At 35.8% G+C, this 288,358-nt stretch overlaps 1 protein-coding gene across 2 annotated transcripts; it reads right to left on the reverse strand.

Annotated features, from left to right (window-relative positions):
• Nucleotides 1-8,465: 8,465 nt before the first annotated feature.
• LOC108695307 (thymocyte selection-associated high mobility group box protein TOX) lies at nt 8,466-180,266 on the reverse strand. Of its 2 annotated transcripts, XM_018223744.2 has the most exons (10): nt 179,722-180,266; nt 148,647-148,688; nt 88,980-89,045; nt 67,801-68,043; nt 37,007-37,279; nt 34,023-34,253; nt 26,595-26,675; nt 22,640-23,026; nt 12,635-12,786; nt 8,466-9,486 (listed from the first exon to the last, which is right to left on the reverse strand). In XM_018223744.2, the coding sequence occupies exons 1-10, from the start codon at nt 179,818-179,820 to the stop codon at nt 9,450-9,452; spliced, it is 1,611 nt and encodes a 536-aa protein (XP_018079233.1). In that variant the 5' UTR covers nt 179,821-180,266; the 3' UTR covers nt 8,466-9,449. The 2 variants fall into 2 exon arrangements, with proteins under 2 accessions (XP_018079233.1, XP_041423809.1); XM_041567875.1 differs by lacking the exon at nt 88,980-89,045.
• Nucleotides 180,267-288,358: the final 108,092 nt, after the last annotated feature.

Genomic DNA, 288,358 nt, shown 5'->3' on the forward strand with positions numbered 1-288,358 from the left:
AGGGGAAGTATGAGTTCCGTGTGTTAGGATCATCTCAGAGGCGGCTAGATAGCTGATGAGGTAGCAAGGGCAGTCTTCGACCCTGATGAGGAGGTAGGGTTGCCACCTGTCCAATTTTAACCTGGACAACTCGGTTTTCAGAAACTGTCTGGCCGGTTTTCTAAATTAGGAAAATCAGGCAGGATTCAGCTAGAATGACATGGTGATTCATCAATCTGCATATCATCAACCCTCCCCAAAAATGTCATCAGCCCACCCCCTGCCTGGACCATGCTTCGTGAAAAGGTGGCAGGAAAAGGAGGTAGTGAGTGTGGCTAGTACCTCTGTGATTGTGCGCGAGTTAGGTACTAAGCTTTCAGGTGTCGGTTAATAGGGAACCTGTGGGCTGTATTGAGACAGCCGCAATAATGTTTTACCCAGAGAAGGGAGAATAATGCAGCATATGAGAGGAAGACCCTGAATGGACTCTGCTACTTGAGTTAGTTGTACTTTGACATTTTTATACTTTGTGTGTGGAGCTGCTGAATAAAGGATGTCTTGATTCCTCACATTCCTGGGTGAAATGTCTGGTTTACTCAGAAAACTCCTACCCAATTCCTATTCCCCTAAAGGATGCCTACCAGTTATGGGTCATGTTAGTGATGGGGTCCTCTATGTGCCAGCCACTAACACTCTGTAATGATGCTATCTGTACTAAGTCACAATCAAACATTCCTCCTGACTAAGTTGAAGCTACAAAAAGTTCAAGACAAGCTGTACCTGGTTCGTTTAAATGAATCTGTGCAGAAAAAAATTATTTTATCATGTCACTGAACACATATTACATTCTTGGGTGTACATTCATATCCACTCCTCACTTTATCAGTTCTAGAGCAATACTGTTCATCCGGGGAGGTTTTCGAAAATAAAAATAATATGTAAAAAATAACATAATTACAAATTCCGGATACACTTTTTTTAATCAGATATTTGCAAAAATATTTTAGGATAGCAGGAGATTCAGTAGGAATCTTTTTCTTACACAGTCTGTAATAAATTTACTGAAATATTAAGGGGCTTGTTTAACAAAATCTGAATTTTTGTTAGAGTATTTAAATAAAAAATTCCAACCAAACTAGAATTCATGCTTGGACCTTTATTTTAAAAAAAGCCCAAATTAATTGGATCGGGGATAAACTCTATAAAATCAAGTGAAAATCCAAATGTATCGTATGATTTTTTGGATTTTTTGCTAGAATTGCTAAATTTTTTCTGCCTTTTTACCAAAAAGCCAGATTTTTTTGCCCAACAGCCTGAACATTTGGATTTTATAGTAAAAAAAAACCCCGCAAAATTTTGTATTCATATTTTGCATTTGGACTTTGATTAGGTGCGCCCACAAAGCACGAAATGCTTTAGGCCATCCATTGAGATGTTCCTTTTTGCGGAATAAAGCTTTTTATTTGCATCATTTTTTGGAGTGAATTCCCGTCTTTGTGCCAGCCTAGTCTCGAATCGTGTTTGTATGACATTACCTCTAGTGATGGGCAAATTTGCTTCGCCGGAAAATTTGCGAATTTTGCAAAATGGCATGTTTTTGACACCGGCGCCCGTTTTTTTATGCAAATTTTTTTCGCAAATTTTTTTGGCCGAATTTTCACGGCGTTTCGCAAATTTATTCGCTGGCGGAGAATCATGCAAATTCGCACGTCACTAATTACCTCCCAAAGCTGAAGGTCTGGGGCTTGAGCACATTGGACCCCCTGTCAGTATTGGTAAAAGTACCTTACTGCTCACCCGCTCACTATATTGGATACTATTCTCCCTTTCCCTTCATTTACCCCTTATTATATTTTAATAAATGACCCCCTAAAAGTTTAACATTATAGGTTTGTAATAATTGGACCGGGAAAGAGAAATCACATTTCATATGTGACTTTTGCTGTGCACAAAAGAAAAAAAAAGATTATAACTTAATATGCCACAGGTAAACAGATGCAAAAACCTGTGAGAGAAGGTTTCAAGGAATGCCTTTTATCTTTAATGAGAATGTTTTCACCTGCCTCTTTCAATGTTATCTGTGTAGAGCAGTTAAGAACTGTGGTTTGAGGGTTTTATCGGGTCAATAACAGAAATACCACTTTGTAAAAGTGGGTCTTACTTCTGCGCTACCTTCCTAACCACCTGCTCGTCCGGTATCAGCTTAGCCATCAGCAACAAACTGCCGTTTCATTTTCCAGCAATGCAAAAGATGACAGATGGGGGGGAAAGGACTTATTTGGCAATAGTTAATACATTTCTGTGATGTAGGGAGGGAGAAATGCAAAGTAGTAGAAGATTGTTTAGCAACAGCTGGCAAGCACCAGGGTGTGTGAGTCTGATTTTCAGATATGACAAGCTCTTGCAGGAATGTTGCCAGATACAGCTGTTCAAAAGCCTTAATAAACAGCAAGTCAATACTAATCATTGCCAAATTAATCTTTTCTCTGACAGCTCTTCAGAGCAATTATGTTTGCACTTATTGTAAACACACAATTGTTAAGCACGTTTCCTCTCATCTGCAGTATGCTTTTGCATTTAACCTGTCTATACTTGGAAAACTTTTATGTGCACAGTAGGTCCTTCCATGGTCATGAAAATATATTATGTTGGAAGGAACGTCTTTCTGCAATGACAGATATTTATTTGAGATTTATGGCTGCTGCATATTGAGCTTGGGGCATCAAAAACAACAACGAAAAAGGATTGTTAGTATAATCTAGAGCAACATTTGTATACTATGTATTACTTAATCCAGAATTTCTATTTTATTATATACAGGTATGGGACCTGTTATCCAGAATGCTCGGGACCTGGGGTTTTCCAGATAATGGATCTTTCCATAATTTGGGTCTTCATGCCTTAAGTCTACTAGAAAGTCATTTAAACATTAAATAATCCCAATAGACAGGTTTTGCTTTAAATAAGGATTAATTATATCTTAGTTGGGATCAAGTACAAGTTACTGTTTTATTATTATGTCATAAAGAAACAAATAGACATTACAATTAAAGCAATGTTTTTGTTTTTTATGGTTCCTGGTAGCAAGTTGGAATTCTAAATATCAGCAAAGCAAAATCAATATAACATTATTAGGGCTCTTACACGCGGCGGTTTTACCTGCGCTCCCCTGCGCTTTCTTCTGTTAAGCCGCAGGGGAGCGCAGGAATAGACACACTCAATTATTGTCAAGGGGGCTGTACTTCCTGGACCAACAAGTGTTTTTTTTAGTTGTAATATTGGTGTTTAGGCAGCCATCTTAGTGCCTTTTGCCTGGTCATGTGCTTTCATAAAAAAACCAGTGCTGCACTATGGAACTGCTGTCAGACAGGCTATTGTTTTATATTAAAGGAGAAGTCAACCCCTACGTGCAAAAATCCCTCCCCCCTCCCCTGTGTAGGCCCCCTCCCTCCTCCTCCGCGGCCTACCTGCCCCCCTGGGCAAATGCCCCTAACTTGTTATTTACCCCTCCGTGCAGGTCCTCTCCTGCTGAGTTCACAGCAGCCATCTTCTCCCGTTTTCTTGTGCATGCAGAGTAGGAGGCATTTGCCGGTGCGGATCTACTGCGCATGCGCCGAAAGTCATGAAGTTTCCAAAAAAAGAAATCAGAAACTTTGTGACTTTCGGCACATGCGCAGTAGATCCGCACCTGCAAATGCCTCCTACTGCACATGCGTCAGAAAATGCCGCTGAATCCAGGAAGAAGAGCGCTCGAGAGAAGATGGCTGCTGTGAACTCAGCAGGAGAGGACCTGCACGGAAGGGTAAATAACAAGTTAGGGTCCATTTGCCCGGGGGGGCAGGTAGGCCGGGGGGGCTACACAGGGGAGGGATTTTTGCACGTAGGGGTTGACTTCTCCTTTAAGCTGGTCATTGACGCAAAGATTTGAGCGTACGAATCTTTGTTTCATATGATTTTCTGCCCTTGTGTGGAGAGTCCCGACATTTTTCATGAGATGGTGATCGGTCGTTCAGTTGATCGGACAGGTTAGAAAATTTCTGTTGCTCCCGATAATATCTCTACATTTATTGCCGATCTGATAATATCAGTGGGAGACTGTCACCAACTTCTGTCGGACATAACTTTCATACAATTGCTTTCAGGGCAGAACACTTTTACTACTTAATGTGATCTGAATCGTTAGTGGCAGGTCGGGAGATTGCACCGAACGATCGTTCGTCCGATATGAAGGTCAATCTACACGTCTATGGCCAGCTTAACTCAATGTAACTGAAATAGGTGCAGTGGGACTTGGATTTTTACTATTGAGTGCTGTTCTCATATCTACCAGGGAGCTGTTATCTAGTGTGAGGAAGCTGCTATGTGGTTACCTTCCCACTGTTCTGCTGCCGGGGGGAAAGGCAGTGCAACTAGCCTCATGTCAGATTTCGAAATTAAATATAAAAACTATGTTTTTGTATTTGGAAAACTCAGTCTGCTGGAACAGCAACATTGACTGGTATAAAAAGATCATGTTTTCCCAAGACAGAATACCTTTAAACATAAAATAGACTTTTTGATATAACAAGCAGAAGCTATGGGTTAATAGTAGTGATGAGCGAATCTGTGCCGGAAAATTCACAAATTTACAGCGAAGCTTCTGAAACGGCAAAAAAATCGCAAATGCATTGAAGTCAATGGGCGTCAAAGTAATTTTTGACCGGACTATTTGGTCCAAATGCATTAAAGTCATTGGGCGTCCGAATAATTTTGGTACGCGCCAATTTATTTTGACGCTGAGGAATTTTCGCCAGCCAATTGTCGTTGCAGTTTTGCAAATTAATTTGCTTGCAGAGCAACGCGGAAATTTGTGTCTGGCGAATTTATTTGCCCATCCCTAGTTAAGAGAGTTTGAAAGTTTCTCCTGTAGTGATTATCAGAACAACTGCTCTATGCTGTATATCACATACTATTAACATTGGTGGGAAGGACCACGAGTCACCCTGTCCTGTGCCACTGACCTAAAATAAACATGATAGTGCCACTAACAAAATGGCTAGTACACCCAAAAAAGTATTCTCTTTGCAAATGTTTGATGTGAAAATAGTCCGCCACATCCAAGTGCATAACAATAAATCTAAGGGAAAGGGATTGTAAGTCTTTCTAAACAATTCAGACCCTAGACCAAGTGTCCAGTTTTAAGAACAACCAGTCCTTCACTGAAATTGTTCCAGTTATAAAACAACATGCTCATGCTTTGAGTCACTTAAAACCGCCTAAATGAATGCTCTAAACTTATTTGTGGAAACAAAATATTAATTCGATTCCTATACCCTCCGATACGAGGGATTATTTATGCCTACACTGGGCAACATGCACGTTTCCCACAGTGAGTTGCATCTAAAACCCCATTACTTAAATGTTCTTGTTACAAAATGCGCTCCTTGCACTTCTGTAATGGTTGAGCTAAGACCTTCCTGCCTTCCATTTCAAATCAGATACTGCTGTACCTATTGATGCAGGGCAGTGAACCTTGGAGCTACTGCAGGTCAGATGTAGTGGAAGCTCCACGATTCACTCAGTGCTCTGTGTAAATTGCTGCAGTGTAGTTTCGGCCAAACAATCAGCACAGCCATCACTTGCATGCTAAACACAGGAAATGACACCAGGCAAACTTCAAAAATATTCATCTCAACTTCATCAAGTTGCAGCAGAATGCGTGTGCAGGTCCATTTGTTTTAGTGAATCAGATGCAATTGTGTTCATATTATTGATTCTCCTACCCCAGGTATGTAATTGTTTACAGCGGGGGTCCCCAACTTTTTTTTTACCTGTGTGCCACATTCAAATGTAAAAAGAGTTAGGGAGAAACAAAAGCATGAAAATTGTTCCAGGGGTGCCAAATAAGGGCCGTGGTTGGCTATTTGGTAGCCTTTATGTGGACTGGCAGCCTACAGGAGCTCTGTTTTGCATACACCTAGATTTTATGCAACAAAACTTGCCTCCAAACCAATAATTTAAAAATAAGCATCTACTTTGAGCCCACTGGAGCAACATCCAGAGGGTTGGTGAGCGACATGTTGCTCACGAGCCACTGGTTGGGGAACACTGGCTTACAGCAACCAATCAACAGATAGCATTTATTAATCATTCCTGTGATTGCTATGAGTTACTACACGTGGGGCATACATTGTGCCAAACTTGTATATATAGAGTCTGAAGAGCAGCACACTCACCCCTAGAAAAAGCCTAAAAAGCCCAGGTGCTGCCGCAAAAAGTAATATCAGCATAAAGAACACAGAGCACTTATGGGACTTAATTCATGTGCAAAGCTTTAATGGTGTAAATTGATGTTTCAGTCTTGCATAGAGGATCTTTATCAAGACATCACAAACAGTTCCCCCAACCAAACCAAATGAAATAGTGAGTAGTGAGTGAAAATTGGCAAAATTGGGGTTGGGATTTAGGTGCCAATTTTCACTCACTACTGACTATTTCAGTTGGTTTGTTTTGGGGAACTGTTTGTGCCTCAATTTTGAAATAGTGCCACAGATTTTCAGTTGGACTGAGAAGGGCTTTAATAGAATAAGTTTAGGATATTAAATTGTCTGTTCTTGAACCACTCCAGTATTACACTGACCTTGTGTCTGCGATTGTTGTCCTGCTGAGAGAAAGACTTTCACCTCTGGCTTTGGGTTTTTTAAACAGGCTGAAGCAGGTTCTTTTGAACTATTTCACTGTATTTTGCAATCCGCTATGTAATCAATATATATTGTTAGGGGCTAGAAACTTAGAAAAATGTACTTTTAAAGGACATACAGTAAATATATAAATTCACTTCAGATACATCAGATCAATTGTTTGTGTGTCCTTCTAATGATATTGCTGTACTACAACCAGCTACCAGCTACTCCAGCAATTTGTCTTCAGAATAGATCAATAGGCCAAATATCTAATAAATGACAAGCATAAATCAGGAAACATTGAATAGGTTTCACTGTATAAATGACCAGTCCAATAGAGCATGGTGTAGTTTAAGGTCTTTTCGTGCTTTTACAATTTCATCTGAAAAAAAATCAGCAAAGAGTTTCACATATTTATGCTGGTTGCAAGAAAATGTTTAAAGGGATTCTGAGATGATTTTTTTAATTTAGTTTTTATTTCTAAATTACACAGTTTACACTGCAAATAATTCACTCTACAATAAATGATTTCATTCCTGTACCAGCAAGTGCATTTTTTACTTGTAATATTGGTGTGTAGGCGCCATCTCAGGTCATTTTTCCTGGTCATGTGCTTTCCGAAAGAGCCAGCACTTTAGGATGGAACTGCTTTCTGGGCTGTTTTTTCTCCTACTCAATGTAACTGCATGTGTCGCAGTGGGACCTGGATTTTACTATTGAGTGCTGTTTTTAGATCTACCAGGGAGTTGTTATCTTGTGTTAGGGAGCTGTTATCTAATTACCTTCTCATTGTTCGCTAGCTTTCAATGCTGCCTAGCAAAACTTCATTAGTAAGCTTAGGTCAATTTGAATAGGGCGGCTCTCATATAGACCTATATGTATGGCTGAAAAAACACAGCGGCACAGTGGGTCAAAAAAATCTGTGCCCCTGGGCAGACGCCCCTTATTGCCTATTTTATCAAAAAAGCAGCCCTTGTTCTACTGAGCCAAAGTCTATGATTGCAGAGTAGGTGGTGACATGAACTTACTCAAAGAATAGAAATGGGCAAATTTATAGGGGTCGACAAATCATGATTGGAGATTGATGAACTTAAGGTTTTTGTTAGAATAGGTGCACACCAATGAAGAAAATTCAAATGTAGTTTTCTTTGAGGGGGGTTAGCTATCAAGGATGAAGGAGAAATGTTGAATATAATGAGGCTTTCATCAGAAACAGGCTGCACATCCATATGAGGGTTTGGTATGGTTAATGTCTTCTTTGCATCTTTCTCAGTCAACCTCAATAAAACAGCTATTTTTTTATATGAATAAAGTAATGATTTTTTTTATAAATAACTAAGAGAATCTTAAAGCGTTTTGATTACTCTAAGGTTTTTTCAGTATTTGCTATCCAGTTAAAATGACATTTTGGCCTGGAGAAATTCTCCTATTTGTCAAACGACCTTTGATATTCATGTTAAATACAACTAGAACTAGGGCATTTTTCCTTCTTCATGGCTCTTTCACTAGATGTGACATGTGATCATAATAGCTTATAAGAACAATTTATCACTACCCTCATGCCAAGTTCTCGTGCCAAAACCTGATAGAGAACTAAGATGATGATGTATCATATTTCTTCACAATTGTTTGCTCCTGTGGTTCCTAACATTTTCCTGCAATCTACAGATATAAACAGCTGGTCATACCTTGCAAATCTCCTGCAGTGTGTTATCATGGCATCGTTTAGTTCAGACATAGAGGTGTAAATATTGATTTTGTACCTTAAAACTGCATTTGGTTTTTTTTTATTTGTCGCAACAGAAAGAAAACGGGTTGATGTGAGCCAAGCAAACTTAAGATGCTAAAAAATTACTTACAAACACCTAGATTTATTATTACATAAATAGGCTCAACAGGCTTCATTAAAAAAGATTAAATACAGACACAGTATGGAGGGGAAAAAATACAGAGCCATATAGCAAAGTTATAATTTAGCTGTTTCCAATCTGTTTCTGCATCTAGTAAAATAACAAGTAAGCTTTTGGCAGTTTTATACATATAAGGACATAATGACATTTACTAACAATTACACAAGGATTGATTAAAAAAAGCAATAATAATGCAGTAGAAAATAAACATGTTTGTGTTCTCTATGTCTTGCTGTACTCGCTCTGCCAATCAGCAGAGTAAAACGCATTCTTTCATCATTCCTGGGGAGAAACGCTTTCTCCAGAATGTTTTGAAAATATAGACATATTACATATTAGAAAACAAGTACAAATATGAATGTTTGCCAATTTTAGATTTATTTATAGTGAATAAACTGGAAGGAACCAACCTCAAACTGAAATGTAGCTACAAAAACATTCACATTTTTATATTGTGGACATAGGCGCTATTTACAACCTTGCTATGAGTGCTACATTAAGCCATTGGAAAAGTCCTTTGTACTTTTGTATAAACAAATTATTAAAACCAATGGAGAATCCAGAGAGTTTGCAGTTGCTAAGGCAGTAACTAGTGCAGCACTTCACAGCAAAATCAGCAGAAACTTTGAATGGTCCAATTTCCTTTTAGAAAGGAGGTGGTGGGGGTAGAAATCACGTTCTGAAATGGATTTTGGAAAGTGAAATTAAAGAAGCAAGACTATTCTTCCCAGAGTGGATGACCCACAAATGCAAATGTCCTAAGTGCTTAGCAACTTGTATCTTCTAAAAAACAAAATGGAAAAAAATGGAACGGGGTACGATTGCATAACACAATCCTTTGACAAATGCTGTCCCTGCTGTCCTCATCTGAAAATGTTTCCTTGTTTGATTCCTATGTTCAGGTGAGGTAGAGTGCTTTGTCCCTCTGCATGTTCCTGTGGAAAAGAAAAACGTGTTTTAAAATGTAACCATTTAGATCATTCTTTCTAGCATTTTGGTATTTTGTGGATAGTTTTGTCACTATTGATATTCAGTGTTATGTTCTTTCATGCTTGCATAGCAAGATCTTCTAATAGATATTGTACAGGTATAGGATCCCTTATCCAGAAATCCGAATTACAGAATGGCTGTCTCCATTTTATCCAAATAACCCAAATTTTTTTTTTTTTTTTAAAGATTTCCTTTTTCTGTGTAAGAATAAAACAGTAGCTTGTACTTAATCCCGACTAAGATATAATTAATCCTTATTGGAAGCAAAACCAGCCTATTGGGTTTATTTAATGTTTACATGAATTTCTAGTAGACTTAAGGCATGAAAACCCAAATTATGGAAAGATCAGTTATCCGGAAAACCCCAGGTCCCGAGCATTCTGGATAACAGGTCCCATACCTGTATATGGTGTTACAGCAAATCAATCCAAGCACAATCATGTTAACTAGTACAGTGTATTATACAGGATATTTGGAGAGGTGCTTTAATTACCAAATGCAAAAATGTCTCCAGGTAATAACTCTGAGCATTAGCACACACACCTAACAGCTGTATGTGCTAAGTGCTGCCTATACATTATATGCAATATGGCTACAGTATATTGAATTTACCAAATAGTAATGTGCAGGTTGGCCTGAAATCCACAGGACCCATGGGTCAGACAGATTCGGGCCAACTTATTGTCCCCTGAGGTGGGGGGTAGGCATGTAACTGGCTGATCCCATGACCTCTCTTCACATGCAAACCCCACAAATGATGGGGCGGCACTTGTTTATATACTTATGCTGCCCCTTCAATGGATTAATAATTCTGTGAAATCATTAATTTTTTTTTTAGAGTTTGTAAGTTTAGTTGTGGTTTTTTAAAACCTCTAAAACCACTAAAATCCAACCTCTAATAAATAAGCCTCCACATGTTGTGCTAGTAGGGATGCACCAAATCCACTCGGCCGAATCCTGGAATCCTTTGTGAAAGATTCTAACCGATACCAGTCCCAATTTGCATATGCAAATTAGGGGAGGGAAATAAACATTTTTTTACTTTCTTATTTTGTGACGAAAAGTCACATGATTTCCCTTTCCGCCCCTAATTTAAATATGCAAATTAGGGTTCGGACCCAAATCCAGGGCATCCCTACTAGATAAAATAACATTAAGAGGCACATTTACTAAGCTCGAGTGAAGGATTCGAAGTAAAAAAACTTTGAATTTCGAAGTTATATTTTTGGCTACTTCGACCATCGAATAGGCTACTACGACCTTCAACTACGACTTCGGTTCAAACGATTCGAATTAAAAATCGTTTGACTATTCGACCATTCGTTGGTCAAAGTACTGTCTCTTTAAAAAAAACTTTGACTACCTACTTCGCCACTTTAAACCTACCAAGCTTCAATGTTAGCCTATGGGGACCTTCCCCATAAGGTTTCAAGGTTTTTTTAATCGAAGGAAAATCCTTCGTTCGATGGTTTGAAATCCCTTGAATCGTTTGATCGAAGTATTTGCGGCAATATCGAGGGTTAATTAACCCTCGATATTCGACCCTTAGTAAATGTGCCCCTAAAACATTAGCACCAGAACTCATTAGTACAGGTATGGGATCCGTTATCCGGAAACCCATTATCCAGAAAGTTCCGAATTACGGAAAGGCCGTCTCCCATAGACTCCATTATAATAAAATAATCCAAATTTTTAAAAATTATTTTCTTTTTCGCTATAGTAATAAAACAGTAGTTTGCACTTGATCCAAACTAAGATATAAGTAATCTTTATTGGAATCGAAACCAGCCTATTGGGTTTATTTAAAGTTTACATGCTTTTCTAGTAGTCTTAAAGTGGGAAGATCCAAATTATGGAAAGACCCATTATCCCGAAAGCCCCATGTCCCAAGCATTCTGGTAAATAGGTCCCATACCTGTCATACAGACATAAAAAACTGTATAATAAAAGTTATACATGAATTAAACATGAAATCCAAATTCTTTTTTCTATTAAAGCATTTATAGCTGTTGTAAACACATTTAAAAATATCAGCTGTCAATCAAATATTGCCTGCCCCTCCTATATGCCTTAGGCATAGATGTTACTAGATGTTACTGCTCTCCACACATTCCCCCGTTCTCTTCACCATTTAATTGTGTAACAAGTGTATGGGGATGGACATCAGGTCCCCCATTCTGGTGCACAAACAAACTTTTGAGCTGATGCAAGGCTTGCCTTAATAACAGCATCCACAAAATGGCTCCTGCCTGCTTGCTATAATTATGAATTCCCTGACTGAAGGAAACAAGATTAAAATAATTTATATAGTGTAATTACAATTTATTTTGCATGACTAGCATGATAAAATAAGATTTGGAATTAGTTATTAGGGTGACAGGTCCCCTTTAAAGGAGAAGGAAAGGTTAAAACTAAGTAAGCCTTATCAGAAAGGTCCATCTAAATATACCAGTAAACCCCCAACGTAATGTTGCTCTGAGTCCCCTGTCAAAAGAAACACAGCATTTCTTTCCTTCTATTGTGTACACATGGGCTTCTGTATCAGACTTCCTGCCTTCAGCTTAAACCTCATTGCCCTGGGCAAGAGCATGCTCAGTTTGTTCCTCTCCCCCCACCCCTCCCTTCTCTACTGTAATCTGAGCCCAGAGCAGGGAGAGACTCAGGCAGGAAGTGATGTCACACCACATTAATACTGCAGCTCCTATTCTAAACAAACAGAGAGTTTATAGAGCTTTTTACTCAGGTATGGTAAAGCATTCTACAGAATAAATATAGCATTCTAGCTTGCACTATTGCAGCTAATCTATTGGCGATAAAATGCCTCCGTAGCTTTCCTTCTCCTTTAAGGGGATTTGAGTTTAGGAGTTTTATTATAGTGAGAAAAATTTGAGTTTTAGTAAATACCCCCTGAGTTTTGATGTTGTTATCACTTTATTTTAATACTAATTATTAAGTTATGTAAGTAATGCTTGTTATTAGGGTGACAGGTCCCCTTTAAGGGGATTAGGGTTTAGGAATTTTACTATAGTGAGAAAAATACTAATGAGCAAATACTAAAGACTCAACACTAGAGTGTGCTGGTTGACTACTCACCCATTACTGCAGTATTCATTGTTCCATTCTACAGTCTGTCCTGGAGGATTCCTGCAGCCTGAACGAACATACTCCATTGCTTGTGTAACAGCTTGGGCAGCTGTAGATGTTGGGCTGATAAGATTCTGATATTCTGACTGAAGAGAAAATCCCTAAATAAACAAATAAAAATTTCATTAGGAACAGACTTAATAAACTCTAGCTATAACATATGTCAAGAAAAGAACTCTCATGTAATCAAGTACACGTAAAAGCTGATTATTATAATTACTATGTATGTCTTTTTCATGTATTAAACACAATCTGCCATTAAAAGATACGCTATTGGACCTTAAACATCATTTTTCGAAAGTAAGGCCGTTTCAGTTAATGTTTATCATATTTTTTTACATTTTGATTGTTGATTATTTTTGAAACTCAAGGATACATTTGCTACATATATATGCAACAGAATCTTTTTTGAAAGGGACTGGCAGCAGGTGGCTGAGTGTTTTATGAGGCTACACCTATTCATGTATTGTTCTCCAAACCCTTTTCTTCATTCAGTCACAAAGGGACCATCTGCTTCTCTTTATTTGCACTTTTTTTTCCAACCACACACAAAAAAAAAAAAGCTTATAGTATTTAGCATTTATTTGCACTACAGAGATGAGAATATCATCGAAATGTATGAGTGGCAAAATAAATATATTACTTGTGCTAAATTTCAATATAATTATCTTTTTAAATGTACATATTTTGCCGAAATGATTTAATACCAGACATTTGAATTTGTACTGTATTTATTTGCAGCCTGACCAGAAATTGTGTTGTGTGGTGTGAGGACATTAAAAAATTAAAAAGCATTAGCATAGAACCCAGGAGCTGGAAATTTGTCGTTGTTAATAAATAATGTCTGCGTATTGCTATACTAACTACATTTTATTTCTACAACTGTACCAATTTTGTTCAAGAATAGTTAAAGAAAAACCATCAGGTCAACTGGCACAGCATATTTACTGTAAATGTCTCTTCAATCCATAGGTGATTGGTTTCTCAAGGTCACGTACAAAAAAATCTGATATACAGTAACTATGCTTCCTTCTGTTAGCCTTAGGGAAAATAACTCTCTTATTTAAAAAGTAAAGAGGAAAAGGATTAAAACTAACGAGGGAATTTATTAAAAGTCACGAAGAATAAAACAGTTTACACAAATAAGAATAAAAATTCGCATTTCGCAATGTACAGTAATACTCCTTAAAGGGATAATGTCATCGGAAAACATGTTTTTTTCAAAAAGCATCAGTTAATAGTGCTACTCCAGCAGAATTCTGCACTGAAATCCATTTCCACTTGTGCCTGCACTTTAGGAGAGAAATGCTTTCTGGCAGGCTGCTGTTTTTCCTTCTCAATGTAACTGAATGTGTCTCAGTGGGACATGGGTTTTTACTATTGAGTGCTGTTCTTAGATCTACCATGCAGCTGTTATCTTGTGTTAGGGAGCTGCTATTTGGTTACCTTCCCATTGTTCTTTTGTTTGGCTGCTGTGGGGGAAAAAGGGAGGGGGGTGATATCACCCTAATTTGCAGTACAGCAGTAAAGCGTGATTGAAATTTATCAGAGCACAAGTCACATGACTTGGGGCAGCTGGGAAATTGACAATATGTCTAGCCCCATGTCAGATTTCAAAATTGTTCAAAGGAAAAGAAAAAGATAGTAAGAGCCCCCTTACTCTCAAATTAATTAACTAGCTTATTTAAATTATATAGTGAACCAATGAGTTAATAATTATAAGTGCTTATAAAGTGCTTGTGCTAATAAACAAGATTTGCTTAGTTTGATTAAAGCTTAAAATAAATAACACAACAACAAGTTCAGAGAAGCATAATGTTGCTTTTTCTGTGTATTACAAAGTGGCCAGTGCCAATTTGTTAATTTATGTACTTAATCTATAAGCAATAGATTCAGAATTCCAATAAATTAAAAAGTGCTAGTGCTTAACCATTACTCAGTTACCGACTGAGTGTGGTTCGAAATAATTAATTTATGTAAGTGCTAGTGCATTATAAAATCACAAGGTAATTCGTTAAAAATTTCGTTTTACAAAAAGAGGAACCAGGACCAACATTCAAAGAAATTTGAGTAGGAAAAGGAAAATAGTGTAGAGGTGGAGAAGTCCCAAAGAAACTGCTGCCTGTTATTTTCTAAGCCCTGGGACCCCACACGGGGAGAAAGTAGTACACTGGGGACTGTGGTCTCGTATATTACATGCCCTATCTCTTAAAGAGCTAAAATCTAAAAAACCACAAATCCACCAGTGCCATATGAACAACAGAGAATGAAAAAATTGAATGCGGTTCCCTGGCCCAGACTATGAGTACCCAAATTCAGTTAAAAAAGATTGTTTTTAAAAAAAGGTTTTTTGATCGAAATGGTAGTTAGAATCTAAGCAACCATAAAATAAAATAAAGTATTATAGTGAAGAGAGGCTCTGCCAATGCGTTTCGCTAAAAAGCTTTGTCAAGGCAAAAATTTAAAAAACCTTTTTTTAAAAACAATCTTTTTTAACTGAATTTGGGTACTCATAGTCTGGGCCAGGGAACCACATTCAATTTCTTCATTCTCTGTTGTTCATATGGCACTGGTGGATTTGTGGTTTTTTAGATTTTAGCTCTTTAAGAGATAGGGCATGTAATATACGAGACCACAGTCCCCAGTGTACTACTTTCTCCCCGTGTGGGGTCCCAGGGCTTAGAAAATAACAGGCAGCAGTTTCTTTGGGACTACTCCACCTCTACACTATTTTCCTTTTCCTACTCAAATTTCTTTGAATGTTGGTCCTGGTTCCTCTTTTTGTAAAACGAAATTTTTAACGAATTACCTTGTGATTTTATAATGCACTAGCACTTACATAAATTAATTATTTCGAACCACACTCAGTCGGTAACTGAGTAATGGTTAAGCACTAGCACTTTTTAATTTATTGGAATTCTGAATCTATTGCTTATAGATTAAGTACATAAATAACAAGTTGGCACTGGCCACTTTGTAATACACAGAAAAAGCAACATTATGCTTCTCTGAACTTGTTGTTGTGTTATTTATTTTAAGCTTTAATCAAACTAAGCAAATCTTGTTTATTAGCACAAGCACTTTATAAGCACTTATAATTATTAACTCATTGGTTCACTATATAATTTAAATAAGCTAGTTAATTAATTTGAGAGTAAGGGGGCTCTTACTATCTTTTTCTTTTCCTTTGAATAATTGGCAACAGTAATTCACGCCTCCTTCCCTCCACAAGGTAACATTTAAACCTAAAGGACTGCCTTTCTTCCTTGTCAGATTCCAAAATTGAATATAAAAAAATCTGTTTGCTCTTTTGAGAAATGAATTTCAGTGCAGAATTCTGCTGGAGCAGCACTACTAACTGATTCATTTTTTTTTTCCCATGACAGTATCCCTTTAAACTGTTATGGCATTGCGAACTTTAATTGTGCATTGTGAGATTTAATTGCACATTGTCCATTTTTAAAAAGAGCTTGAAGGCGTCGTAATCTTTTGGAGCAAACATAACAACTCTGTAATGATAAAACAGTATCTTGTACTTGATGGCAACAAAGCTTCATGAATCCATATTGGTGGCAAAATGTTTAAAGGATTTTTAGCAGAAATAAAGTATGGTGATCCACCCTATGGAAAAAACCCTCATTTGCAAACACCAGGGGGCACATTTACTAAGGGTCGAATATCGAGGGTTAATAAACCCTCAAATTCGACCCTCAAAGTAAAATCCTACAAATTCGAATATCGAATTAGAAGGATTTACCGCAAATCCTACGATCGAACATTCGAACGAAAAATCGTTCGATCGAACTATGAAATCCTCAAAAAAACCTTAGAAAAGTGATGGGGAAGGTAGGCTAACATTATACCTCGGTAGGTTTAAACTGCCGAAGTATGTAGTCAAAGTTTTTTTTAAAGAGACAGTACTTCGACTATAGAATGGTCGAATAGTCGAACGATTTTTAGTTTGAATCATTCGAATGGTCAAACGAACGGTCGAATGGTCAAACGTTCGAAGGTCATAGTAGCCTATTCGATGGTCGAAGTACTTAAAAAAATACTTAAAAATTCAATTTTTTTTTACTTTTTTGAGGTATGTGATTTTTTTTAACTTTAATAATTTCGAAAGTACTGACAACTCGAATGGGAGGTTATTTAAGAAAAAACTTGAATGTCTAACAATCGATCAAATAGGAATGATTTGCAATCGAAAAATTTTAATCGAATTTGAATTGAGTTTTCCTCTAAAAAAAAACCTTGAATGCCAGGAAGGCTATTAACATCTTTAAATTGTTCAACAGACCTCTGCCATTGACTTCTACATGGATTCGGCAGGTTTTAGGTGGCGAAGTATTGGATTAGACTGTTTCCAGGGTCAAGGATTTCTCACATTAAATCTCACATTCAAATTCAAATCCGAGTTGGTGGTTTTAAATTTGAAATTATGAGTTTTGACCCCCAAAAAATTCAAAAATTCTAATTTTAATTTGAATTTACCATTTGAACCTTAGTAAATCTGCACCCTGTAAAATTTAACAGACCATAGGCAGAGAACATTCTTATTTTTATTTCTTATTATTTATTTATTCATATGAAAAATCTTGAAAATTCAAGTTTTAAAAATGCAGATTTCAATATTTTGATATTCATTTTTTTGCAGTGATTAGAAGAGAAAAGGCCATCTTGAATTGTAATAATCTTAAATTTGCACATATGGGTTTCTTATCAACAATTAAAATCTGACTATCCAAAAATGTTGTATTTACATTATTTGGAGTTTAATATTACGTTGAAGGCAGGAATGGCAGATCCACTGCATTACCATTCTATTTGAGATGTATCATATCACACAATAACTATCGTGAATAACAAAACTGTTTGTTTTTTAAGAGCACAAAGTGTCTTATAGCATTGATTGAGGGGAAAGCCAAGTTGATAACCTTTATTGGATCTATTTTACTGTAAATGCCTTCTTAGATGATTGTATTATTAACTTCTCAAACCCCCAAGTATCAATAACACAACTACTTTGCTTTTTAAGCATAAATAAAAAGAATAAAATAATCAATACCCAGCATGCATAAAGTAATGTTTTATTGTCAAAAAATAAGCAGATGGCTATTATATTTGCTTGCATTTCTTTGCAGTTCATTTGAAATTGCCATATTTTTCCGTTTTTTAAGTCACTATTAATTATTATATGAATTATTTTCTCCTGTCCTAATTTTGGTTTCTTTCATGGATTAAAATTTCAAATGCAACTGTAACCCTTTTTTTCTCTCTGCATTTACTCATCTGCTGTACATTCTTTAATAATGATCAATTTTTTTAAGCATGTAGTACAAGTGTTCAGAGGTTCAATTAAATCTTCTCAGTTTTTTCCCATTGTTACTCTCAGGAGAAAATTGCCAACTGTTTTCGATCATGCTTAGAATTATTAATTTGTTCTTCTTATGCAAGACTCCCAATATTGAATTTAATTATGAGTAGAGAAAACTTTGTATTCTGGATGTGATTTAGAACTCTGTAAGAACATGAAAATACACCCAACTTTGCACTTAACTATAATTTCATTTGCATTGAAAACATAAGTACTTTCATCAAACACTGGTATTTTTTTGCCCACAAATAATTTATTCATCAATTTCAAGGGCATTATTAAAACTCAAAAATTACAATTATGCTTGAAAGCATCTTTTTATTACTGAAGGTAACTGAACTAATTTTGTATAACTTTAATGGCACCTTCTTAGACTTCAACTTACTGATAAGTATAAATTCTTTAAATATAATATATAGTATGAAATAATGTAAATATGTAATAATGTAAAATGCAATGTACATTTTGGAGGAAGCATTACATTCCTGCTTCTAACTTGCAGTTCTTGTCCCCTTTCATAATAAGACGTTTGTAGTAAAAGTTAAAATATTTACATTTACCAAAATATTACATATTTTGTTCTGTGTTTTTTTTGCAAGGGAAATGTGATTGGCCGGTAGATAAAAATACTTTATTCAAAGCACAAACAAAATATTTATCATTTATTATATTTATTATAGATAGATATATAGATATTGTTGATAGATAGATAGATAGATAGATAGAGACCTAGGGGCACATTTACTAAGCTCGAGTGAAGGATTTGAATGAAAAAAACCTAGAATTTCAAAGTATTTTTTTGGGTACTTCGACCATCGAATAGGCTACTACGACCTTTGACTTTGATTTGAAAGAATCGAACTAAAAATCGTTCGACTATTCGACCATTCGATAGTCGAAGTACTGTCTCTTTAAAAAAAACTACTAAAAAAAAATACTTTGGCAGTTTAAACCTACCGAGGTACAATGTTAGCCTATGGGGACCTTCCCCATTACTTTTCTAAGCTTTTTTTGATCGAAGAAAAATCCCTCAATCAATCGCTTAAAATCGTTTGAATCGTTTGATTTGAAGGATTTTATTGTTTGATCGATTTTTTAGGATTAGTGCTAAAATCCTTCGAATTCGATATTCAAATTCGAAGGATTCTACTTCGAGGGTCGAATTTGAGGGATTATTAACCCTCGATATTCGACCCTTAGTAAATGTGCCCCATAGAGATAACTTTGAACTATTTATTGCTGAATTGCCATGTTAACTCTAATTGGAGTTTACATTACAAGCAAAACTGAACCAGAGGGTATTTCTCAGTTCAGTGAAGATGTGTGATTCTTAGGGGTTATTTATCAAAGGTCGAATTTCGAAGTTATGTAAATTTGTTTTAACTCTAATAAATTTGAATGTACTCACAACTCTAATGGGAGGTTATTTATGGCAAAACTTTAACGGCTAACATTCAATCAAATAGGAGCGACCCGAAAATTTGAAGTCGAAATTCGTGAAATGGTCAAAAAATTTTGCGAAACTGCAGTGAAAAATTGCCCAGTATCGGAGAAGTCACTCGCATCAAAAACATATTGTCAAAATTTTGACTTTAACGTTGCCATCAAAATTGACGCGAGCAGCAGAACTAACGCAAGCATCAAAATTCGAATTCAGCAAATTTTTCACAATTTCGCAAATTTTGCAGAAGTTTCACAGATTTTGTGGGAAGATGTTTCACAGATTTTGTGGGAAATTTTCATATTGTTCGGCGAAGCAAAACAGGACAATTTCGCCCATCACTACTCATAATGTTAAGGGTTAGTAAGGAGGTCTCTGCCCCAAAGAGCTCACAACATATATAATACATATTACAGGTTGTGTGTTTTCTCCTTGTGGTCTTGGGAAATGTATTCTTAGCATCTTATCTTATGCATCATTCAGATTGTAGGCAGCCTCTCAACATGTTTAACAACGTCTCTCTACAGTGCTGAGTGTAGTTACAGCAGCACTATATATGAACAGTTACCATTTATAACTATGTAATCATAACATTCCAAAGGGTCTAGTTTTTCTATGTATTGTAACTGTTATCAAATGCAGGTATGAACACATTTCCAGAATGGTTGAAAGTCAACAATGTCCTTTCTCGCTATACTCTTTAAATAAGCAACAGATCCTTCTGGCTTCTTTAGTGTTTCGCTGTGATAATAAAATTGTGGGCTCAATGTATTAACTTTAGCTGTCAAGAGATAATGGGAGTTTTGGATTTAACAATTTATTTTCTGTGCTGACTGATTTGTTTTAGCACTGAAAACAATTGTCCCAAATTGTTAATCCCCACGTGAGATCTGAATCTGGGATTAAATAACTGTATAGGTATTATTGTTCAGTGTTGCTCCTCAGATTTGTTGAATACATTGTGATAAATCGACATCTTTATCAGCTTTGACATATATGGCAATTAATAGTTACATTGTTAAGTTGGGTTGAAAAAAGACATTTATATTAGACTTTACATATTCTTGTCAAGATAAGAACCAAAGGGATCTTTGGCATTTCCTAGTTTTTAGAAATTGTCATGGCTTTATTGCTCTTAAATTATCAATTTAACAGAACCATGCAGCTTGTTTTAATGAATATGATACATTACAGTGTTTAATGATTTGTTGTGTTTGACAGCAACAGTACAAGAAAAAAATATAGAAATCAAATTATACAGCTGGAAAATCAGTACCAGAGAGACATATTCGTACACTGCACAAATCAAATATAATCCTAGCTCTAGATATCACATTGAGAATAACAAGCTGCTAGTTCGGCAAATAAAGATAATGATGAGAAAAAGGAGGCCATCATGATAGCATCATATTTTCTTATACTCTATCAATTTGAAATCTCCCAGTGTTCTCACACAACAATATTTAGATTGCTGTTTTGAATGCTATTTTAAAAAGTGTCTATTTCATGGATTCCATACGTGCATATATTTAGGGGCAAATTTACTTATGGTCTAATATCGAGGGTTAATTAACCCTCGATATTCGACTGTCAAAGTTAAATCCTTCGACTTCGAATATCGAAATCGAAGGAATTAGCGCTATTTGTTTGATCGTACGATTAAATCCTTCGACTCTTTCAATTCAAAGGATTTTAATCCATCGATCGAACGATTTTTGTTCGACCAAAAAAAGATTGCTAAGCCTATGGGGACCTTCCCCATAGGCTAACATTGACTTCGGTAGCTTTTAGGTGGCGAACTAGGGGGTCGAAGTTTTTTCTTAAAGAGACAGTACTTCGACTATCGAATGGTCGAATAGTCGAACGATTTTTAGTTCGAATTGTTCGATTCGAAGTCGTAGTCGAAGGTCGAAGTAGCCCATTCGATGGTCGAAGTAGCCAAAAAAAACATTCAAAAATTTTTTTTCTTCTTTTCCTTCACTCGAACTAAGTAAATGGGCCCCCTATAGTGTCTTATCTTGGTCTTGTACACACAGCCAATCAGAAAAATAATCAAACTGCATATATTTATTGCATGCTAAGAATCCCCCAGTTTTGAGGTTAGGTCTTCAGTAATTAATACAACATTTTCATTGCTATTTTGACAAGAAAGCAATTGGCAAGGTTTCCCTTTTACAGTTAAAAAGGATACTAAAGATAATTCAACTGAAATAATAATGCAAGTTATTGCATTATGTAGTATGTTTGATGTCGTATGGCATATAATATACAATTAGGCTGCCTCCCATAGACTCCATTATATCCAAATAATCAAATTTTAAAAAATTATTTCCTTTTTTCTGTAATAATAAAACAGTATCTTATTCATGATCCCAACTAACATATAATTAATCCTTATTGGAAGTAAAAACAGTCTATTGGGTTTATTTTATGTTTACATGATTTTCTAGTAGACTGAAGGTATGAAGATCCAAAGTACGTAAAGATCCATTATCCAGAAAACCCCAGGTCCCGAGCATTCTGGAAAACAGGTCCCATACCTGTACTGTAATTCAGTAATTTAAGAATCCCTGAAAATGATTTTTACATATTGAACTGTCTCTGCGGCACAAGAAGTTCAAGTCACTTTATAAAGGTTAGAGGAATTGATAAAGGAATTATTTATTTAAAAGTGTGAACATACTGTAGGTAAGAGTGAGGGAAGTTCCAATTTATGAAGTTGCATTTTACAGCGTTATGGAGGTACCCAGATACTTTGGGATCACATTCGATCATCTGGGTCACGATAAGTGATGTCAAAAGAAAGAAGTGAGTTACCTATCTCTCTTGCTTTTCCTAGTATTGATTGTTTTTTATTGCAATATTTTATAAATAAATAAAAACTTGCCACCTAAAACCTTGTGACTGAGCAAAAAGAAAAAAAATCACTAGAAACTTTTTATAAAGATTATCCTAAACCATGTGATCGAATGGTAATAAGAATATTCTTTTGCATTATCACTGTGTTAAAATCACATTAAAGGCTATCTCAAGTAGAATGTGCTATACACTACATTTTAAACAACAGCCCATCCTACACATTATTAGGTTGTGTCTAATGAATTACAGCTGCCCACCAAAATCAGAGCAATAAACCAACCTGCTGCATTACTGGTGAATGCAAAGATGTCTGCCCCTGCATCTGTAGCTGGTTTCCAATGGACTGCTGCATTGAGAAGGGCTGGTGTTGCTGCATGTGAAGATGCTGATGGAGAGGTGGACTCATTTGAAGTGAAGGAGGTGGAGAAACAGCCATGCTTGCTAGAGAAACAGTCACTGGCATTTGGTTGCTGGGTTTAGGAGCTATGCTCCTGTTTATCCCAGGATGCATTGCAGATAGGTGAGGACTTATTGCTGATTGCTGATGGTAGGGTGAATTTAGATACAACGTGGAATGTGATTGTGCGGTCCCATGAAAAACTGGTGCTTTTGCATTCATCATTTGAGAAGGCTGAGATGCCTTGGCATCAATAGGATCACTGTAGCTCTTTTAGGAAAAAACAACAAACAAAATACATTCAGTTTTATACAAATGAAATACAGACTTTACTGTTCTTACATTTCAGACATACCCTAGAGGTGGCATTCTTTTATGCAATTGTAAGCCTACTCTCCTACTTTGGTTACCTAGAAAGATAAAATATTATACATCTAGACCTTTATACTACGAACACTACACTATAGCAGCATATGTTACCACTAACTGAATGAATGATATTTGCTTGAGGTAAACTGCAAGTTCAGGTTACTGAAAAGGTCATTTGTATGATAAATTGCATGTTCAGTGGCTAGAATTTTGATTGATCTTCATTGAAACCCTTGAGGGGCTGGCTGCACCTTGCAAAATCAATTACTGCAGTTTGTACAATGTTTAGAATGGGTCAGTTTAGGAGGTAAATATAAATTAATTCTCTTTAGCTTTGTTCAGGCAATGTATTATTTTCACAAGTGTCCGCAATACAAACAAATATCTGTCAGACTTCTTTCAACAATGTAAGCTACGATTCTTACCAGTTTACGAGATTTGTTTTAGATTTGTCAGATTAATTTTTATGTTTGTGGAATATGTATTAATTAGGAAAAACTATTAACCACAATATTTAGAATTCAGAAACTCTCTTGTTAAAAGACATTAAAAGCCTTATAAAAATGTGGGGCTGATCATTTATAGGCATTTATTTTTTTTAACAAGTGCTGCTGATTTAATTTTTTCAAATGTGGAAAATAATTGTCCAAATTGTTAGGGGTACTAGTGCAGTTGCAGTCCCCATACTTTCCCCATAACCAGTTGTATGAAACACTTTAATAAAAAATGTACTCTTTGCACTTTTGAACTTTTGTATAGTTCTTCTCTGTGCCACTCAGTCCTTTCTGGCTTTTGTTCCGAAGTGACGTGAGACAGACTTTTCTGTTCATTTTGGAAATTGAGCCTTTGCAATCACAATGACATTATGGGTAAAAACGCAGGACTGAAAAAAAAAACATGCTGATTGCACTTGAAATTGCACTTTTTTTTCAATTATTTTTTGCATTTGAAAAAAACATTCACATCAGTACCACTTGTAAAAAAAATTGTTTGCTCAAAGCCATCAAACACATTAACGGGCAGATTTAGGTTTGAATAGTAGATTTGAATTCAAATTTTCGAATTTTATTTTTGGTCAAAACTCACAAATTCGAATTGAGAATAATCCAAACTTGATTCAAATTTAAGATTTATAAAACCTTTAACCTGGGGACAATTCAAATTTGAATTTGCCACCTAAAACCTGGTGAGTTTATGTAGAAGTCAATGGGAGAGGTCCAGTGACCCATAAGAAGATGCTAATAGCCTTTCTGACATTCAATTTGAGTTTTTGAGTCAGTAATATTAATTCGAGTTTTAGACGTTCTAATTTTTTCTTAAATAACCGCCCATTCAAATTTCGAGTATATTCAAATTTATTAGAGTAAAAAAAATTCACATGAATTTGAAATTCGACCTTTGATAAATGAGCCTCAAGAGGCAGATTTATCAAGGGTCAAATTTCGAATTTGAAAAACTCCGAAATTCGAATTCAAAAATATCAACCAAAATTGAAGGGTTTTTTGGGCGAATAGGTCAGTTTCGATCAAATTCAAATCGTACGAATCAAAGTTATAGTGCATTCGATCAAATTCGATTCAAAGTTATTCCAAAAAAATCTTAGGTTTTTCAAAGTCCACCAATTGACTACAAATAGGTTCTAGGAGGTCCCCCATAGGCTAAAACAGCAATTCGGCAGATTTTATACAGCGAATGGTCGGTCGAATTTTTAAAGAGTCAGTACATGATAAATTTTGAAATTTAACTGTTATAAATGTGTCAGTTTGCTAACACTTTTCTAACAGTAAGGGCCCCATTTTTGATTTCCCAAATTTTTGTGCTCAGCCAATTATAAAGGAAAACTTTGGCAGCTTTTAGTCATAAGTTGGTATATCCAGACAGACTGAAGAATGATGGCTGCCACACCCCATGACAGTAATTTTACTTGTGCATATGGAATGCTGGTTAGCCCAAATGACTTCTAAGGATTCCTGGGGAATCATTTGGCTGCGATGACTGAAGGTAATACAAATTATTTTGGCACATATCCAAAATATTGTAGTAGATGTTGAACCATCTTAATATATCTGAATAAATCATTTGTTATAGCTGATGTTCCATCTTTACATGTACATTTTGGACTTACATAGAAATGTGAATAGCAGTAGTTAAATGATATAATGTGTGTTTAGAACATAACCCAAATGTATTAATAAATCAAATGAAATGATGAGGTCTAAAAACTGGAAAAGGCTACGAATAATCCCTTCTTCCACAACATATGTATTACAGAAGGATAGCACCTATGAATTATGATGTATAACACATGTAAGACTGGTATTCTTAGGTTCTCCCATCTGGCATCACGTCTACAAAAACATATAATGCTGCGTTAAAGGGCATGTAAAGTCTAAAATAGAATAAGGCTAGGAATGCTGTATGTATTTTGTATACTAAATATAAACATGAACTTACTGCACCACAAGCCTAATTAAACAAATAATTTATGCTTTCAAAGTTGGCTACAGGGGGTCACCATCTTGTAACTTTGTTAAACATCTTTGCAAGACTAAGACTGTGCACATGCTCAGTGTCGTCTGGGCTGCTTAGGGATCATCATAAACAAAGCTGCTTGAGTTCTGCGTGGCTGGGAAGTAAGGCAGGGGCTCCCCCTGCTGTTCATAAGTATGATTGTTTCCCTGCTCAGTAGTTAGGGACCATCTGACAATTCCTATCCACAGCAGTAAATGAAGGGAGAATTTCACTGCATACAGGCAGGTTTCTTATAAAATGATACACATTTTTTAATTAAAGTATATTGGAGATAGGTTTCTTTTTCATTAAAGAAAGTAAAAATGGGATTTTATTTTTTTGCCTTTACATGCCCTTTAAGTGCTCCAAACGAATAGAGGAAATATTAGGCTGATGTTTTCTTTCATTTAACCTTAATGCATTTGCAAGTTTGTTTTTACTATGATGTTGTTTAGATTGGTAACATGAATTCCATTTCACAGATTTATTTCATCCAGTCAATGTTTGGGCTCCTGCATCACTGCTTTGGAAGAGCCCTCAATCTGGTTTTAGTTTTCGCTTGTCAAATGGTCATAACGCTACGCTACTGAAATTCAGACCAGTCTGTACTATTTATAATTCCCCACAACCTACAATTGCCATCACTACAAATGTTTTGAAGCCATGCATTGAATATAGTAAGAGAAACATTTTCCATATTGAAATAGCAGTTTGTCAGTAACTAATATGCTGTAAATAATACAGTGGTGTTGGAAATCACTCATTATTTCCTAACGGTGTCCATTATGGTGTGGCCACAAAGAGCCATTCACAGACCACAATCTATGCTATTAAGCTGTTGTAAATTATCCTTACTGTTGTTTATAATATGAAATGTTGCATTCAGTAATGCTATTTCGGCAACGTATTCCACTAATATTGGTTTAATGTAATGTACAACATAAATATTTGATATTACCTTGGATACAAGACTTGCTCTGTATGCAGCCAACTGCTTTAGATATTCCTTTTTGGCAGCCTCAGTTTTCTTTTTGTATACCTTCAAGAAAAGATACAGTTGAAATATTCAATCATATACGGCTTACTGTAAATGGACAGCGGATTTACTTTTCCAGCTACTACATCTTATTTAGGCATTTTGATTACTATACCACAAGGTTATAACTTTTGCAATCATTGTAAATCCTCAACTAAGGCCAAAGGAGACATCATACATTGGCAAAGAAAGCAGAAAGATATTTAAGATGTTAACACACATGCACACACACATATTTTTACCGTGAACTGTGAGTAGCTTTGCTACACACTGCATTTCTTCTTCTTATAGACTTCTTTTTGGCAACTAACAACATAAAAAATTTTCACACTGTCTGAAATTCGATATCTATCACCAAGCTAAATTGTAAATATTTACAATGCTGCTATGAGAAATTCCAAAGATCAGGACAAAATCCGATCTGATTACTGAACTGGATTTATACCTCAATGCAGTCTCTATAGTGAGCCTATTCTTGAATGGAGTGGGGGATGCAATGCAGTATCCATACCGATTAGAGGTTCATCCATGGACACCAGTAGCTCTATACTTTTATTGCTGCACTACAACCCATTAAGTCCATTACATATTTCGTACTACCCTAAGAAAAACTTGTCTTACCATCTGTCATGACATCATGGCTGTGTTTATATATATATATATAGACACGCAGGGGCAACTTTAGGTGAGTGGTGCCTATAGAGTAGAGTAGAAAATAAAAACTCTCCCCAGCCGCAGCCCTCCTTTGCAATTCTGGTGGTGAGTCTAGGTTCTTGAGGGGTATCATGTGTAGTAGCAGAGTGACAACATTTGTAACCAGAAGTGATGTCTCATAACATCACTTCAATATCTTGGGGCACACTTAGGCCTGGTGCCTAGGGTGACACCGGGCCTAAATACAACACTACATTTATTGTTTCTTTTCTGTACTGTTTTGTAATCGACCATATATTCTTATCTGATATGTACACAAAGCAAATGCTTAGCATTCAATAAACATTTTGCACTGTGATCAATCAATCCATCTAAGGCAAATAATTAGAGCAAGAAGAGGCCATAATATGGGAAGAATAGGAGTATGCATCTGTGTTAAGTGCCAGTCTTACTGTACCAGGTTGTAGTTGAAAATACAGCATTGGTAGTTTACTGTAGTAAACTCATCCACTGAGCCACTAGGCTTCATCAGCGATATCAGCAAATGTATAATGCACCATCTTTTTTGTTTTTAGACAGATTTAAAACAGCATAATCCAGCAAAACACAACATGAAATACACAGAATATAGTGGGAAGCACACTAGTGATGGCTATGTTTCTTATCACCTGGTATGGGGCTTTTGCCATATGGGAGTAGAGTGTCAATGGAGTAAGTAGGTGGTAGAGAGTTAGAGAATCAAGATGATGTCACATAATGTTTGTTCATTAGAACCATTCAGCAATCCTTTTTTCATCATCCATTATGATTCCCAAACTTCAGCCAGACAGCAGTAAAAATTCTTAGCTTGCACAACAGCAAATAATAAGTCCACAAAAAAATTAAAATCACCTATGAAATACCTAGAAATACCTATGTCTACAGTTTACCTTAAAATGGGCCTTAACTATGGTATAGACACTATACTATAGTTAATTGTTTAAGTTTACTACCCTTTTAATATGTAGTGAATGCAAAAACTGACTTTTAGCTCAAACTGCTCAATCTGAGAATATTTAGTGCAAATCTGTCACAAATGTGCAGTATATTAATAAACAAATTGTATGGTAATTGGCTCCACATGAGCACCTGTGATTCATACTGATTCATAGAATGATGGTTTGTTTGCACATGAGAAGATTGTTCACAGCTGCCTAACACTTTCTAGAAGTTTGGTATTGCTTAGCTTTGGGTCTGTTTTCTGAAACAAATATTATTGTGGCAACAATATGTTAGTATTGCTTTAGGTAAGCTCCTAAGGAATATGTTATTGTGCTACGTCTATGATATGTTCTTTACTAGGACATAGAACCCATACAAGTTCCCTTATTTATGTGCCTAGTGCTACCTTGGTCAGATGGATAACGAATAAAAATGGTTGCATTCTAAATAACACAGGAGCAATGTAGCTTAACACTATGGGACTTATTTGCACTCATTAACATACTGCAAATATATACATTTGGAAACATGTACAGCAACAGCAATTGTGTCATTTTAGATTAAAAGGGTGGTTCACCTTTAAGTCAACTTTTAGGGGCCCATTTAGTAAGGGTCAAAGTGAATTCGAAGTGAATTTTCGAATTCAAAAACTTCAAATTTCGAAGTAATTTTTGGGTACTTCAACCATTGAATAGGCCAAAATTCGATTCTAATTGAAAAAACTTTGAATATTCGACCAATCGAAGTACCAATCGAAGTATTGTCTCTTTAAAAAACTTCGACACTTCGCCACCTTAAACCTGCCGAATTGCTATGTTAGCCTATGGGGACCTCCTAGAACCTATAGCCAGTATTTGGCTAAGTTTTTAGAAGTCGATTTTTTGAAAATCGTTTCATCGATCGATTAAATCGTTCAAATCGTTTGATTCTAACGATTGCTACGTTCGATCGAACGATTTGAATTCCATCGAAAACGGCTAAATTCACTAAAAAAACCCCATTGACTGTCGAATTTCTACAATTCGATGGTCGAATTTCGAAGTTTTACCACTTTGAAATTCGACCCTTAGTAAATGTGCCATTTAATATGTTAAAGAATGGCCAAATTCTAAACAACTTTGCAGCTGGCCTTAATTTTTTCTTTTTTATAGTTTTTGAATTATTTGCCTTCTTTTGTTTCCAGTTTTCAAATGGGGTCACTGACCCCATCTAAAAAACAAATGCTCTGTAAGGCTACAAATGTATTGTTATTGCTACTTATAAATACTCATCTTTCTATCCAGGCCCTCTCCTATTCATATTCCAGTCTCTTATTCCAATTAATGCATGGGTAATTTGGACCCTGGCAACCAGAATTGCTGAAACTGCAAACTAGAAAGCCGGAGAATAAAAAGCTGAATAGCTCAAAAACCACAAATAATAAAAAAACTGCAAATTGCAAATTTGTCTCAGAGTATTACTCTCTACTTCATACTAAAAGTTAATTTAAAGGTGAACAACCCTTTTAAATTACAAATACCCATGTACATATGTAATTAATGCCAGGATATAACATTTTTATTGCATTTGGTAACTATTTAATAAATTCCACATTTCCAAATTTTTTCCCAAAAAAAAAAGCAGAATGCATTGGCTTTTCTGGTAGAAACAAAATGTAAAAAATACATATTGCTAATACCAGATTCCTATATAAAATGTTAGAGATTTCTACATTAATTATTACATGCCATTCTAATTTACTTATGGAGCATTTCCTGACTGTCAGGTTAGCAAAATGTTTAACGAATTGACACATTAATCAAAGCAGATCAATGTGTCCTTTATATGAGAATGCTTTTGAATAATCAAAAATCATCACCAACACAATTCAAGTAATACATGTATCCAAGATTTAGAATCTTCATGAAGCTTAACTACTTTTCAAGGTCAATGGTAAAAAAAAAATGAATGCCAAAAAAAGCATCAAAACTTGCCCAACGTTTTTTTTTTGAATACTAGCTTATTCAACAAAAAAGCCACAGAATATTCCTACATGTGTTTTTTTCACAGAAAAAAATCATACACCAGTGAAAATCACATCGGGAAACTGGGAAAATAAATAAAGTTGCTTGAGAATATTCCCATTGACTGCCATGCAAACTCACTAGCTTTTACTTGCCAGTTTTTTTTTTATACATTTTGTTTTCTTCATTAAATATTGATTAGTCAAGGTTCTTATGAATATTCTCAGTAGTTTCTTAAAAGCAAACTCAATTTTTCATAAATTGGCCCCTTAACTGCAGCAATGTGGGAGTCAACTTATTCATTACACCTGCAGTCTATACTGATCTGGGAAGTGATCAGAGTTCTGCTGTGTATTCAGGATTCTGTGTTATACAGGTATCCGTTATCCCGAAACCCATTATCTGAATTACGGGAAGGCCGTCTCACATAGACTCCATTCTATCCAAAAAATTCCAATTTTTTAAAATGATTTCCTTTTCTCTCTAAAAATAGAACAATATTTTGTACATCATGCCAACTGAGATATAATTAGTCTTTACTGGTGACAAAACATGCCTAGTGGCTTTAATAAATGTTTACATGATTTTCTAGTAGACTTAAGGTATGAAGATCTGGATTACAGATAGATCCATGATCCAGGTCCCAAACATTCTGGATAATATAATATATACCTTTATATTGGTTTATCCTTCTCTACACTTGCCTTCATTCACATCTCTATTTTAGTTGCTCTTTTTTTAAACATCTCCACTGCCTCTTCCTTCTTCATCCCTCTGAGCCCATCCAGACATATGGAATTGTGCAAGCCCACACCCCAATCCATGCAGCTGAAATAAACCAGTATGCCCAGACAACCATCGGTGATACATGTGGATTAGATATGCTGAAGGGAAGATTACAGTCTGAGAATGAAGTACCGCAAAGGAATCTTCCCCATGTGGTGGAAAGCAGCAAACATTGTAAAGTTCTATCCAAATATGGGAGCTTTTATGCTCTGGTCTGTGACTGTAACAATGAATTTCTTTATAGAAAGTTCTATTTTGTAAGCATTACTGTCAATCTAAGTAAGGTTAAGTTCCATGGGTTTATGAGTATTTGGAAGATGATTTAAAAGCAAATAATAACATTTGTCTTGTGGGTGTAGAAACACCAATAAGGGTAAGTCCACACAGGGCATTTTGGGGAGATTTGGTCGCCTGGCGACTAATCGCCTCGTTTTTGCAGCGACCAATCTCCCCAAACGCCTTCCCTGTTCTTGAGCCGGCTAAAATGAAAAAACGCCGGCTCTAATCACCGCGTGTGATTAGCGCTGGCGTTTTTTCATTTTAGCGCATATTCAGGGAAGGCGTTTGGGGGATTAGTTGCCAGGCGACCAAATCTCCCCAAAACGCCTTGTGTGGCCTGACCCTAAAGGGTAAATGATTTGATGGACTTGACACAATATTAATGGAATTGCATTGACTCGAAGAAAAAACATTGGTTAGTAGGTTTTGTTGACTTCAAAAGTGTATTTCCAATTCTTCATATCCCTGCTGCTTCTAATTTATCAGGACAGGCTCATAATTGAAGCAAATTTATTTACTCTTGCCACTTCTACCAGGGGAGGGGAGGACACAGCAGCAGGAGGAAATACGTGGGAAATTAAATTCTTCTCACATGTGTCAGATTTGCCCTTCTACAACACATTAGCAGTAATTTCATGAGGCATCAAACATTGGAATAAATAGTGAGGAATAAAATAAAGAAGTGGTGCTATTGAGCTGAACAACTATAGATAATTCTGTTGCATATGAATTATGCTGAGAAGAAAGAGGCATGTGGTACAGTATTCTAGCACTTTTATGCGTTACCTAATCATTAAATTCCTGCCGTAATGCCTAGGAGAATTAGTATCTCTCTGAAAGAAGAGCTTATGTTTAAATAAACACCTCTAAATAGATGTACATACAATAGTAATTGACATTTTTCAAATAGTGCTCTAAATTCTAAATGGGTATTACATGTCAGCTCCTAGTCTAACCACATGGCTTATTTGTCTGTCTGGGCAGCACTTTAAAGTCACTGACAGTAATGTAAACAAGACTGTTTTGTTTGTAATTTGCCAAATCTATCGCAGCCGTACTGTGCCTCCAATTAGAGATGCAATGCCAATTTTCTACGTTTACATCTGGTTTCGATTTCGCACCACTTTCATTTTTCTCTCATTTAACAACTTTTTTTTTTTAAACCAAACTGAAAAAAATGACCTCAGTGGTCTTTGTGAATTGTTAGACTAGTCAGGAAAGTAGAGACATATTTAAATCCCCCAAATGAATGTAACAAAATAATGAATATATTCGATTTCTTAGGTTTTAAGGATATAGCAAGTGCCATAAAAAAAGGCTAGAACAGAAATCCAGCATCTCTTTTTTCAATATGTAACATGGATTTTAATCCTATAAAGGCAAATTTCATTGGAATTTAGGGAATATATCTAACCGGTATAGCAGAGAAAGTAATAGAATCAATGTAATTTAACTACATTTCTAATAGATTTTGATATGGATTGTGAGTTCTACATTTACTACCAATGTAGCTTTAGCAATTTCTATACATGCCGTGCTGGATATTCCCATAAATCATGTAAGAGTTTAAATCATCTAATTTTCACCTCTAACTTGTACATTGGAAACAATGGTGCCTTATCAAAGCTTTGTGGCACATTATCTCCTATTTTTCAGGTTTAACATAGTGGAGACCATTAAGGCATGGAAAGTACCTAGTTGGGGGGACCTCATATTGGTGTATGGAACACAGTAAAATTAGCCTATAAGTAATGGGGAGTCATGTAATTTTATATCAGCTACTGGCTGGTAATATTTCTTGGGACTGATCTAATTTTCACCTCTTATCATCTAAAAATCATCTAATTTTCACCTCAAACTTGTACTTTGGAAAAAAACTGGTGCATCATCAAAGCTTTGTGGTACATTATCTCCAGTTTTTAGGGCTTGACATAGTGGAGTCCATTAAGGTATGGGACCCCATATAGGTGTATGGAACAAAGTAAGGTTTTTTTTCATGATTTTATTAATTAAAGGTTTTTTTCTTCAGATTTTTTAAATACATAAGGTAACAGTCGTGTTTTGGTTTTTAAATTACGACTTTATTTGAAGAAAAAAACACATTTAATATAACAAAATAAATTTTTTAAAAACAGGCTTCTATGTATACACTTTAAACTGTTGTTTGTAGACCCTTGATACAAATAAGAAGTTATATTTTTTAATGTCAATATGTTAAGAGCATGTTTGTGACCTTTAAAGTAATTGTTATTCTAGGAAATACAGGTGGTAATTCCTTTCTAAACCTAAGAAATTTATAGGAACATGTCTAGCAAAATATTGAAAAGGTTATCTATGAACTCATTCTCACAGCAGAAAAGAAGTAATATTCAAAACTGGAACAGTACAGGGAAAAAGGGATGATATAGAATTTTCATAAGATTGGAAATTGAGTTAATGCTGAACAAGAAAAAAGTGCAGCCTTTCTCACTGTCCATTGTAATACCAGAGCAATTTCTAGAAGAAATGGCTAAAAAACAATAGACCCTGTAACTGTGTATGGGAAAAATACTTTAGTATTATACATTTGTTTTGTGAAAGCCATTTGTAATCACAGTACAGAGGAGATTGTGCACACATACACACACATATATATGCATTCCTGTACCTGCTTTTGTTCCTCTCCTAGTCCATCCCACATTGAGGCGACTATTTTGGAAACTTCACCAAAAGTAGCATTTGGATTTTGGCCTTTAATGGCTGCCTGGGTGTCTCGGAAAAATAATGCATAGGCGGAAACTGGCTTCTGGGGCTCATTGGGGTCCTTCTTTTTTTTCTTCTTTGGAGTTTTAGGCTTCTTTCCCATATCTGGTGCTGGACGCTTCTCTGCTCCACTAATCTGTAATAGGGAAAAAAAAGTTATATACAGTAACGCAACTAGAGGCGGGCCCTGGTGAGTGATGCGCAGCCGGGCCCCCCGCCACCTCCGTACACGATTTTCAGGCCAGATTAAAGTGGCGCGTGAGCTGCCGGGGGTCCCTGAGGTAGTTCCGCCACTGGCTATATATATACAGTTATGGGATCCGTTATACGGAAACCCTTTATCGAGAAAGCTCCAAATTGTGGAAAGGACCTCTCCCATAGACTCCATTTTATCCAGATAACCCACATTTTTAAAAATGATTTCCTTTTTCTCTGTAATAATAAAACAGTATCTTGTACTTGATCCAAACTAAGATATAATGAATCCTTATTGGAAGCAAAACCAACCTACTGGGTTTATTTAATGTATACTAATTTTTCTAGTAGACTTAAGGTATGAAGATCGAATTTACAGAAACATCTGTTATCTGGAAAACCCCAGGTCCCGAGCATTCTGGATAACAGGTCCCATACCTGTATATATATTTATATATACCAACAACTTTATACAAATTCACCTGAGTAAGGCTGAGGTTGTCCCAAACTCTTAGTGGCAGCAGTGCAGTACTAAGAGAGACAAGGTGTCCCAGAATGCACTGTAGATAGCTCCGGGTGCACCAGCCCTAGACCCCCAGAAAATTCGAAGAAGAAGCAGGGCTGTTCAGCACTCAAATGGATCCACAGGACCAAAATGTTTTAGTTAAAAAAATATATCTTTATTAGACAAATTAAAAAATATATACTTGCATCTCAATCTGCCTTACACATTTCGAAACCACAAGGGCACTTAATCATGGGTTATTAGCTGGACAGCCCTGCTTCTTCTTCGAATTTTCTAGCAGTGCAGTACTGACATAAACAGCTTGATCAAATGCATCCCAAAAGCTGTAAATTAAATGTAAACCTATTCATAGTCTGACATTTGGAAACATTTTGGGGACCCCAGTTATATTAAAAATATAATGCATTTACATAAAAAAATTTCAATTTCAATTTGAAAGAACAAAGACCTATTGGGTTCAACACACGATGCCTAGAGGACATATTTATGAAGCAATTACAGGCAGAAACAATCAGGGTTTTTAAAAACTAGATCTGGTCGCATTTCCCATCATCTTCTATTTGGTTCACTGATTGCATAGGTCTGTGTATATGGTTGGTAATATGTTTATCAACTGGAAAATGGATACTTTCCCCTAATTCAGTTTAAAGTTTGAAAGCTTTTACGTGCACGTAATTGGACACATATGGATTCCTAAATGTAAAACTCAATTATAATTCGCATAACATTTCATTTGACTACATGTTTGTTGAAAGGCTGTAGTTTAAATCATGGCACATGAGTATGAAAAGAATGAACCGTCATCCCATATAATGTGTAACTTATTTTTACCATTTACATATTTCCTATCTAGGAACTTAAAATAAGGTTTAAAATAAAAATGAAAAGTACAGGTAGGGGTCTATTATTGAGAATGCTTGGGACTTGTGGATTCTTGTCTTTCTGTAAGTTGGAGCACTATGCCTACACTACTATAATTTGTTTAAATTTAAAAAAAGAACTCTAAACCTTTTGTTTTGCTTTTAACAAGGATTTATGTTGGATTATTAAACATAAATTATTATGATTATTATCACAGCTGAACAATGGATTAGAAAGGAGCGAGGAATTGTTTATTTAATATGCTCTGGTAAATGGCAATTCTTGACAGATCACCAACCACAAAGGTATTAATTTGACATACTACTGCTACTCTGTATATACTGAGGTCCATTTTTTATAAAACATTTGGGCAAGGTTATTATAATGTAGCAAGAGCTTCTTTTGTATAGCCCATCTAATGAATAAGATGTTACATTTTGAGATACAGAATAAGAGGTGCCAAAGTAAAATAAGTACAGGCCTGTACTTCATCTTAGAAATATATTATTGTAAAATTTGTATATTATATGCAGATACCCTAGCATGCCACAGGATGTGACCTGGTTACATCAAGGGGCACATTTACTAAGCTCGAGTGAAGGATTTGAAGTAAAAAAAACGTTGAATTTCGAAGGGTTTTTTTGGGGTACTTCGACCATCGAATAGGCTACTACGACCTTCGACTACGACTTCGATTCAAATGATTCGAACTAAAAATCAGTCGACTATTCGACCATTCGATAATTGAAGTACTGTCTCTTTAAAAAAAACTTAGACTATATACTTCGCCACTTTTCGGGCAAAATCGGGAAAAAAATTAACGTTTTCAGGCATCAAATCCAAAAAAACCTTATGTTTTGGATTTTTTTTACGATTTTATCAAATCTTTTCCCGAACCTGATTTTTTTTGAGTGCATTTTTTGATTACGGTAAAAATGTGCATGGGAGTTTGGTCACAGTGGTTTTGAGAAAAAAGTGAGAAATTTTTGCATTTCAGTAAATAACCCCTTTAGGTATTTGGAGAGAAGCGCTTCATCAACATACTCTTCTGTTATTAGGTTGGGCAGAAGATGAAGAGGAGAGGGATTTCAAAGAGATGGGTGTGTTGCCATGGATCAAGATCATATTGTTTTTTATTTATTGTTTTGGATTTAAATATTTATATAAGAGCAGAGACTATTGATTCAGTAGCTAACAAATTCCTGTGATTAAGACAATATTTTCAGAGTTCTAACTGTATTATTGTCCTCTATAACACATTTGTGAAAACTTTAACGAGTTGCAACAAACATAAAATATACTCATACTTTCGAATTATCATCCACTTCATCTTCATGCACTGAACTAGATGGCGATGGGGTTGCCGATTTACTTCCAGGAGGAGATGGTGAATTATGGGCAACGTTGTTTCCCCCCATATTGAGTCCAAGCTGAGCACTGAGCTGCGATTGATTGATTGTAGTCAGCTGACCATGTTGCATCATTCCTGACTGCCTGATATCTGGAGGCTGGACCCTTGGTCTCATAGTTGCCATTTGTGAGTGATATTGTGTACCTTCAGAATTATGCAGCTCTTGCATCTATTGAATAAAAAAGAGAAACACCTGAGATTATTTTATTACAGATTTCATTGTCTTTCAAATTACTGCACTGTATTCCGTAATTACACTCAGTAGGAAAATCATTTAATGAAAAATCATCAAGGCTATTCTCTAAAGCATATACAATGCTATTATAATAGAACATATCTAATTTTATGGCTCATAAAGACAGAAATGAACAGGAGTTTGCAAAAATTGTATAAATTAATTTTTAACCTGGAGGATGAAGACAACTCTACTAAACACTATAACTTTGTTTAAATGGGCTTGGCCAAAACCCAAGTGGGCTAGAAAATTGTTATGCAGTACAGGAAGCATTTACCCAATAAATGTTCCAGTTTTATGTCTTTTTATAATTACTGATTCTTTCTCTCTTCATATAAATATATACTGTATATAGATACACACAATAAAAAGACCATAGACTATGGGGCCTATTTATTAACATTCAAATTTATATTTTTTCACAAGTCTCTAAAAATGTTTGGATATCCTAGATGTCTTTAAAGCTCTAAAAATTCATGATTTATTAAGTGAAATAAACACAAAAATTTGCAAGGTAAAAGTTGTCAAGGTCCCATAGAAGTCAATGGGGGCTGCACTAATCCTATTGGACCATTTTTAATCAATTCTGAGTGAGTTTAGTCGTAGTTTCAAAAACCTCTAGAACCACTAAAATGAGACTGCTGATAAATAGGTATATATATATATATATATATATATATATATATACAGTATCCTTTTCCGCAAACAACCCAGGAGCTACTCAACTAGGTGCAAAAGGTTTTATTTTAAAACCATAATAATTAAAAACAGGCCAACGTTTCGGTCTGGAACTAAGACCTTTATCATATATATTATATATCCGTTATCCAGAAAGCGCAGCATTACATGTACATCCTTAAATTATTTCCCTTTTCTCTGTAATAATAAAACAGTAGCTTTTTTTAGGATATTTATTCTATGATTCCAGAGCCTATATAATTACTGAACAAATGATTATACATTTTGATTGTAAACAGAACTAAAGCCAACATGAAAGTGATCTATTAAGGACACTGCACTTTTCATTTAATGAGAGCCATTATTTTAATTGATGCAATTCATTACATTTCTTTGGGGATTAGATTTAAGAGCGTGTTTCAATTGTATGCATTGATAAAAAGATATTTTAGGCATATCATCATGTGCAGATGTTTTAAGATTTTATATTTTATCATCTGAAATTCTGATTGCTTTTAAATAATTATATAGATACAATATTTATTGGACCTTCAAAGAACATTAATGTGTTAGCTGTTTTTTTATCCTAGGCAAGAATTGCTTGTCTTTCCACTATATTTTATTTTAAATAGATTACTATTAGGGATGGGTGAATTTTGTTCGCTTTGTTTCGGCGAAAAAATGACGCCCATAAACTTGTATGGCATTGTGCGTCAAAATAAAAAGACTTGCGTCAAAAAAATTTCGCAACCACGTGACAACATTTTTTAGACGCCCATAGACTTAAATGGGTGTCTGCGACATTTCGCCAGCGGCAAATTTTTGGCGAAACGAAACGGGTCAAATTCGCCCATCCCTAATTACTATGAATTTATGCAATCCTTTACTATACAACTGAAGTATAAAATAAAAGATACTACGATAGTTGGCAGATTCCTCTTTGGATGGGAGTATTAAAAACAAAAAATAATAGAGATAAAGGAAACCCCATTTTCTTGCTGATCTTTTTTCACCATTCCTCTACTGGACAACAATAAAAGATCATCAAAGGGAAGTGCAATATATATTTAGTTTATGCCAAGAACTGAACACAGGCCTGCCTGGGTTTATAAAAAATAATAGATGAATGGGAGAATTCAGACTAAAATCTTTCTATAGATATATAGGGAGAAATTTAGTAAAGTTTGCAAAGAAAACAAGTTTGCACACAAATAAGAATAAAAATTCGATAGAGAGAGGTATAATTATCTCATACCAATATCACTCCACTATTGGATTGATGCACTATTCGCAAATAGTACATCAATCATAGCGTCCCCAAACATTATAAGGAGATCCATCAACATGATCCACACAAATTGAAATTTGTGGTACTAGAACAAATAAGCCACACAATTAAGGGTGGCGATAGTCTTATTAAGCTATGACAGAGGGAAACATATTGGATTTACAGGTTGAATTCCTTAACGCCAAGAGTTCTTAACATACTGTAGATCTGGATTTAGCAGTGTTTTAATTCAACAATATGTTTATTCAGTTCCTATTTAATTACTACAAATTTTTTAACTGATCAGCTTTTAGAGAATATTTTTGAATAAATATGCATGAATTAGAATTTTAATGGGTATGTCCAAAATCACATAAAATTATTTGAATAACTATTAACCATATCTATGGATAGCTTGGAATATGTTTATTGGGTACTTGCTGTGAATCATGGAACTTGTACAGTGGAACATTGTGTTGCAGCTGACCATGTCACAATAAGTATACATGGGTCAGTGTGCAACAGAAAGCAGCACCGACATGATTAACAATGTATGTGATAACCACACCCACCCTGAGGAAGGGGTCAAGGGAGACAGCAAAATGAGTCAGTTTTTGGAGCAGTGTAATTTATTTACTGATCACAGACTCAACGGAGAAGCCTTCCTGGTCCTAGAGAAGACTTTTATTTTGCTTTGGGTATCATGTGCTTTACTATCTGACTATCTTTGTGAATCAGTTGTTTTACTGTGATTTTAATATTTATTAAAGCATTACTGTATTTACATTATATTACTTGGTGGATGACTGGTGGGAAATCATAAGGCGAAGCACTGACATTATTTTATGCACCAAAAGTCACAAGAAATCTTGTGAGTATATACCCGAAAGGGGGATCTTGAAGAGTATCACAGTGGTGGATCTTCTGCAATATAGCTCTCCAAGCACCATTTTTAAACACTATTAGTTATGGGCGAATTTGCGTGTTTCGCCGCCAGCGAATAAATTTGCGAAACACCCGCGAAAATTCGCTGGCGGCAAAAAAAAATTTCCGAAAAAACGGACGCCGGTGTCAAAAATGGGGGCCGGCGTCGGAAAAACAGGCGCCGGCGTCAAAAATAGGCGCTGGCGTTTCATAACGAGACGCCGGCGCCATTTTGCGTATTTTTTGCAGTTTTGTAAATTTCGCGCGAAATTCGCAAATTTTTCGGCGAAGCGAAACGGCGCAAATTCGCCCATCACTAAACACTATGGGCATTATTACTTATCTTTATTAATTAAGATAATACTGCTCTATCGGCTTATTTATCAAAATCCGAATTTTTCGTGGTAAATTTTTGCAGTGTGTAGAGCTTGAAGGATCACTTTTCTAATTATAATGGTGTATCTAAAATGGCTAAGTACAAACAGTATTTAGACCTAAGTTTAGATATAAGTTTATTTATTCGACTCCTGCATGACGACATAATGAAGAAAGACAGATTGGTGAGAGGGGAATAGTGATTGTTTAAGCAACACCACATTGAAGCCCATTTATCAAATGTCTAATTTAGAGTTATGTGAATTTTTTTTTACTCTAATAAATTCTAATTTATTCACAATTTGAATGGTATATTATTTATGAAAAATGTTTAATGTCTAAAATTCAATCGAATAGTCCACACCCAAAAATTTGAATAGCATTCAAACCCGAAAAAAAGACAAATTTTAACTAAAAAGTTGCCTATTTTGTTCTACTGCGCATGCGTCTGCCCCTGGAAATTTGAAGAGGATCGTTCCATGGTGCTCGCTGAAATAACCCCAGGCCGGTGCAGTTTTCTGCTGATAGGAGGTTTCAGGTAAGTAAATACAATCACTTAGGAGTGCCTAAAATTTGGCACCCCTAAGTGCAAAAAGACTTTATTCTCGTTTAAAGGTGCAGAAGGTTTATTTGCATGGAAAATACAGATTTTCTAGTATAGCCATAAGGAGGAATGTAATATTGATCACTAAAGCAAAAATTGTTCACACAACTCAAAATTGTGAGTTTTTACCAAAAATGCCAACTTCAAAATTCTAATTGGAACCTTAGTAAATCTGCCCATTCATTTTTAATTGATTTTATCTAGGAAGTGTTTTATTTCCCTGAAATAAAGTTAAAATTAAATTTAGATTTTTGCTGTCCTTCCCCTTTTATCACTACCTTAATTCTTTGGACAGTTTTGATTCCACCTTGGTTGTATAAAACGTTCATAGATATATGAAAGATAATTGACACAATAGTCACCCTGCTGCTGTTTTAAGCAGTATCCAGGCCAATAATAATCAGTCACCCCAAATGACCTTCACATTTTATCTTAGTGTTTGGTCTGTCCCGAGGGTAATACCTCTGTACTTCAACCATCGAATAGGCTACTACGACCTTCGACTTCGACTCGAACGATTTCAAACTAAAACTCGCTCGACTATTCAACCATTCAATAGTCGAAGTACTGTCTCTTTAAAAAATACTCCGACTACATACTTTGGCAGATTAAACCTACCGAGGTACAATGTTAGCCTATAGGGACCTTCCCAGCACTTTTCTAACCTTTTTTTGATCGAAGAAAAATCCTTCGATCGATCGTTTAAAATCTTTCAAATCGAACAATTTTTACTTTGATCGATCGAAGGATTGTGGTAAATCCTTCAAATTCGATATTCGAATTCGAAGGATTTAAATTCGAGGGTTGAATTCGAGGGTTTATTAACCCTCGATATTCGACCCTTGATAAATGTGCCCCTACATGTGTCAAACATCTGTTCCAGTTAGAAACAGGTAAGCATGAATGTACAGAACCTTATACTTTGTTGTATATAGTGGTGTATTTCTTTTAACAGAAAAAACATGTTTAAACATGATTTTCACAAATTAACATTACTTTAAAAATTTATGACAAAAAATAATAAATATAACTAAAAATAATAAGCTGATTACTCATGTTATTGGCACACGACTCTCCCGGCAAGAAATACGAAGAAGTGTTAAAGTTCCAGATGCAGCCAGGGCACTGGTTTCCACATTAGCACTTTTTATAGTGCATGCGATTCCTAGACAAACATTTATTTTTCATGAATAATTTTTTCACAGATTTAATAGCCTATTTAAACACTACATTCCCTTCTCAGAAAACAAGAGTGGTCTACGCTTTCAGTCCAATGTTCTGTGTCAATAGAGTTCTCTGGCTGGAACGTTATAAACACCAGCAGCCCTGTAGTAATGACACTATTGTTTCATGTAGGCAAAATATGGTTTATGACAGATTACTAGTTCCTTGTGTTCATGACTAAATTGCTTTTCTCTGTGGGTCTCAGTTGCCAAATGAGATTACTAGCCTGTAAATTCACTGCTGCCTAAACAATAAGTGCTGCATATAAAAAAAAATTGTGGGAGAACTCTCCGCCAATACATTCACTTGCAAAGCTATCATTATCTCTGCCTCTAGCAAACAATCTATATCAAAACAGTTGTACACATAAAGCTCTAACTACATCTTGACTGAATCTCTTTTGATCCAGCTGTTTTACTGAATAGCAGTTGGTGAACAGAGCACTAGAACATGGGTAGCCCCCAGGCCCTGTTTGCTAATGTTACTCACCAGCTGCTGCTGTGCATGGTGTTAGTCTGCAAGTCCTGGATGGATGCCAGTTTTTAGCAAGAGCAAGATACAGTGAAGAATCTTTGAAGACCTTCCATTTACCCCGGCCTGTCATTACTTGATGCTGAGCATTTCTGAGTAATGTCCTGAAGGCTACTGCTAGAGCTGAACTGTGATCAGTCTGAGCCCATTGTATAAAATACACATTTGGCTATAAATGCACTGATAATTATTAAACACGTTGTGGTGGGTAAGAATCAGTAAAAATGACATTTCTTGTAAAGGACACCATGACATTGATGTATTTTGTGCAATGTAGGAAAGTATCTCTTTGAATTTAAAGGAGAAGAAAAGTGTTCTTGCACTGGGAAATTTGAAGAGCCGGAAGAGGATTGTTCCATGGTGCTCGCTGGAATAACCCTGGGCCGGTGCAGTTTTCTGCTGATAGGAGGTTTCAGGTAAGTAAATACAATCACTTGGGGGTGCCTAACATTTGGCATCTCCAAGTGCAAAAATACTTTCCTTCTCCTTTAAAGGTGCAGAAGGTTTATTTGCATGGAAAATAAAGATTTTCTAGTATAGACTTATGGAGGAAATGTTAACAATTTGAATAAATGTTCGAAAAGTGCCTTTGCAAATTTTATAGTTTGTGCCAATGCGCATTGTTTGCTATAAAACTTCTTAACGAAAAACTTGTTATGTTTGATCCAATAGTTTGCGCCACTTTCAAGTAGGTGTTATGGGTTTGCAATTAAAATTTGCAAAGCAATAAAAGCCTAGAATGAATATGAAGAATATTACATGACGACATGTGTTCTCTTTGATAATTTTATTATATTTCCCCCTTAAAGTAATATAATCTATACAGAATGTGGCACTGTATTGAACATGTTTGTAGGAAGGAATTGTTTAGCTAGTTTAGAAATTCCAAGAACTTCAGTGGTTTTTTTGTTTATTTATTTTTTTAAAACTGGAAAAATTCAAACGATTGCAAAAAGTAACAAGAATGTGGGGTTTCATTACATGTGGGGATTCTGTGGATACTCCTTCCCACCTAAGTAATTTTAGCGGTTGTGAACTAAAACCCCCCAAGGCGCATTACTTAGGGGCAGATTTATCAAGGGTCGAACTGAATTCGAGGGAATTTTTGAAGTAAAAAAATATGAAATTCAAAGTATTTTTTTGGATACGTCGACCATCGAATAGGATACTACGACTTCGAATTTACTTCGACTTTGATTTGAAGTAAAAACCGTTATTCGACCATTCGATAATCGACGTACTGTCTCTTTAAAAAAACTTTGACTTCAATACTTCACCAAATTAAACATGCCGAAGTGCTATGTTAGCCTATGGGGACCTTCTACAATCATTTACAAGACTTTACACATCAAAGTAAAATCGTTCGATCGTACGCTAAAATTGTTCGAATCGAACTATTTAATTGTTCGATTGAACTATTTAATTGTTCGATCAAACTATTTTACTTCGATCGTACTATGGCCAAATTCGGTGAAAAATACTTCGACTTCGATATTCGAAATCAAAGTATTTCAATTTGATGGTCAAATTTCGAAGTATTGTACACTTGCCCCTTGGTGTGCTGGTTTGAAACAGGTTTTGTTTTTAACATAGCTCCACCAATAAACACACATTGTATTACTTTCACACACAATGGCATCACAAGATCACATTATTCCTTATGTCAAGTATAATTGGCTAAATAAGACCAACATTCACTCCACTGCTAATGATCAGCAAACAATTTACATGAAACGTATTGAATGAACATTAATATAACTTTTTAAGGTCCCTTTGTATATGGTGTAAACGTAGTAATTATACAGGTATAGGATCCAGAAACTTGTTAAGTTCAGAATTTCGGTAAGGCCGTCTCCCATAGACTCCATTTTAGTCAAATAATTTAGATTTTCGGTTTTTCAATGTAATAATAAACCAGTACCTTGTACTTGATCCCATGTAAGATATAATGAATCCTTATTGGAGGAAAATGCCACTCCTTTTGGGTTTAATCAATGTTAGTATAATATTTTAGTCGATTAGTTACCAAAAGGTCCCATAACCTGGAAAATTGTAGGTTATTATATTATAATAAAATTGGGTAAGCTGGAAAAGCACATGCACTGTAGGGCACATTGCATTAGGAATATTGTTTGCATTACTAGTAAGAGGATATGTATATGTCAGACAGAATGATAAGAACATTAGTGCAGCCTGTTCATAACACACATATGGGCAGATGGAATCACTTAGGACCATCTATTATGGTCAGAGTCAATACAAGCTGTAATACTGATACTTGAGTATTGTGTTAATGCTGGAAAGATGATAGCAAAGGTTGTCATATTTAAATTTATGTTGCATTTAATATATATATATATATATATATATATATATATATATATATATATATATATATATATACACTTGACTTACCGAAACGTCGCATTATGATGTGATTCTTTTAATACACGTTTTCAGCAAATTACTAAACCGTGTGCCGCCTCTGCTTCTTGGACTTTTATCTATGATTGGGGACCGAACGGATTTCCTTATGGTGGCTGAGCACTGGGACGGACACTAAGGGGCCGATTCACTAAGGGTCGAATATCGAGGGTTAATTAACCCTCGATATTCAACTAGGAATTAAAATCCTTCGACTTCGAATATCGAAGTCAAAGGATTTAGCGCAGATAGTTCGATCGAATGATCGAAGGATAATTCCTTCGATCGAACGATTAAATCCTTCGATCGAACGATTAAATCCTTCGAATCGAACGATTCGAAGGATTTAAATCCAACGATCGAAGGAATATCCTTCGATCAAAAAAAGTTAGCCAAGCCTATGGGGACCTTCCCCATAGGCTAACATTGACTTCGGTAGCTTTTAGATGGCGAACTAGGGGGTCGAAGTTTTTTTTAAAGAGACAGTACTTCGACTATCGAATGGTGGAATAGTCGTACGATTTTTTTCTTCGAATCCTTCGTTTCGAAGTCGTAGTCGTAGTCGAAGGTCGAAGTAGCCCATTCGATGGTCGAAGTAACCCAAAAAAAACTTCGAAATCCGAAGTTTTTTAACTTCGAATCCTTCACTCGAAGTTAGTGAATCGGCCCCCTAATAGTGAGTGTGCTAGGGCAATTCTCTAAGCTATATATATATATATATATATATATATATATATATATATATATATATATATATATATATATATATATATATATATATATATATATATATATATATATAAAATATAAAATAATTAATGACAATATAAATATAGTCTTATATATTCCCGCTCGTCTACCAATTTGATTATGAAAAAAATTGTTTAAAAAATGGATCTCTCCCGGGATATGTGCATCTAGTTGGCACTAATGTACATGTAAGAAAGCATATATACACAGTATATCCATCATGGCATTGTGACAGGTAGTGACTCATACCATTCCGTCTTATGCCAGACACTGTTTACCACCACTGGAGTTTGCTGCTCAAATAGTGAAGTTTTTGGTGGAATATACGTTCTTATTAAAAACTTTATATGCTTTTTATATAAATGTAGAAAGGTGCACTTCTGAGTTCCCAAGTTATAATTAAACTGTTATTGTACCACATGTTTTTATAAAGTATATATTTGCCTATCCCATGCAGGGAATAAGGATACTTGTTATTATAAAAACATTTCTCGGAATGAAGAGGTATGACATTAATTGGAAAAGCATAACAATGTGCTCTTAGGGCTTATAAAAAATACCTTAATGCAGTGTGCAAAGTGCAAAAAAGGGGCTATGATCAGCCATTTGCATAGAGTGCACTATGAGGAAAATAGTGATTTGCACTATTTTTTTTACTTAGCCTTTCAGTGTTTAATACAATAATATTTGTACTATTGAGATGTTTTGTTGACTCTGCCTCAGTAAGCACAGCTTACATAGTTATTTACTGCAATCTTTGCATCTACAGTATTTTAGCTTTAATACATTTCTCCTGTAAAATATGAACACATACACTCATCATTCTATAAAATGCTCATATATAGTAAAAGCATTTTCTTTTAAATTAATTAATTCTGTATAATATATTCACTCTACGTACAGTATAACAGTGAGAGTGTCTTCATATGTTACTGTTTTCAGTTTTACATAACCCATAGGTTTGTAGAAAAATAAATGTTGAAGTAAAACAATTTAAGTGAGATATTATGTTTCCTACATACATAATTTGGTGTCATATATTTGCTGTGATGATTTACAGACAGTTTATTAGATAATGAAATGTTTTCAAAGAGTTGAGATGTATAGGTGCAAAGGAAATGGACCCATCTGTTGTAAAATTTATTTTTATACTTATAGATCCATCTACAATGAGTTTAAGTTTACCTTGAAATTAACAAGACTGTGGCTCACAGAACATTGTCTTACCCTTTTTCTCTATTAAAAATAACATGTTTGCAGAGATTCTCAAGTAATTTATGGTGATGCTGTTCCCCCTATGAGGTACATGTATAGGACCTGTTATCCAAAATTCTCAGGACCTGGGGCTTTCTGGATAATGGATAGTTACATAGTTACATAGTTAAATTTGGTTGAAAAAAGACAAAGTCCATCAAGTTCAACCCCTCCAAATGAAATGATCCTTCTGTAATTTTGATCTTCATACCTTAAGGGGCACATTTACAAAGCTCGAGTGAAGGATTCGAATTAAAAAAACTTCGAATTTCGAAGTGTTTTTTGGGCTACTTCGACCATCGAATGGGCTAGTTCGACCTTCGACTACGACTTCGACTATGAATCGAACGATTCGAACTAAAAATCGTTCGACTATTCGACCATTCGATAGTCGAAGTACTGTCTCTTTAAGAAAAACTTTGACCCCCTAGTTCGGCAGCTAAAAGCTACCGAACTCAATGTTAGCCTATGGGGAAGGTCCCCATAGGCTTGCCTGTGTTTTTATGATCGAAGGATATTCCTTCGATCGTTGAATTAAAATCCTTCGAATCGTTCGATTCGAAGGATTTAATCGTTCGATCGAACGAATAATCCTTCGATCGTTCGATCGTAGGATTAGCGCTAAATCGTTCGACTTCGATATTCGAAGTCGAACGATTTTAGTTCCTAGTCGAATATCGAGGGTTAATTAACCCTCGATATTCGACCCTTAGTAAATCTGCCCCTAAGTCTATTAGAAAATCATGTAAACATTAAATAAACCCAATAGGCTGGCTTTCATTCCAAAAATTTAGTTTGGATCAAGTACAATGTACTGTTTCATTATTACAGAGAAAAAGACAATCAAATAAAAATTTGGATTATTTGAATAAAATGGAGTCTATGGAAGACGGCCATTCCATAATTATGAGCTTTCTGGATAATGGGTCCCATACCTGTACAAAAAGATTGTAAGTGCAGTAGACATCATGTTCCTGTTTTAATTACAATACATTGGCTGTGGTCACAGGACATCATGTTTGGTATGTCTATATTTCAGGAGATTCTTATAATCCATAGTTAATTCAAGATTCATCCTAAAAGTTCATAGGAATTTTAATATGAATACCATATGTATTAGTGATTTAACAAAGCATAAAATTACTTCCTCAGCCTATGCCCACAGCATAAATGAAATAGATTTTTCTTGCTAAAATGTGAAATGCAGATTTGTTTGAAGATATCTATCTATCTATCTATCTATCTATCTATCTATTATCTATCTATCTATCTATCTATCTATCTATCTATCTATCTATCTATCTATCTATCTATCTATCTATCTATCTATCTATACATGTATGTATATGCACACATACTCATGCACACACTACCTAGAAATAAATTGGATTATATTGTGATACATATTATAAACTGTTTTATGGTGCGAATGGTGAAAAAATGTGTTAATCACTGCTACATTGTGAAATCTACTTCTAGAAGAGGTTGCATGGGCATCTGTATTGGATAGTTTAAAAACAAGTTATGATTTTCTTATTAACAAAATTTGTAATGTGTTGGTTCAGCAACTAATCTGCCTGCCAATGGGGAAACTGTTTGTCACCAGATAGCAATAAAAATAAAAACTTAAATATGACAGGGTATAAATGATATCATGGGTGTGTATACTATTTTACAGTGCTACAGTAACCATGGGGCAAATTTATAAACGGTGGTTTCTTTTTTGTCATGGTCTCCGCTATTTTAAAATAATTAATGTTCTTTATTGCCATGTGTGGATATGAATAGGAGAGGCCTAGAAATATATGTAGTAAAAAGTAGCAATAACAAAAAATGGGTAGCGTTCTAGATGGGGCCAGTGACCTCCATTTGAAAGCTGTAAAGAGTTAGAAGATGAAGGCAAATAATTAAAAAATGAAGGCCAATTACAAAGTTGCTTAGGATTATCAATTCTCCAGCCGGTTGCGGCAAAAACACAGTGTACATGCCCAGGCCCCCCAGTCCTACCCTGCGTCATATTAAGTCTTTCTAATGTATGAATATATAAAGTGGAATGTATTTATCTCAGGTGTACTTTATAGCAAATAACGAATCCCCTTTGAAGCGCCAACACTGAAGATTTCACTTGAGACTAATGCATCTCTTTATCTTTGGAAGCATCTGCTGGTATACACCACATATAAATATTTCTGTACTAGCCGTATAATAAATATATCACACAGAATGAATCCGATAATCAAGTCTCTCTGAACATAATAAATACATACATACATAAATTCAAGCTAGCAGGTCTACTTATCAATAAGGCATCATTTTATTTTAATAGATATATATGCTTTTAAAGGAAAATGTTATTGGAATCTTAGGAGTCGATTTGTTGCACTGAGAAAGCTAGAAGTATGCCAAGCAATTCAACCCCCTTTGCTTGTTTAACAAGATTTTGCTAACAATCGGGACAGAGTTAATGAATTTAAACAGTGATCACAGCAGATGTGTCAGTTCACCTGAATATTGAAACCATATTGACAGGGTACTCGTTATCAGTAGTTAACACGTATCACTTGAACTTGATGGACATGTGACTTTTTTTAACCTAACTTACTATGTTACTATGTAGTTGTATTTATGTATGTAATCTGAATGATCAGTGTATACACCAATTTTTTGTACAGCGCTGCTGACTATGTTGTTGCTTTATAAATGTGCTGTTAATAATAATAATTAGTGATGGGCGAATTTATTCGCCAGGTGTAAAAAAAAATGGATGCCGGCGTAAAATACAGAAGACTGGCGTCAAAAACGCAGTTTCGTGAATTTCGTGGGAAATTCGCCCATCACTAAAAATAATAATACTCTTCAATGAACAGACTCATTGGTACTGCTTGTACAAACAGATTAATAATAAGTAATAACATATACCTAATTAAGTAATTGTTAACAGAATTACGTACATGTAAATAGAAGTACTTTTAAAATGAAATCCTATTGCATTCAGGTGTATAGAGGAAAAACATTTTTCATATTTTTTGTCTTACTTTGTGCTTCTCTTTTATTTATTTATTTTCTATAGAAAAGGTTAAGGGTCTTAAAACTAATCAAAAATGCCCCTGGTTACTATTTGCTGTTAAAATGGTATTATCCTTAAACTAACGTTATATTGAAAGTTGTTAAAAGGGTTAAAAACCTTTAAAAAATAAAAAAAAAACCTTGATTTAAACTTATTAAAAAAAAAAGAAACAGAATAGGCCTACTTTCTGAATTATTTAAATCTTCGCTGACTGATCAGTGAACCATGAAATTAGAAAAGTGCTGTTGTTAGAAATGTTCACTTTTTTTAAAAAATAAAACTTTCGTATAAAACTATGGATGCAAAGCCAATTCAAGAAATGGATTTTAGCCAAAATGCATGCTGTTTAGAGATATTTGGTTGACATAATTAAAACTTTTTTTCTCCTGCAAATTGAAGATTAGTAAGCTATTACAGAAGCAGAAGATTAGTTAATAAATTGTAGTTGCCTTTCCTGATCCTCTTAAATCTTTCACTGTTCACTCATTTAACTACTCTAATTAAGGTATATTAGCATGAGGAATTGCATTTCGTCATATGAACGGTAATAACAGAATTACCTCTAGATGAAACAAACAACTTTTCAAGAAAACTTTTACAAAAGTGATTTTGCCACTTGAATAGCAACAGATGGTTTGAAAACTAAAATGAGTCTGGGTTACATGGCTGCAAATTCCCTATCTAGTGTATCTGGATTGGGCTATATACTAAATTAAGAGGTTAAGAAGAAACTTGTTTGAAATCAACATTCAAATTTGGAATGTTTTCACTGGTGTGTATTTGCTCTGCATGCAGAAGATTTCTGTGAGTCATATCCCCTCTGTGTGCACAATGATAGGGGGGTGGGGGGATGTGGTGGAGACCCTGGCTTTATAGCTACATCAGAAATAGAACATACTACAAAACATACAATCAAGAATATAAAGTATAAAACTGCATCACATCTTTTTCAGTATTCTGGGCATGAGCTAGGCCAAACAATAGACTGCCCCTAATACATTGGGGCAGATATACTAAAGGGCCGTCGCTAGCGAAAATTCGCCAGAAATACCATCTGCAGAGATATTGCCAATTTGCTAAAAGGCGTAGAGGACAATTTGCTAGTGAAAAAGACTGTCGCCTGTGCAGTTTCATGCCCTTTTGCCATGCGCATTTTCGCTTAGGCAAGTGATTGTTACTCCACAAATTCACTAAAGTGCGAATTTTATAGAACATCACCTTTTGCCAGAGTTTCCTTTGCCAGCTTAGACCTGGCGAACTGATAAGATGAAGCTTCCTCCTCCTCAATCTTATGCCAGTGACATCATATCATGTATGCCCAAAAGTCATAAAAATATGTTTTTTTTTGATATTTTAAAGTGGGATTGTAACTATTAAACATTTTTTTTAATATTTTTTTTAACATTTGAGGGGCATGCCACATTTGTTTTAGAGAGGGCTCATGTCTAGGACATTAGAGGATCTCTTTTGTCTTTATTTTGCTTCCTTGAACATTTTTAATAACAATTGGCCCCTTCAAGCATTTGCATCAACATCACTAATACATATGACCTGTATGTACCTGCTCTAATCAAATTGACCTAAGTGTATGGGTACTAAAGAAGTTAGCCAGTAAACTTCGCCAGCGTTTGGCTGCTGAGATGCAACTTTGCATTTTAGTGAATTAGTGTATGAGCTGTGAGTTTATGTCTGACAAAGTGGCACTATGGGGCCGATTCACTAACTTCGAGTGAAGGATTCGAAGTATAAAAACTTCGAATTTTGAAGTGTTTTTTGGGCTACGTTGACCATCGAATGGGCTACTACGACCTTCGACTAAGACTACGACTTCGAATCGAACTATTCGAACTAAAAATCGTTCGACCATTCGACCATTCAATAGTCGAAGTACTGTCTCTTTAAGAAAAAACTTCGACCCCCTAGTTCGCCATCTAAAAGCTACCAAACTCAATGTTAGCCTATGGGGAAGGTCCCCATAGGCTTTCCTAAATTTTTTTGATCAAAGGATATTCCTTCGATCGTTGGATTAAAATCCTTCGAATCGTTCGAATTTGAAGGATTTTATCGTTCGATCTAAGGAATAATCCTTCGATCGTTCGATCGCACTATTTGCGCTAAAATCCTTCGACTTCGATATTTGAAGTCGAAGGATTTTAATTCCCAGTCGAATATCGAGGGTTAATTAACCCTCGATATTCGACCCTTTCTGAATCGGCCCCTTAGTGTGGCGGAGCGTTCACAGGCAAAAATTTGCTCTTTAGTGAATTTGCCCCTCAACTTGAATAGTAATACAGGTGGATTTGTGGTTTAAAGATTATATTTCACTAGAAATTGTCCAAAAAACTACAATTTTAAAGGTTTGCCAGGGATTAGTATTTTTTAGTGCATTGCTCTTCTCTTTTTTCATTCACACTTTTTATATGCGGATCTGTTAACAAATTTAATGACAATTGTGGTTTTAGAGTTTGTGAGTTTTGTTGTGGTTTCCAAAACCACTAAATCTACTTAAATTCAACCTTTAATAAATAAGCCTCTTGGTGTTGTTTCTGTATGTCTGAAAAGCTTTTCTAAAAGTGGAACTATAATGAAACCATTTATGTAAGATAGACATCCTATCATGGAAAGAAGAGACTTTCTAAATGAAAATCAGTTTTAAAATTCTGTTCCATTTATGAAATAATCAAGTTATTCTTTAATTTCACTCTCTTAATAATCTTCCAAGTTATGCAGAGGGCTTGCATTAGGGTAATTTGTTTTCAAGATAGCTCAACTATTTCATATATGCAAAGAGGGCACAGACCTATATTATAAACTTAACTGTCCATCCAACAAAAAACAGAACACAACTACGACACAAAACCTACATGCAGAGTAAAATGTCTTTTGAGAGGGGTTTCAATAATATGAACTTGATTATTTCACAAACAAATCAGAATTTTAATTGCTTATATATTTAAAAAGTCTTATTTCTATCATAGGAAAAATATTACATTTTTTGTTTATGATAGTTCTCCTTTAAGCTTTTCACACATGAGCTGAGTTCCAGGATATCCCAGTAAGTAGGCCACACATGTTAGAAATCCATTAGTTCAGCCTGTATGATAGATGTTTTGCAGTCGTGTTAGTTTTCTGAAATGACAGATGACACAACACTGGCACCAGTCATTGATTAGTTCTGGTTTCATCTTGGTTATTAGAGGATAAACTGACCATTTCAAGAGTCCATATACTCCCAAATATTCCCACATAATCTTACAATTTAGAAGAAATGTTATCTAATGATGCATGATTGTGCATGATCATTCAGCTTCAATGGTTTGCAAGTATACAGCATAGTGTATACTATTAGGTTTATATAAAATAGAATGGATGCATACTGTATACTATTTCTTGTAGGTTCAACCACTTTACTCCTTTTACATTCCTTATTTTTTATCAGTATTCACCACTTTGAGATTTATGGATGAAACCAGCATATAGTAAACGGTAAACTATTTGCATTCATTCTATGTATATACCTACATATTTATGCAAGATCACAAAACACCAAAACAAAAGCTAAGAATTTAGAGACTCTTGCAAATTGGCTCAGTATAGAAATGCTTTTCCAACCTTTTAGGCTTGAACACTAATTAGATTTTTGTATGCAGCTGTATTCTTCACATAAAGTATGTTTTGATAAACAAATGCCAGTCTTTTTATTGTTACTAGGCATTTGACTTCTTTGAATTTAATGTTGTTACACTGGCTTCCAAATCTCAGAATGTTGTAATGTGCTTTTAATCTTTGAAATTGCTATGTTGACAGAAACATTTATAAACATTGGCTATGTGAATTAGGCAACTAAATTAGATTTTAGAGATGATGATTGGCATGACAAATAGTGGTTCTTCAAATAATTCACATTGAAGCAAAACAATAAATCTTCTTTTGAGCAGAGATTGTATGAAACTTCATTTATCCTGTGTGACCAGCAAGCAAAGGTTGAACTTTAATGAATGGAAAACAGCAACAAGGTCAGTTTTAAAAGCCTCCCTGGCCAACTGTCTGACATCTCAGAGCATTAAAACAGCTAGCATGGTAATTATTGTTTTGGCAGAGTCATTGAAAATCAGGCTGTGGCTTAGAGAGTATAGAAAACTCAATGCAAGATGAAAAATTAGTATGCTATGTTATTTTGCATTCCAGCTTTTTATTTTACAATATAGCTCTGGTATATAGTAAATTTTAACATTCTGTTTTTAAAAAGTGAATCAATATGACAATTAAACCTTTATTAAATAGACATGTGGAATTGTATAAGAATATACACCAGCTCAGTTCTCCGTTGAGCCAATTAGACACTGGCTTTTATTATTCTAACTGCACAAGATCTGAGCTATGTGCCAATTGGTTGCTTTTACTAACAGCACTAACATGATTTTGCTTGAGTCTACTACATAAGAATCCATGAATTATCAGATCACATTGGTAACATTAAAGGGCAACATGCTCTACCACAGTCAGAAATTCATTGTAATCAATTTATTATATAGTCAAAGACACCCCTAATAATAAAAACTAAGATACTTCAAAAATATAGATTAATTCAAATTACCTGCTACACTAAGGGGCCCATTCATTAAGTTCGAGTGAAGGAATAGAAGAAAAAATTTGAAAAAATACTTTAAATTTCGTTTTTTTTGGGTACTTCGACCATCGAATGGGCTACTTCGACCTTCGACTACGACTTCGACCTCGAATCAAAGGATTCAAACTAAAAATCGATCGACTATTCAACCATTCGATAGTCGAAGTACTGTCTCTTTAAGAAAAAACTTCGACCACCTAGTTTGCCACCTAAAAGCTACCGAAGTCAATGTTAGCCTATGGGGAAGGTCCCCATAGGCTTGGCTATCTTTTTTTGGTCGAAGGATAATCGTTCGATCGATGGATTAAAATCCTTTGAATCGTTCGATTCGAAGGATTTAAACTATTTGCGCAAAATCCTTCGACTTCGATATTCGAAGTCGAAGCATTTTAATTCCCCAGTCGAATATCGAGGGTTAATTAACCCTCGATATTCGACCCTTGATACATTTGCCCCTAAGGGACAGATCTATCAAAAGTGAGATCCCCAACCAGTGGCTAGTGATGGGCGAATTTGCGCTGTTTTGGTTCGCTGGAAAATTCGCGAAATTCGCGATTAGCGGCGAAAATCCAGTCCACACAGGGGCTACCAAATGTCAGTCATAGTACTTATTTTTAGTGACAGTAAAATTTTCCATTGCTTGCTTGTGCTGCTCCAACTTTTTTTTAAATCTGAATATGGTTCATGGGTAAAATGGTTTGGGGACCCCTGGATTAGAATTTTCAACAGAAAAAAAACATTTAATTTAAGACATATATACAGTATATACTGTATATCAACATCTTATGAGCTGCTAACTCAAGCTTTCACTCCATTTAGCTTAGTTATAATTTTTATTTTTATGTAGGCCAATAAACTACATACTTAAAATAATGAAAATATTAAATATCGCCTACCTGTGTGCCATTGTTTTTGTATTACTAAACTATTAATTTACAACAATATTTATGATTTATGAATTCTGAAAAATAGTTTGTTTAACAAGATCATTTCATATTGTTTGTCAACATACTCTATGTTATAAAGCAATTTCTATAAACTCTAGTCTAGGAAGAGAAAAAAGCAGCAGCATTGTATTAATAGTAAGGAAAATTACAAGTAATTAATTACAAGAATACATTTACACACATGACTGCAAAGAAATGTGCAGAGGCAAACTGTTTAGAAACCTGTTAAACAGCAAATTATGTTAAACAAATGGAAAATGTAATAAAACTACTATACGCAGAATATCCCAGATGTTCTCTCTGAGTACATGATGAGAATTACTGGGAGGAATGAAGACATGTGCAATACAGTAATTACAGTAAAAATGTAAGATTATTCTGATGAGTTGCACACATTTTTAAAACAAATAAATTGACAGTTTCCCTCTTTTAAATAAATCTTTAGCGCACTGTAACTTTCAAATGAATGTCATTATAAAACCACCAAAGCATCAAATTTATGTCAGAAAGAAAAATTAATAAAATAAGAACAGAAAATTAAGAGTATTTTATAAACATGAAAAATAAAACAAAAGGTGTTGTTAGTCTGCTTGCCTTTTTGGCTTTTAATGATGTTTAATGATCTTTTTCTCTGCAAAACTGAGCATTATTAATATCTGAACATGTTTTTCAACTGACTTGGGGTATTTTATTTTTTAATAGCAGCTAATCAACTGTGGCCAGCCTGTTATCAAGGGTAAACATCATAACAAAAACTACAAACATATTGTGTAGTATAATAATATTCATCTCTCAGTTTTGCAAATATTGAAATGACATTAAAATTGTAATGTAACTCAAATAGTAATTTGAACCATTGCTTGTTTGTTTCCCTTTACCTTCTCTCAACACCACCACAAGGATTTCTCTTAAATACTTCTACAGATCATATTATTAATTTCATATAGTGGCCATCATAAGGTGATGTTATATACAAAATTCTTAAGAGCAGAGCCAATGAATACTGCTGCTATTGTTCAAGTAGCATACTTACACATTTCTATTATTAGTTGTAGGCGAACTGTATTCTTTATTGGGATCATAAAAAAATGACTACAACCCTTCCATATTATCATTACTAAATTTTATATATTATCTAAAATATTATTGTTTGAGATTTTTATATTTATGGGATATTTTCAAGTATGTTTGTTTAATACAGAAAAATACAATAATTCTTTTAGCTACATGCATTAAAGAATACATGTATTACATGTATTATGTAGCATGCATAATAATAGTATAATTTTTTCTTTAGGCTCAAGTATAATTTGTCTATATGGAGAGAGTGGGTGCAATTATATAAGTCTTGATTAGGGATGCACCAAATCTAAATTCAGTTTGGTATGCAGCCATTATTCAGCCTTTTTCAGCAGGATTCAGCCATATCCTCATGCCTGGCCAAACTGAATCTGAATACTTAAAATAAGTCCCCTTCTCTCCCCTATTGCACATATGCAAATTTTGATATGGTTCAGTCAAATCTTTCACAAAGGTTTTGGAGGTTCAGCAGAACCCAAAATAGTCTTGATACCAAGGCTGAATACTGGATTGCCATGCAGTATGCTATATTTATCTATGAGCAAGGCAGTGGAGTCAAAATCTTAGCACTAATTCATCAAAATGTGACAATAGGGGGCTATTTATTAAAACTTACATTTTTATGATTCTAAAAATCCCATAGGAATGAATAGACTGTGGGTAAGTTTTTATTTATAAAAATATAAACTAAAACTCTGGTTTTACATCCCCTGATTTAATGTTTTTCTGGAATTGACACCAGTTAGTCCGAATCCTATTTTCCCAGAATTTATGCTGTTTTTATGTGGTCCCAGGGGAAACATACAATTGGGGTTGTATGGTATTTGATCAATAAACCTCACAAAATCCTATAGAAGTGAGTATTTAAGTCAGGAAATGTAACTTTAATAATCTATCTCTGTCACCTAGTAGTTGCAAATATCTTTGTTATCTGTATCCCCTAATATTGCTCCTCAAAATAAAAATGCATGTTTTATCAAAATAATGTGTAATCTCTAGTACAGTTGTGATGGGGAAAGTGATATTTCATTTTTACAAAATTAATTTTCTTATTATAATTGCAGATTCACTTATAAAGAGAGGCAGTCGTGGATAGCAGCCGTGTCGATATGCCAACAACTTGTATGACTTCTCTATTATCCAGATCTCCTGGAATGTGTCTATATGGGTTTCTAGCAAGATAGGTGCTGGGCGACAAGAATTGAGTGTTATCTTCAGTTTTCATTAATACCAAATTGTTCTGCCTTTTATGATAAGGGTAAGTTGGACCTTAGCAACTAGACAACTGCTGTTAGAAGCTGCAAGAAAACATGTAAATATAAAGGAAGACCATTTGCAGTTTTCTTAGAATCTGACTGTTTACATCATGCAAAAAGTTTATTTTTAAGTGAACTGCCCCTATTGCCCTTCTGTTTATACTTTTAATTCCTATAACCCCAACTGTGAAAAACATGTCAAAATATATTTAGAAAAAAAGGAATTAAATGCTAATTCTTTAGGGCGCATGATTTTTGAACATATATACAACGAGAGTGAAAAATGTATATATGTAAATAAAATGCAGTATTTATATGTAAGCATCCCTATGCATACTTGTATTTTTATATTTTTTTTAGGATTACACTTCAAAGAAACGTGCATGGGAAAATGTTAATGTCTTAGCTTTGAAGAAAATGATTTTTATATTTTCCTTTAGTACTACACATTAACATCAAATATTTTGTGTCGTAAAATGATTCAAGCCCCTGGAACTCAAATAATTTTCTAATAAAAAATGCATGAGAAAAATAAATGCACTTTATGTTCCACAAGAAAAGACAGTTTCAACAGGCTAATGCTCAAAGAAAATTCATTTTATCAACCAGCCATTCCATTCTTTGGTGCTGTTACAAGCTCCTTGCTGTTGCTAGGCAACCATAATTCATAGTACCTTTTAATGGATACTCTGCTACTGCTGAGAACATTAAGGTGAAGAGAATAAATGCCTTGGGTGAATCTTGAAATCTTTCATTATGCATGTCATTCTATTTCTGTAATGCTATAATGCTGAAATGTTTCTGTGGCAGGAAACTGAGTTGTGGTAATTGCATATTCCACTCATATATGTTTTGTAAGCAGAGCAGCACCTACTTGTCTAAAATGAGTTATTTCAAACATGATTGAAATTGGCCTTTTCTACTTTTAAAGGTAGTAAATAAATCTAAAAAATGCAAACAAAAGCATTGGCCAAGCATAAAACATTGACATTTTTGGTAACAAAATACACAATTTTCATATTTTAAATCAAAAGCAACTACACTGCATGGAGTATAATCACTGTGTACAGAATATAAGTACATTAAGGGGCAGATTTATCAAGGGTCGAAGTGAAAATTCTAAGTAAAATAATTAGAATTTCGAGCTATTTTTTTCGATATTCAAATAGTCAATATTTTTTCAGATTTGAATCAAATTTTGGCCTATTCGATTCAAATTTGAAAAACATTTGACAATTCGAATATCGAATATCATTTGAAAACTTCGACTTCGACCATTCGCTATCTAATACCTGCTGAATTGCTGTTTTATCCTATGGGGGACTTCCTAGAACCCTTATGGAGTCATTTGGTGGACTTTGAAAAATCAAAGTTTTTTGGGGCAAATACTGTTCAATTCAATCAATTCAAATTCGATGGAATGCGGTAAAACTTTGATTCAAACGATAAAAATACAGTCTATTCAATTTTTGTATTCAAATTTTGAAGTTATGGGAGTTCAAAAAAAACTCCCATTACTTCGAAATTTGACCCTTGATAAATCTGCCTATAAACATGTAGAAAACAAAAGAATGAAAACTTGTCAAGTAATTGCGAATTTGAATTTTGCCCCCCCTTTATATTTGTATTTGAGTTATTTTTCTTGCTTCTTCAAATTTTGTGTTTTTTATAATCAGTAATGATATCAAATAGACATGAAGGGGCACATTTACTAAGCTTGAGTGAAGGATTCAAAGTAAAAAAAACTTTGAATTTCGAAGTTTTTTTTGGGTACTTCGACCTTCGACTATGACTTTGACTAAAAATCGTTCGACTATTCGACCATTCGATAGTCAAAGTACTGTCTCTTTAAAAAAAAATTTGACTACCTACTTCGCCACTTAAAACCTACTGAGCACCAATGTTAGCCTATGGGGACCTTCCCCATAAGCTTTCTAAGCAATTTCTGATCAAAGGAAAATCGTTTGATCGATGGATTAAAATCCTTCAAATCGTTCGATTCAAAGGATTTAATAGTTAGATCGAATTTGCGGTAAATCCTTCGACTTCGATATTCAAAGTTGACGGATTTTACTTCGATGGTCAAATAGCAAGGGTTAATTAACCCTCAATATTCGACCCTTAGTAAATGGGCTTCGAATTGTACTAGAATGGATCAACATCAATCTACCTATCAACTGACCTACAACTGTATCACTAGGCAATGTGACTTCTATAAACCATTTTTTATTTTGATTAGTGCCATCTATATTAGAGCCTAAGCCCCTTTTTTAAAGGAAAACAGTCACAAAACAAAAAGCTCCTTTTTTATAAAAGGAAATTATTTCAAAATATTATTTTTTATAGTCCTTGTTTGCCAATGATTAAATAGAAATCCCAGTATGGCCCCAGTTATAATCAAAATTGTGTAGATCACTGTATTAGTGTGTTTAGCTATTTATTAAGCTTTAACAAATGAACTGATCAACGTTTCGGTGGGAGAAGAAAGATAATTACGTATTTACATGGTTAAGTTGTGTTGAAAAAAGAACAAAATCCTTCAAGTTCAACCTTTCAAATGAAACCCAGTGCACATACAGTACATACAGACACTCACAATGACCCCTCCATACACTCACATAAACTATATATACCAATATCTATATTATTTGTAATTTTTAGTATGATAGATTTTAGTATCACAATAGCCTTGGATATTATGCTTGTCTAAGAAATCATCCAAGCCACTCTTAAAGGCATTAATAGAATCAGTCATCACAACAAAATCCAGCAGGGCATTGCACAACCTCACTGTCCTCACTGTGAAGAACCATCTACGCTGCTTCAAATTAAAGTTCTTTTCCTCTAGTCTAAGGGGGAAATTCACCAAAAGGGCGAAGTGACTCTAGCGCTACTTCGCTCTCTAATGCGAGGCAAATTCTAACGCTACTCAAATTCACTAAGATGCGGATTTTAATGAACGTTACCTCTTGTGCCAGACTCTTCTCCAGAGAAAAAAAACGCAACCATGACAGTCTACCCTCATTTATTGAATCTTCTATCCCTCTAACCAGTTTAGTTGCAATATATTTCTTTCTTCCCCAACCACTCTTCCCATGATTAGAAAACAGGACAAGAGATCCTGCAGTACAAACAGCTGTAGAATGGTTGTTCAAGCTAACTATTGGTTATACAAGTGCTCAATGAACTGATTTAATAAAAAGATCAGTTTAACCCTGGCATAAACAAATGACACTTGAAAAGCAAGGTAAACGTTCATGCAAATTTAGGTGCTTAACCATTTAATTAGCCCAAGTGACCAGTCTGATAAAGGGAGATTTTCACAAGAAATGCTAATGGTGCATTACGATGAATGAAGCATTGCCACACACACACATACAGAACATGGGTATGATAGCCTCAAGCACTAATGGCACCAAATTGAACCCATTGGGGCCCTCCTACTTGTGCCTGTATTAATTGAAGGTGCAAGCTAACCACCTTGTGCTGAATTAACAATGCAGTGATCCAGTGACAGAAGCTGCACTAAATACTGAAAAATGTAAGGGGTGTTTCATGGGATGTCCGCATGCTCCCCACCGTGCTACAATGTGTATACATTGCCACCAAACACAGGTAGTTCCACACAGTCACTAAACTGTATCTCTTTTTGCTCCATTCTAGTTAAAGTGAGAGAGTAAGTGAGAAGAGTGTTAAAGAATTGACACATTCATCAAATCTGATGTTTTCTAATCTAATTTGTCAGAATGTGTTCAAATGCTTTCAGCAGTTGACTGCATTTATTTCCAAGGGTGTAAGTACACACACCTGAGTATGAATATCTATTTAAATTATTAAACCCCAATGCAAATTACATCCGGTTATTAACAATTCAAAATAGGGGCAGATTAAGCAAAGTCTGAAATTAGAACTCACTACAGGCTACTGCACTACTTTTGGGATTTTTAAAGTGTATTTACAAATGGGTGATCTTTCATATAAATTAATAGAACGTGAATTTTACAGTGGTGAGCTTTAGGGGCAGATTTATCAAAGGTCGAGGTGATTTTTAGAATGAAAAAAATTTGAATTTTGAGCTATTTTATGTGTACTTCGACTAGGAATAGTCCAAATTCGACTTTGACCATTCGCCATCTTAAACCTGCTGAATAGCTTTTTTAGCCTATGGGGTACCTCCTAGAACCTATTTGGAGTCAATTGGTGGACTTTGAAAAATCGAAGGTTTTTTTTTTGGAAAACGCTGAATCGAAGTCGATCTAATGCGCTATTCCTTAGATTCATATGATTCTAATTCGGATGAATACGGACCAATTAGAAAAACTGACCTATTCGACCAAAAAAAAATACTTAGACTTAATTTCGGTTAGTCTTTTTGAATTCGAATTTCAACGTTTTTTCTATTCGAAATTCGACCCTTGATAATGTCACACTTTGACAAATCTGCCCCATAGTTTACACACAGGAATGAATTAGAAAATGAAATGATCATATTTAAATTATTGTTAACTCTTGAATACCAGTGATCATTCTTCTTGATAGTTAATAAATCAGTTCCTAAAGATGTTATGCATTCTACTTAAAATGTTTGTGATTCAGTTGAACCACTGGAAATCAAAGAAAGAACAAGGGATGGATACTTCTTAAAGAATTCATTATTTGGTCATACTTTGTATGTTAAACACCCTTAGAGCATCTAGTGCATGCAACTTCTATTTCTTCTTTTTGTGTGACTTGTATAGTTGATGCTGTGTGCTGAAAATTCCTTTATGCAATAAGGTATGTCTGGTTTATTACAATAATCATCTTATGCTTATTCATTTACAGTTCTACTGCCTAGATCTGCAAAGTATGAATTAACAAATGTTTATCCTGTCTGTCAAATATAATTACTGTGTATCATGCTGTCAGCTTCAAGTGCTGAGGCAGAGCCCATCTACTAAGAATGAATGGTAGCGAGATGTTGCTTTTAAGTCATGTTGTCATATCGATATTTAAACTTTCATTCTTTCTTAGTTTGTTGTGTCATATCTTCCCTAATCTATAGAAATGTTTTATGCAGATAAATAACATATGATAATGTCACAGGTATCTAAATGTAATATAAATATTACTGTTTAGACAGAGTTAAAGGAACACAGCACACCTACATGTTTTACTTAAGATCAAAGGCCATATGCACATATATATAGTAAAAATACAGTAAAATAAAAATCGACAAGATCTTCAATTACTATTAAAATATCCGTGCGATATTATTCTTTTTTTGTGTTAAAATTGTTTATCTGTCCCCTGTTCAACTTTTTGGGTGTTATTTATTAAAGTCCGAATGCCAAAAACTCAAAAATCTTTCGTTTTTTTTTTACTATATAATCCGAATTTTTTGTACAAAAAAAACCCAGAATTTTTTGCATTTATTATACCCCGAGGATGGAAAAAGTATGAGTTTAAAAATCTGGCATCTCAGACCTACTAAGGTTGCATATAAGTCAATGACAGAGGTCCCTATCCTATTTTGAATTTTCTGTGGTCTGCACTGGAATTAGCCTGAAAATCCAAACTATTTTGGACTTTTCGGGCAAAAATCCGAAAAAATCACTTGATTTTTTCTTTTTTGTCTCCGATCCGATTAAATCATGCCTTTTTAATAATAAATAATCTCCAATCATGGATTCTAGTTTGGTAGGATTCTTTTATTAAAATAAATACAATAATAACTGGTACTTGTCTGTAGTGGCTATTTAAAAAATGTATGAGCCTTAAGATCTTCTTAATTATTGTTAAAGTTTGCCTGTATACAACAGTGTATGTTATGTTTAAATTTTTATGCTTCTATGGATATAACATCTCTCAATATTTTCTGTGCCATCGGTTGTGATTGTGCAAAGTAACCGTAGCTCTCATATTACTTTATGGGGCTGATTCATTAAGGGTCGAATATTGAGGGTTAATTAACCCTCGATATTCGACTAGGAATTAAAATCCTTCGACTTCGAACATCGAAGTCGAAGGATTTAGCGCAAATACTGCGATCTTACGATCGAAGGATTATTCCTTCGATCGAACGATTAAATCCTTCGAATCGAACGATTCGAAGGATTTAAATCCAACGATTCGAAGGATTTAAATCCAACGATCGAAGGAATATCCTTCGATCAAAGAAACTTGGGAAAGCCTATGGGGACCTTCCCCATAGGCTAACATTGACTTCGGTAGCTTTTAGATGCCGAAGTAGGGGGTCGAAGTTTTTTTTAAAGAGACAGTACTTCGACTATCGAATGGTCGAATAGTCGAACGATTTTTAGTTCGAAGGTCGAAGTAGCCCATTCGATGGTCGAAGTAGCACAAAAAATACTTCGAAATTCGAAGTTTTTTTACTTTGAATCCTTCACTCGAATTTAGTGAATCGGCCCCTAAGTGTTTAGGAAGATGCAATCATTGCAAAATGAAGACCAAAAATTGAAAAAATCATTCAGAATATGGTGCTAGCTTTTTTTTTTTTTGCAATAGTAAGCTTTATCATACAACAATAGACAGCTCCCCACTGGTTTTATTACATTGTTTTCTCTGAATGGTTATTTATAGCAATTACATGCACCGAGGAGGTGGTTTACCAAAATAAGAACTTATTATAATAAAACATTCTCCAGTATTGTGGCTTTCATTTTTGCCAAAGTAGGTGCTAATCACTAGATTTCTGGTTCTGTAATGGTAAAGTCTATCTTTTGGATGTCAGAGTACATATTTATGTGTACATATATACTCAACAAAAAAAGAAAAGCAAAGATGTGCCTGATTATAACATGATAAATTGTGCAAAAGAATATCTAATTATTCATTGCCTTTATTCCCCTGTCACATTGTTTAAATGCATTTCTTTCTTACACAATGTGACACCCATTTCATTTCAGCGTAATGCTTGCGTTATTTGATACTGAAGTAATTACATTTGACATCATCTATTCTTTTCCTGTCCTAAAAGAGGTTCCAGGTGGGTCCCCTGTTATGTTTTATGTGTGTACAGGAGCAAAATGCCACAATATTTTGGAGGAAAAAAAATTCCTCAGAAAACCAGTAATCAAATTTTATGTGTAATCAGATTTTCTTCTGAGCTTTGAAAGCTGCATTATTCAATATGCTACTGGTCCTTTTCATAATGGCAACACAGTGTATTAGAAATGCAAGCTGCTTTAATATATTTCCATTTGCTGATTTGCTGGGCTCCCAACGGATCTAAGGAAAGAAATTGCTATAATTTCATAGACCCTGAAGAAAACATATGTGTGCTGCTTGTGAAAAGGCTTTTATCAGGCAAAAAAAAACACAACTATAAAAAATGTGGCATTATTATTTACTGATTACTATTATTTTCCCTGGCAATGTATCTACAATTTATCTACATTTTATACATCAATGTATATTAGGAAATTCACATATACAATACATAAATAAGAAATAGTGTCCTATTAATTAAAAATGTGCAGTCAAATTTCATCAATACATTGCAAAGATTTGAGATACATTTGCATATGTGCACTTATACTTTACTCAACTGTTAATATATTGTATTAATACTGGATATTTGCTTTGCATAACCTGGCATATAAATCACTCTAAAATAGAGAAAAACACACTAATACTGCATCTTCTCTGCTGCTCTGGTTTTTTGTGCCTTAATACATGACATGTTTTGGGGTTTCCCCTTTTTCAAGTGTATAGAAATCTTCACGGTAAACATATTTAAATCTATAACCCCACCATCGTGATGTCACATCCTCCATGTGATTTCAAAGAACTAGACTAAATTTCCCATGAGTCATTGAGGCTTATTTTATCAACAATTTCATTTTAGTGGTTTACGATGTTTTTTAAATCAAGACTAAACTCATATTCTCCAAAAACATGAATGCCATGGAATTTATTAAAAGATCAGAATATAAAAAATAAAAATGAAAAAAAAGTCCTGAACAATTCGCTAAAAAAAGGAATACCTGGGAAAACCTCTAAAATGTGAGTTTTTGGGAGAATTCTGGGCGAAAAAGAAATTCAAAAACCTCTAAAAGTCTGAATTGATAAAAAGCGGTCCAATAAATCCCACACAGCTTCCATTGACATCTATAGGACCTTGAAAACTTATAGTTGGCAAATTTTTGCATTAGACGGTTTTGTCGATTTTACACTCAGGGGCAGATTTATCAAGGGTCGAATTTTGAATTTGAAAAACTTCAAATTCGAATTCACAAAGACCAACAGAAATGTATTTTAAATTTTTTTAGTTTTTTTGGCTGAATAGGTCAATTTTCGATCCAAAAAAAACCTTTGATTTTTCAAAGTCCACCAATTGACTCCAAATAGGTTCTAGAAGGTCCCCCATAGGCTAAAACAGCAATTCGGCAGGTTTTAGATGGCAGATTTTTAAAGAGACAGTACATGATAAATTTTCAAATTTCTTTCAAATTCAAATCGAATTTGGACTATTCCCTAGTCAAAGTACACAAAAATTAGCTTAAAATTTGAATTTTTTACATTGAAATTTTCACCTCGACTTTTGATAAAATCTGCCCCTTGATGAATCTTAAATTTTTTTTTAGCTTTTAAGTAAAAATAGGAAAACCACAAATTTTTTGAGATTCTTGTTAGTAAATGGGTCCTCTAGTGTCACTAATGGGGGAATGTAATAAAAGTTGCAAAAAAGATAAACAATTCGCACCAATAAGAATAAAAATCCACATGTCGTAATGAAATATTGTTCCTTAAATGGATATTGCATTGCGAAATTTAATTGCGCACTCTTAATAAGTGCTCAAAGGTGTCATAATATTTTGGTGGAAACATAATGCTTTTTTTAGTAAGAAGTTTTATTACATTTACTGCGCATCAGCGCAAACTACAAAATTCGCAGACGGCTTTCCACTGTTGGAAGTGGTCACTAAACAATTTCCAGGTTCGCAAAAGCTATACTAAATTTGCGCTAAGCAAAAATTGTTAGCGCAAAGGCATACATTTTTCGCATTGTGAATAGTTTTTCCATTACCGACTTTTATTACATTGCCCCGTTAATGTCCTAATTCAAAAAGTGGCATTTGTCAACATTTTTGAATTTGGATATAAAGGGACACTGTGACTCATATAAATGTAGTCTGTTATTTTAGAGATCCCAGAGGGGGGTTTTATGCTTAAATGTGTTCACTGTGAAGATTTCTATACACTTGAAAAAGGGTGAACCCCTGAAACATGTTGTGTATAAAGGCACAATAAACACCAGCAGAAGAAAAGATTCTGTAGTATTAGTATGGTTTTATTTAATTTTATTCATGTTGATTCCTGATGGTGAGATGGTACCATCTTTCTGAATTTAACAGACTGAAAGGTGTACTAAAGGACGACTAGCATCTTGTTAATATTATTGATTCACTCTAAAATAGATTTAAAAAATCAATGCCTTACCACTGACAAGGAGTTTGCGAGCAGAGAGCCATCTTGACCCAGCATATTGGACACTGTAATTGCTGGTAAATCCATGTTCTGAGGATGGAATGGAAGAAGACCATTTTGATTCACTGGGTGACACAGGGAGTGGAAACCACCTTCTGTTTCTGACAATGACACGAGTGTATGGTCTGGCAGTGAAGGTGGAGTTATTGGTGGAATGTTAAAGTCTTCATTTTCTAGACTATGGCCAGGATATGACTGTAATGTGAAGAAAAACAAAATATAAAATTATTGCATTCATAAATATATAATCTATCAATGAAGAGTTATTTTGTTCACTAAAGACACTATTCATTAAAGGCAAATATCAGCCCCTTATAAAATTATGTTGTGTTTGGAACATCATTCCCCCCCCCAAGGCATTACAAAGTCTGGCATAATGGCATTCGCAGAATTTCTAGCAGATGTTGTTTTTTCAGAAGAATTTAAAGTTTAATATAAATTCCTATGGCTCTTTCTTCTGGACTCTCATTGCTGCTGAATATCTCTTTCAGAGGGTCTGGGGAAAGCAAATGTAATTTTATAAAATCAGCATTTGATAAAAAACAGTAATTACTAACATATGAAATCAATGTTTTAATATGAAGTACAAAGTGTTTACCCTCTATAGATATATTCATATAGACCAAACCCATGGAAAATCTGCTCAATACAGCGCTATAAGTTAAAGCTAAAGAACAGAAAATACAAAGAAGGGATTGAAAAGCATAGCCCATGCCCTTCATATTGCACACCAGTTTTATATATGCCCTTACTTTTATGATAACCTGCCTTTTATATAATCTGGTTTCAATGTGATGTTTAGAGGACACCGAAGTAACTAAAAAATATTTTCAATGGATTTTTGATGACAAGGATTCTCCAAGAGATCTTGTCTTCAAAGGGTATTGATTAGTAAAGCCAAGTATGTATTTTACCATTTTCAGATTAAAGTCCATAGAGGAGATTTAAAATGTGAATCTTAGATTTATTTTGAGCTTTTTCTTGAAGTCCAAGCTCTTACATTTTCTGTAGAGGAAGGTGGGTCCCAACAACTAAGTAGAATGGCACCCCAATTAAAACAAAGGATTAGCTAAATAAAAATATGTCCTTCCTCAACCTTAATCCACTTTAATCATAACCTGTTCCACCCAAATGATTAATGATAGGTATTCCATGACAAAGTCTGCCATTTTGGGGGGTCAGCAAATCTGACCAAAGAGGAGTTATGTGTCTGTTTGGACTCCAACTGGGATCACATCCCTAACAGGACATCTGTCCTCACCTGATGATGGCCCTGATCTTAAGACTCATTTATGACTGCAAGTGCACATGTAGAGCTCTAAAATGGAGGTTTATTGATGCTGTTCATTAAACATGCAATTCTGAATAGTTTTGCTTAACACCATTGCATCTATCCTGCCTCCTCTGAAGACATGCAATGCACGCGCACAATGCACCTATTGCATATTGCCACGCTGGACATGGAGGTAATTTGCGGGTTGCCACAGCAGGTTGTGTGAAAAGGCACTGCAGACTTGCATATTTTAGTGACACACTCCTCACTCAACCACAATGACCTTTAATAAAAGGTTTTACACACAAAACGCTGCGGGGAATAGTACAAGTTGCCCACTGCTCTTGCAGACATGCTGTGAAAGAGCCCCTTATAAGTTGCAGTACCAAGGCTTCAACAGATTCTGAAAACACAGTACCGGAATGGAGTTCTGCTTCCAGTGTTACCTATTCGATGTCGGGTGCCTCTGGGTGTATGTCCCCCAAAACTGCCAAGGGCCCAAAATCAATGCCCACGAATAAAACACCAATGGCACATCCAATGCTTGTGGCTTTGTCAAGGCTTGACAAAGGGTCTCGTAGTGGCCCAAAACTTTGCCATTTATGAGCTAAATTAATAAACCCACAACTGGTTTCACAAGCATCGGATGTTCCATTGGTGTTTTATTCGTGGACAGATTCTGAAAACAAACAGTTTTTTCTTATAAAGCTACAATGGAATGGTGACTGCTGCAGTTAATACACTGATGCTTAAAGGGATTCTGTCATGATTTTTATGATGTCGTTTTTATTTCTAAATAATTCACTCTACCGTATACAATTTAATTCCTGAACCAATAACATTATTTTTTTTAGTTGTAATATTGGTGTGTAGGCAGTCATCTCAGGTCATTTTGCCTGGTCACGTGCTTTCAGAAAGAGCCAGCACTTTAGGATGGAGCTGCTTTCTGGCAGGCTGTTGTTTCTCCTGCTCAATGTAACTGAATGTGTTGCAGTGGGACCTTGATTTTACTATTGAGTGCTGTACTTAGATCTACCAGGCAGCTATTTATCTTGTGTCAGGGAGCTGTTATCTGATGACCTTCCCATTGTTCTGTTGTTAGGCTACTGGAGAAAGGGGAGTCACATGACTGACAATATGTCTAGCCCCATGCCAGATTTCAAAATTAAATATAAAAAAAATATATTTGCTCATTTGAGAAACGGATTTCAGTGCAGAATTTTGCACTATTAACTGAAAAAAAAAAATATTTTTTCCTGTGACAGTATCCCTTTAAAAAAGAACAACTGAATGAATTATCCCTTATAAATGACAACAATCTCATTTTAATATGATAGAAGAAATCTACATTTATTCAACATTAAACTGATTTTAAAAACATTGATTGAAATAGACCAAAGGTTTTTTTTTTCTTCTATGTTTGACCAGTACTTTTCTATGGCATTGCAATTCTTTCATCTGTAATTTTATTACATGGATATTCAGACTGTACAAAGCTCATTAAACGTATATTTTTCTTTCAAAGCCGTTCAAATATTATGATACAATGCTTCACAGAGGACACTTTGAGAAGTTTAAATAACACAAACCTTATCTTTAATTTCTGAATAGATTACATTTATAATCACATATTTCACAGTCTCTTTTGTCTCAGCATGACTTAGCACCGATAGTTTCAGAACATAATGTATTGCTAAGGAAACCTGGAGTCCATTCCATAAATCATCTCAACACTCAGCAAGAATTGTCCAACAGTGCCATTGATATGTTTGAGTCAATGATGCTGAAAACAAATTTTTGTCTTACTTCACGTGTTCAACAACAGTAATAGATCATCTTCATTTAAAAGCACTCAGCAGGTTAATTTATCAAGTCACAGTTATCAAAACCATATTATCTGCTAGGGCAAAACTTTCTTTTTTATTTTTTTCATCAGCTTCTCTTATTTATGGATGGCTACATTTCCCAATAAGGAAAGAAAAATCTATAAAACACAATTTACACTGTATTCTTTCTAGCATATGTAGGGGAAATGGCTATACTCCGAATTACAATGACATAAATCATTAAGTGGTGTCATTGGTGTTAAATTGTGTTCTTACCACATTAATAATTATGTAAAATTTAAATTACACACAAAAAGTATTCGATATACAGTAACATGTTTTACCTCAGGTTTGACATCTCTTATCTAGAAACCTATTTTCCAGAAAGCATCAATTTACAGGAAGGCCATCTTCCATAGAGTCCATTTCAAGAAAAGATTCTAGTATTTTAAACATTTCCTTTATCTTTGTAATTATAACTAAATTGCATTAATCTAAGTTTCTCTGGTTGAATTTTTCGAGATTTATTTTGCTCCATAGAAAATCAGAATTCGAAAATACTCCAACTAAAAACTATTGAAGTCATATAAATAGGGCTGGAACTAGGGGAAGGCAGAGAAGGCATGTGCCTAGGGTGCAAAGGCTGGGGGGGGCGCCAGGCTCATACCTCCTCTGTCGCCTACCCAATGTCTGGCCCCTCTCTCAGACTGTCTCTTCTATTCGAGCAAGGATTTGCGTCCATTATCACATGGGAGTTGCAAGCACAATTTTTTCGAGACTTTTCCCGCACATACAATTTTCATTCTAATTTTTTTTAGTAAATCGAGCCAAATTGTGGTTGGGTGTTAGGTTGAATTATTATTTTTAATTTAATAAGAAAAAAATTAGTTTTAATAAATACCCCCCTATATATTGAATTGATTTTTTTAGTAGACTTAACATTCTGGATAACAGATCTTATCATGATGTAAAATGTCGCTGGTCTAAAACCTGAAGGTGATTTTTCTTGGTTTGCTCAAATTTGAGGGTTACAGTTTGGTTTCAGCTGAATATTTTATTGAGGATTATGTATTCAGCTGAATCAAAAAGTGTTGAATACAGTGCATCTCTGTGGATTAATTAAAAAGGATTTGATATCTTTGCTCTTTCCATGCCCATTAATTAAATTTTAGGACATCTTTCACTTCTTGCTTTAACTTAATTAATCAGTGTCACTGATATATTCAATACAACACATAACGTATTTTGTTTCAGTATATTGACTGCATATTTATGATTGTGGAAAGGGCATATTCATCATGTTTCATCTTCATCCACTACCTGTAGTTTTGGACATATAACCATCTCAATGTCTTCATCAACAGAGTTGCAATACTACTGCAGGGTCTAAGGAAAGGAAGGCTTATCTACCCTTGTCCTAGATGCAAGTGCAAACATACAAAATGAATAATAAACTGTAATGTTGATTAGACTAGGTCCATCTATAACATCCTAAAAGGCGCTTTTAAGATGGACTTCCCTTTGAATAAAAACTATATATTCATTTGTGAATTGTAAGTTCAACTGAAACATATTTTTAATTTTGAGTAATGAAGATGTCAAATAAGATGGTAGAGTTTTTACTTAATTAGATTGGCCTATTTTCCAGGCAGTCTTTTAGTTACCATTAAAAAAGTCAACTTTAAGGCAGTGCAACAAGAGCAATTCTATAATGAATACCTCTGGGACTGTATAAACTAATTATTACAAACTTGCACAAAAAAACTGGTTTTAGTAGCTAGCTCAGGCTTGCAGGATATTGTTAAATTAACACAGTCAATAACTGCTTAGCCATTTTATCAAGGAGAGGTGTCTGTTAGATATATGACCCTGTTTAGAGATTCACTTTGTAGCTTGAGCAAGTAAATTCAATGTACATAAATGATGACTTTGATGCTGTATAACATAGGCATGGGCCATGCAGATAGAATATTTAATAAGACTGGTTCACAAAAAAGTTCATGTTTGAACTTCTGAACACAGAGTACACAATTAGGTAATAACAAGGTGAAACTATGTCTTTACATAATAACATAATATGCACACAAATTATCACTGGAAATGGCACAAGTCCATGCAATAAATAAACTTTTGTTTAGTTTTATTTTCAGTGGTTCAGTGGTACTTTATAGTGATGGGCGAATAAATTTGGCAGGCTACGAATTTACACATTTCGCCGCAAGCGAATAAATTCATGAAACTGCGGCAAAAATTAGCCAGCAAATTTTTTTTTAAAAATGGTCGTGTGCATAAAAATTGCCACTTTAAATTTGAAATTATTCGAACGCCCATTGACTTTAATGCATTTGGACAAAATAGGCACGCATATTAAAATTGTCGCGGGCATCTAAATTGATGTACGTCAAAATAATTTTGACACCATTGACTTCAATGCCTTTTGCAAATTTTGCACCGTTTTGTGTATTTTGCGGGAAATCATCACTAGTACTGTATTGTTACTTCATTCAGACATCTGCAGTTATGTATAAAATAAATAATAGATAACCCTGCTTCATGGGGACCATGCTGTTTAGAGTGGTTTATCACCAAACCCTTAAATAGAGGGAAGTTTTCCACCCACAACACAATTTGCAAGTAAAACCAAGCCTCAAAGTCAGAAAGTTGCCTTCCCTACATATTATGACCCAACCAAAAGAGGTTAGGAAACCCTGATCTACAGTCAGGGACATGGGATATAACAAATCATATGATAAAATGAATATGTGATTTTATACTTTCTACTGAATGTATCAGGCATTAAAGGGGTTGTTCACCTTCCAAACACTTTTTCCAGTTGAGATGTTTTCAGATTGTTCACCACAAATAATTTTTTCAATTGCTTTCCATGTTTTATTTTTTATAATTTTTCCAAAATTTAATTTTAAAGTTTAATATCCGTGTCTCCGGTGTCTCAGTCTGGCAGTTCAGTGATCCAAGAGCAGAGTCTGAACCGTTACAATTGGATACATTTAGTGGCTACATGAGTTGATTCCGAAAGTAATTGCGAAAAGTCTTTTTTTCAAGTGAATCTGAAAACAACTAAACTGGAAAAAGTATTTGAAGTTGAACAACCCCTTAAAGGATAAGGAAAGGCAAATTTACTGGTGGTGCCAGTACTGGGGATAAAGAGTCTTCTTACTTAACTTTCTCAGGTGCCACTAGTAAACATTTGACTTGCACATATGGACTGAAGTAAAATCTGACACTCTTTCCCGTAGGCTGGTACATTTTTTTTTCTTAAAGTAGGACCTGCCTGAGGCAAAAACCTAGTGACTTATTTCACTTTGGGCTGCCTTTCCTTGTCCTTGCCTTCCTAGTTACTGTAAATCCGCTTTTGTACATTGTTAAATCATGCATCTATTATTACATGTCTTTACTGATATTCACTGTACTGAATGTAGTCTGAATAAATTACACCATGCCTGGATTTGTGGAAAGGCCACCAAGGCCCGGGCCTAGGGTGGCAGGATTTTAGGGGGCGGCATGCTGCCCAACCACACCTACATTGGTACAGAAACACTTGGATTTCGCAGGAAATATGTTAGTTTTTAATTCCCTGTGTACCAATCCCCATTGCTTCAGTCCCGAGGATGAAAATTTGCATGAATAAAGGGGAAGGGACGGGGCGATGAACGGCAGTGGGCCTAGGGGTGCCCACTATGAAAATCCGGCCCTGAATGCCACTGGGGCCATATGATATCAAGAAGTGTACCAATGCAATGGAGCACCAGAACACTTCATTAATGTCTAAGAGACTCAAACCAATGTGGATTTAGGTCTATGAGACTATAAACAACAGATGTTGTGTTTTTTGGATAATAAGGAGTTGAGTAGTGATGTACTAACCTGACCCGTTTCACTTCACAAAAAATTCATTTATCTCTGGTTTTAACAAACTTTTTTACTTTTGGTTTATAAACGAGTGAGTTGGGTTGAACCTCTGTCGCTACTGTTAATTTTTTATCTTCTAAACTCTTCATTCCATTCTAAGGGGCCGATAATTTGTGGCTTTTTAGGCATAGCATAGCCTTAGCCAAGATCAGGGCAAGTTAATTCCAAGGTTACCCTGTCCTGCCTTCCTCTTTGTGGTGTCCCAGTCTTAGTTAATTCAATAAGAATTTACTCTGCCATCTACTTTTTCATTATATCTTCCTACCTTACTTTAAGACTGTGGCGCTGGATTTAGCCCATATCCCAACTTTTGGTCATAATCAAAACCTAATTTAGATCTTATTCTTATTTATCCAGTAATTGACCTCTACTGCATGGCACTTTGTATATAAATTCTATTTTAATTATGAACTTTTTTAAGAACATCAACTTTGTAAATGCACTTTGTTTCTGATAATTAATTGGCACTTTCTAATGAATTGTGGATATTATTAATTACACCTGAGCCCAATTATGAATTTTTAATGAATTGGCTGTTAACCTTTAGTCTGGCAATATTCATTGGATACACGTACTAAACGGCACTTTATATTTAATTTATTTATTAATTGGCCTGGGAATCAATTGGTCTGAGAATTGATCGGCTTTACTTAAAATTGTTGATGGATTAATTGATCGGCACGCACTGCACTTTAATTTAAGTTTTGTGGTTGTAGCTACTACTTGAATGGTAGTTCATTAAGTCATTACTAGACATAAAATCAGTTGTTACTGACGGGGTACTTTTCTATTTAATTATTGTATACTACCTTTGTCAGCTCCCTGTAGTAACCACTAAGATCTTGGTTTTTTCATCTATGATAAAAGAGTTCCTTTTTCTCTATTCACATTCACAAAAAATTCATCAAACAGCAAAAATGTGCAAAAATGTATTGAAGTCTATGGACTACAACTTTTTTTATTGATGCACCCAATTTGACTTCAAAGTTTGGCTTGGGGGCAAGTTTTGGAGGTATAAAGACCACACAGTATCCTGCACACTGCCTGTCCGCATGTGGCTACCATATCACAGCCAATCACAGCCCTTATTAGATACCCCCCAAGAACTTTTTTATCATTCATATGTTGAAAACCAAAAGGGGTAAAAAACAGGTCATAAGTCTTAACAGGTGTTTTCCAGAAAAATAGATAAGAATTCTGCATTATGGATATGATAAAAAAGATATTTTATGTTTATAGAGACATACTGTATATAACATATCAAGGTTAGGTTCATGTGTACTGATATAAAATTCAAACATATGTCACATAGCAATATGATACATAGGAATCCCCTAATATTGATTCATGCAGCTTAGTTTGGATCGATTACAATGTTCTGTTTTATTAATACAGAGAAAAAAGAAATACTTTTAAAAAAAGATTAGAATTATTTATTAAAAATTGATTATATGGATATGGCCTTCCCATAATTTGGAGCTTTCTGGATAACAGGTTTTCTGTATAAGGGGCCTCATACCTGTCTTATGTCTCCACTTGCCTGTCTTAAAATGGGTAATTATAGAGTCCTTACAGTACATGACATAGGACACTACACAAATGTATATTAGTATATTGTTTATTTCAAAAAGCACACATTATTATTCATGAGAAATCAACAATTTATAAGTTAAAGTCAGTTAATTTCAATATTTTAAAAGGACATTCTATGCATGCGCATATGTGCACTTTGGAGGTTTGAGTGCATGTTGATATTTATATTTGTATGTAAGTGCACGTCTCCAAGATAACATAAACTGCCTAGTTCATTGTAATATATACGAGCTTCCAAGGCCTGTAGTTTTTAATAACACAGCTGGAAAAATGCTTCCAATAGCAATGATAGTAGTAATAACAGACACAGCCTCTGTGTTATAGAGGCCAAATGCCTGTGGTCTATGCAAACCTGCTGATCTTCACCTCTACTCTTTACTGTATCCCTTTAACTATATAATATTTTAATTGAATAACCACTTAAAATATTGCTCCTTTTTATCTTTTTTCCAAACTTTTATTCAATTTTTTATTTTCAGTTTTATAGTTTTCTGCTTGTCCAGTCATTTTATTTAACAGAGTTACCAAACCTGTTTTATAGCAGAGCCCACAGGGGAGAATAAAACATTCTGATTCTGATTCTGCTGTTTCCAACATGTTGACAGACATAAATAACAGCACAGATAAGATAAGCAAACCAATAGAAATCTTTTGTTCAGTGACCAGCCAGAAGAAGTAGGAATTGTTACACCTAGGGGCAGATTTACTAAGGGTCGAATATCGAGGGTTAATTAACCCTCGATATTCGACCAGGAACTAAAATCGTTCGACTTCGAATATCGAAGTCGAACGATTTAGCGCAAATCCTGCGATCGAACGATCGAAGGATTATTCGTTCGATCGAACGATTAAATCCTTAGAATCGAACGATTCGAAGGATTTTAATCCAACGATCGAAGGAATATCCTTCGATCAAAAAAACGCAGGCAAGCCTATGGGGACCTTCCCCATAGGCTAACATTGAGTTCGGTAGCTTTTAGCTGCCGAACTAGGGGGTCGAAGTTTTTCTTAAAGAGACAGTACTTCGATTATCGAATGGTCGAATAGTCGAACGATTTTTAGTTCGAATCGTTCGAATCGTAGTCGAAGTCGTAGTCGAAGGTCGAAGTAGCCCATTCGATGGTCGAAGTAGCCAAAAAAACACTTCGAAATTCGAAGTTTTTTTAATTCGAATCCTTCACTCGAGCTTTGTAAATGTGACCCATAAACATCTACCTGCTCTGCTTTTACAGCTAAGGGGGTTATTTATTATGAAAAATCATGAATGTGAATAATGGTTTTAGAAAACATAAATGTTTTATATTTATTAAGAGAAAAAAAAACTTGAATGTAAAACTTCAGCATCTAAGAGCTTGCAAGGTCATGTAGAAACCTATGGGAGCCATCCTAGCCACATTTAGGGGGTTATTTACAGAAACTCGGCTTTTTCTCACTGTTTGGCAAAAAAAATTTGCTCAAACCTGAATCCCCTTTATTTACCCAAATTTATCGAGTTGTTGTCCGAAAGCCTCTAATTTATAAGATTATCGAACAAAAACCGGCACAAACAGCCGGAAACGCTTGAGAATCCTGAAGGTAAAAAAATGTTCCAAAAGTAAAACAGACCATCTGAAATTAACTTTTACATGATTTCGACAGGTTTTAGCAGGAGTATTTTCTCATTAACATTTTTATCAGCTTCAGAGCAAATCTCGAAAAATTTTAGGTTTTTATTTCCTTAATAATTTAGATTTTTTTTGTCCTTTAAAACTCAATCAGAGAAACTCAACCTTAAATAAACAGACCATTGCAACTATTTATTTAATCTGAGTTATTAAAAAAAAAATTCTTTGAGTTTAAAAAATCGCTTAAATGATGAGGAAACCATGAGTTTGATATATTCAAGCTATTTTCAAATAATGTATTAATTCAAGTTTTTTTATATTCCGATATAAATAAGGCAACATTATTTTTTACACAAATCTAAATTACACAAATTTTGATACATAGGCCTCCCTTACTTCTCAGAACACAAAACAATAACAGCTTCTCCCCAAAATTGTTTTTAAGATTATAGAAAAGTTATGGGAGATGACAAGGCCAGCAAAGGATGAAAAATACTCTCAAATATTTTATAGAAACACACCAGTATCAGTTTACAAACATTCTCAATCTCAAGCCTTTACCTCTCTCCTGGCACTTTGGTGTCAAACACCAACACTTTTTTCAAGGACTGCACTTACTGTACAGATATTAGGGATCATTATTTATCAAAACCTGTACAGAAGGGGTGCAACACGCCTACATGTCGCCCCCTGCCCCTCATGAATACAGCACTGCCAAACACAGTCAACATTGTTTTCACTCAGGCATTCAAGGCTCTACAGCAAGTTGTTTAGAATATGACCAAATGGTGAATGTATCTCTTTGAACCCTGTCTTGCACATAATAAATAACCCCTCTTTTGTTAGGCTTGTACAAAAAACTGGAGGCCAATTCAGTCTCTGTAATGTCCCTGAAGATGGCTGCCATCTAAGAAGCTGTCTGCTATTAAAGTTTGTATTATTAATTACAGTTGTATTGGAGATGTACAATTACAGGTATAGTATTTGCTATCTGAAAACCTGTTATCCAGAAAGCGTCAAATTATGGAAAGGCCATCTGCCATTGATTCCAGTATAATAAAATATTCCAAATTTGTAAAAATTATTTCCTAAAACAGTACCTTGTACATGGTCCAAACTGAGAAATAATTCATCTTAATAGGAATCAAAACCATCTTATTGTGATTATTTAATATCTACATGATTTTTTAGTAGAATTAAGGTATGAGATTCAAAATTATAGAAAAGTCTGTTATCTGGAAAACAGCATTCCCCTGGTCCCATTCCTGTAACTGATAGTCACTATGAGTTACAGTGGGCTGCTATTTATAAAACACATCTCAGTTCACCACTGAAATGAGCACGTCTCTTTTTTAATATTACCTTTAAATTATAGAGCCACTATTTTTTTTTTTAATTTGGCCAATTTAGGCATGGTGCAGGAAAGTATAAATTACAACAAAGATAAAAGCGATGTCAGAGCAAAGTGAAATCGCAAAATGTCATAAGCAATGTAATGTTAAATTATTCAGTTTTCTGAAAAACGATATATATATATATATATATATATATATATATATATATATATATATATATGTATATATGCAGTATTGATATCTCAAAGGACATGTTAATCAATCCGTATATGCATAAATCAGATGAATATTTTATGCAATGGTTTCAAGCAGTGTAAATGCAGTCACGGCTATGTCTTAGGCACTGAGTAATACAGGTGCAATAACACAAATACACTACAGGGCACATTTACTTAGGATCGAATATCGAGGGTTAAATAGCCATCGATATTCGACCATCGAAGTAAAATCCTTCGACTTCGAATATCGAAGTCGAAGGATTTACAGCATTTCCATCAATGGATTTTAATCAATCGATCAAACGATTTTCCTTCGATCAAAAAAAGCTAGGAAAGCCTATGGGGAACTTCTCCATAGGCTAACATTGGTGCTCGGTAAGTTATATGTGGCGAAGTAGGTAGTCAAAGTTTTTAGTATTTTGTGGTCACAGCCTCGCTGCACCCCTGCCTAATGGTTTTAAAAACTAGTGGTGAGCACAACTTTCCCTTGTTTGTTATAATTTATACAGGAGCAGTGACCAGCTCCATGTTGTAGCTCCCACCCTCTCCAACTATAGTCAGGTGATCCCACTGGTGTCTAATAAAAGGGCAGCCAAGTTTGGGAGTTTTACTTTGAAAGCAGCTAGTAAGTTGCAGGTAAATCGTATTCGTCCCTTTTATAAAATGTATAATGAAACTATAGAATTCTTAATGAATCAGATGAAAATTAAGCGTAGGACTGGCCAGATATGGGATGACTTTGACGTAGTTGGCCAGCTTAAATATATTGCAATATATGGACAAACAATCCCTGTTTTATTTAAAGGGTAAGGCATTTTTCAGTAGCAGTATGCACAAAATGTCTCTGTCTTAAATATATTGATAATGGGTTGAGTGCAGAGGACTCTTGTAGTTGACTATATGTATTTTGTGGTCACACCCTCATTGCACCCCCGCCTAATGGTTTTAAAAACTAGTGGTGAGCACAACTTTCCCTTGTTTGTTATATAAATATATATATATATATATATATATATATATATATATATATATATATATATATATATATATATATTTTTTCTCATCCAATTTTCACTAATTTCAAGGGTTTTTTTTGGGGAAATTTCCGCTGAAAAATTCAGGGAATTGCACGAAACCCAACGCACATCAAAAAAAACCATTGGGACTTCTCCCATTGACTTATATACAACCTCGACAGGTCTGAATTGCCGGATTTTCAGATTCAGACTTTTCCATCCTCGGGGTTTAATAAATTCCGAAAAATTTGTGTTTTTTTAAAATTCTGATGTTATAATAAAAAAAAATCACGCAGTTTTTGTGATTTTTGCATTCGGAGTTTAGTAAATAACACCCTTAGTCTTTTCCCTACAATGAAAAAGGGGTGTATAAAGTTCTACATTGTTGAGCAAAAATGTGCCATTATTATACCACCTACTATTGTCCTTGCCATGTTGTCCCACACTGGGACCAGCATGCTACTGTACCTACATTTTGCACCGGGCCTCCCCCCCTACTTAGTTCCTACATAAATAGCAGTGTGAAACTTCGCACAGAGGCCTTTGAAGGAAACCAGCTGTCCTACAGAGAGCTTAATTTATAATGATGACGATATTAAATCCTTTACGTTTTCCAGCATAGGCAACAAATGTTCAGTACAGAAACCAAAGATTAGTTCACCAGCCTAGTATGTTACAAGATAGTTCAGCAGCTATGAAGAAGGAATTTAATAAGCACTCACACAAACCAATGGTAGCAAAGTGTGGTGCCAAACAGACCTTTGGGATAGTCTCAAGAAACATCATTAATTTTCACTCTGTGCTGTGTATTGTGGCACAATGCCAAGGCTTTCTGTAAAAATAATTTCAAGAGTAGTATTTTGTTATTTGCTTGCAGCAACTTCACAGAAACAGTAGTGAACCATATGTTGCTACTTAGCAATTTTCTAACTGAATCCCAGAACAAGATTTTCATCTAACCTTTTCAGTCTTGGAGAGGACAGCAGAAAAGCGAAACAGTGGGTATCTATTATAGAAATTGTTTAAAATATAGTCTGTGGAACAGGCCCTGCTACAAATATGTCATGCTTTATTAAAATGTATTGCAAATGTCAGTGTTTGCTGTATATAAAAGAGTGGGAACAAAGTGATCCACACACAGATATATACTGTATCTATATATATATATATATATATATATATGTGTGTGTGTGTGTATGTGTGTTACATTTACAGTACACACATGTACATACTGTAATTATTACTAAATACAGTATACATGAAGCAAATATAATACTCCATAGCACTGCACCAAACTGAAGGTACAACAACACTAAAACATAAACAATTTTTCATTGAGTGATTGTAACTGATCTCTTAACCAATATCAAGAGCAATATATTTCATATATGCTGCACCAGTAAGTAAAGTAAAATTCTTCATGTCTTCATATGTCCAGAGCAGTCTACTCATTGTCACTACATGCTGAGCCAAAGAAGTTATATAATGATACCCAGGGCCGGAACTAGGGGTAGGCAGATTAGGCACGTGCCTAGGGCGCAAAGCTGGGGGGGAGCCAGGCATGTACCTTCTCTGCCAGCTACCCCTAGTCCAGTCCCCTCTCTCCCCAACTGTCTATTCTCTCTCCTCATAAATTCGTGCATGCGCGCCCAGATGGAGCTGCGACCGCCCAGGTTGCCTAGGGCGCCTGGCCTGGCTATGATAATACCAGAAGTTACTAAACAACCAATTACTTGTTCACTATCACAAGATATCCAGAACATTAATAACATTCCAGTACCCCAAAGCTCCCACCAAAAGATAGTATTTACTCTTTGGGCATCACTGATATGCACAGAACTTGCCATGTTTTAAAGCAATATGAATGTACAAGTATTTATAATTTCAAATATAAACATACTTAGGTTAATACACATTCCATTCATCAAAATATTTCTAAAACATAATCTGATCCTTAAATTATGATCCCTAAATATATGGTTCAAAAGACTAAAAACTTTCCTCCCTTCCCCCTTGGCTTCGTCATCTATGCTCAGCAGAGACTTAGTGGGGCTCATTGATCAGCACTAGAGACATTTGCAATGTAATCAATCAGATGTTTGCCAGCTTTCTTTTAACTGCAACTGGCTGGAAAAAAAAAATCAATCATTTGGTGCTAAAGATTATTACCCAGATGTCAATTTCCCTGTTGTTAATGAAAAAAAAAGACAGAGTGGGTCTTATTTCCTGAGAGCCAGGAAAGAGTTAAGTCTACAAATGACTTTGAATCTCTATATTTTGTACCTACAACACAGCCCCTTCTTCCAAAATTCCAATATTATTGCATCAACATAGAAATCTGAGCCTGCCAAAGGGGTAAGCAAACAATTAACGTATGAGAAATTTTGGGTGTTTTGATGATGCTTTATAGGTGTAGGAAAACAGAGTGGAAAAAATAATCAAGAATCCCACCACATGCCATAGGCTCTGTATACCGAGGCCCTTATACATGAAAATATAGAATCAATAGATACCCATGTTGCATCTTGTTTCATAATTTGATGCTTTTATTTATGCTCCAGCTTCCACCTACCATCATCCCATATTTCCTACTACTGATGTGTTGTATAATTCTCCCACCTCTTTGATGATCGCCTATCTGCCTGCCTAAACCTATGATAACCACTGTACCTATAGTAACAGCTTTTCCTAAGCCTTTCTGTTTCTATGCACACTAATGATACATTTACATTTTTTTGCAATTCTGTTTTTCATTTCATTTTTGGACAGTAATGCCCATATTTATAGGTATTTTACCACTGAGAATATTGCCCAGTAACGGCAATGAAAAACCAAGTGTTTTGATCACACAAGGAACAAATTCATTTCTTAGAGGACAAGGTGTTTATTTCGAGTCTCACTGAAACAAAACATATTTGCGAATATGTTTATCTAGATAGCTATAAATAAGATAACAAGGTTATACCGTCTCTTCGAAAGTTAAACTAAAGCATTGCAAATGCAATTATAATGATTAACTATATCTTCAGAAACAATTCTCAAAAGTAACAGAGAAAATGTGCGATGTATGTATTTTGCATCCTTTATTTCAGATTATTTATAATAATTCTCTGAGAAGCAGCAGCTGCTTTATAATAGCAATCATTCCCTGAGTTTGTGTTTTCACTGTTTAAAGCAAATTCAATTAGCCTGTGCACTTCAGATCCCTTAAGGCGAAAAAAGAAGTTGATGCTAGGGCACTTTAATCTAATGGTTATATTAAAACTGGCAGAGTGGTATTTGGGATTTCTTTCTCGATTTAAAAAATAAACAAACTTAATAAACATTTTTTTTCTCCTTTTGTTTACACTCAACTTAAGAAATCTTCAAAGATATCTAAGACTGAAAAGTGTTTGTAACTAAATAAAGATGAATTTTGTAAAAGATGGCTTTGTTGTAGATCCACATCTGATGTTTTTCATAAAAGGGCCATATATAGTATATTGATGTTTAGTCTCACATTAAAAAATATATATATATATAAAATGTGGTTTCATGTTTTCATTTTAAAGTTTTTGTAGCTAAAACTCTTTGACAAAGGAGGGTTTATGCCACAAACCATAGATCTGTTTTTGACAAACTTTTAACGAAGCCTTTCTTTGATGTAGAATTGCCACAGGTATCTGTGCTTTGTAGACCTATGACTACCTCTATAAATACACTGGTGACTGTGTTCGACATCAATAAACACATTACTGCTGCATCTATGAACTGATATGAATACTGTAGAATGTCCAACAACACCAAACAATGGGTTTTCTTTGCAGCAGAAGTCCTGTTTTTAAATAGCAATGCGTTAGCTATCAGATATTGTTTCTGCACACATCTCTTGTCTAAACAAAATCCTACCAAGTCTATTATGTTCAATAAAAGCCTTAGTTCAGGTATGGGATATATTATGTGAAATACTTGGGACCTGGGACCTGGATAAGGGATATTTCTGTAATTAAAAAATATTTAAATATTAAATAAACCCAATTGGATTGTTTTTGGATTGTTGGCTTTAGATAGTTGACTTGTTTGACACCAATATGTATTCATGCAGCTTAGTTACCATCAAGTACAAGGTACTGTTTTATTAGTACAGAGAAAAAGGAAATCATTTTTGAATATGAGAATAATTTGTGTCAGTAGGACTCTATGGGAGATTACTGTAGGAGCCATTTGAACATAGATCCAAGAATATCAAAAAGGTAAAAATACAAATCCACCACAAAAATCACTTTAGCTAACCTTTAAGAAGAAGGATCTAGGAGTATACATAAACCGTATCCACAAATCTGATCCTAAACAAACTGAGCCCCCCAACCACTGCTCTAACAAACTTGTTCATTTTGATTCTCTCTTTTGCAGTTGCCTTATTTTTTTTTACCAGACACCTTTTTTTAGTGCTACCCCTCCCTTTTCCATTTTTTTCACAATTACATTTCTCTGTAGTAAGATTAGCTAGCACCATCTGTTCTCTCCAAGACTACAATTTTCAAACCGCACCAAAAATGAAATCAATGTAAGAGATATTGTATCAAAAAAATGCAGTGTGCAACATTTTTAATATTTAATAAACATTATAAAATGTTTATAACATTATAAAAATGTATAACATGGATAACATGTATAAAAATGTAAAACAATATTATAAATATGTTTTCTGTTCATATAGAAGTGACAGTTGGGAGACATCCCAGTAATGAATATGAATATTGTAATGCAGAAAGAAAGGTTAAATACTAGAAAATGGTATTTAAAATAGGAGATGGGGGAAGCTTATGTCTGCAAAGAAAATGCTATTGTCTTGAATAAAAATCAGATAGAAGAAAGCAGGGAGTACTAGTATAAAATATATAATAAAAGGAAATTAAAGTGAAAGTAAGAGGTAACAAAAACCATTAAACATGCACATTAACTATTACTCCCACAGAATTTTAGCCTCTCCCCTTTAATTCAAGAAATCCAACATAGATACAGTATCTGTTACTATAACTACTATAACTGTCACTACTACAAATTGCCCTCCGAATGCCAAGTGACACCAGCATCATAATAGTTCAGGCAACTGCAAAATAGTGTGTAATAAATTTAATTAATATAGGCAGCAAACTACTCAAGTGAGAGGATCACTCCTAATCTTTATGGAAATGAACTTCAAAAATTGAAGTTAGTACGGAATTGAATTAAATTGAAAACCTAATTATAACAATATCCATGTACTCTGGTCAGTTCATGGATTGTCCCTCTCTAAAAAAAACTGCTAATGCATCATATCTGCTAGTGTACGGTTTTAGCCAGAGCTCTCCATGACATGGTTTTCTTCTGATTGCTGGGTGCATAGTCCAAACAAACAGAACAATTGAGAGGCCACCTTAATCCATATACTCTATTTCTGGGTTAAAATTCTAAAGCTGATGTAAAACAGAGCAGATCCCCAACCAGAAATCTAAAATGCCATCTCATTGCTGGTCACTGACCCACAGCAACCAGAAAGCACATATCATATTACACACACAGCATTTGATTGTTCCTCTTAAATTGGAATACATTTCAACCTAGAACAGGGGTTCTGTGATGCTGTCATACCAGCATCACAAACTCCGAAAACTTTGGGGTATTGCATGAAACTCAGAGTACATCAAAAAATCATTGGGACTTCTTCCATTGACTTATATGCAACCTCGACAGGTCTGAGATGTTAGATTTTCTGATTCAGACTTTTCTATTCTCTAGGGTTTAATAAATTCTGAAAAATCAGTGATTTTAAAAGTCCAATTTTATTTTTAAAAAAATCAAAAAAATGTTGTGATATTTGCATTAGGAGTTTAGCAAATAACCCCTTAAGGCTTTTAAGTTGCGTAACTGATAAAAACTGCAACATACATACAGTACCAAAATCAGATAATACAGAAAATACTGGAACATATAAAAAAAACATATATTTATGTAGAAAACAAATAAAGAATTTAACTTTCAGGTCAGACCTTCTAATTTAAAGTCTAAAATATCCTTACAACATTTTCTTGCACAACTGATGAAATAGCATGTGCCCTTGATTTGCTGATGGTTTCAGAACAGTCACCACTAAAGAGCTATAAATCTTCTTCTGACTTAAAGTTTAGTAGGCAGCTAAAAATGTTTTAAAAAGTTACAGTACCACAAATACCAGTTCTTCATGAATGTCATCTTTTTGGCTTTAACGAATTATTGTTAAATGTGTAAATTTCTGTATCAGGGAACTGATGAGGGAACAATAGATTGTGCAACTGCTTGATTTTAGCAATTCAAAGGACTATAGAATTCTAACAGGTGCTCAGATTTGGCTGTCTAGTGTGGGGCAACAGATGTGCTCTAGAGTTCAGCAGGTTGGTAGAATTTGAAAAATGTAAACAAAAAATCACTCCCCACCCCATAATATACAATATAAAAACTGCACAAGACTCTGCCACACATTATGGCTAAAACTGTTTTTTAGAGATTAAGGCTACCCTGACTATATTATATATGTGCCATATTAAAGGCAGTTGTTGACTAGTGATGGGGCATTTGTGAAAAATTTGTGAAACTGCGCCGGTATCTCGTTTTTGATGCCGGTGTCCGGTTTTGGCGAAATTGCGCCGGCATCCATTTTTTTTGACGCCTGCAAATTTTTGTAGCAGTTTCGCGAATATACGCAGCGAATTTGCGCGCCTAATGAATAAATACGCCCATCACTATTGTTGGCATCTGGTTCAAGCAAATACAAAAACAGCAGAAATTCACAAACCCAGTGCAAATTTTACTCTTTAGTAGTAATTTATTACATTAGCTTTAGTTAGTTTTACTGTAGTAAATGGGCAAATGTTTTTAAAGGAAAACTATACCCCCAAAATGAATACTTAAGCAACAGATAGTTTATATCAAATTGAATGACATATTAGAGAATCTTACCAAACTGGAATATATATTTACATAAATATTGCCCTTTTACATCTCTTGCCTTGAACCACCATTTCGTGACTCTATCTGTGCTGCCTCAGAGATCACCTGGCCAGAAATACTACAACACTAACTGTAACAGGAAGAAGTGAGGAAGCAAAAGGCAGAACTCTGTCTGTTAATTGGCTCATGTGACCTTACATGTGGTTTGTATGTGTGCACAGTGAATCTTACGATCTCAGGGGGCGGCCCTTATTTTTTAAAATGGCAATTTTCTATTTATGATTACCCAATGGCACATACTACTAAAAAAGTATATTATTATGATAATGGTTCATTTACATGAAGCAGGGTTTTACATATGAGCTGTTTTACTCAGTATCTTTTAATAGAGACCTACATTGTTTGGGGGGTATAGTTTTCCTTTAAGGGTTATTATTTGTAAAATTTCACCTGTTTTGTACATTTGAGTAGAATAAGGAGCCCACCTTTTAAAGCTTTTGTTTTAGTATTCTAAAATGCAGACTGTACCTTTTCTTTAAAAGGTCACTATATCTTCTTTTTTATGTAATTATTTTTGTGTAATGGCAATATTAAAAGTTACATTTGCTTTGCAGTTTCTGGAGCTGGTTTACTAACCCTCTTATAGTAAGTAGCAATGACTAGTGATGGGCGAATTTGCACGAAATTCGCGAAACGCCGAAAAATTCGTGAAACGGCGCCGGCGCCCGTTTTTTTGACGCCGGTGGGCGTTTTTTCCGACGCTGGCGAAAAAAAATTTTGACGCCGGCGAATTTTCGCGTCCGTTTCGTGAATTTATTCGCTGGCGGCGAATCGCGCAAATTCGCCGCGAATTTGCGCCTGGCGAATAAATTCACCCATCACTAGCAATGACTTTAATTGTTCAGTATCTAGGCCCAGTGAGCCCAGTGAGTGTTTAATATTGTAGATCTCAGTAAGACACTGTTTGAGCACCAAAATGGCAACTTGTTTCTCATTTCTAATTAAAATATTTTGCAACACGTGCAGGTTAAAATAATTAACTTGTCTGCAACCACAAATCCAAATAAGCAGCACCTGTAAAGAGTTTATCCCTAAAGGTAAAAACAACTGTTTAGTGTGGCTCATGCTGTCAAAACAGCTGCTTGCTTGGAGGAGAGGAAAAAAGGTAGTATTTTTGCAGTCAATGCCAGCCATAGATTTTTATCAGCCCTTTCTCATTAAGTGGGAGAAAGGCTTAAATGCTTTGTTGATAAATTATGATAATTCTTGATTGCGGCAGTTATGGATAGTGGCACTCATTTGCAATGCAGCTCTTTGAATTTGTTTAATTACAATTTGAAACAAGGCATAGAAGATTAATTAACCCACCTGGCTTCCTGGCACATAGTCCTGGTTTGGCTCTGTCATGCTCATATACATGTTCTCTCCATCAAACTGCAAATAAAATAGCAGCAAACATTCAATAGTCATGAATGCTTTTTAACATCCATTGTCCAAACATTAATGATCTAAGCGGCAGTGGAGGTGGCAGGGTAAAAAAAAAAAGGAAGAAATTTCATAGGTTGTGTTGATGTAGTTATACTTCAATACTTACTGAACTAGCATGCCAGGGATTTGGGGTAATTAGTGCACTAGTAATTATGGCAAGCAAGTAATAAATGAATGGTTTCCTTTCATCCACAATCTGTTACAATACAAAATGGATCAGTGTGTGCACCATGTTTAGATAACGCTGCCGGGCCTAATGAAGTACTAAATAAATTGCACAGTTTCTCATGGGAGAAGGCAAATAGTAGATTAGTTACAAAATGCATAATGATGTATTCTAATGTCTTATCGTATTAAAACAATGTATTGCTTAATACTGATTTATAAATCAAAATAAATAGGAGTGTCACAGTAGATTATGGTGACGGCAGATTCAATTTATTTCGTTTGCTGCACCATCCAACCATAAAACAAGACTTGGCCTATTAATAATTTATTACAAAAAATAGCATGCATATTTAACTCAGTTGCTTCAACAGGTATTATTGTTAAACAAAAACATTCTGTTATGTACCTGGATATATAAGCATTCAAAATATGTATTTAAATTATTAAAACACCAAGAAGAATTATATTGCCAGTGTTTGGAGAATGCTAAATAACAGGTTTCTTAATACAAATATGGGGCCTGCTATCCAGTTTGCTTGGGACCTGGGGATTTCCAACTAAGGGATCTTTATGTAATTTGGATCAGTCTGCTAAACATCATTTAAACATTAAATAAACCCAGTAGTATTGTTTCCCCACCTATAAGGGTTAAGTATATATTTATTATGTGAATTGTCTCCCTCATGTATACTTTTATATATATTGTACTTTTATGCACTGTAAAGCGCTGCGGCTCCTTAACAGCGCTTTACAAATAAAGTTATACATACATACATACATACAAGTATAATTTTAGCTGCGATCAAATACAAGTTACTATTTTATTATTACAGATAAAAAAAGGAAAGCTGTTTTAAAATGTGTAATTATTTGATAAAATCAAATAGCTTTCCTATACTTTGGAGCTTTCTGGGTAATGGGTTAGGGGTCCTGATAACAGATCCTATTCCTGTAATTATGTGTATCCCCCTAAAAACAAAACCAGTAGATTTGTAGGTACACAGGTATCTACAAACCTTGCAGCCTGTATATGTCACTGATGTAACTCAGATTCAAATGTGGTTAAACTAAAATGTATATGAAATTACATTTTACTTACGCTGGCCACTATATATACAGTACGACATATAAATAAGAGAAAGGCCCAGAACGGGGCCGAAACATTGACTATAAATTTTCTTTTCTAAACTGCATTATGAAGTCCTAGAGTGCGTCAATCTTGGGGCACTACTACAATTTCTACAAAAAGAAATATATTGTGAGATTTAGATACATGGCCAAATTGCAGTAATCAAATCCATTGGGCTACTATGGAAGTTTATTTGTTACTGTTTGGACTAAATGATCATCAGTCAACCTGATCTTTGTTTTGAGGTGATCAAAAAGTGGCATAAGAAGAAATCACTTTATGTCCTACCATCCAGAGCCCTTATGGAAGATCACCTTTGGAGCACTCTGAATATACTGAAACTACCCCCCACCTGTCTCTGGACCTCCTGTTTCTACTGTAACACCTCAGTACCAACTGCTGGGTGGCTTGCTGAATAAAAATTCAGGAGCATGTAGGAATTTTTTCATGATTTGAGAGACAACTGTGATGGAATGATAGCCAAGCTAGAGCAGCTTCTCATAGAAAGATATTTCCAAATGTTGTCATCCATGCAGCAGTTATCAGTACTGGTGCCTATACTAGAACAGGTGACATTTGTACAAGCTTATAATACTTATGGACTTTTTGTGGTCTTGTATACTAGCACAAATCATGATGTTAGCAAATGAAATATACTGAGCCATGAGCCTTCAGTTGGGATTTCCACAACACCACTGGCCTTAAAAAGCACCTATGATCTCAATGAAGACCTGTTACTGTAAAACATTCAGCAGAATGGGTTTATCATAAGTGTTCTTTACTCATGGTAGGTAATATTACAGTGCCCATCATCCTCTACTGGAACATGGTGGGAGATACAATAACCGAATCTAGTAGATGCAACAACAAAAATAAATATATCAGGAACAGGTACCTAGAAGAATTCTAAACAAGGCAAGATTGGCAGAACATGGCTAGAAATTGATCTGAATCCAGGGAGAGTCTGGGCAAACTGAGAACAAAGGGGCAGATTTACTAAAGGGTGAAGTGACTAACGATGGCGACGATTCGCCAGCGTTACAATCTTTAGGCACTTTGTTGTTTAGGGCACAGGCATAACTTCGCTAGCGAATGTACGTTACTTCGCAAATTCACTAAGATGCGGATTTTACTGAATGTTACCTCTTTTCAGACTTGCTTTCGCCAGCTCAGACCAGGCGAAGTGCAATGGAGTACATAGATCTTCCTCATTCTTCTGTTACATCATATTTTTTAGTGGAAAAAGTCCAAAAAACGCTGGCGTATTTTCTGTTTTTCAGAGTGATAGCCTGCAAAAATCCTTAAATTTTTTTTTGGGTCACCGGGTTCCCCCATATATTTTCTAACATATGGAACATAAACTATACACTGGGCTCATGTGTAGGGCAATATAACAACTCTATTTTCTTTATTAAGGTTCCCTGGACTTGTGTAATGTAATGTATTTGCTGCAACATATATGTCCATTCAACATTCATACTTTGTCGTATGCAAATTAGCCTGAGCGAAGACCTCTAACGAAGTTGCGATAGGATTTGCTTGCATTGCTGAAGTAATGCTAGAGAAAATTCGTCAGCATTCGCATTTTAGTAAATTAGCGTTGTCTGAGCAAATTTTCACTTGGCGAAGTGTAGTGATGGGTGCAAAGCAGTCGCTGGCCCCAAAGTTGGAACTGGATTTTTCAATTTGATAACTAATGACTTCATCTTTTCATCTTTTTTTCATCTTCTATTTGATATATATATATATATATATATATATATATATATATATATATATATATATATATATATATATATATATATATATAAAACAAAGCTAGTGCACCTGTCACTATATGTTGATGCCTGGGTGCTGGTTATAAATAGTAATTAATAAGAAAAAAGGAACCGCACACACAGGTCTTTTTCTTAAAGACCTGTGTGTGCGGTTCCTTTTTTCTTATATATATATATATATATATATATATATACAGAACTTTTCTTGTTTAGAGGGATAGCTATATTTAAATTACTATGTTCTAGAAAATGTCCCCCTTTAATATATGCACCTTTTTATAATTCGAAATAATACAGGGCATTCAGATATCCCCCTCTAAAAAGGTATTTTTTTATCATTTAAAAATAGAACTACATAGAGGAAAAAATTTACAAACTTTCTCTTACAATTACTCTGCAGTGCCATCCAGACTCAACCTTTATTCACCAAAAATCCGCTTAGTTGTCTCAGTTGCATCCCCAGTGGATATCTGTCAAGTTTCTTTCCCACCTTTGTTCACAGAAACAAATCATGAATTTGCCAGAGAAGTTACAAACATGAAATAGGAACTCTGCACCCTTCAACATGCTTAGTGACTATTGTAATAGAAAGCCTGGGAAAACTTGACGAACCTTTGTGTTTTTCCATATACACCGCAGAAAAATTAAGAGCTGATACTAGAAGCAGTGACATCTTTATAGAAAATGGTTTGCCCTAGGTAGTGCTCTGATACTGACAGTGTTGATATAACTTATTTTAATGGGCCCATCTGCTTAACTATTACTTGCCACACCTGCCAGAAACCATCGGCAGAGCTCCTTTTCCCCTTTTCAACAGGAACAAAGATTAAGAAATGCCTGGTGCTGAATGGCTTGATAAAGATGGCGTTTGTTTGCCACTGTCTTACTTTAGCCGGATGCCTATAAAACACTGAATTATTTCTGATTAGAAGATTATTTCTTTTGTTGACATATGTAGGACTGCTATAATTAAGATAACATTAATGCATCTCCTTTGACAAAGCTTTGTAAGCAGTTATTTTGATTTCAGTATATTTGCTTGTCTTACCTTTTATTTAGCAATGACAGATGATTATAATGATAAAACAGCAAACATAAGAATTTCTAAGCAAAGCCGTGGCAGACACTACTTTTAATTTCTCACAGCCTCTGTTTGTTATTCTTAAAACTCTATTCTATTCTTAATCATAAAATATTCTTCTTACAATAGCATTGGTTCTAAAAAACTAGCTGGTGTCATGTAAAAAATGGAAAATACACACGCAAGGCCCTCCATATTTATATTGTATAGCAATAGATACATATAACAAATATGTTGGATATTTTGATCCTGGAGTAATTTAAATATATATTAATCCAAAATACCCATATACTACAGAGCTATGGACTAAATGTGTGCATTATATAGTCTATAACTTTATATAGTAGACTATAAATATTGCAGATTTTTGTGACACAGTTGCAAACTTTTATATAAATTGCCAATGAATTCTATTTGAAAAGTAATTACCAATTTAGCAATATATCATCGAATGTAAGTATGGGCAATTAATATTAGTTAGCACTTTTTCATTTTATATTAGTTATTATCAATGAATAAATTAATAATGCATTTATAATACACAAGTGCCATATAAATGTTTTTATTGAGTTTTAAAACCAAAACAAGTAGGAATTTAACAAAAATGCAAAGTTGTAAAATGAGGCATCTCCAAACTGGTTATGGAGACTCGAGATATAGAACAGGAATACAATAATGATAACAATTGGAGTGTCTTATTTACATTTTACCAGAGTGAAAGTAAAAATAAAAGTAAAGTAACAAAAACAAGTTCTAAATCTAACAACCTGACAACACTCAGTGAATATTAAGCACCAGTGATACAATAATTCTGTAAGGAATGTGAAGAAAATGGACAAATAGGTTTTAGCCACTACAGGAAAGACTATTTCTTGAGCCAGTCGAGGATTCGAAATTTTAAGTTAGAATCTGTTTGATCCCAAAATATTGACCAAGTTTCTGTAAATATACATATGTGAGTTGGATCTTCTGATTTAATCCTTACTGCTTCTTGCCAACAAAGATTATTTAGAAGAGACTGGATATCTGAAAGTGAGGGAGTACTTTCTGACAACCAATTTGAGAATAATAATTTCTTAGTAGCAGCTGTAAACAACATCACCAGGTTAAAATGAGAATTACTTATAACATTTAGATGTCTCTGTAAATCCTTATCTGGAGAGTTTATGTGGAGTAATGCCAATTTTGGGTTTAATTTAATATGAAGCTTGAACTTGTGGTTCAGATACTTCTCCAGAACTAGCCAAACTTTTTGCACCTTAGGGCAACTCCAAAGGTAGTGAAATAAATCTACATTTAATTGGGAGCATTTTGGACAGAAAGGCTGGGAACCCAAACCTATTGACTTTCTATACAATTTACCATATCCTAAGTGGATCAATTTAAAATGCTGAACTCTCCAATTTTCAGACACTAAGGGGCAGATTCACTAAGGGTCGAATTTCGAAGTTAAAAATACTTCGAAATTCGACCCTCGAATTGAAATCCTTCGACTTCGAATATCGAAGTCGAAGGATTTAGCGCTAAACGTTCGATCGAACGATCGAAGGATTTTTCGTTCAATCGAACGATTAAATCCTTCGAATCGAACGATTCGAAGGATTTTAATCAAACGATCGAATGAATATCCTTCGATCAAAAAAAGTTTAGCAAGCCTATGGGGACCTTCCCCATAGGCTAACATTGACTTCGGTAGGTTTTATCTGCCGAAGTAGGGGGTCGAAGTTTTTTTTAAAGGGAAAGTACTTCGACTATCGAATGGTCGAATAGTCGAACGATTTTTACTTCGAATCGTTCGAATCGTTCGATTTCGATCGAATTCGAACGAATTTAACCAATTCGATGGTCGAAGTACCCAAAAAATACTTCGAAATTCGACGTTTTTTTCATTCGAATCCTTCACTCGAAGTTAATGAATCTGCCCCTAAGTACTTATTATATTTACAAATGGAGAGTATAAGTTGAGTGGGAGTGATTTTGGATTGCATATAACCCGACCACTTTCCAGCTATTTTTTTAAGTGGATGATTTTTCTTATTATCTGGAACCCACAATGTTTGAGAGATGAGGTTAATGCTCATTAAATCAGGATTCTCAGTTAAATCATGTATTGACAAAGCTAGCCAATGTTTTTGAAAAGCAAATGTCTCTTTGTTTTGGACTCCTAATAAACCACTCTTAATAAACATATACTTGAAGTGGTCGTTGGGCTTCAGATTGTTTTGTCTCTTTAACTCAGGCCAGTTAAGTAAATTTCCATTAGTAGGATCTACCACATCTTTAATCAATAAAGGTAAGTTCTAACTCTTGCCGGCACAAGTGCCATGAATATCCTATATATTATATCCTTATAAACAGTGCTTAGTGATGAAATCTTTTGACACACTGAAACTTGTGTATTATAATAAATAATGTATCTAATGTTTTAAAATACGAGAATATTAAACGTCACCTTGGCTTAGTGCTTTATATGTTCATGCAATTCCTTGGAGACATATCATATCCTTATGTTTTACAATAGGGGGTAGTGCAATGGAGAATGAAAGCACTCATGGCAACTGTTCAGTTAAAGCAAGTTTTTACTGCATATCAGAAAATTCGGACATCTATGTGTTTCGATCCACTAGGGACTGTCATCAGCATTGAAACTCGTAGAATATGCTGATTTGCAGTAAAAACTTGCTTTAACTGAACAGTTGCTGTGAGTGCTTTCATTCTCCATTGGACTAAATTTTTTGGTTAGCACTTGGCTATCAGTACTGAGGAGAGGTGAGTGCCGGTTCCCAGCATTCATTTTCAGGCAGAAAGGGTAAGTACTTGGACCCGTAATAGGTCACTCTAGGATTTACAGCTAGTTAGGGCTATTTAGCAGAGCAGCACAGATTCCACCAAGGAGTGTTGAGTGGGACTAGAATCCTGGGTACTAATTGCCCAGAGTAGGAAGTAAGTCTCAGAGCTATGGTTTGGAGAGGCACTTGAAAATCTCCACATAGGGAAAAGACTTAAAGGACCAGTAACATCAAAATTTTTTTTTAAAAAAATTCGTTAGAAAACAACGAAAAAAAACACCAAGACAAATTAAAATTTCAAAATTGCAAAGCCTTTATTAAGAAATAACTTACTGAAACTCCACTTCCTGTCCTCTTCTGAAACGGCGATATGGCGACCATCCATAGTGCAGTGCTGGATTTGTCCTCCCTGGCTAGCTCCCATAGGCTACTGACAGCAGGAAGACGGTGCTGGAAAGCAGACGGCTGGATGAAGAGCTGAAGTGCCCAGTGTGTTCCCGGAACATCCTTGTGCAGAGCAGCGCGCCTCTGGGGAGATCTTGCACGGACTCAGCCTCCTACTAATCCAGCCCTGCAGCAGCAGGCAATTCTTAGCGAGTGCCCCAGGCGGGTGGCAGGGCACACAGACATCGCAGACATCCCCTCTGGGACGCATCTATCAGCACAGGAGCGTTACATCGCAGGAGCGTTACAAGCGGTGTGCGGCTGGTGCCGGGCCGGTGTCTGTGTGAGGCGCAAGAGTGAGCGCACACTGACAGCCTCTATCGCTCCGACTTGGAACCGGTACAATGCCAGCAGCCTCTCTCCAGAGCGGGACTAAGGAGGCTTCCGAGCAGCGGCGCGATGCAATCCGTGCATGAGAATGGCCGAATGCTGCTGCTGCCTGTCAAAAAAGCTTGTAACACCGCTTGTAACGCTCCTGCGATGTAACGCTCCTGTGCTGATAGATGCATCCCAGAGGGGATGTCTGCGATGTCTGTGTGCCCTGCCACCCGCCTGGGGCACTCGCTAAGAATTGCCTGCTGCTGCAGGGCTGGATTAGTAGGAGGCTGAGTCCGTGCAAGATCTCCCCAGAGGCGCGCTGCTCTGCACAAGGATGTTCCGGGAAAACACCGGGCACTTCAGCACTTCATCCAGCCGTCTGCTTTCCAGCACCGTCTTCCTGCTGTCAGTAGCCTATGGGAGCTAGCCAGGGAGGACAAATCCAGCACCGCACTATGGATGGTCGCCATATCGCCGTTTCAGAAGAGTACAGGAAGTGGAGTTTCAGTAAGTTATTTCTTAATAAAGGCTTTGCAATTTTGAAATTTTAATTTGTCTTGGTGTTTTTTTCGTTGTTTTCTAACGAATTTTTTTAAAAATTTTTTTGATGTTACTGGTCCTTTAAAACTGTGAGTACTGCTGTGTATACTGTGGATTCTCTTATACTGACCATTGATGCTGTGAGTATATGCCTATCCACTGCTGTTCTATCACCCAGCTTATCTCTAATTGAACTCCTATGTGAATTATGTTCTCTAATAACTAAATTCTATGATTAAGTTGCAAGAACCACTGGTGCCCAATTATTGTGCACTGCATACAGTTACAGTTGTACAACTCCATGCCTCCACCGGTGCCACTCATTTTACTATAGTCAGTGTAATGCTTCCTTAATATCAGGAAAAGGAGTAAAGTAGAAGGCCTTGCGGATGTCTCCTGCTACAGTAACAAAGCAGAAAAGCCGCATCTGTTCTGTTGCTAGGCCACTCTTAGATATGGATGTGCAAAACTATTTTTGTATATGGGCCTATGTATACAGTATGTAGATGAACTCTCAACAAAGTTCTAATTGCTGCTTTATTTTACAGAGCTGCCTATATGTGAACCATACTTTATATACTGAATATCTGGTCTATTTCAAGTGTAACGTTGCTGAGCTTTATGAGTTCAAGTGAACATCTGCAAAACATTTTTCCAAAGCTTACAAATCAATGTGGTGATATTTACTTTGCACATGCTAACAAATTCCTTGACATTCTCTTAACATAAAAAAATATGTAACATGAAATTAGCGTATTTCCTATTTTTATGAAATTTACACTAGGGGATATCTAACGTTGGAGGCCCCATGTAGGAATCTTTTCATTTTAACCCTATTTAGTCACAAAGTGAGCAGTATCTTGTAAAATATGAAAATCATACACAGTATCTGGGGGGGAGGGGGGTGTTGTCTAAGCAAAAGTCACCGTTACCATGACAAAATAACAGTGATACATCATGAAAATGTCAACACCCCTCTTATCTGCTTTCTACATTCTGATTCGTAGGGCATGATGTCAAGGATCATATGAATAAAAATTGTAAGTGGCATATTAGCTTGCAACCCCCATGCTTGATTGACCAAGAACAAAAAGTAGATAGCAATTTGGAAAGTGCTGCTTGAATAATCTGTGATCTTTTCATTTTGGAAATGAATCTCTTCCAGATGTTGATGTCTTACATTGTAACAACCATGGAACATTACTGAAAGATTCAGATAAATACTCTTTTAAAAATCCCGTAGAAATGAAAGCAGATTGACGGAATTTCACTCTAGGGGACTGTTGCGAACTCTAACTTCACTTTTTTTAAAAAAAATATACCCCATAGACATGAAACTGAACTTGTTTATTGGTTGGCTATGGTAGAAGCAAAGATAGTTATAAATCTGCGTAAACTAGTCTATGCCATAGAAAGATGCACATGTTGGTTTAACAATATCTATATTATGCACAAATTAATGCTATGCATCATGATTGGACAGAAATATATTTATATTTACTAGTATTTATAAAGGTATTACATACAGTAAATAATTAAAAGCTATTATTTTACACCACCTCAGCCCTGGTGTAACCACTGAAATTAACAGGAAAAATAGATGGGGAAGAGGTTTTCGGCATTCAAACCTGGACAAAGTCCTGCTGGAGAAAGTGGTGGCACCTAGCAAATATTTTATTGAAGATTTTTCTAGTTAACACCAATTCCTTTGCCAGTTTTACTCTGAAATCATAATATGGCTTAACAGTACACTTTGAAATTACAAATCAGATAATGGGGGTAAAGTGGTTATTTATGGTGTATTTCAAAATATTTTATTAAAATCCTTTAATAATTAAGTAATGTGGTGGACTTTTCAGGGTGCGTACAAGAAGAAGAAGAAGAAAATGGCAGAACTATGGTTGGTGCAGAATGAGTTTCATGGCTGTTGACATGCTTTGGGACAGTGCTGTTGTTAGCAAAAATATGAATTCATAAAAAAAGTGGTTGTGATTTATTTAGAAACCCCTGTTTCTTAGTTTGATGTGTCTTAGCACTGCCATACTGTATGTGAAAATGTTCAAGCTTTTCACTTGTTTTTCACTGAATGTGCATAAAGCCCAGAGTAAAATGCTGCGGGAATAGATTCCACACATTTCATGACGCATACAGTATGTTTTAGCATAATAAAATTATATTTATTATTTTTAAACTCTAATTTACTTTACTTCATATACCTCAGAACATTCTTATTTTTAAATATATAGTCGTATGTAGAAAATTCTACTGTCATAATATTTTCCATTCTTTACTATCATAATAAGATATGTTAATGACAAATAAAAGGCATTTAACAATATCCCTTCAGAAAATATTATAATATGAATAAAACAGGGCTGCTCTATTTTTTTTTTTTACAAACTCACTGCCAAGGCTCATGGCCAATGTGCAAAGTTTCACTCAGGGACCCCTCCTTGATGTTGTGAAATAACTATGGCCTAACACCAAGACTGGGCTTAGAATTTCATCCCCTCTCTTTAACCATGTAGCATTGCAACTTCTTAATTTATTAATAATTCATCTTTCCATTGATCAGACACTTAGGGGCACATTTACTAATGGTCAAATATCGAGGGTTAATTAACCCTTGAATTCAACCCTCAAAGTTAAATCTTTCAAATTCGAATATCGAATTCGAAGGATTTTGCGCAAATACTTCGGACGATCGATCAAAGTAAAAATTGTTCGATCCAATGATTAAATCCTTCGATTAAGGAGTTTAATCGATCAATTGAACGATTTTTCTTCGATCAGAAAAAGCTTAGAAAACTTATGGGTCCCCATAGGCTAACATTGTAGCTCGGTAGGTTTAAAGTGGCGAAGTATGTAGTCAAAGTTTTTTTTAAAGAGACAGTACTTCGACTATCGAATGGTCGAATAGTCGAATGATTTTTAGTTCGAATAGTTCAAGTCAAAGTCGTAGTCGAAAGTCGTAGTAGCCTATTCGATGGTCGAAGTACCCCTAAAAAGACTTCGAAATTCGAAGTTTTTTTACTTCAAATCCATCACTCAAGCTTAGTAAATGTGTACCTTAGAGGGTTATTTACTAAAATCCAAAAAATTCTCATTATTTTCTTAAGACCACTATGACCAAACTCCCATGCACATTTTTATTTATCAATAAATTTACTAGAAAAAATCTGGTGGGGGGAAAGATTTTATAAAATTGTGCATTTTTTTCAGGTTTGATGGCCGAATACTCAGTCTTTTTTGTATTATTGCCCGACAACCACAAATTATTTAGAATATTATACAAACCCAGCACAGATCATGATATCTTCCAATTGTAAAAGGGACATGCTGAAGATGTAACGTGTCCCGTGTAACTGTTCATAGTGTGTGACTTGCTTGCCTACTTACATCTCCACTCCTCTGAGAAGAAACTGTGGGTGCTGAGTTTCTTAAACAGTATGTCCAATTGACTGAATATTATAATAGCTGCCTTTAGTGCTTTTTGTGGCACAAATTGGTACAAATTGCCTTCTTTGTTTTACCCCCAATGCATTGTTTTTCTCAGAATTCCACTATTATATTTGGAAGCACATATATTACAACTTCCCTTACAATTTACACAATCTAGCATCCACATGGTAAGAGTATAATCCATTCGGCATAGATAAAGCGATAAGTTCAAATAAGAGTTTCACAAGCCCTGTACTTCGCAATTTGGAGCAAACTCATCAAAGTAAGAGTACTAGCGTGTGTAAAATTTGGCACGTACTTTTGTTATCCAGAATGCTCGGGACTAAGGGCTTTTCGGATAACGTACCTTTCTTTAATTTGGATATTCATAATTTAAGCATACTAGAAAATCATTTAAACATTAAATAAATCAAATAGGCTGGTTTTGCTTCCAATAAGGATTAATTATATTTTAGTTGGGATGAAGTACAAGCTACTGTTTTATTATAACAGAGAAAAAGGAAATTATTTTTAAAAATTTGGATTATTTGGATAAAATGAAGTCTATAGGAGATGACCTTTCCATAATTTGGAGCTTTCTGTATAATAGGTTTTTGGATAATGGGTCCCATACCTGTAAATTAGCTATTTTTTGTTCATTTGGAAAAAGGTCAATATTTCCAAAATTCCATTCAGTCTCTGAAGCAGTGATTTTGGTACTAACGGAAAATAGTGAATGATGCTATAAGCAAAAAACTAAATAACAAAGCTACATATTCTACTTATTGTAAATCATTAACAAGAAATACCTTTAAGACCAAGGGGGATATTTACTAAGCTAAGCTAATTTGTGATTTTTTGTGTTATAATAGGCTTACAAAAAAATCACAAATTTCTTGGAATTTATTAAACCCAAGGGCTAAAAAGCCAGAATATAAAAACACGGCATCTCAAACCTGTCGAGGTTGCATAACAGTCAATGGGAACAGTCCCATTGATTTTTGGCTTTGTCAGGGGTCTCAGGCAATTTCACAATGTTTTCGGAGCTTTCGGTGAAAACTCCGAAAAATTCTGAGTTTTTTGCGAAAATTCAATAAAAAATCGTGAAAATCTGAGCTTTTCCCACAAAGGTAATTTTCGGGAAAATGTAATAATAAATAAGCGTTCGATCGGAGTTTGTAGCAGCCGATATTGAGATAAATCCGGACCTTCATAAATAACCCCCCAAGTGCCCCAAATTTGTACAAAACTAATCAAAAATATTCTTTTGAGAATGAAGAGAAAAGAGCAATGTAAAAAGAAACAACAAGATATGTATTTTATAGAAAGCTGAGTGGTATACTGTATATACAGATTCTTACAGGGAATTTCCCAGCACAACAGTGTGAAGTGCATAGTTTAAATTATCCTGATTAAATATACAATCAACTGGAAATGTTTAACCAAGTCTTTTAGGAATAAGTAAAAGCAACATCTTGTATTTTGCTTTACAAGGTAATTCAATGCCTTAGGCAAGATTATTTAACAGATTTATCAAGCAGCCTCCAGAGAAATCAGTGTTCATCTCAGCTCATCAATAATACATAAATAAACAAAACAATTAAATACAAACAGGATATCTTGCTAGGGAACAAATTATCCAATAAAAATCCGCTTGTAAAATATTAAAGAATAAAAGATGTCCAGTATCATGGAATTGTAAATTATTGCACATTGTACGTAAAATATATATATTTAATATATATATATCAAATGGTATGAACATGTAAATCAATATACATGTAGGAGCAAGCTTTTCCAAATAGGAATTATTGCATAGCAAATCAAGAAAAGAAAGAAGCTACATAGAAAACACTTTTGTTTGACGTTTAGACATTCTGGAGAAATTTAATGAACAAAGGTGTTCCATCGAGGAATCAGGAATACTTTTCAATACAATAAAACTATAATCACTTCTTATAATATTTGTTATAACAAACAAAGTGATGAAAATTTAATGGACTAACTTTCCTACAGCTGGCAATAAATGCTTAGATTTGGTCAGGCAGTTTGGCCAACTTTGATCATACAGGCAGATCATCAGGGCAATTACGGCCCATCAGGGGGACATTTAGACCAATCTACCTAGTGATCATGAAAGATTTCTGTTGGTTTGCTGAAAGGAAAAGTGGCCCCTATATATTTCCTTCCGTTCTGGTGGTTGGCCAGAAAGAAGAAAGCAAGAAATACTTGTCTGTGATACTGTTAAACAGTATTTATCTATTCTGCCCTTGGTCAGCCATACAGTATTACCATAATTTAACCTTGCTAACTCTGTAGCTATGGCATACTTTTCATGCCAAAGAAGCTTATCTATAGGCCAAATTCTACCTTTTAATAATGAACTGCAACAACTCTGCATATTTAAACTCAACTCAACTTAAAGCAACCTGTACAGGAAACAGTTTAGATGCAATGATGCAATAAGTATATGCCACTGGCATTTATGAGGATCACTGCTGGTTTAATACTGTGTCTTTGATGCTTTTAAGATATCTTTATCTATTTACCCCCCCCCCCCCCCCAAAAAAAAGCTACAATGATATATTATGTATAGCCTTTGATTTTTATGTCTGCCTTTCATCAGGCAGCATGTCAAAAGTACTGGATTGAAATTAGCAAATACAAATCTTTCATCTTAATCCCATGGGTTGTGCATGCATTTATAATGAATGGCCCAGCACCCAATGGCTGTATCTGTATCATACATATTGTATGTGTAAATTTAGAGAAAAAACTACACTATAAATGATGCCATTTTATTTAGTTAACTCAACTCAGTAAACAAACTTGAATCACAAAGGAGGGCATAGACTACTTCCACTATACAAGGTGCTATAATGATGGGATGTTGAATTTTATAATAAGCTTGTAGCCCCACACCACAGAAAAGTCGAAGCACCCAAGCAGTAGAAATCGTTTTTTTTTTTAAAAAAAAATCATATTTAAAAACAAATATATATTTTTACATTATTTGCCCAGAAACTATGTTTCATTGTTCGTAGGCCTATCAGAGACAAAAAAAAAAGAGAATTCAGACCAAAATTCTGCTCCTATGGGTTACTGCCCGTACCAACATTGGGATCCAACGTTTTGTAAGGCTTCTTTCTGCCCATAATTTGCTTTTAAACAAATACATATGTTTTTTTCAAATACTTTAGTTGAGGTGGAGTTTATGCACACAAAAAAAATATTTGTCGGGTTTAGAGATACTGTATATACACACACAAACACACAGACACACATATAGCCAATATTGTTTTTTAAAGAATAGGGATTTATTCTTTTGTATTAATACCTTTTTTTTAGTACTATTCAACAGAATCCCTCAGTACTTGCAATGAGCTAAATGTTGTTTATTTTTGTGAGTTAGGGAGAGTCAATGTATTTTTGAGTAATCAATGAAACCAGCAGGCTCCACATAATCCATGATCTCTGACAAATTTAACCAGCGTATCATTGTGAAAGATCTGAGCGCTGGCAGGAGCTTCCTGCATGATGGAGATGTTGGAGTTCTTGTTACGCTGCTTTTGCCTTCAAGGCCTCGCTGTGTTTGTGCAATGATGAAATGAAAACTCTTAGGTGTACCTCAGGCTACCTGTCCCTGCTGCACAAACTATTATTGCTTGGTTTTTAACTTCTCAGAGAACAGCTGTTTATCAGGCAGATATGAAATTTACAGAATTTTACAACTGATGTAGAATAAAAAGCCAGCAACCCGGAGTCCTGGGGGGAATATCCAATAGCACCTGCAGTTATATTTATTTACAGAGTGATTATACAGTCCAAACACAAAAACACTGGACTTCATCCTTGTAAAATAAAGTACAAATCATAATATTTTCAGAAAAGCAAAAATTATTTTTAATCGTAAAAACACATGGATTTGTTCATTTTCTAATTTGAGTCTATTCGAGTTTTTTAATTAAACTCAACTGAGGTTTTTTCCTGCCAAATTTTTTTTTTTCGATTACTTGTATATTTACAAAGAATCTTGAATTGAAAAAAACTTAAATCATAGAAAAAAGTTGCTGTGAAAATCACATAGTTCCATTCATTTTTATAAATTCAGTTGTTAAATGCTGAATGTTGAAAATATGCCTCTCACTGACTATAGAAGTTTGCCAGGTTATGACTGCTTAATTGTTTAATTAAAATTTCCAATATTTTTTTCTAGATCTTGAAAATCTGAGATCATAGAAATCAAATTAAAAATAATTTGCAGTAAATAATGACATACACAATTGATACAATACGGGGCCGATTCACTAACTTCGATTGAAGGATTCAAAGGTAAAAAACTTCGAATTTCGAAGTTTTTTTTGGGCTACTTCGACCATCGAATGGACTACTTCGACCTTCGACTACGACTTCGAATCGAAGGATTCGAAGTAAAAATCGTTCGACTATTCGACCATTCGATAGTCGAAGTACTGTCTCTTTAAAAAAACTTCGACCCCCCTAGTTCGCCATCTAAAAGCTACCGAAGTCAATGTTAGCCTATGGGGAAGGTCCCCATAGGCTTGACTAATTTTTTTTGATCGAAGGATATTCCTTCGATCGTTGGATTAAAATCCTTCAAATCGTTCGATTCGAAGGATTTTATCGTTCGATTGAAGGAATAATCCTTCGATCGTTCGATCAAACTATCTGCGCTAAATCCTTCGACTTCGATATTCGAAGTCGAAGGATTTTTATTCCTAGTCGAATATCGAGGGTTAATTAACCCGCGATATTCGACCCTTAGTGAATCGGCCCCTACGTGTAGGGGTTCACCCGCTTCACTTGCAGCTGTGTGGATATGGTCATTTTTGTTGAGTATAGATGAAAACATAAATCATCATTTGATTTGTGCTGTTAATAAATGTGAGCGAGGTGCCGACCTCTCTAACCAGCACAAGGTAGTTCCATATCAGAAAGAGGAAAATTGTTTCTCTATGCTACATCTATAAGCAGCCATTTCTATCAGTGATGCTTTACACACCATTTACTTAAAAACTGCGTGAGTAGGGTCTCTGAATTTAAATTTTGTCATTGTGCTGAATGGATTTTATTTATATAAATCCCCACATGTTTAAAACTTTGTAGAAAATGTTTAAAACATTGTATATACATTTTAATCAAGTGGTAGCCAGCTATAAAACTTTGGATTTTTAAAACAAAGGTAGGAATTTTTAGGAAATGCCTTTCATTTCATACTTGCTCAGTGCATTCATCAAAATAACATTTCTTCCAGGCTAATACCTATGGGGTAAAGTGATCTTATGAAAAATGTTCTCTTGTCAGCTCAGTTCAATAATTAACATAGAGATTGATGATAAATATAAACTCATCACATAAATGCCACCAACTGGCTTTTGTATAAACTTATCTTGAAAAACTATTAGGCCACCAAGGTCAAAATATATATATTAATTACTTTTTATCACATGAAATGAAATAAATGAGTCCTGGTTCGAAAGATTTGAAATACATCACAAATAGGCTCCTTTTGTTCAAGCATATTTTTCAATTTGCACCTGCTGATCACCATATTTTATGCCATTATTTTATACTACCTCAGATCTACTACATCAGCCATTAAAGTCAATAGTAACATTTTAGATGGCAAGTAAATCCTGGTGGAGGTTGCTGTGTAGAAAACTGTGAAAAAGTGTTTATTTCTTTACAGGGTGGTGTTGCCTTTTACAATAGAATTTTACACAAACATATGCAATCACCCAAAAGTAATCCACAGGCTAATGCCTTGTTTCAAGTGATGGTGTATTTAATTGCCATTTCCACAGCTTGATAAATAAGCCTTAAAGGTATATTGCTGGACTGCTGTCTTGTAAGACACTATAAAGATGAATGGTTAATATTCACTTGCAGTTGAACCTACCTATGTATACTTGAACCATTCCATCCTGCTCTGCTGAAATCCAATGACTATCAATATGTAAATTCAACATATATTTAATTACAATCATAAAAATACAATTAGGTTAGCAAAACCTTCAGTCTTTCCCCTCCTCTCAATGAGCAATGCATAACACTTGTGTCTGGTACTGGTGTAGCATTGCTTATTGGAAGCTGATCCTTTAAAGAAGAACCAAACCCTTTATATTAAAATCACCTACCCCCCTACCCTACATAGACCCTGCTCCCCCCAGCCTAGGTGTTACCCTCGATAAATGCCCCTAACTCATTACTTACCCCTCATTGCAGATTCAGCGCATCAGAGTTCACGGGAAACATCTTCTTCTCTTTGGTAATCTTCGTGAAGTAAGAGCCGTATCGGTGCATGACCAGTTGGAGCAGTCTTCCAGTTATTGACAACTGCGCATTCGTCGAAAGTGACGGAAATTGCCGAAGTGCCAGAAGAAGACCCAAAGATTACCGAAGAGAAGAAGATAGCACCCGTGAACTCCGATGCGCTGAATCTGCAACGAAGGGTAAGTAAACAGCTAGGGACATTAACCGAGGATAACACCTAGGCTGTGGTGGAGCGGAAAGTGGGGTCTATGTAGGGTAGGGGTTAGGGAATTTTAATATTAAGGGTTTGGTTCTCCTTTAAAGGAGAGTGATGAAGGAAACTGCTCCGATTTGCTTCATCCAGTAATTAACGAAACAGCTAAATTTGACCAAATGCATTGGCCATTTGTTCTCCACTTTCTTTTCCTTGTATCAAATGCATTACAGTCAATGGGCATTTTTTCCTGAATTTTTCCCACTGAAAAACATAAACAAAAAGATTCTAATGCAGCCATTGGCATTTTTACTCTTTTTCCTGTCCAAACAACACAATTTGTTTCCAGTAAAATGCATGGTGAAATTCTAGTGCAGATACTCAAAATTGTGCATGCAGCACAAGATGCTGAGCACCAAGTTCACAGGCATAAGGGTGCCCTCTACTTAATGTCTGACTCAGTGGCACAACTATAGGGTAAGTAGACCCAGCGGTTGTCAAGGGCTTTCGGAAAAGGGGTCAGATTCCTCTTCAGCTGCTCACTGAAAACTTGCAGGCTGTGGGAAAGTCTGTGATGGGTCCCTTCAAAGATTTTTCGTGGGGGGCTCAGCCTGGTGTTGTTATGTTGCTGGCCTGACTTGAGCAGTGCTCTGACCAGGTGATAAGCACCATATAGAGAGAAAGATGCATCTCTTTACTGTTTATTCTGACATAATGTCTTTTGATTTTATGTAAATCTAGTTAAAAAAAATAAAGTAAATGAGTAATCAGTGTTTCTTGACATCCTTCTAATTATGCAACTACTATACACTGACCTTACTATTGTGTTCACTGCAATACAATAAGACATTTCTCTTAGTAGTGCATTTTGTAGTTGAAAAAAAAATCTACTAATAGATTAGACCCATATATTTACAGACACACAATATTTAACAGTTCAGATTTAATGTACATTTTTCAGGTAAGATCCCTTTAAAACACCAAAAGGCAATGTATAGCTGCAACTTGACAGCTCTGAAAATATATTAACTATGAAACTATAAAATACAAGCCTTTTTCTCAAGATCTCAAATAGCTGAAGCATTTCTATTTAAATGCAAATGTGAATCTGAAACAGGGTCACTACTTAGGGTATCGAAAAGAGAGACAAAAGTATGAGGTACAATGAAGAGTAAAAGGAAAAAAAAAGATAACAGTCTTTCCAAGTAGGAACATTCTGGTTTACTTAGTTTAATATTGAGAGCAGTAACCACAATCTATTTTCTTTTGATCAGTCCATTGCAGTTTATGAATAAATGGAATGCCTGTACTTATGTAGAAGTATTCAGGTTTAGCGAAGCCTATATTTCTGAAGATGGCTGGTTAACCTCCTCAACCTTTTTCCTTTACAGAGATAGAAGAATCATAGATGCCAAATAAAAACCTCTCTTGAAAAAAATATTCTTGGGGATTATGCAGCCCAGGTGACAATAAGAACCCTTGAACATATGAAACAAGACTGCAGCAGGGCTCTGGTTTATATAAAGCAATCGCATACATTTTATTGTGGAAGTTTTAAAATGTTGCTGATGTAAAACAACTGATACTCAACACAGGGTACACTTTCAAATATTTATTTCTAACGATATACATTAGATGCAGGGCTCCTCAGTACTATTTAAATGCCTGAAATATGGTGTTTATTATGTTGGAAACAGTCTTCCAAGGAATGGAAATGACTGCAATCTAGTGATTCAAGCAAAAGATCTTTAAACATAAGTCTATAGGGTTGACACTTTCCAATACATAAAATGTGACATCTGCTCTTACAAATGCACTAGACTGGCTGTAAATCATCAGGGAAGAAAACAGTTCAATGTCATTCTACCTAGTGTATGCTATGGTTTATAACGGAGAGATAAAAATAGTCATACTATTAATATGACACTTTTCTGCTGCAGTATTATATGTTCTAATTAATCTTGGAGGGACATACAATCAATTTCAAACAAGTGCACAGTTTCCAGATCAGATGATCTGTCAATTTATTTCATTTTTATTTTACTATTGGGTTTCCATCAGTGAGTTGAAACTGTAGCTCAAGAGTATGCATTTTTCCTTGCACTGCACAATTTTACTTGCATAGGCGTTTTATTGTAGGGGAAATGGCTATAGCATAAGGCTGTTTATCTTAACAATACAGTAGATTATATATAAAATGCTATAGTTTAATAACTTCTCTTTATTGCATAATAAAATGCTAAGCAAAACTGATTATAAAAAATGTATAGGTTTTAAAATGAGTACATTAAATCAGAATCTGTACTGCTATTTATGACTCTGATTCCTTCAATGTTTTACATGAGATGGGTTTGTTAATCAGCTTTTTTGCTAAAGAATGATTAACCCTGTACTGAGTCATGCTTCCACAGTTTAACCAGAAAACTATATTTGTTTTCATGTACCTACCTACCTCAAATCTTTTTTTTCCACGAATCTTGAAAAATTTCCCCTAAGTGTAAAAAAAGGCATAACTTCATCAAGTAAAAGTTGTCAAGGTACTATGGAAGTCATTGGGAGCAGAACTGATCCTCTCCGACCATTTTTAATCCAATCAGATAGCTAGAGGTTTTCGGTATATGTATTTTTTTCTGGATCACTCAGCGCTTTCTTCACACGTCACACTTTTTAAATTTGGAACATAATAAACCTAATAAATTCAATGACAAACTTGAATTTAGAGTTTGCGAGTTTTTTTCCAAAAAACCCTAAAACCACAAAAAATGTGACCTTTCATTAATAAGCTTTCAAGAGTAGGTCATAGATTTCTCTGTGCAGGGTATGAGACACATGGGGCAGATGTACTTACTGGCCAAAATTCGCCAGCGTCCGTTTCGCACCCATCCAACACTTCGCCAGGCATAAATTTGTCCAGACAACGATAGTTGACTAAAATGCGGAATTTCATTATGGGCGCTGAACGCTGGCAAATTTTTGCTTGCGTTACTTCGGCAATGCGAGCAAATCAAAGTGAAGATGTGCTAGCGTACAATTCTGCCTAGCGCAAATTTGTTAGAGGTCTTGCGCTCAGGCTAATTTGCATATGGCTGGAAATTTAAATTTGAATGGACCTCATTATGTAACAATAACACTGATAACTAGACATGTCCATGGAACCTTAATAAAGTCAATAGAGTTGTTTTAATGCCCTACACTAGTGATGGGCGAATTTGCGCCGTTTCGCTTCGCCGAAAAATTCGCGAAACGGCGCCGGCGTCTCGTTTTTGCCGCGAATTTTCGCGGGAGTTTCGCGAATTTATTCGCTGGCGGCGAATCGCGCAAATTCGCCGCGAATTCGCGCCTGGCGAATAAATTCGCCCATCACTACCCTACACATGAGCCCACTGTAAAATAATGTGTATATGTTAGAAAATGTACGGGGGAAAACGGTTACACAAAAATATTTTTTTAGGACTTTTGCAGCCTATCACCCTGAAAAAAGGAAAAGACGCCAGCGTTTTTTGAACTTAGAAGTTTTTCCACTCAGAAAATATGATGTAAGCAACAGAAGATCTATGCACTCCAATGCACTTTGCCTGGTCTGAGCTGGCGAAAGCAAGTCTGATGAAATAAGTAACATTCAGTAAAATCCGCCTTTTAGTGAATTTGCGGTGTAACATCCATTCACCAGAGCGAAAAGTCATCTGGAGATAGAATCACCGCTAGCATCTATCTCTTTCACTAGCGAAGTGACGCATTCGCCCGTCCCTGCGGGCGCTAACACTGACGAATCGTCACCAGCGTTAATCACTTCTCCCTTTAGTAAATCTGCCCCATGGTTGCAGGGGCAAGTAAAGTTCTGCAAAGGTCCAGGACTGTACCCAGCCCCATCTGATCCATCCACAATGTGTCCCAGATGCATGCCGCTGCCCCTCCCCCTTGGAAAACATGGACCCTGGGTGACTGCCCAGATTATTCTTATTGTAAAACTCCACTGCATGGGGGTATTCGTCTTCCTATTGAATTTACTCTTTTGGTTTCCTTGGCCCTGGCCATCCACATTTTACCCACAAGATCCTACCCCAAAGATATTTAATTACATAGTTTATAACAAGGGGCTAGACTAATAAATAGGAGAAAGAGATAAGGGAAATACAGTTATTTCTATGAGCATAGAAGATTCTGTAATGTCACAGAATTATTTTATATAATTTCAGGAAATGCGTCCAACAGGAATAAAGTCATTTATTCATCGCTTAATGCTTAATTTGATAAATCCAGGTGTAGGTATGTTTTTCAAACTGATAGGTTTGCCTTTAAGAAAATATCCTATTACATAATTTGATTACTTGGCATCCCGCTAGAAAAAATGGTTTAGAAGTTTTTTTGTTTTTTTTACAGTGTATAAAGTACCAGATTCAGTATGATAATTTGAAATGCAAAGTCATACGATTTATCATACATGACATAAACGCTAGAGAATGTGTACATTTTAAATAGGCTTATCTGGCTTATTATATACAAGTGTAATGCTTGTTCTTCAAAATTCACTAGAAGTATAAGCTGCAAGTACATTTCATTACAGAGGACATCTGTTAATCAAACTGCCCCGGCTCACTTTGAATTTGAGATTAGACGATGCTGTATATCCACTTTGATATTGTAATTAGTTCATTTTGCATTCATTTTTAATGAAGTGGCCTAAGAGAATTTTAAATACATGATTTCACAGAGGGAGAATAGTTTATGTGACACATCCTGATATCATTGCTAACCAACTAGTCACAGTTTGGATCTGTGTTTTAAATGTTATTTTTGAATGACTAACGCGATCTGATGTACAGTATTTCCATGAAATCAACCAGATAAACATTTAAGCGAAAATAAACTGCTCACATTTTAAATACTGTCCCGGTTACCACTTACATCATTTATAATTACTTCTAGAGTAAACAAAAGAATCACCATGATAAAATAGTGCATTACATAATGGTCCCGGGAAGGCATACTTAATTGCTTCTAGAAGCCATAATGGAATAATTCACTTACCTGCTATAAAGTTGCAGCCCAAATCAGAAATAGCCAGGCTCAGTTATAAAACATTTTTAAAAATTGTGGTTGGGAATCTGTCTGTAATAAGATTCTTACATTTTAATGATGTGGAAAAATCATCAGATGCAATGACATATGCTTAGTGCCATCTAATAACGAGATTTTAAAACCTTTTAGTTTTATAATCTATAAAATGAGGACATATTTAGACCAAAGCCACAGATCAAAGAGAGACGGAGTATAATCAATTTACATGGATAGAATTATAATGTTTTACACAAAGCCATCTTTGCTATATTAGGAGTGTACAGAACTGAGGTCCAAACAAAAATAGATTAACCAAACACAGTATTTAATGATGTGTGAGCTTGTTTTTACATTTAAGAGCGTAGCTATTTCTGAGAAGAGCTTATATTTCATCTACAATATATTCCAATTAAAAGGACTGCATATTAATCTGACTTGATTTGACAAAAAAAAAAACCCCCAGAAGAATCTGGCATTTTGTTTCAATGGTCAACATTGTTACAAACAAGAATAAGATTAATTCGGTTGAAATCTCCTTGATAACTCTTGCTACTAAGGGCACAGAGTTTATTGTTGATACTGTATATCATTATGGCAGGTAATATAGCAGAAGCCAGTAGGGATGGGAGATTTTTTTCGCCTTGTTTCACCATGGAAATGACGCCCCTAGACTTTTATGGCGGCGTGCGTCAAAAAAAAAAAAAAAAAGACGCGCGTCAAAAAAGAATTTCGCCAAAATTTTTTGATGCACATAGACTTTAATGAGCATCGATGACAATTCGCCAGTGGCGCATTTTTGGCAAAACTAAACGGGTAAAATTCGCCCATTCCTAGAAGCCAGTGATATTGATTCAACAGCAGATAAATTATACATTTAATACAAAATACTGCATGCCCATTTATGTTTTACTAGAAACCTGCATTGAAAGTGTACCATACTCATTAAGGGGCAGATTTATCAAGGGTTGAAGTGAATTAGAGGGAATTTTCGAAGTAAAAAAAGGCAAAATTCGAAGTAACTTTTTGGATACTTCGACCATCGAATAGAATACTACGACTTCAAATTTGCTTCGATTTCGATTCAAAGTAAAAATCGTTCGAATATTCGACCATTCGATAATCAAAGTACTGTCTCTTTAAAAAAACTTTGACTTCAATACTTCGCCAAATTAAACCTGCCGAAGTGCTATGTTAGCCTATGGGGACCTTCTACAACCATTTTCTAAGTCTTTACACATCAAAGTAAAATTGTTCGATCGTACGCAAAAAACGTTCAAATCATTCGATTTGAACGATTTAATTGCACGATTTTACTTTGATCGTTCGATATTCGAATTCGAAGTATTTTAATTCGATGGTCGAATTTCAAAGTATTTTACACTTCGAAATTCGACCCTTGATAAATCTGCCCCTAAGCGTCATTATGCTTCAGTAAGGCTCCAATGTGTGGTATCAGTAGGTAGCATTTACTGATCAGTCATTTGATTTTGACATTAACCAGTTAAAGACTATAAAAAATATTGGTAGCACTATCTGCCATCACTGAACATTCAGTTATATTTATAGTTCAGATACTATCAATAAGCACTCACTGGAGGAATTCTCAATGGACTGCAACCGCCAGTGATTGATCATAGATGCTGTGACTATATTTTCTGGAGATTGCCTTGACAGGAATTGAATTCATATTTTTTTGGCCTAAGACTCAAAATACTAATGCCTATTACTATGAAGCACTTAAAAAAATACCAAAAAGCAAACTCCGGATACAACAATGAAACCATAAAAGCAGAAACTTGCATGGAAACTTGCAGCTCAGTTGGTTAGATGTAAGATTATCAATCTGTCAATGATCTGCTAAATATATATACATACAGTATATACACAGCAGTAGAGTTTATACACAAAGAAGGTTGCAGCGAGTCCTAAAAATGTCCCAATAGTGCTCCGTCAAGGCACCCAATAAACAATTATAATTCGAATAAGGAACAGAAGGACAGAATCGCAGGTTTAACTGCTAAAGTGCATTTTTAATCGTCCACGACGATTAAAAATGCACTTTAGCAGTTAAAACTGCGATTCTGTCCTTCTATTCCTTATTCGAATTATAACAGTATATACACAGTAGCTATAGAAAATGTCTGTCCACAGAGAACCTTCATGACCAACATTTTTCATATTGCACTTTGTTGTTAGAGTAATAATTCAGTCGCTGCTTCATCTATTGCAACAAATGCTATTCAACATGATTTATTCCTTTCCTTGTGTTAAGTTAAACCTATATTGGTCCATATTAAAGGAAAACCATACCCTCTGAACAACGTAGGTCTTTATCAAAAGATATTGTATAAAACAGTTCATGTGTAAAACCCTGCTTCATGTAAATAAACCATTTTCATAATAATATATGTTTTAGTAGTATGTGCCATTGGGTAATACTCAGTGGCGTAACTAGATGTTGCTGGGCCCCACAGCAAATTAATTTTAGGGCCCCCAACACATTCAGTGTTTGTCCTGTTTTAACAATATATGTTGAAATTGCTCATCAATGAGAGCCTCATGGGGCCCCTTGTATCTCCTGCAGCCACAGGTTCTGCTTCTTCTGTAGTTACGCCCCTGGTAATACTAAATAGAAAATTGCCAGTTTAAAAAATAATGGGATCGTAGGATTCACGGCGCACACAAACAAACCTAACAAACCATACTTGTTGGTCACATGAGCCAATTAAAAGTCAGAGTTCTGTCTTTTGCTTCCACACTCTAGGCTGCACAGTCCTGGCGCCTGACTGAGGCCCAACCGAACAGTCCTAGCACCCACCTCCCACATACCTCTCCCGGCAAGAGCACACATGGAGTACTGGGGAGCTGCATGTCCCCAGTGCTCCTAAGCAAGCGACTAGGTGGCCTGCCGCCCCTACGATTCTGCTGCCCTAGGCCCAGGCCTTTGTGGCCTCACAACAAGAGAGAGTGTGTGTGTGTGTGAGCAGTAATATAATTTGGAATGGATTAAACATTCTATGGGGATATGGCATTTCCGCAGAAACATTAGTTGTGCTTAAGTTGTCCTTTAACTCCCCCATGTTATAAAGTATATTTTATTCCATAGTACTTTAATATTTTGTTGTACTGAAAAACAAAATATATGCATGTAGTTATGAAATTGGGGCTTGCAAATTTTAAATAGAAAATATTTATAAAAAACAGATGTGTTCTATTAAACAGAGAAAATATGTAAAGCGCTTCAGAGACAATAACCAGAAAACAATGTTTGGATAGTTAGCCTTTGATGTCAGACTGCCATAGGGTAATATGTTACTAGCCCTTTGGGTTGCAAAGAGGTTGATTTTAATAACAGAATTGCAGTACATAGGGATGTCTCGCATTGAGGATTCAGCTTACTGTTTAACAGTTTCTGACTAATTTTATTAACCTGTACATCTGAAAGGATCAACCCCCTCTGGGTTTAATTAGAAGAAAATTCAATTTAAATCTAAATGTCAACAGTGGTTACTAATTATGGCTGGGCTCTGGACGAGACATCCCGTCTGCAATCAGGCAGTTCCCTGGTAACAATTAACAGCTCTTTTTTGAGTTTAGATTGCAATATGATTTTTTTTGTCAAATAGATGTAATTCAGCATGGGACAATATTACAAATAGCACCTACTGCTAGGTGCAGACATGCAGAAGAGAATGCCAAATTAAATTACACCAATTCCTCAAACATATAGCTGAATAATAAGCAGCCATGAAACTAGGTCAGGGTCCCAAGCAATAGAACTACCCCCCTCCCCCAACATGCAAAATAAATATCCTCCCAGCCTCTGAGTAGAAATCATTCTTTTGTTATGCCCTTTGTTAAGAATACATTATTGCAAGATAACATTTATTTTTCCAATCTTTGCAGCTGAGTGAAGACGTGAATTAATCTTTTCTAGAGACAATTTTCTTTGCAGGTTTGAGATTATGTTTCTAAAAATGTGAATTAATTATGAGACAAATAGATGCAGAATGCAAAGAAATAAAATGACAATCTTTTGTCTGGTGATTTTTTAGGCTTAAGGCTCATGAAGTAAACAACTTGGGTATTTAATAAAAGTGAGTTCCCAGATAACTGCAGAATGAAGATCAGAAGGTCAGTGTGGGTAATGTAAATATGACATAAGCAAGTATAAGCTTTAAGGATAACAAAATGTCATTTTATAAACATACTTAGCAGTGCATATACCATAACACATCTTAGGATCGTTGGAATTTTCCCAGAACTGTCTGCAAACTGTTGTAAGTTAAAAGAAAAGAGCTTTTTACTACAATTTTGTGACTTTTGCCACATTATTTTAGGTCTCTAAACCTTCTGTGTTCTTTTGCATAAAGAACATGCAACAATGCATACAGCACATCTAAATTGTTTTTGTATTTTAAAATCAAGTTCTTCAAATCCATCGAATTATTTAAATTATTATAAAAATATATTCAGAAGTCATATTTTTTGACTATTCCTGGAGGACCTTCGGAGAGTCACACCCCAGGGTTTAAGGGTTATCAAAATCTTTTTATTTTCTTATTTACTGAGAATAAATGTATTCCATGATGTGAGCGGAAGCACATCACAACATGGATATTAAATATTTTCAAGGAACATAGTATCAGACTATTTTGAACCATTTGTAATCAGTGCATCTTTGTAATAAAAAGCTGTATTATTAGTTACCTTTCAGAAAATGTACTGTTAATTAGCATTTTTACTTTTTAATACATGTAAAATATGGCTTCAGATAGTGACCTCTGTTTCTTTCCTTTGCACAAGCTCTAATAGCTAATAAGTACATATGGGAAAACAATATTAAGTGAGAAATGTAAAGCCTAGATACATCTGGCCAGAAAAAGTGAGGGGTCAATTATAGATCCAGGAAATGTGATAAAAAAATGTAAACAGATAAGTCAGCTGCTACAGAACGCTGCAGCAGGACATGCATAATATCTCTTTACTTCCTACAATTAAAGGAAAACTATACCCCCAAAATGAACACTTAAGCAACAGATAGTTTATATCAAATTGAATGACATATTAAAGAATCTTACCAAACTGGAATATATATTTACATAAATCTTGCCCTTTTACATCTCTTGCCTTGAGCCACCATTTCGTGACTCTATCTGTGCAGCCTCAGAGATCACCTGACCAGAAATACTACAACACTAACTGTAACAGGAAGAAGTGTTGAAGCAAAAGGCAGAACTCTGTCTGTTAATTGGCTCATGTGACCTTACATGTGGTTTGTATGTGTGCACAGTGAATCTTACGATCTCAGGGGGCGGCCCTTATTTTTTAAAATGGCAATTTTCTATTTATGATTACCCAATAGCACATACTACTAAAAAATTATATTATTATGATAATGATTCATTTACATGAAGCAGGGTTTTACACATGAGCTGTTTTACTCAGTATCTTTTAATAGAGACCTACATTGTTTGGGGGGTATAGTTTTCCTTTAAGTCAGTATTGCAGGGAATGATAGATGAAGTATTATGAAGCTTGGCTGGTATGTTGCCCATGGTAGATTGAATAAGTGCCTCATTTAGTTGTATGTTAATTATCAAAGTGAATTTTGGCATACAAATTCTGTGATACAATTTTATCAGCATGAAACATGGGGCTAAAGAAGCTTAGCCACAATTTATTCTGAAAAAAGCAGGTTTTGAAGTTGCAACATACTACCCCTTTCTTGCGTTAGCTCTTCTTGTATTGTATTATGTTCCAATGTCATACCCACAACCTATGTGTTCTCATACCCTGCTCTGCTTCAGTGTATGTGCAGTAGCATAGCTACTGGCATTAAAAAAATACTATTAATAATAAGGTAGAGTTGAAAATGAAAATATGGTACTACATGTATGGGACCACCATTTATCATGAAACTTGCTATACAGAAAGTTTTGAATTATGCAACGGCAGTCTGCTATAGACTTAATTTTAATCAAATAATTCTTTTTTTTTATTGATTTTCTTTTTCTCTGGAAAAACACAAGAGTACCTTGTACTTGTACAAATATTTTTAGAAAAAAGATGCAGAAAAGAAATTGCGACTATTCAGGGATTTATTTTGCATCAAACCTGTGACAATTCAAATCTGAAAGTGTTCAATCTGTCAAAATCATGTAGAAGTCAATGGCCGATGTTCTTTTTACAAAAGGAAATCTTGCTTTGATTTGCGGTTATAGAGGTTTAAAGGGGTGTTTTTGACTAGGGCTTCTGTGCGAAAATTTAAAAAATGTTGTGGTTTCGTGACTTTTCTGCAACTTTTCCCTTTTGTGTTTTTTTTTTCGGTTTGGATCTTTTAATTAATTGGAGGCCTATTTATCAACATTCTCATTTTAGTGGTTTTAGAGGTTTTTAAAACCATGACTAAACTCACTTTCTCTAATAAACATCAATGTCATGACATTTATTAAAAGATTTGAACTGAAAAGGTACAAACAGGAAAAGTTGCAGAATAGTTGAGAAATCCATGACTTTTTTATATTGCCGCACAAAAGCCAGCATCAAAAACTCACGAAAACCTCTAAAACTAAAAGTCAAAGAAAGATCTTCCAGTTGTAGACGGGACAAATGCCATTGACTTCTACATGATTTTGGCAGGTTTTAGCTGAAGTATTTTTGGATTCAGAATAGTTGCTGTTTTGTTGCATAAGAAATCCCGGAAGAGTCTCACTTTTTTGGATTTTTGGTGTCAAAAAACCTGACAAAGTTGCTGTTTAATAAATTGGCCCCATAATGTATGGCGATCCAAATTACAGAAATATCCATTATCTAGAAAATCCCAGGTCCCAAGCATTCTCGATAATAGGTCCCATACCTGTAGTATCTACAGGAAGTATTCCAAAAGTAAACAGAAGTGAACTGATGTGCCTGTGGCTCTATATAACCCAGGAGTAATATGAGATTGAATACCATATGAGTAATCCCTTTACTAAGGAAAATGTGCCTGTTATAATGGGTAACTTTTTCAGACTGGATCCTCTGAATTCACATGTGACTTTCAGCGATGCCTGTGATAAAAGGATTATAAAAAGCATCTAGACAGGATCAATTTTGAAATCGCTGACTGTGGTTCTGCAATATAAAGCACTGCTGTGATCTGTTTTGACTACAGTATCTGTTTTTCTGAGCTGATAGAGCTGCCCTCTGGAAGCCAGTAAACAAGTCTAGAATGAATACATTTTCCAGAGCTCCTTTTTAACTTTAGCAAAACTGATGTACACTACTTCTAAATTAACTGGTGAATTCACTGCAACTGGAAAATTCACTTTGCCAAAATTCATCTTTACAAAAATGGGTAGAAATGGGTAGAAAAATCAAATCTAGTATTCTAAAACAGTGGTGTAACTATAAGTTACCCTGGTGGTCCAGTGGCTTACCCTAGTGGTCTAGTGGCCTGCAGGGATGCCCGCCGTGCTTCCAGCGGGGATGCCCGCCGTGCTTCCAGCGGGGATGCCCGCCGCACAAGTCCTCTTTCCTCCGTCATCGCGCTATGGCATGAAATTCAAATTGTATTGTAACGCTATTTTGGTTACTGTCCCTTTAAATAATAGCTTCCTTGGCAATTCAGGGGCCCTGAGTCCCTTTTGCAAGTCGAAAAGTACTGGGAACTAGGAATCACAGCGCAGTGCCTCCACCTAGGGAGCACTGAGGAACTTACCTCAGAGGAATCCCCTAGGAAATAATAAACACACACTTTGCGGATAACAATATTTAACTTTATATAAACTGTAAAGTAGTAACTAATACACAAGTCACGCCTGTATGGGAATATAAGGGACACCACCTAAATCCTTATTAGGTTTTAACTATCTGTTCAACACAGTTCTTATAGTATCACAGTCCCACTTGTCTGGAAGGGTTAAAAGCACACAGTTCAAATTGCAATGTCCCTTTCCCCAGAGCTCTTATTCCCCTGGTAGCGCTACCTTTCCCAGAGTACCTTTTCCCTTGGAAAATAGCAGCTTCCCACGTAGCAGGCAAAATTACACAAGGCCTGTCTTCCTGTGGCAAATCCACTCTTCAAGGGATTTACTCAGCGCTTTCTCTCAGAGGCAGATCACATTGGAATCACAAATAACTCTTCTCCAGAATCACTCTCACCAATGGCACTTTCCTCCTCTGAAGCTTTAGCAGCGTGGCAGGGTCAGACAGCCTCTTTCTGCACTCCTACACACCTCACAGATCCAGCAGGGCCTACACACACAGCTTCACAGTCGGGCACACCCTCTCCTCCCAGGATGCACTGCGGTCTCCAGCCAATCAGGTCGCTCTCCAGCCTGTTACTGGGCTGAATGATGTCACAGACAGAAAAGCAGGGGAAGGATTTCTCTTCTCCCCTACAGTATAAAAGGGGTTTTATGTGTTTAGGACTAGTGATGGTCAAATTTGCGCCGTCTCGCTACGCCCAAAAATTTGCGAATTTCCAGCGAAACTTGCGAAACGGCGGAAAATTGGCGAAACGGCGCCGGTCGAAATATCGGCAGCGAATTTTCACGGGCGTTTCGCAAATTTATTCGCTGCCGGCGAATCGCGCAAATTCGCGCCTGGCGAATAAATTCGCCCATCACTATTTAGGACTTTGCCCTTTGTTAGGTTCTATTTGATTGTTCCTGGGTGCTTTAATCTTCGTGATACCAATTGATCCTCTGTGTAACCCCTTGTCTGCCTCTGATTACTCTAATCTCTCCTATTCTGACCCTTGCCTGCTGTGACTACTCTGATCTCTCCAATCCTGACCAATTGCCTGTCCACTGACTATTCTTCACTCTCCAATCCCGATTCTGGCCTGTCTGACGTTTCTACTCTGCTTGTGTTGGCCCGGCCTGCCTGTTCCATGCTGTGTTATTTGGCATCTTCCATCCAGTATCCTTGGTGAGACGATTGTGCCCCTTTGCTCGTCCAGAACCGTTAGCTTTGCTCCGATTAGCTGAGGACTCCTCCAGAGGTGAAAGTTGGCGGTTATAGGCAGAAGTGAGAGCCGAGACCAGGGAGCTTAGCTTGGGTTCTGGATTTAGGGTGCCGATTCATGAAAGTGGATATTCTTGACAAATATCAGTCAACTAAATATGTACCAAAAGGGCAAGGTATATTTTATTGTTTCTCTGTTTGTATCTTTCAAGCTTACATTTTTAAACCATAAGGAAATTCAAGACCCTTGTACAGTATATACTATTTTGTGTAATTCTTTGGTTGTATATTGTTTGGCTTTGCATGAGCAACTTATGGCATATTTTCACATAACTTCACCATATTAAAATGAATATGTTATAAGGCAGTCATAAACTACTGAATGCATTTAATAGCAGAGAGTGTCTTGACTATTCTACTGACTTTGACAGTTTTCTTTGTAACACATCCAAATGTTGTAATGTTGCATCGCTTTGGCCTAAGGGAATATAAAAGGTGTCTTTTGACATGTTTAGCCTTTTTTGGCATATATAAACTGTAATATATTCCTGACTAATATGTGTGGTCCAATTTGTTACACATACTGTATATTAACCATTATCATGTTCTGTTCTTTATGCTATCAGAGCAAATTTTTTTAGCTGTAGCTATAACCAGCAAATACTGTATAAACAATAAATATAAACTTAAAATTAAGCCAAATAAAATGATTGCCCTGTGGAAACAGATACAATGATGGAGCATCAGTGGCTAACACTGACCTGAAGGCAACCTTACAGTCTGGGCTGAAAAATGGAGGAATAAAATCTTAGTACATAAAATAGCTGTGTTTCCAGCCAAGGACAAACAAAGATCTGGCAAAAAAAAAAAAACATTTTCTGTACATCCCATACATCAGGTTTTTTTTGACAGCACAAAACTGCATCATAACTATAGAGTGTGCAGAAAAAAGATTATAAAAGATTGTAAAGGTGTACAAAGGTCTGTAAACTAGTCCCTATTATATGCCTGGAGAAGGTACTAACAATGATCGAAGCAATAAATATAGCATTTTGTTTATAGTTCCAGCAGTAGATGATAGTGAACAAAATGTTTACTATAGTTTAACTAGTAAACATAAACTATTATACTATTATACTATTATCAGACAAATATTGCACAAGTTACAAAATATTGGCTGAAATCTCTATAGGTAGAGGAATCTGTGATGCTTTCAACATATTAGAGGGCTCTTTGGCAAAGCAAAAGTGCAATGCACATAATTGCAGAACATTAGCACACAAATTGACTAAGACAGACATTAAAAGGGTTGAAATTCCTCCACCAGGTTCTGTGGTATTAGATGCATTGAGATATGTGCCAAGAATATTCCATGACTTGATAATCACTGATTTAAATTATGGATTTATGAGTTAAAGGAACAGTTCAGTGTAAAAATGAAACTGGGCAAGTAGATTGACTGTGCAAAAAAATGTTTCAAATGTAGTTAGTTAGCCAAAATGTAATGTATAAAGGTTAGAGTAAATAGATGTATATAAAAATAGCCAGAACACTACTTTCTCTTTTGCAGCTCTTTAACCTGTTACCAGTCCTTAACCAGTCAGTGACTTGAAGGCTGTCCAAATGGGACAAAACTGTTCAGTTAGTTTGTTTTTGAATCTGATCTGCATGCTAAGGGGAAAAAAAAGCAAACTAATGGACCATTTATGTCCCATGTGGCCTCCCTTCAAGTTGCTGATTTAGAGGTTAGAGAGATGCAAATCAGGAAGTCGTGTTCTGGTTATTAGGTTAGACATACGTTCACTCCATATAAACATTAAGTAGTATCCATTTTTTTCTTGAAAAAAGGAGGGGTTTAACTTAACAAAGTTAACAGGGGTCCAGATATTCATGCCTCAGACCTTCAGCCTAGGGAGTTGATAAACACACTTTTTCTTCTAATGCAGGGTGGCACTAACCGGACATCACTTGAAGATTGATGCAATCAGATAGTGAATTAATTACTGATTGTACACAAAAATCGTTTTTCACTTGAATATGTCCTCCTAATATGTATACATTAACTACTAAGAAACCTCCATGTGTAATATTGAGTATATTATTATTAACAAATCTTCCTTTACATTGTAACTGTGAGACTAGAGACAGCACAACAACATTTGTAACATCTTTTTGATTCTCTGTTTATTGTCTCTCTGGGATTGGTGTTTTTTCTTTTAAATACCACTGCATGTTTAGTATTGGTTCAGCCTATGACTAATTCCCCACAAAGCATGAAACAGGTAAGGCTACATATTGAGATGTTATCTAAATAAACTACTTTTTAACTGCATCTCCAAGTGATGTCCGGTTTGTGCCAGCCTGCATTAGAAGAAAAATTGCGTTCACTCCAGCCATTATAGATTGCATTTTCAGCTACCTAACTATATTAGAAACATTTTTTTATTTTGCACAGCCTGTTTTTATTTTTACACTGAACTGTTCCTTTAACTTTGAGTGATACATGACAGCATAGGCTACCTTGTAATAACCTACCAGAAATCTGCCCCAAATGCAAAATATGTTATATGTTTCCCCCACCACAACACTTTGCATGTCTTTTACCGATGGTACTGGGATAAATACACTTCTTCCCACAACCTAAACTTTGCTTCTGACCGTTGCCTCTCTAGTCCTCTCATCACTTCATCCCATTCCAAATGGCAAGACTTCTCTCAAGCTTCTGCAATTCTCTGCTTCAAGTCACTTTTAGCGCATAAAAACTTGAAGTGTCGTAAAAACTTGAATTTGAATGTTGCAAAATTTGCCCCTTAATAGGAAATATACACATGTCTCTTATGTTTATACACTGTATAAAAGCTATGAAAAAGACAGTGAAAACACACTGAACTGCATTGAGAAAAGTCAATTTAAATGTTTAAATGTTTAATGACTGTTATTAGCTTTTCTGAAACTTGGGAATAGCAGTTGTTATGGTTAAGATGTTGGTTTATTAATTTGTTATGCAGCAATTGCACACAAATCAACAACATTTTTCAACACTGTATTTCTGCTACCATAGAAACCCCTGAAACAACTAACTATAATGACAATTTTCTGTCACTGCATATGCAGGCAAATTTCTGGACAAAAAGGTGTCCCAGTAGCCTAATAGTTTGCATGAGAACACAGGGAGGCTTTACATTTTTTCAAATTCTACAGCAAAGAAGCAAAGAAAAAACTGGACTCCACTCAACTCTTTGCTATCTTTCATAATTAGAGCTTCTTTCTCCAGGATGAAGACAATTTCTGAATTACTGATTAGCTGTTAGCAAGCTTATTAGTTGGAAGCAATTATTTTACTGCTTCTTGGTATCCTATTGGTATACAATATAGTGGCATCACAGTTTGAGTAAGCATGTTACTGCATCAAAAACATTGGTCAGTCAACTTACTGTTGCTTTCCATCTAACTTCTACTGATAATTCACCAACAAATGATGTTCTCTTCTGTACCGGTAGCTAATTTGCAATACAATTTACTTGATCAGTTCTTAGTGTGCAGAAATTCAATGTGACAATATATCACTAAGCTTTATTTTTAGGGTATAAAGCTGAGCATTCATTTCAAAGCAAAACATATCATTCCTAGGGCATTGAAGTGGCTCTTATATACTGTAGATGTAATATTTAATCCAGTAATTAATAAAATGTATGAGACATCACTTCAGAAGAGCTTTCTTAATGTTTTATTGTTATGCTTTAATACCCAGAAAAGACAAGTGCATTTATTACAGAATGTTTCATTTAATGAAGATTAACCTTCTCTTGAAGATAAAAAAAGGACATTTCAAATGGATTTCATATTTGAATATACTGTGTGAGCAAACCTTTTGTACTGTAGTTACAATATAGTTATCAGATATAATCATTTTTTAAAGACCTAATATGGTTAGCTAAAAAGAAAAAGCATATCAATAGTTAAACTTGGGGGCTAAGGCTGAATATAACTAGTGATGGGCGAATTTGGGGCGTTTTGATTTGCAGAGAAATTTCCTGCAAAATTCGCAAAATTCGCAAAATGGCAAAATATTCGCGAAACGGCGCCGGCATCTCGTTTTGAAGCCGGCAACCATTTTTTTTATGTCGGCGCAAATTTGCTGGTGATTTTTTGCGTTGGTTTTGTGAATTTTATCGCCAGTGGTGAATCGTGGGAATTCGCTGCGAATTCGCGCCTGGCGAATAAATTCGCCCATCATTAAATATAACTGCTGTAGATATAGTATACACAATATGTATATAATAAAGCAAAATGTAATTATATATGCATGCTGAAAACAAAAATGGTATTCCAGAAACATTTCTTTGGTTGACAACATGCAAAATTATTTAAAACTGAACATAGCTCCTTTACCATATGGCAAGCCTTAAAATGCATGTTGGACATCTGCAGTGAGGTTGAAATACAAATAATGCAATTAAATTAATGCATTAAAAAGTATTAAACTATCAATTTAAATTGAAATACAAAATATGGGATGGTATTTTTTGACTGAACAAGTCCTTTCCATTCCATTCACAAGTAAACTAGTGAAACTAAATTCATTAAAAAAATGGAACTGGAAAGGTTGGCAGCAATACCAATTGGCTTGCTGAAAGCAATGTACTGTGGGTGGGGAGAAAAAAGGAACAAGTGTAAGCAAGCAAATAATTATAGAAACCTTTTGCAGTATAACAGACATTCCAGATGTTGATTCTAGTCTGTCTCGTTTTAGGTATGTTTTGTCTACATTTCAAATGGTTTTTTTTTTGCCTTCAGTGCTTTCTTATTACATGTAATTAAATATGCAGTTCTGAACCACAGAATAATTATTCACAATAAGTAGCAATCACATAGATATGAATATATGTGATACATGTAAGACAATTCAAAAAAATAAGAACATTTTTCAAATGATTCCATCCAGCCAAAAAACGTAAAATAGATTTGACTTAATATATTTAAAAATTACTTTATTTTCAACACTTGACTAGCTATAATATATAGATGAAATGTAAAATCCCTGCATATGTTTTTACAGATCAATCTGTTAATATCCAAGAGTACTCTGCTCTACTTGTGATTTAGTCCTCATGGCATATGCAGATGATAATGTATCCTCCCCTGTAGTTTATAAGGATATACAAAGTCACCAAGGAGTTCCATGACTATATTAAAGCTTGAAGCCACATTCCATTCATGTCCCTATTTAGAAATGAACCCTTTTATCTACGAAGAATTAGCTATGAACAAAATGTTTCACCTAGTATGTATTTGCGGCAAAATTACACATTGACTTCAGTGAATATTGGAATTTTTGTTCAGTTTCACACATTCACTACGAAGAATATAGTGTTGCATACAAAATATGCAATAAATGTATATATGTTCCCAGATTGTAAAAGATGATTATTAAACTGGTGTCAAGATAGTTTTAATTGTTTTTTTATTTATAATATTTGGCCTGTTATTGCGCAGCTTCAGTCTTCCTAAAGGGAAATCATCACAAAAAAATGTTATAGAAGCGTTATCTCATGGAAATAAGAATCAATCTAAATAGAATCAGTTCAGCATTATGTGCTACTTCTGAAATAATCCATCTACTCTTCACTATCCTGCTCTCAGCTATCTGTCTCTCTACATGCAACTTTGTGTTGGAGATGGTTAATTTTGAAAGACAGTTAGCTTTAATACATTGTCCAGGCAAAGGGAACACACAATTGTATTTGCACTAACCATCAATAAATAAAAATCTGACTGATTCCTACATGAAGACAGATTGCAGGGATGGTAGAGAAGAATGGCCTGATTATGAATAAACAATACTGAATTTCTAATTATTTTTATTTAGAAAGTTTATTTATTTGCATGAGATGAAGCACCAACTAAACCTTTTTGCATATGTAGAGATAGAGGAATGTGCATTAATGATTTTGTATGTCTGCTTCATAATAAACCAAGGTGTAATATATTAAACAAAAGGATGGAATGCTGGATATTATTAATTAATTTCATCATCTGCCTACCAAGCAATCAGAAAGCAAATTTGTTTAGTTATAACTAAGACATCAACAGTACAGACTGGTCCTCATTATAATTTCAGTTATTTTTGTAATTTTACTACACAATACACACAATACAATAATAGAATAAAAATGTTCTTGCCATTTGTATACAGGAAATTAGACTACAGCTTGTTTCAATTTAATAATTATGTTTAAAAGTTGTCGCTGTGCTATTTACAGTAAGTGGCAATCTTCTAAAAAAAAATCACCCTGGCATTTCTTTATTGTGAAATAGTTTAGTTCCTTGGAAATGCTGTACTTAGCTGGATATGTAAGCAACCTCTATTTATACAAGCATTCTATTGTTTATATCACTGCAGTAATGTAAAGTTTTAATGGCTTGTTTGATTACAACAGTGGAAGGAATTACTATATCACATAATAGCAAATCAAGTTTAAATATCACACCCTATGTTAATCTGCTAAAATAAATATAGGTCTATTCACTTAATAATTTCCAGTGATTTGTGATGTAGCACTCTGTTTATTCATGGTATTAGATATTTTTTAAGGGCTGAATAAAAAACCACTTATAGCAACAGTATCATATTATATAATTATATTAGTACATACTCTTATTTGCATAGACGATTAATGATTACGTTGCCCTCCGTATATACTGATTTTGCTTTATGGAATACTGAGTGGTTGCTATGTGGGGAAGACAGGCTCACGTTAATACTTCATTTCTTCATTTTTAGATTGTGTACTATTTAAAATAGGGATGAAATTAATTCACAACATGGGAAGGTCTATTTATCAAAATTTGAATTTGTGACTCGTAGAGTTTTTAAAAAGTTTGAATAAACTTGAAGTTTTATCAAACTCGAACATTTAGAATCTAAAAATCTTGATTGACTAAAACCATGAGAAAAAAACCTCAAATGAATCAAAATTGTATGCTACACATCATTTCCAAGGGGTCTACAAACTCTAAAAAAAATTATTAAAGCTCAAACTGAGAAAATCCTTTAGATTTTGTCTAGAACAACTTCCATTGACTTTGACATGAATTTGCAAGCATCTGGATGGCAATGTTTTACATTCAAATTTTAAAATGTTTTTGTTCTTCAAAAAAAGCAAACATTTGAATTCTGGAAACTCTAATTTGAATTTGCTAGATTCAGTGAAAAAAATCTCTTCTAAAATTGTGTCTGAATACTCAAATAATCCAATACCCTTATTTGCAATTCAAAAAACCCCTTTAAAAAAACAAAACAAAAGTCACTTTGATGTAGATTTAGACATTTTTAAATTTAAGAAGAAAAATTCTCATCTGCTGTTAAACCTTGTGTTTGCATCACCTCTTCACCTACTTCTACCCTAACTTGATTCAGATGCGCTAGTTAAGTGGAGTGGAGCGGAGTGGCCCTAACAGTGCTCTGTACATTCACCTTGATGCTGCTCTCTACATCTAGTATCAGATTATTCAATCCTTCATTAGGTGCAGAGTCAGGGTCCTTCCCGCAAGTTAGCTGCCACAAGCTTCCACTGCTCCCCTTTCTGATGCCACGGATGACATTGTGGAATACACATTGACGTGGAAATTTTTCATATTTCGCCATATGGCCGTCACCGATGCGGGATAAGCGTCTTTATGACCGACCTTTGCACAGTCGCCCGATCATTCCGATTCCCATCCGATTTGTGTTCATCAGGCATGACTGCAGCATGCCGGGTGTGGTGCCGGTTGGGATAGAGGAATACGGGCCACTGAACAAAGGTGTACTTTTACATGATCAGTACAAGCCATGCTAAAATCACTGTGTCTGTGTATATGTATATTACCGGGGGAAGTGCCTTTTGTCCTGGTGTCTTTTGTTTGCCTAGGGAAGTCTACCTTTCCACCCCCTCTTCTATGGACATGTGTCTGTGTGCTGGTTCCACCAATTGATTCATAGCATAACATGCTCATTGATTGGATATATTGTAAGACCACCTTTTGCCTTGGTGTATAATAAACCACTGGCTATTGTAGAGGGAGGCAGAATACTGGACCCCAGCTGAGAACGACTGCTATGACGTTATTTCCAGGGGATTGCGCAACATCACCACACGATACATCACGGTTTCCGGATCGATTGTCCATTAAGACGAAAGATCATTTTTATACGATAACAGATGGCGAGCCAGGGAGGAGGTTAAATTTTTCCCTTAATTTCAGCAGAATTAAAAGGAGCCATATCTTATTTCGGGCAGCAAAAAGGCCGGCATTGAGGTAAGACCTTTTTGTTTTGATACTCTCATATTTGAGAAAGTTTTTGCTGTCTGCAAATTGATTTGTGGTCTCTAGGCTGCTGGAATCAGGTAAAAATCTACCAAAAGAACCTTTTGGGTGTATGTGTGGTGTTTTTCAGTATTAACTGCCCAGGTACTGGTTGGGGCATATCTGCATAACTGCTGTGGGGTTTTATTTGTTTATTTTTTAACCATATGGGACTGTTATTGCCCCTGCTGGAGGATCTGTGAGTGATTCAGACCAGTGGAGGGAGTTTCTGTGTATGCCGGGTGGTTGTAGGATAATCTTGTAGCAGGTCAGATATGGCCAACAGTATCTAGAGGGGATTTAGAATCATTTAATTCTACTACAGCAACATCCATCATTAATAGCAAAATAAGTAGTGCTGGGAGTGGGAGTAGCTTTGGATAGGGGCAGAGGGGGAGCAAGGACACGGGCTCTTTAGTTACTGCGTGATAGGCCCTGGTTAGGGACCCGGTGGGTCCTGGGTACCCAAGTTCCTAGGTAGGCCTGCAAATTACATTCCTAACAAACAGAACATTGAAAAGAAAGTAATAATGCATGTAATAAGTCAGAAGCTTGTAATTGTTGATAACTAAGCTAGCATTTTTGTTTGAAAGTGGCAATGCTTTTAATTGCTCAAGGCATGGTGCATTATGATAAAACATTCTGTATCTCAATTTTGTCAGTGTTCACCGATTGTAACGGGTTCAGCAAATTAATAATAGGAGTATGCTATAGATCCCTTAATGTAAGTGAGGAGGAGGCTAAGCTCCTGCAAATAGAAACGACTGCTAGTTTGGGGAAAGTTATAATAATGGGGGATTTTAATTACCCAGATATTGACTGGAGCAATGGTACTGCCAGGACCGTTAATGGAAACAAGTTTATAAACTTATTGCATGACACTTTTTTGGCAGAAGTTGTTGAGGAGCCAACCAGAAACCATGCTACTGTATACTGGATCTAGTGATCTCTAATGACCCAGAACATGTAGCAAATGTGTACTTGAACCCCTGGGTAATAAAAGTTAATAGGAAAGAAGAGAAATACATTAAAAAACTACAAGTCTGTGGGGACAGAAGCTGCATTTAATGAAGCAGACGCTAAGACTAACCTCAACAAATTATATTTATCTTTTTAAGTATATTAATAGTAAAAAGATGAGGGTTGAGTGTTGCTCCTTTAAATTATGGTACCAGTATGGTTATAACAGATACAGAAAAGGCAAATGTGCTTAATACATTCTTTTCTTCAGTGTATACAATAGCGGAGCCAGAGTTCCCAGGCACACTTCATAACAGTACTGTTGGCTCAGCTCAGTCTAGTCAGTGCCTGACTCAGTACATGGTTCATAAAACTTTAATAAAAGTTAAAAGGTTGAACTTGACGGATGTGTGTCTTTTTTCAACCAAACTTAAGCTCCCCATAGACGCGACGATTCTTCTTGCCGAACGACCGATTTTAGGGAAGCCCGACCAATTATCGTGTGGTTAGTGGTATTCGAACGATCGTACATCTTACGATTTTTCGGCCGACATCTGTCGGGAAATTGATCGGCCAGGTCAAAAAATCTTTGTCGGTCCCAGTGCAATCTCTCTATGTTTGCAGGGCCAAGCAGGCAGCTCCCCTTTGTTTTCCTGGTAAATTGGTCTTTTTAGTTGATGGTAAATTCGTACGATCGTACGATCGTACGATCGTACGATCGTTCTGAGAAGATCGCGGTCTCACGATCAGGATCTGATCTTTTAAAAATCTCAACATCTATGGCCAGCTTTACTCATTACTAAGTAATATAGATAGATTTGTTCCCCTTTGGCATCCTCTGCAACGAAATGTATTCACAAGCTTTACAGTAATTAACAGCTATTTGCTGGAGAACTGCCAACAAGCAGAATGTGGCACTATTCTTTTGAAGACTAACAAAGTGCATAAGTAATTTATGCTGTATTTAATATCCCTACCAGGGACCTTTAAGTAACCAGTCAGTTCAAACAGGTAATACATGTGTGAGCCTGTGGATAAAACGTCAGGCTGTGATAACTCACTAACAGCCACATTCTGTTTGAGCAATTACCATTTATGATGCTAAATGTTGTTTGACATTTCAAATGAAAAGTACTAACATCGCATTTTAATATTTTACAGCCAAAGTGGGAACACCCGAGAGAAACAGTGCGCAGGTGCTGTCACTCCATTAAATGGACTTTGGCCTCTGTTGCAGAATTTTGTACATACTTTTGCTTGTGTGAAACTGGCACAACAAAGATTGAAGTACTGTGAGGATCTCAGTGGAATCCAGCCAAAAGTGAAAGAAAAGGCTGGCATTTTAGCTATTGTGTTCTCATTTGAAGCACTGTGCCAACTCATCTTCCATCCCATTATATAAAATTTAATTTAACCTGCTATGCAATTAATTCAGTTGTTCAGCCTATTTTTCTCATGGCAGAATCACTCACACAATGCCTTATTTAAATATTAATCAGTCCTCTTTCAATTAGGACTAATTTGCTTCACAGGGTTTCTCTCATCTTCTGATTGCAGGAAAATGGAGGTAACTTGCAACATTTGAGGATAATTAACATGGTATTTTTATAATACTGATACATCAAATAGGACCTTAATGAACCCCGCTGATTCCATTTAGTAAAGCATGCCTCAAAGTTATAATCAAGAGGAAAGCCGTTGCCATCTGTTTAAAATACTAAAGAGCAAGAATTAAACAGAGTTGTTACTCCCCATGTTAATGCCTAATGATAAACTCTATAAAGTCACTGCATGTACATCTATTTTTTTTTACTTATATAATAGTATCAGTCAATATTTATTGTAAGGACAGTTGTTACCTTTTCACTCTAAATGGAACTGCCATTTTCTGGTACAATTAGTGATGGGCGAATAAATTCACCAGGCATTGAAAAAAGTGTCACTCATAAAAATTGTCGCCCGTCAAAACTATTCAGACGCCCATTAACTTTAATGAACTTGGACAAAATAGTTGTGAATATAAAAATTGTCGCTTGCATCAAAAATTGTTGCGTGTCAAAATTATTTTGATGCCTATTGGCTTCAATGCGTTTCGCAAATTTTCAGCTTTTCATGAATTTCTTCACCATTTGCAAATTATTCTGTGAAGTGAAATGGCCCAGATTCGCCCATCACTAGGTGCAATAGAACCCCCATTTTAAATTTTTCAGGGAACCAGAAAAAAATAGTATACAATTTGGGGAAATTAGGGAAATTCATTATGTGTCATATAATATTTGGACTACAAAAACATTTTGTAAAATGTGGGAAAACTTGAAATCAGGCCATGTACAGTTGAGGTTTTCACTGTTTTTGTTTGAGACAGAAAGGGATCTATTTATACAAGCAAAGCTGGTCAAGCTTTTTATACATCTATTATACCCAATACCCATACTTTTTGTTAATATGTGCAATAAAAACCTGATAACATGCAACTAGATCAACATATTCTGTAGTTTGTTAGTTTCTATATGCCATAGATCAACAACTTAATATTTACCCATGGCTAATTGTTCACAAACTGTTCCATCTGCTCAAAAACAGGTTAAAGTTCATTTCTGCAAGTTCTAGTGTTTCTAAGATACAAAGTGGAATTCTGGAGTCATGTGATGTCACATCACCAATCATTGTTCTGTTGTGTCATCTAAAAGCTTAACATTAATTAACTCTTCCATCATTGTTTTGGAGATCTGCTTTTTTTGTGTTCTTCTAAATACTAGAAAGATAGACAAGCTTAAACATTTTTAAGGGTCAGTCAATAAAAAAAACACTATTTTTTACTTTTTACATTACATTGCATATTAAATTGCAATATATATATATATATATATATATATATATATATATATATATATATATATATATATATATATATATATATACTGTATATATAAAATAACTGAATTATTTAACCAAGTTAATATGAATCAGTCTCTAAAACAAATCCCTGGTGGTTTGTGCTTTATGAATGCTGTCACTTTAGACTATAGACTATTGGTATTGGTTTGTTGTTGTACTTTTCTATGCAAATGAATAATTCTCTTAAAAAATCTAACTTTTAGTATTGTGGAAGAAGATATAAGTACATTTATGGGCTTATTTATCAAAAATTTAATTTGAGTTTTTTTTTAATAAACTCACAGTTTAAAAAAAAATTAAATGTTTGCTTATGTATTGAAAAATCGTAATTTAAAAAGCATATTATTGTTGAAAAAAACTGGAATAAAGTGCCTCAAATTTGTGAGTTCAAAAGCTCAAGAAAAACTCAAAATTCTTGAATAAAAATGTTTTGAATTTTGCATAGGACAATTCCCATTTTAGATGCCGACATTTAACAATTTAGTTTTTCAAGTATTTTGTGCTTAATTAATACCAAACATTCAAGTTTTTGAAAATATAATTCAAATGTGTGAGTTATTGTGCAAAACATTTGAATTGTGGCAAAGATTTTTATTCAACCATTGAACAGTCACCCCCTTGCAGCAATGCTTAATTTTTTTATACAGTATCAAGTTTATACAACATTCCACTTATATTATGAACCAATACCTGCCATCTTTGAACTAACGATAGATATTACAGCTGGTTAAGACATGAATCAAACTTTTTTGGACACATAACAATGACGATGGAAGACTAAGCACCTTCTATAATGGTCTATATACTGTATGTGTGTGGAAAATCATATTTTCTACTTACAGGTAAGTCACTTTCACACTAACCAAAAATGCCATTCCTTATTATGGAATAGGTTTTCCACTCCTGCAGAGATAATGATGTTGATCAGGTTCCTTGTAAGCAAATTAACAAATTTGAAATGGAAGACTAGCAATTAAAACAGCGATTGCATGACTCTATTTTATCATTGAAGATCAAAAGAGGAATAGGCAGTGCACAGAAAGCAAGTTCCCCTTTTATTTTTGTTTAAGAATGCTGGTACAGTGAATTAATGGTTATGTTGTTCTAATACATTGGACCATTAAACTGAACTAAAGAAAATATTAAAAAGCAGCCCCCCTGGTCCTTTTAAAAAAATTGAACATTATTTTAAATTTTAAAACATTGAGATGGATGGTCTTCTATTCTATTATAATCCTAGCAGAGATAGGTAAAAAAAGTAATAATAAAAGTGTCAAAGGCAAAGCAGCGTGAAATAATTGATAACGTCGGCATTAACAAAATTACGGAAAAAAGTATTGCTATAGAAGCAAACTGGTTTGTTTCTCATAAAACAGATTCATTGAATTAAATTAAATCTCATGAATGATTTATGTCTACTATATTTATTAAAATACAGCATAGTAGAATTTATTACAAAAAGCCATATGCCACAAAAAAAAATACTGAGCAAGGATTTTATGAAATAACATAGTATTTTAATTTACAAATAATAAAAAAATATCTCTGAACTGGAAATATGTTTGATGTCTGCATAATAAATTCATGTACAGCATATATAGATGAAAATGTTAAGAGACAGAGAGATGGAGTTATGTTTTAATATTTACAAACATTCTTACAAACAAATTATGAAATGACATTATTTAATTAAAATGTTATACAATTTTTTTATTTTTTTATTTATTGTCTGCCTATTTTAATTTATGCTTATTAGCAGAAACTGCCAACAGACGTATGTATTGCTCCCTGATGGTCAATATCACATTTCTAGTTAAAAGAAAAAATACATGTTGATATTCTATGTAATGTCTTATAGACAAATAAACTTTAGTCTTTGCTATTAATATAAGGAAAGATATCACTGCTTACATATATAGGCTACAATATATTGGCACAATATAAACTTGCTTGAGATTCACTCACTACAGATACTTTGCGATTTCTAACAGGAGAAGGATTATATTTTTCTAGATCCTAATATGAATGAGATTTATTAATGAAAAGAGATGCTATTAACACTTAGGGGCACATTTACTATTGGTTGAATATCGAGGGTTAATTAACCCTCAATATTCGAACCTCGAAGTTAAATCCTTCGACTTCGAATATCGAAGTTAAAGGATTTACTGCAATTCGTTCGATCGAAGGAATTCGAAGGATTTTAATTCATCGATCGAACGATTTTCCTTCAATCCCAAATTGCTAGGAAAGCCTATGGGGACCTTCCCCATAGGCTAACATTGTACCTCGGTAGGTTTTAGGTGGTGAAGTAGGTGGTCGAAGTTTTTTTTAAAGAGACAGTACTTCGACTATCGAATGGTCGAATAGTCGAACGATTTTTAGTTCGAATCATTCAGTCGTAGTCGAAGGTCGAAGTAGCCAATTCGATTGTCAAAGTAGCCAAAAAAAATGTTGAAATTCAAAGTATTTTTTATTTAGGGGCAGATTTATCAAAGGTTGAGGTGAATTTTCGAATAAAAAAAATTTGAATTTTGAGATATTTTTTGTGTACTTCGACTAGGGTATAGTCCAAATTCGATTCGAATTTGAAAAAAATGTAAAAACTCGAATATCGAAATTTATCATGTACTCTCTAAAAATTCGACTTTCGACCATTCGCAATCTAAAACCTGCCAAATTGCATTTTAGCCTATTGGGGACCTCCAAGAACCTATTTGAAGTCAATTGGTGGACTTAGAAAAATCAATGTCAAATCGAATTCGATCAAATGCAATTTTCCTTCAATTCGAACGATTAGAATCCTGCCGAATACGGACCTATTCGATCGAAAACGGACCTATTCGACCAAAAAAAACCTTCAACTTAATTTCGGTTGGTCTTTTTGTATTCGAATTTCGAAGCATTTTCAATTCAAAATTCGACCCTTGATAAATATGCCCCTTAGGGTCAGATTAATCAAAATTTGATTTTGTGAAAAAAAAAGTTTTTATAAAAAAAAGCATACAAAACTTGTGTGACTTTTTTCCCTCAAAGGCTAGCTTTAAAAAAAAAAGAAAATTGTCAACTATGGTCTCAGGGACCAGGTGCAGTCAGTGCAGTCAGGAACCCAGCCTTCCCTTCCCCCAAATGCAAACTTTGTGCTGGATCGTCAGTTAGCTCAGAATGCCATACAATAAAATTTGGACCCTTATGATAAGAAAAAAAATGAAAGTACATTGTTTGGGAACTAAATACATTTTCTGATAAGTTCATTGCATTTTGCCCCTTTATAATTCCTATATGCAGCAACTGTGCATAGTTAGAAGTCAACACCACTGAGTGTTCACAGTTCTGCCCCCTATCCTGCAGGTAGAGACTCTGCTTACGCTGGTAATATTTCTAATACACAGACTTCCAAAAGGTGACAGAAGTGGTTGGTGTGTATACATGACTGCTGAACAATGTGGTTTCAGTACATAGGAAGGGAAGGGGAAATCAAATATTTATCCAAAAATTAAAAAAAGAATAGAAAATGTAATATAAAAAAAGGACACATTATTATAAATCACTTTTAAATGGGACATATAATACAGCAAAATGGATTATCAACATTTCAGTCTAAAAACTATCTCAAATGGAATACGTGGACCCCTCCTGGTTTTTTGTGTTCCATATCCTGAAGCCTCATGGTATATATAAAGATTCTGGCACAGGTGTTTCTCATTGCCGGTTACACAATCTTAATGCCATACATTTTTCAATGAAATATGAGCTTTAGTCTTCTTATTTCATCATCTGTTTAAGCTCTTTCTCATTCATAATGCCACTGGCCTGGATAACTTGATATAAAGGACCAGTAACATCAAAACAATTTTTTTTTTTTTTAATTCTTTAGTATACATCAAAAAAAAAACACCAAGAGGAGCGCAAGCAGACTTTTTGCAATTTTAAAGTTTAATTTTTCTTGGGGGCAGATTTATCAAGGGTAGAATATCGAATTCGAAGGATTTTAGCTCAAAATGTTTGATCGAACGATCGAATAAAAATCGTTCGATCTAACAATAAAATCATTCGATTAGATCGAATTTGATCGAATTTGACCAATTCGATGGTCGAAGTACCGAAAAAAAACTTCTAAATTCTAATATTTTTCCATTCAAATTATTCACTCGAGCTTAGGAAATCTGCCCCATGGTGGGTTTTTTTTCTAATTAATTTTTTTAAAATTTTTTTGATGTTACTGGTCCTTTAATACTTATTTCAGGCATAACTCAATATAGGGATATATTTAGCAAAGAGTGAAGTTAAAGATCACCACAGTCTGCTAGAGTGAAATTCTGCCACACTACATTAATTTCTATGGGATTTTAAAAGGAGTATTTATCAAAGGATGAACTTTCACTTTTACCCATTGATAAATACTCTTTTAAAAATCCTATAGCAATTAATGGTGAGTGGCGGGATTTCACTCTAGAGGACTGTGCTGATCTCTAACTTCACTCTTTGATAAATATAACCCAATTGTTTCTTGGGCAAGTTAACTTGCTATAGGTTTATTACAGACTCTATCCATTTACACCATCCCTTAATGTTGTTTCTCGGTTCTGTTAAAAACAAAGATTAATGTAGAATCAAGGAATTAAACTACAGCAAGTTTGCCTGACCTATTTATATAAGTGAACTTTACGTGTTTTACAGCAGTTTGTTGTTGAGTTTGATAATCCTACAAAAGCAATTTCAAAATGACTTTACTTCTGTTTCCATTTGGACTGTGATTTAATCCGCTGACATAATGTGTTGCAGCTATGAAAGTAGTATTGGTATGAAACCAGCAATAATCCTTGCTATCCATAGTCCTTTTATTGAACAGGTATGGCACATGAAACATGTAAAAATGTAAGAACACAAGCACTGCTCTTACTATTAGTGGTCACAGGTATAATACTGCAGTAATAATTCATTTTTTTTTTGGCATTTTGATAACCAATGCCTATTTGGCAGTCAAGTTATTTTATTATGACTTATTTTAATATTCTTCTTTTATATTTGTTTAATGAAAATATTTTAAATTACTTTCCAATCTGCCCCCTAACCTAATAACTTTTTATTCATGCTGAAAAATTATGCATCTTTACTCCATATTAATTTGCATGATGAAGGATTTTAATTCTTTCTCTGGCAGGAAAGAATTAAAGGAGAATGAAAGGCCTATTTACCTGGGGGAGCAAAAAGTTAGGCACAACCAAGTGATTGTATCTGAAACCCCCGGGCCAGTGCTCCTATCAACAGAAAACTGCAGTGGTCCGGGGTTCTTCAGAGAGATTGGCTTCCTTCTTTTTCTTTCTTTTCTTGAGGCAGAAGCATGTGCAGTAGAATGAAATAGCCAACTTCTTCATCTTATCACGCTACTGCGCATGCGCACCCACATGAAGAAAGAAGAAGCCAGAATCAAAACAATCCGTGGTGCTCGCTGGAAGACACCCTGGAGTGGTGCAGTTTTCTGCTGATAGGAGCACTTGCCCTGGGGTTTCAGGTAAGTAAATACAATTTTGTACAACTTGGGGGTGCCTAACTTTTAGTACCCCAAGTAAATACAGCCTTTCCTTCTCCTTTAACTCAAAATACATAGTTTCTACTATGTACTGTATTTACTGTATATGGCTGAAATGACATACTTGACTTGACATACTTTGGCAAGATATTTTGCAGTGAAGACACAATACTGCTCTGGTTGTATCCTTGCTCATACTTCATAATGGAAGGTTGCATTGACGTTCATACAGGGAAAATATAAACTCTGGTTGGTTAAAGATCAGGTGTTGCCTGGGGAAGTGCATATTTTAATTTGGTTGTAGGTTAAGGACTGAAAACCAATTACAAAAAGTATTTTCACCTCAGTAAAAGCCTTTTAGTATTAGAATAAAGATAATTGGATATACTGTTATGAGCATATTACTACCCTTAGACCCAGGCCAAAATCAGCAATACCTTGCTATCATGAGGGTCTTAGCTGATTTTTCTGTAGACTACAGCAATATATTACACTATTTTTTAATAATATTTAGTAATACATTTTACTTTTAAGTACATAATTGGATGCTGGATTACATAGACTATGTCTTATTTTCAGGTTAATTTGCTAAGAGATGGATTTAAAGTCTACAACTGCCATCACAGCATTTTGCCAAGTTCACGGATCCCATCAATGTCAAACTTGACTCAGTGCAAAGACAGAGTGTGCCAATTCTGTGTGTGAACAGCTGTTAAAAGTCCATTAATAGAGAAGATATCATCAAGGAATGGATTGATAAACACTTATGTAAGAGGGATGACTAAGTAATAGGACGTGATTACAAACAAATGGAAATGAAGAAGAGTAGGGACAGGTGCAAAATGGAAGAAGTAAGAGAGATGGGTACAAAAGACTTAGAGAAATGGGGAGGGGGACAGTCTAGAAAGAAATATAGGGTCACAATACTTTCTAATTTCCCACTAGGAAATAGATGTGATTAGAGCAAAAGTGGTGCATTATTGGGTGTGGTATTAGTGAATAACATGAGGGACCATAACTGTTTAGTTACAAAAAATATCTGCTAAACTGCAGACTTCCAGACTTGCATAAGTCCCTCCTTTCTGTATTTTTTCTAAATACTACCACCATTTATAGTACTCAGCACTTAAAAGTACATTCACATTTATATTAACATCTCTACTACGCTAAAGACTGTGCTCTAGATTCCAGCTATTCATTATGTGACAGTCCTTTTTCTAAGGTAGAAAGAGAGTGATGCACTGACTGAATATTTTCTATCATAAACATTAATAGAAGTGAAATGCATGTCATTCAGCTGAGGAAACGCTTGAAAACACTGCTGTCAATCATGTTTATTTCCTGCATGACTAGTAACAAATAGTCATTCCGCCAAGTCCAATCTTGTCAAGGGGTGATTGTTATTAAATATGAATAGGATGTATGGATCAGGAGTTTTTGTTTTATCAGAAACAAGGGATGATTTAGAGCCAGGTAACCCAGTAACTGCAATCATTATGTCTTTGGTTTCCCTGTTTTTCATTCCAAAAATATTATAATGACCAATTTTTATATATCCTAGCTCACAGGGGTCTGACACTGATTTGCTTTCTTCACTTTTTTTTAATGTTTGTTGTGTTACAACAATATAGCAATTTCCCAACACAGTTCCATAAAATAAAAGTGCCAATTATTGCTATTTATTGGTTACATTGATGACAGATCAGGAGGAATCTCCTTAAAAGAAGGACCACACATGAAAAATGTGCCAAGAATCAATTATCTTATAGTAACTCTGCAGAGTATAAAAATACAGTTTAAAAGTAAATGTTGGCATTGTAATATTTTGGTTTCTGGGACATTTGAACTGTGCCTTAAGCTGAAGGACAAAGACAGCTTATACTGAGTAATGTCTTCTGTTTATTAGCCTGGTCTATGAATGGTACGATTGGGTTATTTTACGCTTTGTTTAGCTAAATGTTCTTTCCCTTACAATGTAATAAATATGGTTCTTCAACATTCTTTAAAAACAGTACATTTTCCTTTTCCATCTTAAAGGTGTCAAATCCTATTGTCACTCAACTATTCTGTTTGTCTACATGTCAAAAGTTACAATGAATAATGGGAGGTGCCATGATGTGATGCCATTGTGTATCTGTCATCTGACATATTTCATATATCAGGTAAGCATTTCATGTGAATCTATCAGCACAAGATAAAATGCTATGAATTTACAACCCATGCTCTGCTACTTTGGTGATTAATACCAAAATGGATCTCACAAGGATGAGACTATGCTTAAAAAATCTCTGATTTCTAACTGTTTTCTGCCGTGAGTTTATTTATTCATAGCCTTCCTTTACTGTTCTTAATATAGGTTTAATTTGTCTTATCTTGAGCATAACCTGCACCTTTCAGCCAACCCTCTGTTATATTTTAGGGTTCACTTATGAATGCAAGCAGTTCCTTGCTCCTGTAATGTTGCCCCCTCAGTGCCTTCCATTCCTGCGTAGGAGGGGGTCTGGAGGTGCTGCATTGGTAGTTGTAATTGTGCTCTCTCAAGAGAGACAAATTTCTGGTTTGAAAATCAGAAATTTGGCCCTTAAAGGTACCCGTGGTAACTTGTTCAGCGCTGCCACCTGAGGCTAGTTTTTCAACTTGCTACATTGGCACAGCACCCCTGAATGCAGGTGTAATATGCAAAGTGCATTTGTCAGGCCAACTAAAAATACACAGGGATGGCATATGCCTAGGGCACACTTCAAGTGGGAGATAGACAAGGGAGCTGCAGGATAACCGTGTGGACCAAGTGGTGCTGAAGTTGTGCCTAATATTTCAGAGAGGGTTGCATCCCTCCCAGAAGCTGCCACCAGGTCCCGGGTGGCAGCAGCTCCATGGGAAGTTGCAAAGCTTGCTTTCATCATCATCATCATCATCATCATCATCATCATCATCACCACCTGTTTATAATTATAGAGTACCATGAAGTTACTCAATGCTTTACATTAATCTATAACAAACAAGAGCCAGTTTCTAGGAAATGATGCTTGCCTGTTTGCTGGGATTGTAAATTCTGAAAAAAGATTTCAAGAACAGTATATATAAGTTTGCTCATAATAGAATAGGATTTGGAATTATTTCTTTGGGTGACGGGTTTCCTTTAAATGATTAGGATAAAAGACAAGTCTGTGAACTTGCAAAGTAAAACATTCTTTGTTGAATCATTTTTTAACCTTTACAAGTCAAGCTGCTAAATATAAATCCAGAGCTCTGAGGAATATGAAAATGTGTTCATAGCTCAAAAAATTGCATTTCAGATTTTTTTTTTTACCCTGCAGGTATAAATGTCAGTTTTTGTTCTTTCAGTCCCCTTAATAAAAGGCAAAAATGAAAATTCAGCATCATATTGGACACCAAAATACTATTTTAGAATAAAGGAATGTTATGATATAATCCCTTGCAATACTTTTCCATATAAAAAAGCTAAATATCTTGCTTATCATCCTTGTAAACAGATCGGTGAGGGGTGAGAAGAACATTACACAAAGATCATTATTTCTCCTTGTACTGTAAGAAGAAAATGGGAGTAAAGCATCTCACCCTTTTTCATTGCCTATCCAGTGCAATGTGGAAAATAATTAACTGGAGTTTATTTTTTATGCTTAGAGAATAGTGAAAGCTTAATTACAGAAAAAGCAGGACACATACCCTTTCAAAATTTATGTTGTGCATGTGTTAAATTGCGGCTCACTTATACAATTTCTTCAGCTATCTTGCTACTTATTTCTAATTTCTTTTTTCAAATTGATAAATCTTGAAAATTTTAATTTTAATAACATTTTAATACATTTGCACTTAAATGTAGGCAGGCCACTTGCCCAGATCTGGTTACCTGACTAACTGGAATTGTGGCTAGTTTTGTAGTATAAATTGGGTAAAAACTGTACAGATCCATTATCTGTCATTTGGGCCAAAAGTACCAGATCAGAGAGTTAAGTCAGGCTGGTTGAAAAATGACCACATGCCTACGTCAGTGTTCTTATTGGCCAATCTGATTTTAAGCCAGCTTATAAAATGTTCTTATATTTAAACAGAACATGTAGGATTTGTAGACAATATTAACCACAATTTTCAACAGTCATCTAACTTTTGCCCTAATGTTGGTCTTGTTATAGACGATACCTTCTTAAAGCAACTTGCCAATAAAACAAAATTTACAATTATACCAGTATACTAGCAATTTGCAGCTCTCTGTTGCTGAATTACAAATCCCAGAAGCTCCCTGGCTGCCATCAATTGTCAGTATGATCCTAGGAGTAAGTTAAACCTGATTTTTACCAACATTTTCTTTCTACTTTTGTAACAAAAGCATGTTATACAAATACAAACTCTAAAAAGGGCTATTCTAATGCAAATTCAGATCAACTTTATAAATATACAGTTGGAACTTTGTAAAAGAGGCCCAATTAAAGGGGCTTTTAGCCATGAAAAAAGGAGCCCTGAGGCTGTGCAACTCCCATTTTAACCTACTTACATGAAAAAAGGTCTCCTTTAGTGAAGAATAAACTTCCACAAAACTGCATTAACTCTTTGCCTGCCAGAGGCGTCTGGGAGACTTTGTAGCTATATTGTATAGCAAACACCCTCTGGCAGCAAATAGATTAAACTAAACACACTGGCATATTCGCAAGGAAATGAAATAGCAGATAAAAACTCCTTTCATACTTCAGAAACAGACTTTATTTTCAAAGCTTGACTGACGTGCACTAAAATAACTAACATTTCTAGAACTATGTCTAAGGCGGAAAGTGGGTTGTATGAAAGGCGTCTCAAAATCTACATGTGCAGAGATGGATTATTTTGAAGGTGCTGAATATACAGATTTTTCAGCCATGCTGTTTTGGGTGGGTAAATGTTGAAAAAAAATGCCAATCTGTATTCAAAGATGTCGGTGTTTTAGAAAGGGCCAGTGTTAGAGATTACAGGACTGGGGTACCCAGTTAAGGGAAAAAAGTAATACTGACCTTTGACTCATGATAAAATGTTGAACAACACTATATTGAGAGATGAAGTAAAACCACTGGAGGGCTATCGATTTGTAATTTTATTAAAATGTATTCACTCCAAAGGACCCCTTCATGCAAAAGCCCATTTACTTATAGATCCACATTGAGCAAAGTGCAATTTTAGACTAATTCAGCATGCTTTGTACTCACAATGCAGCATTTTGTTCCTGACACTTGAGGCTGTTATGTCAAAATTTAGGCATGTGAGCACTTTGATGCAAAACTGAACTGGAAAATGTCCTTATGGCATCATTTCCACAATCAGACTGGACTTTTTATCAAAACTTTGCACTACCACAACTGCACTTGCAGGCTGCAAATGGTGACTAATAGCTCCAACAAACAACACGTGGTATTTTTTTTGGGCGTTAATAATGAAAGGGTCAGCAATTTTTCCAATCCCAAACCATCCCTTCCTAGGGTATAAACAGTGACAAAAACAAAAGTTACTTTAATAAAAGCTATTAGTATTGTAATCAAACTAAAATGATCCTTTTATGCTTAGACCAATATCTGAACTTCAGCATTTCAGAGCGTATAACAAGTTATGGGGTTGGGGTGTCATGGTTGTGTAACTAGAAGGGACTTCATTGCAACCATACATAAGGGATCTTTATGATCAACAGTGCAGCTGTGGTCATGAATTTGGACTTGCATCTGATGCCTGTCTCCTTTTTCAAATTTTTGTGCACGTATAGTCATTGGGGGGATGCTGGGGATTTAAATAGTAAAATAACCATTTGTATTGCTTTGCTATCAGCATTCATTTATTATAGCTTAGTAGCCATCAATACCAGGCACTATTTTAGAAAGAAACAACAAAAAGGTCTGTATGGGAAAAAGGTCTGTATGAGAAAGTTTTCCCAATAACAGTTACTGAATAGTAGATCCCATGCCTATGAGAAGTACTATTTTTGTGATATCTGCAGAAAAAAAAAATTGTTTTTCCAACTAAATTGCATTTTGTTGTAAAAAGTCAAGGCAAAATGTGTGAGATTGATTTCTAACAAAGCCATTTCCTAGCCAAGTATCTCTCGCTTTATCTCACTTTACTCTGGGTCATTAAAATTTATATTTATTTGCCAAGCAAGAACAATAGCGCAGCTGCTGCCTGTTTGAACAGGGATAGCATATCTAAAGGTGCTCCACTCATTTGCTACTCAGATAATACAGGAACATGACTAAATGTTTACATATAAGCAGTCAGATTGCCATGGTAAGTGCAGAACTATTAACTCCAACAAGGCTCTATTTATGGAGCCAGAATCACTGGAAAAATGAACAATCATACATTCATAAGTCCAAACCTCATAAACTTATACTATTGCATATTTGTGGTAAGACTGTATTTAAAAGCTTTTTCTGGCAGCATATATTAGTAATTATGTGCTGCATGTATGAAACCCAAAAAGCAGATTAAGTGAATACAGCTAGTAAAGTGTAATGTGAATGTATAAGGTCTCTTAATGCATGATTGAGCATACCTTTCAACTGCTCCTTGCAGCAAGTAATGGTTTCTATTCTTGGCCCGTCAGTTCAACCGTAGGCTTACGCTTTTCATGTGTATTGCTTAGCACTTACATCCAGGAAGCTTTGCACTAGAATATGCACTAATAGACCATATGTGAAAATGATGTTAGTTAGCAATATATAAATAATAAGGGTCAGTGGTAATCAGAATCAAGACACATTGCTTGTCTGGGTGAGCTATAATGATGTTGGTGTAATGTAACTCAACTCATTTAAAAGGATATGTTGTATTTAAATATACGGGGTGATGATCAGGTAACATCATACTGTGCAACCATATTAAAGCAACATTAAAAGACAAATAATATATTACTAATCTAAAGCACAACTGTTCATTGGTTGGGCCAGATAATTTGACTGGGGCAAATGATGGTCAGTAAAGAAACATTACTGATCACTGACCATGCAGCATTTTAATTAAATTTAGTTCAACCCAGAAGAGAAAAATGCATAGAGATCGTATATTTTATATTATTACATTAAGGTCCAAAGAAAAATAGTTCTGCATATGTGATCCCTAAACTCTATAATATATTTTTGCAATTTTTGTGGCTTCCAAATTAAATGAACCAAACTAAATAAAACTTAAAAAATGACCCAGATCAATCATGTGTACTATACTATAGCATAGCCTCAACAACTGCAGTATATAAACTAGAGTTTACGTGGCGAAATATGTAGCATAGGATTTCAAGGCCATTCTCGGAGGCTTGTAAAATACATCACTATTGGGAACTCTGCAGGCAGATATGAAAACTATTTTACAGATATCTGTGAACACAGTGAAGTTTTCAACAAATTATCCAGAAACCAGTTGTACAAGCACACGCATACTGTATTACAACACTTTATATGTTCTCAAAAAGCTTTATTTACAACTTTATAAGAAAATATAACCAGTCATTCCAACAGCAGCCAGAACATAATTTTCCCTTTAAATTAATATTTCAATTGAATGTTTTAAGATATGTTTTACTTATCAAAGAATCAGAATATAAAATGAGCTTAGGGTATGTTTGAAGTCATATTGTGTCATCCAAATGCCAAGTTGCCCATACAGCAACATGGACTATAGAAACAAGGTTTGTGCTACTGCTACATCATAATGAATAAATGTGGTACCACTTAATAAATAAATATTTGAATCAAAAAATACCAAATAAAGTAAAGAAAGAAGAAGAAAACACTCACAGTTCACCTCAGTCCCAAGGTGCAAAATCAAAATTACTGTGTCCAAACGGAATGTGAGGGTCTCCAAAAATGCGAAAACAAATGTAAAAAGTAGAAAATTTATTAGGACATGATACCTAACGCGTTTCGTGCCTATTGGGGCACTTACTCATAGGACTTACTATGAGTAAGTGCCCCAATAGGCACAAAATGCGTTAGGTATCATGTCCTAATAAATTTTCTACTTTTTACATTTGTTTTTGCATACAGCAACATGCCCTTTTTGGGCTGAGGATATACAAGTGCAATAACTTGCAGCAGCCAAATGTTTTGTGTCTTTATTATAAGTGCACTAGACCACTCAAAGCTAATTGGGTCATTTTGGTTTACTGCACTTGAAGAAAATGGATATATTTATCTAGAGTTGTGGTCATCACAGAGAAAAAGTAGTTAACTATGACTGCTATTGATCTCTTTGATATGCCAGTATGCAGTAAGACTTCCAAGAATATTGCTCTCAAATAAACATTTTTTGGGTAACCAACTGAAAAAGCAGATCATTGCAAGTTTTATCAAATCAAGGATGACTTTCTCTAACCTTATAGACCACATCTACTTAATAATTATATAAGCCTCTTGCTCTCTGCATTCTCCATGCCCAATCTTTAAACAATTACCAAGCTATTATACCCTTTGTTGAACTCATGGTAAAATATGGGTATGCCCTAGTAAGAAAAGGGACATAATAGAATATCATTAGGGTGATTAATTAACAATAGAGAAAGATGACATTCTTCATGTTTAGGATTATCAGGAACAACGTTTTATAATAGTCTTTACAGAGATATGCCATTTAATGTTGTTAAAAGACATATTCCCCTGAACTGCAGTATAAGCCAGGAGTAACATTTAATTTCTGATGGTGTATTTGGTAATGTGAATAATTAGTGATGGGCGAATTTATTCACCAGGTGCAAATTCGCAGCGAACTCCCACGAACTCCCACGAAACCGCTGCGAAAATTCGCCGGCGTAAAAAAAATGGAATCAGGCGCATTTTCGCCAGCGAATTTGCGCCGGCATAAAAAAAATGGATGCCCCTGTCAAAAACGGACACCGGCGTCAAAAACAAGACACCGGTGCCGTTTCACGAATTCTTCGCCGCTTCGTGAATTTCGCAACTTTTTTGGCGAAGCGAAACGCTCCATATTCGCCCATCACAACTACCAATATATTACTAATTTATTATATAACATTAAGCAAAACAGAGAGACTAAAGCCTCTGAATACATTTCTGCTGTCTGTGAATGACATCAATTGAATGGGTAACTACTGAAATCTGAGAAGACCCTTTGAAGAGCCTTTACAGAAAGTACAAGGGAATGTTTGTTTTGAGATACATTTCTAACATCTGTCTGTAAAGGCTATGCACAAGGATTGATTCTGCTGTTGTTATGCCTTGTCTTTTCCATTACCATCTTTTCTCTCCGGTGCTAATGTCACTAGTGGTATCAGAACATCACCATTTTGCTGACACCCCAGTTGGCTTCTACTAAAGATTATGACTCTACAGGAATGCTATGAGAAGAATATGTATATATAAATAGCTTTGTATAAGGCAAAACACATTCATGGTGTCAGACATGAATGAAAAGCAATACACCAGAAAAATATTTTTATATTCGGCTCTTACTATTCACTTCAGACAAATAAATTTAAGATTTTCTATATTTCTACATTTTTTATAAATAAAGTAACTTATCATTAGTTTAAAGGCACTGGGAGCTGTTGTCCAGCAACATCAAGATGTAATACTTATAATAAAAGCAATATTACACAGTAAAAATGTTCCCAATAAAAATGCAAAATAAGTCTCACCTGATCTGTGTAAATCTTGCTCCATGTTCTTTGTTCTTGCAACTAGAGTTGGAAAACAAGAAACATAGTAAGTATTTGCTATCAACGAACAACAGAACAACAGTACTTTAGATCTTTTCTTCTCATGTTTCATTGCATTCATTATCATGACACAATACACAATAACAACAATAAATAATAAATCTTCATATGTAAGGTAAAAACAAAATGTCTGAAACAGTGATGATAAGCAGCAGTGGTGAGTTCTCTAGCAGAGTTCTCTAGCGGTGGTGAGTTTTCTAGAATCTGTAACTAACTTTTTGTTTAGCAACAAACCCATTGCAGATTTTCCTTGAACTTGTAATTATGTTTTTGGCCATCTTCATAATAGAAATAAGGGGTGTAGTATGATAGTCTTATGGAGAGTCTATACCTTTTAAAGTGTTTTAGGTGACAAAGTCCACCAAATAGTTAAAGCCTTGCTTCCAAAAGATGCCGATAAGAGTTTAATACCCACATGTACATTTCACAAGGGCATGGTGTCAAACATCACTGGAATGTAACCTAAGTAAACTTTAATGGCATTGTCCGTCATGCTAAAGAAGCATTTATTACTGTAGGATGGTATTATAACCCACCAGAAAAAAACTGAAATTGGTTAAAGGAACAGTAACACCAAAAAATTAAAGTGTTTTAAAGGAATGAGTGTGTTTGCTTCAGAAACTCTACTATAGTTTATATAAACAAGCTGCTGTGCAGCCATGGGGGCAGCCATTCAAACACAGGATACATAGTAGATAACAGATAAGTTCTGAAGAATCCCAATGTATACAGAGCGTATCTGTCACCGGTTGTGTATCCTGTGCCTTTTCTCCTTTTTCAGCTTTGAATGGCTGCCCCCGTGGCTACACAGCAGCTTGTTTATATAAACTATAGTAGAGTTTCTGAAGCAAACACACCAGTTTTACCAGTGCAGCACAACAGTACATTATATTTTCATTAGTTTAAAGGGGACCTGTCACCCAAAAAAAATATTCCAAATCCTATTTTTTGTGGACACTTTTATTAAGACAAGCCTTGCATTATCTCAAAATCTTCTTTATGCACAAGAATAGGGGGTCTGATGTCCATCCCTATGCACTGGTTACACAATTATATGGTAAAGAGAGTGAGGGGAATGTGAGGAGTGCAATGACATCTAGTAAGTGCTGAATGAATGTGAAAGTAATTGCCTGCCCTGATTCCATGCCTAAGGCATAGAGAAAGGGCAGGCAAATATTTGATTGACAGTTGAGATTTTTAAATGATTTTACAACAGCTATGAATGCTTTAATAAAAATAAGAATTTGGATTTAATGTTTAATTTGAAGAGTAATTTGATTATACAGCTTTTTATGTATGGGTGACTGGTCCACTTTAAGACACTTTAATTTTTTGGTGTTTCTGTTCCTTTAATACTTTGGGCAGCACAGTGGCTCAGTGGTTAGCACCTAAGTTTGATTCCAGTCTTTGCATACTCAGTAAGGAGTTTAAATCTTTTCCCTGTGTCTGTAAGGATTTTCTCTGGACACACTCCTTTCCTCCCTATACCTAAAACATACAGTACAGGTAGGTTAATTTGTGCAAATCGAATTCAGGAAACACATTAATGTCTATGAGCGACATTTTTGTTGCAGCAACTTTTTTGTCTATTGTGACATTTGTGTCAATGTGCGCCATTTTTGTTGCAGTGAAAAATGTTTTTGTCGCACACGTGGTTTTTTTGTCACATGTGATACTTACCACCGTTCTACTTTTCACAGCGGTGAACCTCAAAAATGTCACCGAAACCATACATGGTGAAAAAATTTGTTTGTCACTTCTCCTGATAAAATGTATCCTTAGGGGCCGATTCACTAACTTCGAGTGAAGGATTCGAAGTTAAAAAACTTCGAATTTCAAAGTTTTTTTTGGGCTACTTCGACCATCGAATGGGCTACTTCGACCTTCAACTACGACTACGACTTCAAATCGAAGGATTCGAAGAAAAAATCGTTCGACTATTCGACCATTCGATAGTCGAAGTACTGTCTCTTTAAAAATACTTCGACCCCCTTGTTCGCCATCTAAAAGCTACCGAAGTCAATGTTAGCCTATGGGGAAGGTCCCCATAGGCTTGGCTAACTTTTTTTGATCGAAGGATATTCCTTTGATCGTTGGATTTAAATCCTTCGAATCGTTCGATTCGAAGGATTTAATCGTTCGATCGAACTATCTGCGCTAAATCCTTCGACTTCGATATTCGAAGTCGAAGGATTCAATTCCTAGTCGAATATTGAGGGTTAATTAACCCTCGATATTCGACCCTTAGTGGATCGGCCCCTTATTGTACAGTATGTGAATGTGTCAACATTATATAAAGGGAAATATTAATAAAATAGCATATTCCGCAATGCTCTGATGCCATTATTTTTTAAACCAATTCCATTTTTTGTTTTTCAGAACAGGTGTGGATGTTTTCTTTCTTCAGTTGAATATAAAGTTGGTAAAAATCCAAGCCTTGGAATAATTGCTGAGGACTGATTACTGATAAATCAGTACAGATTCTAAGTCTACAAAGGGTTTAATGTAGCTTTCTTGTTTATAGTGTTTTTATAGAGTTTTTCATTCAAGTTAATTACAAACATGTTTGAATAGTCCCAAAACATGCCTCTGAAATAATAAACTTGTATTTAATGCCCCGTACCAGACCAATAAAAAATAAAACATAAAAAAGTATTCGTTTACCACTTATCTTTACTAAGTATTATCTAAAATGTGTTTGGCAGCATAAGTTGTATTTTTTTTTAATTATTTCAGCATTTGCTATCTTCTCATGTATATTTTATATGTTGCTTAACCTGTAGCTCCATTTTAGGTTGGGTCTAATGTGTTCTATGGGACTTCAGATAACATATAATTGTGACTTGGCACGGAAAAGCTATAAAATGTCAACAAAGTTCTTTTAAACAATACATTATGCATTCTAGAAAAGATACAGTGTTTTAGTGTGTGCCTAGTGAACATTATGTTTATATACACAGCAGATATATAGTATTTCAATTATCTTGTTTTAATGACCATTCACCGGACCCGCATACTCTGTATTTTTTCCTTAAATGGCCAGTAACTCAGGAATAATCATTTCCAAATGCTTTTACATATAATATTCACTATGAGGTAGGCTTGAAAAAATAAAAAATTGTAAATCCTTTACTTTTCCTGGGGGCAGTTTATTCATATTAAATATCTAAGGCTCCATTGCACACAATGGACCAGGAGGGGACTCTGTTTAGATAAGAGATGGCTGAACTCAGCAAAATATGATAGCAATCATATTATTATTTATATACTGTCAACATTCATTGGTGCTTTATAGAGATTATACATCATAATCCTTTAAAATAATCTCTTTCCTAATGAGGTTTACAATCTAAGGTGCCTATCACCATCAGACATACTATGTTAAATTTTATCAGGAGCAAGTTAACCTCCGTGTATGTTTATGGATTATGGGAGGAAACCCACACAAGCAAATGGAGAACATAAACAGAGATTGTGCTTTTGCTGAAATCAAACCTAGGATCTAATTGCATCACTGTGCTATCCACATGATGCAATAATACAGGAACTGGGATTATGTCATGTCAAATAAATCATGTCATATAAAAGAAAATATATCTTTTTTTTCATAACTGTAGTGATATTAGACATTTCCAAACTTTATGACCTTTCATTTAACCAAAATGGCTTCCTTGGCAAAAAAAAAGAAGCTGAAGGTAGATCAGTTATTGGAATGACCTTGGTCTGGACATGATGCTCTTATTTAGTTACTGTATCTGTTTATAATGAATTGCTGTCCAGAAAAGCCAAATTTCTCTCAAATAAAATTAACACAAAATTCCAAAAATAACCTTTTTCTATTATTCATCCTGCACTGTGCATTTTCTAAAAATTGGCATTCCCATAAAATAACTTCAGTGCATCAAATTACACAGGTTATCTAATAATCTGCATTATAGCCTATAAACATATTAGAGGGTCATCCACAACCACAAGCGCAGTTGTGTTCATGCTAATTTTCCCACAACCAGTTGCATATAAAACTTCATTCATCAATTATTATGTAGCGTATATTTAAAGCTAAATATTTGTTATGGGTCACCAAAAATCAGCCTGCAATGATTTAGTTCAAACAAGTCACATAAAGATTGTTAATTGTGTTAAATATTTCTAACTTGCATATATGATGGTAAATTTAATGGAACCATCATCCAAGAAATAGAACAAAGTCTTATTTTTATCAAATTTTCTTATAATTTATTACATTATGTAGTGAGCAGACGAGAATGAAGAAAGAACCCAGAATGAAAATGGCTCCTAACAAATCCTCATATATAAAAGATTATTTCAATCAAGATATTTTGGTAAGCTCCGGCATTTCAAGTATCATAGCTTCGACAAAGTAGAAGTAAAAGAAACCAAATTTAATTTTTTAGGACATATAAGAACTCTTTATTTTGTGGTTTAGTAGTTCTGAAACTTCTGTACATAAATCCATCATCTTATAAATTAGATATAGTAGTGATTACTGATAAATTCAGTTAATTGTGCCATCACCCTACTCTGGTGAAAACCATTGTCATTTTGAAATGATTAAAGTAAAATTTCTGACCTTTTGTCGACTTTATACTGATGTGTTGCCTATTAAAGCTTATTTTTGCTCAATATAATGAAAGCTGAATAGTATAACATAGTTTAATAGTTTAATCACAAGAGCAATAATACTCAGCACAGAAAAAAAATGTTATGGCTCCAAATGCCTAATATTAGCTGCAAAGTAAATTAGCTCAGGTCAAATGACCAAAAAATGAGATCATTGGCTTGATAGCTTAGCAATAAATAATGTGTTCATATTCAATCTGTACATTAAGCATCTTTGGTGGCCTGGAGGTGCTTTCTTATGCATATAGCTATTACAGCGTATCCATAGAAACTGACCCATTTATTTCTTAGATTAGTCTGCCATTGAAAATGTTAATATAATGCAGTAAATGGGGATTTAATCGAATTTGTTGACAGTAGGATGGAGTTCGTGAAGATGTGAAGTACCCTTGCAGCATGAATCATCCAAAATATTAACTAATCAATCTAAGCTTGAGACTCTGCAAACCATATAGTAAAAGATGTGGCACCATACATGTTTTCGAAAAGTTCATTTAAGATCTCACTATCCTACGCCCCCCCCCAACCTCTATACATAATATAGTGAATAATGTACCCCCTCTTGTTAATTATAAGGATATTATAAGTTACCAAGAAGTTTCATGACCATATAAAACGCTGAGTGTTTTTATACAGGTCATGGAACTTCAAGGTAACTTCTAATATCCTCATATTTTGCAACAGGGGGTACTTTATTTATTATAATACACAAGTTTTAGTAAGTCATGTGACAGAAATGACATCACTACTCACCGTTTATAACTGATGACATCAGTACTCACCGTTTATGAGGATATCATTTACAAGATATTCATGACTTTTGTGTATATATATATATATATATATATATATATATATATATATATATATATAAAATAGCCGAATAATTTATATTCTTTGGGGAAGTACTAGAATACACTTTTATACTCTCCACATCTTTCTATCCTTAAGGTGTCCAATGTGCTCTGCTTTATTCTAGATCAGGTCTTACCTCCACCTCTTCTGTTGCTTTGCCTAAGCATTAGTGAGGTTATATTTTGAAATGTTAAGATGTAATTTATCATGGAACACTCCCACTGACATTACAACTGATATTACTACACTGGTTTATCAGAGCACTGGTACAACAATGAATGCCATACTTGCAGTTGCAAAGTTCAAACACCATGCTTTCTCCACTTGATTGACAGGTTTTACAAATAAACACTGATCCCTCTCTGCAAAGTGCAGATTAGGGTGGGGAGTGGAGAGCAGAGCCTTGTTCAGGGAAAATTCACTGTTGATTTGGAACTCTGCTTATGACTATTTTAATCTGAGATTCATAGCATGAATTATCCAGCATTTTTTTCACAAAAAAGTATTGGTTTCCACTGGAAAATTACAGTCACAACCCACCCTAAAGTTCTTCATGGCTGATTTATATTAAATCAATATTATTTTTTAAATACTGGTATATTAGTGACATCATCTTTTATTTTTGGATGAAGGTGGTCATGTACAGAAATGTGGCAATTTAGGTATCCCATGTAAAGCAGCAAACAGAAGGCATACTACTATACATACTATAATTACTGTATATGAATAGCAACACAGTTACCTTTTGAGATGATACAATACAATTCTTTGCAGTCAAGTAGAGCAATGTATTATTTGGTTCCTATTAACTTCAACCCTCCAAAACCACCCAAAAAGCACTTTTATCATGATGAAACACAAAATTACTGGTATAACAAGGCTGAAGTGCAAGCCTCTCACTAGAGTAATTACTAGAGTAATAGAGAAACTCCTGTGTGAATCATGGACTTGAAGATTCTGATATTTTATTCCAATCACCAAGGGGCAGATTATCAAAGGTTGAATTTCGAAGTAATGGGAGTTTTTTTGAACTCCTATAACTTCGAAATTCCAATAAAAAAAGACCACCTGAAATTTATTAAAAAATCTATGTTTTTTTCTGCAGGTGAATAGGCTGTATTCGAATAGCTTCGAATCGAAGTAAGTTTGTACTCAATCTTCATTTTTTTAAATCCACCAATTGACTCCAACTAGGTTCTAGGAGGCCCCCCATAGGGTAAAACAGCAATTTGCCAGGTTTTAGATGGCGAATAGTCAAAGTCGAAGCTTTAAAGAGACAGTAAATGATAAATTTCGATATTCGAATTTTCATTTTTTTTCAAATTCGATTCGAATTTGGACTATTCCCTAGTCAAAGTACACAAAAATAACTTGAAACACAATTTTTTTTACTTCGAATTTTCAATTCGACCCTTGATAAATCTGCCCCCAAGTGTGCTAGACATTGACAATATTTGACTGACAGCTGAGAATTTTAAATGAGCTTACAACAGCTATGAATGCTTTAATAAAAAATAGAAATTGGATTTCATATTTAATTTGAAATGGAGTTTTATTATACAGCTTTTTGTGTTGGGGTGACAGGTCCACTTTAAGAAGTAATAGCAATGCTTTGTATGTCTCTCAGACAAGATATACAGATATAAATTACTTTTTGTGTTGTTTTTTTGTGAACTATCCCTTGTGTCAAGAAACAAGTGTCTGGTTTTAAGAAAACATTACAGCTTTCCTATTTAGCTGCTAGTAGCCCCACACAAGCTGTTCTATTGAGATTCCAAGGCCTTATTACTAAAAACAGCTGTTTACAGAACTTGCCTCAAGTTTAACTTAATTATATGAGTATGTAAATTAAGTCATGCATAACTTGTAGTTTTACTATAAGTTCAAATGCCAGATGAAGTGAGTCCATTTCTGGGCACTGCTTACAGTATGTCCAGCAATTCCAATTATATATAATGAGATTATAGACCATTTCTCATGCCTGGTTACTGCACTATTTCCTTGAGACTAAAATGCAGAGACAAAGCTCAGATGTGCCACTGCCTTTTAGTATGGAACAATATACCTTAAGTGCAAGGCCACAGCAAGGTATCACAAAAGCTATATAATACTCCTCTCAATCTGCCTTGTTAAGAACAAAAATGATTACCAGAAACTTGTTATACCATATAATTCTTCTCTGACTTATGTCCAAACTACATGATTTTTAAGTATCAAAAGTAATTTCCAGAAACATGTTACATACTATTATAACATATTATCCGAAACTGAAATAACAGCTTCAGAGACCGTGTTTATAAAGTACGATTTTCCCTACAGCTTTATAAATGATGCCAAATAGCACTGGATTAAGCAACTGTGTCCAAATATTGATAGACATAGCTAGTAATAACAGATTTTCAAAGCTTAATGCCAATAGCTTACTATGGATTGCTGCACTTCCTTTCTACATAGGCTCTAGAGTAGGAGTCCCCAACCTTTTTTTACCCGTGAGCCACATTCAAATGCTAAAAGAGTTGGGGAGCAACACAAGCATGAAAAAGTCCCTTGGGTGCCAAATAACGGCTGTGATTAGCTGTTTGGTAGCCCCCTATGTGGACTGGCAACCTACAGGAGGCTCTACTTGGCACTATACTTAGTTTTCATGCAAGCCTGGAATTCAAAAATAAGCACCTGCTTTGAGGACACTGAGAGACAGCAACATGTCGCTCACAAGCTACTGGTTGGGGATCACTGCTCTAGTGTATCGATAAACCATACATATTTACATGTCCAAAAAATATAATTAGGAAAAATGAGTTGTTACAAACTTCACTGTCCCTCCCTATATAAAGTATATCCCCACAGGTTTGTAGTTTTGGTTGCCCAGAACGAAACAGAAATATCTTCAAGATCACAGGTAACGTAAACATGGTCATAGTCATTTTTCCCTATTATAGAAGTACTTGCATTAAAAATATTAAATACATGCCACATCCATGGGCATTCTGTATAAAATAAGATAAAAAACATTAACATTAATCAGCTGTCATTACTGTACACAACTATTTAATTTTATATCAGTATGTTATTTATTCATAAGAAACGCTCACATAAACTAGCACTGGTACACACGTCTTTAAATGGGAGTTTAGTAAACAGCTGGTGGTTTATTTAACCAAGAGGTTAGTTTTAGCTAACAAAAAGGAAGGTTTTAACAAAAAATCTATTTTGATTTGATCCTTTTAAAATAAAAGTATCACTGCTGTATCACAAGTAGATGTGAAATTAAACCATTCTTCAAAAAGAAAAGCTTCTAGTACTGCGAGGCAAGGAGAAGATGGAGAGCTTCATTATACCCTGTGCTTCATAACTTCCCTTAAATGTCTAGATCTTGTGAATGGGAGGCTTTAGAAGGCAGTTGACTTCTTCCTGAATCCAGCAAACCCTTGAATTTCAATGAAGTTCATTATTATCATGGAACATTCCTATTGGTGTCATATGGTCAAGAAGAGAAACCATTGAACATAAGGATGAGATGCCTGGTCCTACTCTAATAGAGCTATGTTTAAAAGTTGGCAACTGAGATATCCACAATGACTTGACCTATCAGATCATTATTCATGGGTCATGTGCTTATGGGTTATGTGCTTTGTCTAAGTGGTTTCTGAATGGTAGGCCTGCCATAAATTCCAGGTGTGTGAAGCTACAAACTTGATCACTAGGAACTAGAAACTAGGTGTAGATTAAATCCCCTAGTTGGCGATCTTTGCAGCAGTTTAGCAACTTTCCTGTCAAGTAATCCATTAGTGATCCATTCTGGCTTTTGTGCATTTTTCTTTTAGCCCGTTTTCTTGGGGTTCATCTTTATTTGCTTTGTCATAAGCTAAAGAATGACCCCCTTGACACATAAAATAAATCTGCATCTGTTTAGTACTTTTAGAACCCTTTCAGTTACATCATATTACATTGATCACACGTACATAAAAGTAAAATCTCTAACAGGCATGTCGTTTTAATCTGCAATCAATATAATAGGACTCTCCAATCTAGTTACAGGCTCCTTCCTTAAGCATAACATATTTTCCCATGTGGTGTTTCTGTTATTTTGTCCACCTGGAATATATGCCTATACATATTTGTATGTCCATATAAACACATAAAATAACCTCAAAATAAATATTTTTAAGAGAATGACATTTTTCACTTTCCCAAATCATATTCCTAGTAAATATTTATTACATATTGTTCTTTGTTCTTCCAGTAGCCTATTAATTCATGAGATACTTTTTGACAGGCAGTGAATTGTTCAAAAGAAAAGTATTACTCAGTGTCCTTGAAACATTAACAAGTAATGTCAAATGAATACCAATAATAATTGACTCAGTCTGCCAAGCATATTTATAGAATTGCTTTGGGTGCTATAGGAAACCAATCATATTTTTTCTTTCTTTCTTTTTTCTCTTTTCATGAAAGTGGCTCCACTGGACTAACCACATCCTTTGCCAGTTAAGGTTTTTTATTTCAGAGGACAATAAATAGCAAGGGTCTAGTCTGACAATGTCACATGTGATTATGTTTCACTGGAAGAGAAAAGGTGCACACCTACTCGCCGAAGGTGAAATGTAAAACCCTTTTTATTTATGTGATGTGTCCAAATATGAATAGTGTAGCAAATATTCAGAATGCAGAAGCATTATTCAGGACTTAAAATGTATTTGCAACAAGCAGCATTTTCTGCCTGATTGGAATTAAGGAGCTCTTGAATTATTACATAAATATATAAATGCATTTTTAATAACCATACGTGTCTCTTTCCCCACTCGCAAAATAATTAACAGATCAAACAATTGCACATTCTGATTAAAATTCAACACTTCATTTTCTCTCAACAAATCTGTTATTTCTCCTCTTGTCTCAATGCTCAATATTTAATAAGAATACGTTAATTGCAGCATATTTAAAAATGTCAACATCTCACTGTTCTCCGTGCCGTGAAAGTATTTAATATAACATAATTAGTAGTTTAATTCAATAACTCATGCAATTTTTTTCAATAATGCAATATATTGTGAAATATAAAGACTGTGCTCATGGAAATCGCTTACAGACAATGGAGGGCATTAATAAAATAAAGCAATTTCGACTATTTATAAGAAAGAAATGTTTTTGCTATATGCTCTCAGCATGCCACATGAGTGACAAACTAGATCCAGCATATCATGAAAGAAAACCAATATATTTCTCAAGGCAAAGATTCATGGGAGAATTTAAAACTGACATTACTCAACAGCAGTTTGCAGCAACCTTATCTGTCAGATAGAATCTGTTTGACACTAAAGGTGGCCATAGACACACAGATAATATCGTACGAAACGAATTTTCGTCCGATATTCGTTGCGTGTATGGTGGAAAAAGAGCCGACCGATATCGGCAGAAGACTTGGATATCGGTCGGCTCGTCGATCGGGCTGGACGGAAAATTTTGATCGGGTGCCTTTGAAGGGACCCAAACATCGCCCATTGTTAGTGCTGAATCGTCAGATACAGGTAGAATTCTATTGTTTCTTCCCGTATATCTACCTGTATATCTGACGATTCAGCTCTACACGTGTGTATTGAAACGAACGATCTTTCTTGGAAAGATCTTTTCCAAGAAAGATCGTAATTGTTACGTCTATGGCCACCTTTAGGGGCAGCTTTATCAAGGGCCAAATTTCGAGTTTATGGGAGTTTTTAAAAACTCCTATAAACTCCCTTGAACTTCCATGAAATGACCAATCGAATTTTTTCAAAAAATCTAATTATTCAAATTTGGGTGAATGGGATCGAGCCTCAAATTTGAATCGAATTCAAATGGAATTCGATTCAAGTTTTTTCACCAAAAAAGCCTTGATTTTCAGGATATCTCCAAACAACTCCAAATTGATTCCAGGATGTCCCCCATAGGCTTAAACAGCAATTTGGCAGGCTTAAGGTGGCGAATATTTGAATTCTAAAGGGTAAGTACATGATAATTTTGAAATTTGAATATTTTTAAAAACTCAAATCGAATTTTAAATATTCCCTATTCCCCAAATTACACTAAAGTAAACTCAAAAATTTTAATTCTTAAATTTGAATTCAAAATTTGAATTTTCACTTTGACCCTTGATAAATCTGCCCCCTAAATTGTGCTTCAAACATGGCAAAAAAATGCAATCTCCCATGCATTTCAGTTCAAATTTTTCAAATTTGAATTTTAGGAAAATCATGAAAAGCAATTATCTTGTAAATTCTCATAAAAAGCTTTCTTTGAAAGTCAATGAGGAAATATACTTATACCACATAAAATAGGCTTTTTATTTACAAATAGTCATGGGCGAATTTGTCCTGTTTCGATTTGGCGAAAAATTTTAGATTTTCCATGAAATTCACAAAATGGGGAAAAATTCACGAAATGTGAATTTTGACACCAGCGTCAATTTGCGGGCGTCAAAATCGATGCTGACGGCAATTCCGATGGCTGAGACAATTCTGATGCCGGCGACAATTCCGACGTGCATTAAAGTCAATGGCGCGTGTTTAATCTTCGCCGGTGTCGGAATTGTCGCCACCATCAAAAAACTTTTGATTTTTGTGAATTTATTCGCTGGTGGCAAAAAGCCCCTCACTATTTATAAATCGTAGGCCAAAAATTATGAGCTTATCTTTGATCTAATTTATCTTGTAAATGTTCCAAGTGGCCTATTTATAAAAGTGTGTGCTCCAAAATAATGTTTACATAAACTAATAGTATACATCTGTCTAGATTTGTTGTAGTCCATTAAAATCAATAGGACATTGATTTCAATGGAAAAATTTAAATTTTTTTAAAAAAAAAAAATGAGTGTAAAATGTAGTGAAAATAACAGGTGTTTTATTGTATTTATTTCCAATATTTTCTTACTTTTGTCAAAAAGTATCAAAGTGTCAAATTTGAAATACTGTATAATGTGATCTAATGGGTTTCATGCAATATTATAATTTTCTATATTTATTTCCAAGTCAGAAAATGAATTAAATCAATAACAAGTGTTGTGTATGACATATGAACAATGAGAGGGCATACAGGGAACAAAGATGCAGTACTATCTCATATGCAAGTCTGTGCGATACATTATAGATGGACCTGCATACATTTTAGCCTTGGAATCTGAAAAACAAGATAAACATTGCTTTGCATTACATTTGCAAGGATTGGCCAAAATTGAATCCTGCTACCAAAACCAGTGAGATTACAGATTTTCTATTTTAATTATGGGTATAATTGTCCCAATTCTCTAACACTTGTGGTAACCCCACAGCAGCAGTTTTTAAACTAATATTATTTATTATTTAAGAGTGAATAAAGAAATACAATGAAATACAATGAAAAAATAAAATAAAACAGGCAAAGTTGGAACAAAGTTCCAGAAAACCTATCAGACATTATTCATACCACACAAATGGAAAAGAATATGAACATTATAGAAGTGTATATTAAGTGATAAACTTAGGGGCGAAATTTTTCAAGGGTCAAATTTTTTTAAAAAAATCGAATTCGATTTTCAAAATTTATAATACTCTTTAAGCACTCAAATTTGACTATTTGCCACCTAAAACCTGCAGAATTGCTTTTTAAGTCAACGTGAGAGGTGTAGGGATCAATTTGGAGTTGTTTGCAAACTTCCTGACATTCAAGTTTTTTCAGAGAAAAAAAAATCAAGTTTTAAACTCTAATCAAATTCAAATTGAATTCAGGTCGAGTTTTTGGGTCGAGTCAATTCATCCAAGTTTTAAAAATTCAATTTTATAAATTAAATTCAATTTGGTTTATGGGAGTTTTAAAAAAAACTCACATAAATTAGAAATTCGACCCTTGATAAATCTGCCCCTTAGATTAAAATGTAAAAAAATACAGGTTCAATAGCTTTAATTTGTGCAAAACATATTTGTAATCTAGAGGGAAACTTCCTTTTTTAGGTTTATTTGAATAGTTGCAGAGACCTAACTTTTTTGAACACATATATAACTTCACACTGGTCACCATAAACAAAGAAAGTCACAAAGGTGTTCTGTCATATAATAGGACACACACCTTATCAATGTCCATTAACACAGAGTGGTGGCCTTTGTTGATACTGATTAATTTTATGACTGCCACATGATGTTTACAATAACACGTTGCCTTTCAACAGCCCCTCTGAAATTCACCTGTGTACCAGAGACAGAAAAAGCAAAGACCATAGAGACTGGGGCACTGATGGAAACAATTGGCCTTTTTCCTTACACCAAGGGGCACATTTACTATGGGTCGAATATCGAGGGTTAATTAACCCTCGATATTCGACCATCAAAGTAAAATCCTTTGACTTCGAATATCGAAGTCACAGGATTTACCGCATTTAGTTCGATCGAGCGATCAAAGGAAAAATCGTTCGATCAAACGATTAAATCCTTTGAATCGAACGATTCGAAGGATTTTAATCCATTGATCGAACGATTTTCCTTCGATCAGAAATTACTTAGAAAGGCTATGGGGAAGGTCCCCATAGGCTAACATTGTTGCTCGGTTCGTTTTAGGTGGCGAAGTAGGTAGTCAAAGTTTTTTTTAAAGAGACAGTACCTCGACTATCGAATGGTCGAATAGTCAAATAATTTTTAGTTCGAATCGTTCAATTCTAAGTCGAAGTCGAAGCCAATTCGATGGTCAAAGTAGCCAAAAAAAACCTTCGAAATTCGAAGTATTTCTCATTCTAATCCTTTAGTCAAGTCTAATGCCACTTTTGCTGAAGACATGGCTTAAGAGGGATCTTGTTAACAGAAAAGGAAGAGAGTATTGTTGGGTTTGATAAAAAACTATGCCATTTCACAATAGAGTAAAAGTCCATGAAAACTATTGCTATAAGCATATGTGTCCATGACCTGATTAGTACAAAACAAATTAAGTTGATTAGTGTACAATAACAGTACATGCTAACTTGTTTCAAACAAATATACCAAAAGTGTGCTTTTAAAGTGATCCAGATCAAGTTGTTAATCAGATTTCAATTGTCGTACTAAAAGCATAAACAATCTGTTGAAAATCAACAAGATGTAGACCTACTTAACTAGTGCTCTATGTTTACACTCAGGAATATATAACACATGGTTAAACTGTCCAGTGACTTCTGGCACATTCAGCAAAAAACAAAAAACAAAAAAAGAAGCCATTATAAGCTACATAAATAGGCAACTGAACCTTCCAAGCAAGTACATTCACTTACTATCATATACACATGATATGTAATTAAAAATTGACATGCACATTCCAACAGGGCTGTCAATCAAAGGGAAAGTCTTTTTGACAACATGCACTGAACCGTGGGGGCAAAACCACTGAACAGGAACCTAAACAGTAACAGCTTTTGTTAGTACAAAAAACTTATTTTTCACCAACACTGAGCTCAGTTACTAAAGAATCATAATGCTTTGATTCTTGACATCTTGACTAATATGGAAATTAGATATAAGAATGGACATAAGAGCCAGGTCTATTATGTAAAGAACAAGCATTATCGATTCAAAAAAATCATATCGTGTTGGCTTTCAGAAACAATGTCAACTTTATCTCTTGCAACAGTGAACAATGTCATTTGAGACAGACATAGAGAATATGGCATGGGAACACGCTCACACTATTTCATGGAGTTTTGTAGTTTGTCTCATAAATTTATTTGCAGTCACAAAAACATTATTTTTCAATGCTTTTATGTCAGGCCAACGATATGCATGTACATCTGCATTATTGCTTTCAAGTATTTTAGTAATATTAATTTTTCATATTGAATAGAAAAATCTGGCTGTGCTGAAAATAGAACTAATTGGAAAACGTTCTGCAAAGTTATGTTATTCTGACTAAGCATTCATAAGATGCATAGCATTGCAAAATAAATGTGCAATGCATGTTAAATCCTTTTTGTACTTCAAGTCATTAGCTACAATTTATAATTTGGGGTTTAAAAAAAATCTTCATAATCTAATATATTGAGATATTTACTTGTTACCAAGGCTCATAACTGAAGAGAGAGCAGATGCATCCTGACTATTAACAGTCATGACAAATTGCCTTGCTAATGAATGTTACACGGTCAGAGTGCCATAACTGATTAAACTACAATTTTCCCCATTAAACAAAAAGAGACTTGGGAGCTCCAGCAGTGGATGACCAAAACAATGAGCTGAAGGCCTCAGGGCATAGCATGGCAGTTAAAACAGAACAGCGCAAGCAGGGATGTAATATTCATATGGGAAGTTCACCACAGAATTAACTTGACATATAAAACAGAGAATTGAATAATACAATACTTTGTAACATTTATTTTTTGGTAGTTTTTAAATCTAGTTTTAATTCTGCAGCACACTAGTTTATTGTTTAAACTGCTGACTGCCTAGCAACCAGGCAGTGATTTGGAGGTCAGAATAGAAAATGAACATCAGAGGATGTCAATAGAAACATTAGCTGTAAAAATCATTACAACAATAAATATCCAGCTTAGCAAACAATTTGCAAGCAAAAATAAAAAAAATAATAATAAAATCGTAGATTTTAGGGCTCATGTACATCCGCAAGTTCAGCAATTTCCCTGCAGTCTATTGCAGGTAAAACCACTTTCATTAAGGTTGTGTCAAAATATGCCCCTTTTATTTCCTTTTTGTTATGCTCAGCACCACTCAGTCTTCCCTGCCTTCCATTTCAAAATAGTATTGATGCAGGGGAGCTTCCATTACCTATAGACCAGCCGGTAACTGCAGAGTTCCCTCAGCACTGAAAGAATAGGGCGCTATAGGGCGTGATTCACATACTAAACACTGGAAATGGTGAAACCGAACACTAGAAATGATGCAAGTTTGGTTCAATGTACTCCATTTGCGACAAAGCATACAAACTTCCCCAGGCGCAAATTCGTTACCGAAGTCGCGTCTCAGCAGCCAAATGATGGCAATTTTACTCTAGCGTTGCTTCAGCTGGGCGAGCATTTCCTAGCAAATTTTCCCTATCGTTCATTTCTGCCTAGCGAAACTTCGCTACCACTCTTGGTTAACTTGAATAGGGCAGGTATCTAAAAGTTGTATGGACGTCTTTATTAGTAATGTTGGTGCAAATGCTTGAAGTGCCCACTTTTTCAAACACATGTTCAATGAGCCATAATAAAGACAAGAGATCCTCTAATGCCCTAGACCTAAGCCCACCCTTAAACAAACGTGGCATGCTCCTCAAATTAGTTTTAAAAAATTGCTCACACATAAAACTTTAATTGTTTGGACAATCCTGCTTTAAAAAAGGAAAAGTCACCAGCATTTTTTACAACTTTAATGCATTTCCGGCATACAGGATATGATGTCACTGACATAAGATTGAGGAGGATGTAGCTTTGTTTTATCAGTTCGCCTGGTCTGCGGTGGCAAAGGAAACTCTTGCGAAAGGGGTAATGTTCAGTAAAATTTGCATAATAGTGAATTTGCAAAGTAACAACTGTTCGCCAGATCGAAAAGTCGCTTGGCAATAGGGTGTGAACGACCAACAGTCTTTTTCACTAGTCAATTGTCCTCTGCCCCTGTTAGTGAATTGGAATCGTCCCTGTGGATGGGATTTCTAGTTATATGTCGATAGCATCGGCCACTTCACACATTAGTCAATCTGCCTCATGGTGATTGAGTTGTGAAATGCACTTGGCTCGCTGCAATTGTGGACATACTTTTGTCCCTTGAAAATATATTAAAAATTATATCAAAAGTGTGCCTATGAAAGTGTTTAGGAAACTGCAGCTTCAAGAACCACCAAATATCTAATGGCTTTGAGACGTTTCAAGAGCTATGCTATGCAATTACTCTCATAAATCTTATTACCATAAAACCCTATGTATTCAATACAATGTATTCCAGTGTAGCAACTGGAAATCTATTGATTTAGCTCATACAGTATCAGTCACATACTATACATTTTACATACTGTATCAGATATCCCTGTATTTCCCAGAGTAGATTTATAAAACCAAAGAGGGATGCCCTTCATACAAAAAAATCCTGCAGTTATTTTGTATATTATTGTATTGTATATTTTGTATACAACCTAATCTCCTCCCATCAGACCCATGGAAGTCATTGGGATGGGCATTGGACCTAAAGCCCAACTCATTCAACTTCTAACCAAAATTTATCCGGAGGGAGTTTCTGTAGAAGAAATGAAATCCCCACTATTAAATAATGGAAAAATAAATAAATAAATAGCTGATATATATGTCTTACATTTTGAATAGGGGTATGACCAAAATGCAGTCCTTATACCTTGGTATAGCCTCCTTCTAATACGCAGCCTGCGCTTAGGATTTCACATAAAAAAATTCTTTCATTTGTCAGTCTCTTTGTTTGTGCAAAATTGGCAGCAGTTCAAATTCAAAGTGCTCCTTTTCATTTAGTGGCCATTAAACCAATGTCATTTTAGTTTACTTCAGCCTGAACACTAAGCCTTACAAGACATAATAGGCTGGCTTTGCCAACGACAAATAGTGTACATTTTTTTCCACTGCTTAAATCTTGATGCATTTTTTGCAGCCAACAAAACATTTTATCTTATCATTTCTTCCCCATAAGCAAGAAGTTGCTGAAATGCTTACCACTTCGAAATATCAATTGCTTTCTCGATGTGTCCACCACCATAGCCTTGTTATATTGTGTCATGAAAATGGTATAGAACTGTAAGTTAGAAATTGTGTCAGATTCTGCTGTAAAATCATGATGTGCAAAGAACAATGTGTGGCAAGCAAAGGGGGAATGCAAACAGAAGCTCACATATCACCAGCTTGCCTTTAAATCCAATGAAATAATCTTTCTAACAAATAGTCTCCTGTAGGGCCCACGCCGTATGAATGCAAGCTCCGAGCACAGTACAGTAGTTTTATTATCTTTAGATTTTAGCTGACTTTCATTTATTTGTGTGAGTTACGAGCTGAAGTTTTCTTGATTTTTTTCCCCAGAGAAGGAAATCTGCAAGGTCATCAAACAGTATAGCAAAACATCAACAACTGTTAAATTACAATTTATGTTGATTTCTTTCTGTTAAGAAAACCCAGCAAAACTTATATATATTATATATTTCTTATAAAATAATTTATAATATTAAAAGTAAAATAAAGGAATTTATATTTTGCCTTTATGCTTTCATGGGCATATATAACACTATTCCTGTCTTTCTAGACACAACATGTTTCTTGTTTCTTTTGCCAACTGTGTGGCTACCTTGACAACTGTTATGTAAGCCTGAGTTCTTTACATACCACCCTGAAACATTTAATTAAATATGTTTACTGATAATCATGTATCTTTGTTTATTTTCTTTTTAAATGTAGATATATATCATTGCAGGGGCCTGGTGAGGTGACAGTATACAGATACACATACCTGTAGAACGAAATAGAGATAAAGTAGGCTTTAATGATGCATATAGTAATCACAGTGCACAACCGAATCAATTAAACATGCTTGTTCCTGAAGGCAGTAACTGCTTATACCCCAGACTGATGTTTTATGCTCAAATGATTCAGAGACACTTTTCTCCCAGTAGGATATTAAGTAAATTAAGGTGATGTGAGTTTTGATTTTATTCTTATGGCTAAGAGTATTTTATTATGCAGGTGGCAACATGTAATGCCACAAGACAGTTTCCCCACCATTTATAGTTACAGGCAGGTTGCCAAAGACTATACCTGGGCAAACATACTTTAGTAGCTTGCTTGCCCACCAAGGGGTTCTAAAACATCCTGCAGGCATTTGCCCAACAAGCTCCTCCTGTAATGTTCTTGCTGCTGCCTTCCAATAAAGAATCCGATTCAAAATCCCACCATGGATTGGATGAAGAAATAGAACTCAGCATCTAGAAGTTAATGATGAATTACTGAGTTTGCTGATCATTTGTTTTAAAGGAAAACTATACCCCCAAAATGAATACTTAAGCAACAGAGTTCATATCAAATTGAATGACATATTAAAGAATCTTACCAAACTGGAATATATATTTACATAAATATTGCCCTTTTACATCTCTTGCCTTGAGCCACCATTTCGTGACTCTATCTGTGCTGCCTCAGAGATCACCTGACCAGAAATACTACAACACTAACTGTAACAGGAAGAAGTGAGGAAGCAAAAGGCAGAACTCTGCCTGTTAATTGGCTCATGTGACCTTACATGTGGTTTGTATGTGCGCACAGTGAATCGTACGATCTCAGGGGACGGCCCTTATTTTTTAAAATGGCAATTTTCTATTTATGATTACCCAATGGCACATACTACTAAAAAAGTATATTATTATGATAATGGTTCATTTACATAAAGCAGGGTTTTACACATGAGCTATTTTACTCAGTATCTTTTAAAAGAGACCTACATTGTTTGGGGGGTATAGTTTTCCTTTAAGTTAGCAATGTGTCAATTATATATCTATTACAGACTAGATGTATAAAAATACATTGGTGATTAAGTGACTGATAGACTTGTTGGATCTTTTTGTAACTTGCTAAAATGAGGGCACTGTTAGAATGCATAAGCTCACACCAGTTTGAGTTACTTGTGGGGGCCCCAGCACTTGAATGAAAAGGACTTTAAGTTCCTCAATGCACATTGCTAGCTCTTAAAAATGTGCCACCAAGCACAAGTGATAACTTAATGCATACATGTTCTGTAGCTTTTTCCAAAGATGATATTAAAGCGGTTGTAGAATTCTCATACCACAGACTCTACTTTTATAATATTAAAATGGAAGAGGTTAAAGTTTGAGGGTTGAGATAATCTTGGTGGGGATATGCTAATTCCAAGATGGATGCATGACCTTCCTCAGATGCAAAGCCTGCCTCTTTCATGGAGTTACTTGGTAAGTTACACACTGTCACACAGTAATGCTTGCAGGTCATTAATTGCATTGTGGAAATCAATTATTACTTTAATAGCTACTGGGTGACCATAATTGCACATAATTAAGCACATACAGTAAAGAGAAATGAAAAAAGGTGATATAGCCTCTTTAAGGGGGTGACCTTTGTTATGTTTATTGGTGGGACTAATAATGTATTATTAACGCACAGCAGCTGCACTTGAATAGCTGCCATGAATATAACAGCTTTTTATAGGCAACACAGGAGAAAGATGGAAGATATTATTTACCACTATTCCTGATTAACACATTAGGTGAACTTTATATGACAAATTATTTACATTGTAAATAATTAAATACATTGTTTTGGTTAAAATTGTGTAATTATTAGATTTGTAAGACATTCAAAAGTTTTCAAATAAGAAAACTATCACAATTTTGCCCATCATTTAGGTTTTATTAAAGGATTAGGATATTCTGACACTGCTGATTGAATATGCATTTTTAAATTGTAATTAATCCAACAACAAAACTTTAAATCAGGATTTTGCAATAAAATTCAAAAACTAAGCTAGTAAAAGTAACAGCGTGATTTACTTCAAAAGCTCAAATCTGGGAAAGAAAAGATTACCCCATTAGCCTTAGTAACTGAACACAGCAAAGAAAAGTCCATTATGAGCAGTCTTTTATGCTCCAGCAGAAAGTCATTAACATAAAATAAATCATTAGCTTTGATATTAAGCTTCCACTGTGAAGAGGTTTTTATTAATAATGGTCATGACTGCATCTGTCAAACGGTGAAATATATTCTTTTTGTGAAACGAATGTCATCAGTTTGCATTCAAGGTTTTTGAGGGACAAAACCAGATCAAGGTTTAAATTATGTATGAGGCAGTAATCCTTAGATCAACAAATTAAAAAAAAAGAGTACACAGGTTCGACAAACGTTTGGATAAATTATTTAGTCATTAATAAATAACCTGCTGACTCATTGGGGGTTATTCTGTGTTCTTGTTAATGTTAACAAAATGTACTTCTTAAAAGAAGCAGTTGTAAACACATATACTCGCACATGTACCAGTTACATCTAATTCAGAATAGCAACATCTATTCTTGCACAGAAGCAATTTCACAATGCCAGTTGTTACTAGGATATCCTTGATCAAATGCTTTAAATATCAATAGCATCCACAGCAGAGTCCCTGCTTAAGCCTTTTAGGATACCTGCCAAGGCCTCAAGATGCAAATAACAATTTTAGAAGCTTAGTTCCATAAATACATCCATGCTGTGCTTTATAAAATATTTCCACCATTAAAGAGAAGCAGAATGGTCTAAATTCAGTGATCCAAAAGCTAAGGGAATGTGACAGATTCCCTATGTTGGATAAGACAAATGTATAGATAATTAGCTTGTTATGGCACAATATTAATAGAGTATACGGGGGAGAAATTAGGCTCTCAACCTCCAACCCGTTTTTTCAAGCTGCCAGGAGCATTAAACGATTAGAAAAAGAGGCAATTTTAACTTCAGAAGCAAATAAAACAAAACAAACATTGGATCAAAAAAAGACCTTGGATGCTAAAAGCCTGAAAATTAGAATACTCTGTATCATATTGGGAAAAAGCTGAAACCATTAAACTACTGTTCTGAAAACATCTTCAGATCAGATAAAGCTATTGATGCAACAGACTAAACTTAAACTAGTTGGTGTAACGCTAAATCAGAATCATATCTTTCATCCTACTCCAGATATGTATAATATGCTTCACACAGCAACTGAGGTGTAAATGAAAATGTGTTTCACGCAAAAATATAATAGAGAGGAAAGTGAAATATCAGCAGTTAGTTTTAGAGAAAATCCATTTTACAAGAGTGTGGTGCAGATGCCACTTTAAATTGTGTAATAAAAATGCCATTAATAAGCCCTTCAATTTGCAGAATTGTATTTCTCTGCCTGCCTTGAACATATATATATATTGCATTTTAATGATTTAAGTTCATATGCTCATTGTCAAGAGAAGACTTCAGTAAACAAAAGGATTTTGTATTTGGTTTTCGAAAATTGAGGGTCTGGCTCCATTGGAGGTATCCCAGGCAATCAATTAAGTTAGTATGTGATTTAGGGGTCAGTGATTATTTGCTGTCCTTAATATCCCTAAAAGTCCAACCTGAATGATAATTAGTGAAAGATATGGGGTAAATTCTTACAGACAGCACAGGGTAGCTAATATAATGTTTTCATACACCTGTAATCTTGTTATATGTTAAAAGGCAAGGAAAAGTTTAATCATGGAAATGCTCATGTGTTAGACACAAGTGATTGTCAACCTGTGCCAGCCCAAACCTGGCCAGTGCTAACTTGCTTGCAACCTGATTCCATCCTCTTCCGTTGTTTTTAAACCACCCGCCCCTTTTTGTGACATCACACATGGACGGGGCAAAGCTAGGTCGTCACTGGAGGGGCTGGGTAAAGGAATGTATGATTTCAATGCTGGGGGGTGGCCCGACACTTGCGCTTGACCCTACAGGGGGTAATTTACCAGGCCAAACCTTTCTGACCAGGGCTGGCACGTACACCACTATTAGACATCACCCATTGAATATAACTATTAATATCAGAACCTGGGATGGTACTTGTCTCCAATGAAAAGCACAATGCTTTCAATCACCATCTTCTGTAGTATCTCAGGGATTCTTTGCAGCTGTCCCAGACTGTGCATCTGTATATCTATCTATCCATCTATCTGTATACAGATATATACACAGAGTACCATGCAGTAACCTACCCACAGTGATAGCAACACAAAATTGTTATATAAAGTGCCATTGCTATATTTCACCATGTTTAGTCATCCACCACTAACTCCATTATTCAGTCTAGATATCTGTTAACCATTACCCCCATTACCAGGACGCTTGAATATTGAGGTTTACTTTTGCCTATGACTTTTCTAAAGCATTTAGATTGTTTCCATCTTATTTCTCAGCTATGGGGACTTATTCTTCCTTTCAGGCAGGTTCCTGCTGGAGAAAGCCAGTGCTTATGAAAGGGCAATCTGGTGATTCTAGCCTGTCCTCAATATAGAGGCACCTTGATCGGGGGAAGGGCTGTGAGTCCAACAATAAAGCTGGTGAAAGAAGCGGTTTCTGTTTTTCTGCTGACTCCATTAAAGATTGATATGAATTTCTTTAAAGCTCTCCCTCCACTTCTACCAGTGAGCTAGTCCAAAGGATCTGCATCGAAAAAGCACTTTGTTTATATTAGGAAGGTTATAGCAAGTCAATTAAATAATGAAAACAGAAACTATTTCACCAATCATGTAAAGATGGATGATAGATTACAATGCCTGAAATTTCTTTTCCTGGAGTATTTCCTTAAACCAGGAGCTACTGTATGTCACCAAAGCTGAAGAATATAGTAAAATTGGTCTTTGAAGAAGCCACAAAATAACATATCATACAGGCTACTTTAAAAAAGAACTACATGAGAGGTATGTTGAGCCTTCATATCAATGTATACATTATTATAGCAATAAAAGCATGACTTTATTTTATCCATCAGCAATCAAACCACAATTTACTTTATATGGCATAGTGGAATTAAATAATGAAAGTAAATATGCCACTAGAGAGAGAAACAAACTAAGCTAATGGTACTTGATAACAAACTCCACAAACATAGAACCCCCACACGGGTGCAAATGTGAATGTTTTAAGATACACTTCATGTTGGTTTGTAATAGGTGTAAGACTGGGGTGTCCGGGGCTCACTGGAATGCCACTTTGGAGGCCCCCTAACCAATGTTCCCTCTAATTCCTTCTCGGCTCTGTGTGCAAAAAAAACCTTTTTGGCGCACATTTTAAACTTGTGTGCCCATTTTTAAAAACTATGGGGCCAATTCACTAAGGGTCGAATATCGAGGGTTAATTAACCCTCGATATTCGACTGGGAGTTAAAATCCTTCGACTTCGAATATCGAAGGATTTAGCGCAGATAGTATGATCAAATGATCGAAGGATTATTACTTCGATCGAACGATTAAATCCTTCGATCAAAAAAACTTAGGAAAGCCTATGGGGACCTTCCCCATAGGCTAACATTGAGTTCGGTAGGTTTTAGATGGCGAACTAGGGGGTCGAAGTTTTTTTAAAGAGACAGTACTTCGATTATCGAATGGTCGGATAGTCGAACGATTTTTAGTTTGAATCCTTCGATTCGAAGTCGAAGTCGTAGTTGAAGGTCGAAGTAGCCCATTCGATGGTCGAAGTAGCCCAAAAAACACTTCGAAATTAGTTTTTTTACTTCGAATCCTTCACTCGAAGTTAGTGAATCGGCCCCTATGTGTGCAGGTCTGAATAAATACAACATTTTGTGTTTCACATAAAAGTCTTTGTGCTCTCCAAAATTTTCTGTGTGCGACGGCCTCAAAATGTGTTTGCACACGTGTGCACAGCTTAGAGGAAACATTGCCCCTAACCTAGAGGTAAGCTCTACACACGATATGGCCAAACCTGGGAAATCCCCCGTCTTCTCCCAACTGCATGGACTTCATATTTGGAGAGACCCACAGGGGCCCACCTGTTTTTTTTCTGATTTCCCACCCGCCCAGTCTGACACTGGTGTAATATGCATACTAGAAATGTTCTAACTTGTCATTGTGCTTCTGTACCAGCCCATGGCCACCACAGCCCTTTAACAGTGAAAATATGTTCGTCTGAAGATGGCCGAGTAGCTCCCCATCTGCTTTTCTGGCAATTCACAACACATTCAATATATTTCCCATTACAGGAAAGCATAGTAATCATTCTGTATCAGAAATCATTAAAAAAATCTGCCCTTTTAAACTTATATGAGAGATTTAGCCTCACTGTCTGCCTTTGATGATTTCCAATGACCCATAAGCCTAGCTGTGTTTGTGTCAAACCACTTCCCTAACTTAACAAATGCATTTTAAAAGTCCTACAGTACAGCAATGAACCCCAACAGGACAAAAACTGGTCTGTCGTAGGGATCTAATGAGGACTTACCCTGGTTGTGCTTTACAATCTAACAGGTTTGTTTAAGCTTATAGGGTATTCTATGAAAATGAAAACAATTTAGGACTTTCATCCCAGTCTTTCTACAATTTTTGCTAAGTGTACTACATCATATAAACAATATTTACTCTTTCTTGTATGTTGTATTTTGTTCAAAATCACACCAGTAATCCTTTTCCAAATTGGGAAAACAAGTCAGGACTAGCCTAGATTGACATGTCGATCAACCACCTGTTACTAAGTCATAGCCCTGCCACCGCCCTACCCAGCTTTCACAATAGGAAAAGGTGGCAACCCTTTGCAGACTTGAGGTGTTGCTGACTAAACATACATGGGGGCTGATTGCTAACCATACTAATGGCTGCCAATCGACCTAAAGCCATTGTGAGTTGCAAAGGGTTTGGTCAAACACACACATAGTAAGTGTGCTAAACTTACATGTTAATGTACCAGTTGCAAATCCAGATTTAAAAAATTGTAACACTTCATAAATTCTTTAAACACAGTATATAGTACAAAGACCTAATATCTGGAATGCATGGGTCCCTCCGTTTTATCGATATTCTAGATAGTCCAGACATTACATTCTAATTGGTCATGCTACACAACAATAACAACAATAATAAGTGTTTTTCCACAATTTTTTTCAATAAGTTTATACGTCTGAAGTCTAAAAATACATCTCTAAAAGACATGAAACAAATGTGTACTAAGTGCATGTTTGTACAGATGGTCTATTTATTTAAGTGTGAAAAAAACAACAAATAAATATGAATGAGATTGTAAATTATGCCATGTAAAAATATATGTACCCCCCCTAACTTGGTTTTAAAAAACTGTATAAGAGTAAAACTGGAGTCATTTCCTACATTTCCCCCACACTTTAAGTGGAATCAAATATTGGTGTTGTTTTTTGTATTATTCTGGAGTGTGCACTTTTATAAACAGTCCGAATTCATCTTTTGTACTTCAAACAGAATTACACAAATTGAAGGCTCAATGTTGTTCAGTTATTTTAGTATTTAGATTTTGTCTATGGCAAAATCAATTGATTTTATGACTATTTTTCTTGTTGTTGCTTTTGTTTTCACTTCTGGTCGCACTTTTATGAACAAGCCGTGTGCAAAATGTATTTCTTAAAGCATATTGTACATTTAAGAAATGCCTGGACCTCTGACTCTGTCTAGTTGCTTGCATGGATGAATGAGTAGCAGCTAATTAGATTTGCAAGCCCATAAAATGTTCTTTTCTAAGGCATTTGTGGTCAATAAAAAAGAATGATAGTTTGTAGCTATATGTACCCAAGTGAAGGGCGCGCATTTTCAATAATTGGATACTTATACATTCACTCCATTCATCTATGAAAGGTAATATCTTAAATGCACAGTGCACCCGACAACATAATAGCATGTTTTGGAAAGGGAAGCAAAAGTACAGAAAACATAGCTGGCCTTGATGGATGGCTTAGAATAATTGGACGCTGCAGTCACAGCAGTACAGTTCCTGATGATTTCAAATCACACAGAACATATTTCTGGGAACTCAGCAGAAATCAAATAACATTATCTCTAAACCAACTGCCATTTGGTTCATAGCCGATTCTGATAAATTGGAATCATGCTTGTTGTTTGGTTTTGATTTGAAATCAAACAGGCGATTCAGCTCCAAATAAACATTGGGCTAAAGCTAAGGCAAGTTAAGAATCAGTGAAAGGCAATTTAAAGGGCTCTTCATCACTATCAAATTGGCTGTGAACTCAGGTCACACATGTGCACAATGAATTGTAAATCCTGAACACAAGTCATTTGTACAAAATGATGTACATTAATTATCACTGAACCTCAGAACCATTTAGACTACAAACTAAAACATGGATGCCGCCTTAATTCTTAAACTGCAAATCCCAGCATGCCTTGACGGCAGAATTCTTTCATTCTTATAATTCAAAAACAGCTGGAAAGAGCCTGGTTGGACACCTCTGGAATAAATCAGTTGAAAGGAACTGCTACTCCAGTTAGGCTCTTTGCTCTTCAATCTTTAGATACATCACCACATGCTTTCATTACCCTGAGAGGTAAAATATCTGTATGTGTATAAAGTGAAGGGGTTGTAGACTTCATTTTCCCTTGAAGGAGCGAAGAACACAAAATGTAGTGCAAATTTGTTTGAGGATGACTATAGGGAACATTGCAGGCCATTATTTTCTCTCCTACTGATGGCAGGGGTCATGTTCCTTCTCATCAGCGAGGCTAACATCTGCTAGAAGTGTCAAAATATCATTATACAGCTATCATTTTTGTACGTGAACAAGCATTTCATAATGCATGAAAATGTTGTACAACGACTACAACTGTAGCACTCAGATTTAAACATAAAACATATTAAAAATAAGTTTGGTTAAAAATAATCAGAGCAGATCTGCTGCATGCTGCCCAGTAATCTCTTGGCTTTGTCAATCACTCTTTTGGATTTATTGTTAACTCAGTTACTATGGAACAGGATGTTTAAAGTAGCCGTGTATTGATTAGTGGTTGCTATTTGATAGCTGAACAAATGTCTGACAGCTACCCCTCCAGCTATGGAACACTAAGAGTGTGTTGTCTAAATCTGTTTGTCCTGCCTGCCTTTAGATCTCTCTACAGCTCATAACAGTCACTGCCACATAGCAAAATATTTATCAAACCATGTAAGACAAATGTATTTATTGGCTTTTTGCATTAGAAATTGTAGGGTAGGCAATAAACAAATTATTTTTTTCACTCCCGTCACACGTCAGGCTGGAATTTGGTTGAAACTCAGTTTTTAATTTTTCTTTCATACCAAATGTATATTTATTTATGCAAATGTGTCTTTGCTTGAACCTAATAGATCTGGGCAAATATACAGCAGTTTATTATTATTTTTTTTAAATAATGACAAAATACTGTATAGAGGTGGTTTGTTTTATCATGTTTACATAAATCATGAATTTAAAAGATCTATACTTGTAAAATGAAATAAATTACTTCAAAATAGTCAGCTGATGTTTCTGAACACTATGCATGCAGGCAATACAATAAAATACATTTGGCAACAGAAGCAAAACTAATGGTTCTAATTGCTGCTCTAAATTTGGTTAAAATAAACATTCTGAGCAACTTACTGAAAAGTTGTATTTTGCACTTATCTTGGCTAAAGATTTATAGACGTTTCTAGCGACTGATAAAAATGCAGCTTCAACACATGCTATTGTTTAGTGCTATTAAATGTATCAGTTAATAAAACAACCTTATTATATGTTTACACATCCACATCTATAGAGATACAAATAATTATATCACTGCTGTTTACAAATCTATAACAGATCATATTTTGTTGGTCTGAACAGAAATCTGTGCTGAGCGGGTAATCACATACAGCAGAGCAGGTACAATCTGCTATTACGACCATTTGCACTGAAGTCCACCTGATTAGCAGAGGTTAAGCACCCAAAGCTTTTGGATTTGATAATGGATAGATATTGTTTGCATGTTAAAAAAAATCCCAGACGATGTTGTTGTATTTACCGTGTACATTAACTGATGAGTATAAACATTAATGGTATAGCCAGGGTACAGTGACAACAATCTACAAGGTATAAGCAATTTAGTCTTTCTTCCTTACTCTGCACCACCAAACGCCTCCTAATGAGGTCTTATTCTTTGTAAAGTGAAGTGTTCATTCAGTCATTGTCTTGATTTAGGCACTAGCTCTATTGTCTGGAAGTCGTTAATCAATTTTAACATGTAGTTGTATACACTGTATGGCTTGCTCGAAAAGAAATGCTTGCTCTCCTCAGTGCGTGGACCACGACTGAAAATGCCTTTCTGTGCTTTACAAATAATCTTGATAACTATAAAGTTAAAATTAACATAAAGTCATAACCCTCCCTAAATTAAACACACAAGGTCCTAGTGAACAGTAGCTAAGGAAAAATGCAAAATTGTGATGGGATAATAAGTGGCAAACTTTTACTGATAGAGTACTAAGCACAATCAATGTCTACCCTGAAGCATTCCAGCTGGTGAAGGACTAAAAGTCCCATCATCCTCTGGCAGCCAAGGCCATAGATTTTTATAGCTCTCATGTGCTCTCCAAAGGAAAACGTAAAATGCAGGATATTGACTTTGAATTTCCACGTACTGTTTTTCTGGCAGAAGCGACCACTACCAAGTGGGGTTTACCATACGGTTCGATAAGGTACACACTTCTATCAAATGGAGTATGCACAATGTGAAGTTGCTTTAAAACTAGGGATGCACCGAATCCAGGATTCGGTTCGGGATTCGGCCAGGATTCGGCCTTTTTCAGCAGGATTCGGTTTCGGCCGAATCCTTCTGCCCGGCCGAACCGAACCCGAATCCTAATTTACATATGCAAATTAGGCGCAGGGAGGGAACTCGTGTGACTTTTTGTAAGAAAACAAGGAAGTAAAAAAAATTTCCCCTTCCCACCCCTAATTTGCATATGCAAATAAGGGTTTGGATTCGGTTCGGTATTCGGCCGAATCTTTCGCGAAGGATTCAGGGGTTCGGCCGAATCCAAAATAGTGGATTCGGTGCATCCCTATTTAAAACAAAACACTACCACTGGCAGTCTCTAGTACAAAAATTATCTTAACTAAATATATATATTACAGGATGCCGGCACTCACGAAAAAACGCCTGCAATCCTTAAACGTATTATCAAAGTAGAACTACTTAAATATATCTATATATATATATATATATATATATATATATATATATATATATATACTATATATATATTATATATATTAGAATGCACTACTAGAATATAAAACACAATGGTGTAAATAGGAGCATTCTTAAAAAATAATAATACAGGGGCAAGGGGAGTGATTTCATGCACAAGTGTTTAGCTTTAGGTCAATGCACTTCTTCCATGCTATTTAAAATAGGAGAGAATTCTATGTATATGGGCGAGGGGGGCACTGAAGCTTCTTCTGTTTCCTGCCCCACGTGTGAGCCCGGCCAATTTGTTGCCATTAATGGCTTGATTGAAACATTACAGGTCATGTGGTCACTCTCTGAACTCTACAACTACAAGAAGTGACTCCAGTCGCTGACAAGTTGGCTTTGCCACCTCCTTAAACAAGGCACCTGTCCAGTGCAGAAACTAATTGTGCACAAAAAGGTCAGCACTTTCCTATCTAACAGTGTTTCTATAGCATAGATAGCTTTCCATACACATACTCAGAATACAGCATGTACATCCTTTCACTGCCCCGATTATGAACATGCTATGAAAACAGTAACCCAGCTGATGGATGCTGCCTGTTAACTGTGTATGTGCAGCATATGGGACTAATATAAAGCAGCATTTAATACAGTTTGCAACAGCCCTGTATACAGGTGTACTGAGTATTGAATATATCATTTGCACAGCGCAGAGGCAGCAGCATTCAAATCATTGTCTCTCTGCTGCAATGTGCAGTGGTTGACACTCAGAAGGCAAGGGATGTGCTCATGCAATTGAAAAGGCAAGCAGGACAGGACATTAAAACTACAATTAAGAAATAAGAACATGAATCACCTTGTTACAGTAGTAGGGGTCCAAGCAAGAAGGTCCCAGGCAAGGAGCATCAGAAGCTGCAGCAGGCTGTGCTGGTGGTGGATAAAATCTTACATCCATTTCACTGTACACATCAAGCAATTCCTCTCTTGTGTTATGTCCAAGAAGCCGAAAGGAAAACACAGAACCCTGCTGGCTGAAACAAGTAGCAAGTATTTCAGTTTGCACAGAAACACCTTTCTCCTTCACATCCGTTTGTGGTTAAGACACAAACCCCAAATATATCTCAAGTAAAAATAAACTCCTCCAAAAGGCAGCAGCAGCAGCAGCCTGCAGCAATGAGACCGGCTGTAAGCAACCTTGTAACAGAGTAAGTCAGGCAGGTAACAAAGTAGTTATTCCACAGATCTTCTTGGTAGTCCTGCTGCTGGATTCCTTGTCTCGGATTTAGCCCTGCTGAGTAATTAGTTAACTTGTAGCATTGTAGTGCTGCTGTAGGGAAAAGGCAGCAGAATGGGGGTCTGTCTCTTGTCAGCCCTGTGCTCAGTTAAAGGAGGAGGGACATGGCGTGTGTGTGTGTGTATCTATGTATATGAATTCACATGCATTTAAAAGACACACTGAATCCATGTTGACCAACGCAGCGCCATCTACTGGCGTTAGGGAACTTTTTTTTCCTTTGTCCTGTTTCCTAAACAGAGGGAAAGGGAACAACAAAAGTACATTATTATGCCTGGGGATACTGCCTTTATGTTGTACGCAAACAGCAGTACCAAATCTGCTAACTTCACAAAACTCTTGTTTAATCTCTCCCCACCCCTCCCCAGCTTCTATTACTATTTAATTCCTAATGGAATGTCAAATACCATGGAAGAGCAGAGTCCTGATCCTTGTCTTTATTATTAAAAAGAAAGAAAAATCTCTTCTTTAAACTGCAGTGGGCAAATGCAGTAAATGCATAAAACAAGTATTTGTTTATTCACCACAAATACACATTTTTAGACCAAGGGGCCTATGCACAAACAATCAGAAAAATAGAAATTACTATAACATATGGACACACGTGTGCGCTGTGTTTTTGTCTCATTTCAAAAGTTTTCTTTTTTTAATCACTTACTAATTCCTGATACTTTTTTCACAATTTAAATGTATGCAAAATGCCTCCGTTTCCAGACATGTCTTATTCCTGGACCTCCAGGATTTCAGTTACATGAGAAACAATGTGGACCCAGAAATATTTTTATTGAATGCTGGAAAATTTTAAACAAATTTACCTTTGGATATAATTGTTTACACTACCCTGGAGCTGGTAACAAAATGTTTTGGGTATACTGAAAATCCATTAGCAAATAAATAGTAAAAATAGCTGGAATCAAAAGGGAGAGTTTCCTGTAGCCCCAGGCACAAGTGCAGAAGAACAAAGGGCTGCAAAATCATGCCTCTTAGTGTTCATTTGCCCTTATGAATGTAATGCTGCCAAACATTAAAAGCAGCGCTGTATTCATGGGGAAGCACAGGTCTTTGTCCTACACCGTGGGGTATAAAGATCTGTGACTGTGGTGCTACGTTTGGGGAAAAGTGAAAAATTACAAAAAACCTTGTGGATTTTTATGGGGGAATTTAATAAAAGAATATTCACAATGCAAAAAGTTATGCCTTTGTGCAAAAAATTTTCCTTTGCGCAAACTAAATATAGCTTTTGTGAACCCGGAAACTGTTAAGAGACCTCTTCTGACAGTGGAAGAAGGTTTGTGAATTTTATAATTTGGGTTAGTGCACAGTAATAAAACTTCTTACTGAAAAAGGTGTTATGCTTGCTCCAAAAGATTACGACACCTTCTTAAAAGTGGGTAATGTGCAATTAAAATTCGCAATGCGCAATTAAAATTCGCAATGCAATAACACTTTAAGGAAGAATATTACATTATGAAATAGGAATGTATATCTTATTTGTGCAAATTGTTTTGCTCTTTGCGACTTTTATTACATTCCCCCAAATTCGATTTTAAGTTTCTTTGGAAGAGTCCCTCAAATAGTGCAAACGGCATCTTCTGCATGACTCTCAAACAAAATAAAATCTGATTTGCAGCCATGTGGGCCTCACATCTCATTCATCCGCCACTGAGAGTGGCTACGTGTAGTGTATAAAAACACGTGGCTACGCATTTATTTCAATGCATTTCGCAAATTTTATGCTGTTTCGACAAAAATGTTGCGGGTTCGCAAATTTTTGGGCAAAGCAAAACAGGACAGATTCACTCATCACTATGCAGTTCATATCTCATATTGTATTCCAACCAACCATCAAATTGTGTTAGACAGAGGCATGACTGCTAGGCCTGTGAGCCTTAAAGGGTGGTCATTTTACTTTAAATTGGCCTGTCATTCCTACTGATGATTTCCTAAGGGTGTAAGTTTTCAACTAGTGATGGGCAAATAAATTCGCCTGGCGTGAATTCACTGTGAATTTGCGTGTTTTGCCACCGGCGAAACACCCGCAAAAATTCACCCGTAAAAATTAGCTGGCGCCAAAAAATATGGACACGCATCCGAAAAGTCGATTGCGTCAAAACCGTCGTTTGTCAACACTATTTGGAAGCCCATTGACTTTAATGCCGGTGTCAAAATTGACATGGGCATCAATTTTCGAGTTTCGCAGATTTTTCACAGGAGAAGTTCGCCCATAACTATTTTCAACAATTAGAGAGAACAGTTGGGTGTGTTCACCATAAGCAGGTTTGGACTGGGCCAGCAGGACACTGGGAAAAAAAAACACTGTTGTGCCTGACCTTTGTGGGCCCTGCCAACCCAAACCCAATCCCCACCTGCTTTGCAGGGTTCCCCTGCAGCCCTCCTTCCCTGATTGTGGTGAAAAAAGTAGAAGGTATGTTCACGGGGGGGCTGCCAGTGGGTGAGCAAGCAGGCGGTCAGGCAGGGCCGGAACTAGGGGTAGGCAGAAGAGTCACCTGCCTAGGGCGCAACCATAAGGGGGCGCTTGGCAGGTACCTATTAAGCATATTCTGCTTACCTCTATTCCATGTTCGATACACCTCTGTAGCTATCCCCTCCCTTCTCCTCATCACCCACTCCCTCCTCCCCTCTCCGTCACTCCCTTCCCCTCTCCGCCACTCCCCTCCCTCCTCTTCGTAATTACCCTCCCTATCCTCCATTCGTTTGGAGGCGCGCACACATTCGTTCAGAGGCGCATGCGTTCTGGCCCATGTGCACAGGGGGTAGCGGACTGGCCGGCTGTGTTGCCTAGGGTGCCCGGTCGGCCTTGTGGTCAAGGCCCCTGACGGAGCTACTGGGGTAGAATCCCCTATGGGCTTTGCACAACCCAGTTGGCCCTGACAACAAGGGTCATTAATAGAAAAGAATATATTTATAGAAAAGAATTACGATTATTATTCTTCCTATTCCTTCCCTCCCCAACAATGTTTTTGAATTTAGATTGCATTGGACTGCTGTTGTGCTTGTCTTCAAAAATATTCACAATAATAAATGTATATTAGTATATTTGTACTTTGTTTTGTATTATTGTCACAGCTGACATTGTGGGGGTTTTGGGCTCTACCAACACTGAGCCTGCATATATTGGTGAGTTATACTGCAGTGTCAACTGTGGCCCTATTTGTGCCTGTAAGTATCAACCCCCAGTAGGTTCATCGTGTTACGCTGTTTATTTAATAAAAAGTTGAGGACAGTTAATTTCCCACCAAGCGCTTTTTTATCCATATTTAAGCAAGCACCCACAGCCCAGTTTGTTTACCCAATTGGCCCTTTAACAGCTAAGTGATACACTTGTTTTACTCAGCAAGTGGGGCTTTTTGTAACTGATCAGTATAATATACCTTTAATTAAAAACAAGAAAAACTATTGTATTACAGACTTACTAAGCTAGAAATGAGAACTGGGTATGTTGGAAATGGAAAAAATGCCAGTGTTTTAATTTCCTCTAACCAACGAATGTTGAGATTTGTAATAGAATATGTTGGCAAAGCTTATCTACTGTAAAATGAAATCTATTGCCTCGGTCTAATAAGCTTTGTTGCAAGTGTGTAAGTAAAGAAATCTTTAATAAGGTTATTTTTTCATTAAATGCATCTTAGCAAAAATGCTAAATCGCTCGGAAAGACTTCATTTTTTGAGAGTTAAATGTGCATATTGTTCAATTCAGGCAAATTAAACAAAATAATTTGTATATAGAATAAAATAAACACTAAAACATTTACATGAAAAAATACTCCATATTGCTATTCTCAGGGATAGCTCTGCCCTCCCCCATGAGAAGGAGTGTCCTCAGAGTTTTATAGGATGCCCTCTGCATTTCTTGCGATGATGTAACTGGTTCCTACAGTCCTTCTATTTTTACAGATGGGAAGTGAGGAGGAGATTTGCTGGTAAGTGTATTTAGTTAGGGACCTGACCCTGGAGGTCTCCTCCTTTGTGTCCTTTGTGTATAGGAAATTATGGCTTCAGTAGGTTAGCCACATCCATTAGAGATGTAGCGAACGGCGGAAAAAATGTTCGCGAACATATTCGCGAACTTGCGTCAAAAAATGCGAACGGTTCGCGAACGTCGCGAACCCCATAGACTTCAATGGGAAGGCGAATTTTAAAAGCTAGAAAATACATTTCTGGCCAGAAAAATGATTTTAAAGTTGTTTAAAGGGTGCAACGACCTGGACAGTGGCATGCCAGAGGGGGATCAAGGGCAAAAATGTATCTGAAAAATACATTGTTGACACAGCGCTGCGTTTTGTGCTGTAAAGGGCAGAAATCACACTACGTCACTCAGGTGATGTTTCTGGACACGGAATGTGAAAAAGCTCACACAGCTAGGTGGCACTTGCATACCTCCCAACTGTCCCTCTTTTGACCACTCAACCCCCTGTCCCTCTTTTGTACTGGAAAGTCCCTCTTTTCTCTGCACTGAACAGCCAGAAAAAAACCAGTTTCTAACTTAATTGGCTTTTGGCAGAGAGCTCAGAACAGCTAACAGGTGCAAATAAGATGCTTTGTAACAATTTTGAATCTGGTTGGTGCTGGTAGTGGTGAACTACTAGGAGGAGCAGCACACCAGTCCCTCTTTTCTCTGAACTGAACAGCCAGAAAAAAAACAGTTTCTAACTTAATTAGCTTTTGGCAGAGAGCTCAGAACAGCTAACAGGTGCAAATAAGATACTTTTTAACAATTTTGACTCTGGTTGGTGCTGGTAGTGGTGAACTACTAGGAGGAGCAGCACACCAGTCCCTCTTTTCTCTGAACTGAACAGCCAGAAAAAAAACAGTTTCTAACTTAATTAGCTTTTGGCAGAGAGCTCAGAACAGCTAAAAGGTGCAAATAAGATACTTTTTAACAATTTGGACTCTGGTTGGTGCTGGTAGTGGTGAACTACTAGGAGGAGCAGCACACCAGTCCCTCTTTTCTCTGAACTGAACAGCCAGAAAAAAAACAGTTTCTAACTTAATTAGCTTTTGGCAGAGAGCTCAGAACAGCTAACAGGTGCAAATAAGATACTTTGTAACAATTTTGACTCTGGTTGGTGCTGGTAGTGGTGAACTACTAGGAGGAGCAGCACACCAGTCCCACTCCCCAACACAGCTAGACTAATAGCACTGGGCTCTTACAGTAGCAAATTAAAAAAAACAAAAAAGAAAATAAAAGCAGTCCTTACAAGGACTATTGGGTTATTACAGCAGTCAGCAGATGAGATCAGAAGCAGTGCCCACAGCAGCTACATACAGAGCACTGCAGTAGAAGGTAGATTACTAGTCAGCAAAGCTAACTAACCTAAACTCACTGTCCCTCAAATCCCTGCAGAGTTCTGTCCCTACAATACAGAGCAGTATCAAGTAGATTACTAGCCAGCAAAGTTACTATCAACTGTCCCTCAAATCACTAAACAGCTCTCTCCCTACACTAGCTCTTCCAAGCACACACAGGCAGAATGAAAGAACGCTGCAGGGCTTCAGTTTATATATGGAAGGGGAGTGGTCCAGGGGGTGTGGGGGTGGTCCAGGAGGGAGAGCTTCCTGATTGGCTGCCATGTATCTGCTGGTCTGGGGTGAGAAGTCAAAAATAAGCGCCAGCTAAGGCGAACCCAAATTGGCGAACGTTGCGCGACGTTCGCGAACATTCGGCGGACGCGAACAGCCGATGTTTGCGCGAATTAGTTCGCGGGCGAACAGTCCGCGACATCCCTAACCTCCATCACAAAGTCTTTTCTCTGACAATGCTATAGGAGTTTCTTATAAAGCTACTACTCTTCTATCTAATGTGGAATAAGGTCTCAAAAATACCAGAGCCAATCACTCTTGTGACATTTGGTTATATGGCATGTCTTTAATGTGTGTGTGATATTTAGGGGTTTATTTGGTAGAACTCATTTTTTTCTCATATTTTACCATCTCCCATCCATGAATATATTTAAATGTAAAAAATGGGATAAAAAATACCTTGCATTTTTTAAGTTTATAGGCTGAAACCCCTCAAATTTATTGCGTTTTTGAGCAAAAACCATCGTCAAACATCCCAAAACACCCGAAAATCGTGAAGGCAAAAAACAAATTCAAATGGTTAAAGAAATCTCTGCCATTGACTTTTACATTAATTTGACAGGTTTTAGCTTGAGTATTTTCAGATTTTTGCTGCTTTGGGCAGTGAAAAAAATGCAAATTTTTAGATATAACAACCCCCTTTAAAGGGCATATAAAGGCAAAAAAATAAAATCCCATTTTTACTTTCTTTAATGAAAAAGAAACCTATCTCCAATATACTTTAATAAAAAAAATGTGTACCGTTTTTATAAGAAACCTGATTGTATGCAGTGAAATTCTCCCTTCATTTACTGCTGTGGATAGGAATTGTCAGATGGTCCCTAACTGCTGAGCAGGGAAACAATCATACTTATGAACAGCAGGGGGAGCCCCCGCCTTACTTCCCAGCCATGCAGAACTCAAGCAGCTTTGTTTATGACGATCCCTAAGCAGCCCAGACCACACTGAGCATGTGCAAATCTTAGTCTTGCAAAGATGTTTAACAAAGTTACAATATGGTAACCCCCTGTAGCCAACTTGGAAAGCATTAATTATTTGTTTGATTAGGCTTGTGGTGCAGTAAGTTCATGTTTATATTTAGTATACAAAATACAGCATTCCTAGCCTTATTCTATTTTAGACTTTACATGCCCTTTAATAAATAGACCCCTTAATGTTATTTTATTAGTATACTTGTCACAATCTCTTTAAAAGTTATACACTATGGGTGTCTGTGGGGGGGCAAGGGGGGGTTCGTTTGCCCCTTCCCTCGAGTTTCTGACCTGAACTGCAGCTCCCATTCAAGGCTGCTACATGTAGATAGGGCTATTTCAATCCTGGCATTTAATTCCCGGTACAGCTAAACACAGATTTATTTTATTAACTTTACTTTCATTTTAATAATTAAGTAAAATTTATATTAAATGTATGTTTGCAAATGCAAGGAGAACAGAAGAGAAGTGGTTGTCATTTAAAATGATATTAAATTGTTACTGTTCTCAATTTCCCTCGAGAAGTAAATGTAGAAGCACCAAGAATCCCCCCCATGTGGCTTATTATAGAAGTAAAGAAGTTAATAAGAAACAAGAGAAAGGTATTTAAAAACTACAAGTCTGTAGGAACAGAAGCTGCATTTAATGAATATAAACACTGTAATATATGTTGTAAAACCGCAATACAGAAGGCAAAGATAGGAAATGAGAAGTGCATTGCGACAGAGGCTAAGACTAACCCCAAAAAGTTGAATAGAAGTAATATAATAACTATGTATAACTATATAAGGGGATCACATAATAATTTCTCTAATGTTTTATTTACCAGTAGGTCTTTCCAGCTGACACAAGGTCATCCATTCCGATTATAAGAAAAGAGGTTCCAGCTAAATATTTGGAAGGGGTTTTTTATAGTGAGAGCTGTAAAAAGGGAATACAGGGTTATGGAAGATAGAACATAATATAAGTTGATCCAAGGACTATTTCGATTGCCATCTTTGAGTCAGGAAGGAATTTTTTTCCCCCTCTGAGGCATGTTGGAGTGGCTTCAAATAGGGTTTTTTTTTGCCTTCCTCTGGATCAACTAGCAGTTAGACAGGTTAGGTATATTGACTAAAAAGGTTGAACTTGATGAAGGTGTGTCTTTTTTCAACCTAATTTACTATGTTACATGAGCAATATGCAAAAGATTGTTTGCCCAAAATCTGGAGTTATGCTAAAACTGGGAAATAGCCATACTTTTAAAGCTGCAGCCATACTAGTATACTACATGTTTGACTGTGCCTCATAAAGCATCTGGTAGTAACATGTTTAATACAGTATGTAGCAGACAAACTGGGTGTATTGGGGGGCTCTATTATGATTTTAGATTAGTATACATGAATAGTGATGGGCGAATTTATTCGCCATGCGCGAATTCGCGGCGAATTTGCGCGTTTCGCGGCAGCGAATAAATTCGCGAATCGCCCGCGAAAATTCGCGTCAAAAAATTCGCCGGCGTCAAAATTTTTTTTTCGAAAAACGGACGCCGGCGCCAAAAACGGGCGCCGGCGTCGGAAAAACGGGCGCCGGCGTCAAAAACGGGCGCCGGCGTCAAAAACGAGACGCCGGCGCCGTTTCGCGAATTTTTCGCCGTTTCGCGAATTTCGCGCGAAATTCGCGAATTTTTCGGCGAAGCGAAACGGCGCAAATTCGCCCATCACTATACATGAACAGAAGCCTTTCTGCCTGCTGAATGAGCCATATTATACACAAGCCAAGTAGAATTGAAGGGGTGATTCACCTTTATATTAATGATTAGTATCTTATAGAATGTGCTTTTCCTAGAAACTTTCAGTTGGTTTAAATTATTTATGTTTCATAGTTTTTTTTTTTCAATTATTTACCTTCCACTTCTGCAGTCAAAAAAACTATTGCTCTGGGAGGCTACAATTTTATTGTTACTCATGCTTTTTTTTAAATTATCCCTCTATTGAGTGGCTTTCCTTTTCATATTCATATTATCTCAAACCACGGCCTGGTCATTAGGTTACATAAGAGCCTAGCAACCAGATAGCTGCTGAAATACTAAACTGTAGAGCTGCGGAACAGAAAGCTAAATAACTGAAAAACCACCAAAAAATTAAAAATAAGAACCAACTGCAAATTGTCTCAGAATATCACTGTCTATATCATACAAAAAGTTAATCCAAAGGTGAACTAACCCTTTAATTCACAAATTTTTGTATGTCTAGAGCAGGGGTCCCCAACCTTTTCAACCTGTGAGCAACATTCAGATTTAAAAAGAGTTGGGAAGCAACATAAGCATCAAAAATGTTCCTGGGTGGTTCCAAATAAAGGTTGTGATTGACTATTGGTAGCCCCTATGTGGACTGGTAGCCTACAGGAGACTCTGTTTGGCAATACATCTGGTTTTTATACAATGAAAACTTGCCTCCAAGCCTGGAATTCAAAAATAAGCACCTACTTTGAGGCCACTGGGAGCAACATCCAAGGGGTTGGGGAGCAACATGTTGCTCACGAGCTACTGGTTGGGGATCACTGGTCTAGAGGATGACATGACTTTTGTATTCCCTATATGCACAGTCCTGGGGCCTGGTAGTTTCTAGAAGGTAGCATCCAAACTGATGCTTGCAATAACTCAAGTTCATGAAAGTATTACTCTGCTAACCAAAACAACCAGTGGAAAATATTCATATGTAAATTTGCCTGGGTCTCATCTCTTTATTAATGTGTACTTTCCAAAAGTATGTGTTCTTCTGTTGTCAATTTCTTCTTTGTTGCTTCCTTCCACAGAAATATTCGGTTAAGATGTAAATTTTGCAGTAGTTGAGGTTACTGTCATGTCAATTTGTGTGCACTTTTTGATACTGGTGTCGATACATGCTAGATACATTGATAATTAGGGATGGGCGAATTTATTTGCCAGGCGCGAATTCGCCCGCGAAAATTCGCGGTAAAAATTCGCCGGCGTCAAAATTTTTTTTCGAAAAACGGACACCGGCGTCAAAAATGGGTGAATTTTTCGCCGTTTCGTGAATTTTGCGCGAAATTCGCGAATTTTTGGGCGAAGCAAAACGGCGCAAATTCGCCCATCACTATTGATAATCATATGCCAAATGTTTATAAGACCTCTGTTTTTCAAATCAGTGTGATTTTAACTTGCTTGCTAACAACATTTTTTAGAGTCCAAAATCTTGTTGCAGAAGTGGAAATATACAAAAAACATCGAGCAGATTTAGGTTGTCCTGGAAAAAAGGATGTATAATTTTCCTAGGTAAAGTGAAAGTTACTTGCAGGAAAAGAAAGCAAGAAAGCATTAAATGTTGCAAAAATTACTGGCAGTTTAACTCAGTTTAAAGGCTCTAAAAGAAAACAGAAATCTTAATTTTTAAGATCTCATTATATCTTGATCTATATTAAGGAAGGAGATTATAGCATAACTTATTGTTTAAAGAATGTTTCTATTTAAACAAAGAAAGCTAAAAATATTAAAAAATACTAACTGGGTCTGCAATACATGTCATCACTAATCATAGCAATGATAATTTCTAAAGCATTTATGACTTGATCTCTCATATAATGAAATTATTAAATTACCAGTAATTTGATTACTCGTTGGATCAATTATTGCTGACTTTAATAATTATATCCACACAAACTAGGAAGGTATGCGATGTACTTTAATCAGAAAAATGGAATTATTCATTTCTAGCAAAGATCAATTTAGATGGTTTTGAAACCTTGGCAACAAACCACAAATGTACTGCACTGTACTTTGCAAAAGCCTTGCCTTATTGAGATTGTATTATAAGTAAAATAAAACTACTCTTAAAGGGGACCTGTCACCCAAATATAAGAAGCTATAAATTAAAAGTCCTTTTCAAATTAAACAGGAATCCCAAATTCTTTTTTTTAATTAAAACCTCAATAATACGTTATAAACTTGTTTAAAAGTCTCTGCTGTCAATGATAAATAGCCTACCCCTCTTTTATGCCTCTTTTATGCAGGGCACATAGAAGTAGGGATGTAGCGAACTGCCGATTTGGTGTTCGCGAACGCCGTTCGCGAACACCGGCAAAAAATGCGAACGTTCGCGAACAGTTCGCGAACTTCGAACACCCGCTAAAATCGTTCGATTCGAACGTTCGAAGGATTTTTCATTCGAATCGAACGTTCGAAGGATTTTAATCGTTCGATCGAAGGATTTTCATTCGAATCGAACGTTCGAAGGATTTTAATCGTTCGAACGAATGGAAATCGTTCGAACGAATGGAAATCGTTCGAACGAATGGAAATCGTTCGATTTTAGCGGTCGAATGGTCGAATGGTCGAACGATTTGTATTCGAATCGAACGCGAACTCAAAATGCAAACGTTCGCGAACATTAGGCGGACGCGAACAGTCGAAGTTCGCGCGAACAAGTTCGCCGGCGAACAGTTCGCTACATCCCTACATAGAAGTCAGCTGGAAGGTGTTGGGTACAAAGTAACTCAGTATTTTGCACATGCCTTGTGACCAAGGTGATTGGTGAATGAGCACTAAAGGGCCCAATTTTGTGCATAAATGATCTTGAACTTCAGGGGCATATTTTTCAAGTGTATAAAAACTCCCATGAACTCCCATAAACTCAAAATTAAAAAAAAAACCAACCAATTAAAAAGTATTTAAAAAAAATAGAATTTTTTTAAACTTGGGTATAGACCTGCAAATTCGAAAACTCAGTGTTTTTACCAAAAAAAAGATTTTAAATTTTTTTTAAAATAAAAAATACAATTTTGAAAAATCCACTAAACGACTCCAAATTTATTGTAGGAGGTCCTCCATAGGCTAACAAATTTGGCAGGTTGTAGATGGCGAATAATCAAATTCAAAGGGATAGTCCATGATAAATTTTGAAATTCAAATTTCGATTTTTTTTTTTCAAACTCGAATTCGGACTATTCCCTACTCGAATTACACTAAAATAAACTCGAAATTCAAATTTAAAAATTAGAATTTTCAATTCAAATTTAAAAATTTGAATTTTCAATTCAACCCTTGATTAATCTGCCCCTAAGTAATAAACCCTAATATGTACAGCTATACCTCTATATTCTTGAAAATAAAAACATTTTAAAGCAGAGCTGTCAATCTCCCCCCCACCCATTTTATTGGGCGTTACCGGATTTTGCCTGGCTGCCTCTGGCCTCCTGTCACCATAAGGCATATTAATATTTTACTGTTTCCCCAATATGAGCACAATCACTATGTTTTTTCCCCTACAATATGCCAGTTTTTGCAGCATCATTGTGGATGAAAACAGGCAATTCTCTTGATGTAATTGATTGGACAAAATGTGCATGCTTCATTGTAAATCAGTTGCACTTGAGCAGAATATTTTAAACATTTTGGCATCATTTCCGGTGTGTGGCAAGTGATGGGTGTTCCCATTTCTTTGATGTAACTGAACTGTGCCAATTGAAGTGGGGTGCTGAAGGAACCCTGGAGCCTAGACCGGCAGTCACAGAAGTTGGAATGGAAGGCAGGAAGAACTGGATAATGGTTTACAAAATATTTTTACACAGGAGTCTCATATTACAGTTCCCTGTTATAGATTGTTGATAGCATTATTGTGTTCTTTTATTCTCCTTTAAACTGGGTGAATTTTTTTTACACTATACCACTTAAGTAATGTAGATATACCACAAAAGTTGTATCACACGTTGCATAGTTTCTTAGCCATGCATGGGTGTTTGGTAGTCTCACCTTTGATGATTTAGGTATGGGTATGGGAATGTACCATATTCTAAAGTGCTCTTGATTAGTTCTCTTCTAGGAACTAAAGCAAGATTTATGAAGAACAGATGTGTAATAGGAATAAATAAATGACTAATCATTACCATTTGGTTTGGACCTCTCTGCTTATGAACAGGGTCTACTATAAAAATTACTTTATTTATGAATTTGTTTAGAATTTATTATTTTAACACCTGTGCAAAGCAGAGATCTCCTTTTTTGCCTTGAGCATTTGTTCACTACCAGGGACTCAAACCTCGAATAAAGACTGCCTTTGTAACATTAAAATGTCACATTCCATTACTTGTATTGGGTGGCATGAAAAAAATATCGTTGGCATCAAATCTCAGAAATAAACTGTAGATGTTTATGGAATGATGTGCTTATTTTTACATTGGTTGCATACTTTATTCAGGAGCATAATTAAACGTGTTTGCTAACTGCCAGATTCACAACACTGCTATGAGAGCTGTAAGAGCTTACCTTCTTTCACAAGAATTATTTGTTATCCTCAAAAGGTCCATGGGGATTTAAGGTGAGATCCAGACCAGTTAAAGTTTCTATTTCCCCGAATGCCACATTAACTTTATTAATTATTTTTCTTTCACTTCTTTCACACAAGAGGTCACATTACAAGCCACTGTGTATACAATATTTACCCTTAATGTATCATTTTCCCCTGAATTCCAATGTATTTGTATTCACCCACAAAGTTGCATCCTCTGCAGATAACTAAATATTAATGATGGGTGAATTTGTGGCGGCGAATAAATTTGCAAAACTGCCGTGAAAAATTCGTCAGCATCAAAAAAAATGGACGCAGGCGTCCGTTTTTTTGGACATCAGCTCAATTTCGCCAAAAATGGACGCCGGCATCCAAAAAAACGCACGCTGGCGTCAAAAATGAGACGCCGGTGCCATTTCACAAAATTTTCACTGTTTCGCAAATTTCACAGGAAATTCACAATTTTTCCGGCGAAGTGGAACGCCCCATCTCTACTAAACATACAGAGGAAGAATTGTGATAAAGCATGTGGAAGTTGGCAAAACCTTAGTTATGAATTCAAGTCAAAGTTCAAAATTTAGTGCACGTTGACGCTTTTCAGTAAAATACTTACATGCTACTTTGCACCTTCCTTCTGCCTTATCTGATGAATTATCAGTTCAAGTGCTTTATCACACTTCAAGGCCCATTTATCAAAGGTTGAATTTTTTCTCTCGAAAAAAAAAATTTGAATGTCAGGAAGGGTATTAACATCTCCAAATGGATCAACAAACCTCTGCCATTGACTTGTACATGAACTTGTCAGGTTTTAGGTGGCAAATATCTGAGTTACAACTGTTTCACTAGTCGAGGTGTGATGCATCTCACATTCAAATTTACACATAAATAGGGGGATTCAAATTTGAATGTGTGAATTCTGAAATTGAAAATTTTGAATTAGAATTTACTATTCAACCCTTGATGAATCTGCCCCTTCATCTTGATCTGTATATTTAGCAGTGTCAGACTGGGGAAGATGGGGATTCACCAGAAAACCGGAGCAAGGACAAGGGCCAGATGATGAATAACATTGCAGATTCTCCACAGGCAGAGAATCCGCTACCCTGCTGCTCCCTTTGCCTTTTCAATTGCTGGAAGATCTTGGCACAGAATGCATTTTCCTGCACCCGAATGGAAATAATGCAATGGGGCAGGCAGAGCAGGAGTGAAAGAACAGAGGGACAACGGATTCTCAACCTGAGAAAACAGACAGTGTTGGAGCAGGTCAAGCTCCAACACTGTCTGGCCCTAGCTAAAGCGCTAACTATTCTTGTTGCACTCTTCTCCCAGTTAAGGGTCTGCTGCACTGGCAAACCACCCTGCCCCCCAATGATTACCGCTTCCACCACTGCACAGTAGATTAGTGCCAGATGCATTCAGGCACCCTAGCACCCACCACTGCATGCACCACCCAGCCTGCCCATGTGCTTGAGCCAGTGGAGCTTAAAAAGGCCTCAGCCCACCAGGTTGCCTCCCAGTGCCCTGCCAGGCCAGTCCGATGCTGGTAGACCAATTTTGGTCTATGGAACTACTGCAGTAGACAGGCTGTCATTTCCAGCATATGACTGTAAAGACAATCTGCTCATTATGCAATTTCAGAAACAAAGTTGCTTAGTATTCTCATGTGTTTTTTTTTTTAAAGAAAACAAATGCAATTCATTCCCCAAATTGCTTCTGACTCTGGCTCTAAGCCAATCCTAAGGGAGAACTTCATGGATTGCTTAAAAGTATGGAGCCATCACAGCAGGCTTGCTCCTCAGTCGTGAGATATGATACCTTACCAATGTAATTTTATTCCCTACCAGTGTAATAAAGCGAATGTACCACTGGACTGAGTTTATGAATGCACAATATCTCTCTGTATTATAATCTGAGAATGCTTTGATTTATTTTTAATAAGACCCCCGATCTCATACAATATATATAAACAACCATATGGTAGCCGTAGGTATAATCATCTGGGTTAATGGGATGGCTTACACTTCTGGGCACCGGGACTTTACTTATACTTTACTATACTATATATATATATATATATTCCATAGTGTTACCGGCACTCTTGATGAAGACCATTAGTGTGCTTGGGTTCAAAATCATCATCACTCACAGGACTTAGAAAAACTTTACTTTATTGTAGAGCAAAAGGACTGATGTTTCGACTCACGCTGGGCCCTGGTCTTCTAGTGTACAAAGGTATTAATGTACATCATAACAAAAATTACATATTTACATATTGCTTTTAATATATACAATTCTTATTTTTATAATGCTCACAAGACACAATCAAAATTCTCCAGATCAAATTTGTATTAATCCTAGAGGGTATTTTGAGAGAGAGTGTCAAGCTTCACTAATCTATGTTCTGTTTATTTATTCTTTATGTTCATATAGGACTGAGATTATATTTATAGTTTCACTTTGGGTAGAAGTGTAATGCTCTGGAAAAGATTTATAGTTGACATTTCAGAAAGGTGAGGAAGCCTTAGGCAGATTTTAACCTATATGATTCTTAATGACATGTATGTAGCTTTCATAGTACTGTATGTGAAGTCTTGTAGCATTTATTCTCTGGAGTTTTAGATATGTATACAAATGAAAACAAAATTAGAAATAAATGTTTTTTGTTTTAAGAAATAAAAGTAGAGAGTAATAGAAGATTAGTGATGGGCCAGGCGTAAATTTGCAGCAAATTTCCATGTTTCCCCGCCGATGAATAAAAATATTTTTTTGGCATCAGTTACAATTCTGGCTCCGGCGTCGCTGGAGTAAAAAAAAATTTGGATTTACCACAAATGCACAAGGAAAAAGTGTTTGATCAAACGATTAAATGTTTCCAATCGAACGATTAAAGATCTTCCTTCGATCAAAAAAAAAGCTTAGAAAGCTTATGGAGAAGGTCCCCATAGGCTAACATTGGTACTCGGTAGGTTTTAGGTGGCTAAGTACAGATGCAGCCACTTTGGTTTGTCTGTTTGACACAGAATAACTAAACACAGATATCCCATTTATCTCATTTAACACAGAAAACTGCGTCACAACATCCCATCTAATTAAAGCATTCACCATTGTTCACAATGGTGCTTTGGTATGCTAATGGAAAGGTTAAATGCATTAAATGAGTTAAGATGACTTTAGATAACGCAGTTTCTTCAATTAACCATGAGTCATGACGCATTTATCTCACAAATCCAAGTGGCTTCATCTGTAGGTAGTCAAAGTTTTTTTTGAAGAGACAGTACTTCGACTATGAATGATTTTTAGTTCGAATCGTTTGATTCAAAGTCGAAGTCGAAGTTCGAAGTAGACAATTCGATGGTCGAAGTAGTCAAAAAAACCTTCGAAATTCGAAGTATTTTTCATTCTAATCCTTCACTCGAGCTAAGTAAATGTGCACGAAGTGTATACTTTAGTAACAAATGGAAGAAATTCTAGATACTAGAAATTAGGTTTACTCTAATACTACATTGCAGTGCCTCTAACGCAGGTGACATTCTGTTTTGTATGTGCTTTTCTGTAAAAATACAGATACATATTGTAGCACAGACTATAAACAGACTTCCTATCTCCTTCCTCCACCCATGGTTGATATTCCATTCACCCAATAATCATAGCAACCTAACAAAACAAAAATCAGTGTTTAAAGGAACACTACCCCCAAAATGAATAGCTAAACAACAGATTTATATCAAATTAAGTGGCATATTAAAGAATCTTACCAAACTGGAATATATATTTAAGTAAATATTGCCTTTTTACGTCTTTTACCTTGTGATGGTCTGTGTGCTGCCTCAGAGATCACCTGACCAGAAATACTGCAGCGCTAACTGTAACAAGAAGAAGTATGGAAACAATAGGCATATGTGTATATATATATATAGATATATATATATATATATATATATATATATATATATATATATATATATATATATATATATATATACTGTATATACTTCAGTGACTCATAAAAAAGTGGATTACTAGGTATTGTTTCTGTTAAGGTAGATAAGGTTTACTTTGTACAGGTATAAGACCTGTTATCCAGAATAAAATTGAGTCTATGGGAGACAAACTAATTCAGAGCTTTCTGGATAACGGGTTTCCGGATAATGGATCCCACACCTGTATTATGTTTATGTCGCATTTGCTATATGTTAAAGAGGGAAAAATGGTTACCCAAAATTCTTGTCTTTCTGTGGATGTAGAGTGTCATTAAATAGTTTAGACCTATATCAAACATTAATCTACTGTGTTTTTTTAGACAATGTAAAAAGTGTGGGGTTCTCTATGCAAAAAATGTTCAGACAATACTGTGAATGTTAACAGTAAGGGTCCTGTCTGTTTGCTACAAAAATAAAATGTTAATTACGTATTGTTTGCGAAAAATAAGTAAACTGTGCAACTGAGCTTGTGGAGTGTATTTTTTAATTAATTTAAAAGAGCAGAGATTCTTAAAACTCCATGTATGAGACAATAGGTGTATTTATAATAGAGTTCTTTTTTGTTTGTTTTTTTAATGCCAGACTAACACTTAAAATTACACCTTTATTTTACACTACTCTAGATCAAATGTAGACCATTAAAATGTATAAGGTTATTTCAATAGGAAAAAAAAATACTGGCATGAAAATGTGTTAAAAAGACACAGCACAACACCAGTTTTACATGGGTTTTTTCAAGCTAACACGTCTTTTATGCCACACGTTTACACTTTGCAAAACATTCACATAAAATATTTACATGGCTTTATAAATACAAGTAATTTTACATAGCATACTCAGGTGCTAACGTGCCAATGGTTAGTGTGCTTCACACCCTTGATATTTTGTTAAACACCCTATTAAAATTATGCCCTTGAAAGTCCTGGAAATATCAACAATTGGGAAAACCTAAGTTTGTTTATGGAGGCTGATATGTCAAATTATCTACTGTAACAATTACGTTCATAAGAAAATCCAATTTAAACATTTTGGGGGTTATGTAATAAAAGGCACTAAGTTTACCCAGCAGCAGTAACCCATAGCAACCAATCAGACATTAGCATTTATTAGTCATCTGTTTAAAAGCAAACATCCTATTGGTTGCTATGGGTTACTGTTCCTGGGCAAACTTGTTGCCTTTTATTACATTTGGGGGATATATGGTCTTTTGTACTGTTATTTATGGACTTTCTTTTCATGCTTCCAAATTGATTATATTTTCCTTTAGGATTGCCATTTGGACACACAAAACATTTATAAACTTGTATTTGCCAACTTAATAAATGTTATAAAATTCTAACTGCTCTGTATATTGGCTACTCTATAGACTACGATATGCAAAATTGTTTATCTTGGCTTAATAATAAATTCAGATTTTATTTTTAAATTCACTGTATATAGGGAATGGAAAATTATTTTTCCATACAATAAAATTCTTTGCTCAAACTAGATACGTTTTTTCAGTTTGTGACTGTGTAATATAAGGGGATTTTTTTTTCTGGATTAGAAATAGTGTGCAATGTAGTATAAAAGAAAGGCCTTTTTACAATTTGGGCCACTGAGATTTGTGGATGTATATTGAATTGGGTTCAACAAAGAACCCCCTTTATAACTACAGCTAATTGAATTGGTTTAGCAAAAATCATTAAATACTTTATGTACTTTCTATATTTAAAGGCAGGCTGGCCTTAACCTTTACCTTAGTCCCCACCACCCTATATTTGCAGACACATTAAAGACAACCCTGTTGAATGTAACAAGGCAACATTTTATTGCTAAGCTTCTAATAAACATACATAACAAGTAAAGTACAAATAATTATGGAATGCTTGCATACAGAAAAACCAAGAGACATGTCATGCCATCCACCTCCATGAGAGGTGAATGGCATGGCCACAATAGCTCTCTGCTTTATGTGTATGTATTGTCTAATGAGATCATAACCAGCCTTACCCAAAAATGGGGCACGAGCTCCCCCACTACTGGTAAGCACTTCTACCAAGAAATGACAAAATAACATTGTCTTACCTAACTAGATACACTTACAATGCTTCAAACCACAGAAAAAGGCTATAACTTCTTTTCCCTCTTCAGTCCCATCCTCTCCTCTGGAACCCGGTTTCCTCAATGCTTGACTTTGCCTAAATATGTCCCTCTACATACCAGTCTGTCCCTTTCTAACACAGGGCTTTATCCCATTATTTGCTTTACAATATTGTAGTCAAACTGTAGAAAATATGAAGGTGTGGGACACATCCAAGGCAGCAACTGGACTGCAATAGTTTCTTTATTGGGGGTAGAGATACACAACATGTTTCGGCCGGCGCCCTTTGTCAAGTGGGCGCCGCCCGAAACATGTTGTGTATCTCTACCCCCAATAAAGAAACTATTGCAGTCCAGTTGCTGCCTTGGATGTGTCCCACACCTTCATATTTTCTACAGTTTGACTAAACTGGGATATCAAGCACAGGATACCCCGTGGGAAAATCCGACTAAGAGACTAGGTGAGCTCCACGTGTATTTTCATTTACAATGTTGTAGTCCAAGCTCCAATTTTGGTGCATTAAAAGTTAATCATTTGATGTTTTTTTTTTAAAACATCCATACATAATGTATGACATGATGTAGATCAGTGGTCCCCAACCAGTAGCTCGCGAGCAACATGTTGCTCTCCAACCCCTTGGATGTTGCTCCCAGTGGCCTCAAAGCAGGAGCTTATTTTTGAATTCCTGGCTTAGAGGCAAGTTTTGGTTGTATAAAAACCATGTGTACTGCCAAACAGACTCTCCTGTAGGCTGTCAGTCCATATAGGGGCTACCAAACAGCCAATCAAAGGCCTTATTTGACATCCCGCTGGACTTTCTCATGCTAGTGTTGCTCTCCAACTCTTTTTACATTTAAATGTGGCTCACGAGTAAAAAAGGTTGGGGACCCCTGATGTAGATGAACATTGTATACTATAAGATATCAACTGTTGCTGAAATGTTTCTAAATTTGTAATGGAAATGTTTGTTAAAATCTGTATCTTAGTTGAACAGGACAGCAGCTTTTAAAGGAATTGTTCAGTATAAACATAAAAACTGGGTAATAGATACTCTGTGCAAAAAAAATATAGCTAGTTAGCCAAAAAAAATCAAGCAAGAAAGGCTGGAGTGACTGGATGTCTAATATAATAGCCAGAACACTACTTCCTGCTTTGCAGCTCTCTTGGTTTCCACTGATTGTTTACCAGGCAGTAACCAATCAGTGACTTGAGGGTGGGCCACATGGGTCTTAACAGTTGCTTTTGAATCTGAGCTGAATGCTGAGGATGAATTGCAAACTCACTGGACAGTTATGTCCCATGTGGCCCCCTTTCAAGTCACTGACTAACAAAGTTTGACATCTGAAAAGCAGGAAGTTGTGTTCTGTTTTTAGTCTTCAACAAAAAAGGAGGGGTTTCTATTTCAGCAATCAAATTTCAAAAGGTCTTCTAATTAATAAATGGTACTTGATAAGGCAATAAATACAGCCTTTTATTTAAAGTAAAGAGGAAAACATCTTGAGCAAAATAACAGGGAGGAAGCTGAGGTCAGGGTGATGGGACTGAAGGATGCTAACGGACGTGTGATAGGAAGTTACAGCCTTTTTATGTTATATTACTTACAGAGCTAAACTTGATGGGTTTTCTCTGTTTGCTCCCTCAGCTAATGATAGAAAGTATTGATATATGCTGGTTAGTGATGTGTTAGAGTAGCCTGTTTCACTTCACTGTAATATTTGCAAAACTGCATAAAACCTTTTTTTTTAGTAAAACCAAATGCATGGACACATTCTAATGTTACCACTGGCATCCAACCAAAAAACACTGGGCTTTTCCTGGCAAAGCAAAAGACATGGCAAAATTCTAGCACAGACTCACAAAAATGCTTACCAACACAAACATGTACCCTCATGCTGGTTAAAAAAAACCTGAATGGCATTCTCAAGGGATAGTGGCTTTAGTATTTGTGTGCCAAAATTGAAATACAAAGGACTTTCAGGTTTCAAATAAATGTTTGCACTGTGGCTTATATGTTTTAGAACAAAACTGTCTCTTTCAGTGTAGCAGGTCAACTAAAGGGATGAATTATAATTAATACATTGGTACAATAAAAAGATTTCTGCAAACTAGTGATGGACAGTTTCGCTTCGCCGGAAAATTTGCGAAATGGCGAAAAATTCACAAAACTGCGCCGGCGTCTCATTTTTGATGCCGGCACCTGTTTTTGATGCCGGCGCCCGTTTTTTTTACGCCGGCGCCCGTTTTTGACGCTGGCAACCGTTTTTTTCAATGCTGAATTATTTTTTTGACGCCGGCGAATTCGGCCTTCACTACTGCAAACCCATTGCACCGACTGAGTCATAAAAATGTAATTAAGTGCCACAGGCCTCCATATGTTCATATCTGTTCTATTACATATCCTACCACAGCATTTAGGTTGTTGGGGGGGTTGTTGCTACATGGCTTTTTTCTATATGGTACAAAATCAACTCGTATGGTTTCCACTACCACCTCTATGCTGACGATACTAAGATCTATCTCTCATCTCCTGATCTCAACCCAGAACTCCTAACTCGCGTCTCTTCCTGCCTTTCCACTATCTCTACCTGAATGTCGCAACGCTACCTTAAATTAAACCTCTCTAAAACTGAAATGGTTCTCTTTCCTCCAACTAACACCAGTAACATCCCGGAAGTAGCCATCATAGTTAATAATTCCACTATCACCCCCTCTCCCCAGGCCCGGTGCCTTGGGGTTATCCTAGATTCTACCCTGTCATTCACTCCTCATATCCAGTCACTTATTAAATCATGTCACTTCCACCTAAGGAACATATCCAACATACGATCATTTATCACCCAGGATGCTGCCAAAATTCTTATTCACTCTCTCATCATATCACGTCTAGACTACTGTAACTCTCTTTTAATTGGCCTCCCCCTCCAGAGACTGTCACCTCTCCAGTCCACAATGAACACTGCTGCGAGGCTCATACACCTCAGCAACCGCTTCAAATTAATGACTCTAACTTTCAAAGCACTTCATAACTCTGCCCCACCCTACATCTCTGAACTCATCTCTGTAAACTCACCCAACCGCTTACTACCCTTCTCTACTGACCTGCTACTCAACTCTTCTCTCATTACCTCCTCACATGCTCGCATTCAAGACTTTGCAAGGGCTGCACCCCTCCTCTGGAACTCTCTCCCACGGTCTGTCTGACTTTCTCCCAACCTTTCTGCTTTCAAGAAATCTCTTAAAACGCACTTCTTTCGAGAAGCCAACCTTCACTCTGCTTAACTACCAAACGCAACACCACATACAGTACCACATTTCTCACCCACTTAATTCGATCTTGCCCACTCCCACACCTTGTGTATTACTCCCTTCCCTTTAGACTGTATGCCTATGCATAGGGCCTTCCTCAACTTTTTGTACCTGTATTGATTGTGATGTATGTAACTCCATATGTTCTATGTATATAATTCATGTGTTTTAGTTGTATAATCACATTTACTTTACTGTGCTATGCAATATGTTGGCGCTATATAAATACATGCTAATAATAATAATAATAATAATATAGAAAATAAAACACATTCTCTGTATTTTGCTTGCAGTAAGATTTAAAAACACACACTATACTAAATCTTTTGCAATAAGAAATGAATGCTATTGCAGATAAAAAAGGCATATGATTTAGAATAAATCCTTTAGAAGCTTAGATGAGGTTAGCTTTAGAGGTTAAGCGAAGGAAGAAAGTAATGTAGATATGACAGAAGATGAAAGGATCATGTAAGAGACTGGATAGTGATGTAAAAATATCTTGATTAGAAATCCGTGTACTTAATAGTGAAATATAGCTAATAGTCAAAAGAATAAAACATCCTGTCAGTGCAGTATTTTTTTGGTAAAGTAGAGCTTCTAGCAATAAGTCAAGTTCTGGGAAACCACAGAAATAATAAGATAGAGAAATCAATTTAGAAAGATGATAAAGGGAGAATGATAAATGAAGCTTGTTGAACAAGAAAGAACACTAATATAGTTCATAGAAACTGCAGAATAGAAATAAGCACATTACCTTGAGCCATTGTAGAATGAAAATATACTTTTGTCGTCACAGGTTTAGGAAAATGCATTCAAAAATGACTGATTGGTTTGGAAACAACCACCTGTAAATAAAACAATAAACTATTGACCTGAATGTCAATCTAAAAGAGGTATTATTATTCAATGTATTTTATTCTTATAAAAACAACTTAAGGATTCCAATCAAGGCCTGTCAAATGAAATTTGTGTTTATAAAATATTGTGAGGCAGGTAGTGGTAACCATGGCCTTTTATATACTTTTTTGATCCCTTTTCTGAGCACTCAAAAATGTGCATTAAGAATACCTTTTCAATTAAACTCATTTTTATACATATTTTAAAGAAAATATAGCCTTTACCTGATGTTTTACAAAATTAACTACACTGTATTTTAGAGTAAAAACCTTAAAAAAATAAACATACATACAGATAAAGCAGGCTGGGAGGCCTATAGTATATCACAATTCATATTTTTATATTTGTAGGGGTTTTTAAGCAAATACATTTGGAAACTCACTCAACTGCTAATGTGAGCTTATTTACTAAAAAAAACTCAAAATCTCAATAACTCAATCAATTAAACATGTGGAATAAACACAAACAAAACAAAATCACATTCTACTCATCATTTCAATGGGTCTAGCAATAAATAAAAAATTCAACCGAAAAAATTACTTACATTTGATCTTGGACAATGTCTGCAACTTTCAGAGGACAAATTTTTACAGTCAAGTCTTTCAAGTTTTTTGCATTGAATAAATCTTGAAAATTTGCGATTTAGTAAATCTAATTTGAGTTTGTGAGTTTTGGTGCAAAAAACTTGAATCACAGCAAAAACTCACATGCATAGTCTGCTCTATCTTCTATAGTATTTAAATGAAGAGACTGTTGGCTAGGTATGAGGTTCTACTGATAATCGTACAAAGGCTGAATCTAGGTAGTTATGGTATATGGTTTAATTTGGTGATATCCATGAATTAAAAAATGACACAGATTCTGCTTCAGAATGTATTGATTTGTCTCATTCGTTTATGGAGGGGAGGAAGGAAAAATATAATTTTTTTAATTGAAGATTTAGGTATGAGGAGGTCCAAGTTTACACAAATACAGTACCTAAAGGGTAATAGTTTTAATTGCAATTCAAAATGTGCATAGTAATACATTTCTTTTTGCTTGAAACTAAAGACAAGACAACGTGAACATGATTACACCTTACAAGTACATTAGAGGACATTATAGACAAATAGTGATGGGCGAATTTGCGCCATTTCGATTTGCCGAAAAATTAGCGAATTTCCCGCGAAATTCGAGAAACAGCAAACATTTGCGAATTTATTCGCCGGCGAATCGCGCAGATTCACCGCGAATTCGCACCTGCCAAATAAATTCACCCATCACTATAGACAAATAACAGGGGACCTTTTTACCTATAAGGAGGATCACCGTACCAGAGGCCTCCCCTTCAGACTAGAGGAAAATAACTTTCATTTGAAGCAGTGTAGGGGGTTCTTCACAGTGAGGTCAATGAGGTTGTGGAATGCACTGCCGGGTGATGTTGTGATGCTGATTCTGTTAATGCCTTTAAGAATAGCTTGGATGATTTCTTGGACAAGCATAATATCCAAGGCTATAGTGATATGGGTATATATAGTGTATGTGAGTGTATGGAGGGGTCAATGTCAGTGTGTGTATGTATGGATGCTGGGTTTCATTTGGAGGGGTTGAACTTGATGGACTTTGGTCTTTTTTCAACCCGATTTCTTAAACCCTGATGTAACTTTGTAACTATGATTAGCTTTTATATGGCAATGGTTAAGTCCATATGAACTTCAGGGTCTGATATATTTTGTTTTATTAGTGCGTTTTTTTTCCATTTCAATAATGTAAATCACAGAAAGTGTAAGAAGCTAAGCAAGATAAGTTACAATTAGTCATACTGGCAGCCCAAATGAATTTAAAAATGGCAAAAGAAAGTGGGCGCTCTGCTCAATCATGTTATATTTAATATAAATAGGCATACAGTAGCTTCAAAAATATCAGGCTATTGCATTTTCACCAATCCATCGCCTAAAAACCTTTGCAAATGCATTTTACTTTACAAAAGGAATATGAATAACATTAATAATTGTTTGTGGAGTAAGAAAATTTCAAAGGTCTAATCTGTAAACCCATCAAACTCATGATGATTCACATGCAGCAAGATGCACCTCATTTAATGTAACAGTCCTTTCATTTCTCAGCTAACAATGAAAGATAATGGATTTTGTTTCAAAATGTATAAAGATGAGCGATGCTCTGAGCTGAGTTGTCAATCAACGGAGAAATCAATGCATTTTTTTTGTTTTCCATTATAAATACATTTGCTGTTAAGCAACATTCTGATGATTTATTTGCTTCTATATTTTATGTTCCAGCTAGCATCTCTGATTTCACATATTTAACACAGAGACCAAAACAAGGCTGACATGACAGTGTCATTTGAAGGAGAATAGATTTTTTTTATTAGACGGTTTGTTCAAGGGCATTCTGAGCTGTACACAGAATTGAGCATTATCATTTATTTCTAAGTATGTCAATAAATCTAAGCTTCTCGATTAGGGTCTCAAATCTACAATGCCATACTAAGAATAAATGCCATATGTGACTTCATGAAAAATCAAGTATTCCTTTTTTGACTTGACATAATGCCCTTTTTTTAACCAACAATTGAATTTGTGCAGTGAGCTTAAATGAACACTGACCTCTTATGAGTTATGACATTGTTCTGCCTTGTAAATTTGGGCTGCTATTGAGTGTTATAAGAAAACACATTTAGCTCACAGTATCTGAAAACCTACCTTGAATGATTAGAGAACATTTTCTTCAGTAAGGGATGTTACAGCTACAATTTATTGTGGATTGGTTGCTTTGGCATTCAGTATAAGTAGACAGATATATATGGAACACAGATGCTACATCATTGATGAGAAACTGCAAAATCATATGTGTAAAATAAAATGAATATTGTTCCTTGTGTCATGACCTTCACTAGTTTCTCCCTCAATAAAATTTGCAGACTGTAACTGATTTTGATCTCAATTGGCCTATTCCCATTGGTGGATGGGGTTATGTAATAAAATACTTTGCCCAGGAACAGTAACCCATAGCAACCAATCACTAGGAAGGATTCACTGGTTACCTGTTTAAAAGCAAACATCTTATTGGTTGATATGGGTTACTGCTTCTGGGTAAACTCAGTGCCTTTTATTACATATGGGGGGTTATACTTTAAAAAGATTGTTTTAGTGGTGATGTGTCTATATATCTATTTATGTCCAGAATGCTGTAAAACTACTCCAAGGCATGGCCATCCACAGATAGCGACAAGGTGGGGGGCTTCCTGGACTTGTACTTCATAATAAAGGATAGTCCCTTACCATACATATACATATATTGTTTTGTTCTTTTTTTTTTTTTTTTTTAACAATTCTTTCTTTATATTATTTTGAACAACATTAAAAGGGAAAGGTGGTACAAAAGGCAGGAAGGGAAGGTTTTGGGGTAGGGAATATAATTGTATAATTGTTCTTTTTTACATGAACACATTTCGTAAAATTACCATTAAGAACCTGCAATAATTTTATAAAAGGCTTACATCTTGTCAGGTCAGCACCCCTTCAAATAATGGACCATCCCAATGCCTATTCTACTGCTCAGAGCCACATTCCTGGTTTAGCTCTGCCCCTTCCATCTGTGAGAAGCTTTCTGCTCCTCAACTGTGTGAGGAATGAGAGAATCAGAGTACAGAATCTTCTCCTGATGGAGCAGCTTTTTTCCCAGGGCAGATGAGTGTGAATCTGTCAGGCATGTTTAGGTTACAGCATAAATGCCAGTGTATGTGTATGTCTGTATGTGTCTGTGCGTGTATCTGTGCCTGTGTGTATAATTAACTGTAAATTAACCTGTGTATAGCAGTGTAAGCTGTTGTTAGGTTGGTGTGGAAACCAAAACATGGGTACAAATAATTTGTGCAAAATGTCTTTTCCTTGCCCCCCCTGGAAAATTTTCTCTGGATGCTCATGCTCCAAGGTGCAAATTCATTATAAAATCAAGTTGGTGTTTTTTTTTCTCTTGATTTGAGAAAAATGTGCACATGAAAAAAAATGATCAAATATTTTCTGAAACCTTGGATATTCCATATTTAATAATGAAAAAAAACAATACAAAATATGAAAAGCTGCCAAAAAAAACTTGTCAATTAAAAGCTAGCAAGGTTGTGTACAACCAGCGGGAATACTTTCTCAACTTTTACTTTTATGTATTTTATAGCTTTTCAGCCTCATTCAAATAAATGGTGCAATATGAATCTCACCGGTGTGTGCCTCTTTTTCCCGTGAAAACCATGAACTTGACTGTTCAGTTCGAGCTCTTTCTCAATCAAGCTAGCATATGAAAAAAAATTCAAAGTCAATTACATTTTGTTAGTGTTTTTCTTTTTTGTGCTCATGCAAATTTTGATAGTCTCACCCTAAAGGATATAATATATTTTGGTAGATTTGAATATATTATCCACCATAGTCAGCCAAAACCTTGGTTACCTGGGTACTATAGGGAAAGGAAAACAATGGTTGGGCTTGGGAACCTGTAATATCAGATGTTGCCATGTTTGTTGACCTCCATTGAGCTGCATAAAATAGCAATAATTGGTTGATAACAACTCTGTACCCTGGTAGGTGGCAGGAAGCTTATGTAGGGACCCATAGGGTTAATGTGCCCCTATGTTTTTAAATCCCTACATTTCCTGATCTCCCTAGTTGCTGGGCTAATGCCTGTGTGGCTAGTTGTAATTTGCATATCCCAGCTATTGGCCAAGAGGTGTTGTGACTATATCCTGTCATACTTTGATATAGTGAGTGAGAAGGGGTGGATCTTCCTCTTTGGCTTCTGGTTGCTTACCCAGCTGGATGTTTCATGGAAGCCTGGGTACACCAAGGCCCAGTAAACTCACGTTGCCCTAGAGGGAACAGTACCTCTAGAGAGAGATAAGTCAGGGAGCAGGGACCCCGTGAATGAGGCCAGCTAGAAATAGGATACTACCTGCACTAGCACTCTCTAGGAGAGTAAGATAGGTAGGTTAAGTAGCAAGAGCAGCTTGGCTTCAACTAGGAGGGATAGCAAGAAGGTAGCTCTCCACTTAGGCAAGACTGGCCTGTACTATAGGGACACAGCCTAATAGGAAATTAGGGCTAGTGAGTTCTTTGATCCAACATGTGAGGATCCAGGTCATGGTGCTGAGATCCTGAGGGTGTATCTATCCAGGTGTCATGCTATTGCCTCCACTGTGCTGTATCTGAGGGACATGTCATGATTTTTGGCTGGGGCCTCTGTGACTTGTAAATACAAAACCTGTGGATCATTTGTCTCTGACAAATAAAGGTTTCATTACACTGCACATTTCTTCCATTTTGCGATGGCTCTACCTTCAGTGTTAGAGTCAAGTGTAACCCATGCTCTAGTTTACTAGCTGGTGATTAACCCCGTTGGCCTGTATAGCCCAAAAATGTGTTACACTAAGGGGCCGATTCACTAACTTCGAGTGAAGGATTCGAAGGTAAAAAACTTCGAATTTCGAAGTTTTTTTTGGGCTACTTCGACAATCGAATGGGCTACTTCGACCTTCGACTACGACTTCGAATCGAACTATTCGAAGTAAAAATCCTTCAATCTAACTATCTGCGTTAAATCCTTCGACTTCGATATTTGAAATCGAAGGATTTTAATTCCTAGTCGAATATCGAGGGTTAATTAACCCTCGATATTCGACCCATAGTGAATCGGCCCCTACATAGGAAGGTTTTCTTCTCCTAATAGTCTCTTGTTAGTGTGGTATCGAAGTTTAAAATGTGAGCTCACAACAAAATTAAAGGAACTTTTTTGCTGTTGTTCTCATGTAGCATTTAGTTTGTAGCTGTAATGATTATAAAGCACACCTGCTTACAAGCTGTTATGGGCAACTTTGAGTAAGTGAGATGCAGCTGTAAAAATGTGAACATTTTCTATTCCCCAGATAAAAGAGAACAAATAAAACTGTAGCTATTTACAAATATATTTTAAAAATGTATGACTGAGTAAATAAATGGGATACTGACAGTTTTTCTTTTTTACTATGAAACAACTATTGTGTTTAGCTTCATTGGAGACAAAGAATATATTTGAAAATTTATAGTCAAAATGCAATGTTCATAATTTCCTTGTTCCCCAGCACTGAAGTTTGTATCTTAAACAATAACCTGCATTTTTATTCCTTCTATGCTATTTTTGCTTAACTCTGAGAAAACATTGCTTCCAACTGTGAAAGTTTACTTCCTGAGCTTCTGTTGTGTTCCATCATCAGTTTATGTACACATTATAATAATGTACAGTATATTTTGTTGAAAAACAAATATAATCTCATATGGTGAAATCTGCTCACTTTTTAATTTTACAATTGTTTTTTTAAATATTTTTTTCTTTGCTGGCAGGTTTTAAAGAATATTTTCCTAACATTTATCACACCTGAATAAAGCAGTCTGTAACTTGTCTACCAGGGTCCCAGGAAATGCAAATGAGAGGACATTTATTTAGGGGTTTATTTATCAAGGTCCGAATATCAAACTTCGAATAATTTGTAGTTTTCAAGATTTATTAAAGTCCGATGGTCTAAAAACTCTGAAAACTCAGAAAAAAACTTTTTTTTGCGGGAAAACTCTGAACAAACTCTGACCTTTATTTTTTTTTTTTTTTTTGGCTTTTTTCTTCATAAATAAGGTTCATTTGTTAATTCGTAGTTTCTAACTTAGAAATACTGAGATAAATTTGGACCTTGATAAATAACCCCCCTAGTGTTCTCCTCTTAAACAACAGCAAAGTTTTCTGTAATATCTTAAAAAATGCTAACCTAAGGTTACATTTTGAATACACTGAGACAGTACAGTCAGAATGTAAATTTAGGGGGTTATTTATTAAGGTGCAAATTTTTTTGCGGTGTGTTTTGACGCCAAAAGCCTTAAAAAAAATCGATGTTTTGCGATTTATTATGCCCCAAATCTGTTCCAAGTTGAAATCTGAAAATAATCCATTTAAAACCTGCCAAATTCATGTAAAAGTCAATGGCATGGCATTAGAAGATGTTTTAACCTTCACAAAATGTTTGAGTTTTCAGGGATTTGATGCTGTTTTTTCTGTATGGAGGCAAAGTTCGCAAAGTTCGTCACAGTTCTTCAGATCAGTAACATATGCATAATAGTCTTACAAGAAGTATCCAGATCCTATTGAGTGAGGTGATAATATGGGGCGTCCCCCTCCACCCCTTCTGAATTAACATACTTTCTCCCCAAGTGTAGCACTGGTCCTCCAACTCCTTTGCTTGGACTATTGTGCTGACACTGGACTCAATCCCCCTGTAAGCACTATACGTCTGTATTGCTCACCAACACTTTTTGATGCTCTCTCACACCTTTGTTTTCCAAATTGATGTGCTTGAAGTGTGTATTCCACTATGGAACATAAGCTGCAAGTTCTAGAAGAGAACTTAGAAAAATCTGCTTTTAATCTCAAAATTAAAATATAATGATGTTTCTATCAGTCTATTAACAGTAAGTACCCATCAGACACTTCCATAAGTGTCCCGACTTTTAAAGAGACCAGATCCCCATAGTACAACCATAACTCTACTACACTACACTACATATACTTTGATGCAGTCATGGGGCAATCTTATATATTAATAACCTAAAAACACATTACACATATGTTTCAGCATAAATAAAAAAAATAAATAAACCAGATGTCTCAGTCAGGGGCGTAACTACAGAGGAAGCAGACCCTATGGCTGTAGAGGGACCCAGGAGGAAAAGGGGGCCTGAAAAATGATTTGCTGTGGGGTCAGTAATATCTAGTTACATCACTGGTCTCACTCATACATTAAAAATGGAAACACTATGATCCAATGCTTATCAAAACATGTTCCACTTCACAAAAACAGTGCCAGCTCAAATGCCCTTTGGACATAACGTGTGAAGGATAAATATCAATTCTTACTCTTTACGCCACAATAACTTCTCCCTCTTTGTATAGACACCCAAACTATGATCATAAATTGTAGATCTTCAAAATTACCCCCATGTATTACCCATGTGATTCTGGACTCCCTGCAAAGCAGTATGGAAAATATGTTATTAAATCCTAAACTATTGTTTTTGAATCCAATCTGCCAGCAAAGGCTCTTCTGGTTAATGAACAAAATCTGTAAGTTACTGATACTTTTGTGACACGCTATTACAAGTTACTCCTCTTTTGTTGTATTTTCATAAATATTACATGATATTTTTGAAGAAATATCTTTAGAAAAATAGTTCCAGTGTGTAACTCATTATTGTTAATGATAGTTTCCTTTATGTGTAAGATAACAATGGTTTCGAGTAAGACAAGCCAACCAACCAAACACAGTGTTTAATTTGATGGGCAGTGAGGAAAACAAAATTGCTTCCAGCATCCTGGTATAAAAACTTTAGTAACTATATATTTATTCGTGTTCCTGTCAATTCTATTTTCTTATTTATACGTTACAAACATAGTCATGCAACTCGTGGAATTCAATAAAGGCATCTATTGATATTTTTCTCTACTTTGTACATTGAGAATAGTTTTCCTGCTTCACTTGTTTTACCTCACTTTTAAGAGGTGTTCATTGTTTCTGTTCTGACCAACTCTATTACAGAATCATGACAAATTTACAGATATGTCAAATTCTTATAATATAGATGTTGTCTTTCTTAAAAGAGCCTTAATTACATTTTGAATAGGTCAGTCTGTAAGCCTGACATTTCTTCTGTGTTTCCTTTGACCTTTTTATAATAATGCTCCATTTAAGTGAGGGGGAAGGGAAAATATGCACTTGAGAAATATGAACTAATCTTTTGTGAATGCACGGAATAAATATGAAATGCATGAGGGTTTTCTGCTCACGGAATACTGAGACAAACCCATTTACTGAAAAAGACTTTTCTTTTAACTTTTTGTTCCGGTTTTTAGAATTCATTATTTGCTGCTCATTTAAATACATTACAAATTTTAATGTGCAAACTCAATTTGTAAATTCATGCTATAAAGTACAATTAATTATAATGGAAAATTACAACTGTTTATCCAGTTTATTTATTCAGTGTATGTCTTAACATCACTGTTCCATATGAGACAAAACAAATTAAAAAATAAAAATGTAAATAATCATTGTGGATTATTGAAGTAAAATCATTAAACATTGGCTCCAGTAATAACAATGGAATTTGATCTATTATACCCGTAGGTTATACAAACCCAGTTGCCATCTGTAAGTAGAATATAATCGAAATGATAGACTTTGACTGCAAGCAGAATGCAATTAAAATACTCCAGAGAACTAGATTATATGAAACATGTTATATTACAAAATTCTACTACATTTATATCAATCTTAATAACTGTCAAAGGCATGCTTACAAATTCACATAGTATAATCAGGCTACTGTATATAGGCAAATGTATCCTCAAGGGATAGCAATCTTAATGCTTAAAATGCATTACCTAAAATGTATTGATGTACAGGAATATGATGGTGGAACATGTTTATCCTGTAAGAACCCATGTTAAAAGAAAACAAACTTTGCAAACATCCTCTTTTCACAACCATATTTAATGAAATTTTTTTTTAAATTTGCTGAAATCATTTTTTCACTCATTCAAATTATTTTTGTTTGGTTAACTTAAGTTATAGTTAACTTCATAATTCTTAGATATATGTGCAGTGTTTTTTTTACAGTTTTCCACTTAAATAATTTGATGGTGGGGTCTGTGAATAAGAGATGGAAGCACTAATATGATAGCGTTACACAAGTTTATTTACTCTAGGGCTTAAATTATCAGTGCAGGTAAAATTTCAATACAATTACTATGGTGGATTCTAAATTACACACACTGATAAATAAGCTGCATAAAAATCCCATTTCTGTGAGGAGCTCTAATTTCATACTTGATAAATCTGTCCATATAAATTTCTATGGGATTCTTATATGAATATTTATAAAATGTTGAACTCTAGGGGGCAGATTTATCAAGGGTCGAATTTCGAAGTGAAAAAAACTTCGGAATTCGACCATCGAACAGGCTTGTCCGACATTCGAAGTCGAAGGATTTTTAAGATCATAAGATTTTACAAAAAAATCCTGCGACTTCTCAAAACTTAGCCAAATACTGGCTATAGGTTCTAGGAGGTCCCCATAGGCTAACATAGCAATTCGACAGGTTTAAGGTGGCGAAGTGTCGAAGTCTACGGTTTTTAAAGAGACAGTACTTCGATTATGGAATGGTCTAATAGCATTTTCACTTCGAATCGAAGTTGAAGTCGAATTTGGTCTGTTCGATGGTCGAAGTACCCAAAAATTACTTCGAAATTCGAAGTTTTTGAATTCGAATATTCACTTCGAATTCACTTCGACCCTTAGTAAATATGCCCCTAGGCGTTATTTACTAAAATCCATGTTTTTCTCATTATTTTATTAAAACAAACTCCCATCTACAATTTTACTTTATTTCTCAAAATAATTTAAAAAGGGACTCTATAAGCTCTTTTGTAAAATCATGAAAAAATTCAGATTGTACTGAGAAAATAAATAAAGTTGCTTAAGAATGTTCCCATTGACTTCTATGGAATTTTGCCAGCTTTTACATGACTTGACTATTTGAGGTTTTAAAGAATATTCTCAAGTATATTTGCAATCACTTTTTTTCTTCTCGAATCATGAGAAAAAATGCAAAATCAGATTTTGAAAAACCAGTCCCCTAGTGTATTTGCTGATAACATGTTACTGGTTGCCCAGAATCCTAATTCCTTTCTCTAATTTTGAAAATATATAGACACATAGTTATAAAATGTTATAAAATAAAGTTATAAAATGTTAGCATATGTAAGCAAACTGAAAATGTGTGATATTTATTTATATTTATGAAGATATTTTCCCAAAGTAGTTAATAAATTAAAAACAAAAAAAAATATTTATTTAAGTATTTATATGCCTCTTGACCTCACAAGTTTATGCACTGTGCCCTGTAACAAGTGATCCAATACCTTATACAGAGATATAATTACAGCTAGGAAACATTTCCACAATCTGTACAATACAAATAATCCTATCATTTCTTATTTACCAAAATGTTTTACTCACTTTTAATTACCATCTGAAAGGAAAAATGCTAAGGTCAAATCTCATAATTGTGATTTATTATTTTGGCATTAAGTCAAGACTTGGGGGCCGATTCATGAAGCTCGAGTGAAGGATTCGAATGAAAAAAATTCGAATTTCGAAGTATTTTTTTGGTAACCATCGAATTGGTTAAATTCGTTCGAATTCGAACGAAATCGAACGAATCGAACGAAAAATCGTTCGACTATTCGACCATTCGATAGTCGAAGTACTTCCCCTTTAAAAAAAACTTCGACCCTTTACTTCGGCAGGTAAAACCTACCGAAGTCAATGTTAGCCTATGGGGAAGGTCCCCATAGGCTTGCCTGTGATTTTTTGATCGAAGGATTTTCCTTCGATCGTTGGATTAAAATCCTTCGAATCGTTCGATTCGAAGGATTTAATCGTTCGATTGAACGAAAAATCCTTCGATCGATCGATCGCAGGATTAGCGCTAAATCCTTCGACTTCGATATTCGAAGTCGAAGGATTTCAATTCGAGGGTCGAATTTCGAAGTATTTTTAACTTCGAAATTCGACCCTTAATGAATCTGCCCCTAAATGTATGCATAAAAATGCAGATAGACTCTACTAGCATCATATTATATTGTATAATAAATCACCTTTCTCATTTTTTATTATTAGTCTTTGATTTACAACAGCTGTTTTTTAAATATTTTTGATATTAAATTAAAAATTGTTCTCCTTACATGTAGCGGCTCTATTTTATTATAAGCATTAAACCTCAAAGTGTTCTGTCCAAGTTTTCTGGTCAAGGGGAAAAATTCTAATTTTTAGAGTTTAATTATGCTCTGATGCTGCTCAAAATGCAAATCCGAAAAAACGCCAGCTAAAACCTTCTGAAATCATGTATAAGTCAATGGCAGATGACCCTTATATGATGATCCTTATTCTGAAGGTAAAAAACATGTTCCAATTGTTAAACAATTGAAACATGTTTTATATCTTCAGAATTATCGATAGTTTTGGGTTATTTGAGGCTAGTTTTCATTTAATTGCCCGATAAGTTCAAGTTGTTTTGTCAAAAATTCGTTATAGTCTCATTTCGGGGGCGATCATTCTAAAAAAGTAGCATGATTCGAATTGAAGCTCAATTTTGTCACAACTTTTTCCCACACCAATTTTTTCAAGAAGATTTATTGGTGAATTATGGGGATTTGGGTTTGGGAGTTGGTAATTTTTTTTTTAATTATAGTGATTTATACTTTTGCATATGCTTCCAGAATCTGTAATTAGCATTAACTGCAGCTCATAAAGATAATTTCTTACATTAAATTTATGCGTTTTTTTCCAAGACTGATCTCCTGTCTTATATGAATGATTTATGTTTTAAAGAAGCACATCTGTTTGTATTTGGAAGCCTGAAATTCTAATACTTATGCACTTGCACTTTAAATATTCAAATTAAGTTATTTAACACCAATGCACTTTAAGTAATCAATTGTAAAAGAATGAAATAATGGCAGAAATATATTGATTAAGTCTGTCCTTTATAACTATCTAATGAATTAGCACGGAAGTAGCACTTTAATGTCATTTAACAATTTTAATCAGATAATTTATTTATTCCAAGCAATTGAGCTAATCACAAATTTTTTATTAATTTTGCACAATTAATTACAAGTATCAGCAAGTGGATGTATTTGAATTTTAGAAGTGAACCATTGAATTATCAGTCAGAAGAGGGGTTTTTCTTTTCTTTTTTCTCCTTTTACCTTTTCTATTTGCCTCAGCATTGAAATGTATGTAATTCCTCCACCAACCATGCATTATCTAGTGATATGTATTTATAGTTTTTTAAAAACAGAGCTCATATACTATAAATACAGTGTAAATATTGGGGTTCTAAGGGACACAAATTTCTATTACAAGCTGTATTCTTGCACCATGTACTCACTGGTACACTGGAACCAAACCTTTCATTGTCCCTTAAGTTGTCCTACAAGGGCAGAGTTAATGTGGTTTTATAAGCTTAGGAAGTCACAAACACAAGCTTGCTTATAGAAACTCAAACTTCACAGGGTTAGGTTTAAAACCTAAAAATTATATTTTACCTTTATATTTTCTTAATGCCTTTTAACTGACTGTAAGACCACAGCACATTTAGTGCTTCTCATATCTTTTTTGTAGCAAACCAGTTATCTCAAAAAGATTCTAAACGGTATGGCAATGACATAACAGCAGCCATTATGATGACTGGAATAATGCCTGCATACTAAGTCCATGTACAATATCACATACTATAAAAGTTATTCTATGGCCTTACACATTTTTCCCCAAAAAAATTCAGTCTGGGTTTACTAAGAGCCAGCTTCTATGCAAACTAAAGTGTTTCATCTTAAGCCCAGCCATTTTTAAGGACAGGCTATCCTTATTACCCTAGTCTGTTTGATTTACAATTTACTCAAGTAAGTAGATTTACACAAATACCTTTGTGGAATAATAACTATTTAATATGTACACCATAATATGTGTAACACTATTTTTGCTGTATTTAGTACTGAGGAACAGTTATGCTAGAAAAATGTTATGTTTTTTTCTATGCCTTTACACAGGCTATGGGAACAGGCAGTTACTTTCCATGCTATGCAGAATATTCTCTATTGCTGTATTCAACTGGCACGTACAAACTCACATGCACACTCAGGCCCTTTCTGCCACGATTACACTTGGTGCACAGCTCTTCAGGGAGACGGCCCTCCCAAAATATACTGATAGGAAACAATACAGGCTGGCACACAGAGCTATTCAAACCGGGGTGCAACCCCTGGTACGTTTATTGCGTCACAACTTTTCGAGGGCGTTCCCCCTTCGTCAACTGGCCACACCTCAATGACATCATACTGCATCTATGGTTCCTGTTTGAGTTAAGTATTTAGTTAGTCTGTGCATAAAATAAGAAAAAGCAAGTGATGTAGTAAAAAGAGAGAACCCTGTTAATAAAGAGCGCATGCCCATACATAACATGTGATGATTAATCCAGCATTTTTACATTTTTCCCAGTTATTAATACTTTCTGGACTGTCAATTTTCCACAATAGTCAGGAAAGTATTAAACTGGCAAATACATCTAACCATTTGTTGTTTTGATCCATATGTTAATATTTGCAATGTTTGAACTACAGGGAAATAGAGATGGGTTGTAGCTCTAAGCTTAGACAACCCACTGAATAACCAAGACCTGGAAATGACGAGGCATTGTGTTAAAATAATTGCCATACAAGTTAATTAAATTTCGTGATTCATTTCCCCCATCATTTTTTTTACAATCAGCATAGTATGTTATACCCTTGTTGATTTTATTTGAGGGCTGATTTATTCAAGTTTGCTGGGTTTTTTTTTTTACTATTTGAGAAAAAATGCAGCAAAAAATGAGAAAACTCATATATACTTGAGAATATTCCTTAGAACCTCAAAGAGCTAGTATTTCGTAAGAAAAAAACCCCACAAAAAGTAATGATAAAAAACTTGGCAAGTAAAAGCTGGGGACATTCAGGGGATGTCAATGGTAATTGTCTCTGACAATCTTGTTCATTAATTCATTTGAGTTTTTGAGTCTCATTTAAAAATTAAAAGAACAATGTGATCCTCACTGGTATGCACGTTTTTTCTGCAAAAAAATAAATTCAGGTATAATTTGTTAAATTTTTTTCTTAAATAAGAAAGCATTTGAGAATTAAGTAGTATGAGTTGTGTTGCAGTTTTTTTGTGTGTGTCCAAGCCTTTTCCCACCAAACTCAAAAATTAAATTAATAAATTGGCCCCTTAGTATTAGTTAAGGAATTCATGCTCAGGTACCTTTACTGTGAGTCAACTGACAGTTTTCTATAATTTGTTAGTATCCCTTTCTAGAAAAGTATTTGTTGCAATCGCCAAACGAAGACCAGGTCTGAATTAGTCATTTCCAAAGATCTTTATTTAGAGAATATTAGGTCTAATTTCACTGGGAATACTTGTCTTCAATTCCTTCAAAAACATTCTGTTGCTGTTTTGGAGGTTGAATTCTTTTGTATAAAGTCAGTTAATCATCTTATTATGTCTAGAGGTATTTTCATTTTGTTTTTTTCCATGACAGATGTTGCTGTATTTGAAACTATCCATTATATATTCACCCTACATTTCCATAATATATTCATATATTTTCAGACAGAAATCTATCCTGTAATTATTTTTCATTTATTATAATACTTCACATTTTCTCTTATCCTTTATTAGCGACAGTTTCTTGAATAATATAAAAGCGCATGTGCTTTGGCCTAGTTTTCTTTTTACAATTTCTTTTATCTTATAGTTTGTTCTTTTTTACTACCAAACCATTTTTATCTTTTTTCATTTGTGTTAATGTTTTTTTTTTAAACCGCAACAATTTGCTTGAGGATTTAAGTCTTCTGCAATTAGCATAATTACAAGCCTGATTATCTTCTAATTCCATTATGTGTATTTTGGATATTTAGTACACAAATAAGTAAAACAACCTAGTGTTCTGCTTCTTCTAAACAGTAATATCTGTGTTGTGTTTCTCTTAAAAAATTGAAAATGTATATATAGAATATTAGAACTGTACCATACATTTTATAAACTATTTTAGAATAGATTTATCATGAATTAATTAATTTTATGGTCTTTAACAGCAGAAACAGATACTGCTCATTTGTGTGTTCGTTGTGTAAAAATACAAAAATTGTGTTAAATGAAAAAACAGTATTTTGAAAAAGGAAACAAATTCCTAGCAATTTTTCAATGGTTACAGGTATGGGATTATTATCTCAAAATGTGTTATCCAAAAAGTTCTGGTATATGGCACTGCTGTTTTCCTACAGTTTACTATTTAAACAAGCAATTCTTCAGTTTATGGTGACTAAGCTAGAATAAATTCATGGTGATGGCACAATAATCTTATCAGTGTTTTTCCATGTTTAAATGTTTTTAGTAGCCTTGAGGGATAGATGTCTATATAGGTGAATTTGTGAAAATTAGATTTAGAATTTGAATGTTTATAAATCACTCCAACAGTGTTCCACATCATAGAAAATTTCATATTCAGAAAATATCAGTTCCCAAGCATTTTGGATTATAGATCCAATACTTGTATAACAATGCAGAGGCCATCTGAACAGGAAAATAATTTACTTTTGCTACAGTGTCCAGATTTGAACTCTATCCTGTGTGACATTGCTTTGCCCTTTTGAACCATTGGTAGTTCATATAAAATTTCCTCTCCTCCACTACCTTCACTGTCTCTTCCTTCAATGGCTGTAAGGCCAGGTGGCCATAATCTAGCAATCAACGGACTACAAAAGCCTTCATCTTGCTGCCCTTTGTGCTTGGTCATTAGGCTTCATAGTTGAGCTCTATAGTTCTGTGATTCATTGAGAACCTTAACACTACCTGCTTTCTGTATCCCCTGACTGTTCCTAAGTCCAGTCCTGTCTATTGCTATCTCTGGGTTTGACCTGTGGTCTATTTATTGGACTAAATCCCCCTTGACAAAGGCTAGTGTGCCGAAAGGTTGGGGTATTCTCATCCTTTGGCAAAGTGTATCCATCCCTTGTGGGTTTTTTTTATTCTCTTGTTTTAAAATAGGTGGTAAGTATATACTTGTTAGCTCTACTTTGTATAAATTATCTTTTATTAGATATTGATCTACCTGATGTACATTTCATATCAATATATAAAAAGAAATTTAGTTTACCACCTTTTTCCTGTATATTATTTAGAGTGTGCGAACCCATTATATGCGCTATTTCTTGGACTGCACTTTCCAGCCACTTGCCCAGACCTTGGCCTAATCCCTTTTTATGCTCAGTCATGAGTGGTTATTTACACTTTACTGTATTTTAAAATTGTTAAAGAAACTTGAAAAAAAAAAATTGAGTTTCAGTTCAAATCATACAACTTTATTGTATTGCCACTAAAAAATCACAAATGGATAAAGGGACAGCTGCCGTTGACATTTACATGAATTTGACAGGTTTTAGATGGAGTATTTTTGGATTCTAACTTTTAGCAGCTTGAGTTTTAATAAATAACCCCCTGTTATGTTTAACAGAAGAGTATGCAGGCTGTTTGCAAAGAGATAAAAATAGCTGGTGTTTCCTCAGGGGGACTTGCTTGTGTTATATCTTTATTATTTACAACATGTGTATATTTTATCTATATATTGTGATGTGTGTTTGAGTATGTTGTGTCATTTACATATTAGATAGTATCAGTATACAACAGATGCAGGCTTCAGACACACCGTATTTAGCACACCGTTGTTAAATCTTCATTAACAAGGGCAGAATTCAATCTTTCCTGTCTCCAGACTGCATTTCCCACCTTCCATTTACAGTACCTGATTCTTGAATAGAGTGCCACAGGAACACATACCCAACTCCCTAAGATTAATTAAACAGTCGTTGACACGTGTGCTTATAGTCAGGGGCAGATTTATCATGGGTCGAATTGAAAATTAGAATTTTTAAATTCAAATTTCAAGCTTATTTCAGTGTAATTCGACTAGGGAATAGTCCAAATTCGATTAGAATTTAAAAAATTTGGAATTAGAATTTTGAAATTTATGATGTACTGTCCCATTTCGACTAGAGAATAGTTAAAATTCAATTCGAATTTGAAAAAATTGGAATATCGAAATGTATCATGTGCTGTCTCTTTAAAAATCTGACTTCGACCATTCGCCATCTAAAACCTGCAAAATTGGTGTTTTAGCCTATGGCGGACCTCCTACAATCAATTTGGAGTTGTTTTGTGGACTTTTGAAAAAAAATGTAACATTTTTTTGGTGAAAAAACTCGAATCAAATTAGATCTAATTCAATTCAAGTTTGTAGCTCCATCCTATTCACCCAAAAAAAAAAATAGATTTTTAAAATAAATTTTGATTGTTTTTTTTTTGGTTTTTTTTTTTGAATTTCGAGTTTACGGGAGTTGATGGGAGTTTTTAGAAACTCCCATAAACTCAAAATTCGACCCTTCATAAATCTGCCCCTTAGTGAATATAATAGTTTAAGTTAGTCAGAGAGTTCCTGGAGTTCTTGCAGTGAGGACACATGCCACACTCAATGGAAGGATGAGTATCAGGGAGGTTGTGGATTTAAATCTAACATATCCAAACTTGCCATTATGTTTGCGAATATCTATTATATATTATACGTAGTTTAAGTATTGTTTATATTGTTGGTATTTCTGTAGATATGTGTCAATAGCTTTTCTAAATAAATCTAAATTTTGTTTTCTGGATAATGGATCTTTCCGTAAATTGGATTTTAATACCTTAAGTCTACTAGGAAACCATTTAAACATTAAATAAACCCAATAGGCTGGTTTTGATTCCATTAAGGATTAATTATATCTTAGTTGGGATCAAGTACAGGGTACTATTTTATTATTACAGAGAAAAAGTTAATTGTTTAAAAAAATCTGGCTTATTTGGATAAAATGGAGTCTATGAGAGACAGTCATTCTATAATTCAAAGCTATCTGGATAACAGGTTTCCAGATAACGTATATGCATATATAAAATATTTCCTGGTGTAATGTTAAATTTAAAAAGACTGCACATGCACTATGTTATTTTATGTATATTTATCTCTTTCATTTGACCTGCTTGCATTGGCAAGAAATACAAGCATAGTCATGGGGCAAAACATAAGCATGCACACAGTGTTTCAGTATGACCTTCACAAGACCCTGATGAAATAATTAGTTTGTAAAGTCTTTGGGACAATATTTCATTTTGACAGTATTGTTCAGTTCTACTGTTTTCCTCTGTGGCGTTCATGCTAAACACAAAATAGCAGAAATGCACTCTCATTTCTTTGGTAAGAATGAAGCCAAAAATACCAAGTGTAAAAGCAACAGATTTTTCAGATAGCTGGAAAATAAAAGTTACTACCCAAGAATGCAAAACAGTTTCTGCAATGAAGTGATAAGCAAACTCTCAATACATAATTATTTTAATTGGGAAAGAAGGGTGGGGCATTGTTGTTCGTCTCTTGAAAATAGCAGCCAACACATTGTAATAATAAGGAAAATAATACGAAAGATTTATTTGTATTCAGAATATGAAACGAATGAGAAAATATGATGAAATTATATATGTGTATACAATGTATATATATATTCAACAGTCTTCAAAGCTAAAGAAACTCTAGTTTCTAATGTAGGGCATCAGAATACATCTAGCTCAGGATTTATTATAATTTCATGGTACAGAATATAAGTGCATAATGCATTGCATTATATTAATGTCATATAAATATGTAAAACCTTATGCTTTTATGTTTTTCCAGCTGCTTGTACTTATGTTGTCTTTTTAAAACATTACAGATTATTTAATTATTTATTTGACTTAACTAGTATGTGTATGTGAGGTCACCTTGTGAACAGAAAGAAGTGATTGTAATTTCTTTCAGTATGTTTTTGCAGAATATGCAGCTATTTTTCAGACCATGCATTTTAACAGCTATAGTACTTTACCCAGTATGAACATTCTCACGTGCTTACTTCATCTAAAAGTCCTGTATAAAGCATTGCTGCCTTGCAGTATTTGGGGTCCTGTAGTTGATTGCAACCAATGCACTATATGCGTTTCCTACTGGTACATTCGCACAGGCAAGTTTATTGACATTTGGGGGTTGTTTATTAAAGTAAGATTTTTTTATGGTCGTAGTTTTAAAGGGGAAAACAATTTTCCAGAGAAAAGAACCTCCATTTTTGTGTGATTTATTAAACCCAGATGGTGCTAAAAGTCTGAATAAAAAAGTACTCCATCTCAAACCTGCTGAGGTCATGTAGAAGTCAATAGCAGATGTCCCATTTACAGTTGGAAGACATCCTAATTTGTATTGGGTTTGTACAATAAATAAATGCATCCTAGGGGCCTATTTATTTATCCTGGAATTTTTCTGGTTGAGATTTTAAAGGTGAAAAAACTAAAATTTAGTCTTACCTAAAATTTTCATCTTCTTTAGTCCAAAGGCATCACACATAATGTATAAATATCTTTGATCCATGCCTAGTAGGACAGAAAAATTCACACCAATTAAAAATAGTTAACAACTATATATACACCGCCAGAAGCCACCTTCCCTCATGTTTATTTTCAAGCTAACTCAATAAAAACAACCATTTTTGATTTAAACAATTTATTCAAGTTGGGAATTCTTATGCTGCCTTTGGACTAAAGAAAAAAATTTCAGGTCAAACTAAATTTTTGTTTTTCTTTACACCCTACAGGCAGCACACATAATGAGATTTAGCAAGCTAAGATTATAAGGGATGGGAATTTGCCCGGAGTGCTGATTCCAGTATACTGCTGCCAAAGACTGCGTCCTGCATGGCTACCACATCCAACTTATAGAACTTCAAAAAAAGGTGTGCAGGTTTGACCATGTTGCTGCTCTGCAAATTTCATCTATGTCCACCATGGATTTCTTTGCCCAGGAAGTTGAAACTTTGCCCAGGAAGTTGTCATGGCACCTAGGTGAGTAGGAATGTTCTTTTATATTCGCAAGATCTTTTCCAGCCAATTCACATGCTACACATATTGCTTTTTTTACCAAGGCTGAAATGGATGTCTTTGATGCATTTAAACCTTTTCTCTTCCCAAAAATAGACATAAATAGATTCTCTGACTGTCTTATTTCTTTTGATTTTCCAATGTAAATCTACAGACATCTGTGAACATCCAGAAGATGTAATTTCTCCTCTAGCATATCTGGAAGAATAATCTGAGCATTCCAGTTTTTGAAGAAAGCAACTTTTGGAGAAAAATGTGGTAAGGTCTTCAATGACACCTTTTCTGGAAAAAATAATATATATGGAGGAAAAGCAGATAATGCCTGAAGTTCGCTAACTCTTCTTGCTGACATTATGGCCACCAAAAATGGCATCTTTCAAGAAAGATTTTTCATAGATACCGATGCCAGAAGTTCAAATGGATCCTCACAAAAGGCAGACAAAACTAGATTTAAATCCCATGGAGGTATTAAAGCTGACAGTCTGGGCCTCAGTTTTTAAGTAACCTTTATATATCACTTCACTAAAATAGGGGCCGCAAAGTTCTTGTGTAACATAGCAGATAAAGCTGAAATATGTATTTTTAAAGTACTTGGACTTAATCCTTTGTCAAACCCTTCTTGTAGAAATTGAAGGATAACCACTGTAGAACAATCTTTTGGAAAAACACCTTTTTCTACACACCAGCCTTGGAAGATCTTTCACACTTGAAGTTGATCATTTTCTAGAACAGAGAAGCATCTGAACTACCTACCCTTGCTCTAATAGTATCTCATTGTCAGGTTCCATGCTGTGAGATTGCTGTGAGATTCCACCAATATGGATCTTGATGTTTCCACTGCCCCTGAAGCACAAGATCCACTCTTGAGGGAAGTTTCCAAAACCGACCTTTGAACAGAACCATCAGTTCCGAGAACTAGGTTCTCCTGGGCCAAATTAGCGCAATCATTATTACCGATACTCCCTCTAGTCTGATCTTTTGAAGGATTCTCTGGATCATTGGCAGGGGAGGAAATATGTAAGCAATCTCAAAATCCCAAGGAATTGTCATGGCACCTAGGTGAGTAGGATTGTCCAAATTCCAAAGGGAACATAATTCTGGAACTTTCCTGTTCCTGCAATAGGCCATTAAATCCACCACCTGGTTGAAAACTTGGGGATGAAGTTCCCACTCCCCCTGATCCAAAAATCTTTCTGCTCAATGCATCCGTCAGGGTGTTCTTCACTCCCCTGATATGAACTGCTCTTAGCAGACACAGATTTTCCTCTGCCCACATCATAATCTTCTGATACACCATCATTAACAGCAGAGACCTGGTTCCTCCTTGACGATTCACATATGTCACTGCCACTGCATTGTCTGACTGAAACATCACTTCCCTGTAGTTCATCAGACTCCTGAACCTAAATAGGGCCAGCCGAACCACTCTGAGCTCTTTAAAGTTGGAAGATTGAATCATCTCCCAGTTTTATCATCTTCCTTGCATGACATGATCCCCCAGATGAGCTACCCATCCCCAAGCAGACACATCTGTGGTTATAAGCACACATTTCAGAGGATTGATGGACCTCCCCTGAGACAAAACATGTGGAAGCAGCCACCAACTTAACACTTTCTTCAGCCCCTTCAAAAGTTTGAATCTCTTGTCCAAAGAATTTATATCTCTGTTCTAATGGCGAAGAACCTCTTGTTGAAGAGGGCGCATATGAGCTTTCACCCACGGAACAGCCTCTATCGACGACGTCATTAAAGCTAACACTCTCATGGCTTCTCAAATGGTAACTGAATGATTCCTCTTGAGACTCTTCATTGCTGAACAGAGTGCTAACTTCTTCGACTGAGGTAGAAAAACTTTCATCTCTTCTGAATATAGTATTAGACCCAAGAACTTTAGAAGAAGGTTGCAAGTTGGACTTTCTTTGTTTAAAATCCAACCATGAGACTTCAGGACTGATATTGTTAAATCTCAATGATGCCTTATCTGCATTTAGCCACAAAGCCCTTCTACTGACAGTAGATAGAGCCATTGTTCTAGCCTCTAGTTTCATAGTATCAATAGTCACATCACAGAGAAAATATGTAGCTAACTTTATAGGATACATCATATGCATAATGTCAACCCTCAAAGTTTCTGAATTAATCTCTTCCTCCAAAGAATCTATCCAAAACTTTAATGATATTGAAACAGACTGCTGCAAGAGAGGGAGAGATATTTGCTCCTGTAAAATAGGATCTTCTTATTGCACACTCTGCCCTGCATTTAAGGGGATCCTTGATAGCCAACTTCTCCACATTTTGATAACCTAGCCACCGGCACATCCACCTTTTCGAGGATCTTCCCAATGCTGAAGCTCTTTTGAATCCAAAGGAAACATCGATTTGAACCTTTTTGACGAATCCAGTTTCTTCCCTGGATTCTGCTACTCTGATTCCATCAATTTCTTTATAAATGGATTTACAGGGAACGCTACATATTTCCTTTCAGAAACATACAATAAATCTTGTTTAACCTCATCTGAGGGAGCAGTCCCTTTTTCTCCTATTACTTTCATAACATAATTTATCAGTTTTGGAATCTTATCCACTGGATATAAAACTCTTCCTTTAAAGAAGAAAAAAATTCATATTCCGACATGTCAGTTTCTGAACTTAAACAATCCTACTTTCCTAGTAGAAGAGCTGGAAACAGGAGTGCAATTCCCTGAGCTTTTACTTCATCGAAGGCTTTGGATAACATGCCTTTGAACTATGATAAAAAACTTTCAGGGTCATTAGAAGAGGGGCCTGCTGACTCTTGAATACAATAAAAGGGGATGCATTGTCAAAAATCCCCCTTTGCCCTTGGGGAACCGATATAAGCCTTTTTCTAATTGCAATCAATACGTTTTTATCAGCGGTTTTCATTTGCGCTTCAGTTTAAAGTTGAGCGCAATCTGTTCCGCCGCATAGCTGCTCTTTAAGCTGTGAGCAAAACCTTCACGGCCCATGGCCGTCTCTGCTGTTCGACCTGCCCATCTCTTCTGTTGTTCCAGCCCGCCTACCAATGAAAAACAAGTAGCCAGTCAAACAACGGTGGGAGTGACAGTGACGTTCTGCAAACAAGACTGCCTACACGTTCTTCATTGGTAGGCAGGGGGGAACAGCAGAAGAGGCAGGCGGGTCAAACAGCAGAGATGGCCACGGGCCGTGAAGGTTTTGCTTGCAGCTGAAAGAGCAGGTATATGGGGGAACGGATTCTAAACTGAAAAGCACAAATGAAAACCGCTGATAAAAAAAATAATTGATTGCAATTAGAAAAAGGCTTATATCGGTTCCCCAAGGGTAAAGAGGTTTTTTAATTTTTGACAATATAGCCCCTTTAAGACACAGCACTTCCCTGTAATCTTCAGGTAAAGACTGATGAGATCCTGAACATTGTGTATGCTTTGACTTTCTCTTCCTTTTCCCCAAATGAGACATCACCCTTTTAGGAGATAACAAATACTTGGTCCTTACCACACCGCTGAAGTAAGGGATGAGTTTCAACAGTGTGCTCTAGTATGTTGTGACATCACAGACCTGCACCCACTGATCAGAACACAGCAGCAGAGACTCCTCTCAATACTGCATGAAACTGCCAAGGCATGTGGCTAAGCTGACAGGTACCCCACTATAATAAAACTCTTGTAATGTTCCCCTCATTTAGGCATATCAGTAAGTTCTGTCTTTATGCATATTATGTGGCCAGAGTAAGAATACCTGATCTGTAGCGCACCGCTGAAGTGAGAGACAGTTTTAACAATGCGCTCCGGCATGTTGTGACGTCACAATCCTGTGCCTGCTGATTCTAACGTAGCAGCAGAGGCTCTCCTCATTATTGCACGTAGCTGCCAAGGTGATCTCCTTGCAGCTACGCTAAAAGGTACACTGCTACAATGCTTAAGGGGCCTTAATTCCTTTCTTCAGCCCCCGGAGTGACCCACGCTAACGTAGTCACTCCTACAGCCCTCAGACCCCTAAGGGTCTGGATCTTCCGACAACATCCCGTTCCAATCTCTACTAAGAAGGACAGGAAAAAAGAAACACAAGGGAAAGTGGCTGCTGGGGGTGTATATATAGTTGTATTATCCTTAATTGATGTGACTTTTTTTCTGTCCTATTAGGCGTGGATCAGAGATATTAACTCATTATGTGTGCTGCCTGTAGGACATAAAAAACTAGAGAAAAACAAACCTGAATTTATTTATTATGCTTTAAAGCCACTAAAAATTCAAATTCGAAAATATTCCAGCTAAAACCTGTCAAAATCATGTAAAAGTCAATGACAAATGGTGCCTTTAACAATTGGATTGTCTTTTACCTTCAGGATTCTTGATAGTTTGCCCTGGCTTTACCAAAAAAGTTGGGTAAAGCCCTATTTGAAAGGTTATATTGAAAGATTGGGTTAATACAGAAGTTTTAATAAAAATCAAAGTTGCTGATTATTACATGTAATAATAGTTTGTTCTGAGCAGTTGCATATAAATTTAAGGAGCAAATCCGAAAAACAGGGAAAGTAATTGACTGCAGATGAAAGAAGAGAAAGAGAGAAAGTTCTAGAGGAAAACAAAATATCAAGGAAATGGGAAAGGGTCATGAGTATCAGTTCTATTGGGAATCAAGTACCTTTTAAACGATTCTTCAGAAATGTCAAATTAGCTACTCTCAATTGTGAATTAAGAAAGAGTAATATTAAACTGAATAAATACAAATACAAAAAGCATAAAGGTGGGTGTAACTAAGGTTTCAAGAGAAGCATTGAAATGTATTGTCAATAAGGATATGTAAAATGTTTTTTGTGTTTGCACTAAAATAATTTTTTGGATGCTTAAGAAATCCTAACCCTAACTTACATATTCAAATTGCATTTGAGAAACAAAACCCAGCATTTTAATGTAATATGGATAATGTGACAAATGGTATCAATTGTTTTTGCATTTAGCGTAGTTATGTCTCTTTGCCGGCTGTAAAATAAGGTCAGTGTAGATATAAAAACATTAGACATAAATTGGCAGCAATATTGGTTTGTAGGTAGTGGCAGAGGATTTTATTTTTAAATGGTAATTAAAATAAACTTTCAAAAACATAAATGATATGCTGAATAGATAAACTATAATGTGTATTTTAGAATTTGAACTGCTTTCACTTCCACTCTGCTGGTGTAGAGTTCAGTGTGTTGCCCTGTTAATCACTGCACCATTGACCTTAGCAATGACTATATCTTTTCATCACTCCTTTCTTTTAGTAATCTGCCTTAAGAAAAAGATATTGAAAATGTTATTGCTTATTAGAACTTCAAATGCGCTATTAGGTTTTTGATTTCGCAAGTCCTTAGCTCTCTAGGGTTGAATTGACCTATGCAATTCTTGCCATAAATTATAACTTGAATCATGACTAAGACTCACGGATGCAGCAATATACCTTTACTGTGCCTTGAAGAAGAACACACAGTAGTTAGCTTTAAGGTATTGCAACATGGCAACTGAGCATTGGCAAATAAACAAAAAACATTATAAGGAGATTAAATACAAAGAATGTACTGCAGCTTATCATGCTTACAGACATTATACTAAGGGCTACAGAAGTGCCTTCAGCACTACAATTTGTGTGTTTGCATGTACATGCTGCACTAACATAAAGTTTACAAAAACTGGAATCAAGGTAGTGTTTTAAAACATGAAGGTTTTTTTTTTAACTTTGCACCTACATACGCCATTAAGACCTATGGGGGCTATGTAATAAATGTCGCTAAGTTTGCCCAGGAACAATAACCCATAGCAACCAATCAGCAGTATTGATGAGTGAATTTTTTTAGCAGGCATGGATTCACTGGACATTTCTGCATTTCGTCATCTGCCCGTTTTTTAGCTACACTGTGGCAAAAAAAAAAAATTTTGAAAAATTTGGTCGCAACAAAAAAACAGCAAGACAAAATTGTCACGAGACAAAAAATTCACCTTAAAAAAGCCCAGAAACAAAAAAGTCGGCACAAAAAAACCCATTGACTTTAATGTATTTTGAATGGGAAAAAATTTTCAGTGCATAAAAATTTGTCACAGGAAAAAAAATGTTGATGCCCATTGACTTCAATGCATTTGGGACAGATTCGCTTATGACTAATCAGCAGGTAGAAACTACTGGTCACCCATTTAAAAAGCAAACATCTTATTGGTTGCTATTGTTACTGCTCCAAGACAAACTTAGTGCCTTTTATTACATATGGGGGGATAGTGTGTTGCCCTGTTAATTGCTGCACTAATAACCTTAGCAATTATTGTATCTGTATTCTGCCATAAGAAAAGCATGTAGTATGTAGTGTGCTGCAGACTTCATCAGATTTTCAGTCCTAGCTAGTGATTTTTTGACGTTTTTGACGCCGGCGCCCGTTTTTGCCGCAAATTTTCGCTGGCATTTTGCGAATTTATTCACTGGCGGCGAATCGCGCAAATTCGCCGTGAATTCGTGCCTGGCGAATAAATTCGCCCATCACTAGTCCTAGCAGATACAGTAAATGGAAATTAAACAATAGCCATTGAACATAGGGATTCAATATGCTGCAATATTTAAATGGATAAGCTATTAAACATAATGACATTTTATCTAAAATGATGTATTTAAATAACCATGTGTATATTTTAACAAAAAATAGGCCACAGGCTTGCAGTAATAATTAAGGAGCATGTTGATGTACATGTATAATTGAGACAAGCCTACAGCACCAGAGGTCAGTTTTGGAACAGAAAGCACTGGTTACAAAAATTAATGATTTCTACATCATTACGTGAAATTTCCAAAGCACATACTGTATATGAGAGCATTTACACATATGCAAACGTAAAAAAAAGTAGATTGATGCTATATTGTCACAGCTTATTTCCCTAAAAATATTCAGATATAAAGTTTATAAATGAAGAATTTTTAATTTATTGCAAAATGAGAAAAATAAATAAATAAACTTATCATGTACAAAGTCAAAGCTGCAAATTGAAAAATAGAATGAGCATCTCAGCATATAACACTTTGTAAAAACGAATATAAAAGCGCAATACTTTCATAGAAAAATGAAGGGACAGTATGCGCTGTCTTTGTACCTGCACTGCAGTTATTGTTCTTGACCTTCATGAAATGTTGCTCATTAATGGAACGTTGACCAGGGCCAATTAATAGCCCAGTGATATGATAGAACCATTCAGCATGGTAAAACACGTTTTCTACTAAAAATTGCAAAAAAAACTGGGGCATACAAAAAAGTAATCCGCTTATTCGTCTAGTGTGCCATTAAATATAGTTTCAACTCTTTAATGGGTATTTTATGATCAACCATATGTATGCTTGACTTTCTTTGCTAAACTAGTCCCCACCACATCTTTTTATCACCTGAACTGTTTCATGTATTTATTACTCTCTCTTTTCATTTTCTTATTTTACATTTCTGCAAATTTTCTCCCTCCTACTTCATCATCCTAGGTGACCTCTTCTGAACAGTTCATTTTTTATTAATGTATTTCTGCTTCTAGTTGATAACGCAGCAACTCTGGTGCTTAGCTGCCAATTCCCACAGAGACCTAACTTGCTGAATGTGTACTACATAAGCTCAGTATTTTGGAATCTCCTGTATGCAAAGAAGGGTGACTATAAAACTGAGTTGGGTCACATAACAGTGAGCAGGGAATGACCCATCAGGTGAATGACCCACCAATACATATCCCTCAAAGCAGTATTCTCAGAGTAACCTTTTACAAGGAGGGAGAAAAGATGGATATTGGGAAACTGTATTGGGAAACTAATTTAGTATTCAGCAAAGTGGCAAGAATGAAAACAATGCAGAATCTTTACATTTCAGTATTTAAAGCAACAGTAACACCAAAAAATTATAGCTTTTTAAGTAATTAAAATATAATGTACTGACGCCATGCACTGGTAAAAGTTTTATCTTTGCTTCAGAGACACAACTATAGTTTATATAACAAGCTCCTGGGTAGCCATGGGGGCAGCCATTCAAAGCTGAAAAAGGACAAAAGGCACAGGATGCATAGCAGATAACAGATAAGCTCTGTAGTATACAATAGCAATCTATTATTTATTATGTGCATGTACTTGAATGACTACCCCCATGGCTATGCAGCAGCTTGTTTAAATAAACTATAGTAGTCTTTCTGAAGCAGACACCCCTTTTTTACTAGTGCAGGGCAACACTACATTATTTATTCATTACTTAAAAACACTATCTTTTTTGATGTTACTGTTCCTTTAATTAAAGAAAGATGATTTAAAAAAACTACAATAAAGTAGTGAGACGGAGGGTTACCCAAAACAAAGGGTATGTACTTGACTAAAAGCATATACGCATAGTTCTATTTTGTTTTCAACAGAGCTTTAAAATCTCAAATGTTTTAATAGATTTGGAAAAAAAATCTTGAAATCTTCAGATATACTTCCAATTAAGAAACATGCCATATTTTCACTCAAATGTTCGCTTTTTTTCTTTTGCACATCTTGACTATTCAAGTTTAAAACACAAATGAGCACATTTTATTGTCACTTTTTCTTGTGGACTCATGGAAAGAATATATTACCCAATTCTATTAAATGTGCTCTGAAGTTTGACAAAAAATGCCACTAAACCATCTAAATCAACCTCACAGGACACCTGTACATAGGTGTATGAAATAAATGCTCACAAGTAATTAAATAGAGGTGCTTTTTCAAATCTCAGTACTCAAGAGAACATTATGTATACACAACAGCAGTAGGTGTATATTTATAAATAGCAAACCCTTTTTCATAAAAATAAAAATAGTTTATTAACATTTACATTTATAATTGCTCAGAGTAAAACAGCTTATATCATGAATATGAAAGAGCATAGATGATTTATAAAACTATCACTCTGAAACATCTCATGTGTTATACTGGAAAGTAGAAACTACATATGCAAAACTAAAGGACATAGCAACAAACTGAATCTGAAAAAAGACATGTACTAAACATATGACTATGTGGAATGGTTTGCATATATGGTCGAGCTGCTTGAGACAGTCAGTTGACCAGCTGGGTTACAATCTCTCCTTATAATGTCTAAGAATTAGATGGTTCTGTTCACATTACTTCATTAACTCTGATTATAAAGGTCAACTAGTAGTGCAGCATGAAATCGATTCAGCAGAACATTCTATTTCCACGCAAAAAATCATTCCATTAAAAATTGATTAAGAGAGTTTCAAATAGCTAATCAAACCTTATTGCTAGGCTGACAGCTTATACACTGACAAATTAATGTCTATAGGAGTTATTTATCAATGTTCTTAAAAAAAACAAATATTTCAATATTTATTTATTAAGCAAACCACCCCCAAAAACCTCTCATGTAAAACTTTGGCATTTGAAAGCTTGCAAGGTGTCACGATCGGTACCCAAAATCCAGAACCATGATAGCCTCCCTGGTCTCAGCTCTTTCTTCCACCTTTCACAGCCGCCTTTCACCTCAGGAGGAGCCCTCGGCAAATGGAGGAGCCAAGCTAAGGGTTCTGGATGAGTAGAGGGACATGATCGTTATCAAAGTATTTTTGGCCAGAAGGTCACAATTCAAGGAACAGACGAAACCGTAGTCAAATCAGGCAGAATTCAAGCGAAGTTGGACAGGCAAAGGTCAAAACCAAAAGATCAATCAGAAGAGTCAAACAGGCATGGGTCGGATTACGGATTTCAGAATAGTCGGGTAACAGGCCAAGGGCAGGATCATAGAATTCAGATTAATCAGGCAAGCAGGGGTCAAAAACAGGAAATAGATATCAGAATAGCACCCAGGAACTCTCTAAGACGAACCAAACAATGAGCAATCAACTCAATGCTGAAGTCCCTCTAAATACCTTTTGAATTTGGCGCCATTGCGCTGACATCATCACACCAGCACCTATAAAAGGAGGAAGTACACGCCGAGTGCACCCTTAGGAAACTGGCACTACAGGAGAAAGCAGCGGTGTGGCAGGCGCGGTGGCCATCCCCGCCGGCCCACTGGACCACCAGGGTGAGTGTTTCTCACTCAAGATGTGTAGATGTCAACGGGAGCTGTCCTAGTCAAAATGTAAACTGTTAATACAATTTGAGTTTTTTTGAGCTTGTCGACCCTTAAAAATTGTATTATATAATTTTTAATTATTATGGTAACACTTATGTTTTTTAAAATTGTGACTTTATTAGACGTATAAAAAAACGTCTAAAATCACACAAATCTGAATTTTAATAAATAGGCATTCCCAAGTCAGTAACATATGAAGATTAAAGCAAATTACACTAGCACTTGCATTATACGCATAGTAAATAACCTTTAATTTGTAACAAGTGATTGTCAATTGTCATGAGTGAAAAATGTTGCTGAAATGCATTGGAGTCAATGGAAGGTGAAATAACATGCCAGGAGTTAAACATTGCAATAGCATATATATAGGCCTACCCTGTTAGAGAAGCTTCTAAGTAATGCTAATATAGATAAGAGTAAACTTCTCTAAAGTAATGCTTTTAAAGATTTTTTTGAAGACAAGAAATTGGGAGAAAGTCAGACAGAATATGGAAAAGAATTCCAGAGAAGGAGAGCAGCTTGAGTCTCGAATGCGAGTGTGTATATTATAGGCTTGATTTTGCATCATCATGTTTTCTTACTGTTGAGACAATCTGGTCTTATCTTGCCTTTTTAAAAGCAGGTGAAACTGATTCAGTGAGTTACTACAGCTAAATGTTTTAACAATCTGCAACTGGCTCACACATCCCAGACATATAATCACCCCTAGTTAATGGTTTAATTTATGCTGTTACCGTCACACTTGTTTGGGTTACAGGCCAAAGTGGAGTGATTTTAGTAATACCAATTCAGTTGATTCATGATATATGTATTTATTTGTAAATTTCTCTGCAGTGAACTGATCAGCAATGTACAATTTGTAATTCGTTGTGTTTCAGCTTATACGTTCAGCTTATATTCAACAAATAATTTATTAAGTTCAAACACAAGTATCTACTCAATTAAGAATAACTCATCTGTAAAAGTGCTTAATTGTACAATTTCTATTAGGTACAGTATATAATGATATTTCAAGACTTTGATCGATGACTGTTATATTGATTTCATTTAAAATAAGGATGTTTTTTTTCTCCAATGTATTTCCTGGCCTGAAACTAAACACATTCCCAGTGTCTGAGACATTTTGAGTAAATCCATTAGTACATTTATGTAAGCAGCATTTTGTGTATTAAAATGCACATGCTATATATTACACATTTTAGACATTTAACATTTCATTTAAATGGTGCATGCTAGGATTGTACAACTTCAGTAAAATGAATATGCTACAGAAATGTCTTATCAATCACATCTATATACATCAGCAAAACCTGCATTTTTAGGCTGGTGGAAAACAGAGTTCTGAAGATTATTCTGAACAGATGTGCTGGAAAACTTTTTTCATTTGTCATATTTGCTTTTTGTAATTTAACACTTATGTACCAAGGGAAAATGTTATATCTCAAAGACTTAAACTAACTCTGGCTTTTGCTAGGGACTGACTAATACATTTGTATTTCCTGCACAAAATATATCTGAAACAGGTTGGACTGTAATGAACTGGTTCCATATGCATTGGCAGAGATAAGCATAGGTGGCAAAATGTCAGATTTTGCTGAAACAGGGAAATTAAACAATTGGCTGGTTGTGTCATGGTTGAAATATCAAATTTAAAAATCAGCAAATAAAAGCTGGCGAGTTTCTATGGTCAAAAGAAATTGTCTCAAGCAACTTTATTTATTTTATTCATGTTCATTAAAGCTGTACTGAAAATCAATAAAACAATGCGATTTGCACTGGCGTGCTAATTTTGAACTGTGACTTAATGTAAATGTTTTTTCCAATACTTCTTAAATACTTTAAACATTTGGGGTTTATTAAGTGTAAAAACCATGAAAAACTCAAATACAATAATTCACCAAGAAAAAAGTTGTTGAGAGCCTATAGAAGTCAATGGGAGTTGCGCTAATCCTATTGGACCATTAATCAATTTGGGTTTTAGAGATTTTCTAATTTTTTTTATTAGGAATTGTCCAAAAACTCACAGTTTCTATACACAAAAAAAAACATATTGATAGGTTATTTGGTCCTGGCATGGGTACAATATATATAAAACTATAACAAACAAGGGAAAGTTGTGCTCACCAATAATTTTTAAAACATTAAGCAGGGGTGCAATGATGCTGAGACCACAAAATTCATACAGACAAATACAAAAAGTCCTCTGCACTCAACCCACTATCAATATATTTATGTATAAAAAAAATGACATTACACTTTAGGTTTCAATTTGGCAGGACTAATGGTTAGGCTATAATGAGTAATTTGGGTCCTTTGCAACCCTAAACATTATAGTAGGAATTCAAATGGAGACTGGCAGGTTAGAATTAGTCCTTGAAAATGTTCTCTTTAATTCTCTGGCTAAAGCACATTAACAGCAGTAGGTGAGCACAGTGCTTAATGTGTACACACATGAATCATTCAGTGGCAATTACTTTGCAAGTGATACTGTTTCCATAATGTTTTCTTGGATGTGTAATCACCAACATATCAACATGACGTGTCAAAATCCTGAAATGTCCAAATTTGTGTGAATTCACCAAATCACCGTTATGCTGACTAGTAATAGGTTATTCTTTTATCCTCATGTAATTTTGAAATGAAACATCAGTAGCAAGAGAGATATGAACACAGGGAATTAGGTGTCCTCAATAAAGAAAAAATCCCTTCATATTATGATGAGCTATTTCTTAGTTCTTTATTTAAAAAGGAATAGTTTAAAATAACACTGATTTAGATAATACGTATTCACTAAACAAAAAGGGGAAGAGTGCATGTATTTAAGGCAGTACTATACAATTAACAAGTAACATTAAGCAAATCATATTATGATTTTGAAAAAAAGTAATTAGTGCAATTTTAAATTGAATTACATTTGTTCTATTGCCACAGAACACCCCTGATTCCTATGTGTCAGTCTTTGTCAATTTTAATTGGAAATGTTTTCCTGCAAAGCATTGCATAACTGTATTTATAGCTTGAATATTGCTGTGCAGTATTTCCTGGAATTTCATATACACTTAAACAGAACAGAACATATAACAGAACATATCTCAACTGCAGCATATAGGAATGCGACATTTAGAATTTATAATGAAATAAATAAGCACAATAAGAAAAATATGATGATCAAAATGATTTTAAACCAGATTAGCCTTTAGTGACTCTATAGAGTTATACAAAAAAAGAAAGGCGATAGATGATAAAATATGAAGCCTTATATTGATCACTGGTTAGGTTGAAGTTAAAAAAACAACTAATAAATCATTTATATATTTATTTTGTAGCAATGATAACAATATTTTTTGTGTAATGCAAGTGATTTTCAGTTATTTACTGCTGAATAGTAAACTATAAATTGTACATTATTTGCTTATTTTAAGTATTATATTCCATTTATTTTAGCATGAAGAGAATTCTGGGGATTGATTTTAGAAGTGGAAGTTAAAAAAAGAGACACTGGAGTTTGCAGGGGTCTTACACTTGCACCCCATGGGGTTGTAAATGCACCCTAATATTTGTTTGTCTTGGGTGGGAAGTTTCAGAAAAGGGAAGATGAAGAAGAGTCTGGTATATACAATGAAATAAATATGAATAAGAGCAGAGAAGCAGAAGTGAGGAAAAAAGAGGACATAATATTTAAGTATATTAACCTCAATACATAAAGGGCTTACATTTTCAATTTTTTACAGTAAATCATTTCCGAACTCCATTTTATACCGTGTTATTAGTTTCCTTGTAATATAGCTTCATTTTTAGGGGATGCATTTCAAATCTAATTGCACTGAAGAAATCCAATTTAAATCCTTATTGAACTGCTTTCTGAAAAATCAATACAGTTGGGTTGTTATGTATGTTTTAGTGTTCATGATCCCAGTCTCTGATATGTCAAGTGTATTGACCAGTAGCACATATCCAAATAGAGTATACTGATGTCTATTTCCAACCATATGCTCTAAAGTCTATAAAGTGCAGAGTTATGAAAACATGATGTTGTAAACCAAACCAATAAATGTAAATATTGTAATAAGGTAAACAAGAAATGGAAACTATAATAAAAAAAAAGATTACTTCACAAATGTAGGGGTTATGTTCTTCTTACTAATAGTTAAAAGCAAATATCAGAAACTGTTAAAGATATGTAATTATTATAGCATGCATATGCTGAATCAATTTTCCTTCGATTGTTCGAACGCTAAATTCAGTGAAAAATCCTTCAACTTCGATATTCGAAGTTGAAGGATTTCAATTCGAGGGTCGAATTCCGAATTTTTTTAACTTCGAAATTCGACCCTTAGTAAATCTGCCCCTAACTTTATATATACCATGGTTGACAATTTTGAACATTTATTCATAACTTCTTGAAGTAGTTTCACTCAAAAGCTCACTGTAAGTTAGAAATTTAGCTTAAATCATGAAATAATATAACTTAAATGTAAAATAATAATGGTATTTCATCAGCTTATCTGCAATCATTGAATCTGCCACAAAAAAAAAACCTACGCAAAAAAAACATTGTTTCATAGTCTAAATTGATATCTATTAATCTTGAAATAACTGTGGAAGTACAATCACCTCATGCAATATGTAAACAATGTGAAATCAGCAAGTAAAACCATTTGATTATCTTTTGAAGTACAATTGTTCTATTTTTGAGAATAAGCAAGATTGTTATTTTCAAAATATGTAAAAAAGAGAATGTGAAACAGCATAAAGTGTAACATTTTCAAAGATTATAAGTAACAAACCCAGCAGAAAGATGTAGAATATGAGAATATTCCCTAAGGGAAATCCTACTCTCATGTGTATGGAAATATATTCAACTATTCAAGAAAAGAATGAAAAGTGTGTTGGATAAACAATTCATTAATAAATAACCATACATTAAAAAATAATGAGATGTTCTTCACAGAAAATAGTGAATGACATAAATATTCGTTTGCAAAGTACACACAAAATTGGATAAATTCAGGTTGAAGCTCAAAAATCTTTAAACTAAATATTTTGAAATGCACCTCAAATAATTCATCAAGAAGCCTATTTATCTAGAAATATATTAGTCTAAGGTAAAATTACTATACTAATACTTTTTACAAGATGTAATATACATATTTGTAACAAGAGGAAAAGACCTTCATATAAGGACATTTCTGAAAAATATATAATAGGTGTAGGACACTAGGGGGGCAGTGCTTTGTCATGATTCAAAAAAATAACAAGATTTTCTTCTACCTTTGTTTTTTTTAAATCAAAATCCTAAAAAATAAAAACTTTTGTTACCTAAAACTTGCTGAAATTCAGGTTTTACACAAATTGTGGGTGAAATGTTAACAAATGATAACAAAAACTTGAGATAAATCTCAAAAAAGTCATAATTTCTGGTTCTTACAAGTATGAAAACGTTATACCATCTGTGATGCACACTGATGTCTAATGTTTTGTAGCCCACATGGGGAAAGTTTAAGGGCAGGAGAAAAACGTACCATGTGCCACTGCTCTAAAGGGGGGAGGAGTTTGGTGATTTTTTTAGTGCAGTGTAAATACTACTTCTGTTGTTTGGATAGATTTCTCTTTAAAGGGAATAAAGGGAATAAATGGGATCAATCTAAAGTGCTTCTTATCTCTTTTTATATCAGTCCTCCTCACTTCAAGAATGATTGAGTAGGGGTTAAACCAAATCCATTATGCATTTGCTCTTGACAATAAAAAGTATATATGCAAAGTTGATTTACTTACTATAAAATATAGATTCAATATTTTGTGATTATTTAACAATCACACCAATCTTAATTTTAACACCTGTTTTTGTAGCTTTGTCTATATTTTATGAAAACAATATTTTTTTGGTTATTAATACATAATTAAATTCATGACCTTAAATAAAAGGGCCCTATAGATACACAAAGCACAAATTTAATAAAAACCCATATTTATGGCTTTAACTATGTCAGCTGTTTTCATAATGTCTCTACGCTGCAATTGTAGGATAGATTATGAATAGATTCATTGATGGCAAATGATTTCATTCTGGAAAAAATAGCAATATTAGTATAACTCCACTTGAATCCACAGACACTGAGTTCTCAGTGACTTCTAGAATTATATTTAAACATATGTGTTTTTATTTATTTTAGATTCAATAGAACAGAAAATGTGATGAAAACTGTCTATTTTTTCATTTTCCCTGCATTGTAAATAGGATGATGTTTTCTTGCTCCCAATAAGCAAAAATTCTCTAGAGACTCCTTCAAACTGACAGCGTATGTTATCTATATGCTAAAACATGCTTATCAAGTCAAAAAGAAAAATACTGAGATTTCATCTCTTTAGTAACTTCTAATAGTTAAATACACAGTATGATTAATGAAGCTGCCAGATGTAATGGGAGGAATGTGTAATAGTAACTTCACATTTCTTATGTGTGATCTGTATCTTTTATAAATTCAGTTGTATATGGTGTGATAAGATTTTCCTTTTTATATTTTCAGAAAGTAAAGCTATGAAATGATGCATAAAAAATAAATGAGAACTCTTTGAAATCCTTTCAATAAAATATACATATATACTATATACTGTAATAACTTATATTACATAAATAATATAATTTATACCAACAAGTATAATTATGTATTCGCCAAAAGTCCCAAATGATCTTTGAACAATGTGTACTACATGAATGATCCCATCCCCCTAGGATATGGGAACAACTCTACTACACCTATTTATTCTATAGGTTAAAGGAAAACTATTTTTAATAAATATTTGAACTACTTAAACTTTTAGACAGTAAAGGAGTTTTTTTTATTAGGCAATGGCTTAATGCTTAAGCCTTTGTGATTCAATGTGCCCTGGATTTAAAAACATCTGTCAAGTCCTTGTGGTCTTGAAAAAAATGTCATAGAATCTCTGAGCCTTGGGTAGCAAGCTTTGTTGGTTTCTGATTAAAGAAAAACTATAGCCTCAAAATGAATACTTAAGCAAAAGACATATTGAAGAATTTTAACAAACTGATATATATATATATTTAAATAAATATTACCCTTTTAAATGTTTTCCTTTGAGCCACCATTTTATGATATTATCTCTGCTGTCACTTGACCAGAACTACTGCAACTCTAAAGTGTGGAAGGAAAAGAACTGTGTCCGTTAATGAAGCACGAAACATATGCGCTATTGTATGCAATATATTTTTAAAGAGACACTGTTCATTGGTATAGTTGGGATAGTGCTTGGGCATACAATGTGTGTATTATATAAATGACAAATATAGATTAAATCATTTTACTTTGAGAAAGAAAGATGGTTTGTTTTCACCATGTGACAACACCATGCCATGTAGACCAGCTGGCATGGTTATATACAATTTTGAAACACAAACTGCAGTGCAGTTTTTGGCAAATATTATAGACACTGTTTGCAAGTACTGCTAGCCTTCTTCAATAAATCCATCAAAAGATAATATTTAAGTTAAAACACCAATGTGTCTCAGGATTTTGTCACTGTCAGAGGTTGCACAGAAATGTAACTGCTACAAATCCTATGCTTATTGCTTAAATAATAACCTTGATATGAAATTAGGAAAAAAGATTTTTTTTCCATTCAAAATCAACTCCCACCCTGTAATTTTTCTGACTTTCTATTCCATATAATAGTACAAACTATAACAACCCTTCTGTTTAAAGCTCTGTATTTCATTAACATTATTTATTTTAGTAAATGTTATGCTTTAATACAGAATTTCTGCATTTGATATATGTTCTGTCCTCTATTTTCATAAATCTTGTTTCACCCTACTTATAGAAATTACTTTGCAATGAAATTTCTGACGTTTTATAAACTGAAAAATTATTATCTTGACACTGTTCTATAATTATGAACATTTTAATGGATGCATGTTACGAGCAATGCTATAATATTCAAGAAAACACATGATTAGCTAGGGTTATCATTGCCCAGGGGTATATAAAATCAATCAGTGAATCTTTTTTGATGTCTGACATTGGTAACTTATGTAGGAGACATGAAATCAGAAAATGAAAATGTTCCTCTAAATAAGGCTACCTTAGCAAAGTTCAGACCGAGATTCAAAATTGGTTCTGGTATTTTAAGTGTTCACAGGCCCGTATAACCCCCAAACATATTGACTGTCTATGACATCTTGCTGCAGCTTCTCATAAGTACATGTTCTATATCAAGTGAATATTGATGAAGCATAGCTGAAGAGAATTGTTATATTTCTGGAATTATAAAAACTAAGATAAATTCAGTTTTGGTGCTCATGCCACCTCCGTTAGGAATGGGATAAGAGAATGAAGAATGCTTTAATATTTGTTCCAGAGGACATATTTATTATACATTTTTTTCTAATTATTTAGGAGGTTATTCACTAAAACTTTACTTATTCTCAATATTATTCAAGTTTTCGAGTGAAACCAGCATCATACACCCTAAAAGACCTGAAAATCCTGAGGGCAAAAAAATCTTCAAATGATTAAAGGGACCTCTGCCATTGAATTTTACATGAATTGAACAGATTTTTGGATTCAGATTTTTTGTTACTTTGGGGCTTAATCAATCTCAGAGGGTTTTTTTTTCTAAAAATATGTGTCTTTTAACAAAAAAAACCTCAACCACAGAAACTTGACCTTTAATAAACAGAGCCCTAAATGTCAGTTTATAAATTGTACATTTCCAGATTAATTTACATTTGGTAAGGGATCTTGTAGAGTCCAGTGCACTGCTCAGGAGATGGCATTTTGTCTAAATATACTAATTATATTTGGCATTTGATATTTTCTTGAAATGTTATCCTAAATGACATTGAAACATTACACAGGGTGGCTAGTATAGATATTAAAGCCTAGTGTTTGCAGGAATGTATTTATTTATTTATTTATAAATGAACTTAAATGTGTCTTGAAGGTTTACATAAGTTCACATATATGCAGTCAAAAATAATTATAATATATTGCAAAAAAATGGTTACTATTAGGCTTGGGCGAATATAACCCGTTTCGATTCACCAAAAATTTGCCACCAGTGAAATGTTGCCGCCGCCGGCGTTGAAATTTTTTTGATGAGCGTCATTGTTTTTTGGTCGAGCTACGCCATACAAGTCTATGGGCATCATTTTCCCGGCAAAACAAGGCGAAAAAATCGCCCATCCCTAGTTACTATAATCCATGTCTTCTTTTTGATTACTTACATGAATTCTGGGACATGTAACACTGTACCATTAGAGATGATTTAAACCCATTGAAGTAGATTGTGCTTTATCGTGACAAGGAATAATTGTACTACTAAATTATACCAAAAACAGGTGCCATATTAGATTCATGAAATGCAACAAATAAATATTGCTGTGGGAAGGGGGTGTTCCGAGTATTGTAAAGTTTTACAGTGATTGACGGTTCTGGAACAAGACTATAGTGGTTGTTTAGGATCAGTAAGAACAGTAGCAGTTCTGCTACTGCCACCTCAGAAGGACTTAAGAATTGTGTGTAGGTGTTGATTTTGAATGTTATAAATGACCCCAACTACAAAATAGTGCATACTCAACTGCATGCATTTAAAACATTATCCCCATCTGTAAAATAAATGGCAAACTGTGCTCAAAATTGCATTTATAAATGAGCCTTTAATGCATGCAGCAACAAGTTGTCTTTTTAGACCAAATTATTCATTCGTACATGGAGTATAGATTATATTTGGCATTTTCATTTGTATATTTATTCTAATTTATTTATTTCTTTTCAGGTTGATAGAATCTTCCCATCTTACATAATTAATTTATGAAAACCCTCACAAGATTGAAATATTATTAATTACAGAAGTGAAAGACTTCTATGATCTTTTTTGCTCTGGAGAAGTAGCATAAGCATATGATTATTCCCAGGTGATTTAGAGCCAATAAGCAATCTCCCTTTGAATTAAGAACTTTCAGTTAAAATAATAAATCTTTCATACGATGTAAGGAAGCTTAATGAGAGCAATGTTAATAGCAAATTTCAAAAACAAAATTGGTTTTCTATTCATCCTTTGAGTAAAATATGAAGAAATATCTGGTCAACAGGATTAGCAACACAAAACTGCATACACGATCATCATAAAAATATCTTAATTTAAACTTACAGATCTACATGAAAGAAGTTCAGTGGAAAAGGGGGGATTAAATTCTCTTGCTATGACAGTCAATAATTTCTAAGGTCAAGGTAAAGAATACACAAAGCCATTGTCTTAATCAGAAATTTTAGGAGTTCATACAACTAAGGTTTCCCATGACAGTGTAGTGGCCATTTTTAAGCATGACCTGGGCCCAGATATTGCCTTGTATTTCTGTACAGAAGGGGGCTCCGACAAAAGAGAAAAGGGTTTGTTGTCTGACCCTCTCTGGCTTAAATTCACCAGACCTCCAATATCTGTCCCCCCGATAATACTCCTTTACAGGGTTGTATTAAAGGTATCCATGGGGAAGTGAGTATGGGTTGATCTACAAGAGTATATATAACAAGAGGAGACTTATATTGTGAAAAATGTTAGGGCCAAATGAGAACATTCCTTTTGTACAACTTTTAGCAGTTAATTATTCATTACAAGTATTCATGGGCACTTCGGGATTTATTAAAGACTGGGAAATTCTGCAGAGACTTGATTTTTGATCAAATAGACTAAATTAATCAATTTGATTGCTTTGCTTTGTCAATTTGCTTGTTGTATTGTTTGAGACTTCTAGGGAATCATTTACTCAGACCTGCAGATGATTTTTTTAAAGGTTTTTATTTTGCTTTTTTGAACACAAACAAAATGCAAAAATAAACAAATCCAACAGTCTTGACACTTACTTGACTACTGTTTACAATTATTTCATCACACTGCAGCAGTTTCAAAGCATACATAAGCATGTAACACTTTTAGTGATTATCGTCACACATATCAGATCTAACCTATAGCTCAGTCATTTGGGAGGGATTTAAGAGGGTTGGCATCTAACCAGGGTTTCCATATTTTCTTGAATTTCCCCGGCGTTCCCCTGGCATTGTATGTCAGTTTAATTAGGGGCAATGTACAATTTATTAGTTCCATCAATTGCTGAAGTGTAGGAGAACTGGGGCTCATCCATTTCATTATTACTAGCTTTTTTGCATAAAATAGAATTGACCTTAGATGTGTTCTGGATTTTTGTAGGGGCACTACATCATCTATGATACCCAATAAGAAATCTCAGGGGACTTAATTCCTGGAAACCCATACTTTAATGGGGGTAGTAATGACTTCTGGCAGTGGGAGATCGCTCAATCACCTATAAGGCGAGTTACATATGGCTTCTAGTGAGCCTACAATTGAGGCATGCACATCTGTTAAGGAGTTACTATTGTCTGGATTAAATCAGTTATATACATAAGATAGTTGAGAGGCATAGTAGTAGTTCTGTAGTTCTCCTTTGTCCTTGGGGGCAGTTAGTATAGACCATGTATAGACCATGCTAGTCTCGGGGCTTTATTGGCCCATAAAGGAAATTAGTTCACTATTTATTATTTTAAAGAAAAAGTTAGTGATATATACAGGTAAGCTCCATAGCAGGTATAGGAATCTAGGTAGATATAACATTTAGAATAAGTTAACTCTGCCCCACAGGGTCAGCGGCAATTTAATCCAGTGTGGAGTTTCAGCTTTGAACCTTGTTAGGATGGGGTCCAAATTTTCGGCTACACATGAAGAAATGTCTGTTGTAACAATGATACCCAGGTAGTGAAATCTAGTTACCAGGGCCAGACCTGGAGTGTCTCCCATGTCCTCCAAGTTCCCCAGGGGAAATAGAATTGATTTGTTTTTGTTTATCCATAGACCTTACTTAGATCCCCGAACATTTTGAGAATCTCTAGTGCAGCCTGTAACAAGAGACCAGCATATGCTAGAAAAAGTAATACATTGTCTGCACACAAGGCCACTTTTTCTTTTACTTTACCTATTGATATACCTTTAATGCAAGGAGTTTGTCTTAAACATGTTGAAAGTGGATTAATGGCCAAAGCAAATAAGAGGGGTGACAGGGGGCATCCCTGCCTGGTTCCTCTCCCCAAGTCAAATACCGCTGAGAGGGTGTTGTTGACCCGAATTTGGGTGGTGGGTTTCTTATATAACAATTTGACCCATGCAATAAAGTTCGGACCAAACCCAAATTTCTCAAGTGTCTGCCAGAGGTATGGCCAACTGACTGAGTCAAAGGCCTTTGTTATGTCTAGCGAGGCAACCGCCCCCTTAGTTTGTTGCTGACAGGCTAGTTGAATATGCGTATATAGGCATCTCAAGTTAATGGATGTGGTTTTATTAGGCATAAAGGCAGTATGATCTGGATAAATTAGGGATGTAATGACCTTAATTAGCCTATTCACCAATATTTTAGCAAGTATCTTGGCATTGGTATTGATCAATGATATAGGTCTATAGGATTCGCACAAGTATGGGTCTTTCCCCTCCTTTAATATCTGCGTAATTATTGCATTGTAGCAGGAGGTCGGGGAGTTCCCCTTTCCGGAGTGCATGGGTAAATGTGTCTAACAGTTTAGGAGCTATTTGAGAGGCCAGCAGTTTATACCAGGTGGCTGGTAGGCCATCTGGGCCCGGTGTCTTATTAGTTGGAAGGCCTGCAATGACTGCTTCAATTTCGGCTTTCGTGAATGGGTCCTCTAGGAATCTGGCTTCCTCTGGAGACAGTTGAGGGAGATCCATGTCTACCAGAAATTGCTCTAGGTTGGTATTAGACCTGTTGTGTTGGGGAGAGTAGATCTCTTTATAATATTCTACAAACATATTTGCCATAGTAGTGGGATCAGTCACCAGTTCCCCCAGGTGACTCCGTACTCCTGGAATCACTGTGACCTGGTTAGTTTTGCCATTTATGCCAATGTTTTGCTGTGTTTATCCCCCAGGTAAAACCCCCTATGCCTGGAATAAAGCAGCTTCCTCCTAGCATTATCTGACAGCAAAATGTGGGCTTTGGATAGTGCAACGTGGTTTTCTTTTGATTTAGTATGACATTATAGTTGTTCTGCCTCAAATAATGTTTTTTCTGCAACTTTGATGTCAGCTTTTTTGGTTTCCCTGGAGGCATGAATGGTAGTTATAATGGTGTCCCTAGCAACTGCCTTGGCTGCATCCCATACCACTAGGGGTGAAGCAAGGTTTTGGTTGGTTTCCCAATATTCCCCCAAAGTCTTTTATACAGATTTCTGCCACTGTTTCATCTGTGAGCCACAGTGGGGACAGACGCCACAGTCGTTGGCCCTGTCGTGGTCCTAACTGGAGTTCTATCATTAGTGGAGAGTGGTCTGAGAGCCCTGGGTTAAGTTTGTACTAGGTGGGCAAAGTCTGCCAACCCTAGTGCTAGGAGAATTATCTCTCCTGAGGAGGTCTTACGCTACAGAGGTCAGATAGACCCAGGGCCTCCATCTATTTAACCAGATGCTGAGTTGCTGGGTCTACTTCAGATGGGGTTAGTGGGGTCTACTTAAGATGGGGTTAGTGTTGGCATTAAAGTCCATCAACAAACATATTGGGTCTGGGGGGAGAGTAGTGACTTTTTGAAAAATTAAGTGTAGTATCTCTATAGAAAAGGGTGGTGGCGATATAGACATTCACCAGAACCATGGGTTGGTTGTCAATTTTACAGTGCAATATCATGTACCGGCCATAGAAATCTATGTGAACCTGAATTCGTTCGAATGTCAAAGATTTCTTGACTAAAATCGAGACCCCCCGAGAATAAAATGTCTTTAGGGCCAATAGTTTCTGCCTTGTGAGGTGGGTCTCCTGAAGTAAAGCTATTTCTGGTTTCTGGCCCTCTTAAATTTCGCATTGAGCCCTCTTACAATCCAAGACAACAGTTTAACTATCCCCATTATGAAGTTGTATACAGATCGTTGACACAATCACTGCCTGTAGGGAGTGGGATGGCCCTCAGAACGTAATTTCGAAGGTAGTCCACCAATTATGCCGATAGGTGATTAGCGTTATATTAAGTAAGTGCAAGCAATTTAACTGAACAAAACTACCGACTCTTCCCTCCCTGCCCATTCTCCCAAGACGGGTGGGCCTGTACCCAAAACCGATTCCATCATCATGAGGAGTGTTGGTGACCAATTCAGCGCCCCTCCTCAAACAAGCGTTAGTTACATATTAACAGGAGCAAAATAGTGCAGTAACAATAAATTCAAATATATACCAGCTGTTATAAGTAGCAGCTCCCCATGCACCTGTACCCATATCCAGTGTAATGCCGAGGTGGATTGTCTCCAGGTAATTATTAGTCCATATATGCCAGAGCATTCCACAGTTTGGACCAGAATAGCAATTTGTCCTGTGTTTAATGCTGGGATCTTAATTTGTATATTCGTAGTCTGAGTACTCTGACTAAGAGAAATCACTATTGTCCAGAACAAACTTTTGTGACCAGTAGCTTACTTATGGACTACCATAGGATAAATATAGGATGTAAGAAATGGACGGGATACTTGTATAGTGACCAAATATTGTATATGGAGCAAATCTGTCTCTTAATTGCGAGGGGAGATCTCATTGGGTTTTTCCACATGAGCCAGTCCTCTGCCTCCACTGGTGAGTTTAAGAACTGAACTCTGTCTCAATCTTATATGCGTAGTCACGCTGGGAAGATCATGCTGTAGGGGATTTCTGCATCTCTCAGTCTCTTCTTAATTGCCCTTGTAGCCCTTTTCTTTTGTACAGTATGGTAGGAGAGTAGTCTGGGTAGAGTGAAATCTTGGCGCCATTGTAGGAGAGAGGCCTTTTAACTCTGGCTGCTCTGAGGGCCGCATCCCCAGTCTGTAGTTTAGCAGACGGATAAGAAATGGTCAAGCAGGGGCTCCTGGACGTAGTGATCTAGTGGGAACTCTGTGTGTTCTCTCAACTACCAACATGGTGGAGAATGTGTCAGCACCAAGCATGTCTTTAAGCCAATTTTCAATAAAAGTTTCTGGGTGCAGGCCTTCTGATTTCTCTGGCAGCCCCACAATACGAACATTGTTTCTGAGCAAAAGGTTCTCCAGATCGCCTGATTTGTCCAGAGCTGTTTTGAGCTGCTGTTTAATTGTTGAAATGTCATTTTGAGCGGAGTTACCTTGTCTTCCAGTGTGGAGACTCTGGTCTCTATTTCAGTGGTGCGTTCATGAACATTTTGAAGATCATGCCGCAACAATGAAAGGTCAACATTAATTTCAACCAGTTGGGTAGTTGTTGCTGTTCGGCTCTCCATTATCGCAGCAAGTAGCTCCGAAGATGAAGGCTCTCTCATTCCTGAGTCGGAAGGGGGAGACATTGGTGACAGTGGAGGAGAGTTGCTATCAGAGTCTGGTGGAGGGCCTTGTGACGCTGCTCATGCAAAACTTTCCAGTTTAGTAGCCACATCAGATTTCTGTTTTTGTGAGTGTTTCCCCATGTCTATATCTTTCCAGTCCGTGGAGACTGCCCGAATTAGTTAAATCTCTTGATGGTTGTTAGCAGGCAGAGTTAACTTTCAAGTGACTGCTGGTATATGGGGTAGCTGCTTGCAGCACTAGTCTAGTGCTTCATGCTAGGTAAACAGTGCCACACTAATCGCATAAAAGAAACTCATGCTCACACTAATATAGATTCTTCTTTAGAGGTTTTCAGCATCAGTCTAAGGAGGTTCTGCCAGGCTGGAGTAGCAGGAGGGGGCCTGTCTTCCCCTGGTTAATCCTGCAAAAGTCCCTCTGGTTGTGTGAAATATTCCAGGGCTGATTGTAGGGATGCACACAGTTTTACCTGGAATTGATGTCTAGAGTGTATGGGGGGATCCAGTAAGTACTGTGCCAGTCCTCTTTGTAATGGGTCTGCCCTGGGGCAATTGTACAGCCAGTAGTACAGCCACTTATTTGTGACCCCCAATTTGCATTGGCACTCACAATATGTATCATGCAGGGGGTCCCTCCTGCAGTTTCTTAGATCTCAGTGCTGCTTGTTGGAGTGGGCATCCTGTAATATGTTGGGACACCTCACCCTTCCTGCTGAGGCTGTGTGTGCTGCACCACATGGCTCTCTACTCCTGTGGAGCTAAGTCTGTATGAAGGGTAAGTAGAAGGGGGCACCCCTGGGGTCTTTAGTGTCCCACACCTGTTGTCTGCCTTCCTTGTAGCTTCTCGTTCTTCCAAACACACTTTGGGACCGCACCAGGGGGAATATCTGGTTGGGATCGCAATCACGCGAGTCCCTGGCTTCAAGGAGTGCTAGGCCGTGGCAGTGATTCCGGCCCGGTTTCTATTAGGGAGCTTGCTTCTGCCCAAGATTGCAGCGGGACTCTTTCCAGTGATATTTGTCATGTTCTGGCCACTCCAGGCAGTGTTTAACAGTATATTTTTACTGGTACCCTGGATTGCCTGCAGTGTGTGTCTGTCCTGGTGCCCGGTCGGCCACCGGACCTGAAGATGATTAACTGATTTGAGGTATCAAATCCAGTAGTAGGCTATCATTTTTTGTGTACGTTTCATTCTACTGTATTCGATCAACATCAGGAAGTGTAACTACTAAATCTAATTAATTATGGACTAATAGTTTCATTATTATTATTAATAAATAATTAGTATTATGCATTTAAAAGACAAGAAAAGCTTTTCCATGAACTCTTATGTATGTAAATGTGTGCCACTTACAATACATAATTGGTAACTTTTTAATCTAAAATAATTGTTAAAATTAATCTTAGAATGCTTAGTTGTGGGTGCCATTCTAGTTAGTCTTCTGCATGAGTTTCTCTGCCCACTGACCCTAGGAAGGGAGAAGGCAGTGATATCTTCATAGCTTTTGGCTCACATTTTGGCTTACAACCATATGACTCGGTTGCCACTGGTGTAAACTGAAGAGAATGCAGGCATTGCAGGGGTCCTAATTTACAAGAACTACTATTATCAGTTAAATGCTTGTTCACAATAATAATTTATGTGCATGTGCTGCTTCCTGATACTACCTAGCACACATGCTCCAGGTCTTGGTCTTAGCTTAGGCATTTAAACAGGCAAATGGTTGGAAATTAAGCATATTCAATAGAACTACATAACACACTAGAGGTATGCCTGTCCAATAAGTTTTTTTTAGACTTTATTTGTCCTTTAAGCAGAGTCATTTTTACTTTGAAGAATCCTTCATATATTTACAGGCCCAATTAATGAAGTCAGAAATTAGCAAACAGTTACAAGATCTTTTATCTAGAATCCTGTTGTCCAGAAAACTCAAAATTACAGGAAGCCCATCTCCCACAGTCCAGAGTACAATTCAAGCAAACAAAATCAAATTTTTTAAATGATTTCCTTTTACTTTGAAAATAGTACTTTGTACATGATGGTAACAAAGCTGTATGAATCCACATTGGTGGCAATATATCCAATGGGTTTAGCTAATGTTTCAATGTTTTGAAGCATACTTAAGGTAAGATGATCCAAACTGCAGAAAGATCTCTTTTCCTGGAAAACCCCAGGTCCCAAGCATTCCTAAGATCCCAGCATTAAAAGCATTAAAGCTTAGTACTCCACTTTATAAATACATTTGTCATTTGTAAAACCTCCAAACCAGGATAATACATTCCGTACCTCCATTAACATTGGTGTGTTAAGGGGATTGTTCATCTCAAAATTTACTCCTGGAGACTTATTTATTAATGGTTGAAATGTAGTGGTTTTAGAGGTTTTGGAAACCATGACTAAACTTACAAACGTTAAAATCACGATTGTCATTGAATTTATTAAAAGATCCGAATATAAAATGTACAAACAAAAAAAAACTGAATGACTGGAAAAAAATGTGAATATCTTTAAAACCCTTAAAATATGAGTTTTTCAGACAATTCGTAAAATAAAATCAGCAAACCTCTAAAATTCTCATTGGATTAAAATTGTCAAATAGGATCAGAGCAGCTTCCTTTGACTGCTACTTTACCTCCACAACTTTTACTTGTCAAGGTTAGGTATTAAAGGTTTTTATGTTTTTTTCTGCTTTAAAATTGTAGATGGTTATTTTACTAACATTTATTCCAGAGATGAGAAACAGGTGAAAAAAAAGATTAGGCTGCACATTTAGATCTAAAATCACTGTACTACTCAGTGTTTATCTAGCAAATGACAATAACATTTCCGGATCCAAGTTTGCATTAATTATTTGTCTGTTGATTTGTAAAGTGTGCAAAAGTTAGATTAACTTAGCATATAACCTGATTATACATGTTTCAGTCTTTGCAAATGGAGGTAGACCTTGTATTTATGTATTTTAACCTATTGCCTATATTACTATAACCAACTGCTTAGTTATCTACTTTCTGTTGCTTTGATAATCTGGTTTCCAAGTGGAGTTTATTCACTGCAAGTAAGCCCAATGTGTCAAAGGGCATATGTTGACAACAGTACCTGCAGGAATCGCTTGTCTTGCTTTAGGGAGTCAGACTTATAGTTGGTAAATCCACTGCAGACAGACAACCAAGCTCTGAGTGCTGTAAGGCAACAATACTAACCACAAAGAGGAATAGTTTTAAATAGTTCCCTAATCATGAAATAATATTATTTACTAGGATTCATCCAAAACACATTGTAATGAAAAAAGTCACCAATGTTGTTGTTATAGTAATCTGTAAAAGGAATGATATTTATTTCTTTTTTTTCACTCAATGGCCCAGTCCTACCAATCATTTCCTTGGCAATGCCTTTTAACAGTTACTTTAGAGGTGTGTTTACAATGCTAGCCCTGCAATTATGGAAGCTGAAGAGCATTTTCTTTTAATGTAAAGTGGCAATACAGTTCATGAACCATAGGAATGGTATGCTAAGTGATTGTTTTCATTGGATGTTAAAGCTTTCTGTTTGCAAGTGGAAAGTTGTGTTATACCAAACTACAGTTTAATATATACAGAAAAAATATTGTTAATAAGAATACAGTATATATAGGCAAATTTGCAATCCCCTGTCTGAACTTATCATCATCAATGTTCCCCTTATGCATGAATATATATGGTGCCAGGATTTAATAGAGCATGTTGTTTTTTTCCCTTTAAATTTTTTTTATTTATTTATGCAGTGAAAATGTACCACTGCTTGAATAATTCACATTTGAATACAAAATAATGCAATAAACAGTGTAGAAAAGTAGGATAAAAGGAAACCAGTAACAAAATATTGTTCTAATTTAAAATATGGATACGTTTAAATTCTCTGACTGGTTCAGGAAGTCCCATTTTCTATTACCTATGTGATTAGGGAGGGAAGTACCATACTGTATATTAGCCCAAGGGTGTTATAACAAGTTCTTGTCCATAGTCGTTTTTGGACTCCACCTGTTACCAGGTATGGCGACAATTCTTTCGCCAGTGACAATTAATATGACTTTAATGCGCATTAGAATTGTCACCGGTGTCAAATTAATTTTGATGCCGGCGGAAAAATTCGCAAATCGAAACGGGAGAAATTCATCCATCACTGGAACCAATCCCTCAATGAATTCGGGGAGAAGGGTTCCTGTGAAATATGTTATAATATATAGAGATAGAAAAGCTTCTGTCATAGTATAGTTCAGAGGTGTAAAATAGTTAGGAAAACTTAGATAGAGCAGTACTTGGCACCAACAAGGATTGATCAACTGCAAAGTTAATCCTGCGTTTCCTGTTTTTGTAAAAAAATAAAAATAAAAAATAGTGAAGGCATGGCATGTTTTCTCCAAAGAGAATAAGCCCTTTTCTTTTTCTATATACTGGGTGGAGAGGGGTTGTTATATACTCTGGCTGCTGTATTTGCATCATGATGCACATAGGGATATCACTATTATATGTATTGATTAATTGTGTCCTCCTGCCTATTCCTGTACAATCATGCTGTATGTAACAGGTCATTGTTTGGTTACAAGCATTGATAAATTAGAATATGTGAAATATTATAACATATTACATATAAGCATATAAATTAATAAAAATGTCCCTAAGGTAAATATGTGGAAGTTTACAAATTGTTAAATATAGTTAAACATTGTACAGCACAATTTGCACAATAGGCGTAGTGCAAATATTCCATGGCAAAAGAAATCCCACACAATAGAAAATAAATAATTACTCTTCCTGAGCTACAAATGTTCCCAGCCCTAGGCACCTCTGGACTAATAAAAGGTTTCATATGAAATTATATGAAAAGAAGGTCAATATTATACAGCAGATATGCCACGCTGAGAGCTGAATCAAATGGAAAATATTTTTTTAATAGTCCAACGCTTATGCTATCTCATCCATTTTTCTCTCAGTTTTTACAACAGTATTACTCAAAAGATTAGATTTTTAACTGTACAAATATTGTGTGAAAAAATACAGTGAAACATTTACTAAGTAAAGTGAACGGCATAGATTAGAGATATATATCAACCTATATATATATATATATATATATATATATATATATATATATATATATATATATATATTCCTCCAAAGAAGCAGCCACACTCGCAGGACTTATCCAAAAAGTATAAATGCTTATATTAAGAAACTAACGTTTGTTTCTTAATAAAAGCATTTATACTTTTTGTATAAGTCCTGCAAGTGCGGCTGCTTCTTTGGAGGATTGTCTGCTGAAACCCGTGGCGTGCACCCAGGCAAGGTGACCAATGTATCATGAGTGCTGTTATTTTGGGGAATTATATATATATAAATATATATATATAAATATATATATATATATATATATATATATATATATATATATGTTGGAGGAGTGTTTAAACGAGGCAAGAGGAGGGTAGATGAGATAAAGAATTATGGGGAAGCTAGGGTAGACGGGGTAGTGGGATTAGTAAGGGGTCATGGGGGAGGATTGAGGGGGGCATACAGTTTACCAGCTAAGGAGGTCCCTCTATTACTAGGCAAACATACTAATACTAAGTTAAGATATAATTCTACATTAAGTAATGTAAATTACAAAAGGAAAAGTAGTAACCTCTGCTGTATGCTGGCAAATGCATGGGGTTAGTCAGGTAAAATGGGAGAGCTAGAGTTAATTGCATGCTCTAAAAATTATTATGTAATTGGCATCACTGAGAGCTGATACCATTTAAATTCACAGCCCAGTCCTTCATCCAAACATGTGACTGGACTGTGAATTTAAATGGTTATACCCATTTTAGGAGAGACAGAGGGATTAAAAAGGGTGGAGGAGTGTGTTTGTATGTAAAGCCTGAATTAAAGCCATGCACTAAAGAAATATCCATTGATGCCACTGAGGAGGGGGAGGAATCCCAATGGGAAGAGATTTCAACTGGACAAAAGGTTACAAAGAAAATGATCATTGGTGTATGCTACAAACAACCTTGTATAACTGATGAGAACCAAGTCCAGCTAATTTTACAAATAGAAGCAGCTTTGCAACTAGGTCAATTTATTATTATGGGTGACTTTAATTATCCAGACGTTGACTGGGGTAATGGGGTTACAAATGGTAATGGGGTTAGACAAAGCTAGAAGGTTTGTAAATATGCTGAATGACAACTTTTTATTTCAGCTCGTTCAAGAACCTACTAAGAATAAGTTTCTTTTGGATCTTGTAATAACTAATAATACCTGTATATCCACGATTTGTGTGGATGAGCATTTAGTGAAAAGTGATCATTACATGGTCTCCTTTGAGATTATGTTGCAGAAACAACTCTATAAGGCAGCAACTAAAACACTAAATTTTAGACATGCAAACTTTGACAGTATCATCTCTGCAACATATTTAGTTAAACACAGAACATAAATGGGACATTTTCTAAAATGCTGTTTAATAAATATACATGTCAGTATATTCCACTTGTAAGCAAGGAACGTTGTTGCAAAACCAGACGTTGTTGTTCAATAGAAGTGTTGATGTTGAGGTGGATAAGAGTAGATGTGCTTTTAAGGCTTTCAAGTTAGCTGTGACAGCTTAAACATTTATCAGGTACAAGGAGGCCAATACATCATGAAAAAAGGTAAAATCAATATGGCAAAGGGCATTGCAGCAAGCAGTATGAATAATTTTTAAAGTATTTAAATATGTAAATAGTAAAACATGAAGCAGGAAGGGGTAGGACCCTAAACATCAAAGGGGGAGAACAGAAAAAAGCAGAGATTCTGAACTCTTATTTTTCGTCTGACTACACAAATGAGGAACCAATTACTAGTAATAGTCATAATGCTAGTAATACAACTAATGTTTCATGGTTCACACATGAGGAAAATCAAATGAGACTAGAACATGTTAAAGGAACAGTTCAGTGTAAAAATAAAAACTGGGTAAATAGATGGGCTGTGCAAAATAGAAAATGTTTCTAATATAATTAGTTAGCCAAAAATGTAATCTATAAAGGCTGGAGTGATTGGATGTCTAACATAATAGCCAGAACCCAACTTCCTGTTTTCAGTTCTCTAACTTTGAGTTACTGTAGTTAGCGACATGAAGGGGGGCCACATGGGACATAACTATTCAGTATGTTTGCAACTGATTCTTAGCATGAAGCTCAGATTCAAAAGCAAACAGTTATAACCCATGTGCCCCCCCCTCAAGTCACTGATTGGTTACTGCCTGGTAACCAATCAGTGGAAACCAAGAGAGCTGCAAAGCAGGAAGTAGTTCTGGCTATTATGTTAGACATCCAGTCACTACAGCCTTTATATACTAGATTTTTGGTGAACTAACTATATTAGAGCTAGTCATAAGCACATATAATTAGTTATAATTAGTAGAGAAAAATAGTTAGTTAAAACTTGCTCACTTACTCTACACAATATGAGGACTAGCCTAACCTAGTTAAATTGGGTAAATTCAGGTGACAGAAATTCTTGTTGTGTTAATAGAAATGTGGATTTATATACACACCAGAATTTAACACTGGTCTATACATTTGTCAAAGATTATTACATAGCTTTACAACTACACAAGACATACCTTAGCAATACAGTGGTGATATTTGGTGTATTGCCATACTACTGGAGTATCATTTCCAATTCAGGTATAGGATCTGGTACCTGGAAACCTGTTATGGAAAGCTCCTAATTGCAGGAAGGCCATCTTCTATTGAGTCCATTTTAATTTAATAATTAAAATTATTAAAAATGATATAGTAGAGTGATTTAATAGTTCATGTAAAAATGTTTTTTTTGCATGTAGGGGAATGTGGTATTTGAATTATTGGCCAAAAGCCATCAACATCCCCTTCACAAAAATATAAGAATGTCATATAATTTACACTGGTCATCTGATCAAGGATTTGATTGTGTTCAGCCCATCTTTAATTATCAACAGAAAATTGTTAGTTAAAACAAAAAAAAAACCAGAAAAATATACTTTTTAGAAGTATGTGTCTTTGGGTAATCCTAATAAAAAAATTCCATTTCAAGAAATAAGGGACGCCTCCTGGCATCCTACCATTCACAGTACACGCAAACAAATTAAACAAAGCATACATGTTAGGTCACATGAGACAATTACTGAATAAAAGTTCTGTCTTTTACTTTCACACTTCTTCCGGTTTCTGCAGTATTTCTGGTCAGATGATCTCTCAAGTAGCACAGAGAATATCATTAAATGAGGGTCAAGGGAAAATATATAATAGGGCAATATTTACCTAGATAGATATTCCAGTTTGGTGAGATTCTTTAATATGCCACTTAATATGATGTAAACTATCTGTTGCTTATGTATTCATTTTGGGGTACAGTTTACCTTTAAGTAGACTGTGCTAGGAATGGTATTTTAGCCGCATTTGAGTGGAGCTTTTATAAAAACTTTCTACGAAATTTGCAAAACTGTGGAAAAATTCGGGAAACTCTAAAATTGAAGCCCGCGTCAATTTTGGATGTGCGTCCGAAAAGTCGATCTCGTCAATTTTGACACCAACGTTAAAGTCAATGGGCTTCCGAATAGTGTTGACGACTTTGACGTGAGCGACTTTTGTTGACGCCAGTGAATTTTCACGTGAGTTTAGTGAACTAATTGCCGGCAGCAAAATGCATAAATTCGCCTTGAATTTGCGCCAGGCCTATCACTATTTTCTACCTCTTCTAATATTTTTGTCTACCCATGCTAATACATTGATGCTATTTAGTCACAGGATTAACCCAAACCCAATTTGAATACTCATAATATATAACAATATGTTTATTTATTATCAACTTTGAAGTATATACAATTTTTTAATAACATTTTTTGTTGATTTTTATTTTATTTTTATTGCCATCTGTTTCTAGTGTTTGTCCCTTTTAATTCTATTAAATGTGCAGTATTCATTTATTTAGATGAAAGTAATAAAAGTAAAAAAATAATAGAAAAGTGAAGGCATCCACAACAATACCCATCTCATAATATATTTATGCTTTAATGCATTTTTGCCCTGGGCCAGTGTTGCAATTTCACACTAACCTAAAATAATCTAAAAACATCATCTAAACTGAAAGAGCCATTAAAATACACGGTAATACGTAATGTACAGTCAAGTATGGTAGAGCTTTTTTTAGCTATATACCAACATACAAATTAAATGATCTTTGGAAAATGCAATGTGCTCTTTGGCCATAAAAGAAATGTCTGTTTTCTAGATTATTCTATTTGGAAGGGAAGCAGTGTGGATAACAAACTGATAAATGCAGTTTTTACACACTTCGGGGCACATTTACTATTGGTCGAATATCAAAGGTTAATTAACCCTTGATATTCGACTATCGAAGTTAAATCCTTCCTTCGAATATCGAAGTCAAAGGATTTACTGATATTCGTTTGTTCGAACGATCAAAGAAATAATCATTCGATTGAACGATTAAATCCTTCGAATCGAACTATTTGAAGGATTTTAATCCATTGATCGAACGAAATTCCTTCGATCAGAAATTTGCTAGAAAGCCTATGGGGACCTTCCCCATAGGCTAACATTGATGCTCGGTAGGTTTTAGATGGCGAAGTAGGAGGTCGAAGTTTTTTTTAAAGAGACAGTACTTCAACTATCGAATGGTCAAATAGTTGAATGATTTTTAGTTTGAATCTATTTTTTATTCTATTCCTTCACTCGAGCTAAGTAAATGTGCCCCTACTTGTATAGATTAGAGTGTTGTCAAAAAGATAACTTTGACAGCAATAAATTTTTTCTAAATTTGTTCTGAAGTGAATGGGATTAATTTTTAATAGCATTTTAAAATGTTTGATGCATTTACTACAGATCAGATACAGATTATATTATTTATTATAGCATTGCTTTATTGACTCTCACCTATATCAAGATATATCATTTCACATTTTTATAATCTCATTTAATTTCTTACAAAATATAAAAAGTTATAAAATGTGTAAAAAAATTACCTGTTATCTGGGTGTATAAATGCAGTAATTATGCCGGGATAAATCCTTTTAATTTAAATTAATGGAATAATAACAAGAAATAAAAAAACAACATAAAATAATTACTCCTAGTTGGAAATTAAATCTGTTTAAATGATAGATAATGAAATCACACAGACAGGGGCAGATGTACCTAGGGTCGAATATCGAGGGTTAATTAACCCTCGATATTCGACTGGCGAATTGAAATTTTAGCACTATTCCTACGATCGAATGATCGAAGGAATAATCATTCATTCAAATGATTAAATCCTTCTAATCAAACGATTCGAAGGATTTTAATCCATCGATCAAACGATTTCCTTCGATCAGAAAATTGTTAGGAAGCCTATGGGGACCTTCCCCATAGGCTAACATTGGCCTTGGTAGGTTTTAGGTGGCGAACAAGGGGGTTGAAGTATTTTTTAAAGAGAAAGTACTTCGACTATCGGATGGTCGAATAGTCAAAGATTTTTAGTTCTAATCGTTCGGTTCGAAGTCGAAGTCGTAAGCGAAGGTCGAAGTAGCCTATTTGACCATTCGAAATTCAAAGTATTTTTTCTTCTAATCCTTCACTCAAGATAAGTAAATAGGCCCCACAATGTGTAACTAATGAAACCCCCCACATTTTATAAAATGTAAGGGTTTAAAATGCTCTAATTTATCCAACCTTATTTCTGCTTTCTTAACACTTTCACCAGAGGATTTTTATTGACATACACTTGGTGCTCTTTCACGTTAGGGGCATTACAGGGTTGACTTACTTTATCTAGGAAAACTATTTATTGCTTTTTTTATAGGACAACCTAAGATTTCGAAATCTGCGGAAATTTGTGTAATTCCACTCTGTAACAAGATACAGGCTCCTATGTGTAAAAAAAACTTCATCTGTAGGTTTACCAAGCATATGACATGTGGAGGCTCCATCATGAAAATAGCATGGCTTTCATTCCAGCTGCTTAAAAATCAACAAGTTTATTTATTTTATACTGAACAAAGCCAAAAAAGGAAATGAAAAGGTCACATTCTCCTGAATCCAAAATAGGTAAATGTATTTCTGCTCCAAACTATCAAGCATCAAAGCTATCCAAGGTTAGTGGTTCTGATGACATTTCAGAAATTTTCCTTAAAGCTTGCAATCTATAGCATCTTATCTCCCACATGTCCTGCATGTCATCAGGTACCAACAGAAAAATAAAAATAATATTGGAACTCAATAATAAACCAACAGTGCATATGAATTTTCATTTTTGACACTCTGGCTGCTGTAAAATGAGCACCCTGTCCGTGTATTATGCATCAGAAGAACTCCTAACAGTATTAAGACTCTAGAAAAGGATACATTTTTGGAAAGGACACATTCTCCAAATCCAAAATGGGTAAATATGTCTTTGTATTCTAAATTAATAAGAATCAAAATTAAGCTTTCCTAAAATTAGCGATTTTGATAAAAATTCTGAAGATTGCCTCAAAGCATGCACTCTCCAGTATCTTATCTCCCACATTTCATTAGGTACTAACATAAAACACCATCAATATGAAAGTTAGGATCTACTGAACAGTCTGATGACCAATGTTCATAGGTTTACCAAAGTATGTTGCATGTGCAGACTGTTTAATAAAAATAGTATATGACATATGACATCTGTAATTGACATTTACATGAGTTTGACAACTTTTAGCTGGAGTATTTTTTGATTTTTTTTTTTGCAGCTTTAGAGAATAATAAATTTTAAAAAAAACCTCTTTTCCCTGTTTTTTTTCCCCTTAAAACCTCAACCATAAAAATTTGAGGCTTAATAAATAGGCCCCTTAGCATTAACTTTCATCTTTAACATATCCTGACTATTGAAGGTTTCTAAATGACTTGCACATTTTTTGTGTAAGCGTATTCTCTCTCATTTTTACTCAAATTGGGACAAAATGTTAACTTGATTTTCAGCACCATACAGGGCCCATTTACTAACAATTGAATTGCTATTTTTTCCACAAATCCCTATTTTTTCCTGTATTAATAAAAAGTTCTAAACATTCGAAATTTAACTAAACTTTAATACCAAACTTTGCCAAGTAAAAGTTGGCAAGGTGCATAAGAAATCAATGGGAGCTGCATTGATCTTATTGGGCCACTTTGAAATTTAAGAGGTTTTATGATTTTTTTTCTCTAGGAATTGTTTTTTGAGCCATTCGTATTTTTAGTGCATCATTCAGTGCTTTTATTGTTTGCACTTTTTATATTCGGATCTTTAATAAAATTCAATGACAATTGTGGTTTTAGAGTTTGTGGGGGTCATTTATAAAGTTTGCAAAGTGAATATTTATTTAGGTTGCATGTTTTTTTCCTGAACGCCCAAATCTATCACTGCTGTGCCCACCTTTCTGTTTTTGTGAATTTGCATTTCTAAAAAATTGAGATGGCTGTTTGCGTTAGTGTGGCCACTGTGTGAGGCTGTTGAGTGCAAAAATAGCATTGGCATTTACAATTCACAATTTGCTAAACTGTTTTAAGAATATTTTCTCCACCACCAAATTCCATTTGCAAATTATAGGGGTTATTTATAAAAAAAACTGTTTTTCTCTGATTTTTTTAAATAGTAAAGTCCGACCAAAATAGAATCCACGATGTGGCCTTATTTGAAGCACAATTTAATTAGACCAGGGACAAACTCGATAAAATCAAGCAAAAATCTGAATCATATGATTTTTTTTGAGTTTTAACCCAAATCGTATGATTTTTACAGCTTTTTCCCTAAATAGCCTGAATTTTTCAGATTTTTTGCCCAAAAAGTCCAAAATAGTGGGATTTTCAGGCTCATTTGAGCGCAGACCACGGAAACCTCCAAACAGGATAGGGACCTCTCTGATTGACTTTTATAAAAAACCTCGGCAGGTCTGAGATGTCTGAGATCCTGACTTTTTCCATCCTTGGGGTATAATAAATTTAGAGCTTTTTTTCCACAAAAAATTGGATTTTATAGTATAAAAAACCTTGAATTTTTTGAGTTCTTGGCATTTGGACTTTAATAAATAAAACCCTCTAAATACACCACACTTATTGAGCTTTATAAATATAACCATGGCAGGGCAAATATATTCACTGTGCGAATCTTTTTGTCCTTTGCAAAGTTTATAAATGCACCCCTGTGAGTTTAGTCGTGGTTTCAAAAACCTCTAAAGCCTCTAAAATCTGGCCTTTAATAAATAAGCCTTCATGCGTGAAACGCATTTATTATACTATCCATCTACTACAGTTTAGTGATTTCTTTATAAAAAGCTCCCCCTTTAATAAACAATAATTAAATATTTAAGATATCACTGTGAGAACATTGAGTTCCCTGTTTCTCATTCAAAGAGGGGTCCATATTCAACACATTGATGGAAAAATACAATCAACATCTTTTGTAAAGGTCTTGACATTTGGAGGTCACTGGGGATATTATAAGACAAGTAGTACAGTTTTTATGTCATGGACTATTTTAGCATTATACAATTTATACATGTCACAATGAATTTGAATGCAGAACCATATCTAAACGTCTAATTGGTGTTCATACTTCAACTGTAAGCTTTTCTAGTACATTATAGAGCATTATGTAATGTTTGTGTTGTTGTGACCAGTTGTAATAGTAAACAAATCCAACCTTGTCATTGCAGAAATCTATTTTTCTTTCAACTTCTTGTTTTGCTCCTCACTGTTAAAATTAATTGTACTTGAGCACTAACGTGAAAAATGTATTCCTTGAAGAAAAATGTTTCCTTATTGTTTATTTTAAGTGACCAGGCTCAAAATGTATAATTCAAGATTAAAAATCCAACAATTTTTCATAGATTTTTTTTAATGTTCCCTATGTGCTGAACCAGTAAGTAAACAGAGAATTTGGCATTTTTATTAGAATGTGGAACTCAGTCATTTCCTTTGCAACAACATCTCATAAACTATTTTGACAGTCTAATAAACTATAAAAAGCTGTGGTAAAAACTGGCTCAGAATCTTATAACCGTACAAAATGGAAAGCGCAGAAGAAAACATCTATCACTGGGATTATTATCACTGTTGTCATAGCAACCTAGTTGCAAAGGCAATATCTCCATGGTTCTGCTGTTTGTTATCATCTTTCTTGATTTTACATCATTGAAATTGTAGTAATTATACTCAGCCTGATGAAAAATGTATGCTGTCATGACAACTAAGTCAAATATTCTTAATCATTTCACCTCTTCAATCTAAAATATAATTGTTTGTCTGTAAAATAGGTTATACTGAAGGTTTCTACACGATTTTGATTGCCTTAAGTGTTTAAAAAATGTGCTTAAGTTTAGAGCTTTAAGATAAAATACTGTAATAGCCTAATGGAGTAAACAAAGGTTCAGTGCAATAAGCTGCCATCAATGTAATAATTTTTCTGCATGTATTGCCTTTCTGATTATATTGATGGTTGACTGTCACTAATATTTGTCAGACATAACTGTCTGATTGCTGTCTGTGAATTAATGGTCAGAATATCATCTGATTTGTTCTTTTTACTAACTAACCAACGGTTAGTTGTAGGTCGGGAGATTGCACAGCACGATTGTTTGTTGGACACCTATGGCCAGCTTAAAGGAGAACTAAACCCTTAAAATGTATGTGGCTAAAAATGCCATATTTTATATCCTAAACTTATTGCACCAGCCTAAAGTTTCAGCTTCTCAGAAGCAGCAATGATCTAGGACTTCAGACTTCACAGGGGGTCACCATATTGGAAAGTGTCTGCGACACTCACATGCTCAGTGGGCTCTAAACAGCTGTTGAGAAGCTAAGCTTAGGGGTCTATATTAATTATTAATTGGCCTTATACTGTGACAGTTATATCTACAGTATGTGTACTGTATATTTTGAGTTGGTGCCTAAGCTTAGTAACCGATAGCAGCACAGAGCATGTGCAGTGAAAAGAAGATGGGGAGCTAGTGGGGCATCTTCAGAGGAAAAGATCTTCCCTGCTAAAGGGCTGTGGTTGCCTTGGGTTGGCACAGAACCCAAAACATAATGTACAACATTTCTAGCTTACTTCTTTGGTTAATCTTTAGTTCTCCTTTAAGCTATTCATCAAGAGTATCTGGTGCCAGATGGAAGCTGTTTTCCCTTCAATCATATTTGCTGAAAATGAACTATGTTTTACACCATACAGCTAAGTGTATCAGTTCATTATGCTGTATTTTGCTTTAAATTGACACAGAACACAGCTCTAGATGTGCAATATACTCTGCATCTGGTTTGCTTTACTTGTTTCTCCTGAATATTGCGCACGTAAGTAGGTAGCAAGTACACATACTATAATGTACCCATGTAGATCAGTATTAGGGGACTAAAGGTTAGATTACCCCCCACCCCTAATACATATTCACACAAAATGATAAAACTACAAAGTGCAAAGAGGAGCTTAGGGAGTGGTTAGAACAGCAGCATTGTAATGTTTTTAAAAGAGTAGACTAAAAATGTTATCAAAATTCTTAAACCAAACAGAAGTGAAAGCTCCTTTAACAAGTAAATTGGAAGAATATACAAGTACAGCACAAATATTTATGTATTTGCTGTAATTTGCCAGCTCTGCATGGAGGTATGACCAGCATATAAGTCATAGCATGACCGTTATATCAATTAGATGGTCTTAAAACTACAACAAACCTTAAAAATAAAAGCAAAAAAAAAATAAAAATTATTTTTTAAACTTGATGTCATTATAAGCATGTTTCCAATATACATTAATTAAACAGATTCAGTGGTTACATGTAAATTGTAATTTCAATTGAAAACAGTATTTGTTGATCCTTTACGGATCTCTGCACTCTATCGTGTAAATCCTTGCATATATTTGTTTGGCTTTCAAATAACTGTCTGACTGAATGCCTTTATGAATATAAACATTTTTTAAGTAATATGTATGGGCTCTAAAGTGCACGCTTATTAAATATTGAGACCTCTCACTTTATATAGAGAAAATAGAGAGAAACCAAGTTTCTACTATAGTTCCTCATCTGTCAAACAAATTGCAAATAAGCAACTGAAATAAATGTGCCTGAAAAATATTCTGCAACTTCCTCTAAAAGTGTCCTCTATAGGTTTCAGTAGATACAACTCATCCTCTGCACAATCTGTTAGTACCCCTCACTGAGTTACATGGATGTGATGGTTTGGAGCAGAGTGGTTTGCTGTGACTGCCTAAACAGGGACAGAATAAAGATTGGAGCAAGAGACAGAAATGAAGGGAAGATTTTGGGAGGATTTTTGGGAATGAATTTAGGGGTGGTTTACTTAACCAAATTTAGGGGCAGATGTATCAAGGGTCGAATATTGAGGGTTAATTAACCCTCGATATTCGACTGCCGAATTAAAATCCTTCTACTTCGAATATCGAAGTCAAAGGATTTCGAAGGATTTTAATCCATCGATCGAAGGATTATCCTTCGATCAGAAAATTGTAAGCAAGCCTATGGGGACCTTCCCCATAGGCTAACATTGGCCTCGGTAGGTTTTAGGTGGCGAACCAGGAGGTCGAAGAAATTTTTAAAAGAGACAGTACTTCGATTATCGAATGGTCGAATAATTATTCCTTCGATTGTTCGATCATTCGAATTGTGCAAAATCCTTTGACTTCGATATTCGAAGTCGAAGGATTTTAATTCGGCAGTCGAATATCGAGGGTTAATTAACATATTCAACCCTTGATACATCTGCTCCTAAGTGTGCAACTATGGTCGCAATTGGAGCAACAAAGCAGGAGTTTTAATAGCGTTGAAATACTGGCAACACAGGCAAATCAATGGGCTTTCAGAACTGATTTATACTGTATTTCTAATTGCAAACTAAATTTTTTTGGAAAAACACAAATGAAAATGTTTTGTTATCAAGCACATTTTAGCACAGTACAGTAGAAATCCTTTCTATTGCTGGGCAATGCTTTTGGCCTGGTTTCTCCAGTTATATCACAACATTTACTTCAGTCTTACAAAAATGATCTGTAATTTAAAGAGGATCAAATTTAATTGGCACATGTGCAGTTCCCTTTCAGTAATGGATTAGCATGTTTAAGATACAGAACGGCATTTACCCGGCATTAAACCAGAGAAATATTACAGTTTGAAATGGTAAAATATGTGCAAACCCAATACTTTTAAAAATGGTTTAAGGTTAATTGAGACATCAATAAATACTGTACCTAAATGCCCTGTTTCAAAAGCCAGTTTAATTTACAAACACTTAACTAGCAGAATTCATAAATGAACCCAATTTACAGTCATAAAATACTTTGTACACCTAAACTTTAGGGGCTTATTTATGAAAATGCAATTTTAGTATTTAAATAAATTTTTTTTAGAAAAACTAGAATCCATGATTGGACTATATTTATTATTTCAAAAACATGATTTAATCGGATTGTTGACAAACTCGATAAAATCATTCGAAAAAACCAATCGTATGATTTTTATGATCGTATGAGTTTTTCGGGCTTTTTCCAGAGCAGACCACAGAAACTTCCAAAAAGGATAGGGACCTCTCCCATTGACTTATGTACAACTTAGGCATGTCTGAGATTTTCAGAAAAAAATCTGATTTTGTTCAGATCTGTAACATCAAAATTTTCTTTTTAAAAAATTCGTTAGTATACTATGGAAAAAAACACCGACACATATTAAACTTTCAAATCGGAAAGTCTTTATTAAGAAATAACTTACCGAAACTACGCTTGCGCTCCTCTTCAGAAAAGGCGATCAGGTGATCCATCGTGCTGCGCTTGATTTCTCCTCCCTGCCTTCCTTATAGGAGAAATCAAGCACTGCAGGGAGGAGAAATCGAGTGCATGATGGATCATCGCCAAAGACTTTGTGATTTTAAAGTTTAATATGTGTTAGTGGTTTTTTTCATAGTATACTAATGAATTTTTTTCAAAAAAATTTTGATACCCCCTTTATACGTGTGTTTGTGTGTGTGTGTGTGTGTATATATATATATATCTTATCATGTCAAATTAGAATATGTTGGTTTGTGCATTACAACTAGTTAAGCTGTAGCTATACCTTTATCTTATATACTTTTATCTGGGAATTTAGCAGAATTTACAGCTGTTCTGTATTGTGGGATGACTTTTTTGCAAAATATTTCAAGAAGCACCCATAAGTATTGAAATAGTTTTATATTATATATATATTATATATATTATACTATATATATTATATATATTATACTAATATATTATACTATCCCATCCACCATAGCTTCTAGAAAGAGCATTTTAAGATATCACTACCCCCACATTCCCAGAGAAAAGAATTGGACTAAAGCATGTTTAAATATAACTTTGTACTCCATATAAATATAAATTTGTACTCCAAAATTTGTTGACACGCTACACACAACCTTGATACTCAACTATGCTATGCATCTCTACATTTAAACACTGAATGATGTGCTTCTGTATCAGGGTCTGACCCAGGGCCAGATTTACATAGCGGGCACCCCTAGGCCCACTGCCGTTCATTGCCACCCTCCCCTTTATTCTGGGTAAATTTTGGTCATTGGGACCAGAGCAATGGGTATTGGTGCACAGGAAATTTTAAAAACTATCATATCTCCTGTGCATCCCCAGTGTTTCTGAAATAATATGGGAGTGGTTGAGCAGCATGCCGCCCCCCTAAAATCCTGCCGCCCTAGGCCGGGGCCTTGGTGGCCTTTCCACAAATCCAGGCTTGGTTGGACCACAGAGACTGCAACTTTAAGGGCCCTCCATGGAAACTGAAAGGCCCTCTTCCATGTGCCTAAAGTCTAACCTGCCCCCCTCCCTCTTCCCAGTGGATACAAGTGCCACTGCTACATTCTTCCCTCCCGGGCTCCTCCTTAATTTGACTTTATCAGTCCAGCCAGGGGAGCAGGCTGGGTCAGTGGGCCTATAAAGGCTGGGGCCCATCTGTATTTTTCCCAGTTTCGGGCAGCCCAGTCCAACAATGTGCTGTATTTTGCAAGATGTGGGTTCTTCAAAGGCTTCCTATATACTGTATACTGTATATGTGCTATGATTCAAACATTGCTTTATAGCATTATTACCACTAAAAAAGCTAAGATTACTTGTTATCTATGTATCTGTCTGTATCTATCTAATTTCCCTTCCCTATATCTATATTACACTCATTCACATTTATTTGTATTATATCAGTGGTATAGTTCTTCAAAATCCAGTTCTAATGCTTTAACAAAATGTGCATGCTGATAAAATACATCTATTGTTCTCTCTTCTTCTCTTTATTTATTACAGTTCTGAATGAGGATTTTTTCGAAGCTGAAACAAAACAGCAACAGAAGGTTCTGGAGCAATCTCTGTTTGTTCCTTTGTTAATATATTGCTCTGCTAGGTTTACAAATCCTAAATAAATAGAAATTAGTGCTCCTTACTTTGCAGTCCATTTGCTTTAGATGTTTGCCTTGAGGGACATTTGTGTATTCTACTAATAGCTGCAGCAGAGCGCTATCTCATTTTCATTCTGGCAATAAGAGAAAAAACTGTCGCTATGGTTACAGTTTCACTTGCTACAGAGGAACCGATGACTGTTAGTGATCCCATCATATGCAACTTTTTTTTTCTCCCCGATTTCTTATCAAGTAGACATATTTTGACAAAGTGTAAGAGAAAAAAAACATAATACGAGAAGTGAGATGCCACTCTATTTAATGATTCATTTAGCGTGAAATGCGAAACCAAAATGTTAATGCTAACAAACTGCATGTGAATGATCTGTTTAATATTCCAGGGCTGGGAACATCTTGTAAGGGGAAAGAGTTTGGTTTTTTTTATGTATGTGATCATTTTGAAGTGTAGTGTAATTAGAAGACTCGCTAATAAGCTTTTATATAAACAAATATCTTTTAGAGCACAATACTCTGCAAGTGTCACAGGAGGGGTTTTATTTTTATACACACATGAATTCAGTTGAGTGCTTCTGTATCTCTGTGCTCTTTCCATACTCAGTAATATCTGGTAATATCTCCACTGATCAGGGGCTGCCGCCTCCTGAGGCTAGCGGTAGCACTCTCCACTAAGCGCCGAAGCGCCTAACGCTAGCGTAAATTCGCCAGCGTTAGGCATTTTCGTTACTTCGCCAATTCACTAACGGACGCTGGCATAACTTCGCTAGTGTTACTTCGCACCCTTACGCCTGGCGAATTTGCGCAACAGACGTAACTACGCAAATTCACTAACGCGCGCATTGTTCTGAACGCTACCTTTTACGCTAGACTTCCTTCGCCACCTCAGACCAGGCGAAGCGCAATAGAGTAGATAGGGATTGCTTCAAAAAAAAGTTAAAATGTTTTCTATATTATGGGTGATAGGCTGAAAACGATCGCAAAAATTTTTGGGGCTCCCCTCCTTCCCCCCTACATTTCCTAACTCATGGCAACTTAACTATACAGTGGGCACATGTGTAGGGCAAAATAACAATTTTATTTTCTGTTTTAAAGGTTTCTCAGGCTTGTGTAGTTCTGCTACATATCCCTCCATTGTAAATTCAATTTGGCGCCATATGCAAATTAACCATCGCTAGCGTAACTTTGCTTTGCGAATTAACGCTAGCGCAACTTCGGAACCTTACACTACCTCTGAGCGCAACTTCGGATTTTAGTGAATTTGCAGAGCGCTGGCGAAAATACGCCTTGTGAAGTGCGGCGAAGCGGACCCCAGTGCAACTACGAATCTTAGTGAATGTCCCACTTAGGGTTTGTTCACACGAGGAGATTCTGGGAGATTTTGTCGACTGGCGACAATCTCCCCGAACTGCCTCAGCGTGTTTTCCCATAGGCTAATGAAAAGTCGCCTGCGCTAATGCACATGTGGCAATGCGTTTTCCATAGTCACCCGAAGGGCAAAATCTCCCCAAATCTCCTTGTGGGGCCTAACCCTTAAAGTTAAAGGGGCGTCTTTTTGCCGGCCCTTGCAACTGACCCTTTGCTACCGCCTGAGGAAAGGTTATCACCTTGCATCACAGGCGCGCATATAAAAACTGTTGCAGGCATCAAACTTGACGCGCGTCAAAATAATTTTGACGCCCATTGACTTCAATGCGTTTCGCTCATTTTTTGCCATTTCGGGAACAATTGTTGAATAAAGAGAACAGGTCCTACCATAGTAATGTCACTAGCACTTCTGATCCAGAACAAGAAATCATGCAGCACACTCAAATTGATGCAATAATCCGTAGTGGTTTATTAGCCCATATATGAACAGACAAAAGGGCGACGTTTCGGGCCCTACTGGACCCTTTATCAAGCCCAGTAGGGCCTGAAACGTCGCCCTTTTGTCTGTTCATATATGGGCTAATAAACCACTACGGATTATTGCATCAATTTGAGTGTGCTGCTGCATTTCTTGTTCTGGATGTGAAGTGTACCCAAAAAGCAGACGAGGGTCTTCCAGTTCAGCACCTGAGACCCACACGGGTTTAATGAAGGTAGAGCACTCCTAATTACTATTACTAGCACTTCTGATGTCACACTCATGTGCATAATGAGCAAATTTTCTCATCATATGCATGTGTGTGCCCCACACATGGGGATAATGTTTTTTTCAAACAAGTACCCTTTTAAGGGCAATTTCCCTTCATTAACACAACGCATGGCCCTAAAACTCCCAGAAATGTGTTCAAACTTTCATAGCCTGCCAAATTTTGTAAACTGGACATGGTAATTAGGAGGTGTGGCCATAAAATTGATTTCACTGCTCGTGGCGCGTCAGACCTTTTTGTCTCTCTTTCCATTTTTCAAATGTTGGGAGGTATGCTTATCTGGTATTATTAATGGCAAAGTGCTAGAGTCTTCTAAACTGTATTAAACAGTCATGCTTTCCTTGATGCAGTAGACAGTAATGCATCTTCTTAATTGCCATAGTGTATGTAATTTTGAGGATGGTTTACGCTATACCAGCCCTGCAACAAAAGTACCTTAACTTACTGTAAAGTTTTATATTTACAATAAATAATAACAGATAAGGGTAATAATGGCCCTGCATTGTACTTTATCAGAATGAAGGGAAAAACTATTTTGGCACTATATGTGCACACCATGGTAGGGTACGTTGCTATCTAAACTTGCATACTTGCCTTTCACCATTCCCTAATCCTTTAAAGGGGGCGGTTCACCTTTAAGTTAACTTTTAGGGGGTTATTTATCAAAATAAAAAAGTCAGACCAAACTAGATTTCTCGATTTACCCTTATTTATCAATAAAAAAACAAGAAAAAATCAGATTGAAGTAAATTTTTCAGATTGCAGTGTGAAAAATCCAAATTTTTCTGACTTGATGCCCAAAAGTCTGAATCTTTAGTGAAATTGGCGGGAAAGCCAGAAAAGTTTGGATTATCATGTGAAACCAAGCATAGACAATAATATCTTCAAATTGCAAATAGGACCTCTGCCATTGACTTCTACAGGACCTCGACAGGTTGAAGATGGAGTATTTTTGGATTCTGACTTTTTGAAGCCTCAAGGTATAATAAATCTCGAAAAGTTTTAGTTTTTTTTTCCACTAAAAATTCGGATTTTATAGTAAAGCATTTGGACTTTAATAAATAACCCCGTTAGTATGTTATAGAGGCTACAAACTTTTTGTTATTGCTACTTTTTATTATTCAATTCAGTGCATGTTGCTAGGGTAATTTGGACCCCAGCAACCATACTGATGAAATTCCAAACTGGATTGCTGCTGAATAAAAAGTTAAATAACTCAGAGAAACCGCAAATAAAAAATGAAAACCAATTTCAAATGGTCTCAGAATCTGACTCTCCACATCATGATTAAAGTTCATTTATGATGAATAACCCTCTTAGTTCTGAGTAAGTAAATTAGCATTGTGCTCATTTTCAGTTTTATTGTTACCTTATATACTAAGGCAAGTGTGAGAAAGACATCAACGTTTTGCATAATACTGTTTCTCCAAAACTGCTACTTTTCGAAAAATTGTTTCTCTATTGTCCTTCAGCATGACCTGCCTCTTCCTTCTAGTCGCCATGATCCTCTCATCCAATTATAGAGCAGCATAATAGCGTTATACTTTTCCTCACGTTTTATTAAAATATTAAAACCCACCAGTCATATAAACACTTGCAGCTCACTCCCCTACAAACACTCCCTTTATGATTTAAGTCTATGACTCCACCTTCTCCTTCAATCTAGTATAATGTGCTTGGCTTTATTTTATATTTCTGTGTAACCTTGCTATAAATCCACACCACTAGTGACATATGTTGTGCTTATATGGACGGAGAGTTTGCCTTCATCATGTGCAGTTTTTTTCTGATTGTTGCATTGTGTATCTATTCCCTTAAGTATCATACAGCTCTGTGCAATTTATTGGTGCTTTGTAAATAAACAACACTGCGTCTAATAACAAAGAAGAAAAAAAATGCATCTGCCAGGTTCTTCTGAAACTTTTAACTAATAAAAACCTTGCAATGGGCTGATTAGATTTAGAACAAACGCAACTTTTCCTTCTACGATAAAATGTTCAATATGATGCTATAATTAAGTTCATAAATCACTACTGTCCATTTAAGTCTTATAGAACAACGTTTTACACTGTAGGAATAATAATACAGTGTATGTAACCACAAAAACAATGATACTTGGGACTCCTAAAACTCAAAACTTACTCAATAGAGTAAATTATTAAATGTCCAATGTTGGTAATAGCTATTTTAATGCAGCAATCAATTAAAATAACTGCACATTTCGAAGAACAATGTACATAAATGGAACACAAACACAATCCCATTCCCACAGCAGTAGCCTTTACTATAGAAATGTATGCTTGAAGTAGTAAATAAAGTAAAGTAAATAATTATATTATACTGAAATCAATTTCATTATCTTAGGAATATCTGTTTATACAATTTCAGGAGCTTGAAATGCCAAAAGGCTGAGGGTAATGCTTAATGTTAAAGTGGCAGCAATAAAACCAAAGAAACAAAGGGAACTGTGCACTGACAATTTCTCTCTGTTTCAAGGGCCAGGGCAAGCAAAAAAAACATAAAGTAGACATAGTCAAGGATCATAATCAGGACTTGTTATGCATAGTTGGGTTCTGATACGATTTGTAAAGGTACTGCCTCCCACACATGTTCAATGGGTACCACTCAGTTTCAAATCCCAAATTATGTCATCACTAATACATAATATGCTTATTATAGGGAAAACCCACCCAGGAAGGTAGTAGTAAAGACTATTAGGTTAGAGTTTTGGAAAATGTCTACCTACCTTCTTAGATAACCTAGAGTGAGATTTTAAGTGAACATTTGTTTAAGTTATTGATATTCTATCAACCAAAGCGGTAATCCCCAATCAGGGCTCCTGAGTGACATGTTGTTTGCCAACCCCTTCGATGTTGCTCCCAGTGGCCTCAAAGCAGGTGCTTATTTTTTAATTCCTGGTTTAGAGGAAGGGTTTCGTTAAAAAAAATCAGGTGTACTGCCAAGCAAAGCCTCCTGTAAGCTGCCAGTGCAGAGAGGGGTTGCCAAATGACCAATCACCAACCATTTTTTAATGCTTGTGTTCCTCCCCAACTTTTTTTTCATCTGAATGATACTCACAGGTAAAAAAAATGGTAGGGGATCCCTGAATTACAGTATGGCTTAATTACTGATAACATTTTTTTTTATCTCAAAGTAAGAAATGCTCCACACTATAACAATTATACCATGTTTCCACTTCATATTTTTATATATTAGAAATCACAGAACTAAGCCAAAAGTAACCTGTGTTTGCCTGAAAGTGATGTCATAGACATAAGACTGGAAAAGGAAATTCATTCTTATACAGGATCATGTTGGGACAAGGCCGTCCAGGACCGGACTGAGAATTAAAATTGGTCCTGGCATTTCAGGTACACAGAGGCCCAATCAGCCCACATAGAGGCCCAAACAGCCCCCACCAGCCCACTAAATACTGACTTTCTATGGCACCTTATAGCAGTCCCTCTGGCATTTGCCAGAACCCACAGATTGTCAGTCCGGGCCTGGGGCCATCACCAGGGGTACTGCTGGAGTTAAGGGGGGGCGCATCGGGATTGGATGGATGAAGTTTGAACCTCCCTTCCAGTTTATCCTATCACCATGTGGCTTTTCCAAGACTTATGTTTCACTGGCAAATCAGAGCAAAGGAAACTGAAGGTACAGGCACCTGAGCTCCCTGGCTAAAGTTAATGCAGTTTTCTTTTTTCTAATAACTTAATAATTATTTTTTTAAAAACTTGTAGGGGCCCTAGCCACAATTTTTTTTAAATGATTTGTAGGTCCCTGGCCACTAATGATTTTTTTTTAAAATAACTTGTAGAGACTCTGGCCACATATGTTTTTTTTTTAATAACTTAGAGGGGCCCTAGCCACAAATGTTTTTTTATAATATATTTTAGGGGACCTGTCACCAATTTTTTTTATAACTTATAGGGGGTCCGTGGCCACCAATGTCTTTTTCTTTAACTTGAAAACCCACCAAAACTAGGGGGGCCCTGGGCACCAAAGTTTTTTTCTAAAGTTGTAGGGGGGCACTTAATCTTTTAACGCATGTGTCTTTGTACTGATGGGTGAGGGAAGCGTGACAATGGGGGCCCAGAAAATTCTGTTGTGCGGGGCCCCCGTGATTTTTGATGGCAGCCCTGTTTTGGAACCCCACATATCCCTTCCTGGTGATTGCTCTTGTGCCTTGGGAAAGGCACCAATCTTAAACTGCAAGTTGGAGACTTATTTTTCCTGGAAAACACTGTATATTGGTAGAAATAGCATACATGGATAGGATATATTATCTATCATGCTTGGAACCTGGGTATTTCCTGATAAAGGATTTTTCTATAATATAGATCCCCATAACATATGTCTGCTGAAAATATTAACATTAAATAATCCCAATAGGATTGTTTTGTCACCAATACAGAATAATGCAGTAATGCATTAATTACAATGGACTCTATGGGAGATGGTATTCCCATAAATTGGAACTTCCTGGATAACCGGTTTCCAGATAATGGTTCCCATAAATTTAATAATATAAATATTTCTGACTTTACTGTAGATTTTTGCTCTATACCTTGGTCTTGCTAATGTTAGGTGAACAAATGGTTGCAAAATATGATGTTCTAAGCAGAAATGATGTCTTTGTTATAGTGATGCCTATATAGGGGCTGATTTATACTGCACCAGTATCATTTGCCAATGTAACTATTCAGATTGGTGTCATCATTTTATAACTTGTAGTAGTTTGTACAATTTCTGATCGCATTCGAACATTTAGATCAGCCACTTGGTATCTTTTTAAACTTCATGATGTTTAAATTATAGGATCCTCCATATTTATCTCCCTCTTATTACCATACATTTAACTTATTCGATTTTTAATATAATAATTATCTTTCTTGTTCTTTTACATTTTCCCTTTATATAAGTATACTAAAAATACAAAGAGTAGAATCTCCTAGATTGTATAACTGTACAGTATACCTTGATTAGATTTGCATATGCCATTATGTGGCTTAATTATCACTTTTAGGGATGGGCGAATTGTTTCGCCGCAGAATTGCCGCCCATAGACTTGTATGGCGTTGTGCGAACAAAACGGGTCAATTTCGCCCATCCCTAATCACTTTCTGTAGCCCTCAAATAGTGATATAATCCTCTTGTAATAAGATGAAAATCGAATTCTTTAGGCAGTAGGGATAACCCGTTATTGTGCATGCCCCTGTACTGAATCAAACTTTCCAGGAAATATCAAGGTTATATAGAAATTTTAAGCTTATAATTATGACACACTATAATAAATCCCTCTTTTTGCTAAATGTGCCTAGAAGTGGTCTTCAAATTATCATCTGTAATTACTGGGTTGTCTGTTCCCTTCCTTACATTTACAAAGATTAATACTGTATTTCTTTCTCCACCCCTACTTGTAATTGTTCTTTGTTCTGTTTTGCCCATGTTGGTAGAACCTTTTGAGCTTGAATGCAATCAATGACTGAATATATCAATGGATTTCCACCTAAGTTTACCACTAAGGCCAGTGCTACTGACTATTGTCAGGGGCCTTGTGGCTCCAGTAACGGAGAAGTCTGGACCAAGGAGGAAGTACTAGGCCAAGAGACCAGTTCACGGTAGCCAAAGGGTTAAACAGGAGGCATCGTTAGGAAGCACACAGAAGAACACAAGACAGGCAGCAAGGATCGTAGTTAGGGTCAAAGTAGAAGTCAAAATTCCAGAATCAATAATAGATTATTTAGTAGAATAGCACCCAGGAACACCAGTAATGGAGACCTATATTTTGGCATTGATCTGCTGTTATGAGTGTCTTTTTATTTCAAATTTTCACGCCAAGTACATCGCCATGACGTCATGCATCTGCACACCTACGTCATGACGCCAGCACCCAAGGGCGCCGCCATCAGAGTTCAGACAAGTCAGGCAGGCTTGGCCAGTATAGGTAGAATTCAGAATAGGCAGGCAGGCAAAACATCGGGAATTGGCAGAATTCAGAAGAGTCAGGCAGGTTTCAAAACCAGAATAAACACAGACAGAAATCGCACCCAGATACTAAACAGATTAGACCTAGCAACGGGCAACGATTTCTAGCCTAAAACCCCTTTAAATGCCTTTGAATTCTGCGGCAAGACGTGAAGTGCGCTGCGCGTGCCATATGAGGACCGGCACAGGGAGAAGAGGATCACCACGGCGGGCGTCCCCGCCAGCCCATTGGACCACCACGGTGAGTCTTCACAGTACCCCAGCTAAGGAAATCAACATGCCCAAATGGTCAGTTCTTACCCTTCATATAACTACTTCTATATTGTATACTCCCTCCATTAATTCTATTTAACATTCCTCCCAACTTCATTATGCTAACGGCTTGTTGTTTTGAATCTGATCAAGAATATTTAATATTTAATGCTCACATTTCCATCACAATTAAATGACTGTAAATTGATTTCTTGTTCCCTGCCATGTATAATAATGCATACTATAAGGAACTAAATGATAGGAATGGGTCTGTATTGTGTAACGTTAGTACCGAATACCATTATAAGATGATGGTTATAATAGAAAGTGGTTTAAATGCAAATTCACCAAATTCTCCTATTAAATGTTTGATCATATTTACAAGGGAAAGGACAGATTTCATTGCCATGTAAATTCATTTCTGAGAAACACTCCAGAGATTCACTGACAAAATTCAAAACCTAAAGCTTCCAATTAAATAAAAGAACAACCTTTTAAATAAATTTGCTCTGCACCAAATTATATGGCAGATATATTATTTTCTGATAGGAAAGCCAATTTATTCCAGTTATTAGTTAAAAAGCCTCAAGCAGTGTTTCCATCTAACTATAAAGCTAGTAAGCAAGCTGCCAGACTGCTAATTACCTTTATTATAACATTTTGTTTTTTTCCTGGAATTATTTCATCCCAACATTTTGTTTATCGTTGTGTTCATTTATGACTTTGTTTTGTCATGCTCACTTTGATGTGTTTGTTTAAAAAAGGAATAACTATTGCACCTGAAAATTGTGGATAACGTGATAGATTAAAGCTGATGTTCTGTATCTGTAGTTATATAACACTATTAAGTAGTCTGATTGTTCTGACTCTAGTAATTTGTACATGTCCTATTTTATGTAAGACTTCCTATTGTGATCAAAATAAGTGCACTGTATGTGCATAGTATATAAATCCATACAGTATAACACAATATCAGTGAAAGTTTTAAAAAGAAAACCACTGCATATTCTTACAGGCAGAAAACATAGGGGGTTATCCATCAAAATCCAAATAAGAATTTCTGATATTTTATTTAAAAAAGTCAGAGCAAACTAAAATCCACAATTTGAATCCACAACTTGTTTGTTATTAAAAATGCTCAATTTAATCTGATCAAGGAAGAATTCGATAAAAATGAGCAAAAACCCGAATCATTCGATTCGAGTTTTTTCCTGAATCATACAGGCTTTTTCCCAAAAAGTCAGAATTTTTCGGATTTTTGCCCAAAATAGTTCGATTTTTGGGCTAATTCCAGCGCAGACCACAGACACTTCCAAATAGTATAGGGACCTCTCCCATTGACTTATATGCAACCTCGGCAGGTCTGAGATGGCGGATTTTTGGATTCAGACTTTTTGCATCCTCGGGGTATGATAAATCTCAAGAAACTTGAGTTTTTTGTACACTAAGGGGCAGATTTATCAAGGGTCGAAGTGTATTCGAGTGAATTTTCGAAGTTCAAAAAGTTCGAATTTCGAAGTCAGTTTTTGGGTACTTCGACCATCGAATAGGCTACTACGACTTCGACTTCAATTTGAAGTAAAATCGTTCGAATATTCGACCACTCGATCATCAAAGTACTGTCTCTGTAAAAAAAACTTTGACTTCAATAGTTCGCCAAATTAAACCTGCCGAAGTGCTATGTTAGCCTATGGGGACCTTCTAATGCATTTTTCTACGTTTTTTGAAGTCAAAGTAAAATCGTTCAATAGATCCATGAAATCGTTTGATTCGAACGATTTAATCGTTCGATCGATGATTCTACTTTGACCGAAAAACAGTCAAATTCGTTAAAAAAAACTCCAACTTTGATATTCAAAGTCGAAGTATATTCATTCGATGGTCAAATTTCGAAGTATATTTCACTTCCAAATTCGACCTTTGATAAATCTGCCCCTAAAAGTTCAGATATTATAGTTAAAAAAAACAAAAAAATGTTCGAGTTTTTAGCATTCAGTCTTTAAAATATAACCCCCATAATTTATCATATTTACTAGATGTTAAAAGAATACTTACCCATTAAGATGCAGAATTTTCCATGACCAAATGTTCAGGTTAACATAGGCAGATATACCTTTTTGTATCAATTAATATTAACAGGAGTGAATCAATAATGATCTTTGGTCTGACCAGGAACATACACATTTAAAACAAGGAACATATTTACTTCTAGTGCACATGCACAGATCAGTTATCCTATGCAGGGACCCTATGCTTAGAGGCATATTTATTAATAGTTGAATTTTAGTGGTTTTAGAGGTTTTTAAATCCATGTGTAAACTCTTTTTCTCTAAAAACAAGAATGACATGAAAGCTTTTAAAAGATCCAAACATAAAAAGTACAAACGAAAAAAAAACAGCTGTATTATGCACAAAAAAAATATGAAAATGTATTTTAAATAAAACAGCATAAAACACAAGTACAATTATTTCTATTTTAAGTGGGATGTATATTAAAAAAAAAAAATTTTTGGATTCCCTACGCATAAATAAACATCACTGCCTGTATTGAAAATTTTACACCATTTAAGAAATAACTGCAAATATTGCCAATCATATAAAAGTAAGTGAATGGCAGATGGAACATGTTCTTTACCTTTAGAATTATCAATCGTTTTGGGCTGTTTTTGCTGGTTTTTGTTCGATAAACAAATTTACATTCAATTTTCTCGCAACGTTTTTTCACACCTATTTTATCGAGAATATTTATTGGGAAATGAAGGGCATTCAGGTTTGGGAGCTTGGCTGAATTTTATTTTAATAAAGTGAGAAAAAGTTGAGTTTTAGTAAATATGCCCCTTACATTTTTTAATCATTTTATACATTTATGTTGCTTAAAAAAAGAGGTATCATCAATTTTTATATGAAAAAAAGAATTTGAGTTCTACAGCTTTTCACACAGCATTGTATACCACTTTTTCACCTAAATTTTCTGTCACCTGGATTTGTCCTGTTGTCTTCAATGAGCTCCCCAGATCCAAGGTGGTTCAAAATAATGGCATATGTACATTTCAGTTACTCTAGTGATGAAAGCAATGTACAAGTAATAAAACAAAATTTGTTTTTTTTTGTGTAAAAAAAGCAGTGGCTGCACCAATAGAGCTTTTAGAGGTTGGTCCTGCATGCATATTTTCTCAGTCCCCCACTGCACCCACTGGATTCGGTGGGGACACTGCTTAGACTGAACAAAAAAATGGTTAAGCAAACCAAAGCAATTTTACTTATGGGTTATTCTGCTTTAAAGATAATACTTATGCAAATGCAGGATTGAAATAATAACCAGTATGTCAATCACAATGACAGAGCATTACTGGTCCTTTAAACACTGTAAAGAATTAAGACAGATAGACAGAGTTATTAAAGTAAAACAGATGTCGTTGTGTCAATATTTTAACAAAGACAGAAGAAAAATTTTTAAGCAAAACCTACTGAAAAGATTCTCAAAAAAGAAATTCAGTGGTAGATCTGTGTTTATTTATTCCCATGTATTCAAATCTAAGGAAGGTCAATATATCTATGTGGCATCTATCAGAGTGCTCCTAATTTTTGCACAAAACAATCTTTAAGAAAAACCCCGCAGGGGGTAACGCAGGGTTTCAGACTGAAAAAGTTTGTCAATTTCCATAATTTTCCCTGAACAGGCTTTTTGAATGAATGAAAACTTTGGCAACAAAAGCAATTAAGGAAGATTTTTCTTTGTTATATAAGCCTATTTGTGGAATTTTTTGTGAGCCACGTTCAAATGTAAAAAAAAGCTGGAGAGCAACATAACTATGCAAAAACATCTTGGGGTACAAAATACAGGGGCTGTTATTGCTATTTGGTAACCCCTATATGAACTATAAGTCAACAGGATGCTCTGTTTGGCAGTACACCTGGTTTTTATGCAACCAAAACTTGCTTTCAAGCCAGAAATTCAAAATAAGCACCTGCTTAAAGCCACTATAAACATCCAATGGGTTGATGAGCAGGCTAGCTACTGGTTAGGAACAGCTGCTCTAGAGCATCAAGAAACAAATTGAACTTTTTGACACATTTATTTTAAGACTTTACTGTCAGGATTATAAACATTAATCATCTTTTTTTTCACTGTGAAAAACTTCTTAGAAAGTGTTAACCTGGTGGTATTTGGTGCCAGTGCATTTACATAGAATGATACCATCTCATTCTGTCCATTGCTTTATAAATTGTAGTAAGAAAGACCATGAGCCATATATGGTGGCAATGCCCCTGGCACAGCACGTTTGGTTACTTGCCAAATCATGGCTTACTCCCTTTCTTTTAGTCTCCCAATTAAAAACATCTATCACTTCTATAATTATTGATGAAAAGCCGTCACCCATCCTATCTGGTACTCACAAGAAGTTTCTTAAAGGACAAGGAAAGTTAAACTAAAGAAGTAAGTTAGAAATGTTGTACGTTATGTTTTGGGCTTCTGTACCAACCCCAGGCAATCACAGTAGCAGTAAAGATCTGTGTCTCCAAAGATGCCCCAATAGCTCTCCATCTTCCATGCTCTGTGCTGCTGTCACTTACTGAGCTTAGGGACTGACTCAAAATATATAGAACACATAGAATATAAATGTCACAGTATAAGGCTGATTAGTAATTAATATGGATAATTACAACATGGCATCTCAGAAACCAGTGCAACTAGCATCAGAATTTAATAATCAGCCCTGTAGCATCAGCTTATATTACAGACCAACCTCATTTTCTGCTGGATAATTTGTGACGACCCCTAAGCTTAGCTTCTCAACAGTTGCTCAGAGCCCACTGAGCATGTGAGTGTCACAGACACTTTCCAATATGGTGACCACCTATGACAAGTTTGAAGTCCTGGATCATTGCTGCAATTCAGAAGCTGAAACTTTTGGCAGGTGCAATAAGTTCAGTATATAAAACATTGCATGTTTAGTCCTATTCATTTTTAGGGTTTCCTTCTCCTTTAAAGTTTGGGAACAATGGGCCCATGGGCCATCAGGGGTATGGAAATGGGAGTATGGTATAAAGGAACTTTAACATCACAAAGTAATATATGCGAATAAGCATGTTATTGCTACAAGAGGTGGCTCTACAAATAATGTGGGTATTTTAGCTCATTTTGTTTTGTTGCAAATTGTAAATATTTATGCGCACACTCTGTGATTGAATTAGGCCACGAATTTGGTGGCAGAGAAAATATTCACAAAACAAATTGTGAATTGCAAATTGCAAATTTAAGTTATTGTCATCGCTACTTTCATGCACAACAACCTTGCACAGTGTGCGCACTGCAAACACCCAATCATTTGCCAAAATGTATGCGCAATGCAAATTCGCAAAAAAATAAAAAAACCTTTATAAATGACATCCAGAGTTTTACTGAATATATTAACTCAATTTTTGTGATCTGCCCAAGATCCTTCCTATTGCTTAAATGAATTCTAGACCTTGGGACCTAGAGTTTGTAAAAAGATTTGATTCCATATCTCTCAACAAAGTTTCATTTATACTAAACACATTAAGATGTATGCCACTTCAGACCAAGCATCATTCATTTTTATGGGACATCTTCCATAGCTTTAAGTATTGTCACTGTCAAAATTTCTTTATATCAAAGAAAAAAAAAAAAGAAACCTTAAAACCAGAATTAAAAGAATTTTACACAATGCATTTTTCTGTTATTTATTTATCCTTTCCATTTTTACCACAATACTTTTCACTGTTAATAATGAATCTTAATTCTTTCTTTTACTAAGGTATAATTGTGCATGTAAATTCATGGAATAATCCTGAAATAATAATTAATGAAATCGTATTTACTACAAAGCATATTGGATATAATGAATACTGGAAATGCTATGCAGTATTTTACAAAAGACACAATTCTATAAGGGGGATGTTTAACTTACTGAACAAGTTAAATGGAATTACAATAGAGTGATTGTTGGAACTAACTGTACTCATTCTTTGCACAGCTGGTTTCATGGCTAAATCAATGCTGTCAGAGCTCACATAATAAATTACAACCAAGTATTACACGTTCCAAAAATCTTTATATAAAAATACTGATACTAACATAAATGAGGCCACTGTGTGAATTCAATAATCTGTTCATTATTTCTGTAGAAAATGTATTCACAGGGCAAATTTACTGAACAGGCAAGAATTGTTGATGTCTACATTGATTCTTTTTGAATTCTCAAATACAGTTGAATTTTTAATAAGAATTCCATTTTGTAAGTCTATGAAAATCATTTTTCGGATGTATGAGTGAGACTATTCTCTTATGCTAGCAAAAGTATCAAACTATGGGCTTGATTCAACTAAATGTGGGATAAAGAAAATAAGTACCGTATATACTCGAGTATAAGCCGAGTTTTTCAGCACCCAAAATGTGCTGAAAAAGTCTACCTCGGCTTATACTCGAGTCATTACCCAAACCGCATCAATTTGTGCCCATGAAAGTTCCTCCTGTGGCCCACACAGCTGCCTTGTTCCTGGCTGTATGCATTAGCTCAGCCGGAAGCCATTTTCAATGCATTACTGCAATTATTGTTGCTGCAGGGGCGTCCAGCACCTGCTGTAAATTGGCATGCGATCCAGTGGGCTTTAGGACCTGGGGCAGCAGAGACTTCATGGAAGAAAAGATCACATGGCCCCTTCCGCATCTTCCGGTGCTGAGTTCATTGTGCCGGTTTTCAGGTTCTCGGTGCCTGCTGTAAATTAACATGCAATCCAGGGGCTTTAGGACCTGGGGCGGCAGAGCTCCCATGGAAGAAAAGATCGCATGGCCCCTTCCGCATATTCCGGTGCCGACGCAGGTTGATTGTGACGGTTTTCAGCTGCTGTAAATTACCGGTAACATGCGATTCAGTCTCTCTCGCTCTCCCTCCCCCCCTGGCTGCTCTAAAGGAAATGGAGAATACAGCACTACTTTCTGTGAGTAGAGGCAGCTCCCAAACAAGTCACCCTCAGCTCATTTCACTGCTCTCTCCCCTACACATACCAGGCACAACTTCATGTGGCCCCTATACCTCCTGAAGAGAGACATCAATGCTACATATATATATACATATATAATAAAGAAATAGAAGGATCAGTTGGGATGTTTTTCATTTATTTGAATGGTTACGAATAAACAGCATTTCCCTTTAAAGGTAATGGCCTATTGGGAGATTTGTAGCCTCAGTCACACATTATTGAGAGGGATTTGGAAAAAATGCTGTTTATTTGACACCATTCAAGTAAATTAAAAACATCCCAACTGATCCTTCTATTGCTTTATTAATATTATATATTATATATAGGGATGGGCGAATAAATTCGCCATAGTTAAATTCGCGGGGAATTTCTGCGTTTCGCCGCGGGCTAATTTTTTGCGAAATTGCGGCAAAAATTCGCCTCGCGACTCGTTTCGCCACGCGTCGACATTTCGACGAGCCGCGACGCCGCGAATGCGCGTCAAAATAAAAAGACGCGCGACAAACTGAACGTCACCCACAGCAGCCAATAAGATGTGAGCCATCCCACTGTCTATATAAGGAGCTGCAGAGGCGGCCATTACTCGTGACGTTTCTGGTAGAGGTAGAGAGAGCAGGATAGTGAGAGATTTGTGTGTGATTTAGCTAGTGGAGTTTGTGTAGAGAGCTTTTTTTTTTTCTGAGTCAGTGCAAGTGGAGGTTGTGGATTTCAGTTTACTGTTTTCCCTCTTCTGCTTGCCTGCTCTTCACCCAATAGCCCTTTTTAGGGCTAACTGTCTTTGTCTTTGTCTGTGCTGGTGTGTGTACTCCTTGTGGGTGCACACTTCTGCTGAGGGGATTTAGTTGAGGGTTTTATTTTTTTCTCCTTTCCTTCCCCGAAATATATTTTTTGTTTTTTTAGTTTAGTTGCCCAATATGACGGGCCGTGGGAGAGGGGGGAGGGGTGGTGGTGGTGGGAAGAAGGGTGGGATAGGGAGGGGTGGCCGAGGAAGAGGCCGTGGTGCTGGCCGTGGGCATCCAACCCCACAACAGCCCAGCCCATGTGCCATGCCCAGTCTGGGCACTGTAGCGCAGCACAAGCTGCCATCAAAGCAGCTGCCATCACAGCAGCAGTTGCAACAACAACAGCAGCAGCAGCTGCAACAACAACAGCAGCAGCAGCCGCAACAACAGCAGCAGCAGCAGCCATGGGTGTCCGCAGAAACTTTTCCAGGGTGGGGCAAGGAGGCATCTGTGGGCGGGCCTGTGAGATAGGTGGGTGTGTCACTGCCATCAGGGGGTGGAGCTATGCCACGGCGATCAGCCGATCGCCGGGTCAATCAAGGGAATCCTGCACAGTTTCCCTAATTTGAAAAACCATCCAGGAAGTTTTGACCCGGGCAAACCTTCAAAATACCGGTTGTCTGACAAGTGGCAACCCTAGTTCACACAAAGATGGCAAAGTGGCAAGTTCATGTATAAATACACCCAGAACTCACAAACAGATGGTACAGTGGCAAGTACATGCATAAATACCCCCAGAACTCACAAACAGATGGCACAGGGGCAAGTACATGCATAAATACCCCCAGAACTCACAAACAGATGGCACAGGGGCAAGTACATGTATAAATACCCCCAGAACTCACAAACAGATGGCACAGGGGCAAGTACATGTATAAATACCCCCATAACTCACAAACAAATGGCACAGGGGCAAGTACATGTATAAATACCCCCAGAACTCACAAACAGATGGTACAGGGGCAAGTACATACATAAGTACCAGCAGAACACACAAGCAGATGGCACAGGGGCAAGTAATTGTATAAATACCCCCAGAACTCACAAGTACAAGGCTGCAGACTGCAATAGATAGGGCTTTCCTTCCTTCGTTTTCTCCCGCGCTGCAATCTGTGCTACTGGCCAATCAGATGCTCCCTGGCTGCTCTCTCTCTCTGTCACAGCTGAAGTAATATGATCCGGCAGCACCGTGACAAGGGAGGGGGGAGCGAGCACCTAGGGAAGGAGCTAAAAGAAAACTCTGCTGCACAGAAGAAAAATCTTCGAGGGATCGCGACAGAAACCACAGTAAGCTGGGGCCAATGTACGAACAGGTGGAAACTTATGTGCACAGTCCCAGAGGGGGGGGGCACTGCCCCCTCTTGCCCCCCTCTGTGGACGCCCATGGCAGCAGCAGAAGCAGCAAATGCCACAGCAGCAGGTGGCTTTGGGTCGCAGTGGGGCAACTGGCACACGTAGGACTGTGCCAGATTTTTTTGCCACTGCTTCGCGACCCATACGCTCGCAGCAGGCAGAGGCAGTGGTAGACTGGCTGACCCAGGCTACCTCGTCTGCAGCGGGCACCAGTGAGCGGCAGGAGGTGGCATCACCTGCTAGCTCAGTGTGGGATGACACCCCATCCCTCTTATTTGGTCCTGAGGTGGACTTGGGCCCAGACACCCAGGATCTTTTTGATGATCAGGCAGGAATGGGGGGGCATTCATGTCTGATGAAGAGGAGGAGGTCATGTCACAGCCCACATCAGTAGGGGATATTGGGCAGGGTCCCCTTATGGCAGGGCAGCAAGTTGCTGGTGTGGGGTCAGACACCAGCATGCTGGATGTGGGTATTGATGTATGAGGCAGGGTCTGGTCTGGGGGAGGATGATGACAGGGACAGACCCTGGGAGCCGGCTCCAGAGGATAACAGCAGCAGTTCAGGGGGGGAACTGTTTGTTGTTGATGAGGATGAAGAGCCGGCTCCACCGACCACTGCTAGGGGGGGCAGGCAACAGGGCAGCACTGCGCCTAGGTCCAAAGCCTATGGGCGTACGGGTGGGGACCATCCCCAACCCTCCACAGCAGGCAAGGCAGTGGCCCGCACTTTAGCAGTGTGGGCTTTTTTCACGTGCCAGGCAGAGGACCAGGCAGTAGCAGTGTGCCAGCTCTGCCGGCAGAAGGTTCGAAGGGGGCAGGCAGGGTCACATATGGGAACATCAGCTTTAAGTTCCCATATGAAACGTCATCACAGGATGACGTGGGAGCAGCACCAAAGTGGCAGGGCACCGGGGAGCAGCGGTGCTTCCTGTCCACCTCCTCCCATTCCTCAGGGAAGAGGTGCTAGCTCCCCAGACCCTGCAGCAAGGGAAGAGGATTCTGGGGCTCACAGTCGGAGGCAGCCACTGTGTAGCTCAGCCTCTTCTGCAGCCTCCTCCTCCTCAATGCGGCCCCTGTCCCGCCAGGTTTCCCTCCCCCAGTTCCTCACCCGCAAGACGCCTCTCTCCCCCAGCCACCCCCAAGTGCAGAGGCTTAATGGCTGCCTGGCAAAGCTTCTGGCAGTGCAGCTGCTGCCCTATCAGCTAGTCGAAGCAGCCCCCTTCCGACAGCTGATGGCTTGCGCTGCCCCTAACTGGCGGATCCCCAGCCACCATTATTTTGCCAGGAAGGCCGTCCCTGCCCTCCACCAGCAGGTGGTGGAGAATGTGTCCCTGTCGCTGGATCATGCTGTTGGCGGCAGGGTGCACTGCACCACTGACACGTGGACCAGCAGGCATGGGCAGGGGAGGTACATAACCTACACTGCGCACTGAGTCACCCTCATGAGTGCTGGGGAGGGTGCAAGCCGGGGCGCTCCCCTCAGGCTACAGGTGCCTCCCCGTGGGGTACAGGGCAAACCCCACATGTCCACTTCCTCCTCCTCCACTATGGATGAGCCACCCCTGAAGCGTCCCCGCAGCTACGCTTCAGTGCAGCACAGGCGATGTCAGGCTGTGCTGCAACTCCTCTCCCTGGGCGAGAGGAGTCATACTGCACCTGAGCTCATGGCTGCCTTCCAGACTCAGGTGCAGCGGTGGTTCACTCCCCGCCAGCTCCAAGCAGGTAACATTGTTTGCGACAACGGTCGCAACCTGCTGGCCGCCATCCACCTAGGGCACCTGACCCACGTGCCTTGTGGTGCAGCGCTTCCTCAAGAGCTACCAAGGGTTGGGTGACATGCTGGAGAAGGTACGTAGGGTATGTGCCCATTTTCGCAGGTCCCCCACCGCCAGCGCGTCTTTGGCACGGATGCAGCGGCAGCATAGTCTGCCACCCCACCGGCTCATCTGTGACCTGCCGACGCGCTGGAATTCCACCCTGCACATGGTGGAGCGCCTCGTAGAGCAG

Source organism: Xenopus laevis, chromosome 6S (assembly GCF_017654675.1).
Source record: "Xenopus laevis strain J_2021 chromosome 6S, Xenopus_laevis_v10.1, whole genome shotgun sequence".
Classification (NCBI taxonomy): Eukaryota; Metazoa; Chordata; class Amphibia; order Anura; family Pipidae; genus Xenopus; species Xenopus laevis.

What these genes read in the sequence shown, in the direction of transcription:
- LOC108695307 (XM_018223744.2), bottom strand. Translation starts at nt 179,820, where the DNA reads ATGGATGTAAGATTTTATCCACCACCAGCACAGCCTGCTGCAGCTTCT. An exon ending in ACTATGTGCCAGGAAGCCAG is followed by an intron (nt 68,044 to 88,979) that starts GTGGGTTAATTA and finishes TTCACATTACAG; the next exon opens with TCATATCCTGGCCATAGTCT. An exon ending in TCGCAAACTCCTTGTCAGTG is followed by an intron (nt 37,280 to 67,800) that starts GTAAGGCATTGA and finishes TTTATTCAATAG; the next exon opens with ATGCAAGAGCTGCATAATTC.